Raw genomic sequence first — 224848 nt, 5'->3', positions numbered from 1 at the left:
ACCCCACCTCCCACTACAACAACACACTCACCACAACAATACCCCCACCACAACCCCCACCACAAACCAACCCCCCACCACAACCCCACTCCCACCACAACAACACACCCACCACAACCCCACTCCCACCACAACAACACACCCACCACAACCCCACTCCCACCACAACCTCACCCCCACCACAACCCCACCCCGACCACAACAACAACCCCACCACAACCCCACTCTCACCACAACAACACACAAAGAACAACCCCACTCCCACCACAACCTCACCCCCACAACAACCCCACTCCACTCCCGCCCACAACAACACACCCACCACAACCCCACTCCCACCACAACCTCACCCCCACCACAACCCCACTCCCACCACAACAAACACACCACCACAACCCCACCCCCACCATAACCCCATCACAACCTCACCCCCACCACAACCTCACCCCCACCACAACCCCACTCCACCACAACAAACACACCCACCACAACTCCACTCCCACCACAACCTCACCCCCACCACAACCCCATTCCCACCACAACAACACACCCACCACAACCCCTCCCCCACCACAACCTCCATCACAGCCTCACCCCCACCACAACCTCACCCCCACCAACACCCCACTCCCACCACAACAACACACCCACCACAACCCCACCCCCACCACAACCCCCATCACAACCTCACCCCCACCACAACAACACACCCCCACCACAACCCCACTCCCACCACTACCCCACACCCACCACACCCTCACACCTTTCTGACCTTAATACATATCAAATGAACGGACCCATTCTGTTTAGTATTCGTTTTAATATGTATACAAGTAGACTGAGATACAGGACGGAAACCGTGACGTCTCGGTCGAGGTACTTGAGGTTTGCAGGGCTTGAACCATTCATCTCAGGGTATTTCGCAAAGTTGAAGAATTTCACATCTCCATCTTGCACTAGTTTGAGCAATATTCATTTTATCTGACTTGCTCAATGCCTGTCAGTGATCTCTCAGCCAAAACCAAAAACTTTAGGTGTGAATAGAGATTCTGTGTCCGGTATGAACCTAGATAACACATCTGTAAATGTATACTCCAACTATAACAATACCACAAACAGAACTCCTGTTCACTGACTGGGCCAAAGAGTAGGCCGACCGAAACCAGTTAATGACAGGGCACATCTGTTCACAAATTTGTCTTAATCAACACTGGTGGACATTTTGGATCTGCGCAGGCGCATTATAACCCAGTCTTTCCAGTGTTTATAATTGCTAGAACAAATGACCGATTTTCCCGCACAGGTTAATCGTTTTGTTTGTTGTTTTACCCGCTTTCGGCGTACGAATACAATAGAAGCAAGATTATGATAATGTCCATGTAAGCCGACTAGAGCACAACCACATGCTACGTCTCATTCTGATGTCTAGCTGACATGCAGGCTTTCCTCCATCTCACGGTGAAACGTCAGAAAGTGGCCTGTAAAACCATAATACAAAGTACCGCTATTACAAATCAAAGAGCATAATAATACAATATTAAAACAGAGTTCACAGCAACTGGAGAAAGTTTAAAGGTGGTATTTCATGCCTGAAAGCTCAATTTAAACACTCTTCTTTAAGGAAAATTGAATGATCAATAGAAACCCATTCATCCACGATTGAATTTTTTCACTCATACTGTAATTTCGGAAAGCGCATGAGATTACCAACCATAAACCTTATACTCCATGTAGTGCTGGTTCAAAACTAAGTGCATTTAGGCATATATGTGCCCTTCTCACAACAACAGCGCCACATGACAACCAGCCACAGAAAAGGTCTGTAAGGACAATAGCGCCACATGATAACCAGCAACATAAAATGTCTGTAAGGACAATGGCGCAACATGACAACCAGAGTCATAAAATGTCTGTAAGGACAATAGCGCAACATGACAACCAACCACAGAGAAGGTCTGTGAGGACAATAGCGCCACATGATAACCAGCAACATAAAATGTCTGTAAGGACAATGGCGCAACATGACAACCAGTGACATAAAATGCCTGTAAAGACAACAGCGCAATATGACAACCAGCCACAGAAAAGGTCTGTAAAGACAATAGCGTAACAGGACAACCAGTGACAGAAAAGGTCTGTAAGGACAATAGCGGAACATGACAACCAGCAACAGAAAAGGTCCGTAAGGACAATAGTGCAACATGACAACCGGCCAAAGGAAAGGTCTGTAAGGACAATGGCGCAACATGACAACCAGTCACAGAAAAGGTCTGAACAGACAACAGAGCAACATAGCCACATACATGTGTTTATATCAACTTGAATACTAAGTGACTAATTACAAAGGTTAACATTTAACAAAACAGATTCTACATGTACGAGTAAGACCACTGACGTAACGCTAGTATACTATTCATCAAACAATCGCTTAATCAATCGTCCACAGCGTTAGACGGTTACACTTGGTCGCTGAACCTTCGTGAAGATTTGGTCATCAGAATTGCCTCCCTTTGGCGTCGTGTAAAGCTGTCATGGTTGTCATGATAGCTGTAGTTACTTTAGTTTCTGTGAGATATCTTGCGATGTTTTTTTGGAGATGAGACATGAATGATATCCGTGCCATATGTTTGCAGCCTGTAATATCCACGTTTTCTTGGATTATTTTGCAAGATGTAATACCAGATATGACACGACACGTACCTCCATGACCACTGTGAATTTATTTTACGCCATCATTCCTTTGATGAGTTTTGGTCAATGTGCCCTTGACTACTCGTATATTTTCTCGATCTTGGCTCGGGTATCGTTTTTCACATCTACAACTGAATGTAAAGTTTTATGAATAGTTCCACAAGCCGTATGTACAGCTACATGTATAGTATACTATTTACTGACTGGCTGTAAATCGTTACGTAAATTTATACCTTCTACACACCTTTTACAGAACCATATATAAAGTTAGACAAGGAAATAAAATGGTTGCCAAGGATTGACTGGCTTTGTTACCTGTCATACAGGGAGGTGCAAAGCCCCGTCCTACGGGCACCCGGAACTGTGTGATCTGATGAGCTAATGGTCCCAGCACACCCCGCCCACAACCTCCATCTGCAAAGGCACAGAAGAACAGTCATACCAAATACCAGAACGTTTATTTACCAGTATCATTCCACAAGCATATCTATACCCTTACAAGATGTACTGGAGGTATACTTGAGGTACATCTGAGAGGTACCACTTAGGCGTAGCTTGTGTGCCTGAGGTATACTTGGGAGGTATCCGAGGTGTATTGAAGGTGTATCTGAAGTTCTACCAATTACTGTAAATGCCTTTTTATTCGCATGGTACTAACATTCGTAGATTTCGCGGCAAACACATTTCCGCAAAATAAGTGCCATCGAATATAAAATCCATGTAAATAATTTATTAATGTAGCATCTGTTACAATTATCAATTTTTTATCAAGTTCTACAGTTCTAATACTTTTTCAAACACGTTAATTAAAAATACCTAATTAGAATGTATTCCGGCTTTCACAAATCCAACTTAACTGATCCTCAGTTGATCTCCCTTTCTTTTAAGGAGGATCAGCTCCATCTAAGTATCGCCACGTGACGTTATTGTTGATTTATTGCCACCGTTTGAGACATACAAATTGATAATTTGTACTGGGTGTGTGTACATGATACGATATACACACGATGAGAGAGGCTGTTTTTTTATCAACCACACTTGCCTTCCAGTCAGATTGCCTTTCCGATGCGCCCGATACATCGCTCGGGAGTTTCGGCACTTCAAATTCCTTTTCATAATGATGATTTCCGAGAAATTGACTCAAATCTGTCACAGTTCACTCAAAGATTCACTCACACTGCTGATGTATGAGAATTAAACAGTGGGATTTATTTACATCACATTTAATCCTTCATCGTCTCCCGAAGCAAGTGACATGAATATTTCCTATTAACACAGCAGGTAAGGACATCTTCTTATAAACATTAACAGTCTTCAAAAGATTAAAAGCTTAGGAGGATTAACTTCCTGATTAACTGTCTGATCAAGTTACTGTATTGTATAAAATTTTTGTCACATCTTACAGGTACAAACAAGTTTAAATGACAACACTGTTACTTGAATGCTTGAGTTGTTTTATTGCTTGACGTTTCTGTATTGCAGTTTGATCAGTTGTCCAAAATTCTGTTAAGATCCGCCAAAGTTGATTCCCGCAAATGTGTCTTCTTACCACATCCTCAAAAGTTCATGCACGCGAATAAAAAGGCATTTACAATATGCAAATTAATACCTGTAGAAGACCTCATTTGAGGTGTACCCTGGAAAGATTAGGTAAGAAAAATATGATGGCTTGGGTGTATCTGAGGAATAGATGGTTTGTATCTGAGGTATAGATGACACATACGTTTACCGGCTAAGTGGATGTGTCTAATGTACACCTCAAGTCTGTAAGGGTAACTAACACCTTCCTATTTACCTCACAAAAGCTTGTTACAAAACTGTATGTACTCCAGTCTTACCTAACCCCTTCATACTTACCCCACAAAAGCTTGTTACAAAACTGTATGTACTCCAGTCATACCTAAGCCCTCGATATTTACCCTGGATATTTACCCCAGAACAACTTGTCACAATCATTATGCAAACCAACGATGCCTAAGTGATCATGCAATCAGAGCCTGATCTCACGTACTTGCCATCCCAGGCCTTGCTGCAGGAAGTGTGCACCCAGGGCCTGACAAAGGTGGGGGCCCAGGTGATGGACCCTGGGGCCTCATTCCCCTCCCTACAGGAAGACCTGCTCCTAACCCAGGCCTTGGTTCTACCACACCCGGTTGTCTGGACCACAGTGTCCACAAAGGTAACAAGCCACATCACAAACAGATTATTTCACCATTCCTTCTCACAACAATAATACTAACTTCATAATAGCAATCACAGCACAAAGAGATATGATAAGTTTAGCAGAGATTTGCGAACACTGTGTCTCAGGCTTACCTGTGGTACATTGCCTGGAGCTCTCAACACACTGATTGGTACCCCAGGATTTTCTAGTCTAACAGCCAAACCTGTCAAACAAAAACAAAGACAGTGATAAACTAACCATCCAGGATTTCAAAGACAGTGCATTCTGACACAATGACAACCAAGGACAAACACTCTCATTATACAGATGAAACAGTCAAATGATCAGGACCACAGCAACCTACATATGAACCATGCCCTCATGCTCCCTATCACATGCTGATCCTGCATACACCCTGTACCTCCCCTGCTCAATGCTATATGTAGTACCTCCCCTGCTCAATGCTATATGTAGTACCTCCCCTGCTCAATGCTATATGTAGACCTCACCACCACACTGCTCTCCCCTAACCCAGGCTACACACCTCACCTCATGCAACACACATGTACCTCATCCCATGCCACATGTGTACCTACTACATACCACACCCCAATGCTACATACATGTACCTCATCCCATGCCACATGTGTACCTACAACATACCACACCCCAATGCTACACACATGTACCTCATCCCATGCCACGTGTACCTACAACATACCACACCCCAATGCTACATACATGTACCTCATCCCATGCCACATGTGTACCTACAACATACCACACCCCAATGCTACACACATGTACCTCATCCCATGCCACATGTGTACCTACAACATACCACACCCCAATGCTACACACATGTACCTCATCCTATGCCACATGTGTACCTACAACATACCACACCCCAATGCTACATACATGTACCTCATCCCATGCCACATGTGTACCTACTACATACCACACCCCAATGCTACATACATGTACCTCATCCCATGCCACGTGTACCTACAACATACCACACCCCAATGCTACATACATGTACCTCATCCCATGCCACATGTGTACCTACAACATACCACACCCCAATGCTACATACATGTACCTCATCCCATGCCACATGTGTACCTACAACATACCAAACCCCAATGCTACACACATGTACCTCATCCTATGCCACATGTGTACCTACTACATACCACACCCCAATGCTACATACATGTACCTCATCCCATGCCACATGTGTACCTACAACATACCACACCCCAATGCTACACACATGTACCTCATCCTATGCCACATGTGTACCTACTACATACCACACCCCAATGCTACATACATGTACCTCATCCCATGCCACATGTGTACCTACAACATACCACACCCCAATGCTACACACATGTACCTCATCCTATGCCACATGTGTACCTACTACATACCACACCCCAATGCTACATACATGTACCTCATCCCATGCCACATGTGTACCTACAACATACCACACCCCAATGCTACACACATGTACCTCATCCTATGCCACATGTGTACCTACAACATACCACACCCCAATGCTACACACATGTACCTCATCCTATGCCACATGTGTACCTACAACATACCACACCCCAATGCTACATACATGTACCTCATCCCATGCCACATGTGTACCTACAACATACCACACCCCAATGCTACACACATGTACCTCATCCTATGCCACATGTGTACCTACAACATACCACACCCCAATGCTACACACATGTACCTCATTCTATGCCACATGTGTACCTACAACATACCACACCCCAATGCTACATACATGTACCTCATCCCATGCCACATGTGTACCTACAACATACCACACCCCAATGCTACATACATGTACCTCATCCTATGCCACATGTGTACCTACAACATACCACACCCCAATGCTACACACATGTACCTCATCCTATGCCACATGTGTACCTACTACATACCACACCCCAATGCTACATACATGTACCTCATCCCATGCCACATGTGTACCTACAACATACCACACCCCAATGCTACACACATGTACCTCATCCTATGCCACATGTGTACCTACTACATATCACACCCCAATGCTACATACATGTACCTCATCCCATGCCACATGTGTACCTACAACATACCACACCCCAATGCTACACACATGTACCTCATCCTATGCCACATGTGTACCTACTACATACCACACCCCAATGCTACATACATGTACCTCATCCCATGCCACATGTGTACCTACAACATACCACACCCCAATGCTACACACATGTACCTCATCCTATGCCACATGTGTACCTACAACATACCACACCCCAATGCTACACACATGTACCTCATCCTATGCCACATGTGTACCTACTACATACCACACCCCAATGCTACATACATGTACCTCATCCCATGCCACATGTGTACCTACAACATACCACACCCCAATGCTACACACATGTACCTCATCCTATGCCACATGTGTACCTACAACATACCACACCCCAATGCTACACACATGTACCTCATTCTATGCCACATGTGTACCTACAACATACCACACCCCAATGCTACATACATGTACCTCATCCCATGCCATATGTGTACCTACAACATACCACACCCCAATGCTACATACATGTACCTCATCCTATGCCACATGTGTACCTACAACATACCACACCCCAATGCTACACACATGTACCTCATCCCATGCCACATGTGTACCTACAACATACCACACCCCAATGCTACACACATGTACCTCATGCCATGCCACATACACAAACATAAAACCCATCCCATGCCACATGTGTATCTACAACATACCACACCCCCATGCTAGATACATGTACCTCATCCCATGCCACATACACATACATAAAACCCATCCCATGCCACATGTGTATCTACAACATACCACACCCCAGTGCTACATACATGTACCTCATCACATGCCATGTGTACCTACAACGTACCACACCCCAAACTACATACTTTTACCTCATCCCATGCCACATGTGTACTTACAACCTGCCACACCCCAATGTTACATACCTTACCCCTTCCCATGACACGTGTCCCTACAACACACCACACACCAATGCTACACACATGTACCTCATCCCATGCCACACACACACATATATGAAACATATCCCATGCCACATGCAAGTCATCTCACTAGGTGTCATAAGCTTTATTTATTTTTTTAAATACTAAATTTTATTAAATTTAATATTTATTTCATTACACACTGAAAAGCTTTGTTGCAAGTGCACATCTGCTCAATAAGTTTGAAAACAATATAGAAAATATAAATATATAAAACAGATCAATGACTGAAGTAAACTAGTTCTGTATAAATCAAGCGCGATGATTTTTTATATCATATTTCCACCTGTACATGTATGTGGCACATACATGAAGACTAAAGTGGTGCACCCTGTAACTAATGAGATAAATGTTTTAAAAAATCCCTTGTACCCATATAAAGTTGTGCAGAGTAATTTGGTTGCTTCAGGACACCCAGAGGGATTAACTGCTGAGGCATGACAGTCACAGTACAGTGGGCAAACCAGGAAATAATCTGGCCCGCTATGTCAATTGTCCAGTCTGTGGATTATTTTCTTTGACAAATTATTTGGCATGCCTGGCCATTGTCTTTGATTGCACATTGAGTTGGATCATCATTTTGCTTTTCCAAATCACCGCATGTACACGAACACAGTAATAAAAGCAAAGTTTCACGATTTCTGCTGTTATTGTTCCACAGGTGATTGCTAATGACAAACTTGATTGACTGAGCTTGAAGGTATAGAACACACTAGCATGAAGTACATGTCAGATGAAAGACCATTAAATATTTTCTGGAAAAATAGACTGATTTATCTTTTTTTAAAAATACTTTTCAACTTATTAAAATACATTTAAAACTTTGGATTGTACTGAAAAATCATCTTCATTGAGCTATGAATGCATTCAACAAACGGACCTTGAAACAAACTATTTTAAGTCCAAAAATATTAATGTGACGTCACTGATACCATCTGGGTCCCACCACACCACCATAGAATTCTACGTTTTAAATGCATTTTTGTTGACTACAAAAAAATTCTAAAAAACTAAATCAAACTATTTTTCTCGACAGTGTTTTATAGTCTTTCATCTGATAAATACTGTTTCCTTTGCATTTAAATTTCATACAGCTTTAATAAACAGTCTGTTATTCACTGATCAAAAACTTTATAGAGATTGTACTCATACAACAGGCTCTCTAGGGCTTAAAAATGTTGGTAAAAAGTCCACCTTTTCTATGTGCTGTAATTCATAGTGTATACTACTCAGCAGTTATAGTATCACTAGTGGCCATAACTGTCAGAACAGTAAGAGCACTAGTAATGGTTTCAATACATTTTTTTCAAAATAGAGCCTGGAAAATGGAGCTAAGCAAGGGTGGCAGTAGCTTATGGAAAACCAAGCCCCAATGCTACATGTGCACCTACCATGTCAAAGTGCTACCTGTGTACCTACTATGCCCCCATGCTACATGTGTACCTACCAAGCCCCAATACTGCATGTGTACCTATTATGCCCAGTGTTACATGTGTACCTACCACAACCCAATGCTACATGTGTGCCTACAAAGCCCCAGTGCTACATATGTACTTACCATGCCCCAGTGCTGTAAGTGTACCTACCAGGCCCTAGTGCTATATGTACATATCTCATTCCATGGTACATGTGAACCAACCAAGCTCCAATGCTACATGAGTACCTACCAAGTCCCAATGCTACATGTGTACTAACCAAGCCCCAATGTTACATGAGTACCTACCAAGCCATAATACATGTTTACCTACGAAGCCCCATTGCTACATGTGTACCTACCATGCCTAAATGCTACATGTACATACCTCATCCCATGCTACATGTGTACCAACCAAGCCACAATGCTACAAGTGTACTTACCATGCCCCAGTGTTACATGCGTACCTTCCACAGCCCACTGCTTCATGTGTACCGACCACAACCCACTGCTGCCTGTGTACCTACCACAACCCTATGTTACATGTGTACCTACCACAACCCACTGCTACATGTGCACCACAACCCTATGTTACATGTGTACCACAACCCAATGTTACATCTACATACCTCTTCCAACACTGCCTGGAGGTCTGGATCCCTGCAAAGACTGCACTGAGCCCGCTGACTTCGCGGTAAAAATAATCAGCACACCTTTATTTTATTAAAAGCACACCTTTCACCTTTTCATATGTAAGGATGAAATCTGCTAGATGGCTGTTACAAAAATATTTACTTTTTTTACGTGCATTAATTTCATTGGTGTTTTACATCTTGCTCAAGAATATTTCACTTACACGACAGTGACCAACATTACGGCAAAAGGAAACGAGTAGAACACGGGGGAAAGCCACCAACCAAGACGACATCCCACGTCGTACAAGGCTTCTGTCATGCGGATACAGGTTACTCAATACCTGACACCACCCACCATGCCAATAGCCCACGTCAAACAAGGCTTCTGTCATGTGAATACAGGTTAGCCAATACCTAACACCACCCACCATGCCAACACCCCACATTGTACAAGCCTACTGTCATGTGGATACAGATTAGCCAATACCTGACACCACCCACCATGCCAATAGCCAACATTGTACAAGGCTTCTGTCATGTGCATACAGATTAGCTAATACCTGACACCACCTATCATGCCAACAGACTACACTGTACAAAGCTTCGATCATGTGGATACAGATTAGCCAATACCTGACACCACTCACCGTGCCAACAGCCCAAAATCTACAAGCCTTCTGTCATGCGGATACAGGTTAGCCAATACCTGACACCACCCACCATGCCAACAGCCCGCATTGTACAAGGCTTCTGTTATGTGAATACAAGTTAGCCAAAACCTGACACCACCCACCATGCCAACACCCCACATTGTACAAGGCTTCTGTCATGTGGATACAGATTAGCCAATACCTGACACCACCCACCATACCAACAGCAAACACTGTACAAAACTTCTGTCATGTGGATGCAGATTAGCCAATACCTGACACCACCCACAATGCCAACAGCTCAAAATGTACAACCCTTCTGTCATGTGGATACAGGTTAGCCAATACCTGACACCACCCACCACGCCAACAGCCCACATTGTACAAGGCTTCTGTCATGTGGATAAAAGTTAGCCAAAACCTGACACCACCCACCATGCCAACAGCCCACATTGTACAAGGCTTCTGTCATGTGGATAAAAGTTAACCAAAACCTGACACCACCCACCATGCCAACAGCCCACGTCAAACAAGGCTTCTGTCATGTGGATACAGGTTAGCCAATACCTGACACCACCCACCATGCCAACAGCCAACATTGTACAAGGTTTCTGTCATGTGAATACAGGTTAGCCAATACCTGACACCACCCACCATGCCCACAGGCCACATCCTACAAGGCTTCTGTCATGTGAACACAGGTTAGCCAATACCTGACACCAACCACCATGCCCACAGGCCACATCCTACAAGGCTTCTGTCATGTGAATACAGGTTAGCCAATACCTGACACCACCCACCATGCCAACAGACCACATTGTACAAGGCTTCTGTCATGTGAATACGAGTTAGCCAATACCTGACACCACCCACCATGCCCACAGGCCACATCCTACAAGGCTTCTGTCATGTGAACACAGGTTAGCCAATACCTGACACCACCCACCATGCCCACAGGCCACATCCTACAAGGCTTCTGTCATGTGAATACAGGTTAGCCAATACCTGACACCACCCACCATGCCCACAGGCCACATCCTACAAGGCTTCTGTCATGTGAACACAGGTTAGCCAATACCTGACACCACCCACCATGCCCAACAGGCTACAGGACATAGGCCACATTATGAGGCTTCTGTCATGTGGATACAGGTTAGCCAATACCTGACACCACCCACCATGCCCACAGGCCACATCCTACAAGGCTTCTGTCATGTGAATACGGGTTAGCCAAACCCTGACACCACCCACAATGCCCACAGGCCACATCCTACAAGGCTTCTGTCATGTGAACACAGGTTAGCCAATACCTGACATCACCCACCATGCCAACAGCCCACATTGTACAAGGCTTCTGTCATGTGGATACAGGTTAGCCAATACCTGACACCACCCACAATGCCAACAGCTCAAAATGTACAACCCTTCTGTCATGTAGATACAGGTTAGCCAATACCTAGCACCACCCACCATGCCAACAGCCCACATTGTACAAGGCTTCTGTAATGTGGATACAGGTTAGCCAATACCTGACACCACCCACCATGCCAACAGACCACATTGTACAAGGCTTCTGTCATGTGGAAACAGATTAGCCAATACCTGACACCACCCACCATGCCAACAGACCACATTGTACAAGGCTTCTGTCATGTGGATACAGGTCAGCCAATACCTGACACCACCCACCATGCCAACAGCTCAAAATGTACAACCCTTCTGTCATGTAGATACAGGTTAGCCAATACCTAGCACCACCAACCATGCCAACAGCCCACATTGTACAAGGCTTCTGTCATGTGGATACAGGTTAGCCAATACCTGACACCACCCACCATGCCAACAGACCACATTGTACAAGGCTTCTGTCATGTGGAAACAGATTAGCCAATACCTGACACCACCCACCATGCCAACAGAACACATTGTACAAGGCCTCTGTCATGTGGAAACAGATTAGCCAATACCTGACACCACCCACCATGCCAACGGCCCACACTGCACAAGGCTTCTGTCAAGTGCATAGAGATTAGCCAATACCTGACACCACCCACCATGCCAACAGACCACATTGTACAAGGCTTCTGTCATGTGGATACAGGTTAGCCAATACCTGACACCACCCACCATGCCCACAGGCCACATCCCACAAGGCTTCTGTCATGTGAACACGGGTTAGCCAATACCTGACACCACCCACCATGCCCACAGGCCACATCCTACAAGGCTTCTGTCATGTGAACACAGGTTAGCCAATACCTAACACCACCCACCATGCCCACAGGCCACAAGCCACATCCTACAAGGCTTCTGTCATGTGGATACAGGTTAGCCAATACCTGACAATGCCCACAGGCCACATCCTACAAGGGTTCTGTCATGTGGATACAGATTAGCCAATACCTGACACCACCCACCATGCCCACAGGCCATATCCTACAAGGCTTCTGTCATGTGGATACAGGTTACCCAAAACCTGACACCACCCATCATGCCCACAGGCCACATCCTACAAGGCTTCTGTCATGTGAACACAGGTTAGCCAATACCTGACATCACCCACCATGCCAACAGGCCACTGGCCACATTGTGAGGCTTCTGTCATGTGGATACAGGTTAGCCAATACCTGACACCACCCACCATGCCCACAGGCCACATCCTACAAGGCTTCTGTCATGTGAATACAGGTTAGCCAATACCTGACACGACCCACCATGCCCACAGGCCACATCCTACAAGGCTTCTGTCATGTGGATACAGGTTAGCCAAACCCTGACACCACCCACAATGCCCACAGGCCACATCCTACAAGGCTTCTGTCATGTGAATACAGGTTAGCCAAACCCTGACACCACCCACAATGCCCACAGGCCACATCCTACAAGGGTTCTGTCATGTGAACACAGGTTAGCCAATACTTGACACCACACACCATGCCCACAGGCCACAGGCCACATTGTGAGGCTTCTGTCATGTGGATACAGGTTAGCCAATACCTGACACCACCCACCATGCCCACAGGCCACATTGTGAGGCTTTTGTCATGTGAACACAGGTTAGCAAATACCTGACACCACCCACCATGCCCACAGGCCACATCCTACAAGGCTTCTGTCATGTGGATACAGGTTAGCCAATACCTGACACCACCCACCATGCCCACAGGCCACATCCTACAAGGCTTCTGTCATGTGAATACAGGTTAGCCAAACCCTGACACCACCCACAATGCCCACAGGCCACATCCTACAAGGCTTCTGTCATGTGAACACAGGTTAGCCAATACCTGACACCACCCACCATGCCCAACAGGCTACAGGACATAGGCCACATTGTGAGGCTTCTGTCATGTGGATACAGGTTAGCCAATACCTGACACCACCCACCATGCCCACAGGCCACATCCTACAAGGCTTCTGTCATGTGAATACAGGTTAGCCAAACCCTGACACCACCCACAATGCCCACAGGCCACATCCTACAAGGCTTCTGTCATGTGAATACAGGTTAGCCAATACCTGACACCACTCACCATGCCCACAGCCCACATCCTACAAGGCTTCTGTCATGTGAATACAGGTTAGCCAAACCCTGACACCACCCACAATGCCCACAGGCCACATCCTACAAGGCTTCTGTCATGTGAACACAGGTTAGCCAATACCTGACACCACACACCATGCCCACAGGCCACAGGCCACATTGTGAGGCTTCTGTCATGTGGATACAGGTTAGCCAATACCTGACACCACCCACCATGCCCACAGGCCACATTGTGAGGCTTTTGTCATGTGAATACAGGTTAGCCAATACCTGACACCACCCACAATGCCCACAGGCCACATCCTACAAGGCTTCTGTCATGTGAACATAGGTTAGCCAATGCCTGACACCACCCACCATGCCCACAGGCCACATCCTACAAGGCTTCTGTCATGTGAACACAGGTTAGCCAATACCTGACACCACCCACCATGCCCACAGGCCACATCCTACAAGGCTTCTGTCATGTGAACACAGGTTATCCAATACCTGACACCACCCACCATGCCCACAGGCCACATCCTACAAGGCTTCTGTCATGTGAACACGGTTTAGCCAATACCTGACACCACCCACCATGCCCACAGGCCACATCCTACAAGGCTTCTGTCATGTGAACACAGGTTAGACATAGCAACTAGCATTCCAGACATAGCATTCTACATACTTTGTTTGATTACAGATTTAAGCACTTTTACATGCGAGCCAGTGGTGAGAAGACGGAGGGACTAATTGTTACCACCTGGTGCCTTGGGTAATCTCAATGATGTGGCGTCCTTTCTTTCGTGTCTCTCTTCATCAGAATCACTTGTCTCGAACTGCTGCAACAACAACGACCAATCACCACATGTTAGACCAATTACGCGGTGCCCTAAGATAAAACACACTTCACAACAAACAGCATGAACCATACCCAACACACGACAAGACCTTTAATTTGCAAAACATCTTTAAACACGGTCAGCCATACAATCAGCATGATCAATACTTCACACTAATTGTGTAACTATTCCTCGCTCTATTGTTCACCACTTTTATTGTTTTAATGTACAAATTAACATGGAGTTTCCCCAAAAATGATCTATTTGCATACTTATTGATTTGTTTTCCTCACATCACGTGGTCCAGCTGAAGGGGAAATTGAAGCCACAATTTGATAATGAATACTTACCCTAATTGCTGAATTAACACATTATTTAATACTGAGAGAAAACAATATTAAAAACTGCTTCATGGATTTATATTTTTGTAAGTACATTTTACAAACTTGCATAATTGAATCTGCACTAAAGATGCCCCATAGCCATGGGAACATCTCTCAGCTTCTTGATAACTGTCTGACTTAAGGCCAGAGCAAAATCAGAAGGAGCTGGATTTGAACATGTCACCTCACTGATACATGTATATGTATAGCAACATTCAAAGGAAAACACTGTCTGGACATATACATGTACATTTTTTAACATCTGCTATAATACCAAATGTTATATAAGGTTTACCAAGACAAACATTACTTTATTTCAGAAATGCATCTATTTAAGTTTCATCTTCTTAGGTGGATCAGAAGGTTAAGTTGGTAGATCTATACATGTATTTACCATGTGATGTTAGTAAGCCTGTTTGTAAACCAGAACAAAGATTTATTATATTTTATTTGATTGGTGTTTTACGCCGTACTCAAGAATATTTCACTAATACGACGACGGCCAGCATTATGGTGGGAGGAAACCAGGCAGAGCCCGCGCGAAACCCACGACCATCTGCAGGTTGCTAACAGACCTTCCCACTTACAGCCAGAGAGGAAGCCACAGAACACAGAGAGTAACTCTCTGAAACACTGCATTTCTGTGTGACAGAACTCTGAATAAATGTTCAAAAACTGATGTTAATGTAACAACTCTACTACAACATACACAGTAAAATACAGTACCCGAGTGTATCTGTAATCTCGTGAGGTAAACATGCCATCACCTCTGTCTTGGTTACCTCCCTTACGAGCCAGTTCACTGTAGCTCATCTGACCCCTGTTCACTGAGGGACCTGGGAAGATGGATTCCTTGGGAGGGGGGATAACTGTGACCTCAAGGTCCCCTTCTGGGCGCTCAGGTAGGTGCTGTGGGGTCAGCTCAAATGGATACACCTCATACAACTCATCGAACATGACAAACCTAAATTGTACCCAGGCAGAATTGACACAGAAAATTACTACACCATGCCTACAAATATCCCACATACATTTATATCCAACCGTTTGTGAATGTTGCAATAAAAGGACAAAAAAAATTCTTTTCCCCCTGATACACATCAATGTGAGAAGAAAACAAACAATTTGCAAATGAAAATAGGAATGGTTTGTAGATCACCAAATGAATCCTGGACAGGTTTACAACTAGAACAGATTGCAACTCTTTAGAACTCTGGTCTGTTATACCTAGACACAACTTGTTGAACACATATAACAAATATGTATCTTTTACATGAAGAAAACTGAACAATATTATACGACAATTTTCTCTTCTATAAAAATCGAACACTACCAATTTAGAATGATTTGCGTGATCATAGCACAAGATACAATGCCTTATAGTAGGCTGATAATGACTACATCTGCTTTCATCACACACAATATGGGACTACCTACGTGTACATGTAGTGTCCAGGGAGTTCTGCCGGCATATATGTCAATGACATATGCACCAGGTTGTCACTATCCAGATAACTATCAGACTATCAGGTAATGGTGCACGTATCAGACCTCAGGAGGAATACTGGCTAGATTGGATCCAAATTGTCAAGTTTTGCTATTTCTCATACTTTTAGACAAAGTATTCATGTTTTTTTTTGGATGACAGAAAAAAAAACACTCACTGTTAATTTCTCTCTTTAAAGTACCTGAGACACAGCCTCACAAGTCTGTGAGGCAGCAGACAGCAGAAATGTGACTATCATTTGGAGGTAAAGTATCCTCCCTCTCAACACTACATGGAGACCCGTGTCCTGTGTACTTACGCATATCTGCGAATGATGCCCAGCGAGCAGTACTTACACTCCAACCCTTCATGATACTCACACCTGGAAATACAAGCAGAAGAAACTGTGGCGTTCAGCTTTACAGGTTCACCTAACAAGAGCCATCAGAGGGTAGTAAATCCCCCTAGGGCTATAAACACACGGGTTTCATAATGATATCATCATTATAGGCTTAAAACATCATCAGGCTTGTCTACATGACAATGAAAGATTTGCTATACAATGCATATACTGCCCATCCCCAGAAAATATAGATGTGCTATACATGAGAGCATGATGATGTATGTGAACACATCTAAGAAAGCTCAGCACACATGGTTTACATGTGTAAACAAGACAACCAAGATCAAAAAATGGAAATCAGGGAATGAACATATTAGCACTGAGAGACCAGCATACAACTCTAACAAGCTTTCAAAATCTACAAGTCTTCATTCTATGTTCAAGGGCTTAAGTGGGAAGGTCTGCCCCCCAACCTGTGTATGGCCGTGGGTTTCCCTGGGATGTGCCCAGTTTCTACCCACCATAATACTGGCTCCTGTTTTACAAGAGAAATATTCTTGAGTATGACATAAAATCGCAATCAATGTTTCAGGAAAATCCAATCAAAAAATACATCCAATTACTTTCAGATAGTTTTCAATGGTATTTCTTGATGCTCTCTTCACTGTCATGTGGTCTTTTCCTTCCCCTGGACAGAGTGTACAAGAAGCTTTATTTTTTTTAAATCCACATTTTACATGACTTACAAGTGATTTGGGGTGAAATCGTAGCTGGTTGTTCCGAGAATGTTGACAACTTCTGAGTGGCTTATGGTTTGGCCGATGTGATTGTAGAGGTCCATCAGTAACCCTTCCAGGTTCAGTACTCTCCCCAGCTTACACGTGCCTCGGTCCATGGCCATGAAGTGTAGCCACTCCAAACATTTCTTTGTTTCCCGGTATACTGATGGCTGCAAAGAAAACAATACACATCAGATAAGCACTCCTCTCATTAGGCCATGATTTAACCTATAGTAAATACTGTTACCCTTGAAAGTGAAAGAGAGCCAGGTCACACCACACCCTAGGACTAGACCACCATCACAACTTGTGACCAGCCCACCATCACAAACTGGGACCAGGTCACCACTACAATGAGGAACCAGGCCAACATCACACACTGGGACAAGGTCACCATCACACCTTGGGACCATTTCACTATCACACCATGGAAGCAGGTCATCATCACAAACTGGAACCTTGCCACTATCACCAACTGGGACCAAGTCACCATCATAAACTGGGACATGGTCACCATCACACCCAGGATCCACATCATCATCACAAAATGGGACCAGGTCACCATCACAAACTGGGACATGGTCACCATCACAAACTAGAACCAGGTCACCTTCACAAACTGGAACCAGGTCAAACCAGGCCACCATCAAAAACTGGGACCAGGTTACCATCACAAACTGGGGCATGGTCACCATCACACCCAGGATCCACATCATCATCACAAAATGGAACCAGGTTACCATCACAAACTGGGACATGGTCACCATCACAAACTGGGACCAGGTCACCATCACAAACTGGAACCAGGTCAAACCAGGCCACCATCAAAAACTGGAACCAGGTCACCATCACAAACTGGAACCAGGTCAAACCAGGCCACCATCAAAAACTGGGACCAGGCCACCATCACAAACTAGGACCAGGTCACCATCACAAACTGGGACATGGTCACCACCACACCGTGGATCCACATCACCATCACAAACTGGGACCAGGTAACCGTGATAAACTGGGACCAGGTCACCACCACACCGTGGATCCACATCACCATCACAAACTGGGGCCAGGTCACCACCACACCGTGGATCCACATCACCATCACAAACTTGGACATGGTCACCATCACAAACTAGGACCAGGTCACCATCACAAACTGGGACATGGTCACCACCACACAGTGGATCCACATCACCATCACAAACTGGAACCAGGTCACCATCACAAACTGGGACATCGTCACCACCACACCGTGGATCTACATCACCATCACAAACTGGGACATGGTCACCATCACACCCAGGATCCACATCATCATCACAAAATGGGACCAGGTCACCATCACAAACTGGGACATGGTCACCATCACAAACTGGAACCAGGTCACCTTCACAAACTGGAACCAGGTCAAACCAGGCTACCATCAAAAACTGGGACCAGGCCACCATCACAAACTAGGACCAGGTCACCATCACAAACTGGGACATGGTCACCACCACACCGTGGATCCACATCACCATCACAAACTGGAACCAGGTAACCGTTACAAATTGGGACAAGGTCACCATTACAAACTGGGACCAGGTCACCATCACACCCAGGATCCACATCACCATCACAAACTGGGACCAGGTAACCATCACAAACTGGAACAAGGTCACCATTACAAATTGGTGCCAGGTCACCATCACAAACTAGGAAGAGGCTACCATCACAAACTGGAACCAGGTCACCTTCATAAACTGGGACCAGACCACTATCCCACCCTGGTCACCTTCACAAACTGGAATCAGGCCACGATCACAAACTGGGACCAGGCCATTATCACACCTTGAGACCAGGCCATTATCACACCCTGGGAAGAGGCCACCATCACATCCTGGGCCCAGGCCAACCTCACACACTGGGACCAGGCCAACCTCACACCCTGGAGCTAGGTCACAGTCACAAACTAGGACCAGGCCACCATCACAAACTGGAACCGGGTCACCTGCACATCCTGGATCCAGGTCACTTTCATGGGACCATGTCACCATCACACACTCGGACCAGGCCACCATCACACGCTGGGACCAGGCCACCATCACACCCTCGGGCCATGTCGCCATCACACACTGGGACCAGGCTACCAATACACTGTGAAACCAGGCCACCATCACATACTGAGAAAAGGTCACCATCACACACTGGGACCATGTCACTATCACACCTTGGAAGCAGGTCACCATCACAAACTGGGACCAGGTAACCATCACAAACTGGGACCAATCCACCACTACACTGGGGAACCAGGCCACCATCACACTCTGGGACAATGTCACCATCACACACTGGGACAAGGTCACCATCACACACTGGGACAAGGTCGCCATCACGAACTGGGATCACGCCACCATCACGAACTGGGACCAGAAGAGCATCACAAATTGAGACCAGGCCACCATCACAAACTGAGACCAGGCAGAGCAGCATTTACCCTGGTCTTACCCTGCAGTATACAGGAGGGTACACATCTTTCTCTCTGTTGGGCTTCACAAAGTTCTTCAACTGTGTCCACATCCAACTGTAGTGGATGTGGACCTTATCAAAGTTTTCATCTGGAATCTGATGAGTCAGTTCACCTAAGCACAAGAAACACAAGTTTCCTCTGATTCACCAGTAATAACAACCTACAAGTTACATACATTACAGCTCAGTCAATTGTTTACCGCTCATATCGCACTCCGAGATGAATACCACTCCACTGGCGCGTGACAAACCCTCTACTGTGTCGTAGACTTGATGTGGCACGCAGGATTGTCGTCGGAAGGTGTGAATATAGTTCCGTCTAGTTTGCTAGTGAAGAGGCGGGGCCTGTGTTTCAGCTATTTTAACATATACTAGCCGTGAAAAGTGAAAAGTTTATTTCGCAATGTGTAACCTACCTCTGCACAACAAAATCGACTTGATTACAGGGAGTAAATATGCGATCAAATCATCAACTGATGTCGATGGGGTTTAGCATTTATATTATACCATAAACAACAGGCATTTTCTGGTCAACTGGCCAAATCTGATCAAATCACAAAGCAACACGACTTTCTTATGAACAATGCATGCGCAATAGCACACACTTACCCCCCCCCCCCCCCCCCCCCCCCCAGAACCTCGCCCCAACAACAGCAGACAGCAGTCTTGTGTGGCCATACCTCTGTGGGGTCCTTCACGCTCGTGTTACCATTTGTCGTGTTTGTATAAAGGTGACATCTAAATAACATCATGTCTTCATATCACTGCAAGTATCGTGTAAGCCTCATGTCAAAAAAAACTAAAAAAAAAAATACCTGGACGTTCATGTCAGAATCGGGCATCACCAGGCTGCAGACCTTTCTCTGTACGCTACTTTTGGTGGACGGACATGCAGGCCGAGCCGCAGCTACCGGTGTTTTCAAGTAACCCGAAATGGCTGGTGTATTTTCTTTTTAATCTGACTGGTGTGGTTACAAGGTTTTAATGATTAGCCAACATCACTGATTCTCTATACAGACTTGCTTATTTGCTGCCCCAATTGCCACCTAGGCAGTTGTACGGAAGAGTGATTTACACAGAAACAGTTAATTTACGCTAGTTTTGAGCGATAAATTTATTCCTACTGTTTACCATTTTCAACACCATTCAGTGTGTGTCAGTTAATAAAGTTTGACACTTGTGAGTAGTATTTACCTACTCCAATACAACATGCTAATTGTTCTTCAATTTTGGCAAAGTGTCACTGGGTTTTTCATCGAGGTCTCTACATGACACATCCAAATATTTTAATTAAGCCTGGGATTAACACAGACGTCTATATCTTAATCCCAGATTAAGCCTACAATAATCCAATGGTATTTTTTCACACAAGTATAGTAAACACCAACACATTACTGAAAACATAAATCTCATAACCATATGTTTATTGGTATAGGTACAAGTTATTCACATACATTTTGAACCATAACCATATGTTTATTGGTAAACATAACCATATGTTTATTGGTAAACATAACCATATGTTTATTGGTATAGGTACAAGTTATTCACATACATTTTGAACCATAACCATATGTTTATTGGTAAACATAACCATATGTTTATTGGTATAGGTACAAGTTATTCACATACATTTTGAACCATAACCATATGTTTATTGGTAAACATAACCATATGTATATTGGTAAACATAACCATATGTTTATTGGTATAGGTACAAGTTATTCACATACATTTTGAACCATAACCATATGTTTATTGGTAAACATAACCATATGTTTATTGGTATAGGTACATGTTATTCACATACATTTGGCCTCACCTTTTATTCAAGTTCACAAATAAAATTTGACATCCGAATTCATCTGGGTGTTTGGTACAAACCATTTATTGGGAAGCATAAAGTAACAAAGTGGAATGAATTCCATGCAGGTATGTTGTATAACAGAGAGTCAGAAAAGACAAAATTTAAGGTACAATGTGCCTGAAAGGCCAAAGATTCAAATAAAGTGTACTTGTGAAGATGAGAAATTATTATTTCTATTTGAGACAAACCGTTCTAGCAAATCACTATTTTTTCCCTTCATGCATTTACTATGTGGACGCTTTTTCTACGTGGTTTCGTACTAGCCATAAATTCTCAAGGGTCATACAGACCAAATTTAACTTGTCCTGTATCGTGTTTTTATGTTTTACCACTTCTGTACATCAAATTATAATTGTAATATTGTAATAGCGCACTGTTATTGTTGTTGCACAGTGTGTCAGCTTCAAAGTGTCATTATAGTGTTCTATATCACTGAGTGGCAGATAATTTTTCACTACCAAATGACTTCCACAACAAGGAAAAATCTTCTAAGAAGCAGCGAAAGTTATTTGTCCATCATTTAACTTGCTGTGGGACATTGAGCGAGTTTTAGCAGTCGTGGTGATCCATTACAAATCTTGCATGAACTCACTCGTAAATCACTACTTAAAAGAAGATTGCCACTCTGCGATCAAAAACACTCACATCAGATATTTTACTTCAGTTTCATGTAATGTGTTAGTCTTTCAAAAATCGTTCACATCATTCTAACAAAGAACTATATTTTCCGTCGTCAACTTCCCACAGCCAGCGCATAGGCCTACCAGTGCTCAACCAGGTGTGATCAGTCACACTGACTCTGCAGGTGACTGACTGTCTACAATCCCTCCACAAACTATGTACAAGACCTCTAGGATCTCCTGCCTAGTTTTGACTTTCAGCCTGAGTTATTCTGTCCATACAGCCTGAGCTGTACTGTCCATACACACATCAGACACCGTGCAAACATCACCGCTTCCCTATATTGAGCTCATGGTATTCTAATTCTAACGTGTGCACTAATGAAAGCCTTGCTCAGAGCTTTTATCTCACATCCATTAAATTAACAATAAATACTCAGGTTTAATCTACTACAGTAGTATATGATATTCTACATGAACAAGAAAACCACTCACTGTTCTGCCTACAGGTGTACTTGAAGCCAATTGGGATTCTACCTGTTAGAAAAAACAAAGTTAGACTGCAGCGGTGAGCTTCACAAAATTTGTGTTGGTGATGACAATGGCACTAAAATACTGTATAGAAAGTGCTGTGAACTTCAAAACCTTGTTCTGTTTTAACAAACCATGCAAAATGCACACCTCTTGAATTTCCCACATTTTCTTACCTGGATCTATAAATTTATGAAATGTTTTGATAATTCCTTTAGCCAGACTGAACTCCAGACAAGCTATTTCACAAGGTAAGAAGTCCCCCTCCTCTGTCTCACACAATGTCTGTATGTTAATCAGGAAAAAGGACTCATCCATAATTTCTGAAAAATTAGAAAAGATACTTGTACATGTACATTTAAGACTTACATTACTACCAATTACTTTAAGGTATAAAAATCTATTTCATTGGGGTGCATAAAGTAAACTGACATAAGCAGCATAAAGTAAGTAACAAAACAAACCTGTAAAAAAAAACAGCCCAATATACATAGTATACACAATATACACCATAAGGTAAACCAGGATATACACTTAAACCAGGATATACACCATAAGGCAAACCAGGATATGCACCATATGGTAAACCAGGGTATACACCATAAGGCAAACCAGGGTATACACTTAAACCAGGGTATACACCATATGGTAAACCAGTGTATACACCATAAGGCAAACCAGGGTATACACTTAAACCAGGATATACACCATATGGTAAACCAGTGTATACACCATAAGGTAAACCAGGGTATACAGCATAAGGCAAACCTGGTTATACAGCATAAGGCAAACCTGGTTATACAGCATAAGGTAAACCAGGGTATAAAGCATGAGGCAAACCAGGGTATACACCAACCGAGGTATACACCATACGGCTAACCTGGGTATACCACATCAGGTAAACCAGGATATATACCATAAGGTAAACCAGGGTATACACTTAAACCAGGATATACACCATAAGGCAAACCAGGATATGCACCATAAGGTAAACCAGGGTATACAGCATAAGGTAAACCAGGGTATACACTTAAACCAGGGTATACACCATACGGTAAACCAGGATATGCACCATAAGGTAAACCAGGGTAGACACTTAAACCAGGATATACACCATAAGGTAAACCAGGGTATACACTTAAACCAGGGTATACACCATACGGTAAACCAGTGTATACAGCATAAGGCAAACCTGGTTATACAGCATAAGGTAAACCAGGTATACACCATAAGGCAAAACAGGGTATACACCAACCGAGGTATACACCCTACGGCTAACCTGGGTATACCACATCAGGTAAACAAGGATATATACCATAAAGTAAACCAGGGTATACACCATAAGGCAAACCAGGGTATACACCATGAGGCAAACCAGGATATACACCATAAGGCAAACCAGGGTATACATCATAAGGCAAACCTGGTTATACAGCACAAGGTAAACCAGGGTATACACAATAAGGCAAACCAGGGTGCCAACTGAGGTATACCCCATAAAGTAAACCCGGGTATACACCATAAGGCAAACCAGGATATACACCATAAGGCAAACCAGGGTATACATCATAAGGCAAACCTGGTTATACAGCACAAGGTAAACCAGGGTATACACAATAAGGCAAACCAGGGTATCAACCGGGGTATACACCATAAGGCTAACCTGGGTATACCACATCAGGTAAACCTGGTTATACAGCATAAGGTAAACCAGGATATGCACCATAAGGCAAACCAGGGTATACACCATAAGGTAAACCAGGGTATAAAGCATGAGGCAAACCAGGATATACAACATAAGGCAAACCAGGGTGTACACCAAACCAGGGTATACAGAATAAGGCAAACCAGGACATGGACCATAAAGCAAACCAGGACATGGACTATATAGCAAAGCAAGGTATGGACTATAAGGTAAACCAGGACATGGACTATAAGGCAAACCAGGACATGGGCTATAAGGCAAACCAGGATATGGACTATAAGGCAAACCAGTGTATGGACTATAACACAAACCAGGAGATGGACCATAAGGCAAACCAAGATATGGACCATAAGGTAAACCAGGGTATGGACAATAAGGCAAACCAGGACATGGGCTGTAAGGCAAACCAGGGTATGGACTATAAGGCAAACCAGGACATGGGCTATAAGGCAAACCAGGGTATGGACTATAAGGCAAACCAGGACATGGACTATAAGGAAAACCAGGACATGGACTATAAGGCAAACAAGGACATGGGCTATAAGGCAAACCAGGACATGGGCTATAACTGAATTAGGCTACCAAGTATCATACGACTACGTTCAAGTCCTCCGTATAATCGCAGGTTGTTTTTCATGAGATCTGGTCCATATTTTCTCAATTTGTGACTTTTTTCTAGGCCATGTATGTAACTTTACTGCAGTTGGAAGCCACATATGGGCATTATATAATTTCGAAATTAGTTGTAATTGTCTCCTGTGGTCTGTGTTCCAGACATAGAGAAGCCCCACATGCCTGTCGACAATGTGTCCCTCTGACGTCACAGGTTCAAAGGTGGCTCGGTCTTAGTGGAGTGTATTTTCTGATCTTTGATCACCAAACTCAACTTCTTCAATTTTCATCGCCTTTAATGATCGGAATCATCAAATCATCAAACTATCTGTCTGCAGTTTGACAGGCCTGGAATGGTGGCTGGGCATTCTGTATCCCCCTTGAGTGACACCAGCTCTTCCCAATCTCGTGTCAAACAAGTCGATTTAGTCAAAAGCCTGTTAGATTACATGGAGTTTGAACGAGTAAGAACGGGTTCTACTGATTGTGTCGCCTGCCAGTGCAAGACTGCGTCCGAGACCCCGAGATAGCTGGATTCAAATATACAATACGTGTAGCAGTTGGCATGAACAACAGGCTACATTTCACATACACTCTGCCAGCCAAAATCAAACAGGACACCTTGAGAGAAAAAATGGAAGGTTGTTTTCATATTAAATGGCTGAATATTTCGTTGTATGGATCAGTGAGAACACTGACACTGGTGCAGGGGTGCAATGAAGACTGCCTAATCTGGGATGGTGACCTTAACAGTTTCGGCTCTTTGTGCCTACCTTAACAAGTATATCGGTCTAAGGTCACGTGGACGCCCCGACAGGACTTCTGACACCGTCAACGTTCTAAAGGGGTTGTTGGCTTTGACATATTTACATTTCGGGCGTTTTCGTGAATTGCTGGATATTAATGTAAGGTAGGGTTTGAGCTGTTATTCTTAGTGAATTGTACGCGTGGATTAGATTAAAGCAAAGTTGGGCATTACGTTAGTTCCACCGACTTAGCTTTGGGCTACGGGTCATTGTGGTTAGTAAGCGCTTTATTTCTTGAATAAATGTTGTAAGAATATTTAAACTATGGTGAAACAAAACTTCACCGAAGAAATAAGAAATAATGGTTTTGCTTTTTTGCGATAAGTGGAAATGAGTGAAGTGTCCATATACTAACATAATTCACTGACCGTTTTCCGTTTCTCCTACTTTTAGGCTTTAACGGAGCATATTGCCCCTTCCCCAGCCTCTACGAGGATGTTGCTGACCAATAAAATCTTCTGGTTTTCCATGGTCGATCCTTCATTCTGCCTTAAGTACACTGTGACTACGAAAACACTGCGAACCTTGAGCCATCTCACGTTTCATCCTGCGCGTTCATTGTACATTTGTTATAGGTATTCTACAGGGTACAGGCGTCTGTCTTGTCTATCATCAGACGTACAACTCAATAAACTGTCTTGCTGTGGTGTCAGTGTTTCACAGGGTATATATCACTCACTGGAATGTCGTCCGGCGGACTCTTTAACAGACTCCCTTGTTATGATGTCCATGTCTTACAGGGTACAGGTCATTTTGGTTTGTCGTCAGGCGAACAGACTGTCTTGTTGTGGTGTCCAGGTGGTATAGGGGATAGGTCACTCTCCGGTCTCTCATCAGATGGACTCATCAAAAGACTACTTTGTTGTGGTGTCAATGTCTTACAGGTTACGTTTCAATCTCTGGTCTCTTGTCAAACAGACACCTCAATAGACTGTCTTGTTGTGATGTCGATGTCCACGGAGTACAGGTCACACTCTGGTCGCTCATCGGATGGACTCCTCAACAGACTGCTTTGTTGTCGTCCGTCATGAGACGGACTCCTTAATAGGCTGGCTTGTCTTACAAGGAACAAATCACTCTCTGGTCTGTCATCAGGCCGACTCCTCAATAGACTGCCTTGTTGTGGAGTCAATGTTTTTCAGGTTACAGGTCACTATTGTCTGTCATGAGACGGACACCTCAATAGACCGCCTTGTCTTACAGGATACAGGTCACAGATGAGCTTGTCAATAGACTGCCCTGTTGTGCTGTCCATGTCGTCCATGTCGTAGAGTACAGGTCACTCTCCGGCCTGACATCAGATGTGACTCAGTAGACTGCATTGTTGTAGTGCGGATGTCCTACAGATACAGGTCACTATCGTCTGCCATCAGACAAGCTCCTCAATAGAGTACCTTTGTTGTGGTGTCGATGTCTTACAGAGTACAGTTCACTCTCTGTTCTGTCATCAGATAAGTTCCTCAAAAGACTACCTTGATGTGGTGCCGATATCTTACAGGGTAAAGACCACTATTGGGTCTGTCATCAGACGGACTCCTCAGTAGATTACTTTGTTGTAGTGTCAATGTCTTCCACGTTGCAGGTCACCCTCTGTTCTGTCATCAGACTGATTCCCCAATAGATTACTTTGTTGTGGTGTCGATTTCTTACAGGGTACAGTTCACTCTCTGTTCTGTCATCAGACGGATTCCTCAAAAAATTATTTTGTTGTGTTGTCGATGTCTTACACGTTACAGGTCACTCTCTGGTCTCTCTTCAGACTGTTTCCCCAATAGACTACTTTGTTGTGGTGTCGATGTCTTACAGAGTACAGGTAACAATTTGGTCTGTCATCAGCCGGACTTCTCAAAAGACTGCTTTGTTGTGGTGTCGATATGTTACAGGTTAAAAGCCACTATTGGGTCTGTCATTAGACGGACTCCCCATTATATTACTTTGTTGTGGTGTCGATGTCTTACACGTTACAGGTCAATCTCTGGTCTGTCATCAGACTGATTCCGCAATAGATTACTTTGTTGTGGTGTCGATGTCCTACAGAGTAAAGGTCACTATTTGGTCTGTCATCAGAATGACTCCTCAATAGACTACTTTGTTGTGGTGTCGATGCCTTACATGTTACACGTCACTCTCTGGTCTCTCATCAGACTGATTCCCCCAATAGATTACTTTGTTGTGGTGTTGATGTCCTGCAGAGTAAAGGTCACTATTGGGTCTGTCATCAGACGGACTCCTCAATAGACTATTTTCTTGTGGCGTCGATGTTTTAAAGGGTGCAGTTTACTCTCTGTTCTGTCATCAGAAGGACTTCTCAGAAGATTATTCTGATGTGGTGTCGAAGTCTTGCAGGGTAAAGGACAATATTTGGTCTGTCCTCAGAAGGACTCCTCCATAGACTACTTTGTTGTGGTGTCGATGTCTTACACGTTACAGGTCACTCTCTGTTCTCTCATCAGACCTATTCCCCAATAGATTACTTTGTTGTGGTGTCGATGTCTTACACGTTACAGGTCACTCCCTGGTCTCTCATCAGACTGATTCCCCAATGGACTACTTTGTTGTGGTGTCAATGTCTTACACGTTACAGGTCACTCCCTGGTCTCTCATCAGACTGATTCCGCAATAGATTACTTTGTTGTGGTGTCGATGTCTCACAGAGTAAAGGTCACTGTTGGATCTGTCATCAGACGGACTCTTCAATAGACTACTTTGTTGTGTTGTCGATGTCTTACACGTTACAGGTCACTCTCTGGTCTCTCATCAGACGGACTACTCAAAAGATTTCTTTGTTGTGGTGTCGATCTCTTACAGGGTACAGGTCACTCTCTGGTCTGTCATCAGACGGACTCCTCAATAGACTACTTTGTTGTGGTGTCAATGTCTTACACGTTACAGGTCACTCCCTGGTCTCTCATCAGACTGATTCCCTAATAGATTACTTTCTTCTGGTGTTGATGTATTACAGTTTACAGGTCACTCTCTCGTCTCTCATCAGACGGACTCCTCAATAGACTACTTTGTTGTGGTGTCGATGTCTTACAGGGTAAAGGTCACAATTTGGTCTGTCATCAGACGGGCTCCTCTATAGATTACTTTGTTGTGGTGTCGATGTCTTACAGTGTACACGTCACTTTTTGGTCTCTCATCAGACTGATTCCCCAATAGATTACTTTGTGGTGGTGTCGAAAGAATGAGGGTCACTATTGGGTCCGTCATCAGACGGACTCCTCATGAGACTACTTTGTTGTGGTGTCGATGTCTTACACGTTACAGGTCACTATCTGTTCTGTCATCAGACTGATTCCCCAATAGATTACTTTTATGTCGTGTCGAAGTCTTACAGTGTACAGGCCACTATTGGGTCTGTCATCAGACGGACTCCTCAATAGACTACTTTGTTGTGGTGTCGATGTCTTACACGTTACAGGTCACTCTTTGGTCTCTCATCAGGCTGATTCCTCAATAGACTACTTTGTTGTGGTGTCGATGTCTTACAATGTACAGGTCAAAATTTGGTCTGTCAACAGACGGACTCCTCCAAAGATTACTTTGTTGTGATGTCGATGTCTTACAGGGTAATGGCCACTATTGGGTCTGTCATTATACGGACTCCTTAGTAGACTACTTTGTTGTGGTGTTGATGTCTTACAGGGTACAGGTCACTGTTGGGTCTGTCATCAGACGGACTTCTCTATAGATTAGTTTATTGTGGTGTCGATGTCTTAAAAGATACAGGTCACTCTCTGGTCTCTCATCAGACTGATTCCCCAATAGATTACTTTGTTGTGGTGTCGATGTCTTACAGGGTAAAGGTCACTATTGGGTCTGTCATCAGACGGACTCCTCTAAAGATTATCTTGTTGTGGTGTCGATGTCTTACAAGGTACAGGTCACTCTCTGGTCTGTCATCAGACGGACTCCTCAGTAGACTACTTTGTTGTGGTGTCGATGTCTTACTGTTGGTAAAGGCCACTAATGGTCTGTCATCTGGCGGACTCCTCAATAGACTACTTTGTTGTGGTGTCGATATCTTACACGTTACAGGTCACTCTCTGGTATCTCATCAGACCTATTCCCCAATAGACTACTTTATTGTGGTGTCGATGTATTACAGGGTAATAGCCACTATTGGGTCTGTCATCTGACGGACTCCTCAATAGACTACTTTGTTGTGGTGTCGATGTCTTACACGTTACAGGGTAAAGGCCACTATTGGGTCTGTCATCAGACAGACTCCTCTATAGAGTACTTTGTTGTGGTGTCGATGTCTTACAGGGTAAAGGTCACTACTGGGTCTGTCATCAGACGGATTCCGCAATAGACTATTTTGTTGTGGTGTCGATGTTTTACAGGGTACAGGTCACTATTGGGTCTGTCATCAGACGGATTCCTCAATAGACTACTTTGTTGTGGTGTCGATGTCTTACACGTTACAGGTCACTCTCTGGTCTCTCATCAGACTGATTCCCCAACAGACTACTTTGATGTGGTGTCGATATCTTACAGGTTAAAAGTCACTATTTGGTCTGTCATCAGACGGACTCCTCAATAGACTACTTTGTTGTGGTGTCGATGTCTTACACGTTACAGGGTAAAGGCCACTATTGGGTCTATCATCAGACAGACTCCTCTATAGATTACTTTGTTGTGATGTCGATGTCTTACAGGGTAAAGGTCACTATTGGGTCTGTCATCAGACGGATTCCTCAATAGACTATTTTGTTGTCGTGTCGATGTTTTACAGGGTACACGTCACAATTGGGTCTGTCATCAGACGGATTCCTCAATAGACTACTTTGTTGTGGTGTCGATATCTTACAGGTTACAGGTCAGTCTCTGGTTTTTTATCAGACTGATTCCCCAATAGATTACTTTGTTGTGGTGTCGATGTCTTACAGGGTAAAGGTCACTATTTGGTCTGTCATCAGACGGACTCCTCAATAGACTACTTTGTTGTGGTGTCGATATCGTAGGCCTACAGTTTAAAAGTCACTATTGGGTCTGTCATCAGACGGACTCCTCAATAGACTACTTTGTTGTGGTGTCGATGTCTTACACGTTACAGGTCAGTCTCTGGTCTTTCATCAGACTGATTCCCCAATAGATTACTTTGTTTTTGTGGTGTTGATGTCTTACAGTGTACAGGTCAATATTTGGTCTGTCATCAGACGGACTCCTCAATAGACTACTTTGTTGTGGTGTCGATGTCTTACACGTTACAGGTCAGTCTCTGGTCTTTCATCAGACTGATTCCCCAATAGATTACTTTGTTTTTGTGGTGTCGATGTCTTACAGTGTACAGGTCAATATTTGGTCTGTCATCAGACGGACTCCTCAATAGACTACTTTGTTGTGGTGTCGATGTCTTACACGTTACAGGTCAGTCTCTGGTCTTTCATCAGACTGATTTCCCAATAGATTACTTTGTTTTTGTGGTGTCGATGTCTTACAGTGTACAGGTCAATATTTGGTCTGTCATCAGACGGACTCCTCAATAGACTACTTTGTTGTGGTGTCGATATCTTACACGTTACAGGTCACTATTTGGTCTGTCATCAGACGGATTCCTCAGTAGACTATTTTGTTGTGGTGTCGATGTTTTACAGGGTACAGGTCACTATTTGGTCTCTCATCAGACGGACTCCTCAATAGACTACTTTGTTGTGGTGTCGATATCTTACAGGGTAAAGCTCACTATTGGGTCTGTCATCAGACGGAATCCTCTATAGATTACTTTGTTGTGGTGTCGATGTCTTACAGAGTACAGGTCACTCTCTGGTCTGTCATCAGACGGACTCCTCAATAGACTACTTTGTTGTGGTGTCGATGTCTTTCACGTTACAGGTCACTCTCTGGTCTCTCATCAAACTGATTCCCCAATAGATTACTTTGTTGTGGTGTCGATGTCTTACAGGGTAAAGGTCACTATTTGGTCTGTCATTAGACGGACTCCTTAATAGACTACGTTGCTGTGGTGTCGATGTCTTACACGTTACAGGTCAATCTCTGTCCTGTCATCTGATTCCCCAATAGATTACTTTGTTGTGGTGTCCATATCTTACAGGTTAAAATTCCCTATTGGGTCTGTCATCAGACGGACTGCTCAATAGACTACTTTGTTGTGGTGTCGATGTCCTACAGAGTAAAGGTCACTATTGGGTCTGTCATCAGACGGACTCCTCTATAGATTACTTTGTTGTGGTGTCGATGTCTTACAGTGTACAGGTCACTATTTGGTCTCTCATCAGACTGATTCCCCAATAGACTACTTTGTTGTGGTGTCGATGTCCTACAGAGTATAGGTCACTATTGGGTCTGTTATCAGACGGACTCCTCAGTAGACTACTTTGTTGTGGTGTCGATGTCCTACAGAGTAAAGGTCACTCTCTGTTCTGTCATCAGACTGATTCCCCAATAGATTACTTTGTTGTGGTGTCGATGTCTTACAGGGTACAGGTCACTATACCCACTTTAAATTCGCTATAAATGCTATTGCCAAAAGGCAACTTTTATCACACCGTGCATGTATTTTCTTTTGGGAAAAAAGTCAAGAATTTCAGTGGACTTTTTGTAAATAATGTTGTCCAGTCAGCATTTTTTTTTTTTTTTTTGCAATTGTGTACAAATAATTAAAATTTAGGTGTACAAGTGAGCAAGCGCCAGGTATCAACTGCACAGATTAGGATCGTCCGGAAAACATTGACTGCCGACTTGTTTTTCTACCAATGAATTGGTTGGCTATTTCTTCCAGATCCAGCTCATAAGTATTGTCTCGGCGGACATGTTATACAACTGTGTCAATATTACAAACAATGTTACCCACCCTACGTAAATAGTCTATCATATATTGTGTATCGTTTATTAATTTCTTTTTCTAAATAATTCCTCGACTATAGCCCCCCTCCCCCCATGCCCCCCGTTGTCTACCGCCATGATATATGCTAGTTTTCTCAGACGTAATATCAAATGATTTCTGTCGCCATCTCAAGCTGCTAGAAGCATTTATCCAAACGTGTTATTTTTTGATAGCCTATTGATAAAAAGTGGAAACAAAGCATTTACAAGCACATAAAAATACAGAAACATTTTAATGACATGTATAGGGTGGGGTTGGGGTTGGGGGGTTGGGGGTATTTCTACAAAACCTGCAGACACACTCCTTCAGCGTTACAACAAGTACGTGTCATTTACAGTACTAAAAGGCTTCTTTCATTCCATTGGCCACTTTTATTTCTGCGCGTGCACCTTAGAGTACAAATTGATTGTCTACCCTAGCTTTGTATTACTTGTGTCATCTCTTTCTCACGTTTTTAATGTCTCATATATTACAAAGGAGTCAGACAAATGAACCAAAACTTGCATTTGTTTTATTTGCTATCTTGAGTTTTATTTTGCACCAATATCTTAGCGGTACTTAGAAACGAAGATTCAAAATCAAAAGAGGTCAAGGACAGACTTGTGGATCATTGGCGGCGTCCACTACTGTGGTATACAGGCACATGGCCATCCACCTCTGCAGTTTCCCTTGGTGTCCAGGACAGATGCCTTGCGGGAGTGCGTTAAAGTTCTTCACAAAGCACATGTCCCTGAAATTCTGGCTCGAGATGAAATTTGGATAGTTACAGACCAGGGAAAAAATTGACGACTGGTGATCTCTGACGTAGTCACACAGGCTCCCACACGGCGTTGTTCTACCTGCAATGAAAAGGCATATGACTCAGAGTCGTAAAAGGAGGCCGTAACAGAGGTGTAACAGGACCTATTTTATAATATCTAGGTGAAACCAGTTGATTTACCCGTCGTGTAATATTCAAAGACGGTATCAAAAATTATGTTGAACAGTAACCCATTGTCTCCACCCAAACAGCATTTATCTCACTCAATAGGCCCTACATTTAGCAATAGCTTAATGTATATTTAGCCACAGCTAAATCAACTAACCAGTCAGAGGAAATTCGTATGTCATTAGCCACATCTGGGCTTAGATTTACTTCCATGTTTTCAAAACTGAGTACGCATCCAAGCGTACAACAATGGTGTTGTTGTAAACATTCACTGGTTTAAAATATCCTGTCCGGATCCTACGACCTGAACGCGCATTTATAAGGTATTTGAATTGGGCCGCTGAGGAAGCTGACTAGCTGGCAGTGCCCCTCCTCAGTGACGGTACATTCTATCGTACATTGCAATGAACGTTCGCGGCAAATCCGCAGATAATGAGCTAGTGTTAGTTGTAAACGGTAGTAAGCCTATCAATAGTTCAAGCGGTGGAAGAAATATCCTTCCAATAAGTTTTTGAATGAAAGTGTCTTGAGTACACCCTGGCTAGCTTCCTGACGTATTCTGGTATTTATAGGTACTTTATGCCAGACACTAAATACCTCAGTCTCACGATCAGTAAGACGCTAATGACATCCGATTCACCATTAGTCAGTCACTGAAGACCTAAGCCTCATGATCAGTAAGACGCTAATGACATCCGGACTCATGACTATTCAGAAACTAAACACCTCGGTTTCACGATCAGTAAGACGCTTATGACACCGGACTCACCATCAGCCAGATACTCAACACCTCAGTCTCACGATCAGTAAGACGCTAATGACACCGGACTCACCATCAGCCAGATACTCAACACCTCAGTCTCACGATCAGTAAGACGCTAATGATACCGGAATCACCATCAGCCAGATACTCAACACCTCAGTCTCACGATCAGTAAGACGCTAATGACACCGGACTCACCATCAGCCAGATACTCAACACCTCAGTCTCACGATCAGTAAGACGCTAATGATACCGGACTCACCGTCAGCCAGATACTCAACACCTCAGTCTAACGATCAGTAAGACGCTAATGACACCGGACTCACCATCAGCCAGATACTCAACACCTCGACTTCACGATCAGTAAGACGCTAATGACACCGGACTCACCATCAGCCAGATACTAAACACCTCAGTCTCACGATCACTAAGACCCTAATGACACCGGACTCACCATCAGCCAGATTCTCAACACCTCAGTCTCACGATCAGTAAGACGCTAATGACACCGGACTCACCATCAGCCAGATACTCAACACATCAGTCTCACGATCAGTAAGACGCTAATGACACCGGACTCACCATCAGCCAGATACTAAACACCTCGACTTCACGATCAGTAAGACGCTAATGACACCGGACTCACCATCAGCCAGATACTCAACACATCAGTCTCACGATCAGTAAGACGCTAATGATACCGGACTCACCATCAGCCAGATACTCAACACCTCAGTCTCACGATCAGTAAGACGCTAATGATACCGGACTCACCATCAGCCAGATACTCAACACCTCAGTCTAACGATCAGTAAGACGCTAATGACACCGGACTCACCATCAGCCAGATACTCAACACCTCGACTTCACGATCAGTAAGACGCTAATGACACCGGACTCACCATCAGCCAGATACTAAACACCTCAGTCTCACGATCAGTAAGACGCTGACACCAGACTCACCATCAGCCAGATACTCAACACATCAGTCTCACGATCAGTAAGACGCTAATGACACCGGACTCACCATCAGCCAGATACTAAACATCTCGACTTCACGATCAGTAAGACGCTAATGATACCGGACTCACCATCAGCCAGATACTCAACACCTCAGTCTCACGATCAGTAAGACGCTAATGACACCGGACTCACCATCAGCCAGATACTAAACACCTCAGTCTCACGATCAGTAAGACGCTAATGACACTGGACTCACCATCAGCCAGATACTCAACACCTCAGTCTCACGATCAGTAAGACGCTAATGATACCGGAATCACCATCAGCCAGATACTCAACACCTCAGTCTAACGATCAGTAAGACGCTAATGACACCGGACTCACCATCAGCCAGATACTCAACACCTCGGTTTCACGATCAGTAAGACGCTTATGACACCGGACTCACCATCAGCCAGATACTCAACACCTCAGTCTCACGATCAGTAAGACGCTAATGACACCGGACTCACCATCAGCCAGATACTAAACACCTCAGTCTCACGATCAGTAAGACGCTAATGACACTGGACTCACCATCAGCCAGATACTCAACACCTCAGTCTCACGATCAGTAAGACGCTAATGATACCGGAATCACCATCAGCCAGATACTCAACACCTCAGTCTAACGATCAGTAAGACGCTAATGACACCGGACTCACCATCAGCCAGATACTCAACACCTCGGTTTCACGATCAGTAAGACGCTTATGACACCGGACTCACCATCAGCCAGATACTCAACACCTCAGTCTCACGATCAGTAAGACGCTTATGACACCGGAATCACCATCAGCCAGATACTCAACACCTCGACTTCACGATCAGTAAGACGCTTATGACACCGGACTCACCATCAGCCAGATACTAAACACCTCGACTTCACCATCAGTAAGACGCTAATGACACCGGACTCACCATCAGCCAGATACTAAACACCTCTGTTTCACGAGCAGTAAGACACTAATGACATCCGACTCACTATCCGACAGAGACTAAACACCTCGGTCTCACGATTAATAAGACGCAAAGGATATCCGGCTTACCACCAGCCAGACAATCTCGGTCTCACAAGCAGTAAGACGCTAATGACCCCAGACTCACCATTAGTTAAAGGAATCTGTATATCGCTCCATGTGTTGGTAGATTTGATGACGTCACAGAGCTGGCATGTGTCAGCAGGGTTTATGGTTTCGTCGGGCCAGCAGGTGGTACTCGGGGGTATGGTACAACCGCCATGTCCTGCAGAAATATGTAATAAAGACAGCCTTATTCCACCCAGGCTTCTGTTTTTCTTTTCAACAGTAATCCAGTGCGACAAGACCAGAACTAATCAATGCAAAAGACTTGAAGCCTCGTGAAATTCTGAAAATAAGGAAGGTATTTTCCGTTATAATTCTAAGGTTGTATATTGTGTAGTGCGTTGTGTTGATTTGATTGTTACACCCTGAATATGGACGCCCAGGCTTGGTTTATTCAGCCGCTGTTTGATTTGGGCGGTTTACGGGTAATGGCTTTCGCTGTGTTGAGAATGTTTTTGAAGCGGGCGATCTTTCTGGATGCTTACTGTCAATGTATATACATTTTCTCTGTCCTGTAAATAGGTTATCATTTCTAGACTCAACTATGAATTGTTGCGAACATGTTTATTGTTTATAACCATTGAGACTGGGAAATTCTAGTATGTTTATTTGTTTATTTATTTGATTGGTTTTACGCCGTACTCAAGAATATTTCACTTTTACGACGGTGTGTGGAGGGAGGAAACCGGGCAGAGCCCGGGAGAAACCCACGACCATCCGCAGATTTCTGCAAGACCTTCCCGACGGAGCGGAAGAGGAAAATAGCCAGTCGCCTATATTCAGCTTTCTGTAAAATCAGTCATTCTAGCTACCAACATTGCCTTTGGTCAGTGACACGTAACAACTCAAGCTCTTCACATTGACGACTGGCCCCGATATCAAAGTTAGTAGAGCTTCCGCTTCGGGAGGCAGTAGATCCAGGGTCAATCCTGGATCGAGTCACACCTAAGACCTTGAAAGAGGAAGTTGTAACTTCCTGGCTTGGCGTTCAAATACATGTAGTGCACCGACTGCATCGCCCGTATCAGTAGAATGGTTAGAGCGGGGCACCTTACTAGCCTTCTGTAAGGCGTCTCAGTAAAGCAGCACTAGATAAAAGAGCGATGGAAATCCGTCCTGCAACAAAGAGGAACATTACATGCACTCTAAGGACTCCTTCGTCGTCAAATGACTGAAAAATTGTTAAGTACGACGTTAAACCTCAAGCACCCACTCACTCACTCTTCACATTGACATGTTGAACGTCCATATTATAACAAAGAAAATGCGATTAGAATACTTTTTTCTAATTCATGATGTTAAACTCCATAAGCTTACTTTCAACACCAACTACCCATTATTTAGGGTGACGTCATAATTATTCCAAACCAAGTTGTATGCTGGAGAGTGGAACTGGAGTGTAACATGTTTTACCGTGGCTGCACCAACAAGGGGTTATAACAAACTGCACGCAGTAACAGCCTACACCACTGTCTCTGCGAAGACTACATGGCTTTAATTTGCTAACATCCATTTCTAAATCCATAGAGCCGTGAGATAAAACACAATTCATTTATTAAGGTTATATTATATTAAAACGTGTAATCAACTTCAAATATGGCAGTGTCATCAACGGGGTTTACAGTTAAGTCGACAGGAGTTTAGGTAACTGGTGTCACCCTCCGTCAAAACACACTGAACTCCGTTCAATATCCAGGTTTATAGGCTTTAACATTATGTATTTTAAAAAGTGATCAAACTTTATTTTCCTTGCAAGAATATACTTTCAACGTATCCATATGTAGAGCTTGTGTTGTTTTGTGTCACTGACTAAAGGCAATTTTGGTAGCGAGTATGACTGATTTTACAGACAGCTGAATATAGGCGAGTCGCTAAAAGAAACAGGCGATAGATTGCTCAAATACATGTTGTTTGGGTCGAAAACGTGATGCACACACGCCATCAGTTTCACAGGTTTATTCAACTTTCGAGGAAATCACAGTGGCATGTAGTGACTGATTGAAACTAAATAACACATTATGCAACGAAATATTCATTCAAAGAAAATACCACAAAGAGGAATTTAGCTAAACCGCATTTGAACATCCACTTTACCCATGTATTTGGTCAACGGGTGACGGGTGCTACATTCAGATTGTGTTTTATTGATTCAGGTTTCACTAATTTGCATAGTGTGACGGGTGCTACAGACAAAAATCATTGATGACGCGTCACTCTGATGTCTTCACTGATCCATGTGAATTGTTATAAGACTGACCCTTCCTTTCGCGCTTGAAGATTAGCTGAGTTTATGTACTGTTTATGCATTAATACAGGCTTAGAGATATAGGTATAAGCCCTGTCAAATCAAAAGCATCAGCGTGGCTGGTGCTACAGGTCTTGTGACAGGTGCTACGGGTTTTGTGACGGGTGCTAAATGTCTTGTGATGGGTGCTACATGTTTTGTGACGGGTAATACATGTCTGTGACGGGTGCTACATATCTTGTGACGGGCACTACAGGTATTGTGACGGGTACTACATGTCTTGTGACGGGTGCTACACGTCTTGCGACGAGTGCTACATGTTTTGTTATGGGTGCTACATGTTTTGTGATGGGTGCTACATGTTTTGTGATGCGCGCTACATGTCTTGTGAGGGGTGTTACATGTCTTGTGACGGATGCTACAAGTCTTGTTATGGGTGTTACATGTCTTGTGACGAATGCTATAGGTCTTGTTATGGGTGTTACATGTCTTGTGACGAATGCTATAGGTCTTGTGATGGCTGCTACAGGTCTTGTGATGGGTGCTACATGTCTTGTGATGGGTGCTACATGTTTTGTGATGCGCGCTACAAGCCTTGTTATGGGTGTTACATGTCTTGTGACGGGTACTATAGGTCTTGTGATGGGTGCTACATGTCTTGTGATGGGTGCTACATGCTTTGTGACGGGTGCCACATGTTTTGTGATGTGTGGTACATGTCTTGTGACGGGTGCTACAGCTCTTGTGACGTGTGCTACATGTTTGAAACTGTCCCATCTAAAATTTCTTTGAAAAGCAAAAGTAGACAAGCAGACAGCACATTTATAGATGCAATTAACCTGTTTTAATGAATCCAATTTACTTCAATTAATAACTCATCTAATAACTTTCAATCTGGGTGATCATGTTGGTTGCCTAAACACTCAAACTAAGTCAAACAGAGAAATTGAGTGGGCATGTAGAGCAACATGCCTTTCCACAGTCTGTTGTCCCTTCTTGCAGTGGTTCTTTGGCTCTCGCTAGTTTTCCCAGAAAGTGAATACAGGTTATTGCATTCTTCTATGCTCTCAGATTTGCTTATGTGAAGTAATCAGGTCTTTCCTATACCAGTATTTTCAAACCGTCCAAAGATTGATTGTTTCCTTTAATGACAATACCAAGGCCTAAATGAGTTACAGGTTAACACTTAAAACTAGCAACGCCAACGGGACATCACTCGCAGCCTCATCACAACCTCTCTTCCTGTCCTCGTTTCACTATCTTTCGGATTTTTTGCAAATATTTGGGTAAAATAACGTTTTATTATAAGGTTTAACCTATATTCCTCCCTGTTTATGAATCATTAAATTTTCCGTCATGTGTTCAATTATACAATGACATAAATATTTATTTATTTATTTGATTGGTGTTTTACGCCGTACTCAAGAATATTTCACTTATACGAGGGCGGCCAGCATTATGGTGGGTGGAAACCGGGCAAAGCCAGGGGGAAACACACGACCATCCGCTGCTTGCTGGGAGACCTTCCCACTTAAGGCCGAAGAGGAAGCCAGCATGAGCTGGAATTGAACTCACAGCGACCGCGTTGGTGAGACTCCTGGGTCATTTCGCTGCGCTAGCGCGCTAAGCAACTGAGCCACGGAGGCCCCAAATGACATAAATAAAATATTTTTAAAAATTATAAAAAAAATAAAAAGAATGAAATATTATTGGTTGATGTGGCAATTTTAATGATGTAAAACTACCATCACTACATGTTAGATTTCACAACCAGTAGTATATATGGGCGGGAATGGGGATACGTTTGTCCCCTGGTAAATGTTAACATGTATCACAGTTGATTTAAACTGTCTATATGAGTTTGATCAGATATTTGAATAAAAAAATTATATACCAAGGCCACGAGGGCTCTATACATGTGTATTTATTTATTTTTTTGATTGGTGTTTTAGGCCGTACTAACAAATATTTCACTTATACGACGGCGGCCAGCATTATGGTGGGAGGAAACCGGGCAAAGCCCGGGGGAAACCCACGACCATCAGCGGGTTGCTGGCTGACCTATACATGTGTAAATGATCAGGCATAAAGTGGCATGTGACAATAAACGCCCAGTACTGCCTGCTAGGGCTTAATTTCCATCATGTTGACACCAAGCATGCACCTGTACACCAAAAATAGCAGCCTGGCAGTGAAAAAGACTTTTCATCCCAAAATACATAGAATTACCTTCGTTCTGAAAGTAGGGTACTGATTCCAAGCATCGGCATCAGACCGAATGCCACAGAAAATTACACATAAGCCATGGTTTTAACGTTAAATTGTGCCGTTTCTGTAGAAACTTCTGCTCATAAACTCAAGGCGTTCTGCAATTTGCGTTTATCGCAAGACAGAAGGGGAATTTCTACCTACATCAACTTTCGATGACTTACCGCTAAGAGTGAATGTATTGGTATTACTGTCACACTGCTGACAAGAGTTCCCGGGGTCAGCCTGTCCATCTGTGTAACACTCGCCTCCAATGAAACAAGAGCCCTCTGGAAATGACACAAAACATAAACCACCCATGGTAAAGCTACATTTGTCAATGACACAAAAACACTAACCATACATAGTAAAGCTACATTTGTCAATGACCATCCATAGTAAAGCTACATTTGTCAATGACCATCCATAGTAAAGCTACATTTGTCAATGACACAAAAACACAAGCCATACATAGTAAAACTACATTTATCAATGACCATCCATAGTAAAGCTACATTTGTCAATGGCCACCCATAGTAAAGCTACATTTGTCAATGACACAAAAACACAAGCCATAGTAAAGCTACATTTGTCAATGGCCACCCATAGTAAAGCTACATTTGTCAATGACACAAAAACACTAACCATCCACAGTAAAGCTACATTTGTCAATGGCCATCCATAGTAAAGCTACATTTGTCAATGGCCACCCATAGTAAAGCTACATTTGTCAATGACACAAAAACACAAGCCATAGTAAAGCTACATTTGTCAATGACACAAACACACTAGCCATGCATAGTAAAGCTACATTTACCACTGACCATCCATAGCAAAGCTACATTTGTCAATGGCCACCCATAGTAAAGCTACATTTGTCAATGACACAAAAACACTAACCATCCACAGTAAAGCTATACTTGTCAATGGCCATCCATAGTAAAGCTACATTTGTCAATGACCATCCATAGTAAAGCTACATTTATCAATGTCCATCCATAGTAAAGCTACATATGGCAATGAAATCAAACCACAAACCATCCATAGTAAAGCTACATTTACCAATGACCATCCATAGTAAAGCTACATTTGTCAATGACTATCCATAGTAAAGCTACATTTACCAATGACCATCCATAGTAAAGCTACATTTGGCAATGACCATCCATAGTAAAGCTACATTTATCAATGTCCATCCATAGTAAAGCTACATTTGGCAATGAAATCAAAACCACAAACCATCCATAGTAAACCTACATTTATCAATGTCCATCCATAGTAAACCTACATTTGGCAATGAAATCAAAACCACAAACCATCCATAGTAAAGCTACATTTATCAATGTCCATCCATGGTAAACCTACATTTGTCAATGAAATCAAAACCACAAACCATCCATAATAAACCTACATTTATCAATGTCCATCCATAGTAAAGCTACATTTGTCAATGAAATCAAAACCACAAACCATCCATAGTAAACCTACATTTGGCAATGAAATCAAAACCACAAACCATCCATAGTAAAGCTACATTTGTCAATGGCCATCCATGGTAAACCTACATTTGTCAATGAAATCAAAACCACAAACCATCCATAGTAAAGCTACATTTGTCAATGGCCATCCATTGTAAAGCTACATTTGTCAATGAAATCAAAACCACAAACCATCCATAATAAAGCTACATTTATCAAAGGCCATCCATAGTAAAGCTACATTTGTCAATGACACAAACCATCCATAGTAAAGCTACATTTATCAATGACCATCCATAGTAAACCTACATTTGTCAATGACACAAACTATCCATAATAAAGCTACATTTATCAATGGCCATCCACAGTAAAGCTACATTTGTCAATGAAATCAAAACCACAAACCATCCATAGTAAAGCTACATTTGTCAATGGCCATCCATAATAAAGCTACATTTGTCAATGAAATCAAAACCACAAACCATCCATAATAAAGCTACATTTATCAAAGGCTATCCATAGTAAAGCTACATTTGTCAATGACACAAACCATCCATAGTAAAGCTACATTTATCAATGTCCATCCATAGTAAACCTACATTTGGCAATGAAATCAAAACCACAAACCATCCATAGTAAAGCTACATTTATCAATGTCCATCCATGGTAAACCTACATTTGTCAATGAAATCAAAACCACAAACCATCCATAGTAAAGCTACATTTGTCAATGGCCATCCATTGTAAAGCTACATTTGTCAATGAAATCAAAACCACAAACCATCCATAATAAAGCTACATTTATCAAAGGCCATCCATAGTAAAGCTACATTTGTCAATGACACAAACCATCCATAGTAAAGCTACATTTATCAATGACCATCCATAGTAAACCTACATTTGTCAATGACACAAACTATCCATAATAAAGCTACATTTATCAATGGCCATCCACAGTAAAGCTACATTTGTCAATGAAATCAAAACCACAAACCATCCATAGTAAAGCTACATTTGTCAATGGCCATCCATAATAAAGCTACATTTGTCAATGAAATCAAAACCACAAACCATCCATAATAAAGCTACATTTATCAAAGGCTATCCATAGTAAAGCTACATTTGTCAATGACACAAACCATCCATAGTAAAGCTACATTTATCAATGACCATCCATAGTAAACCTACATTTGTCAATGAAATCAAAAACACAAACCATCCACAGTAAAGCTACATTTATCAATGTCCATCCATAGTAAAGCTACATATGGCAATGAAATCAAAACCACAAACCATCCATAGTAAAGCTACATTTACCAATGACCATCCATAGTAAAGCTACATTTGTCAATGACTATCCATAGTAAAGCTACATTTACCAATGACCATCCATAGTAAAGCTACATTTGGCAATGACCATCCATAGTAAAGCTACATTTATCAATGTCCATCCATAGTAAAGCTACATTTGGCAATGAAATCAAAACCACAAACAATCCATAGTAAACCTACATTTATCAATGTCCATCCATAGAAAACCTACATTTGGCAATGAAATCAAAACCACAAACCATCCATAGTAAAGCTACATTTATCAATGTCCATCCATAGTAAACCTACATTTGGCAATGAAATCAAAACCACAAACCATCCATAATAAACCTACATTTATCAATGTCCATCCATGGTAAACCTACAATTGTCAATGAAATCAAAACCACAAACCATCCATAGTAAACCTACATTTGTCAATGGCCATCCATTGTAAAGCTACATTTGTCAATGAAATCAAAACCACAAACCATCCATAATAAAGCTACATTTATCAAAGGCCATCCATAGTAAAGCTACATTTGTCAATGACACAAACCATCCATAGTAAAGCTACATTTATCAATGACAATCCATAGTAAACCTACATTTGTCAATGACACAAACTATCCATAATAAAGCTACATTTATCAATGGCCATCCACAGTAAAGCTACATTTGTCAATGAAATCAAAACCACAAACCATCCATAGTAAAGCTACATTTGTCAATGGCCATCCATAATAAAGCTACATTTGTCAATGAAATCAAAACCACAAACCATCCATAATAAAGCTACATTTATCAAAGGCTATCCATAGTAAAGCTACATTTGTCAATGACACAAACCATCCATAGTAAAGCTACATTTACCAAAGGCCATCCATAGTAAAGCTACATTTACCAATGGCCATCCATAGTAAAGCTACATTTGTCAATGAAATCAAAAACACAAACCATCCACAGTAAAGCTACATTTATCAATGAGACAAAAACACAAACCATCCAAAGTAAAACTACATTTATCAGTTAGACAAAAACACAAACCATCCAAAGTAAAGCTACATTTATCAGTTAGACAAAAACACAGTCCATCCAGAGCAAAGTTGCATTAACCAATGAGACAAAAACACAAACCATCAATAGTAAAGCAACATTTACCAATGGGACAAAAACACAAACTAACCATAATAAAGCTACATTTATCAATAACACAAAAACACAAACTGTCAATAGTAAAGCTACATTTATCTATGACACAAAAACACAAACCATCCATAGGAAAGTTACATATAAAGGAGACAAAAACACAAACTATCCATAGTTAAGTCACATATAAAGGAAACCAAAGCACAAACTATCCATAGTTAAGTCACATATAAAGGAGACCAAAGCACAAGCTATCCATAGTAAATTAACATATAAAGAAGACAAAAATACAAAATATGCATAGTAAAGCTACACATAACAAGGAGACAAAAAGACAAACCATCAATAGTAAACCTACATTTATCTATCACACAAAAACACAAACCATCCATAGGAAAGCTACTTATAAAGGAGACAAAAACACAAACCAATCATGCCAAATACAACATGTACATTTTTCAAGAAGACAAAACACAAACCATTTATGGTAAAATTACATAAAAACAGCAATCATCTGTGGTACTGCCACACAGAACAAGGAGATTCATGCAGGTGTAGGTCTTCCTACAAACTCTCACTAGATGTATGTACATGTATATCTCATATTACTTACATGATTAACACATCTCTTAGTTTACTACGCAAAATTTTAGCAAATAAAACTCACTCTGTAGAAAACCCTTGTAGACATTAGGCGCTGAGGGTTGTCCATCAGTCGTTTTAGGGATCTGCTCACCAAACTTGTCGATGATACGTGACTTTGGAACTCTAGCTTAATGCAGTTTATCAAAAACTCGCACTTGAATGTGCCATTAAAAATTTTAATTTTTTTAAAACAATTAGTCAGTTCAATAATTTTAAAATATACAACGGTAGCTGAATATAAAGAAAGCATAACAAATAATGTAAAATTTGAAGTGCAAACATTACCTGTGGTGGTCAGACTGGTTGTTGTGTGTGTGACGTCACATATACGACAACTGTCTTCATGGCTGATCTCAGCATCCTCATAGCATCTTCCACCCTCATTACAGACATTCCCTGCAAATTGAAATCAGAAGAAACATCCGGTATACATATTCTATAACATTCAATTACCGAAGACCTGTTTTTCTGACGTAACGAAAACCTGTAACAAAACTAAATACGAAAAGAATGATATGGAAACACTTAGAAACATGTGATCCATTTTAGCATATGTTAGCTGATTATTTTCAAAAATGAAACAATATAAAAAGATCCAACATTATTGTTGTGTCTTGTTTATTTTACTAAGTTGTACGCACCCTCGTATAGGTGAAATACTCTTGAGTACAACATAAAACGCCAATCAAATAAACTATGTTGTACATTTAAGTCTGAGATAGCATTATATGTCATTATAACACTGTCACACTGCAGTCTAAATCAGTCCATGTACTGTTAAAATCTGTAACTAGTCACATTAACGTACACTGAATGCTCCCTGCCTTGCGCAGCCCAAATGTCAAGAGAATATCTTGTCGTTCATCGGTGTGGGAGAGATAACAGGCCACTCAGATTCTGTCCAATTCTCAGGCTTTAGAACAACTGCACGGAGAATCACTCTCCAGGTATTGGTTATCTTTAGTATATGCTCCATTATTATCGCCTGACAAAGCTGAAATATGTACCTTTTTAGTCACATTTTTTGTGGTTTTCAACATTGTGCTCAACCGGCTGATTCTGTCCGTTATTGGTAGGGGTTTTGGGTCTGTGTAAGCTGAACTGTGTACAGAATTTTATGCAAATCTAATATAGAATGTGTTCAGTCAATTTCAGAATTTGGTCATCTACAGCTTTAAACCATGTGAGATTTAACGGCATGTTTTAGATGTTAAAACTCAGGAATGTTCCATTATGAAGTTAGGGGTTTAGGGGTTTTTGTTTGTTTACATTTTATACAAATGTGTCTAGTTTGTGTGTGTGGCTAATGCCTAAATTATAGTTATATAAGTAAGAGAAAAATTTTGTTCTTTTAAATGTGTTGATTTATTACAGCTTTGGTTGAAAGTATTGTATGTAGAATCATTATACGTATACTGTATCCAAACATGTATTGTGTATAATTGTGAATTAATTAGCATTCTGTGCATTACTTCACTGTAAAGTTTGGATGTTAACTCTAGAGCAGTGATAAATGCATTTCTATATTCTGAAGCTTAAATTACTTAGACAATTTCATATGATGCACTGAAATTCACTGATTACTGTGTGATGAACTATTTTAGTGTGACTCCCACAGTGACGAGTTTGTTCACACCTTTATTGTTATATTTATATCAGAAACTGTGATCAGGTGAAAGGTGTTCAATCAGAGTGCCTGTAGTTGTACTTTAAAGTGAGCATGAGATCTGGCAACTATCTAGTTTTACTGGGATATTTAGAACATTTAAATATAATTGTTTATTGGTCCACGATATTTAATTCATGTAATTTTTTGTATCGATAAATGCTTAATGTGTTAGTTTCTGTATTTTTTCAGAACGCTGTGTTTATCTAATGAAGATAATACACTATTAAGGAAGTCTCCGTGACTGCGCTCTGTTATCTGTTGCTCAAATCATACTAATTATGCCTTTAAAAGTTATGGGGTGAGTGAATGGTTGGGTCCACAAATTCAAAACAGGAAACAGTCGATCCAGCAGGATTGATCTTTAGATCATTACGACTGGTCAAATGTCAAACAAAAGCATCATCGTCGTCGTAAGACTCCCTTATATATACAGACGCTTGTTATTTTCAAATTATGACTGTGCAAGTATATATAAACATGATATTGTTTGTGTAATATACTAGAGTTAAGGGCCTCTCCATGGTCGAGGGGCTTACATGCCAGCGCGGCGCAATGGCCCAGGAAACTCCCACCAATGTGGTCGCTGTGAGTTCAAGTCCAGTTCATGCTGGATGCCTTTGCGGCCGTACGTGGTAAGGTTTTCCAGCAACCTGCGGATGGTCTTGGGTTTCCCCTGGTTCTGTCAGATTTCCTCCCACTATAATGCTGACTGCCTTCGTATAAGTGAAATACTCTTGAGGACGACGTAAAACACCAGTCAAATAAATAAATAAATACTAGTGATAATAGCCCTTTAGCTGTCCCTCCTTTTAAGCAACAATTAGACGCTGAACTACAAGGCCAACTCCAGATATTTGGCAAGACAAGAAGTGCCTTGGATATTCCAGCGCAGATGGCTTACCTCTGGGTGTAAACTCTGAGGTACTGGTCGTAGAGTTGCAAACTGTGCAGTTGTCCGCAGGGTTGATGTACCCGTCTATGTAACATGTACCACCAACAAAACATTTCTCACCTGAAAACAAGAAGTGTCAAACACTGGGAGGCTACCATTATTTACTAGTGTTGAAGACACATATCACCGATCACGCTCAAAATACATGGGCCTTGCATTTTGAAGAAGTCCTGCATATTAATTGTGATATTAACTGAATCCACCTCAGCTTAAATATAAATCTGATTCATGTTAAACTTAACATATCTGCCAAAGTTAAAGTTTCTCTCATGAACTTTACTGCGAACCAGTCATCTGTGTGGACGGGTCGGCAGACACCTCCGCACGCACAGTGACACCGTAGGGAGTCTTTCAACACCAATGACAGAATAGGGTACAGAGAGAGCATTTGATTAGGTCATATCGAGGAACAGTTGAGTCTACCTATCATCATGTCATTAGGTCATGTCGAGGAACAGTTGAGTCTACCTATCATCATGTCATTAGGTCATGTCGAGGAACAGTTGAGTCTACCTATCATCATGTCATTAGGTCATGTCATGGAACAGTTGAGTCTACCTATCATCATGTCATTAGGTCATGTCGTGGAACAGTTGAGTCTACCTATCATCATGTCATTAGGTCATGTCGTGGAACAGTTGAGTCTACCTATCATCATGTCATTAGGTCATGTCATGGAACAGTTGAGTCTACCTATCATCATGTCATTAGGTCATGTCGTGGAACAGTTGAGTCTACCTATCATCATGTCATTAGGTCATGTCATGGAACAGTTGAGTCTACCTATCATCATGTCATTAGGTCTTGTCGTGGAACAGTTGGTCTACCTATCATCATGTCATTAGGCCATGTCGTGGAACAGTTGAGTCTACCTATCATCATGTCATTAGGTCATCTCGTGGAACAGTTGGTCTACCTATCATCATGTCATTAGGCCATGTCGTGGAACAGTTGGTCTACCTATCATCATGTCATTAGGCCATGTTGTGGAATAGTTGAGTCTACCTATCATCATGTCATTAGGTCATGTCGTGGAACAGTTGAGTCTACCTATCATCATGTCATTAGGCCATGTCGTGGAACAGTTGAGTCTACCTATCATCATGTCATTAGGTCATGTCGTGGAACAGTTGGTCTACCTATCATCATGTCATTAGGCCATGTCGAGGAACAGTTGGTCTACCTATCATCATGTCATTAGGTCATGTCGTGGAACAGTTGAGTCTACCTATCATCATGTCATTAGGTCATGTCATGGAACAGCTGAGTCTACCTATCATCATGTCATTAGGTCATGTCGTGGAACAGTTGGTCTACTTATCATCGTGTCATTAGGTCATGTCGTGGAACAGTTGAGTCTACCTATCATCATGTCATTAGGTCATGTCGTGGAACAGTTGAGTCTACCTATCATCATGTCATTAGGTCATGTCGTGGAACAGTTGGTCTACCTATCATCATGTCATTAGGTCATGTCGTGGAACAGTTGAGTCTACCTATCATCATGTCATTAGGTCATGTCATGGAACAGTTGAGTCTACCTATCATCATGTCATTAGGCCATGTCGTGGAACAGTTGAGTCTACCTATCATCATGTCATTAGGTCATGTCGTGGAACAGTTGATGTGATTAGATTATGTGGCAGAAGAGTATCGTCATGTGATTAGGTTAAGTCAGTCTACCTGTCATCATCTGATAAGGTCATGTGGCAGAAGAGTGGAGTCTACCTGTCATCAGGTGATAAGGTCATGTGGCAGAAGAGTGGAGTCTACCTGTCATCAGGTGATAAGGTCATGTGGCAGAAGAGTGGAGTCTACCTGTCATCAGGTGATAAGGTCATGCCGAAGAGGAGTGAAGCCTAAGTGTCCTCACGTGATACAGTCATGTCCCAGAACAGCAGATCGCGAGAAATTATCCGTGCAGTAAACCTTTACGCGGCATGTGTGCGCAAATTTTGGTCATAGGTGGGAAACGGGGATGCATTTATGGCGACGAAAGGTTTCATTTTACGATTCGGGTCGCAGCGCATTTTATATACTTTCATTTTTTATTCGTATTATATTAAGTGTGGGGTACATTGGATATTGGGATGACTGATGACGTGTGGTCTGATCACTTCTGTTAGGGAGCATCTGACCATGGAATGCCTGTGTGCCGATCACTTCTGTTAGAGAATAGCTGTCCATGGAATGCCTGTGGTCCGCTCACTTCTGTTAGAGAGTAGCTGTTCATGGAACGCCGTCTGTTAGGGAGTAGCTTGCCATGGAACGCCTGTTTGCTGACCATTTCTGTTAGAGAATAGCTAACATGACTCTAGAACAGCTGGCTTTATCCCAGCCTTTTCTTCACTATTCCCCTAAGCAGCGCCTGTGGCTGGTATAAACATTTCGTGAACTCCCACATACGCTCTTATGTGTGGAACAATGTGGTGGTTACAAAAAATAAAAGATTGGCGGCCAATTGTCACCAGCGTAAGGGGAAATTTACATTCTGGAAATAAAATTTAAAACATTTAAGGCTTAAATATGCAAAACAAATAACATGTAATTTTGGTCAATTTTGATAATGAAACACATCATGTTGTACAATTTAACAAAGCCTTAGATGAAAGAGAGATTTGATTCATGCTACAGGTATATTTTCTCACCTGGCATTGACCACCGAGTTAGGCTCTGTCCAATGTCACAGACTTCACACGAACCGCCATTACTGTCTCCCGGGTTGTAACACATACCACCGATGTAACAACTACTGTCCTATAAAGACACAAAGAATATAAGGCACGACTTTTATTATCATACCGGTGTTGGAAGATCGTAAAGAAAATTCTAAAATGACACTTCTTCTCGTGAGCAATCGAAGAAAGAGATAGGGTGTGGTATGGCCTGAAGAAGTAGGATGCGGACTCACTTGCAGAGGCAGGGTGTGGAATGGCTGAGAGAAGAAAGTTGTGGAATGACTGGCAGAGGTATGGTGTGGTATCAATCAATAGTAGAGGCAAGGTTGGGATTCATTTGCAGAGGTATGGTATCGAATCATAGGCACAAGGCTGGGGAATTACTGGCAGAAGTACGCTGGGGAATCACTGACAGAAGTAGGCTCGGGAATCACTGATAGATGTAGGCTGGGGAATTACTGACTAAAGGAGGCTGTGGAATCACTTACAGAGGTAGGCTGGGGAATCACTTACAGAGGTAGGCTGGGGAATCACTAGCAGAGGTAGGCTGGGGAATCACTGCTAGAGATAGGCTGGGGAACTACTGGCGGTGGTAAGCTGTGAAATTACTGGCAGAGGTAGGCTGTGGAATCACTGACAGATGTAGGCTAGGGAATCACTGACAGAGGTAGGCTGGGGAATTACTGGCAGAAGTACGCTGGGGAATCACTGACAGAAGTAGGCTGGGGAATCACTGACAGAAGTAGGCTGGGGAATTACTGACTAAAGGAGGCTGTGGAATCACTTACAGAGGTAGGCTGGGGAATCACTTACAGAGGTAGGCTGGGGAATCACTGACAGATGTAGGCTGGGGAATTACTGACTAAAGGAGGCTGGGGAATTACTGGCAGAGGTAGGCTGAGGAATCTCTGACAGACGTAGGCTGGGGAATTGCTGACAGAGGTAGGCTGGGGAATTACTGGCAGAGGTAGGCTGGGGAATCACTAGCAGAGGTAGGCTGGGGAATTACTGGTAGAGATAGGCTGGGGAACTACTGGCGGAGGTAAGCTGTGGAATCACTGGCAGTGGTAGGCTGCGGAACCATTGGCAGACGTAGGCTGAGGAGTCACTGGCAGAAGAAGAATGTGGAATCACTGGAAGAGGTGGACTGTGAAACTGCTGGCAGAAGTAGGCAGAGGCAGAAGTAGGAGAAAGACTGGGGAATTATTGGCAGAAGTAGACTGTGGATTCTCGCTCATTGGTAGAGGTTGGCTGGAGAGTGACTAGAGGGGTTGTAATCATTTGAAGAGGTAGATTGTGACCCTGCTGGCAGAAATAGGCTGGGGAATGACTGGCAGAGGTAGGATTAGGAACCATTGGCAGAGGTAGGCTTATTAACCATTGGCAGAGGTAGGCTTAGAAACCATTGGCAGAGGTAGGCTTAGGAACCATTGGCAGAGGTAGGCTTAGGAACCATTGGCAGAGGTAGGCTTAGGAACCATTGGCAGAAATAGGCTGGGGAATGACTGGCAGACGTAGGCTGGGGAACCATTACGCTGGGGAAACACTGACAGAGTGTGGAATTTTAGGCAGAAGTAAGCTGGGGGTCCACTGACAGATGTAGGCTGGGGAATCTCTGACAGACGTAGGCTGGGGAATTACTGGTAGAGGTAGGCTGGGGAATCACTGAAATAGGTAGGTTGGGGAACCATTACGCTGGGGAAACACTGACAGAGTGTGGAATTATAGGCAGAAGTAAGCTGGGGATCCACTGACAAATGTAGGCTGAGGAATCTCTGACAGACGTAGGCTGGGGAATCACTGGCAGAGGTAGGCTTGGGAATTACTGACAGAAGTAGGCTTGGGAATCACTTACAGAGGTAGGCTGGGGAATCACTTACAGAGGTAGGCTGGGAATTACTGGCAGAGGTAGGCTGGGGAATTACTGACAGAGGTAGGCTGGGGAATTACTGGCAGAGGTAGGCTGGAGAATTACTGGCAGAGGTAGGCTGGGGAATCACTGACAGAGGTAGGCTGGGGAATCACTGGCAGAGGTACACTGACAAATCATGAGCAGAGGGAGGCTGGAGAATTACTAGCAGAGGTAGGCTGGGGAATCACTGACAGAGGTAGGCTGGGGAATCACTGGCAGAGGTAGGCTGGGGAATTACTGCCAGAGGTAGGCTGGGGAATCACTGACAGAGGTACACTGAGAAATCATGAGCAGAGGGAGGCTGGGGAATACCTAGCTGAGGTAGGCTGAGAGATCATTGGCAGAGTTAGCCTGGGGAATCACTGGCAGATGTACACTGAGAAATCATGGGCAGAGGGAGGCTGGGGATTGACTAGAGGTGTTACACTGAGAAATCATTGCCAGAGTTAGGCTGAGGAATCCCTAGCAGAAATATGGCTGGGGAATTACTGACAGAGGTAGGCTGCGGAATTACTGGCAGAGGTAGGCTGGGGAATCACTGGAAGAGGTAGGCTGGGGAATTACTGGCAGAGGTAGGCTGGGGAATCACTGGAAGAGGTAGGCTGGGGAATTACTGTCAGAGGTAGGCTGGGGAATTACTGACAGATGTAGGCTGGGGAATCACTGGCAGAGGGAAGCTGGGGAATTACTGCCAGAGGTAGGCTGGGGAATAACTGGCAAAGGGAGGTTGGGGAATCATTGGCAGAAATAGGCTGTGGAATATTTTGCAGAGGTAGGCTGAGAAATTGTTGGCAGAGGTAGATTGGGAAATCACTTGCACATATAGGCTGCGGAGTTACTGCCAAATGTAGGCTAGGGAGTAACTTGAAGAGGTAGGTTGGGAAATTACTGGCAGAGGTATGCTGGGGAATCACTAGCAGAGATAGGCTGAGAAATCGCTTGCAGAGGTACACTGAGAAATCATGGGCAGAGGGAGGCTGGGGATTGACTAGAGGTGTTACACTGAGAAATCATTGGCAGAGTTAGGCTGAGGAATCCCTAGCGGAGGTAGGCTGAGAAATCATTGGCAGAGTTAGGCTGGGGAATTACTGCCAGAGGTAGGCTGGGGAATTACTGCCAGAGGTAGGCTGAGGAATCACTGGCAGAGGTAGGCTGGGGAATCACTGACAGAGGTACACTGAGAAATCATGGGCAGAGGGAGGCTGGGGATTGACTAGAGGTGTTACACGGAGAAATCATAGGGAGAGTTAGGCTGAGGAATCCCTAGCGGAGGTAGGCTGAGAAATCATTGGCAGAGGTAGGCTGGGGAAAGACTTGCAGTGGTAGGCTGAGAAATCATTGGCAGAGGTAGGCTGGGGAATTACTGACAGAGGTAGGCTGGGGAATCACTGACAGAGGTACACTGAGAAATCATGGGCAGAGGGAGGCTGGGGAATACCTAGCTGAGGTAGGCTGAGAGATCATTGGCAGAGGTAGGCTGGGGAAAGACTTGCGGAGATAGGCTGAGAAATCATTGGCAGAGGTAGGCTGGGGAATTACTGACAGAGGTAGGCTGGGGAATCACTGGCAGAGGTAGGCTGGGGAATCACTGGCAGATGTACACTGAGAAATCATGGGCAGAGGGAGGCTGGGGATTGACTAGAGGTGTTACACTGAGAAATCATTGCCAGAGTTAGGCTGAGGAATCCCTAGCAGAAATATGGCTGGGGAATTACTGACAGAGGTAGGCTGGGGAATTACTGGCAGAGGTAGGCTGGGGAATCACTGGCAGAGGTAGGCTTGGGAATTACTGACAGAAGTAGGCTGGGGAATCACTTACAGAGGTAGGCTGGGGAATCACTTACAGAGGTAGGCTGGGAATTACTGGCAGAGGTAGGCTGGGGAATTACTGGCAGAGGTACACTGAGAAATCATGACCAGAGGGAGGCTGGGGATTGACTAGAGGTGTTACACGGAGAAATCATAGGGAGAGTTAGGCTGAGGAATCCCTAGCGGAGGTAGGCTGAGAAATCATTGGCAGAGGTAGGCTGGGGAAAGACTTGCAGTGGTAGGCTGAGAAATCATTGGCAGAGGTAGGCTGGGGAATTACTGACAGAGGTAGGCTGGGGAATCACTGACAGAGGTACACTGAGAAATCATGGGCAGAGGGAGGCTGGGGAATACCTAGCTGAGGTAGGCTGAGAGATCATTGGCAGAGGTAGGCTGGGGAAAGACTTGCGGAGATAGGCTGAGAAATCATTGGCAGAGGTAGGCTGGGGAATTACTGACAGAGGTAGGCTGGGGAATCACTGGCAGAGGTAGGCTGGGGAATCACTGGCAGATGTACACTGAGAAATCATGGGCAGAGGGAGGCTGGGGATTGACTAGAGGTGTTACACTGAGAAATCATTGCCAGAGTTAGGCTGAGGAATCCCTAGCAGAAATATGGCTGGGGAATGACTGGCAGAGGTAGGATTAGGAACCATTGGCAGAGGTAGGCTGGGGAATCACTGGCAGAGGTAGGCTTGGGAATTACTGACAGAAGTAGGCTGGGGAATCACTTACAGAGGTAGGCTGGGGAATCACTTACAGAAGTACGCTGGGGAATCACTTACAGAGGTAGGCTGGGGAATTACTGGCAGAGGTAGGCTGGGGGAATTACTGACAGAGGTAGGCTGGGGAATTACTAGCAGAGGTAGGCTGGAGAATTACTGGCAGAGGTAGGCTGGGGAATCACTGACAGAGGTAGGATGGGGAATCACTGGCAGAGGTAGGCTGGGGAATTACTGGCAGAGGTAGGCTGGGGAATCACTGGCAGAGGTAGGCTTGGGAATTACTGGCAGAGGTAGGCTGGGGAATCACTTACAGAGGTAGGCTGGGGAATCACTTACAGAGGTAGGCTTGGGAATTACTGACAGAAGTAGGCTGGGGAATCACTTACAGAGGTAGGCTGGGGAATCACTTACACAGGTAGGCTGGGAATTACTGGCAGAGGTAGGCTGGGGAATTACTAGCAGACGTAGGCTGGGGAATCACTGATAGAGGTCTGGGGAATTACTGGCAGAGGTAGGCTGGGGAATTACTGGCAGAGGTAGGCTGGGGGAATTACTGACAGCGGTAGGCTGGGGAATTACTGGCAGAGGTAGGCTGGGAATTACTGGCAGAGGTAGGCTGGGAATTACTGGCAGAGGTAGGCTGGGGAATTACTGGCAGAGGTAGGCTGGGGAATTACTGACAGATGTAGGCTGGGGAATTACTGACAGAGGTAGGCTGGAGAATTACTGGCAGAGGTAGGCTGGGGAATCACTGACAGAGGTAGGCTGGGGAATCACTGGCAGAGGTAGGCTGGGAATTACTGGCAGAGGTAGGCTGGGGAATCACTTACAGAGGTAGGCTGGAGAATTACTGACAGAAGTAGGCTGGGGAATCACTGACAGAGGTAGGCTGGGGAATCACTTACAGAGGTAGGCTGGGAATTACTGACAGAAGTAGGCTGGGGAATCACTTACAGAGGTAGGCTGGGAATTACTGGCAGAGGTAGGCTGGGGAATTACTGGCAGAGGTAGACTGGGGAATTACTGGCAGAGGTAGGCTGGAGAATTACTGGCAGAGGTAGGCTGGGGAATCACTGACAGAGGTAGGCTGGGGAATCACTGGCAGAGGTAGGCTGGGGAATTACTGGCAGAGGTAGGCTGGGGAATCACTGGCAGAGGTACACTGAGAAATGATGAGCAGAGGGAGGCTGGGGAACACCTAGCTGAGGTAGGCTGAGAGATCATTGGCAGAGTTAGCCTGGGGAATTACTAGCGGCGGTAGGCTGAGGAATTACTTGAGGAGGTAGGCTGAGGAATTATTTGCAGAGGTAGGCTGGGGGAATTACTGACAGACGTAGGCTGCGGAACCACTGGCAGGGGTAGGTTGGGGAACCATTGGCAGAGGTCGGCTGGGAAATTGCTGGCAGAGGTACACTGAGAAACCATTGGCAGAGGTAGACTGTGGAATCATTGGCAGATGTAGGCTGGGGATCCATTGGCAGAAATAGGCTGGGGAATCACTAGAGGAGGTAGACTGCGAAATCACTAGCAGGGGTAGGCTGGCGAATTCCTGGCAAAGGGAGGTTGGGGAATCACTAGCAGAGGTAGACTGCGAAATCACTAGCAGGGGTAGGCTGGTGAATTCCTGGCAAAGGGAGGTTGGGGAATCACTAGCAGAGGTAGACTGCGAAATCACTAGCAGGGGTAGGCTGGCGAATTCCTGGCAAAGGGAGGTTGGGGAATCACTAGCAGAGGCAGACTGCGAAATCACTAGCAGGGGTAGGCTGGCGAATTCCTGGCAAAGGGAGGTTGGGGAATCACTTGCAGAGGTAGACTGGAATCACTTGCAGAGTGAGGCTGGAGAATCACAGGCTGAGGTAGATTGGGGAATCACTAGCAGAGGCAAAATGTGGAGTCTTTGGCAGAGGCATTGTGTGAAATCACTGCAAAAGATGGGCTGTAACAGGCTTTACTGATATTATATTTACTCCTATATCACATTTAGACCCTAATAATTCACACAACAGGCCCTACTGATGGTATACTTACTCCTATATCAAATTTACACGCGCACAAATTACACAAAAGGCTTTGTTAATGCTGTACTTACTCCCATATTACATTTACACTTGTACAAGTCACACAACAGGCTTTGCTGATGTTTGTACCTTTTACCCAGCTGACAATTGGTATCACATTTACACCTGCACAAGTCACACTACAGGCTCTGCTAATGTTATACTTGCCATCCAGTTGACCATTGACACTGACTCCTGTACACGTAACATAGACGGCTTTGCTGATATAATGCTTACTGTTCAACTGCATACCCGTACCACATTCACACCTGTACAAGTCACACAATAGGCTTTGCTGATATTATGCTTACTGTTCAACTGCATACCGGTACCACAATCACACCTGTACAAGTCAAACAACAGGCTTTGCTGATATTATGCTTACCGTTCAACTGCATACCGGTACCACATTCACACCTGTACAAGTCACACAGCAGGCTTGGCTAATATTATGCTTATCGTTCAACTGCACACCGGTACCACAATCACACCTGTACAAGTCACACAGTAAGCTATGCTAATATTATACTTACCGTCCAACGGCACACCGCTGCCACATTCACACCTGTACAAGTCACACAGCACACCTTCTGATGTTATACCTTCCGCCCAGCTGACCTCTGGCTGTACAAGTCAGACAACAGGCTTTACTAATGTTATATTTACCGCCCAACTTCACACTGGTACCACATTCACACCTGTACAAGTCACACAGCAGGTTTTGCTGATGTTATACTTACCGTCCAGCTGACCATTTGTACCACACTGATGCCTGTACAAGTAACATAGACATCTTTGCTGATATTATGCTTACCGTTCAACCGCACACCGATGCCACATTCACACCTGTACAAGTCAGACAACAGGCTTTGCTGATATTATGCTTACCGTTCAACGGCACACCGGTACCACATTCACACCTGTACAAGTCACACAACAGGCTTTGCTGATATTATGTTTACCATTCAACGGCACACCGATGCCACATTCACACCTGTACAAGTCATACAACAGGCTTTGCTGATATTATGTTTACCATTCAACGGCACACCGGTACCACATTTACACCTGTACAAGTCAGACAACAGGCTTTGCTGATATTATGTTTACTGTTCAACGGCACACCGGTACCACATTTACACCTGTACAAGTCACACAACAGGCTTTGCTGATATTATGCTTACCATTCAACTGCACACCAATGTCACATTCACACCTGTACAAGTCAGACAACAGGCGTTGCTGATATTATGCTTACTGTTCAACGGCACACCGATGCCACATTCACACCTGTACAAGTCAGACAACAGGCTTTGCTGATATTATGCTTACCGTTCAACTGCACACCGGTACCACATTCACACCTGTACAAGTCAAACAACAGGCTTTGGTAATATTATGCTTACCGTTCAACTGCACACCGATGCCACATTTACACCTGTACAAGTCACACAGCAGGTTTTGCTGATGTTATACTTACCGTCCAACGGCACGCCAGTACCCCATTTACACCTGTACAAGTTAAACAACAGGCTTTGCTAATATTATGCTTACCCTTCAACTGCACACCGGTACCACATTTACACCTGTACAAGTCGCACAACAGGCTTGGCTGATATTATGATTGCCGATCAACGGCACACTGGTACCACATTTACACCTGTACAAGTCAAACAACAGGCTTTGGTAATATTATGCTTACCCTTCAAGTGCACACATTTACACCTGTACAAGTCACACAACAGGCTTGGCTGATATTATGATTGCCGATCAACGGCACATCGGTACCACATTTACACCTGTACAAGTCAAACAACAGGCTTTGCTGATATTATGCTTACCGTTCAACGGCACACCGGTACCACATTCACACCTGTACAAGTCATACAATAGGCTTTGCTGATATTATGCTTACCGTTCAACGGCACACAGCTGCCACATTCACACCTGTACAAGTCATACAATAGGCTTTGCTGATATTATGCTTACCGTTCAACTGCACACCGGTACCACATTCACACCTGTACAAGTTAAACAACAGGCTTTGCTGATATTATGCTTACCGTTCAACTGCATACCGATACTACATTTACACCTGTACAAATCACGCTACATGCTTTGCTGATGTTATACTTACCGTCCAACTGTACACCGGCATTACAATTACACCTGTACAAGTCACAAAGCAGGCTTTGCTGATATTATGCTTACTGTTCAACTGCACACCGATACTACATTTACACCTGTACAAATTACGCAGTACACTTTGCTGATGTTATACCTTCCGCCCAGCTGACCTCTGGTGCAACATTTACACCTCTACAAGTCAGACAACAGGCTTTACTAATGTTATATTTACCGCCCAACTGCACACCGGTACCACAATCACACCTGTACAAGTCACACAGCAGGTTTTGCTGATGTTATACTTACCGTCCAACTGCACATCGGTAACGCATTGACACCTGTACAAGTCACACAGCGGTTGTCATACGGCAGGTATATCAACTCGTTACCAAACGTGTCGGCGTCGTCGCTGACCGACACATACCACCCGGCCAAAACTCTGCCCTCCAGGATGGGGATGGTGTGGTTTGGTACCAGACAGGCAACACTGTTACAGCTGATATAACGAGCAGGCACTACCGTTGTTGGTCCTGTGAACAGCGGGCCCATCTCATCCACCTGTAAAATGAGCCCAGTGTGTTTATTAAATCCTTAGCTATCTCATAATCAACGTCTCTCTGTAACAAAGCCCAGTTATTTTTCACCCATGTTTCGATGCCAACTTTTAGTATCTTTGACGCGTATCATATTTTATGTAGACGAATTCACTGATTCTGTTTTTCCAAATGAAAACATACAAAGAAAGAAGGGAAACGCAAAGAACTGTATTAAATCCCCGTAGGCGAAACTGGGTGAAATAAGTGCATACTGAGCATGTGTATTAAACATCATTTAGAAAATGTTCAAGAGATTATTGCCCTGTACGTACGCCTTTATTTTAGCTGGGTAAAACCAAATAAATAAACAAATAAATCATTCTAGGCGCCCAACACTGAGATGTACCAATGTTTACGGTGAGACACCCCATACAACTATACTCTGTACAGTTCGTTTTATTTGTTTGTCTATAAACTTTACATCTATATGTGTAAAGGTTTAAACTACCCAATAGGGTATCTCGTTCTTTTACAAAATCTTATCCCCTTCCAATACGTGCTGCTGTACTTTCCACTGGCCCAGAGAATAGATCGCAAATTATGTTCGTTTCTTGTGCTTGTTTTATGTTGTTAAGAATATATCTGCAGAGCTGTTTGCCTAGATCATTGGTCCTCCACAAGTGTGTGTGTGTGTGTGTGTGTGTGTGTGTGTGTGTGTGTGTGTGTGTGTGTGCGTGCGCGTGCGCGTGTGCGTGTGTGTGTGTGGCCAAAGACAAACAGAGGAATCCCTTACTGTTATCTGTGTAAACTTGCAGACAAGGTTAGGTGTATCGTGTACAGGGGTTGTCTCCAGCATATCCAACACCGGCTCAAGGCATGATGAGACACTAGTGTCACAAACACCGTCCTCCAGAATCTCTTTGATCCATGGTAAGGAACCTCTTTCTGTGCAGGTAACTGGGAAGAGGAAAATCACGTTTGGCGCTCAGACTTACAGCTCTTACAAAAAGACATTTCCTCGATAAACGTCGTCAAGAATCAGTAATAAAATTTACAAGGACTTCGGATGAACACAGCCAAATGATGACAAACTAACCCGGCTTTACACCATATGTAAATTCCGCTATTGTCGTATCTGACCAAACATCTTGGCTATGGGGATGCCGATGTGGCGTTAAGCCATAATCATTCATCCATTCTTGGCTATGGCGTCAAATAGCTATCAAACAAACTGAAATATCTTATAAGCGGTGGAGTATCCGGGTGAAGCTAGATAAATACAGGCACAATGAGCCTGGAAGTTTTCATGAATACACGAAGCTGGGTGTGTATAGCCAAGTAAGCCGGGGAGTTTCATGTGTAGAGGAATTTGGGTGAGGACAGAACCAAACAAGCCGGGGAGTTTCCGTGTGTAAAGGGAGCTAGGTGAGCAAAGCCAAACAAGCCGGGGAGTTTCCGTGTGTAGAGGAAGCTGAGTGAGGAAAGCCAAACAAGCTGAGGAGTTTCATGTGTAGAGGAAGCTGGGTGAGCAAAGCCAAACAAGCTGGGGAGTTTCATGTGTAGAGGAAGCTGGGTGAGCAAAGCCAAACAAGCTGGGGAGTTTCATGTGTAGAGGAAGCTTGGTGAGCAAAGCCAAACAAGCCAGGGAGTTTCCGTGTGTAGAGGGAGCTAGGTGAGCAAAGCCAAACAAGCCGGGGAGTTTCCGTGTGTAGAGGAAGCTGAGTGAGGAAAGCCAAACAAGCCGGGGAGTTTCATGTGTAGAGGAAGCTGGGTGAGCAAAGCCAAACAAGCTGAGGAGTTTCATGTGTAGAGGAAGCTGGGTGAGCAAAGCCAAACAAGAAAAATTTCAATAATCCCTGGAATTTGCAATAAGTCCCTGTATATACATGCAAGTAATAAAAAGCTTTCCTCAAAAGTCCTTAGGTGAGACAATGTTGTTAACCTTTATCCCATGAGCAAACGTAACATACATATGCATATTAGCCAGAATTTCCAAAGTGTTCTCTACAGGGCATATCCGCCATCAATTTTAATTGTGAGTACAAAATGGAAACTAGAACGGCTGATAGTTTCACGAATGGTTAATACAGAGCAGTTAACGGCATGGCATAGTTTGTTACAATTAGCAACACAGCGATGCTGGTATATTGAGATATAAGGTCAGTTTTGTAAAACAATGGACAACTATCTAGGCTATTAAAGACTATATACCCACAAAATCTGGCTTATTGTATTTCTGAAATTGGCTGATGTCATTTAAACACTTATAGCGAAAAAAATATTGACGGCAGTTCAACATGAACTCCCATGAAAAGAGCATATTTATGACTTTTTTATGATGTCGTATACACGACCAGTGGCGAGCCCACATATCAATGTTTTCTTTACACTGTGTGTCACTAATATGTCTCTAAATTTTAGAAGGATCAGTCCATTTGTTCTTGAATAAAAGATGAGGACACAAAACACTGGCTTAACAAATCCCCAATTAAATTGACGTAATTCTCTGGTTCTTATCACCAGTTATCCTAATGCAACATACTAAATAAACCTCCCACCACGTACTACTCTTCAAAAAGTACACATTTTGCACAAAAATGCTAAAAATACGTTGATAAAGAATGACTTATGACCCAACATTCACTCAGTTTCAAGTTATATTTTTTCTGTCCAATTTATCAACGCACAAAAAAAATCGGATTGGTCGATTCAATCAATTCTCTCACAAGGTAAGGTCCGCCTACATAACAGCCACAAGCAACTGTTTTATTTAGCTAGGCATTTTACAGTTCCTAAGGAGAGTTACCTCAACCGTATTTCTGCAGCAATCTGATTGGCCATTTTTGTTTGTTCAAAAAATTAGACAGGAGCCAAGAACTACGAAGCTGTATACCATATCCTCACAGGATTCGCTTGGAAGTCTAACAAGCATTAAACCTTCAATACATAAGGGTTGTAGAAGCCTGTCCTACTTAAGTTGTCTCGGCCTGGGTTTTTCAAACTGGTCGGTGATAACACATATGGCTCTGTGTTTGACGGGCTGATGAACGTTGTGACATAGCTAGGGGTATGTTTGAAGGAGTGAAGTGGCGCGAGGCGTCGCGGAAATAAGGCAGCTCTCCATGAGGCCAACCCAAAGGAAGAGAGACCCATATTTTATCGTGTTACTTAAATTCACACTCTATATACATCGTAATTGCCAAACTCTCCCTACAAAGCTCCCCTCTCAACGATAGTTAATATTTTCAATAAGCTTACCTGCATTAGCAACATAATTGAAACCAGAACACATTTTAAATTAAAGACAGGGCTATTAGAAAGAATTTCAAAATCTTTCCTCAAGATGCATGGAGATAGAGTTTACTGAGTGTACTGTACCGAAGTTCACGTTCAGGTTACATGTACTGAATAATACATAAACATCATCCAAGATTGGTAGTAAAATACATTTGGGAACAAAAGACAGTTTATCTACACATCTAGACCTATACACACACAAGTACACAAACATAAACTAAAGGGCATGGAACTTGTGTCCTGTTCCTACAATGAATACGTACAAACTTTTGAAAGTAAAATATTGCGTTTTAAGACCAATTCATTCAAATTTAACAAGACATTCAATATTTCCTTATTAATAAATCCCTTTTCTTACACATTAATGTTTTCACCCACTCCGCTCCCCGTTCCCAACTCTTCTGATTTTGTAAACTCTTGATAAACTTAAACACTGGCGGGTATATGGTGATATCTCTTTGATATTTGATTTTGAACGTACGATCTACGCGTATGTCATGTATGCCATGTGGTTAGCTTGGTCGTTAGCTGCAAATAGCCACATTATAAACGTATTACTAACTGTAAATATCTTTCATATGGAGCTCATTTTTGTGGTACATTTCCAATCGCTTCCAGCTTGCAAACCGGAAAGTCCTTTGTCTTGAAAACTGCCATTGATTTACATCGTTCATTACCAATTTACATGGACAACATGATGGTGTGTAATTCACTCACATTGCTCACTGATGACCAACTTAACTTAACTATGCTTTGTGTTCGGTTTTTAGGCAAAACCATATTATTTTACCAAAAATCAGCAAACCTGGTGTAATTGTTGCCGATGGTGTGGTAGTATCTGATGTTGTCGTTGCCTCTAAAGTTGCAGTATTAGCTGCAGAAGTAACTGTTGCTCGGTTAGTTGTTGTCACCAGTACTTTTGTCGACTCTACAGTTGTTGTCATCTCTGGGGTTGTTGTCGCTACTGCTGTTGTTGTCAACCCTGTTGTTGTTGTCGCCTCTGCAGGTAGTCTTCTTGTCTCCTCTGCAGTTGTTGTCGCCTCTGCACTCGTTGTCGCTGGCACTGTTGTCAACTCTGCAGGTGTTGGTGTTGTCGCCTCTGCGGTTGTTGTCACCTCTGTTGTGATTGTCGCCTGTGTAGTTGTTGTCGTCGCTGGCACAGTTGTCAACTCTGCAGGAGGCATTGTTGTCACCTCTGCAGGAGGCGTTGTTGTCACCTCTGCAGTTGTTGTTGCCTCTGCAGTCGTTGTCACTGGTGCTGTTGTCAACTCTAAAAGTGTTGTTGTTGTCGCCTCTGCATATTCACAACCTGGATAGCAAACAATCAACGTAAATATGTAAACTCAAGGTAACTACTCAGTTTAATGCAAAACTTCCAGCTTTGGTAAGACTTCGCTGACTCGTCCGAGTAAAACATTGTCACTTCGTCACAATCGAAGTTGGCCTGTTCATCAAAAGCACGGCGAAGGGCAGATAATGGTTGACCTGATTATCAAAAGCGCGGCGATGGGTTGGCCTGTTTATCAAAAGTACGGCGATGGCAGATATTGGTTGGCCTGTTTATCAAAAGTACGGCAATGGGCAGATATTAGCTGGCATGTTTATCAAAAGCATGGCGAAGACCAGATAACGCTTGGCCTGTTCATCAAAAGCACGCCGATGGGCAGATACTGGTTGACCTGTTTATCAAAAAAAACGGCGAGGGGCAGATATTCGTTAACCTGTTTATCAAAATCATGGCGATGGGCAGATATTGTTTGGCGTGTTTATCAAAAGCACGGCAATCGGCAGATAATAGCTGGCTTGTTTATCAAAAGAACGGCGAAGGCCAGATAATGGGTTGGCCTGTACGGCAAAGGCCAGATAATGATTGGTCTGCTTACCTAAAGCATGGTGATAGGGAGATAATGGTTGGCCTGTTTATCAAAAGCAAGGCGATGAGCAGATATTGGTTGACCTGTTTATCAAAAGCACGACGAAAGGCAGATATTGGTTGACCTGTTTAGCAAAAGCACGGCAAAGGGCAGATAATGGTTGGCCTGTTTATCAAAAGCACGGTAATGGGCAGATATTGGTTGGCCTGTTTATCAAAGGCACGGCGAAGGCCAGATAATGGTTGGCCCGTTTATCAAAAGCTGCCTGAAGGGCAGATATTGGTTGGCCTGTTTATCAAAAGCAAGGCGATGGGCAGATATTGGTTGGCCTGTTTATCAAAAGCACGGCGATGAGCAGATAATGGTTGGCCTGCTTATCAAAAGCACGGAAAAGGGCAGATAATGGATGGCCTTCTTATCAAAAGCACGGCAAAGAGCAGATAATGGTTGGCCTCCTCATCAAAAGCAGGGCGATGGGCAGGTATTAGTTGGCCTGTTATCAAAAGGACGGCGATGGGCAGATATAGGTTGACCTGTTTATCAAAAGCACGGTAATGGGCAGATAACGGTTGACCTGTTTATCAAAAGCACGGCGATGGGCAGATAATCGTTAACCTGTTTATCAAAATCATGGCGATGGGCAGATATTGTTTGGCGTGTTTATCAAAAGCACGGCAATCGGCAGATAATAGCTGGCTTGTTTATCAAAAGAACGGCGAAGGCCAGATAATGGGTTGGCCTGTACGGCAAAGGCCAGATAATGATTGGTCTGCTTACCTAAAGCATGGTGATAGGGAGATAATGGTTGGCCTGTTTATCAAAAGCAAGGCGATGAGCAGATATTGGTTGACCTGTTTATCAAAAGCACGACGAAAGGCAGATATTGGTTGACCTGTTTAGCAAAAGCACGGCAAAGGGCAGATAATGGTTGGCCTGTTTATCAAAAGCACGGTAATGGGCAGATATTGGTTGACCTGATTATCAAAAGCAAGGCGATGAGCAGATATTGGTTGGCCTGTTTATCAAAGGCACGGCGAAGGCCAGATAATGGTTGGTCCGTTTATCAAAAGCTGCCTGAAGGGCAGATATTGGTTGGCCTGTTTATCAAAAGCAAGGCGATGGGCAGATATTGGTTGGCCTGTTTATCAAAAGCACGGCGATGAGCAGATAATGGTTGGCCTGCTTATCAAAAGCACGGCAAAGGGCAGATAATGGATGGCCTTCTTATCAAAAGCACGGCAAAGAGCAGATAATGGTTGGCCTCCTCATCAAAAGCAGGGCGATGGGCAGGTATTAGTTGGCCTGTTATCAAAAGGACGGCGATGGGCAGATATAGGTTGACCTGTTTATCAAAAGCACGGTAATGGGCAGATAACGGTTGACCTGTTTATCAAATAATGGTTGGCCTGCTTATCAAAAGCACGGCGAAGGGCCGACATTTGCCCCTGGTACCAGGATACTTCCACTATAAACCTAACTTCTGCCATAAAAGTGAAACATTCCAAGCATTATTCATCACTGACAAATGAACCCAGGAATAGCTCAACCTCAGATACCGGTGTATTGAATGTTTGGTCAGACATATAAAAACTGCAGAAACGACAACAGTACAAGGCACAGCAGTTATTTGGGGGCCCTATGTTGGCAGCATTATGGGAACACCAGTGATCAATAGGCCTACATGTATCTAAAGCCCTTGCACTGACCACATCACATGAGGCCCAACAGCGATCTGAAGGCCTACCAGGGCCCCTGTGTTAGCCACATTACAGAAGGCGATGGGTGTTTTGCCAGCATTAGTGGCACACCAGTGATCTGAAGGCCTACACAGAGGTAGTTATTTGGGTCCTGTGTCGAAAGTATTACAGGCACAGCAGTGATCTCGGGGTCCTGTGTTGCCAGTATTATGGGGACCCAGAGATCCGAAAGCCTACATGTACCTGGAGGTCCTGTATTGGCCGTCTCACATGACACACAGCATTGATTTGATGGCCTACCTGAAGGTCCTTATTGGCCGCCTAGCATGAGGCACAGCATTGATTTAAAAGCCTACCTGGAGGTCCTGTATTGCCCGTTTCACATGAGACACAGCATTGATTTGAAAGCCTACCTGGAGGTCCTGTATTGGCCGTCTCACATGAAACATAGCATCGATTTGATGGCCTACCTGGAGGTCCTGTATTGGCCGTCTCACATGAAACACAGCATTGATTTGAAGGCCTACCTGGATGTCCTGTATTGGCCGTCTCACATGAGACACAGCATTGATTTGAAGGCTTACCTGGAGGTCCTGTATTGGCCGTCTCACATGAAACACTGCACTGATTTGAAGGCCTACGCGGAAGTTCTGTATTGGCCGCCTCACGTGATGCACAGCATTGATATGAAGGCCTACCTGGAGGTATTGTATTGGCCGTCTCACATGAGATACAGTATTGATCTGAAGGCCTACCTGGGGGTCCTGTATTGGCCATCTCATATGAAACACTGCATTGATTTGAAGGCCTACGCGGAAGTTCTGTATTGGCCACCTCACGTGATGCACAGCATTGATATGAAGGCCTACCTGGAGGTATTGTATTGGCCGTCTCACATGAGATACAGTATTGATCTGAAGGCCTACCTGGGGGTCCTGTATTGGCCATCTCACTTGAAACACTGCATTGATTTGAAGGCCTACGCGGAAGTCCTATATTGGCCGCCTCACGTGATGCACAGCATTGATATGAAGGCCTACCTGGAGGTATTGTATTACCCAATGACCTGCTGCTCGAAAATAAATGTTTTATTATTTATTTACCATTAATCTATGGTTAGATTCTGTGATAATATGTAAGAGATAAGCGTGTTAAGCCTACCTGAACCGGCAGGGGCGTTTTCGTCGCAAACACAGGCACCGTCAATACACCACTGAAAGGTTGAACGGATCGAAGTGAGGAGGCATTTTCAGTTTTGCGCCGTAAATGTGTTCATGGTCTTATAACTGGAGAGATTTGTGAAAAGAAAGCTGAGCGCTAGGCCAATGACACCACATGCAAACTGCTTCTATAAAGGTATGTCTGATTACACACCACCTTATAATAAATCACATAGTTGTTTATTTATTTATTATTATTTATTTATTATTATTTATTTATTTATTTATTTATTCATTATTATTTTTTTTTTTTTTTTTTTTTGGATATATAAATTTAGCTCATTGTGACAGAATTATCTCCATGACAAATTATTTGCTATAGATCTGTCGTAGGTCGACTCGTCCTATCTGGCGAGCTCGAGGGTGGTGAGACTAACAGATCCCAAGTGAAGTCAGCCGACAGAACTTCTCAGAATTCTAAAAACGCCATGGCAATCTACGGATGATATACCTTCATTGCACCAAAACTGTTGAAAACCGTGCAGTGATGGAACACTATCCAGCAGTGATCGAACACTAAACCGTACATTAATAGAGCACTATAATACCGTGTGTTGATCGAAGACTACTCCCCAGTAATCGTATACTATAACGTGCAATAAAGGTGGAGAAAACATCAAAATTCAAATGATCGAGTGAGAAAAGTAAGATGTAAATGTGGTCTTCAATATTGTTATAACATAAAGACAAAATGACACTAGAAAAGCATTTTTGTAAAGTGGGTATTTGGGGCTACCTCTTGGTATATATTGTCCTTACGTACTAATGTTATAAATGGGGATGGACACATGTTTAATAAACACATCTGCACTACAATTTGGTCTCTTCACTTAACAGTTGTGTTTAACCTGTATTTTGATCATAATTACATTTTAATATGTTCATTAATATTATCATGATTCAGATTAAATCCTTTAACCGAACACTACTGTCTGGTATAATTCGAACACTTCACCATATAATAATCGAACACTATTCCATACAGGTATCGAACAGTTTACCGTGCAATAATCGAACACTATACCGCACAGTAATTGAACGTGTTGTAAAGTGGTCGAAGAATGTTCACCGTGCAGTAGTCGAACACTACAGCGGAGTGTAATTGAACAATACTGTGCAGTAATGGAACAATATACCGTGCTGTCAACGAACACTATTAACTGATCACTATAACGTATGGTGATGGCAAACTGTTGGGTAGTTATCAAACACTACACAATACAATAATCGAACATTGTTGTGCAATGAACGAACAACATACTGTACCACCAGCGACCAACGCACCGTGCAGTGGTCCAACACTAATGTGCCGTAATCGAAATATATTTCGTGCAGCCAACTCACATTATATCGTACTTTGTGTAGTGACCAAACAATGTGCAGTGAATTAACCGAACACTAGTGTTTAGTAAGCGAACACTATACTGTACGGGTATTCAAACAATATATCCTATGTTAATCAAACACTACCGTGCAATTAATCGAACATCGTGCAAAGAAAAATTTGCCACGTAGCCGTGAATGTCTCCAGGTCAGTCTCATCTTTACTAAGAGAAAAGGTAAATGGCCATGTACTCGGGGCAACATAAACAGTGAACAGAAAATATTTAGTTATAGATGTAAGCTCGTCAGATAATGCGACCTACCTTCTTATCCCCGCACGTTGTTCCTCTACCAGGGAGTATCCCTCTACATGTACCTTGGCTTCCAGGGATCTTGCACCATGTTAGTGTGCACAGACTCTCATATTCGGAAGGAGAAGAATACAATGTCTGTGACCGAAAATAATCAACCGAGCCGATGAGGTTATAACAAAAGGGTCATCAACATTCATAAATTAGTCTGACATGAAATGTTTTAGAAGCAACAGTTTCACTTTTGATCTCACTCCAAAGTGATAGGCAATTCATGATAGTCTCTGTTTTATGAGTTCGTTGGATGACAGTAAACCCTTTCTGGGATTTAGGTACATTCGATTTAAAAGCTTCCTATTTGATCACAACTTGAGAAGTAAATTTTTTCCTTACCCGACAGAAGTAGGACCCATTGCCCAAGCTCAGAACACACTGTTCATCGAGAGAATAGAACTGGCCGGTGAGAACCGTTAACAGGTCGTCTATTGCAGTAGGGTCAGCACCTGAATCGTCCGTTAACAAGCAGTTAGGTGACCTGTCAACATATTCCAAGATGTCATGGCAGATGGCGGAGTTCCTTGTTGTTTGCAGCATGTACTTTGTGACTACATAGACTGGATGGTATAGTATAGCAGTCATTTCCTGAGCGGTCATTATCAGTGGAGAGAAGTCATTCACACAACACTCTTGTTCCGGTACAACAGATTTGCAGCTAGTTTAAACAGTAAACTTCCCGTACAAATTATCCAAAATAACCATGCATGCATTATTAGTTATGATGAAGTATTCCTGTAACAAAACAAATAACACAGCTAACGTATTTGTTCTGATGATCTTCACCAAATGTTCATGAAGAAGTGCCTTTTTAGTCCACAAGCATTTCACAAATGGCCATGAAATACAATAATAAAAAACATTACGAATTAAACATAAATGTCACTGAATGTAATATCTGCACTGTTTAACATTAAAGGTTTTCGATTAACTTTAAAGTCACGTAGTGCAGAAATCCTTCAGGTAAGCTGGTGGTGCTCGAGAACGCTGAGATAGGTTGTATCCCTGTCAAGTCCAGCTTGAGATGGCTTAGGAATCATCAGGTGAGATTTATACTGGTATCTGTTCACACGAGTTATCTATTACAGACTGGTTGGTGATTTGCCGGTCACTGTTAGGAATCTTTTGCATGAATAGAGATATTGTCATAAATACAACTGGTGGTTCTTGAGTTGACAATTTTGTTACATCTGGTGACTTTAGATATCCTTCCTTCCTTTCAGAACGATACCCATTATCCTTTCTTAGGTTGTCTGTCATCTCATATCCAAACAGGTTCTCCTATTCCTACATTTCGAGAATCTTTTTCTCGCGAAGATTGTCTCTAAATTCGCTGTCCAAAATTTGGCCTGATGGCGGCAAGTCTTGTTCTAAGGTTTTTACTTAAAAGTAGCTTAGCTGGTGTACGCTTGCTGGTAAAATGTAGCGTATTTCTGTACGACATCAAGTCTTGTTCTAAGGTTTCTACCCAGAAGTAGTTCAGCCGGTGTACGCTTGGTGGTACAATATGGCGCAGTTCTGTACGACATCAAGTCTGGTTCTAAGGTTTCTACCAAGAAGTAGTTCAGCTGGTGTTCGCTTGGTGGTACAATATGGCGCAGTTCTGTACCACATCTAGTCTGGTTCCAAGGTTTCTACCCAGAAGTAGTTCAGCTGGTGTACACTTAGTGGTACAATGTTGGTGTGGTACAGTTCTGCTGGTGTTCGGTCGGTGGTACTGTATGGCCTAACTCTGTACCACATCTAGTCTGGTTCCAAGGTTTCTACCCAGAAGTAATTGAGCTGGTGTACGCTTGGTGGTACAATATGGCGCAGTTCTGTACGACATCAAGTCTGGTTCCAAGGTTTCTACCCAGAAGTAATTGAGCTGGTGTATGTTTGGTGGTACAATATGGCGCAGTTCTGTACGACATCAAGTCTGGTTCCAAGGTTTCTACCCAGAAGTAATTGAGCTGGTGTATGTTTGGTGGTACAATATGGCGCAGTTCTGTACGACATCAAGTCTGGTTCCAAGGTTTCTACCCAGAAGTAGTTCAGCTGGTGTTCGCTTGGTGGTACAATATGGCGCAGTTCTGTACCACATCAAGTCTGGTTCCAAGGTTTCTACCCAGAAGTATTTCAGCTGGTGTATGCTTGGTGGTACAATATGGCGTAGTTCTGTACGACATCAAGTCTGGTTCTAAGGTTTCTACCATGAACTAATTCAGCTGGTGTACACTTGGTGGTACTGTGTGGCGTAGCTCTCTACGACATGAAGTTTGGTCCTAAGGTTTCTACCCAGAAATAGTTCAGCTGGTGCATGCTTGGTGGTAATGTGTGGCGTAGCTCTCTACGACATCAAGTCTGGTTCTAAGGTTTCTACCCAGAAGTAGTTCAGCTGGTGTTCGCTTGGTGGTACAATATGGCGCAGTTCTGTACCACATCTAGTCTGGTTCCAAGGTTTCTACCCAGAAGTAGTTCAGCCGGTGTACACTTAGTGGTACAATGTCGGTGTGGTACAGTTCTGCTGGTGTTCGGTCGGTGGTACTGTATGGCCTAACTCTGTACCACATCTAGTCTGGTTCTAAGGTTTCTACTCAGAAGTAATTCAGCTGGTGCATGCTTGGTGGTACTATGGGGCGAAGCTCTCTACGACATCAAGTCTGGTCCTAAGGTTTCTACCCAGAAATAGTTCAGCTGGTGTTCGCTTGGTGGTGCTGTGTCGCGTAGCTCTCTACGACATCAAGTCTGGTTCTAAGGTTTCTACCCAGAAATAGTTCAGCTGGTGTTCGCTTGGTGGTACTGTGTGGCGTAGCTCTCTACGACATCAAGTCTGGTTCTAAGGTTTCTACCATAAACTAATTCAGCTGGTGTACACTTGGTGGAACTGTGTGGCGTAGCTCTCTACGACATGAAGTTTGGTTCTAAGGTTTCTACCCAGAAATAGTTCAGCTGGTGCATGCTTGGTGGTACTGTGTGGCGTAGCTCTCTACGACATCAAGTCTGGTCCTAAGGTTTCTACCCAGAAATAGTTCAGCTGGTGTTCGCTTGGTGGTACTGTGTGGCGTAGCTCTCTACGACATCAAGTATGGTTCTAAGGTTTCTACCATGAACTAATTCAGCTGGTGTACGCTTGGTTGTACTATGTGGCGTAGTTCAGCTGGTGTTCACTCGGTGTGCTGTGTGGCGTAGTTTTTATACAACGTCAAGTCTCGTTCTGAGGTTTCTACCATGAACTAACTTAGCTGGAGTTCGCTCGGTGATACTGTGTGGCGTAGCTCTGTACGACATCAAGTTTGGTTCCAAGGTTTCTACCAAGAAGTAATTGAGCTGGTGTATGCTTGGTGGTACAATATGGCGCAGTTCTGTACGACATCAAGTCTGGTTCCAAGGTTTCTACCCAGAAGTAATTGAGCTGGTGTATGCTTGGTGGTACAATATGGCGCAGTTCTGTACAACATCAAGTCTGATTCTAAAGTTTCTACTCAGAAGTATTTCAGCTGGTGTACGCTTGGTGGTACAATATGGCGCAGTTCTGTACGACATCAAGTCTGGTTCTACGGCTTCTACCCAGAAGTATTTCAGCTGGTGTACGCTTGGTGGTACAATATGGCGCAGTTCTGTACGACATCAAGTCTGATTCTAAGGTTTCTACCCAGAAGTATTTCAGCTGGTGTACGCTTGGTGGTACAATATGGCGCAGTTCTGTAGGACATCAAGTTTGGTTCTAAGGTTTCTACCCAGAAGTATTTCAGCTGGTGTATGCTTGGTGGTACAATATGGCGCAGTTCTCTACGACATCAAGTCTGGTTCTAAGGTTTCTACCCAGAAGTAATTGAGCTGGTGTACGCTTGGTGGTACAATATGGCGCAGTTCTGTACGACATCAAGTCTGGTTCTAAGGTTTCTACCACGAAGTATTTCAGCTGGTGTACGCTTGGTGGTACAATATGGCGCAGTTCTCTACGAAATCAAGTCCGGGCCTCAGGTTTCTACCCAGAAGTAGTTCAGCCGGTGTACGTTTGGTGGTACAATATGGCGCAGTTCTGTACGACATCAAGTCTGATTCTAAGGTTTTTACCCAGAAGTATTTCAGTTCTTGATGTGGTACAGAATACCCAGAAGTATTTCAGCTGGTGTATGCTTGGTGGTACAATATGGCGCAGTTCTGTACCACATCAAGTCTGGTCCTAAGGTTTCTACCCAGAAATAGTTCAGCTGGTGTTCGTTTGGTGGTGCTGTGTCGCGTAGATCTCTACGACATCAAGTCTGGTTCTAAGGTTTCTACTCAGAAGTAGTTCAGCTGGAGTACGTTTGGTGGTGCTGTGTCGCGTAGCTCTCTACGACATCAAGTCTGGTTCTAAGGTTTCTACCCAGAAATAGTTCAGCTGGTGTTCGCTTGGTGGCACTGTGTGGCGTAGCTCTCTACGACATCAAGCATGGTTCTAAGGTTTCTACCATGAACTAATTTAGCTGGTGCATGCTTGGTGGCACAATATGGCGCAGTTCTGTACGACATCAAGTCTGATTCTAAGGTTTCTGCCCAGAAGTATTTCAGCTGGTGTACGCTTGGTGGTACTGTTTGGCGTAGCTCTCTACGACATCAAGTCTGGTCCTAAGGTTTCTACCCAGAAGTAGTTCAGCTGGTGTTCGCTTGGTGGTACTATGGGGCGAAGCTCTCTACGACATCAAGCATGGTTCTAAGGTTTCTACCATGAACTAACTTAGCTGGTGTTCGCTCGGTGGTACTGTGTGGCGTAGCTCTATACGACATCAAGTCTGGTTCTAAGGTTTCTACCCAGAAGTAGTTCAGCTGGTGCACGCTTGGTGATACTATGTGGCGTACTTTTGTACAAAATCAAGTCTGGTTCTAAAGTTTCTACCCAGAAGTAATTGAGCTGGTGTACGTTTGGTGGGACTATGTGGCGTCGTTCAGCTGGTGTACACTCGGTAGTACAATGTGGCATAATTCTGTACAACATCAATTCTGGTTCTAAGGTTTCTACCCAGTAATTCAGCCGGTGTATGCTTGGTGGTACTGTGTCGCGTAGCTCTCTACGCCATCAAACCTCCTTCTAAGATTTCTACCATGAAAAAATTTAGCTGGTGTACGCTTGATGGTGCATTGTGGCGTACTTTTGTACACAATCAAGTCTGCTTCTAATGTTCTACCCAGAACTAATTCAAATGGTGTACGTTTCGTGGTAATGTGTGGCGTAGTTCCGTAGAACATCAACTCTGGTTCTAAGGTTTCTACCATGAAAAAATTTAGCTGGTGTACGCTTGATGGTGCAATGTGGCGTAGTTCTGTATGACATCAAGTCTGGTTTTAAGGTTTCTACCCAGAAGTATTTGAGCTGGTGTACATTTGGTGGTGCAATGTGGCGTAGTTCTATATGACATCAAGCCTGGTTCTATGGTTTCTACCATGAACTAATAAAGAGGTGTGCGCTTGGTGGTACTATGTGGCGTAGTTCAGCTGTCGTTTACTCGGTGATGCTGTGTGGCGTAGATTTGTAGACATCAAGTCTGGTTCTAAGGTTTCTACTCAGAAGTATTTCAGCTGATGTACACTTGGTGGTACTGTGTGGCGTCGTTCAGCTGGTATTCCTTCGGTGGTACTGTGTGCCCTAGCACTGTACCACATCACGTCTGGTTCTAAGGTTTCTACCATGAACTAATTCAGCTGGTGTACACTTGGTGGTACAATGTGGCGAAGCTCTCTACGACATCGAGTCTGGTTCTAATATTGCTACCCAGAAGTATTTCAGCTGGTGTACGCTTGGTGGTACTGTATGGCGCAGTTCTGTACGACATCAAGTCTGATTCTAAGGTTTCTACCCAGAAGTATTTCAGCTGGTGTACGCTTGGTGGTACAATATGGCGCAGTTCTGTACGACATCAAGTCTGGTTCTAAGGTTTCTACCCAGGAGTATTTCAGCTGGTGTATGCTTGGTGGTACAATATGGCGCAGTTCTGTACGACATCAAGTCTGGTTCTAAGGTTTCTACCCAGAAGTAATTGAGCTGGTGTACGCTTGGTGGTACAATATGGCGCAGTTCTGTACGACATCAAGTCTGGTTCTAAGGTTTCTACCACGAAGTATTTCAGCTGGTGTACGCTTGGTGGTACAATATGGCGCAGTTCTGTACGACATCAAATCTGATTCTAAGGTTTCTACTCAGAAGTATTTCAGCTGGTGTACGCTTGGTGGTACAATATGGCGCAGTTCTGTACGACATCAAGTCTGATTCTAAGGTTTCTACCCAGAAGTATTTCAGCTGGTGTACGCTTGGTGGTACAATATGGCGCAGTTCTGTACGACATCAAGTCTGATTCTAAGGTTTCTACCCAGAAGTATTTCAGCTGGTGTACGCTTGGTGGTACAATATGGCGCAGTTCTGTACGACATCAAGTCTGATTCTAAGGTTTCTACCCAGAAGTATTTCAACTGGTGTACGCTTGGTGGTACAATATGGCGCAGTTCTGTACGACATCAAGTCTGATTCTAAGGCTTCTACCCAGAAGTATTTCAGCTGGTGTACGCTCGGTGGTACAATATGGCGCAGTTCTGTACGACATCAAGTCTGATTCTAAGGTTTCTGCCCAGAAGTATTTCAGCTGGTGTACGCTTGGTGGTACAATATGGCGCAGTTCTGTACGACATCAAGTCTGGTTCTATGGTTTCTACCCAGAAGTAGTTCAGCTGGTGTATGCTTGATGGTACTATGGGGCTTAGTTGTGCTCGACATCAAGTCTGGTTCTAAGGTTTCTACCATGAACTAATTTAGCTGGTGTACGCTTGATGGTACAATGGGACGAAGCTCTCTACGACATTCGAGTCTGGTTCTAATATTGCTACCCAGAAGTAGTTCAGCTGGTGTACGCTTGGTGGTACTATGGGGCGAAGCTCTCTACGACATCGAGTCTGGTTCTAAGGTTTCTACCCAGAAGTAGTTCAGCTGGTGTATGCTTGATGGTACTATGGGGCTTAGTTGTGCTCGACATCAAGTCTGGTTCTAAGGTTTCTACCATGAACTAATTTAGCTGGTGTACGCTTGATGGTACAATGGGACGAAGCTCTCTACGACATCGAGTCTGGTTCTAATATTGCTACCCAGAAGTATTTCAGCTGGTGTACGCTTGGTGGTACTATGGGGCGAAGCTCTCTACGACATCGAGTCTGGTTCTAAGGTTTCTACCCAGAAGTAGTTCAGCTGGTGTTCGCTTGGTGGTACTGTGTGGCGTAGCTCTGTAGGATAGCAAGGATTCTGATATCTTCTGATTCCAAGAAGCCTTCTGATCCTGTCTAGATTCCAATGCTCGTTTCAATGTCCCAACAAAGCCTTCTGTTTGACCATTTGGCTGGGATAGAATGGTGGAGATTGGACATGGTGAACATTGTTGATCTTCGAGAAGTCCTGAAACAACTTAGAGGGCCATTAAGGGTCATTGTCAGATACAAGTTCAGTAAGAACGTCATGCTCTGAGAAGACAGTTTGTAATTTCTCCGCAGTTCTTTCCGCAGTTGTCGAAAACATCTGAATTACAATATACCATATTAAATGAGCACGCGCTATAAATGAAGTTTTCCGCAATAAATGGTCCTTTTTCACATTTCTGTCCATTGTAAGACACATCTATTTCATACTTTTCTCACTCTTTCACTCTGTGTCTTGTTAGTATATTTAGGTTTCATTTTATTATGAGACAAGATTTCATTCTTTGCCAGCTTTGACATTAGAGATAAGGCTCACTCAATGTGGAAGATTCCTATTTGATTTTACATTCACTTTAATCTCTAGGTTAACCTTGATTTAAGCACTTCCAGCGTACATTAATATCAGTGGGATGTGTTCCTCACATGTATTCGGCAATAGTTCAACAAACGAGTTCCTTTCAGTTCGCAACATTTACTTTGTTGCACAGACTGGGTGGTATAGAACAGCAGTAAACTTGACATCCAGATGTCAGGGAGCGGCAATTGTTAGTAGGGAGAAGTTATTTACACAACAGACAGGTGAGAGTGTTCTTGAGACTGCTTAGACCTGAGACCTTCAGATGAAACTACTGAAGAATAATCAGTCCTCAGACCTTCAAGCTGGTAAGTTGACAACCTGTCCGAGAGACCAAGGATTGGGAAATTAAAAATGGCCAACAGGGTTGGAGGCCTCAGTTATCTGCCTTTTGTACATTGTAGCTATGAAACAATTCCCAGATTAAGGTTGATACTTACAGTGAAGACGCGTATGTTCTGAAATAGTCCACAGAACAGTCAGTGAAGAACCACTGATTCCGTGCTGCATCCCCGGTTCTTGCCCCACTCGATGGTGCCATGATATAGTAATCGCTTGGATCACAGGCATTTCCATCACCGTCGTGCCCTGCTCCCAAACTGGAATTGCAAGAGATAGACCATAGACATAGATCCTGACCTCTCAGATACCTCACCGAGAATTGTAGAAAGATCACACCATGTGGGAATGTGAGTATTTCTTTTATCACAATGCGTTTATTATTCCAAATACGACGAACACACATTTGTCTGACCTATTCATGTAATTCATATAACAACTGACAAGGAGGAGCCTCTACAATACACAGACTCAGGAAGCATTGACGGGTCATGCGTGTACTTAACAAAGACTGCATATACACAGGTGATATCATGAGAAACCTGCACAGGTATGGTTCTACCTGGGCGAATTGAACGTCATACATATACACACCTGCACAGGTATGGTTCTACCTGGGGGAAATGAACGTCATACATATACACACCTGCACAGGTATGGTTTTACCTGGGGGAAATGAACGTCATACATATACACACCTTGATGCCTGAGAGTGGTTTCTGAGTAGTAAAGTGGCCGTCGGCACTTCTGAAAAGTGTCCATGTTAAACAAGCTTTCTGCTAAAATGGAGTAGTTCGAGTGGCAGCTGTATACTTACTTATGTCCTAGCTCGTGTGCAGCTACTGTCACAGTCACAAAATTAAATTTATCTTCGTTTATGGAGACGGCATTAACTGTACATGCACCACCAACGAACGCCAGACCTGCAGATAAAAAACAATCTGAAAAGTTCATAAGCTGTTCACAAGGGTTAAATGTCAGATGATAGCACTGGGTATAATAAAAAAAGCTGCAGCCTTGGTCGAATAATTGTACTGTAACCAACTGTTAGCCATTTTGACAGAAACACTAAGTGAGGGCGGCAGTTTCAAGCGTAACCCTCTTTGCAATTTAGCCATTCTGGCAGAAACACCAATTCACGGTGGTGCTTTCAAGTGTAGGCCTCTATACAGTCCAGTCAGCCTGACAGAAACACTAGGTAACGGGCGGTGGTTTCAAGCGTAACCCTATTTATAATTTAGCCATTCTGACAGAAACTCTAAAGGAGGGCAGTGGTTTCAAGCGTAGCCCTCTTTACAGTTCAATCAGACTGACAGAAACACTAAGTGAGGGCGGTGGTTTCAAGCGTAACCCTCTTTATAATTTAGCCAATCTGATAAAAACACTAAGTAACGGGCGGTGGTTTCAAGCGTAACCCTATGTATAATTTAGCCATTCTGATAGAAAAATCTAAGGGAGGGCAATTGTTTCAAGCATAGCCCTCTTTAGAGTTCAGTCTGACAGAAACATGGAGGACGGTGGTTTCAAGCGTAACGTTATTTTCAAGTCAGCCATTCTGAAAGAAACACTAAGTGAGGACGGTGGTTTCAAGCGTAGCCCTCTTTTCAAGTCCAGATGGCTTTGCAACTCTCTACGTTTCTGCTAACAAAATCTAAGCGTTAGCTGTCTGTAGAGTTAGCTTTCTTTTCCTTAAAGTTGAAATAATAACATGTCAGTAGAACTAGTAATAGATCAGTCATACATCATTATCATAGGATTTAGTTTAACAGACATGCAAGAAAATATGACAGCACTGGAAATTGCTGTGCACTACACTGCAATCTAACCTGCATTTGCTGTAGAGCCATCTCGAGTTAGGTCAGCCCTGAAAGAACACAAGGAGTTACATTATACATGTATGACAATGAACTAGCTAACCGAATGTACTAAATAGAAGGACTGGAGAAGAGATCTGATCAAGTGTCCAACAAATATATTATTAGTGAAAGAAGGATGTTTCTACTCCTATCCGAAGATTTCCAGGCATGCTGGCATAAGGATGAGCAGGCTTACCGCCGCGTGGAAGTGCAGACCGGCAGATATGTGGATGATCAGGTAGGCAAACACGTGGAAGGGGCAGACGTGCCATCATGTGGATGAGCAGACATACCATCAGATGGACGAGCAGACATACCTTCGGGTGGATGAGCGGGCATGATGTCATTTGGATAACCAGACATGCTGTCACTTAGATGACCAGACATGCTGTCATTTGGATGACAAGACATGCCGTCATGGTATAAGGTATGCATGTGGATGGGCATGTGGATGAATATGCATGTGAATAAGCAGACATGCCGTTAGGTGGATGTCCAGACAGGTAGGAATGTGGATGACTAGACAGGCAGACATGTGGATGACCAGACATGATGACTACACAAGCAGGCATGTAGATGGGCAGTCATACCGTACTAAAACAGGCAGGCATGGGGATGAGCAGACGGGTAGGCATGTGAACAAAGAGACAGGTAGGCATGTGGTTAGAGAGACAGGTGGTCATGTGGATGAATAGGCGGGTAGGCATCTGGATAAACAGACAAACCGTCATGAGACAGGTAGGCATGTGGATGAACAGACAGGTAGATGTGTCGATAACCAGACAGGTAGGAAGGTGGATGAGCAGACAGATAAGCATATGGATAAAGAGACAGGTAGACATGTGGATGACCAGACATACCGTCATGTGATAGGTAGGCATCTGGATAAACAGACAAACCGTCATGAGACAGGTAGGCATGTGGATGAACAGACAGGTAGGCGTGTCGATAAACAGACAGGCAGGAAGGTGGATGAGCAGACAGATAAGCATATGGATAAAGAGACAGGTAGACATGTGGATGACCAGACATACCGTCATGTGATAGGTAGCATGTGGATGTGTAGACATACCATCAGGTAGATGGCCAGACAGGTAGGCACTTTGATAAACAGACAAATAGGCATGTGGACGAAGAGACAGGCAGGTATGTGGATGAGCAAACAGGTAGGCATTTGGATGAGCAAACAGGTAGTCATGTGGATGAGCAAACAGGTAGGCATGCACATAAACAGACAGGTAAGTATTTGGATGAGCAGACATGCCATCAGGTGGCTGAACATACAAGTACGTCTGTGGATGAGCAGATAGGTAGGTATTTGGATGACCAAACAGGTAGGCATGTGGATGAGCAAACTGCCTGTAGGAATGCACATAAATGTGACAGGTAGGTCTGTGGATGAGCAGATAGGTAGGTATTTGGATGACCAAACAGGTAGGCATGTGGATGAGCAAACTGCCTGTAGGAATGCAAATGAACAGACAGGTAGGTCTGTGGATGAGCAGACAGGTAGGCATTTGGATGAGCAAACAGGCATGCACATAAACAGACAGGTAGTATCTGGATGAGCAGACATGCCGTCAGGCGGATGAACAGACAAGTAGGTATGTGGATGAGCAGACAGGTAGGCATTTGGATGGCCAAACAGGTAGGCATGTGGATGAGCAAAGAGAAAGGCATGCACATAAACAGGTAAATATTTGGACATGCCGTCATGTGAATGAACATGCATGATGTTAGACAGCCAAACAAGCCATTGGAAAACACAAAAGTGTCAAAATGTGAATAGTTATGTGGACTGTCAAATGTGTATGAAATTTATGTGGATGCTAAGATACGTAATTATGTGGATGCTAACACACGTAGTTGTGTGGATGTTAAGACACGCAGTTATGTGGACGTTAAGACACGTAGTTTTGTGGATGCTAAGACACGTAGTTTTGTGGATGCCAAGACACACAGTTGTGTGGATGCTAAGACACGCAGTTATGTGAATGCTAAGACACGCACTTATGTGGATGCTAAGACAGAAAATTATCTGAATGCTGAGACGCGCAGGTATGCGGATGTTAAGACACGGTTATGGTGACGCTAAGATACACAGTTATGCAGTTAATAAAATATACAGTACTGCTGACAATCGAACAGTCGTGTGGATGGAGAGACAGGTGGATGATCAGACTGATAGTTCAGTGCATGTAAAGACAGGCAGATTTGTGAATATTTAGATGGGCAGTTGCTTATGTGAATAGTCGAACAGACAGCTGTGTGAATGGAGAGACACAGTTTTGTGGATGATCAGATAAATAGTTCTGTGGATGTAAAGGCAGGTAGAAATGTGGATTTTTAGACAGGTGGTTACTTCTGTCGATAGTCGTGTGGTCAGGCAGTCGTGTGGATGGAGTGACAGGTGGATAGTTGTGTGAATGAAAAGACAGGTGGTTACCTATATGGATATTTAGACAGGTGGTTACTAGTGTGGATATTTAGACAGGCGGTTACTTCTGTGGATATTTGGACAGGCGGTTACTTGTGTGAATATTTAGACAGGCGGTTACTTGTGTGGATATTCAGACAACTGGTTACTTATGCGGATATTTAGACAGATGCTTACTTATGCGGATATTTAGACAGGTGGTTACTTGTGCGGATATTTAGACAGGTGGTTACTTGTGTGAATATTTAGACAGGCGGTTACTTATGTGGATGTTTGGACAGGCGGTTACTTATGCGGATATTTAGACAACTAGTTATTTATACGGATATTTAGACAGGTGGTTACTTATGTGGATATTTGGACAGGCGGTTACTTGTGTGGATATTTCGACAGGCGGTTACTTGTGTTCATATTTCGACAGGCGGTTACTTCTGTGGATATTTCGACAGGCGGTTACTCATGTGAATATTTAGACAGGTGTTTACTCCTGTGGATATTTAGACAGGTGTTTACTTCTGCAGATAGTCAAACAGATAGTTATATGGATGAATAAGACGAGCATTTATTGGAAATGAATCCTTCACGCCATATCGTGACAGTTCTGCGGATCGTCAGAACAAAAACGCTCCTAGTGAACAGCATTTCTCTCATTCAGGATACTCCACTGGTAGAATTCATTTCTGGTTAAATCAATTCTGTTTCCAAGCAGCGAAATAACGACTGGGGATAGCCCCATGGGATTGTAGAGTATCTGTAAAAGACATACAAACTTTCCTGTTTTGATAAGACAATTCAAAAACTCCATAAAATAATTATCGATATCAGTGGGATTCGAACTCCACCTAATGAAACTGAGAAGTAAAACTGCTCATAAATTGCGAACCGTCAATTTTTTAAACTCTTTCATATGCCGAATGCCATTCCCATACAAAAATATAATAAATATATATAAACTCTTAAAATATAATTAATTAAACAAACAAAGAAAATAAAGGATATATGATAATCAAATATTTATACCGGCGCTCTTGGATTGCACGTTTGATCTACTGCAGGCAGTCAATACTAAGAAGAACACATTGTTTCAAAGCTGATTCTAAACCTAATGGACTAGCAGAACAATAATGTCAATTTGATTTTCTGCTCATAGCCCTAAACAAAAAGACAAACAGAATAACGTCGCTGCAAAGACAGTTACAACAATTTCATTAGAAAATACATTTTTGCAAGCCATCAATACAATTTGCACTTTGACAGCAACTTGCGACAAAACTATACTCCTGTGAAAGAAATAAGACCAGTTTTGCGATCCGGACGTCAAACTACGTCAGGTAACCCGCTTAAAATCTTAAAATTAAACAAAAATTTGGTTCACTTTTGCTCTATCGGCTAAAACCTAATTTTCTCACACATTGCATTTTTTTTCTTCACCAATATCCTGCTTGGAAGGCTTGTTATGTGTGCTAAATTTGAAGTCAGTTGGACTTTTGGGTTCTGGAGATACTGACTCTCAAATGTTTTCATTTCAATTCAAAATGGCCTCCCGGTCAGGTGAATGAGGAAACGTACGATTCACGGTCAGGTGACTGTGGACACTCTAATTAGTACTAGCCAAAGTTCATCTAAAGGTCTAGTATAAACGTACGATTCACGGTCAGGTGACTGTGGACACTCTAATTAGTACTAGCCAAAGTTCATCTAGAGGTCTAGTTTAAACGTACGATTCACGGTCAGGTGACTGTGGACACTCTAATTAGTACTAGCCAAAGTTCATCTAAAGGTCTAGAATAAACGTACAATTCACAGTCAGGTGACTGTGGACACTCTAATTAGTACTAGCCAAAGTTCATCTAAAGGCCTAGTATAAACGTACGATTCACGGTCAGGTGACTGTGGACACTCTAATTAGTACTACCTAAAGTTCATCTAGAGGTCTAGTATAAACGTACGATTCACGGTCAAGTGACTGTGGACACTCTAATTAGTACTAGCCAAAGTTCATGTAAAGGCCTAGTATAAACGTACGATTCACGGTCAGGTGACTGTGGACACTCAAATTAGTACTAGCCAAAGTTCATCTAAAGGCCTAGTATAAACGTACGATTCACGGTCAGGTGACTGTGGACACTCTAATTAGTACTAGCCAAAGTTCATCTAAAGGTCTAGTATAAACGTACGATTCACGGTCAGGTGACTGTGGACACTCTAATTAGTGCTAGCCAAAGTTCATCTAAAGGTCTAGTATAAACGTACGATTCACAGTCAGGTGACTGTGGACACTCTAATTAGTACTAGCCAAAGTTCATCTAGAGGTCTAGTATAAACCTATGCTTCACGCATCTCAGCGTTTGATGACGTCACTTTCGGTGATGTAAAATTTGTCTCCTTGGCTTCGGATGATGTTAAGCCTTTAGACCGTCACTCTAGCTTCATTTGTTAAGGAGGAATACCTGCTTCCTGTTTTGAGGATGTCACTTCGGGTTTTGCATAAATTCCATATTCAGAATCAGTGTCCAAAACAGCATCAGATAGCCTATTTTCCACAGAAAAGTTTTTTCTACTCGTTATTTTAAATGGTTATTAAAATTTTGGAAAAGTCCAAGGAGAAAACACCTACACTATTTTCATGTCAGTAAATTCATTCCACGAGTACTTTCGCAAAGGACATTTTAGCCAATCATTGATCGTCTCTTATAAATGTGTATTTCCTTGTTTCGAAGCAAAAGCATGTATGCTAATAAGCAGTGGCATGAAACGAACAGGCAGCCGAAAGTCACTATGCTATCCGGCAAATACCGGTGATAGCGAAAGAGACCGAAAAGCCTATCGATGTAGCCTATGTTGTTGTTGTTTCCACACTAATTTCTTTCAAATCTATTTTGCCTCAAAATAACCACCCCCTTGCTAGCCGTTAACACGTCAATGTGCACGACTATTTTTCGCGCTTGCACTTATAGGTTTAGAGTGAAATAAATTTATTCCATATACCGCATAGTCCTACTTCTCACTTCTCGCCATATCCCATGCTGTTTTGAATTCCTGTCAGTATCAGTAAATAAGGTGGAATTTGAGTGGACCATGAATTATGCATATTTATGCCGAAATGTTCAGGGCTTTGAAGAGTAAATATGGCTCAGTATATCAAGATAGATGATGTCGGGCATTCCTAGCTTGATTAAGTAAAGATGCATACTTTCTGATCGTGCACTTACTTAGTAAACAGCATGGTGTGATCACTTGAAGGTGAGGTAAAGTTGTTCTGACGCCAGTCTCGAAACGAAGACAGAGCCGCAAAAGAGTCAACAAACGGCCGTTCTAAGTCATCGGGATTGGTCGTAGCCATACCAGTGGTCCACGGGGATGTCGCTTCTTCCTGTTAACCCACAATCGTACCCACCGTGCATTTCACTCAGTCTCAGACACTGTATTCAGCTTTCGTCGAGACACGGACATCTGTTATTGTTGCATGCCCACTGCTATTGCTTCGTTCCCTCTGCTATTGTCACATGTTCACTGGTGTTGTCAAATGTCTACTGCTATTGTCACATGTTCACTGGTGTTGTCAAAGATCTACTGTTATTGTCACATGTCCACTGATACTGTCTCGTTTCTACTGCTCGTCACTATATTACCGTTGCCATGTACCCGATATTATTAGAGGTCCACACTATCCTAGCGGACACCTCCAGAAATCGTTCGGATTATCACGGGTCCACACTATCCTAGCGGACACCTCCAGAAATCGTTCGGATTATCACGGGTCCACGCTGTTCTAGCGGGACACCACCAGAAATCGTTCAGATTATCAGGGGTCCACGCTGTTCTAAAGGGACACCTCCAGAAATCTTTCGGATTATCAGGGTTGCAGGCTATTTTAGCCGGACATCTGAAATCGTTCGCATTATCAGGGGTGCAGGCTATCCAAGCGGGACACCACTAGAAATCGTTCGGATTTTTATTACTTTTAGTCAGCTCGTAAAATTGTAGGCTAATATCTCGGAAACTGGTAAATCCGAAAAACTCCAAATTTTGGAATTTTAATAACAAAGGTATGAAGCAAATTTTGACGTTTTGTGTCTTTTAGTCAGTCACTTGATTTAGTGGCAGTTTTGAATTTTATTGCGTTTGATATGCAAATTAGGCTGTGACTGGCCAATGAAGTAAGTTCAAAAGCATGTCAACTCATTGTACAATTGTACCAAATAAAAACCTTTAGGAGAATACCTTGATATTAGGATTATGAATTTCAAACTTTTCCAGTTTGAGTTGTGGTTTTCATGTAATTGCCATTAAGCTTTTCTGAATTTTTTTTTCTCCATAATTTAACATGCGAGATTTATGCAAGGCAGCACGAAACTTGTCGCTGCTGTTTGCCGTGGGAACGGACATCGACTTTGCAACAATGTATTCTGTTTGTCTTTTGTTCTCCGCTATCAGCAGGAGATCAACGGCTCCTAATCTCAGTACTTGTCTTCAGAAATAGATCCATTGTAAATCATTTCTGGCAGTCTAGGGTTCAAATCCAGTATATTCAATTCCATTTTTTTTCTTCTTTTTTCGTTCTTATTTCTACTATTCAGCATACAATTTATGCAAAGCGTGTGGAGTTGATCCCCTTATTTGCTGTCCTCGACAGCTACACATTGAGCCAGCACAGCTATCTGAGAGCAATTATCTACACACCAGCCTCAATGGACATTGTATCTAGTCGCCTGTGGTTCAAATCCAGTTAATTCCTGCCAATTTTTTGGGGGGGGCTTTTTTCCCATTAGCATAAACTTTATAAACATTAGGCTACCAGAAGTGGCAAAAGGCTAGTAGCGTGGACCCTGGCAGAGTTATTGTATAACACCTTTAACTGTTTATTATTATGCTTAGTGCCATTGTCACGTGTCTACTGTTATTATCACGTCTCTTCAGCTTTTGTCACGTGTCTGCTGCTATTGTCATGTGCCTACAGCTTTTGTGATGTTTATACTGCTCCTACCAGGTGTTTGTTATTACTTTCGGCTTGCAGGTGTCCTTTTGTCCGTGGTTTCGATAAGAAAACAGCCATTTCAATGGTGCACATTCAGTCCCCATGTACTGTATTGTAGCCGGATTGCTGCCCAGTAGGCCTAAGTTATCCACTCTCCAGTACATATTACTCGAGACAGACCGTAAATCAGCTTATTAGTGGATATGAAACCGTTTTTTCTTTTCTTTTTTTTTTTTTTTTTTGCCAGTTTTATTAATGATAACGAGCAAACGTTTATGTTAAGAAATGATTAGAAGAAAAATTTCGGAATTTTGGAATCTTCGATTTCAGGTCATGTATATGGCGAAACTCGTACGGTTGTAGCGTTTAAACCGTGGTGTAAGTTTTGACCTAAACTAGAGTCACGGTGTAAAAAGGTTAGATTACAGTTCGGGTGCTCTAATCCCTGATTTGTTCTGTATGATCCATAACACTGCCCAGCTTTCCAGTTTAAATTACATGTAACATTAATAGGTTTTAACAATACTGGCACATGAACAAATATATACAAATACGAGTAATATGACTTGCAGACTTTGTTCGGGCCACAGAAACATGTACATGAGTAACTAATCTACAAAAGTTAAGACGTACATCATAAAGAGTAAATCCAGACCCGTGAAGACAAGTGTGATAGCTGGCAAATGGTCACGCGAAACCGGTGAAATGTAAGTGCATGTCAAAGGGGAGAGTTATCTCCCTTCCTTTGTGTTGTGAAATTTGTTTCACTTATTTAGGTGGTCCCTGTTTCATACCGCACTCAAGGACATTTCACTTATGCGACAACCTTCAGGTTTATTTTTGGTTAAAGTTCAGAGAAAACTCATACACTTCGTCAAAACGTTCACAACCCCCCTGCAACGCAACAGTTTAGCCAGCGAGAGCTGGATTTGAACATGCGATCTCATTCGTCAAGAGATAATTATTTTTGGGCACAGCACATGGGTAAGGGTCTCTTGAAGTTGCCCAAGTGGAGACTCGCCATTTACCTTAAGGCTAAATCTCTACTAACTAAAAACGGAAATGACCATATCCCCGTTTTCTTACCTCTGAGACGTATATTCCAGCATACTTAATACGAAACGCTATGTCGTCCTCAATTATGTTTCTGTACCGTAGGTCCATCTGTAAGTTTTTGAAAATACCCATATAATATACCCATAATAATACCCATATATTATATACCCATATAAAATACATATTAAATATGATAACGCGCATATAAAGAAAGACTAACGCCAAAACACTACGCTTGTTTCGTACAAACAGTAAGGCTTTTGTGAGTTTCGGACAGGCTAAAGGATATCAGTACAAATAGACTACTCATAGATTTTGTGTGACAAAAAATGATTAACTGAAAATATCAATATACCACAAACTGATAGTTATTTAGTGCTAACTTGCCATATGGCCCAACGATTTTGAAAGTTGTTCAAATATTATAGATTCTACCATGGAACATAAAACCGAGAGTTGCCCGGCCACGGGGTACAGCACACTTGATAAATCTACACAGATTACAGCTTCTAGCTTGGCCCATACATCTGATGTTACCTTGCCACGGGGTATAACACACTTGATAAGTCTACACAGATTACAGCTTCTAGCATGGCCTATACATCTGATGTTACCTTGCCACGGGGTATAACACACTTGATAAGTCTACACAGATTACAGTTTCTAGCATGGCCCATACACTTGATGTTACCTTGCCACTAGGTATAACACACTTGATAAGTCTACACATATTACAGCTTCCAGCATGACCCATACACCTGATGTTACCTTACTACGGGGTATGACACACTTGATAAGTCTACACAGATTACAGCTTCTAGCATGGCCCATACACTTGATGTTACCTTGCCACTAGGTATAACACACTTGATAAGTCTACACATATTACAGCTTCCAGCATGACCCATACACCTGATGTTACCTTACTACGGGGTATGACACACTTGATAAGTCTACACAGATTACAGCTTCTAGCATGGCCCATACATCTGATGTTACCTTGCCACGGGGTATGACACAATTGATAAATCTACACAGATTACAACTTCTAGCATGGCCCATACACTTGATGTTACCTTGCCACGGAGTATGACACAATTGATAAATCTACACAGACTACAGCTTCTAGCATGACCCATACATCTGATGTTACCTTGCCACGGGGTATGACACAATTGATAAGTCTACACAGATTACAGCTTCTAGCATGACCCATACACCTGATGTTACCTTGTCACGGAGTAAGACAAACATGATAAATCTACACAGATTACAACTTCTAGCATGACCCATACACCTGATGTTACCTTGCCACGGGGTATAACATACTTGATAAGTCTACACTAATTACAGCTTCTAGCATGACCCATACACCTGATGTTACCTTGCCACTAGGTATGACACACTTGATAAGTCTACACAGATTACAGCTTCCAGAATGGCCCATACACTTGATGTTACCTTGCCACTAGGTATAACACACTTGATAAGTCTACACAGATTACAGATTTTTGCCACACCCAAACACTTTGCGTTATCTTGCCACAAGCTCTTACACACGTGATTGTTCCAGACAGAGTAGAGATTCAAGCCACCCAATGATAGCTTGATGAAGGATGCTAATGTGACTATTCCATTCTTTATCCCAACACAAACGTACCTCATTCAGTAGAAAGGCGTAGTACTGTCTGATGGAGTTGATGGCTTGCGCGGACCGGAGATTCGGGTCGGCGATGTTTGTTCTGGCGTACCAACTGTTAAAACAGATAGATGTTTTTACGCATCACTGTTGGTGATGTGGATTGTTTAACGATTGAGACTGTCTGACCTGATCTAGAGACAGGCAATATGCCTCATTTGATTGATTTGTGGTATGCCATCATTCATTTATATTACGGAGGTTTTTTTCATTTATGGTATTCGTCAGTTGATTGAACACTTGCATAAAACTTTTGTGACGTGAAAAATTCACCGTTTGGTTCAGTTTGGACGAATAATTGTCTTGAACTGGAAGCAATTAGTTTGTTAGAGTGGAAATATAACTTTCATGAGCTGGAAACAGTGAGTTGATTGCGCTTGCACGCGTAACTGAATTGGAAAAAATCAGTTACTTGGACACAGACGTAAAGCATTCGTGAGATGAAAACAGCTATTGAGCTGTCTACGAATTGAGAGACACAGCCTTCACGACGGACACACAAACGTCATGGGCGTCTGTGATAAGTCATTCAGACACACAACCTTCATAGGCTCGGGACACACAACCTTCATAGGCTCGGGACACACAACCTTCATAGGCTCGGGACACACAACCTTCATAGGCTCGGGACACACAACCTTCATAGGCTCGGGACACACAACCTTCATAGGCTTGGGACACACAACCTTCATAGGCTCGGGACACACAACCTTCATAGGCTCGGGACACACAACCTTCCTGACTTGGGACACAGTCTCCACAACATGAAGGCAGGAGCGTAAATTATCTTCCACTTAGAACACTCCCCCCTCCCCCATCCAACAACACCTACCCCACCCCACCCCCCACCCCAACAGATAGGGTTGTATTACAGAAGACACAACAAATCCTGCACTAAGCTTTATATCTCAGTAAGCACAGCTATGTACGGTTGTCGAGGAAAAACACCAGGTTACATTTCCCCGATAACATATGTACGTGCATCGCTAAATATTTACAAATCATACACCAAGCTGTATATCCCCAACAACACGACTATGCACGTATATCGTGGAAAACTTGCAAATCATTCACCAGGCTGTACATTCCCGCAAACACAGCTTTACAAATCATACACCAGGTTGTACATCCCCGCAAACACAGCTATACAAGTCATCCACCAGACTGCATATCCCCGCAAACACAGCTTTACAAATCATACACCAGGTTGTACATCCCCGCAAACACAGCTATACAAGTCATCCACCAGACTGCATATCCCCAGCAAACACAGCTTTACAAATCATACACCAGGCTGTACATTCCCCGCAAACACAGCTATACAAGTCATCCACCAGACTGCATATCCCCAGCAAACACAGCTATACAAATCATACACCAGGTTGTACATCCCCGCAAACACAGCTATACAAGTCATCCACCAGACTGCATATCCCCAGCAAACACAGCTTTACAAATCATACACCAGGCTGTACATCCCCGCAAACACAGCTATACAAGTCATCCACCAGACTGCATATCCCCAGCAAACACAGCTTTACAAATCATACACCAGGTTGTACATCCCCGCAAACACAGCTATACAAGTCATCCACCAGACTGCATATCCCCAGCAAACACAGCTATACAAATCATACACCAGGTTGTACATCCCCGCAAACACAACTATACAAGTCATCCACCAGGCTGCATATCTCCAGCAAACACAGCTATACAAATCATACACCAGGTTGTACATCCCCGCAAACACAGCTATACAAGTCATACACCAGACTGCATATCTCCAGCAAACACAGCTATACAAATCATACGCCAGGCTGTACATCCCCGCAAACACAGCTATACAAGTCATCCACCAGACTGCATATCCCCAGCAAACACAGCTATACAAATCATACACCAGGTTGTACATCCCCGCAAACACAGCTATACAAGTCATCCACCAGACTGCATATCCCCAGCAAAACACAGCTTTACAAATCATACACCAGGCTGTACATCCCCGCAAACACAGCTATACAAGTCATACACCAGACTGCATATCCCCGCAAACACAGCTTTACAAATCATACACCAGGCTGTACATCCCCGCAAACACAGCTATACAAGTCATCCACCAGACTGCATATCCCCAGCAAACACAGCTATACAAATCATACACCAGGTTGTACATCCCCGCAAACACAGCTATACAAGTCATCCACCAGACTGCATATCCCCGCAAACACAGCTTTACAAATCATACACCAGGTTGTACATCCCCGCAAACACAGCTATACAAGTCATCCACCAGACTGCAATATCCCCGCAAACACAGCTTTACAAATCATACACCAGGCTGTACATCCCCGCAAACACAGCTATACAAGTCATCCACCAGACTGCATATCCCCAGCAAACACAGCTATACAAATCATACACCAGGTTGTACATCCCCGCAAACACAGCTATACAAGTCATCCACCAGACTGCATATCCCCAGCAAACACAGCTATACAAATCATACACCAGGTTGTACATCCCCGCAAACACAGCTATACAAGTCATCCACCAGACTGCATATCCCCAGCAAACACAGCTTTACAAATCATACACCAGGTTGTACATCCCCGCAAACACAGCTATACAAGTCATCCACCAGACTGCATATCCCCAGCAAACACAGCTTTACAAATCATACACCAGGTTGTACATCCCCGCAAACACAGCTATACAAGTCATCCACCAGACTGCATATCCCCAGCAAACACAGCTATACAAATCATACACCAGGTTGTACATCCCCCGCAAACACAGCTATACAAGTCATCCACCAGACTGCATATCCCCCAGCAAACACAGCTATACAAATCATACACCAGGTTGTACATCCCCGCAAACACAACTATACAAGTCATCCCCAGGCTGCATATCTCCAGCAAACACAGCTATACAAATCATACACCAGGTTGTACATCCCCGCAAACACAACTATACAAGTCATACACCAGACTGCATATCCCCAGCAAACACAGCTATACAAATCATACACCAGGTTGTACATCCCCGCAAACACAGCTATACAAGTCATACACCAGACTGCATATCCCCAGCAAACACAGCTATACAAATCATACGCCAGGCTGTACATCCCCGCAAACACAGCTATACAAGTCATCCACCAGACTGCATATCCCCAGCAAACACAGCTATACAAATCATACACCAGGTTGTATCACGTAAGATATTAACAAATCATTCACAAGGCTGCATATCCTCGCAAACACAAGTAAATGCATGTATGTGTATCAGAGGAAAAACTTACAAGCCATTAACCAGGCTGCATATCCCTGCAAACAAACCTATGTAATGTGTATTAGAGGAGAAACTTACAAACTATTAACCAGGCTGTAAATCCTTGTAAACAAACCTACGTACGTGTATCTGACAAAAAAAACATACAAATCTTACACCACGCTGTAGACCTACAGCAATATAAATATATACACGTATCAGAGGAAAAACTTACAAATCATACACCAGGCTGTCCGTCACCATAAACACCTCCACGCTGTAAGTAGTTACCGCTCTCCGAAAGCGCTGGAATTGGTTGTGCTTCCATACGTCGTCAGTTTTCCTCGTAGGCTTAACATCCGTCTCTGTAATTAGGTAATATATAAGAGTATTTTCAGATGAAGTTATGCATTTTTTGTCAGTTATAGTGTCTATCAGTAATCCATACATGCCTACGTTGGTACTAACTTGTCTACATTCCACACAATCAAGTCTCTCCCAACCACCAAGCCATTCATTGCACTTATTAATTGCACACATTAAGCACGGCGCTAACAAACAGCTCTGGTTCGCTTGGCCATACCGGACTCCGGTAGCTCAGGTCAGTTGGTAGTGTGTTCGATTCAGGGGCAGTAAATCCAGGCTCAATCCTGGGTCGGGTCACACTTAAGACTTTAAAAGAGGAAGTTGTAACTTCCTCGTTTGGCGTTCGGCATTAAGGGGATAGTGGAAAGGACTGGTTGACCTTTATCAGTATAATGGCTCTGACGAGGCGGGTTACTTGCCTTCGGTAAGAGCAGTGGAAATCCGTCCTGCAACAAGGAGGCACATCACATGCACTCTAAGGACTCCTTCGTCGTCATACGACTGAAGAATTGTCAAGTATGACGTTAAACCCCAAGCACTCTCTCGCACTCACTCACTCACACTCACTCACTCATTTTGGCTGGTCCAGAAAATAACAAAATTCTCGATCTTAATTTTCATTGCACGTAATTAGCATCAATGATTTGAATGCGAATGGATAAACAGTTCCGGCAATTGACATTTTATAACTAAAATGTTGTGTTGTCGCCTTGTCGCCCCCATCAAACTGTGAACCAAAAGCCATTAAAATGATGTGAAATTTTGTCTTCGTGGCTGAAGCGACATTTCATCGCAAAATGTATTGGTGACCTACATGTTTGTCTTTCAAATAAAGCGAGTTTTAATTTAACTGTAAAATGGAGCGTCTCTTTCCTGTCCAAATACAGAATAAAACGGGTCGATAGTGGCATTGGGTTTTCATACCAAGGTATTACAGGAAAGAAGCGACAAGTGGAAGAACACGGCGTTTGTGAGGCTTCCCTGTACACCATAGCAGTTTGTATCATGTCGATCGTTCTGCTTGACCTAGCCGGTATGGTGCACCCTGCACCCCTCGCCACGATTACAACCAACTCTACCTTCCCTTACTCGTGAGAGGTTTAGAATAAACGTAAAAGTGTGATCAGTATGAATCTGCTTGTCCTTTTAACTTAAACCTGTTCATTTCTACTTCTCTACATAGAAGAGAAGTACAATTGATACCAATTGTATGTTTGTGCTGGAAAATGAAAATGAAGACCTTTTACATTCCATTCATTACGATGATCTAATCTTATGCAACGTTAAATTATTATTGGCATTAAGTTCTTCATCGCGTTGTCCCATTCAGAGCTTCAGCGTTTGTTCCAAACAGCTTGCGCGAGACTAGAGTCTAGGAGCGCAGTGAATTTTTCTTCTACAGTCCAGGAGCGCTATAAAGTTTTACTCCCTCACCTGGGAAGACGAAATCGGCAGTGAACTCCACACTAGTGTTGATTAGACGAACTACATGTGAGAAAGTCTCATTGCTGTTTATCCTTTCGCCTGGGTAAATCACAAATCCGCCATTCTCAGTCGCAAAAGTGCCCTCCTGTAAAACAATTAACAACATTTGAGCACAAAAGGACTTGTACATAAGATTGAGGTACTCGTCAGCTGATACTCACAGCCGCCAGACACGACAGAAAGACCAATCACATCAATGGCAGAAGTTTGTGGCACTCACTAGATGGTATTCACAGCCCCCAGTCACCAAAAGACGCCCACTTACACCGATGGCCAATGGCTGAGGTACTCACCAGCTTGTACACAGCCACCAGACATCAGAGGACAGCCAGTCACACTATTGGCCTTAGACTGAGATATCCACCAGCTGCCACAATGCACCAGAGAGAGGCCAGTCTCACCAAAGTTCGACGATTGAGGTACCCAGCAGCTGGTACTCATCGCCACAACGCACCAGAGAGAGGCCAGTCTCACCAAAGCTCGCTTGTACTCGACAGCAGCTGGTACTCACAGGAAGCAGACATCAGGGGACAACCAGTTACACCAAGGCCGAAGACTGAGATACTCACCAGCTGGTACTCATGGCCGCCAGGCACCAGAGGACAGACAATCACGTCAATGGCCGCAGAATGAGGGGCTCACCACCCGGCACTCGCATCGGCCAAACATTAGAGGACAGACAATCGCATCAATGGCCGAATATTGAGGTACTCACCACCCGGTATTCACATCCGCCAAACACTAGAGGACGGCCTTTCACACCACTGGCCTTAGATTGAGGTAATCATCAGCTGATATTCACAGCCATCAAACACCAGAGGACAGTCAGTGACACTAATAGCAGAAGACTAAGGTACTCAACAGCTGGTACTCACAGGGAGCAGACACCAGAGGACGGTCAGTGACACCAATGCCGAGGTTTCAGGTACTCACCAGCTGGTACTCACAACCCCCAGACACCAGAGGACGGCCAGTGACACCAATGCCGAGGTTTGAGGTACTCACCAGCTGGTACTCATAGCCCCCAGTCACCAGAGGACGCCCAGTGACACCAATACCGAGGTTTGAGGTACTCACCAGCTGGTACTCACAGTCCCCAGTCACCAGAGGACGGCCAGTGACTCCAATGGCAGCGTTGTTTTTCATGTCCTGGAAGCACTTGGTCTCCTGTAAATTAGATATTTTGTATGTACTTTTACAGTCTGAATTATTAACATTTAAAATCCCCAATCCCTTGTCACTTCCCTATATCCTTTCTAGAACAGCCGTGATTTCTAATTCATTACTAGTATGGTCATCAAACATGGCTTATTAATCCTAGTTTCCAATAAACGCTATCTTTCTTCACTTTTTGGTTCCCATTCAGTTCAAAGCATGCGTTACTACATATTTGTGCAAAAATGTGATTACGTTGTAAGTTGATATAACAGGCCCTGACCTTCACTTTGTTATAGCTGATCTCCTGGCATCCTCGGGACAAATCATGCTGATCATACATCTACGCGAGTTTTACCCGGTTTTCTCTGCCCCTAAAGTCGTGATCATTTTTATGTATGTGAAATAACCTTGGGGGTAATAACACATACTCAAAGAAGCAAACAAATACAATAATAATAATAAATCAATAAATTCATTAAAAATGTACAAGGCTATTTTGACGAATACCTACATCCGGGTTTATTCACATGCCATCTCTTCGGTATTACAGTTTCATACGGGATGACACGTACTGTTTACTGTACTTTCCATGTATGATATTGTCTACCTGAATATGCTGACGACACACATGCTGAAACCCACCAGTATCTTACACAGGTGACAACAACCGTTCAGTGACATGTTTGCCCGTTTGTGTAATCTGTCGTTTTTTGAAGGCTGTTTTCCACAAGAATGGTGTGCATATCTCTGGATTAGTAACTTACCCAATATCGTTGGTTAAAGTCGGGCTATTGTTTCCTCCACCCATAAAACTGGCTGCCATCATGAAAGTGATTGTGTAAAACAAGATCCAGTCAATCAATAAACCTAAAGGTGATCAATTAATCTAAAAGGGATCAATCAACCTAAAAGCGATCAATCAACATCAAGGAGATCATTCAACTTAAAGATGATCATTCAACCTAAAGGGGATCACTCAGCCTAAAGGGGATCATTCAACTTAAAGGGCATCTTTCAACCTAAAGGGGATCACTCAGCCTAAAGGGGATCATTCAACTTAAAGGGCATCTTTCAACCTAAAGGGGATCACTCAGCCTAAAGGGGATCATTCAACTTAAAGGGCATCTTTCAACCTAAAGGGGATCACTCAGCCTAAAGGGGATCAGTTAACCTAAAGGGGATCATTCAACCTAAAGGGGATCAAATAAGATATGCTAAAATACATGACGATTCTTGGTATGGCTCTGATCCATGGTATACTTACTAAGAAGGACGGTATGTTCATGGCCTTTATCTGCCCTCCATCGTCTACATGAACCACTTTGTTCATGTTCATGTTGGTGTTCTCTGACAGTTCCAATTCGAGGTTTTCTCCATCAACTGAGAACGTAAACGTCATCAGCTCGTCAAAACAGCCTCCCGTCTCTCTTTTCGTCCGGCCACTCTGGCTCCGAGATTCCAGAAGCGTCACTGACACGTGCTCTAGACGAGATTTGGGGAAAATTGACATCCTATGATAAATTGTAACAATTGATGCTAGCTTCCTCGCCGTTCGTACATGGGAAGGTCTTCCAGCAACCTGCGGATGTTTCGTGCGTTTCCTCCGCGATGTGACCTGTTCCCTCCAACCATACTGCTATATATATAATAATATATGTCTGTTAAAAGCCCGAAGCCTAACTCTCTGAAACTGAGCAGGCAAGATAAAACGGGTTTTCCTCAGTTCCCTCATTTTCTGGTCACCCTCATGTGAATGAACATTTTGGGGAGCAATGAACAACCCTTCGTCACTCTGTGGTGTCCGCCTAAGTTAATCCTGTATGTGATATGTTTAAAGTGGGACTGTGAGTGTTAATCACAAATATAAATGCACTCCTTTGTTAGGTGCCGGTACAGCTACAGAAGTTGTTCAGGAATAATAATCAAAGACTATTTTCTGCCATGGAAACCCCTGCCATACTGCAGCTTTTGTATTGTTATTGTTTGTTTTAGTCATGATCTTGGATACAGTATAAACATGGCCACACCATGTTTTGGGTAAGTATCGCCTTTCTCAATAAACATTATAATAAATTGATTTAAGCAAATGATTGAGAGCACGATAACGACCGATATGCGATACTGACACGTCATCTCTGACCCAGGTCTGATCCCATATGTTCAGACAAAACTGTAAATAAACAGTTTTACAAATATTGCACGGTAAATTATGAACACCATAAATACATTTGCCTAAATTTTCTTAAAGTTAGATCATCAATGTCTGTTAAATAGACTTTGCATTCCCGACTTGTGACAGAATGTGCATTATGAGATATTTAAAAATCGCTGATATTCGCCATTTAACTTGAATTTGTGATGTAGGTACATGTACAGGTATATGCATTTCTGGGGTGATTGATGTTAACATTTGCGTCGGGAAAGGTTATTTAGATAAGCGATGGGAACTTTAATTCTACAGGAATCTCTAAATCAACGCTGTGGTTCACCTCTTAGAGAAGGGTGAGCTTGATGCCTGCACGTCAGTCATAGTAAGGCAGTGGTGGGACTATCTCAGCCAGCCTGGGCCATCGCGCACTGAATAAATAGTAACTTCAATAAAGAACTACTCACGCGCTACACCATTTTCCAGATCGTCGAACATCTGCTCAAGAACTGACTCCGACTGATGTAAATCCATTGCAAAAACAAGAAAGAAAGCTAAAATATTTAATGTTTTATACATCTCCATCTCGTCGTCGATACCAAACTATCCGCGGTGCGGGCCGATAGGGAACTAGAAAGAGGATCATCTATCAGGTTACTTTATATCGAAAAATTTCATTCATAAGGAGAACGTATATATATAACAGAACATTTCTGTAAATTGCGTGGAAAAATTCTATTTTCGCGAAAGCACGTCAAACTTCTTTGAGGTGTCTCCTCTGAGGTACTTCGAAAGGCGTGGTCGCCTTTGTGTGGACATGAGAGTTCCAGCTCACCTTAACACAAGGAGCAGAATAGAAACGCTATGCACGGATGGTCACCATACAGCAGAAGATGTTCTACAAATCATTTAGTATGTTTTACCTCGTGAGATATGAAAAAACACAACCAGGAACATACGAAAACATGAAGAATAGCTGAATGATCTCACAACATTGGTATTGCCCGTCTTCTTGAAGGTCTATACCCTCTCAATGATTTCAATCACATATAAAGCTGATACTGGTGACGGCATAAAAAGAAAAAGCTTAAAGCCAAAGACATTAAAAAGAAAATAACCATCGGCAGCAAGGCCGTTAAAATTGTTTCTGAAAATATTTTTATTTACAAGTTTGATTATTTTCACTGGAATAAATGCAGTCAGACAGCTACAATGTAAGCTGGGCTTTATGGACTATGCTGAATCTTACCTATGTGATATGAATCAAAACTATTCAGCTTTGTAACATTTCCTGATCTTATGAAAGCTTTGGATGCTATCAGTCGCCAAAGTCTTCTAAAACAGTCACATAACGATGGATTTCGCATCAACAGCAAGGACCAGATAGATCTTGATACTTTACTTTAAAAAAGGCAGCTTTTATGCCCTAAACACAAGAAATGCTTATCTCTTTCTACAATCAAAATATGCTGCACCCAAATGATCTCTGATTTAATGGGTATCCTGAGGTTTATTGTGTACATAAAATATACAAAATCATTTAACATACTACTATTCCCAGACCATACCTCTGCACATCTCATATTTAACATTTTACTATTTCCAGACCATACCACTGCACATCTCACATTTTACTATTTCCAGACCATACCTCTGCACATCTCACATTTAACACTTTACTATTTCCACTCCGTACCACTGCACATCTCACATTTTACTATTTAAAGACCATACCTCTGCACATCTCACATTTAACACTTTACTATTTCCAGACCATACCACTGCACATCTCACATTTTACTATTTCCAGACCATACCTCTGCACATCTCACATTTAACATACTACTATTTCCAGACCATACCTCTGCACATTTCACATTTGAAGCAGTTACCTAATCCCATGTCAAGTGAACTACAAAAAGTGCATGGGTGGCTTGACAGTATTAGCCCTAAATATAAATAAAACAAAATTCTTACTGATAAAGACTGATATTGGACTGATATTAATGAAATGTCAAAAATACATTCGAGGAGGGGAATCTTGGGGATACCGGGGTCCCAAAAACAATAGCGGAAGGTTAATCTTGTGGATACCTGGTTCCCAAGAACATCAGGGACAGGGAATCTTGGGGATACCTGGTTCCCAGAACATCAGAGAAAGGGGAATCGTGGGGATACCTGGGTCTCAAGTACATCAGAGGCAAGGGAAGCCTAGGGGATACCTGGTTCCCAAGAACATCAGAGGCAGGAGATTCTTGGGGATTCCTGGGTCCCCAAGGACATCAGCGGCAGGAGATTCTTGGGGATTCCTGGGTCCCCAAGGACATCAGAGGCAGGAGATTCTTGGGGATTCCTGGGTCCCGAGAACATTAGAGGCAGGGAATCTTGGGCATACCTGGTTACCAAAAACATCAGAGGCAAGGGAATCTTGGGAACACCTGGGTCCCAAGAACAACAAAGTCACTGGAATCTTGGGGTTACTTGGTTTTCCAAGAACATCAGAGGCAAGGGAAACCTTGGGGATACCTGGGTCTCAAGAACATCATAAGCAGGGAAACCTTGGGGATACCTGAGTCCCAAGAACATCAGAGGCAGGGGAATCTTGGGGATACCCGGGTCTCAAGAACATCAGAGACAAGGGAATCTTGGGGATACCCGGTTTCCAAGAACAACAGAGGCAGGGGAATCTTGGGGATAACTATGTCCCAAAAATATCAGAGGCAAGGTAATCTCTGGCATATCTAGGTTCCAGGAACAACTGACAAAGGAATCTTGGGGATAAAAAGGTAACAAGAAGAATAAGCATAATGGAATCTCGGGGATATCTGGGTCCCAAGGAAAATAAAGGCAGGGGAATTTCGGGATTCCTAGGTCCCAACAACAACAGAGGAAAGGGAATCTTGGGGATACCTAGGTTCCAAAAACATTAGAGGAGATGGGATCCTGGGGATAAACTGGGGAATTTTGGGGATACCCAGGTCTTAAGAGAGAGGCAGGGGAATTGCGGGGAAAACTAAGTCCCAAGAGCAGAGGATGCAGAAGAATCTCGGGGATACCCAAGTCCCAAGAGCACTGGAGGTAAGAGAATCACGGGGAAACAGACAAGAGCACTGGAGGTAAGAGAATCACGGGGAAACAGACAAGAGCACTGGAGGTAAGAGAATCACGGGGAAACAGACAAGAGCACTGGGGGTAGGGTAACTGCAGGGATACCTAGACACCACCAAATGACATATTCGGTGCATTTGCCTGTTCTTAACAACTTCTTTTGTAATAAGTTTTATTACTGCTCATACATATCTATCAATCTATTTTCTATATTAGACACATCTATTCATTCATACACATCCCGTTAGTATATTTTAACTGAAAAAAACAACAAAACTTTCGTTAAGATATGACTCAACGTTAATCTGACGTTGGTCGAGCTTGGTCCACGGAGAAGGTTTTCCTTTGTCAAATAAAAGTCCAATAAACCCAGGCGTTCACTATTCATTAGCTGTTGTATGTTTGCACGAATTATCCGAATATATCGATGTAGAATTTTTTAAGAGAATATTTCTTCAGCATTCCATCTCGTCTGTGTCTTGACAAAACACTGATCTCACGAAGGAATGACTCAATCGTTCTGACATGGGCGTATACACCTATAGACAAACATTTATATGTGACCAATAAAAAATTTTAAAATATGTTAAGAAAATATTTCCCTGATTTCAGATTAGGTACACAATTTGGTTTTGACATGAAGTGTATTCTGTGCCTTACTAGGAGTGTTGACTCAGACAGCAGCATATGTAGTACTCCTTCACATCGAAAAGACGTACACAAAACATTACGTAGCAAAACCCATTCCACATAAACCACGTCTTTATTTGTACATCTAAGTTTTCTATTGTAACAAAACTCGTCATCATTGAAAGCACTTTGCTTTCAGTGTACAAAAGCATAGTGTATTCACTGGGATCTGAACATATGCGCCGACGCCTCTGTAAAGCATAGCCGTCGTGTAGCCTACGCTCATTTCTATAGCCTTTATCCACACAAAATCTCAGGCGTGCAGAAAATTACCTAAAGAAGTTTATGACAAAGGCATGCACAAAAATATGCCCTGGTTCACACCTTTATTGGTCATAATAAACATGCCATACACAGCTGACAAATACAGAAATTCTGCACAGTCCTCTGTGCACAAATCGACACACTGATCCCATCGGTGGCCTACATGTAGCCATGTTCATTTAATCCACCCCAGAGACCGGAGAAATGTGCACCGTTGACTTCCTCGGATAAGAAGAAACAAAAGACATCAAATAATAGGTTACAGATGCATATCGGTAGGGATGTAGGAGTAGAAGTCCTCATAGTCGCATTGTACACAGCTATCTAAAGTCACACTGGTTATATTACAGCTACCTAAAGTCACACTGGATATATCACAGCTGCCTAAAGTCACACTGGCTATATCACAGCTACTTAAAGTCAAACTGGCTATATCACAGCTACATACAGTCACACTGACTATACCACAGCTACCTAAAGTCACACTGACTATATCACAGCTCAGTGAAGACACATTCACTATATCACAGCTTCCCAAAGTCACACTGGCTACATCACAGCTGTCTAAAGTCACATGGAATATCACAGCTACCTAAAGTCACACTGGCTATATTACAGCTACCTAAAGTCACACTGACTACATAACAGCTACCTAAAGTCTCACTGACTACATAACAGCTACCTAAAGTCACACTGGCTATATCACAGCTACCTAAAGTCACACTGGATATATCACAGCTGCCTAAAGTCACACTGGCTATATCACAGCTACTTAAAGTCAAACTGGCTATATCACAGCTACATACAGTCACACTGACTATATCACAGCTACCTAAAGTCACACTGACTATATCACAGCTCAGTGAAAACATATTCACTATATCACAGCTTCCTAAAGTCGCACTGGCTACATCACAGCTGTCTAAAGTCACATGGAATATCACAGCTACTTAAAGTCAGACTGACTATATCACAGCTCAGTGAAAACACATTGACTATATCACAGCTACCTAAAGTCACACTGGCTACATCACAGCTGTCTAAAGTCACACTGGCTATGTCACAGCTACTTAAAGTCAGACTGACTATATCACAGCTCAGTGAAGACACATTCACTATATCACAGCTTCCTAAAGTCACACTGGCTACATCACAGCTGTCTAAAGTCACACTGGCTGCATCACAGCTGTCTAAAGTCACACTGGCTATGTCACAGCTACTTAAAGTCACACTGGCTATATCACAGCTACATACAGTCACATTGACTATATCACAGCTACCTAAAGTCACACTGGCTATATCACAGCTACCTAAAGTCACACTGGCTGCATCACAGCTGTCTAAAGTCACACTGGCTACATCACAGCTACATACAGTCACACTGACTATATCACAGCTACCTAAAGTCACACTGACTATATCACAGCTCAGTGAAGACACATTCACTATATCACAGCTTCCTAAAGTCACACTGGCTATATCACAGCTGTCTAAAGTCACATGGAATATCACAGCTACCTAAAGTCACACTGACTACATAACAGCTACCTTAAGTCTCACTGACTACATAACAGCTACCTAAAGTCACACTGGCTATATCACAGCTACCTAAAGTCACACTGGATATATCACAGCTGCCTAAAGTCACACTGGCTATATCACAGCTACTTAAAGTCACACTGGCTATATCACAGCTACATACAGTCACACTGACTATATCACAGCTACCTAAAGTCAGACTGACTATATCACAGCTCAGTGAAAACATATTCACTATATCACAGCTTCATAAAGTCACACTGGCTATATCACAGCTGTCTAAAGTCACACTGGCTATGTCACAGCTACTTAAAGTCAGACTGACTATATCACAGCTCAGTGAAGACACATTCACTATATCACAGCTGTCTAAAGTCACACTGGCTACATCACAGCTGTCTAAAGTCACATGGAATATCACAGCTACCTGAGATCACACTGAATACATCACAGCTACCTAAAGTCACACTGACTACATCATAACTACCTAAAGTCACACTGAAAATATCACAGCGACCTAAAGTAACGCTGAATACACCACAGCTACCTAGTCATACTGACTACATCATAGGTATTCAAAGTCAGATGAACTGCATCACAGCTACCTAAAGTCACACTGGGTATATCACAGCTACATAAAGTCACAATGGCTATATTACAGGTGAGCAAGTCTGTCCAGTGCTAAGTTGTCAACATCTCAACTACCCGGTCATGTCTCCTACATTACAGCTACCTAAAGTTATCTCCGCTATTGAAGCATTTACATGTACCTCCTCTGGACTTACATAACAGTACAAGGGTGTCCTCCTCTAGACTTACATAACAGTACAAGGGTGTCCTCCTCTGGACTTATATACAGTACAAGGGTGTCCTCCTCTGGACTTATATAACAGTACAAGGGTGTCCTCCTCTGGACTTACATAATAGTACAAGGGTGTCCTCCTCTGGACTTATATACAGTACAAGGGTGTCCTCCTCTGGACTTACATAACAGTACAAGGGTGGCCTCCTCTGGACTTACATAACAGTTCAAGGCTGCCCTTCTCTGGACTTACATAACAATACAAGGTTGTCCTCCTCTGGACTTACATAACAGTACAAGGGTGTCCTTCTCTGGACTTACATAACAATACAAGGTTGTCCTCCTCTGGACTTACATAACAATACAAGAGTATCCTCCTCTGGACTTACATAACAGTACAAGGGTGTCCTCCTCTGGACTTACATAACAGTACAAGGGTGTCCTCCTCTGGACTTACATAACAGTACAAGGGTGTCCTCCTCTGGATTTACATAACAGTACAAGGGTGTCCTCCTCTGGACTTACATAACAATACAAGAGTGTCCTGCTCTGGATTTACACGACAGTACAGACAACTTACATCTCTAGACTTTCACGACAGTACAGATTTTTCCTCTTCTAGACTTATACGGCAGTACAGAGTTTTCCTCCTCTGGACTTACACGACAGTACAGGTGTTTCCTCTTCTCGACTAACACGACAGTACAGACAAAAATCCTCCTCTGGACTTACCCGACATTAAAGGGACATTCCCTCTCTGAACTTACATGACACTTCAGACAGTTTCGTCCTCTGGATTTACACGACAGTACAGACGATTTAGTCCTCTGAACTTACACGACAGCACAGGGTTTTCCTCCTCTAAACTTATATGACAGTACAGGGGTTTCCTCCTCTGGGCTTACACAACTGTACAGGGGTTTCCTCCTCTGGACTTGTACGACTGTACAGACAATTTCCTCCTCTGGAACAATACCACTACAGTACAGACGATTTCCTTCTGTGGACCTACACGACAGTACATGAGCTTCCTTCTCTGAACACGGGATTTTTCTCTGGACTTACATGACAGTACAGGGACCTCTGGACTTACACGAGAGAACAGAGGTTTCCTCCTCTGGGCTTACCCGACAGTACAGGGGATTTATTCTCTAGCCTTACAGGCCTGTACAGGGGTTTTCTCCTCTGGACTTACACGACGGTATAAGGGTTTCCTCCTTCCGACTTACACGACACTACAGGGGTTTAATTCTCTGCGCTTACGCGACAGTACAAGGGTATCTTCCTCTAGACGTACACGACAGTACACGGGTTTCCTGCTCTGGACTTACACGACAGTACGGGGGGGTGGGGGTGGTCCTCCTCTAGACTTAAACGACAGTACAGAGGTTTCCTTCTCTAGATTTACATGGCAGTAGAGGGGTTTAGTCCTGTAGACTTACACGACATTTCAGGGGTTTCTTCCTCTAGACTTACACGACATTACAGGGGTTTCCTCCTCTTGACTTTCACGACAGTACAGAGGTTTCTTCTTCTAGACTTACACGGAAGTACAGGGGTTTCCTCCTCTGGACTTACACGACAGTACAGGGGTTTCCTCCTGTACATTTACACGACAGTACAGGGGTTACCTCTTCTCTACTAACACAACAGTACAGATAAAAAATCCTCCTTTGGACTTAGACGACATTAAAAGGAAATTCCCCCTCTGGACTTTCACGACACAACAGACAGTTTCCGCCTCTGGAGTTAGATGAGACAACGGGGGACCTCCTCCACTGGATTTACATAGGGGTACAGGCAATTCTCTTCTCGACTCACACGAGAGTACAGGGAAATTTCTCCTCTGGACTTACACGACATTACCGGGATTTCCTCCTTTGGGTCTACAGGACAGTACATGGGTTTCCTTTTCTGGACTTGTACGACAGTACAGGGGATTTCTCCGTTGAACTAACAGGAAAGAACAGGGGCTTTCTTCTCTGGACTTTCGCGACAGTACAGGGGTTTCCTCTTCTCGACTAACACGACAGTACAGACAAAAATCCTCCTCTGGACTTACACGACATTAAAGGGGCATTCCCTCTCTGGACTTACATGACACAACAGACAGTTTCCTCCTCTGGAGTTATACGAGAATATAGGGGACTTCCTCCTCTGGACTTAGACGACAATAAAGGGGAATTCCCCTGCTGGACTTACACGACACAACAGACAGTTTCCTTCTCTGGAGTTAGATGAGACTACAAGGACCTCATCCTCTGGATTTACATAGGGGTACAGGCAATTCTCCTCTGGACTTACACGACAGTACAGGGAATTCCTCCAGGGAACTTTGACAACAATACAGACGATTTCCTTCTCTGGGCTTACACGACAGTACAGGGATTTCCTCCTTTACACTAACATGACAGTACAGGGGTTTCCTCCTCTGGGCTTACACGACTGTACAGGAGTTTCTTCCTCTGGACTTGTACGACTGTACAGACAATTTCCACCTCTGGATTTACACGACAGTACAGGGGTTTCCTCCTCTGGACCTACACGACAGTACATGGGTTTCCTCACAGGACTTATACGGCAGTACAAGAGATTTCTCCTTTGAACTATCACGACAGTAGACGTTATTTCTCTCTGGACTCATACGACAGTACAGGGACCTCTGGACTTACACGGGAGAACAGGGGCTTTCTTCTCTTGACTTACACGACAGTGCATGGGGTTTCTTCTCTGCGCTTCCACGAGAGTACAGGGGTTTCCTCCTCTGGACTTACACGACAGTACAGAGGTTCCCTCGCCTGGACTTGTAAGACCGTGCAGACAATTTCCTCCTCTGGACTTACACGACAGTACAAGGGTTTCCTCCTCTAGACGTACACGGCAGTACAGGGGTTTCCTCCTCTAGACTTACACGACAGTACAGGTGTTTCCTCCTCTAGACTTACTCGACATTACAAGGATTTCCTCCTCTGGGCTGAGACGACAGTACAGAGGTTTCCTCCTCTGGACTTGTACGACTGTGCAGACAATTTAGTCATCTACACTTACACTACAGTACAATTTGCTGGAGTCAAATTGCGGAAAATATTGCTACACAATACACGAAATGACTCACTTAGTATTCTCACAAGTCTACATGGAACTGGGGAGGACCTTGAACAAGACAGGACCTAGAACAGAGTAGGACCCGAAACAGGGCAGAACTTGGAAAAAAGCAGATTGTAGAAAAGTACAGAACTTAGAACAGGACAGGACCTAGAACAAAGTAGAACCCGAAACAGGGCAAAACTTGGAAAAAAGCAGATCGTTGAAAAGTGCACAACCTAGAACAGGACAGGACCTAGAACAGAGTAGGACCCGAAACAGGGCAGAACTTGGAAACAACCAGATCACAGAAAAGTGCAGAACCTAGAACAAGACAGGACCTAGAACAGAGTAGGACCCGAAACAGGGCAGAACTTGGAAAAAAGCAGATCGTAGTGCACAACCTAGAACAGAGCAGAACCTAGAACAGAGCAGAACCTAGAACAACCTAGAACAGAGCAGAACCTAGAACAGAGCAGAACCTAGAACAGAGCAGAACCTAGAACAGAGCAGAACCTACATGCAGAATAGGGAAGAACCAGAACCAGGATAGGACCTGGAACCTGACAGACCCTCGAACAGAGCAGAACCTGGGATAGAGGAGAACCTGGACTAGAAGAAAACCTGGAAAAAAGAGCTCCGCCTTGTAATGGATTAAATCATCAAAGCAAAACCACGACCCATGCAGGGGAGCTTTTGTCCGATTAAACAGTCTTGATTTGGCTAAGTAATTTTAAATCAACTTATATATAAGCAGTGTGTAAAGCCGAAGATAATAAAAATGGGTATATTTGCCTTAATAAATATAACGTTTTCACCGAGTCCAAAATTGAGCGTTTAAAATATAGACAAAACTGGCTGGTGGAATTTGTCTCTGGTGCGACACGGATACCCGAATCTAGTTGTAGGTGATGGTATACAGGCTAAACATTTACGGGCATTTCTTTTCAACGGTATATGACACTTTTTTATTAAAACATATGTCTAGGCCTACAGGAGTTTTCAGGTGTTAGATACATTTCCCGTGAGACCTGATATACGAGTTTTGACCAGGAGGTACCAGAGACACTTTGAAAGGCAAACTGAAGTCGTTCAAGACAGTAACAACATGTTCTCACAAATTTGTTTCTCATGACATTAAACCGAAAAACTCTGTTCAGGGTATCTCTTTTCTTTTTGCCCTTTGAGAGATACACGTGAATGAGATACACGTGAATGAATTATTTCCATCGACAATATACAAAATGTCTAAGTGTCCGACTGGTACGACTTGTCTACTTTAATACCATCTTCCACAAGAATTTGTTCACAGTTCCAAAGTTTGTATATTGGTGTTTTCCTACTGTTACATTCTAAATGGACCTGCCTCTACACAACATATAGTGTTCATTCAGACGTTCCCTCAGCACAACCCGTGCTCCATGTATTAAACAAGGATTAATGGGATGAGAGCGGCCAGTAAACTACTGTGGATACGTGTAGTAGCCATAGTTCTCCAGATCACAAGAACCAAGCATACATGTACATCGCTAACACTTTTACCACCTTCCGGATAATCATGACGTCCTTCTTCCACTCTAGATTAATCGTTAATTTATCAACAGGACCAATTACAAACATGGGGATTGGGCCAATTACAAACATGGGGATTGGGCCAATTACAAACATGGGGGAGTGGGCCAGTTACAAACATGGGGGAGTGGGCCAGTTACAAACATGGGGGAGTGGGCCAGTTACAAACATGGGGGAGTGGGCCGTTGTCTAGTGATAAGGCGGCTTCCCAAATCAATCAGCAAAATGCACGTGGTGCAGGTTCACACCACAACACCATCATAGCCCCCCTCCCCCCAACACAGCCCCACCCCAACCACATCCACAACCCCACCGCAGCCACAACCCCAACACAAACGCAACCTCCATCACATCCCAACCCACACCACAACCTCACCCAAACCACAACCCCACTCCCACCACAACAACACACCCACCACAACCACAGCCCTACCACAACCTCAGCCCCACCACAACACCACTCCGACCACAACAACACATCCACCACAACCCCGCCCCCACCACAACCTCACCCCCACCACAACCCCACTCCCACCACAACAACACACCTACAACAACCTCACCCCTACCACAACCCCACTCCCACCACAACAACACACTCACCACAACCCCACCCCCACCACAACCCCCACCACAAACCAACCCCCACCACAAACCAACCCCCACCACAACAAAACACCCACCACAATTCCACTCCCACCACAACAACACACCCACCACAATCCCACTCCCACCACAACCTCACCCCACCACAGCCCCACCCCGACCACAACAACACACCCACCACAACCACACCCCCACCACAACCTCACCCCCACCACAACCCCACCCCCACCACAACAACACACCCATCACAACTACACCCCCACCACAACCTCACCCCCACCACAACCCCACCCCCACCACAACCCCACTCCCACCACAATACCACTCCCACCACAACACACCCACCACAACAACACACCCACCACAACCCCACTCCCACCATAATAACACACCCACCACAACCCCACCCCCACCACAACCCCATCACAATCCCACTCCCACCACAACAACACACCCACCACAACCCCACCCCCACCACAACCCCCATCACAACCTCACCCCTACCACAACCCCACTCCCACCACAACAACACACCCACCACAACCCCACTCCCACCACAACAACACACCCACCACAACCCCACTCCCACCACAACAACACACCCAGCACAACCCCTCTCCCACCACAACCTCATCCCCACTACAACCCCACTCACACTACAACAACTTACCCACCACAATCGCACCCCCACCACAACCTCACGCCTACCACAACCCCACCCCCACCACAACAACACACCCATCACAACCCCACCCCCACCACAACCTCACCCCCACCACAACCCAACTCCAACCACAACAACACTCCCACCACAATCCCACTCCCACCACAACAACACACCCATCACAACCCCACCCCCACCACAACCCCACTCCCACCACAACCCCACCCCCACCACAACCCCTATAACAACCCCACTCCCACCACAACCTCACCCCCACCACAACCCCACTCCCACCTCAACAACACACCCATTACAACCCCACCCCCACCACAACCCCCATCACAACCTCACCCCCACCACAACCTCACCCCCACCACAACCCCACTCCCACCACAACCCCACACCCACCACACCCTCACACCTTTCTGACCTTAATACATATCAAATGAACGGACCATTCTGTATAGTATTCGTTTTAATATGTATACATGTAGACTGAGATACAGGACGGAAACTGTGACGTCCCGGTCAAGGTATTTGAGGTTTGCAGGGCTTGAACCATTGAACCATCTCAGGTATTTCGCAAAGTTGAAGAATTTCACATCTCTATCTTGCACTAGTTTGAGCAGTATTCATTTTATCGGACTTGCTCAATGCCTGTCAGTGATCTCTCAGCCAAAACCATAAACTTTGGGTGTGAATAGAGATTCTGTGTCCGGTATGAACCTAGATAACACATCTGTAAATGGATACTCCAACTATAACAATACCACAAACAGAACTCCTGTTCACTGACTGGGCCAAAGAGTAGGCCGACCGAAACCAGTTAATGACAGGGCACATTTGTTCACAAATTTGTCTTAATCAACACTGGTGGACATTTTGGATCTGCGCAGGCGCATTATAACCCAGTCTTTCCAGTGTTTATAATTGCTAGAACAAATGACCGATTTTCCCGCACAGATTAATCGTTTTGTTCGTTGTTTTACCCGCTTTCGGCGTACGAATACAATAGAAGCAAGATTATGATAATGTCCAGGTAAGCCGACTAGAGCGCAACCACATGCTACGTCTCATTCTGATGTCTAGCTGATATGCAGGCTTTCCTCCATCTCACGGTGAAACGTCAGAAAGTGGCCTGTAAAACCACAATACAAAGTGCCGCTATTACAAATCAAAGAGCATAATAATACAATATTAAACAGAGTTCACAGCAACTGGAGAAAGTTTAAAGGTGGTATTTCATGCTTGAAGGCTCAATTTAAACACTCTTCTTTAAGGAAAATTCAATGATCAATAGAAACCCATTCATCCACGATTGAATTTTTTCACTCATACTGTAATTTCGGAAAGCGCATGAGATTACCAACCATAAACCTTATACTCCATGTAGTGCTGGTTCAAAACTAAGTGCATTTAGGCATATATGTGCCCTTCTCACAACAACAGCGCCACATGACAACCAGCCACAGAAAAGGTCTGTAAGGACAATAGCCCCACATGATAACCAGCAACATAAAATGTCTGTAAGGACAATGGTGCAACATGACAACCAGAGTCATAAAATGTCTGTAAGGACAATAGCGCAACATGACAACCAACCACAGAGAAGGTCTGTGAGGACAATAGCGCCACATGATAACCAGCAACATAAAATGTCTGTAAGGACAATGGCGCAACATGACAACCAGTGACATAAAATGTCTGTAAAGACAACAGCGCAACATGACAACCAGCCACAGAAAAGGCCTGTAAAGATAACAGCGCAATATGACAACCAGCCACAGAAAAGGTCTGTAAAGACAATAGCGTAACAGGACAACCAGTGACAAAAAAGGTCTGTAAGGACAATAGCGCAACATGACAACCAGCAACAGAAAAGGTCCGTAAGGACAATAGTGCAACATGACAACCGGCCAAAGGAAAGGTCTGTAAGGACAATGGCGCAACATGACAACCAGTCACAGAAAAGGTCTGAACAGACAACAGAGCAACATAGCCACATACATGTGTTTATATCAACTTGAATACTAAGTGACTAATTACAAAGGTTAACATTTAACAAAACAGATTCTACATGTACAAGTAAGACCACTGACGTAACGCTAGTATACTATTCATCAAACAATCGCTTAATCAATCGTCCACAGCGTTAGACGGTTACACTTGGTCGCTGAACCTTCGTGAAGATTTGGTCATCAGAATTGCCTCCCTTTGGCGTCGTGTAAAGCTGTCATGGTTGTCATGATAGCTGTAGTTACTTTAGTTTCTGTGAGATATCTTGCGATGTTTTTTTGGAGATGAGACATGAATGATATCCGTGCCATATGTTTGCAGCCTGTAATATCCACGTTTTCTTGGATTATTTTGCCAGATGTAATACCAGACATGACACGACACGTACCTCCATGACCACTGTGAATTTATTTTACGCCATCATTCCTTTGATGAGTTTTGGTCAATGTGCCCTTGACTACTCGTATATTTTCTCGATCTTGGCTCGGGTATCGTTTTTCACATCTACAACTGAATGTAAAGTTTTATGAATAGTTCCACAAGCCGTATGTACAGCTACATGTATAGTATACTATTTACTGACTGGCTGTAAATCGTTACGTAAATTTATACCTTCTACACACCTTTTACAGAACCATATATAAAGTTAGACAAGGAAATAAAATGGTTGCCAAGTACGTGATTTTACGAAACGCCTAGTAGAACGTCAAGAGGACAGCGAGCTTTTAGAGACAGAACACCTATTTAGGTCTTTGTGACGACAAATCAGCTATTGAGTGGTGCAGATTGCCCATGAGCAGGTATTTAGTCGGTGATATACTAAATTTTACATCAGCAGACATTGGGCCAACGATCACATCATGCCACTCTGTATCACCTCAGTCCTCTGGCCACTCCCCGGGTGGCTTTATGCGTGACACTGTCGCTGTTGTCATGACCCTTGTCCCACGTGACCCCATCAGGCGTGACACCATGGTTCTTATGATGGCCCTTGTCCCACGTGAACCCATCAGACGTGACACCGTCCTTCTTGTGATGGTCCTTGTCCCATGTGACCCCATCAGATGTGACACCGTTACTGTTTTGATGTCTCTTGTCCTATGTAATTCAGTCAGACGTTACACCGTCACTGTTGTGATGACCCTAGTCCCATGTGACCCCACCAATCGTGACACCATGACTGTTGTCATGCCTCCTGTCCTGTGTGACTCCATCAGACGTGATTCTGTCGCTGTTGTGATGGCCTTGTCCCATGTTACCCCATCAAACGTGACACCGTCAATGTTGTCATGCCTCTTGTCCCACGTGACCTTCGTTCTTGTGATGGCCTTTGTCCCATGTGGCCCCATCAAACGTGATTCTGTCGCTGTTGAGATGTCCCTTGTCACATGCGACCGCATGGGATGCCTGTTGTTCCGTGTGACCGCATCAGATGATGGCACCATCGCTCGTGTAGATGACCCTTGTTCCGTGAGACCTCATCATAGGCCCCTTGTCTCCTATGAAATCTTCAGATGCGACTCCTTTGCTCCTATAAATGTAACATCCCCTGTCTCTTTTGGGCAAAGAACTCGTTTTCTTCACATTTGAGATCATTTTTCTGGTTCACTTCCGGTTTATATGCTCACACGGTTTATAGATCATTCCTGGCTTCAGTGTTAGTTCATTGGCTTAGTCAAAATATTCTATAGAGATTTCATATATCGGCTATTTTTATCCGTAGTCAAAAAGCCATCCCTGTTACATACAAGTGCATAACACAACAACCTACTTTGGCATAAGAAATAAGCCGACTATGAAAATATGCTTAACTTTTTGTTGTGATGAATTATCAATCACATTTATTCAGACAGGTAAAAGATTAGGTCCTTAACAGTTCGTGCAGTACAGCAGAATGGATCGTGACTGCAGTCATCCGGCTCCAAACCAGCACGTATTGTGCCACTGGGTTTCCTCGTGCTATTAGTCCAGCATGATAAAGCACCATTCAGACGTAAAAAAAAATAACGACTTTAGTACAACCATTATCATAACAAACCACATATTTATCCGGAATATTAAAACGGCTTGACTTTGAACAGCATCCAAAAAATTTCGTTTCATAAAGTCTCGTAAAGATTGCAAAATATGAAAACCGTTTATCATAATGTAACATAATAAATTCAATTCATCTTCAAGTACCGGCGAAATTGAATTAAAATATCTAATATTGCCTGTAGGACTTCAATTTTACCTTGAACTAGCCAGCATCAGGACGTGCAGGATGTGGTCGGTAGGCTTCACGATGATCTGTACAACCTTAATGCTTCTGGGCCCTGTTCTAGCTCAGGCTTTTCTGGACATACAACATCCACACGTTCACTTTGGTCCACCAGGTAGGTTTGTGTAGGTTAATGTAGAGTTTTGCCAAGAAGTCTACCCAATTACATGTAATTGGTTATCTGACAGGCCACTTTGGAAGGGTAACATTGTGAAAGAATACAGAATGGAAAGGTTTGTAAATGGCCGTACGCCTCTGGTGGCATTAGGTCAATTTGCCACAGTTTCTGGCTCATTGTTTTTGTTAATGCAAATATTTAAATAGTAGAAAGTTACACGCGCTCAACCGCCACACCTCAACAGAAAAAGGTAAAAATAAAATATGTGGTTAACTTTTAGCGTAACAATAAACTGTCGGTCACTGAATCCGTTTGCCATCCGCGAGCCTCTGTGACGGGCAAGTCTACCACCGATGTGAGAAAGTCTTACCTGCATGTACTTGTTAACGGCAAAGTAACAAGTGATAGCCTATCTATCACTGAGCCTCTGTGACGGGCAAGTCTACCACTGATGTGAGAAAGTCTTACCTACGTGTACTTGTTAACGACAAAGTAACAAGTGATAGCCTATCTATCATTGAGCCTCTGTGACGGGCAAGTCTACCACTGATGAGAGAAAGTCTTACCTACGTGTACTTGTTAACGGCAAAGTAACAAGTGATAGCCTATCTATCACTGAGCCTCTGTGACGGGCAAGTCTACCACTGATGTGAGAAAGTCTTACCTGCATGTACTTGTTAACGGCAAAGTAACAAGTGATTGCCTATCTATCATTGAGCCTCTGTGACGAGCAAGTCTACCATTGATGTGAGAAAGTCTTACCTGCATGTACTTGTTAACGGCAAAGTAACAAGTGATAGCCTATCTATCACTGAGCCTCTGTGACGGGCAAGTCTACCACTGATGTGAGAAAGTCTTACCTGCATGTACTTGTTAACGGCAAAGTAACAAGTGATAGCCTATCTATCATTGAGCCTCTGTGACGGGCAAGTCTACCACTGATGTGAGAAAGTCTTACCTACGTGTACTTGTTAACGGCAAAGTAACAAGTGATAGCCTATCTATCATTGAGCCTCTGTGACGGGCAAGTCTACCACTGATGAGAGAAAGTCTTACCTACGTGTACTTGTTAACGGCAAAGTAACAAGTGATAGCCTATCTATCACTGAGCCTCTGTGACGGGCAAGTCTACCACTGATGTGAGAAAGTCTTACCTGCATGTACTTGTTAACGGCAAAGTAACAAGTGATTGCCTATCTATCATTGAGCCTCTGTGACGAGCAAGTCTACCATTGATGTGAGAAAGTCTTACCTGCATGTACTTGTTAACGGCAAAGTAACAAGTGATAGCCTATCTATCACTGAGCCTCTGTGACGGGCAAGTCTACCACTGATGTGAGAAAGTCTTACCTGCATGTACTTGTTAACGGCAAAGTAACAAGTGATAGCCTATCTATCATTGAGCCTCTGTGACGGGCAAGTCTACCACTGATGTGAGAAAGTCTTACCTACGTGTACTTGTTAACGGCAAAGTAACAAGTGATAGCCTATCTATCATTGAGCCTCTGTGACGGGCAAGTCTACCACTGATGTGAGAAAGTCTTACCTGCATGTACTTGTTAAGGGCAAAGTAACAAGTGATAGCCTATCTATCACTGAGCCTCTGTGACGGGCAAGTCTACCACTGATGTGAGAAAGTCTTACCTGCATGTACTTGTTAACGGCAAAGTAACAAGTGATAGCCTATCTATCACTGAGCCTCTGTGACGGGCAAGTCTACCACTGATGTGAGAAAGTCTTACCTGCATGTACTTGTTAACGGCAAAGTAACAAGTGATAGCCTATCTATCATTGAGCCTCTGTGACGGGTAAGTCTAACACTGATGTGAGAAAGTCTTACCTGCATGTACTTGTTAACGGCAAAGTAACAAGTGATAGCCTATCTATCATTGAGCCTCTGTGACGGGCAAGTCTACCACTGATGTGAGAAAGTCTTACCTGCATGTACTTGTTAACGGCAAAGTAACAAGCGATAGCCTGTCTATCATTGAGCCTCTGTGACGGGCAAGTCTACCACTATATTTCCGTCACTATTTCATGGCATCAAAGCTTCTAAAGAATTATATATATATATGTGTATGTCTTGGTGCTTTCACCCATGCCTAATGCTTTTTGGGGGTTTATTTATATGGTTAATCATTGCACTATACACCTACGCAGCTACATATATATAAGCCTATATATTCTTTGACAGAACCGAAGTGTTAATTTCAACCTGCTAAGAGTGCATTTATTGGGATAAATATGTTGTCTAACGCGTGTTATAAGCATATATAGATTTCCATAGTTATTACTGTTTCACATCATTTTGAGCTTTTGACTTATTATGCACAGGTAAAGTTTCTTTGTGCTTGTGGATGAACACTTTAGAATGTCCAAACATACTAATTTTTCTCATCCCGTATTTACTATTTTCTCAGTAGGTTAAATGTTATGCCGATAAGAATATCTTAGTTTCCAAATAAAACTTCCTGTATACAAACAGCCTATTTAATTACAATTTTACGTTTAGTCATGGTTATTCAGTCCGTATCACGCAAATGTAGACTTATTTGAATAACTCATGGACAGAAATCTAGAAGAGTTCTGTCTCTGAGAAAATTTAGTTTCAACAATTTTTTTTCAACATCCGTGGCCGCATGTACACGAATCACATTAACATGGAGGCTTACATGTACTTATTCAACATCCGTGGCGGCATGTACACAAATCACATTAACATGGAGGCTTAAATGTGCTTATTCAACGCCCTTAGCCGCATGTACACAAATCACATTAACATGGAGGCTTAAATGTGCTTATTCAACGCCCATAGCCGCATGTACACAAATCACATTAACATGGAGGCTTAAATGTGCTTATTCAACGTCCATGACTGCATGTACACAAATCACATTAACATGGAGGCTTAAATGTACTTATTCAACGCCCATAGCCGCATGTACACAAATCACATTAACATGGAGGCTTAAATGTGCTTATTCAACGTCCGTGGCCGCATGTACACAAATCACATTAACATGGAGGCTTACATGTACTTATTCAACGCCCATAACCGCATGTACACAAATCACATTAACATGGAGGCTTAAATGTGCTTATTCAACGTCCGTGGCCGCATGTACACAAATCACATTAACATGGAGGCTTACATGTACTTATTCAACATCCATGGCGGCATGTACACAAATCACATTAACATGGAGGCTCAAATGTGCTTATTCAACGTCCATGACCGCATGTACACAAATCACATTAACATGGAGGCTTACATGTACTTATTCAACGCCCATAGATGCATGCACACAAATCACATTAACATGGAGGCTTAAATGTGCTTATTCAACGTCCGTGGCCGCATGTACACAAATCACATTAACATGGAGGCTTACATGTACTTATTCAACGCCCATAGCCGCATGTACACAAATCACATTAACATGGAGGCTTAAATGTGCTTATTCAACGTCCATAGCCGCATGTACACAAATCACATCAACATGGAGGCTTACATGTACTTATTCAACGCCCATAGCCGCATGTACACAAATCACATTAATATGGAGGCTTACATGTACTTATTCAACGTCCATAGCCGCATGTACACAAATCACATTAACATGGAGGCTTAAATGTGCTTATTCAACGCCCATAGCCGCATGTACACAAATCACATTAACATGGAGGCTTACATGTGCTTATTCAACATCCGTGGCCGCATGTACACGAATCACATTAACATGGAGGCTTACATGTACTTATTCAACGCCCATAGCCGCATGTACACAAATCACATTAACATGGAGGCTTACATGTGCTTATTCAACGCCCATAGCCGCATGTACACAAATCACATTAACATGGAGGCTTAAATGTGCTTATTCAACGCCCATAGCCGCATGTACACGAATCACATTAACATGGAGGCTTACATTACTTATTCAACGTCCGTGGCCGCATGTACACAAATCACATTAACATGGAGGCTTACATTACTTATTCAACGTCCGTGGCCGCATGTACACGAATCACATAAACATGGAGGCTTACATTACTTATTCAACGCTCATAGATGCATGTACACAAATCACATTAACATGGAGGCTTACATGTGCTTATTCAACGCCCATAGCCGCATGTACACAAATCACATTAACATGGAGGCTTACATGTGCTTATTCAACGCCCATAGCCGCATGTACACAAATCACATTAACATGGAGGCTTAAATGTGCTTATTCAACGTCCATAGCCGCATGTACACGAATCACATTAACATGGAGGTTTACATTACTTATTCAACGTCCGTGGCCGCATGTACACGAATCACATAAACATGGAAGCTTACATTACTTATTCAACGTCCGTGGCCGCATGTACACGAATCACATAAACATGGAAGCTTACATTACTTATTCAACGTCCGTGGCCGCATGTACACGAATCACATTAACATGGAGGCTTACATTACTTATTCAACGTCCGTGGCCGCATGTACACGAATCACATAAACATGGAAGCTTACATTACTTATTCAACGTCCATAGCCGCATGTACACGAATCACATTAACATGGAAGCTTACATTACTTATTCAACATCCGTGGCCGCATGTACACGAATCACATTAACATGGAGGCTTACATTACTTATTCAACGTCCGTGGCCGCATGTACACGAATCACATTAACATGGAGGCTTACATTACTTATTCAACGTCCGTGGCCGCATGTACACGAATCACATAAACATGGAAGCTTGCATTACTTATTCAACGCCCATAGCCGCATGTACACGAATCACATAAACATGGAGGCTTACATGTACTTATTCAACGCCCATAGCCGCATGTACACAAATCACATTAACATGGAGGCTTAAAAAAGCTTGCAGTTCTTTTGTCAGATTGTAAAATATGCGGATTACATGTCACTTCAATCCTGCATGTTTTATTTGTAAATGTATGGTGGTTGTTATAGCTGCATAAATCATCCTTCCCAACTTCGAGGGCGACAGGAAGAAACCCCGGCTAATTACGCCGGGTCGAGCCTGTAAATCGGTTCTGTAAATGTAGCCCGTTCTCAGTTGGCGCCATAACACTAACAGCATCAGCGCACAAGCCTGCTGGCGTCCAGTACAGTACATATTCCTTATTGACAGATGTAACCGGCCGTGACTCTGCTTTCTGTCAGTGTGCCTAAAACTTCCTAATATGACATCAGTTCTCTGCCTATATCACGAGCTGACTGAATGTTGGGAGCCAAGCACATGGTTACCGCGGGCTGTGTTTGCCGCAAACAGACATCTTTATTTACGACGTGGACATAATAAAAGTTGGTTCACTGTTTGCAACGTTAAATGTATTTATCGTAGATAATTTAAAACTAAAAACAGCACCGGTAACAGACATAGCCGTTGCTCTTTTTGTATGTGTACCTTCATCTTCCCTTTTGTGTATATACAAATTTCTCTTTACTGCGTGTGTAGAAGCATTGTCACAAGATTGAAGGAATCATTCAATCATACTGTTTACGTCAATCAACAGTGAAACTGTCTAGTGTTAAAACTCATGTACTATTTTTTCTTCTCAGTTTTCGAATATTAAGGAAAAACATCCGCATTGTAAAAAAATTGGAATTTATTGCCGTTTGCCGAGAAAGCTCGAAAAGAGTACCACCTTTCCCCTCCCGATCCGAGCATATACGGAGTTATATTTACTTGATCACGTGATAACAGCGTTATTCCCAATACAGTGGGCTTTAAGTTATCGGCTGTCCATTATTATGACGCCATTGCAGGTTGTGATAATTAATGGTGAACGTTTCCGGTGTAATGTAATACGGACCAAAGCTGTCAAGTCTATGGTTTCTTTCTGTCTTTGTATGTTATTTGTGGGCAAATCCGTAACGCTTAGTGTACTCCTCTGGCAGTATTGCAAGAGATGAGTGATTAACCTGGCTTGGACTTGAGTCACCATTGCGCGCAAGATTGCAGCCAGACCCAAGCCATGGCCTACTTCACCAACTTTTGACACAGTCTCGAGACTTCATTCACAATGGGGGCCTCCGTGGCTCAGTCGGTTAGCGCGCTAGCGCAGCGTAGTGACCCAGAAGCCTCTCACCAATGCGGTCGTTGTGAGTTCAAGACCAGCTCATGCTGGCTTCCTCTCCGGCCGTACGTGGGAAGGTCTGTCAGCAACCTGCGGATGGTCGTGGGTTTTCCCCCAGCTGTGCCCGGTTTCCACCCACCATAATGCTGGCCGCCGTCGTATAAGTGAAATATTCTTGAGTACGGCGTAAAACACCAATCAAAAAAAATCATTCACAATGACATTGGCTTCGTTATTCGAGCGGAAGGCTCGTCTGACCTCCGAGTTATAATCCATTACCCCTTGTCTGATGCATCCCAGGTGTGTCTGCATCCCAGGTGTGTCTGCATCCCAGGTGTGTCTGCATCCCTGGTGTGTCTGCATCCCAGGTGTGTCTGCATCCCAGGTGTCTCTGCATCCCTGGTATGTCTGCATCCCAGGTGTGTCTGCCAGACTGTAACATGGTGGATAACAAATACATGTGAGACTCCTTCCATAAGCTCATATTGAAGGCACACTCGTGACGTAGGTTTTACCCGCTGCAATGCACACACGGTCTAAAGAGAGGGAGCGGTAAGAACAGCAACTATGTCCGAACTAATCTTCATGGTCTTAAAAGGAAATTAAAAAGAAATGCTGCGTGAAACTTTGGCGAACTGACCGAAAGCGTAAACCATCTGGTTTTCAACATTTGATCTTGCATGATACAATCTTCTGTTTTACTTGCAGAATATGTGACGATAAATCTTGTCGATGGCGGAATGACAAACCTTCGCACAAAGAGGCACACTAGTTCCTGCCTCCACGATGTCATGGCATTTTCTACTACGGTGGATGGGGAGGAAGTAACCCTTCAGCTTAAGGAAAACAAGCATATCGACTGCACGGTTCCGGTGCACAGAATGACCGCTGATGGAAAGATTACGGTGCAACCAGTCCCGACTTTGAGAGTAGGTTTAATATGCCTGTACGGAAAGTGTTGCTAACAGGGTGACGCTGGAATGTTGTGGGATTATCTGGATAAGGCATTAAGTGTGCTGAGATAGCCTGATCATACTCGAAAGGTGGATGGACTGTGTGGAGATAATGTGATCTTGCTTGGATGAGAGATGGAGTGTGCAAAGATGAAGTGATTTCGTTTAGATAAGAGACAGAGTGTGCTTAGATGACGTCACCTTGTAAAGGTGAAGTGTGTTATGGTTGTTGGAAATCGTGATATGACTGAGAGAAGCTAATTAGAGCTGAAGTAAGCTTGGATTGTGGGAAGTTGTTTATAGCTGAAGTGTGCTAGGAACGAGAGAAGCTGGTTGGAGTTGAAGTGTGTTAGGATGTTGTGGAGCCGCTTAGAGTTGAAATGTAAGGGTAATTTAATGGTATTTTAGAGTTGAGAGTACTAAGCTTGAGCTGAAGTTGAATCCGAATGAGTAAAGCGACCTAGAGCTGACGTGTTCTCCAGTTGAGTCAGGCTCTTCTACAGCACACATCGGGGGTAAAGGATACATGTAGAAAGAAGACGTCAAGGTGAGCGACACAGTATAGATGACATATGTATTCTACTGTCTGCAGGAGTCTCGGATCTACCAGGATAAGGTGCACAACGCTGCCATTGGGGTGGGCGTCGTGCAGCTTTCTAATGGAAGCTGCATGTACCAAATGGTAAGTCTGCTAATCAAAAACACATTCTAAAACTTATAGACAAAATCCTCGAGGATAATACATGCATTTTGATGGACCTGGTTTACACAACGTAAAGTTAGGAAACAAACCCAGAATACATTTGGTTCAGTCTGTGTGTTGAGAGAGCACAGGTTTGTAGACCAAGTCAAATAACACACCCAGTCTACAATGTGTCGTCTATAAAGCCTGATAACACACCCAGTCTACAATGTGTCGTCTATAAAGCCTGATAACACACCCAGTCTACAATGTGTCGTCTATAAAGCCTGATAACACACCCAGTCTATAATGTGTCGACAATAAAGTCAAATAACACACCCAGCCTACTATGTGGTCAGTTTGTAGCGGTTTGTAGACTATGAGCTCAGTAATCGTACACAGTTGAGGACAACTTTGTATTCTGCATCCTCAATCCACAGGCTTGTAGAATGTAAAGTAACTTCTTACAGAATGCGGGGTAGCTGGGTTGTAGAATGTGGGGTAGCTGGGTTATAGAATGCGGGGTAGCTGGATTGTAGAATGTGGGGTAGCTGGCTTGTAGAATGTGGGGTAACTGGCTTGTAAAATGTAGAGTAACTGGCTTGTAGAATGTGGGGTAACTGGCTTGTAAAATGTAGAGTAACTGGATTGTAGAATGTGGGGTAACTGGATTGTACAGTAAACTGTAAGTGGCTTGTACAATGAACTGTAACTGGCTTGTTTAATGTGGAACAACTGGCTCGTAGAATGTGGAACAACTGGCTCGTAGAATGTGGAGTAACTGACGTGAAGAATGTTGTGTAATTGCTTATAGAATGTGGGGTAACTGGCTCGTAGTTTTGGGGGTGACTGGATTGTATAATTTGAGGTAATTGGCTTGTAGAATGTTGAGTAACTGGCTTGTAGAATGTGGGGTAACTGGCTTATAGAATGTGGGGTAACTGGCTCGTAGTTTTGGGGGTAACTGGCTTGTAGAATGTAGAGTAACTGACGTGAAGAATGTTGTGTAATGGCTTAAAGAATGTAGGGTAACTGGCTTGTAGAATTTGGGTTAACTGGCTTGTAGAATGTGGGGTAACTGGTTCGTAGTTTTGGGGGTATCTGGCTTGTAGAATGTAGAGTAACTGACGTGAAGAATGTTGTGTAATGGCTTATAGAATGTAGGGTAACTGGCTTGTAGAATTTGGGTTAACTGGCTTGTAGAATGTAGTGTTAACTGGTATATTGTGGGGTAGGTGGATTGTAGAATATGGGGTATCTAACATGTAGAATGTAGGGTAACATTGTGTTTGGATAAAAGAGAAAAAAAGTGAGAGAAATTTTTCCTGTGAGATCTCCTAGCTGATCAGCTCTCATATATATACTGTCTTACATAAATCTTGCTGGAAATAAATTCAGCTGGCTCTCTGGGTAGAATATGTGTACTTCACACTTGGGAATTACTCGGTTAGTTGCCGTCGGTGATTTATTCCGCACTTTTCAGTTTAATGTTCTAATGTTGCACGTGAGCGTATTATAATTGCTTCCACACAGGATGGATCGTTCTCAATGCCAAAAGGAATGTACACAATAACACCAGCCCAAAGTAGGGAGAAGGGCAGGCAGCGAGGTGGGGGCCAACATGTTGTACACTCAGTGAATATTACCGCAGACTTCCGCGGAGATTACATCAGGAAAAGTAAGTGTCCAGTCAGTATATATATATATATATATATATATATATGGAGCGTTAGATGGAGAGCCGGACATAGATTTACATTGGGCAGTCTGGATCTTATCGGAGTGCTGTTGACTATATCTGTCTAAGTCTGCGGAATTGTCACAAGACTATACACGTGAACATGTCATGTGACAGTCTTTCGCCGCTTGAATGGACACCAAATATTGTTCGCATGAAGTGAAGTGGTGCAGGTCACCGCTATTTCGGATCATTTAACACCGGGATCAAAAAAATACCCATTTTGGACAAATGTTGATGTTGCGCGCGTGGCTTAACGTTCGTTGACAGCTGTTGTCTTCCATCATTACGGTGTGCCAGAGAATTCGCAGGTAAATTGCAAAGGTCGTTGGTTTACCTCAGGCATACCGGTTTCTTCCATCCATAACAAACAAATAAACAGTAACCCGTCTTTTATTTATAGATGATGATAACGTTCGTCCCACCAGGCCCACGAAACCCACCAGGCCCACAAAACCCACCAGGCCTACTCATCCCACCAATAAACCCAACCATCGTGTGCACCCACGTAGTGCTCCAAGGCAGCCTCTACAGCGCTTCAAGAGGATGACGCCGCAGCTGTATACCATCGACTTGTTTCTTGTGGTGGACAACCTTGTCTATGACTTGTGCGTATTAAAGTCAGTTTTTCAACAAAGATGATATTTAACGTGTATCACGAGAACCTGTTATTTAAATTTTGGCATATATATATATATATATATATATATATATATATATATATATATATATATATATATATACTATAACAAACTACTTTTGTTGCATTTCAAATATCAATTTGTATTGTGTAAATAATATATATATATATATATATATATATATATATATATATATATATATATATATATATATATATAATAAAAAAAATATATATATATATATATATATATATATATATATATATACTATATATATATATATATATATATATATATATATATATGGCGCAGTAAGCAGATATCTAACTTACGTTCAACCGCAGAAACTTAGTGTATAGTGTAGCGTATTTATTTTGCACGAAGAGAAATTGTACTTTATATTGTAGCCAGGGGAACTGATATTTAAGTTTCAGTCAAATAAACTCGTATTCACCCTGGAGCAAGTACAGATGTACATGTTAAGTTACACTCTCCTCAAATATGGGAAGCATCATGATATTACCTCAATAAACCCACACACTGAGGTGAATGTAGTGATCTGTGTCACAAAAAAACACACATTGAGGTGAATGTAGTGATCTGTGTCACAAAAAACCACACATTGAGGTGAATGTAGTGATTGGTGTCACAATAAACCCACACATTGAGGTGAATATAGTGATCTGTGTCACAATAAACCCACACACTGGGGTGAATGTAGTGATCTGTGTCACAATAAACCCACACATTGAGGTGAATGTAGTGATCGGTGTCACAATAAACCCACACATTGAGGTGAATATAGTGATCTGTGTCACAATAAACCCACACACTGAGGTGAATGTAGTGATCTGTGTCACAATAAACCCACACATTGAGGTGAATATAGTGATCTGTGTCACAATAAACCCACACATTGAGGTGAATATAGTGATCTGTGTCACAATAAACCCACACACTGAGGTGAATATAGTGATCTGTGTCACAATAAACCCACACACTGAGATGAATGTAGTGATCTGTGTCACAATAAACCCACACACTGAGGTGAATGTAGTGATCTGTGTCACAATAAACCCACACACTGAGGTGAATGTAGTGATCTGTGTCACAATAAACCCACACACTGGGGTGAATGTAGTGATCTGTGTCACAATAAACCCAAACATTGAGGTGAATATAGTGATCTGTGTCACAATAAACCCAAACATTGAGGTGAATATAGTGATCTGTGTCAAAATCAACCCACACATTGAGGTGAATGTAGTGATCGTGTCAAAATCAACCCACACATTGAGGTGAATATAGTGATCTGTGTCACAATAAACCCACACATTGAGGTGAATGTAGTGATCGTGTCAAAATCAACCCACACATTGAGGTGAATGTAGTGATCTGTGTCACAATAAACCCACACATTGAGGTGAATGTAGTGATCTGTGTCACAATAAACCCACACACTGAGGTGAATGTAGTGATTTGTGTCACAATAAACCCACACATTGAGGTGAATGCAGTGATCTGTGTCACAATAAACCCACACACCGAGGTGAACGTAATGATCGTGTCGCAATAAACCCACATACTGAGGTGAACGTAGTGATTTGTGTCACAATAAACCCACACATTGAGGTAAATGTAGTGATCTGTGTCACAATAAACCCACATATTAAGGTGAATGTAGTGATCTGTGTCACAATAAACCCACACATTGAGGTGAATGTAGTGATCGTGTAAACCCACACATTGAGGTGAATATAGTGATCTGTGTCACAATCAAGCCACACACTGAGGTGAATATAGTGATCGGTGTCAAAATCAAACCACACATTGAGGTGAATATAGTGATCTGTGTCAAAATCAACCCACACATTGAGGTGAATGTAGTGATCTGTGTCACAATCAAACCACACATTGAGGTGAATGCAGTGATCTGTGTCACAATCAAACCACACATTGAGGTGAATATAGTGATCTGTGTCACAATCAACCCACACATTGAGGTGAATGTAGTGATCTGTGTCACAATCAAACCACACATTGAGATGAATGTAGTGATCTGTGTCACAATCAAGCCACACACTGAGGTGAATATAGTGATCGGTGTCAAAATCAAACCACACACTGAGGTGAATATAGTGATCTGTGTCAAAATCAAACCACACATTGAGGTAAATATAGTGATCGTGTCACAATAAACCCACACATTGTGGTGAACATAGTGATCTGTGTCACAATAAACCCACACATTGAGGTGAATGTAGTGATCTGTGTCACAATAAACCCACACATTGAGGTGAATGTAGTGATCTGTGTCACAATAAACCCACACATTGAGGTGAATGTAGTGATTGTGTCAAAATCAAACCACACATTGAGGTGAATATAGTGATCTGTGTCACAATAAACCCACACATTGAGGTGAATGTAGTGATCTGTGTCACAATAAACCCACACACTGAGGTGAATATAGTGATCTGTGTCACAATAAACCCACACATTGAGGTGAATGTAGGGATCTGTGTCACAATAAACCCACACATTGAGGTGAATGTAGTGATCTGTGTCACAATAAACCCACACATTGAGGTGAATATAGTGATCTGTGTCGCAATCAAACCACACATTGAGGTGAATATAGTGATCGGTGTCACAATCAAACCACACATTGAGGTGAATATAGTGATCGTGTCACATTAAACCCACACATTGAGGTGAATGTAGTGATCGGTGTCACAATCAAACCACACACTGAGGTGAATGTAGTGATCTGTGTCAAAATCAAACCACACATTGAGGTGAATATAGTGATCGGTGTCAAAATCAAACCACACATTGAGGTGAATATAGTGATCGGTGTCACAATCAAACCACACATTGAGGTGAATGTAGTGATCTGTGTCAAAATCAAACCACACATTGTGGTGAATATAGTGATCGGTGTCAAAATCAAACCACACACTGAGGTGAATATAGTGATCGGTGTCACAATCAAACCACACATTGAGGTGAATGTAGTGATCGGTGTCAAAATCAAACCACACATTGAGGTGAATATAGTGATCTGTGTCACAATCAAACCACACATTGAGGTAAATACAGTGATCGGGGTCACAATCAAACCACACATTGAGGTGAATATAGTGATCGGTGTCACAATAAACCCACACATTGAGGTGAATGTAGTGATTTGTGTCACAATAAACCCACACATTGAGGTGAATGTAGTGATCTGTGTCACAATCAACCCACACATTGAGGTGAATGTAGTGATCTGTGTCACAATCAACCCACACACTGAGGTGAATATAGTGATCTGTGTCACAATTAAACCACACATTGAGGTGAATATAGTGATCTGTGTCAAAATCAAACCACACATTGAGGTGAATATAGTGATCTGTGTCACAATCAAACCACACACTGAGGTGAATATAGTGATCTATGTAAAAATCAATCCACACATTGAGGTGAATGTGTTGATCTGTGTCACAATCAACCCACACATTGAGGTAAATGTAGTGATTTGTGTCACAATAAACCCACACATTGAGGTGAATGTAGTGATTTGTGTCACAATCAAACCACACATTGAGGTGAATGTGTTGATCTGTGTCACAATCAACCCACACATTGAGGTAAATGTAGTGATTTGTGTCACAGTCAACCCACACATTGAGGTAAATGTAGTGATTTGTGTCACAATAGTTCTATACACTGTGGATAGAGGATTAAATCCTGATTATCTGGTGACGACAGGGTAGACCGTGGATTAAATACTCTGGTTGTCTGTTGTATGACTAACGTGACAGGATATACTGTGGGTTAGATTTTGTTTGCCTGGGGACGGAGGATACGTGACAGGGTAGACTGTGTATTAGACCTTGGTTGTCTGTTGTATGACTAACGTGACAGGATATACTGTGGGTTAGATTTTGTTTGCCTGGGGACGGAGGATACGTGACAGGGTAGACTGTGTATTAGACCTTGGTTGTCTGTTGTATGACTAACGTGACAGGATATACTGTGGGTTAGATTTTGTTTGCCTGGTGACGGAGGATACGTGACAGGGTAGACTGTGGATTAGACCTTGGTTGTCTATTGTATGACTAACGTGACAGGATATACTGTGGGTTAGATTTTGTTTGCCTGGTGACGGAGGATACGTGACAGGGTAGACTGTGTATTAGGCCTTGTTTCTCTAGTGACGGAAGAGACATGGACGGGTGGACTGTGGATTAGACCCTGGTTGTCTGGTGAAGAGCAAACATGACAGGGCAGACATGTCCCCCTGATTTTCTGGTGAAAAGCAAACGTGACAGGGTAGGCTGTGAATTAGACCCTGGCTGTCTGGTGTAGATATAGCATCTCACAATAGCTAGGCAAACTACTTTTTGTATCATCCTACTTTTGTATAACAATGGATATAATAGTCATTTTTTTTTGAACGCAGATGTTTGCCTTAACAGCTGAATGATGTGGTTGATTCGTGCAAAAGACACTTTTAGCATTTGTCTGATAGCAGAAGTCACCCGTGTTTTATCACAACTGACTTTCCATAAGTCCCTAAAACCCCTTTGTGGGTAGTTGTCTGAAAATGAGTAGTATATATTCAGCAGTACAGGTATGTTTATTTATGTGATAACTGAGAATGACCTTTGCTTTGTTAACCAGTTGGTTGAACAGATCAGTGTCAGTGACAACCCAGGATAAGCAAAATGAAGCCATTGACGCCATACGCCAGTACTATGCCTTCTTGCTCAATTCGGTGAGTTCGCATAATATCTATAACTCTGTATATCCTTCTTTATTCATATCTATATTTCTACAACTTTTCAGAACATCACATTTCATGTAGAGAATCTTTTGGCGGTCATAGGTACGGCAAACGAAACCAGCCTTAGTCGAGCAATCCGCTGTAACTAGTAAACGAAACTGGCCCTATTCGAACAGTCTGCTGTCACGAGTGAAGGAAACCGGTCCTAAGAGTCGGTTGTCACGTGTTTAACCATACCGGTCCTAGTGGAACAGTCCGTAGTCACGAGTAGGCAAAACCGGCCCTATAATCGAGCGCTCAGCTGTCACGACTAAACAAAACCGGCTCTATGTGAGCACTTGATTGTAACTTGATTGAATCTGCCATTTGTTTAGATGACTGCTGGGCATAAATGGTTACACGTGATTTGTTTCTACTGTTACTGACACTATCTACCTGTAACTATTACATTGTTTTGCTCTTTAGATTGACTTAAGATACCAGAACATTGTTGAAGATGATGTTCAGTTCAAAGTACAATTCGCGGGGATGTTTCTGGCTACGGTAAGTCTTCTGTTAAGTTCACACAGCAGTGGACGGTTCGGGCTCGTTTACAGTACGCGTAAGCCTGATTAGCAAGGCCTTTCATCCATAAGCATAGTTATTATGTACAGTACCCACAACGCTTAAGTCTGATTAGCAAGGCCTTTCACCCATAAGCATAGCTATTGTGTACAGTACCTACAACGCTTAAGCCTGATTAGCAAGGCCTTTCATCCATAAGCATAGTTATTGTGTACAGTACCTACAACGCGTAAGCCTGATTAGCTAGGCCTTTCATCCATAAGCATAGATATTGTGTACAGTACCCACAATGCTTAAGCCTGATTAGCAAGGCCTTTCATCCATAAGCATAGTTATTGTGTACAGTACCTACAACACGTAAGCCTGATTAGCAAGGCCTTTCATCCATAAGCATGGTTATTGTGTACAGTACCTACAACGCGTAAGCCTGATTAGCAAGGCCTTTCATCCATAAGCATAGTTATTGTGTACAGTACCTACAACACGTAAGCCTGATTAGCTAGGCCTTTCATCCATAAGCATAGATATTATGTACAGTACCCACTACGCTTAAGTCTGATTAGCTAGGCCTTTCACCCATAAGCATAGCTATTGTGTACAGTACCCACAACGCTTAAGCCTGATTAGCAAGGCCTTTCATCCATAAGCATAGTTATTGTGTACAGTACCTACAACGCGTAAGCCTGATTAGCAAGGCCTTTCATCCATAAGCATAGTTATTGTGTACAGTACCTACAACGCGTAAGCCTGATTAGCTAGGCCTTTCATCCATAAGCATAGATATTATATACAGTACCCACTACACGTAAGCCTGATTAGCTAGGCCTTTCATCCATAAGCATAGATATTATGTACAGTATCTACAACGCTTAAGCCTGATTAGCAAGGCCTTTCACCCATAAGCATAGCTATTGTGTACAGTGCCTACAACGCTTAAGCCTGATTAGCAAGGCCTTTCATCCATAAGCATAGCTATTATGTACAGTACCTACAACGCCTAAGCCTGATTAGCAAGGCCTTTCACCCATAAGCATAGCTATTGTGTACAGTACTTACAACGCTTAAGCCTGATTAGCAAGGCCTTTCATCCATAAGCATAGCTATTATGTACAGTACCTACAACGCTTAAGTCTGATTAGCAAGGCCTTTCATCCATAAGCATAGTTATTGTGTACAGTAGGCCTACCTACAACGCGTAAGCCTGATTAGCTAGGCCTTTCATCCATAAGCATAGATATTATGTACAGTATCTACAACGCTTAAGCCTGATTAGCAAGGCCTTTCACCCATAAGCATAGCTATTGTGTACAGTATCCACAACGCTTAAGCCTGATTAGCAAGGCGTTTCATCCATATGCATGGTTATTGTGTACAGTACCTACAACACGTAAGCCTGATTAGCAAGGCCTTTCATCCATAAGCATAGATATTATGTACAGTACCCACAACGCTTAAGCCTGATTAGCAAGGCCTTTCATCCATAAGCATAGTTATTATGTACAGTACCCACTACGCTAAAGCCTGATTAGCCAGGCCTTTCATCCATAAGCATAGATATTATGTACAGTACCCACTACGCTTAAGCCTGATTAGCAAGGCCTTTCATCCATAAGCATAGATATTATGTACAGTACCCACTACGCTTAAGCCTGATTAGCAAGGCCTTTCATCCATAAGCATAGATATTATATACAGTACCTACAACGCTTAAGCCTGATTAGCAAGGCCTTTCATCCATAAGCATAGATATTATGTACAGTACCCACTACGCTTAAGTCTGATTAGCAAGGCCTTTCATCCATAAGCATAGTTATTGTGTACAGTATCCACTACGCGTAAGCCTGATTAGCAAGGCCTTTCATCCATAAGCATAGATATTATGTACAGTACCCACTACGCGTAAGCCTGATTAGCTAGGCCTTTCATCCATAAGCATAGATATTATGTACAGTACCTACAACGCGTAAGCCTGATTAGCAAGGCCTTTCATCCATAAGCATGGTTATTGTGTACAGTACCTACAACGCTTAAGCCTGATTAGCAAGGCCTTTCATCCATAAGCATAGCTACTGTGTACAGTATCCACAACGCTTAAGCCTGATTAGCAAGGCCTTTCATCCATAAGCATAGATATTATGTACAGTACCCACAACGCTAATGCCTGATTAGCAAGGCCTTTCATCCATAAGCATAGATATTATGTACAGTACCCATTACGCTAAAGCCTGATTAGCAAGGCCTTTCATCCGTAAGAATGGTTTTTGCGTTCAGTACCCACTACGCTTAAGCCTGATTAGCAAGGCTATTCTTCCATAAGAATGGTTTTTACGTACAGTACCCACTACGCTAAAGCCTGATTAGCAAGGCTATTCTTCCATAAGAATGGTTTTTGCGTTCAGTACCCACTACGCTAAAGCCTGATTAGCAAGGCCTTTCATCCGTAAGAATGGTTTTTGCGTACAGTACCCACTACGCTTAAGCCTGATTAGCAAGACTATTCTTCCATAAGAATGGTTTTTGCGTACAGTACCCACTACGCTAAAGCCTGATTAGCAAAGCCTTTCATCCATAAGCCTTGTTATTGTGTACCGTACCTGCATATAAATAGTTTAATAGTCAGTAATAATAGTCAGTTTTATTATTCGTATTAACACCACGTATTAGCTGTGATGCTAAGATGTATATACAGTTCCACAAAAAAAATCGAATCTCGATAGATCAAATTGCATGATTCGTACAGTATGTTTTTGTTCTGTGTTTTATTACATTTGAGCAAATGAATTTCACTTCTTAACGTTGCGGAATCTACTTCCGGCGTCTGTTGTAAATCAGTATTGGTGTGTTTATGCTTAGTTTTGGCTTTGTGTATTATAGACTGACGCTGAATCACCATTCACATCGACCTTAAAATCAGAGAATGCAAACGACGGAGATCGACCTCTGGTGGATGCTGGCGAATCACTCCAGAGTTTTCAGTTGTGGATGGAAGCGAATGGAAATCAGATCATGACCGATTACGACCACGCCATGCTGTTTACAAAGTATTTTATTCCTTTTAAAATATCACCGTTTTGAGTGTTTTTTAGAATGACTTGGGTATTTAAGTAACTGGTGTGCTAATGACTGAAAAAATGACTTAACTGAAAATAAACCTGCGTGGGACAACTATTAAGGTACATGTAGCTCACGTTGTACCCTGAAGCTGACAAGCGCTAGCTGAGATTATAACAATGTCGGTGTATGTCACATACGCAAATTGGGAAAATCATATAAAAGCTTAATAAAATGTATCTGTGGAATTAATTTGAAGATCTGTAGTCCAGTTTGTCAGAAAATTGTCTTATCGTAGTATGTCCTGTAAGCCGGGTGTTCAATCAACTGACGTCACATCATGCCTTGTAAGTCGAGTGTGTAATCAACTGATGTCTTGTCGCATCATGTCCTGTAAGTCGAGTGTGTAATCAACTGATGTCTTGTCGCATGACGTCCTTTTTGTTCAGTGTGTAATCAACTGATGCCTTGTCGCATCATGTCTTGTAAGTTGGGTGTGAGATTAACTAATGTCTTGTCGCATCATGTCCTGTAAGTCGAATGTGTAATCAACTGATGTCATGTCGCATTATGCTTTGTAAGTCGAGTGTGTAATCAACTGAATGTCTTGTCGCATCATGCCCTGTAAGTCTGTTGAGTAATCAACTGATGTCATGTCGCATTATGCCTTGTAAGTCGAGTGTGTAATCAACTGATGTTTTGTCGCATCATGCTTTTTAGTCAAGTGTGTAATGAACTGATGTCTTGTCGCATCAAGTCCTGTAAGTCGAGTGTCTAATCAACTGATGTCTTGTCGTATCATGTCCTGTAAGTCGAGTGTGTAATCAAGTGATATCTTGTCGCTTCATGCCCTGTAAGTCGAGTGTGGAATCAACTGATGTTTTGTCGCATCATGTCCTGTAAGTCGAGTGTGTAATCAACTGATGTCTTGTCGCATCATATCTTGTGAATTGGGTGTGAAATCAACTGAATGTCTTGTTGCATCATGTCCTGTAAGTCTGTTGAGTAATCAACTGATGTCATGTCGCATTATGCCTTGTAAGTCGAGTGTGTAATCAACTGATGTCTTGTCGCATCATGCTTTTTAGTCAAGTGTGTAATGAACTGATGTCTTGTCGCATCAAGTCCTGTAAGTCGAGTGTGTAATCAACTGATGTCTTGTCGTATCATGTCCTGTAAGTCGAGTGTGTATCCAAATGTCTTGCTACATTATGCCTTATAAGTCGTGTGTGTAATCAGTTGATGTCTTGGCACATGCAGCGTCTCTGATGTTAATTTCCTTTTAGCAAAATATTTTATAATAACGACTTACACCCTGATACCTTTTCTTTCTAGGGCAGAATACACGCTGGATGGATCTACATCAACAGCCGGTAAGTTTGCTTGTTTGACAGTAGGTTGTATGGGTACCGGTAGGTCAAATATCAGTCCGTTCAATTTGTAGACAGCGCTGACATCGCGTCAGTAATGCCTTTCACTATACCAATCACTCCACTGCGCAGGTCTGGCGTACTTGTCCCGAGTGTGTACTGCTGAAGGAGTGTCTGTGTGTGAAGACCTGTTTGACTTTATCACCGCCGAGATAGCTGCTCATGAGCTAGGCCATAGGTAAGGAGTTGAAAAGTTTTCAAACTATTTTGAAGCGTTTAATTTTCCTTAAACCGATGAAAAATACTAGAATATATCTATGCCTGACCTTTCTGGTATAGGCAAAGTTTCACAAGGCGTGAGACGTTCAATATGTTAATTTCTGGCTGTTTATGGTTAGGATTAAAGCATTTTTTTTATTTTCCCACAGCGTGATCATTAAAGATTTCATTGCCACTGTGCAAATGATTTAAGAGAAATGTTCGCAGAATATTTTTTTTTCTCATCATTGCTTTAGGAAGGAGAAAGTAACAACCGAGGAATACTCCTATGTTTTTGCCAAAATACTAGTACTTAAAATAAGAAGGATCTGTGGTTTGCTTTCAGTATGGGCGCCCGCCATGACGGAGAAGACAATAACGGATGCTCGTTAAATGACCACTTCATCATGGCCGCCTCCAGTGGTGCCTCCACCGTCAACCCGCGGAATCCCTGGCACTTCTCTAACTGCTCTGTGGACTACTTCAGGACGTATATAAATAGTCTGGATACGTAAGTTCATTATAAATCTCTACTGTACTGTCCCGATGTAATTGAGACTGATTGATTGATTGTTCGGTTGATTGATTGCTTGACTGATTGGTTGGCCATATTCGAGAATTTTGTTTTGATTTGAACAACACAAAATATTTACGTGTTGTGGAAGGATGTGCAAACGCCGCCAAAGTGGACTGGAAATCTAACTAGCAGCAACACAAAATCAGAAACGCAAAATCATAGCGTCACTTTTAAAAAAAAACAAAGAGAGATGTAAGCTTTGCATTTCATCCTGAAAAAAGGTCAAAAACTCGACCAATGCTGTACTATCCTTACGCTTTTATTACTTCATTTGTTAATTTCGGGGATTCGCGAGTATCGACCTTCGGTATGATTCATATATTTAGCCTATTTCACGTCCTTGATCATGTAATACATGTATTAGAGAGAATAAAAGAAAGTTCAAGTGGCATGTGCGTCTCTTGACCCAGTAGGCATATATTTGTCACGTGACTTCTTGACTCTGTAGGTATAAAGACAATATAGGCCTGTATTCCTCGCCTGCTCGGCGAGTATGGTAACTTATCCAAGGCGGAGTGTCCGATCACAGGCCTAGTATTTTTCTGAATTATGACAAATGGTTTTATTTCTGCATTTCCTGTAAATTGTTAATGTAAAATTTCACAATTGAAATTAACATTATCTTCTTATGATTGTTATTTGCACTTTATTTTATTCTTGTTTGTATTTAACGCCAATCACACATGACATATAGGGGCCTCCGTGGCTCATTTGGTTCGCGCTAGGGCAGCGTAATGACCCAGAAGCCAATGCGGTAGCTGTAAGTTCAAGTGCAGCTCATGCTGGCTTTCTTTCCAGTCGTAAGTGGAAAGGTCTGACAGCAACCTGCGGATGGTCGTGGGTTTTTTCCAGGCTCTGCCCAGTTTCCTCTAACCATAATACTGGCTGCCGTCGGATAAGTGAAATATACCTGAGTTCGGCGTAAAGCACCAACCAAACAAATTAAATAACATATAAGCCGAATTGCACTAGTCATTACAGAGGTGCAAAGTTAAATATATGCCGAGGGTAAATACAGATAGGTTCTAAGTAAGATACATGTAAAATTTATGTTTTTCATTGGTGTTTTATGCCATACTCTTGAATATTTCACTTATACGACGGTGGCTAGCACTGTGATGAGAGGAAACCGGGCAGAGCCTGGCGGAAACCCACAACCATACGCAGATTGCTGCCTTAACTTTCCTCGCATGACCGGAGAGGAAGCCAGAATGGACATGAGAGAGTCGGCATGGAAATGAACTCACAACGACTGGTCCCTCATGCTCAGACATTATGCTGCTCTAAATACCACACATGTTAAATATTAACCATTTGAGCAATGTCTATAATAAAGGTGATACGATCAACTCCAATGTTGATACAGAACTCTTTCAAATTCAGTGACTAATTTCCAGTTCTTCTGAACTTTGTTGAGCGCCTGCTCCACTCGAACACGGCGACTGGAACACATCTGTTGATTTGAAACGTCAGAGCAGCCTTCAGTTCAGAGAAACTACATTGCAGTGTAAACTAATTTCATGAATATCATCATTAAATGTTGTTACTCGCTTAAGATCAGACATATTTTGTGTTATTTGTCTTTTTTTCTTTGTCCTTTAGGAGTGATACAAACTGTTTGCTTACGTTGGTGATGACAGTTCTACGTTGGCTCCATTGTTGGAAACGCAGCCGGGACAGTTTTACAGTATAGACACACAGTGTAAATATACGTTGGGAAGTGAGTCCTACGCATGTCGGGTACGTCCATGGCAGAATTTCTTGTTCGATTCGTCTTGTATCTGCTTTTGAAAATCATTAGCACGTCTTATGTTGCAGTAGTTTTCGCTGGCGGAAAGATTCCAACTGTTACGTGTTGGAACAAGCGGCGGCTTTCACTCGGGAATTTTGTCAGTTTCACTGATATAGAGGGGTGGGGGAGGGGGGCATGACGATTTCCTCGGGACTCTTTCCAGTTTTCTCTGCCAGTGAACATGAGAAAGACATTGAAACATAAAGACATTGTGTGCTATATACGCTCTCATGAGACATAATTGCCTTTTCTACACAGCAATTTTACAATGTAACAACGTACCCAGATTCCTGTACGGGAGTGTACTGTTCTGTACCCGGAAGCAGCAGCTGTCGGAAAATCTTCCCAGCTAGGGGCACGTCCTGTGGGGATAAGAAGGTGAGTTTGTGGAGTTGTGTCTGCGACACTATCCATTCCTGCCAAATAACGCTATTCCAGTGAAGACACCGAGATACACCCAAACAATTGCCTACGCTGACGAAAGGCCTTTGTTTGCATTATCTTATAATAACAGAATTTCCAAACATCTGACTCTGAAGATCGTGAGATCATATGGCTCTTAGTGATAAAATAAAGTTCATGGTTCTATTATACCAAAACCTGAAACAATTTCAAACATGCTGGTGTCCAAGCAGGGCTGGAAAATAAAGTCGATGAGGCATTAGATAACTGGTGTCCCTCTCCGTCAAATCATACTCAACTCCGCTTATTTTCCAGTATTTCATTTGATTTTTAATAATTGTGAGGTCACCCTATGGAAAAAACAAACTTACGGTGTTTCACATTATAAATTAGAGAAAGTATTTTAACTCCATTTTCTTTGCAATATTATAATTGTCCAGTATATTACTGTTAACAGCTGATAGTGTTGAGTGTCACAAACGAAATGTCATTTTAGTGGTGTGTATGAGTGATTTTGGAGATAACTTGCACCGCTGACGATCGGGGCCTAGTAATGGGGACGCGCCATATAAGGTCCGTCTTATAATTACACCACAGTGGTATCGTCTACACCATGTCATAAAAATAGACTATATGAAATACAACCTTTGTATGCAGAACAGACAACTGAGCCAAATTAGAATTCCCATATTGTTGCCATCAGAAGAGTTACACTTTCACGCGACGAAAGACAAGTTGGCCTACATCTTCTTAATACCCTGTCATTCCAAATACAGAACAATTAACGCGTTTTATACAATACACGTTACAACTTTCGTAGCAGATGATAGATTTTGGATCGTTTAAGGCGTTAAAATCTGTAATTCAATCGAAAACCAAATGTAGAATTACACCTGTATAAATATAAAGACAATCAATCAGTGTAATGGAATATCATAAAGGCTTTATGGTATTTTATGTTGTATAAGGCAGGTTATCCAGGGTCATAGGCTTTATGGTATTTTATGTTGTATAAGGCAGCTTATCCAGGGTCATAGGCTTTATGGTATTTTATGTTGTATAAGGCAGGTTATCAAGGGTCATAGGCTTTATGGTATTTTATGTTGTATAAGGCAGGTTATCCAGGGTCATAGGCTTTATGGTATTTTATGTTGTATAAGGCAGGTTATCAAGGGTCATAGGCTTTATGGTATTTTATGTTGTATAAGGCAAGTTATCAAGGGTCATAGGCTTTATGGTATTTTATGTTGTATAAGGCAGGTTATCAAGGGTCATAGGCTTTATGGTATTTTATGTTGTATAAGGCAGGTTATCCAGGGTCATAGGCTTTATGGTATTTTATGTTGTATAAGGCAAGTTATCAAGGGTCATAGAGTTTATGGTATTTTATGTTGTATAAGGCAGGTTATCCAGGGTCATAGGCTTTATGGTATTTTATGTTGTATAAGGCAGGTTATCCAGGGTCATAGGCTTTATGGTATTTTATGTTGTATAAGGCAGGTTATCCAGGGTCATAGGCTTTATGGTATTTTATGTTGTACAAGGCAGGTTAACAACGGTCATAGAGTTTATGGTATTTTATGTTGTATAAGGCAGGCTATCAAGGGGTCATAGGCTTTATGGTATTTTATGTTGTATAAGCAAGTTATCCAGGGTCATAGGCTTTATGGTATTTTATGTTGTATAAGGCAGGTTAATAACGGTCATAGAGTTTATGGTATTTTATGTTGTATAGGGCAAGTTATCAAGGGTCATAGGCTTTATGGTATTTTATGTTGTATAAGGCAAGTTATCCAGGGTCATAGGCTTTATGGTATTTTATGTTGTATAAGGCAGGTTAACAACGGTCATAGGCTTTATGGTATTTTATGTTGTATAAGGCAGGTTATCCAGGTTCGAAATGTATTTGTGTTATTTAACAGTATTTCCTTGCCATACATATGGCGAGCTAAACACTTGGATCAGCTATGTACTCGTGACATCACGCAAATTATTCCAAATTCTCCAAGTGACTCCAAGTGCCTTCGGCTAAAGTTCAAAACGCACGTTAAAATGACACCAAAACATCTCATATTCGTATTTTTTACATTTCTCGCATACATATGTGCAATTTCGTTCATTTTGTTGACTTTCGTTCTTTATAAATTTATATTTGATTGGGGTTTTATGCCGTACTCAAGACTATTTAAATTTGTCGAGTAAATTAAAATGGGAGTGGGAATTTAGTGGGAAGAAACCTGGCAGCTGGCAAATGGTTGTGTGTAACCCTTAAAGTAATGCATCTTGTCAATTTAGCTCAGTCAGGTTTTATTCTGACTGTTCACGAACATCCTTAAAAGTAAAAACGCCATAAACAAGGCATAAGCAGGTTTACATGTAGGTAAAAGAAAAATGCTGTGATGTTAGTTGCATTTTATTCGATGTCACTGGTTTAGAGTAACAGCCTGCCGTGTTGTGATAACATTTAATAAACAATCAAATGACGACTTATTTAAGCAAGAGGTGACGACATGTTTTTAATTTTTTTTATTTGATTGGTGTTTTACGCCGCACTTTTTTCACTTATACGACGGTTTTTGTTTTTTTGTTTTTGTTTTTTTGTTTTTTGAATTTTGAAATGTTTGAGACTCTAGAGGGCGAATCTGCATTGTTCACTTTTTATCTATCTTTGAAGATGTTTGGTATGTAGACAAGAAACTATTTTCTAGTGATGTAATTTCAATGCCCTGTGACTCGAAATCTATGGACGCTCGAAAGCTTGCATTACAGTTTGGCCTCTAAGACGTGCAGTTGCAGCTACATGTACGTTACAGCAGATTTGAGCTACGATCAAGTTTTCTATCTACAGTCATATGAATGGGGACTATCTGGGAATATAACCGCTACCAAACCACAGAGCTGCAGCCTACGCTTTTGCCTTGAAATAACAAACAAACAGCCTTGGCAAATCGGCACAGGCTGTCTTCGCACATGCACTGTCTTCTTTCAGGTAGATCCAGATAAGCGCATTTTCTCCAACAGTGAAAGTGTATTGACTTTTCTACGCATCTTCTTTAAGAAACCTATTCACCCCAACTGCTTGTCGCATATTGTCTTGACATATAATAGGCCTGTGCATCTATAGGCTACATCTCTCAAGATATACAGTTTGCACATTTTAATATAACTTTAATAAGTGTCTCTCGGACTTACGCTGTCTCTCACAATATTTTGAGCTTTCGCTCGGTCTCGGATTCTCATTGTCTCCTGGGATTTCGCTGACTGGTGAACCTACGTTGCATCTCCCACTAAAATTGTCTCTTGTGCTTGCTTCGAATTTTCATCGTCTGTCGGATTTTCGCTGTCTCTTTGACTCTCGTCATGTCGTTATTTCATTACCACGAGTCCCGACTTTCTGTGTCTCGCCACCTTATATCGTATCTCGGGTTTTCAGTACTTCTGATACTGTCGTTGCCTCTCAGACTCGTATTGCTTCCCACAAAACAGTCTTTTCTCATGTTTCAGTGGTGTATAGACGGTGTTTGTGTGGCAGACGACGAGGCGCCATCAACCTTGGGTGAGTTCAGTTTTAGCACAACAACGGCAAGATATCTAGTTATTTAATGTTAAATATTAAGTCCCATCCTCAAACTCTGTTGTCGCTTACAAAAGCAGTCAAATTTTAACCTTTTTCAGATTCCTGTCCATGGGGAGATTCTCTTGAAATATTCAGCGATTCAACAACTTGTGCCAATATCACGTCCTCACAGGCGAGGCACTGCTACACCGAATTTTATCTCAGTCGATGTTGTACAGCTTGTCCTGCTGCCTACAGCGGCAATCCAGGTATGTGCGCGTGTGTGCGGTTCGTGTGTATCCGTGCGCTTTGTATATGTAACGGCGCCAATGTGGGTCATGGGGACGCCATTTGTACGTGTGTGCGATTTGTGTGTATGTGTGCGGTTTATACGTGTGACGACATCAATGTGGATCAAGGGGGAGGATGTGTGCGTGTGTGTGTGTAGCGGGTGACCTTTCGATGTTGGCAGTTTAAGGAGGGTAAATATGGCATTCAAATATCTTAAACTGGCATTTTTTTTTTGCAAAACAATAACAGTTTGGTGGAAGATGACCTTTACACAGCTTCAGCAAGTCGCCGGTATCGAGAACGTTTTGCCTCGGTTATTCACGCCTATTTAACGCTGTGATGAAAGATCACGTGACTTACCATTTGTAGGTGCTGTCCTGAAAATGAGGCACGGATTTGAACGATCCTATTTCCTCCACCCACTGATCTGTTGGTACAATACCGCCACTTACAAGAATCACCCACGGCCGTTTCTCGATTGCCATGCACGTCACTGCAGGAGGGTTCTGTTGGCCTGTTGGCCAGGGACCCAGTGCAAATCGCGCGTACAGGTAGATGCACGGGTTAGACTGGCGTGTCCAGATTAAGATCGCGGTCTCTGGAGGTCTGTGCATGCTGGTGACTTTTCCACGAAGTAGATCCACAGATTTCAGTGTTGAAAAACTGGTCAGGAAATAAATAAATCTAAGCCCAACAAGGAACATTTGCACAAATTCAACGTGAACATAAATGATGAGACCAAATCGATGCCAGGCTAAATGGTTCACAAAACTACTGTCATTCAGCTTTTCTGAATTTGTTCTGTGGGTTATAAAAAGCGAATATAATGAGATTAAGTATGGTGGCCCTTACGAAACACATCTAAGTAATGTGACGCCATATCAGTGTGTTCATAACAATTCCCTAGCCCTTCTTTTTCTTCTTCATCGTCAACATTGTCGCTTTTAAATAAAGCCTTCTTTCTCGATTTGATTCTGGTAAAAAATATATTTGCCTGCACGCTGTTTGTCACATGTATACAGTTATAAACCATAAAGTAGATCGACTTTCTTTTTAAATAATGTGGAAAACACATTTCCGGTTTTCCAAAAAAATAACAAATGAGCCAATGAAATTACTTGTCCGGATGAATGGAAAGAAAAACTTATCACGATTGAACGTTACCAGTGAGACATCGTCTTGCGTACCACCTTACTCCGACACTAGTAAGATCGACGTTACCAGTGAGACATGGTTTTGCGCACCACCTTACTCCGACACTAGTAAGATCGACGTTACCAGTGAGACATCGTTTTGCGCTGCACCTTACTCCGACACTAGTAAGATCAACGTTACCAGTGAGACATCGTTTTGCGCACCACCTTACTCCGACACTAGTAAAATCAACGTTACCAATGAGACATCGTCTTACGTACCACCTTACTCCGACATTAGTTTTTCACAAACAGCTTACTACCCACTAAAATGAACAACAACACCAGTTTTGTGTATTTGGTGCTGTTTGGACCGAGACAATATGTTACTGTCTGACATAATTTGTCATACCGTTGTTGAATGTTGCACGGGTGGTAACTAGACTGTCTTCGCATCTGATGTGGTCAGTAAATGACGGAGACATGTACCACAGCGCTCTACGTAAAATGGCCCATCGTGTGAGCGTTGCAAACGATATCTTGTGTGTACTATATCTTGTCCAATATTATCAGCGTCCGTAGTGAAATAATAAGCACTACCTCACAGAAGCAGCCACGCAATCTGAAAGCTTTGTGCTTTATTGGATAAACTTTTCACTCCATTAACACCAGCCTCTTGCTCGACAGTATCTTTTTATTTTACTTCTTATTAACTGAAATCATATATTTAAAAATATGATTTAGCCAGGTATTGTCTGATCCTGTAAAACTGTTTTAATCGTTAGCGTTCCGAGGAGGGTGGCTACCTTTACATTCCCACGTATTAGACGCCGCCAGCAGTGCTTATCTGATAATATAGACATTCATGACTTGCTTAAGCAAGATGTGCCATTATTACTGTGTCATTAATACTTTGTCAATATTACTCTGTCATTTTTACTGTGTCATTTGTCATTGTTACTGTGTCATTAATACTTTGTCAATATTACTCTGTCGTTTTTACTGTGTCATTTGTCATTGTTACTGTGTCATTTGGCGATTCACGATATCCTTTTGCTGTTTCTATTTGCTATGACAGACTGTCCGTACGGAAACAAAATACCCGATTGTTCACAAATAGATTCATCACCTAGTCACGGATGCTACACTCCTCTAAATGAAGACTTTTGCTGTGGATCTTGTCTACCCTTCAAAGACCTCAATAAACCAGGTAAGTCGGTGGATACCGTCAGGGATGTCCCCACATAGTATACATCAGCCTGGGATCTGTACCGTCAGGAATGTCCCCACATAGTATACATCAGCCTGGGATCTGTACCGTCAGGAATGTTCCCACATAGTATACATCAGTCTGGGACCTGTACCGTCAGGAATGTTCCCACACAGTATACATCAGCCTGGGATCCGTACCGTCAGGGATGTCCCCACATAGTATACATCAGCCTGGGACCTGTACCGTCAGGAATGTTCCCACATAGTATACATCAGCCTGGGACCTGTACCGTCAGGAATGTCCCCACATAGTATACATCAGCCTGGGATCTGTACCGTCAGGAATGTCCCCACGTAGTATATATCAGCCTGGGATCTGTACCGTTAGGAATGTCCCCACATAGTATACATCAGCCTGGGATCTGTACCGTCAGGAATGTTCCCACATAGTATACATCAGCCTGGGACCTGTACCGTCAGGAATGTCCCCACATAGTATACATCAGCCTGGGATCTGTACCGTCAGGAATGTCCCCACGTAGTATATATCAGCCTGGGATCTGTACCGTCAGGAATGTCCCCACATAGTATACATCAGCCTGGGATCTGTACCGTCAGGAATGTCCCCACGTAGTATATATCAGCCTGGGATCTGTACCGTTAGGAATGTCCCCACATAGTATACATCAGCCTGGGACCTGTACCGTCAGGAATGTTCCCACATAGTATACACCAGCCTGGGATCTGTACCGTCAGGAATGTCCCCACATAGTATACACCAGCCTGGGATCTGTACCGTCAGGAATGTCCCCACGTAGTATACATCAGCCTGGGATCTGTACCGTCAGGAATGTCCCCACATAGTATACATCAGTCTGGGATCTGTACCGTCACTAATGTTCCCACATAGTATACATCAGTCTGGGATCTGCACCGTCACTAATGTTCCCACATAGTATACATCAGCCTGGGACCTGTACCGTCAGGAATGTCCCCACATAGTATACATCAGTTTGGGACCCGTACTGTCAGGAATGTTCCCACATAGTATACATCAGCCTGGGACCTGTACCGTCAGGAATGTCCTTACATAGTACAGCATCAGTCTGGGACCTGTACCGTGAGGCATGTTCCTATCTAGTACAAATCAGTTTGACCGTAAGGATTGTCCCCACCTAGTTCAGCATCAGTGTCTGTGCTATACCGTAATGAATGCTGCAATACAGTACAGCCTCAGTCTGGGACTTAGACCGTAAGGATTGTCCCCACCTAGTTCAGCATCAGTGTCTGTGCTATACCGTAATAAATGCCCCAATATAGTACAGCATCAGTCTGGGACCTGTACCGTGAGGCATGTTCCTATCTAGTACAAATCAGTTTGGGACCTCTACCGTGAGGAATGTACCCACGTACTACAGCACAAGTCTGGAACCCGTACGGTCAGAAATTTCCGCCATAGTACAGTGTCAATTTGGGACCTTTATCAAGAGGAATTTCGCCACATAGTTCAGCAGCAGTCGGGGGCCTGTACCGTTAGTAATGTCCCCCATAGTACAGTATTAGTCTGAGACCTGTACCGGGAGGAATGTCCTCAGCATTAGCCTAGGACCTGTACCGTAGGGAATGTGCCCACATAGTACAGCATCACACTGGAGTCTGTACCGCAGCGAATGTCCCTAAATAGTATAACGTCAATCTGGGACCTCTACCGTAAGGAATGTAACCACATAGTATACATGAGTCTGGGACGTGAACCGTAGGGAATGTCCCCACATGGTACAGTTTTAGTCTAGGACACTGTACCATAACAAATTTCCACACATCCATGTAGTCCAGCATTAGTCTAGGACCAGTACCGTAAGGCCCACACATAGTTCAGTATCTGGCTGGGACCTACAGCCTATAGCGTGAGAAATGTCCCTACACCCTACAGCATTAATCTGAGACGAGCACCATAAGGAATGTCCCTGCATAGTTCAGCATCAGTTCGGGACCTGTACCGTGAGGAATGTTCCCACATAGTAATGTACTAGTGTGGGACCTGTACTGTAACAGCCTCTAGCACCCCTAGTTCAGCATCAGTTTGGTACTGAACCGTGAGGAATGTTCCCACATAGTGGGTCCTGTGCCGTAACAAATGTCCCCACACAGTACAGCATCAGTCTGGGTATCTGTACCGTAAGGAATGTCCCAACATAGTACAGAATCAGTCTGGGACCACTACCGTATGCAATATCCCCACATAGTACACCATCACCTTGGGACATGTACTGTGACGAATGTCCCTACATAGTTTAGCATCAGCTTGGGTCCTGTACCATAAGGAATGTCCCTGCATAGTTTAGCATCAGCTTGGGGCCTGTGCCGTAAGGAATGTCGCTACATAGTACAGCATCAGTCTAGGACCTGTACCGTGAAGAATATCCCCACATAGTACACCATCAGTCTGGGACCTGTACCATAAGAAATGTCCCTGCATAGTTTAGCATCAGCTTGGGGCCTGTGCCGTGAGGAATGTCGCTACATAGTACAGCATCAGTCTAGGACCTGTACCGTGAAGAATATCCGCACATAGTACACCATCAGTCTGGGACCTGTACCATAAGAAATGTCCCTACATAGTTTAGCATCAGCTTGGGGCCTGTGCCATGAGGAATGTCGCTACATAGTACAGCATCAGTCTAGGAGCTGTACCGTGAAGAATATCCGCACATAGTCATGCATCAGTCTGGGACCTGTACCATAAGAAATGTCCCTACATAGTGCACCATCAGTCTGGGACCTGTACCATAAGAAATGTCCCTACATAGTACAGCATCAGTCTAGGTCCTGTACCGTGAAGAATATCCGCACATAGTTATTGGGACCTGTACCATAAGAAATGTCCCTATATAGTTTAGCATCAGCTTGGGGCCTGTGCCGTGAGGAATGTCGCTACATAGTACAGCATCAGCCTAGGAGCTGTACCGTGAAGAATATCCGCACATAGTCATGCATCAGTCTGGGACCTGTACCATAAGAAATGTCCCTACATAGTACACCATCAGTCTGGGACCTGTACCATAAGAAATGTCCCTACATAGTACAGCATCAGTCTAGGACCGGTACCGTAAGGGATGTCCCCAGATAGTACAGCATCAGTCTGGGACCTGTACCATAAGAAATGTCCCTACATAGTTTAGCATCAGCTTGGGGCCTGTGCCGTGAGGAATGTCGCTACATATTACAGCATCAGTCTAGGACCTGTACCGTGAAGAATATCCGCACATAGTCATGCATCAGTCTGGGACCTGTACCATAAGAAATGTCCCTACATAGTTTAGCATCAGCTTGGGGCCTGTGCCGTGAGGAATGTCGCTACATAGTACAGCATCAGTCTAGGACCTGTACCGTGAAGACTATCCCCACATAGTACACCATCAGTCTGGGACCTGTACCATAAGAAATGTCCCTACATAGTACACCATCAGTCTGGGACCTGTACCATAAGAAATGTCCCTACATAGTACAGCATCAGTCTAGGACCGGTACCGTAAGGGATGTCCCCAGATAGTACAGCATCAGTCTGGGACCTATACCATAAGAAATGTCCCTATATAGTTTAGCATCAGCTTGGGGCCTGTGCCGTGAGGAATGTCGCTACATATTACAGCATCAGTCTAGGACCTGTACCGTGAAGAATATCCGCACATAGTCATGCATCAGTCTGGGACCTGTACCATAAGAAATGTCCCTACATAGTTTAGCATCAGCTTGGGGCCTGTGCCGTGAGGAATGTCGCTACATAGTACAGCATCAGTCTAGGACCTGTACCGTGAAGACTATCCCCACATAGTACACCATCAGTCTGGGACCTATACCATAAGAAATGTCCCTACATATTTTAGCATCAGCTTGGGGCCTGTGCCGTGAGGAATGTCGCTACATATTACAGCATCAGTCTAGGACCTGTACCGTGAAGAATATCCGCACATAGTCATGCATCAGTCTGGGACCGGTACCGTAAGGAATGTCCCCAGATAGTACAGCATCAGTCTGGGACCTAGACCGGGAGGAATATCCCCAGATAGTACAGCATCAGTAGGGTATCTCTACCGCAATGAATGCCCCCACAGTCCAGACTCAGTCGGGGACTTGGACCACAGGGAATGTCCCTACATAGTAAAGCATCAGTACGGTATCTGTACCGTGAGGAATGTCCCCACATAGTACACCATCAGTCTGGATATATGTACCGTAAAGAATGTCTCCCATAGTACAGCCTCAGTCTGGGACTTAGACCGTAAACAATGTCTCCACATAGTACAACCTCAGTCTGGGACTTACACCATAAGGAATTTCTCCCATAGTACAGCCTCAGTCTGGGACTTAGACCATAAAGAATGTCTCCACATAGTACAGCCTCCGTCTGGGACTTACACCATAAGGAATGTCTCCCATAGCACAGCCTCTGTCTGGGACTTACACCATAAAGAATGTCTCCCATAGTACAGCCTCAGTCTGGGACTTTGACCGTAAGCATTGATCCCACATAATTCAGCATCAGTGTCCTGTGCTATACCATAATGAATGCCCCAATATAGTACAGCCTCAGTCTGGGACTTGGACCGTAAGGATTGTCCCCACCTAGTTCAGCATATGTCTGTGCTATACCGCAACGAATGCCCCAATATAGTACTTGGACTTACGGTCTAAGTCTGTAAAGAATGCCTTCACATAGTACAGCCTCAGTCTGGGACTTACACCATAAGGAATGTCTTCACATAGTACAGCCTCTGTCTGAGACTTACACCATAAGGAATTTCTCCCATAGTACGGTCTAAGTCTGGGACTTGGACCGTAAGGAATGTCTCCCATAGTACAGCCTCCGTCTGAGACTTAGACCATAAGGAATTTCTCCCATAGTACGGTCTAAGTCTGGGACTTGGACCGTAAGGAATGTCTCCCATAGTACAGCCTCAGTCTGGGACTTTGACCGTAAGCATTGCCCCCACATAATTCAGTATCAGTGCCTGTGCTATACCGTAATGAATGTCCAAGCATAGTACAGCCTCAGTCTGGAACTTAGACCGTAAGCATTGACCCCACATAATTCAGCATCAGTGTCTGTGCTATACCGTAATGAATGCCCCAATATAGTACAGCTTCAGTCTGGGACTTGGACCGTAAGAATTGTCCCCACCTAGTTCAGCATCAGTGTCTGTGCTATATCGTAATGAATATCCAAGCATGGTATAGCCTCGGTCTGAGACCTGTACCTTGAGGATTGTCCCCACCTAGTTCAGCATCAGTGTCTATGCTATAGCATAATGAATGCCCCAGCATAGTACAGCCCACATAGTTATGCATCAGTCTGAGGTCGCAACCGTAAGAAATGTCGCTACATATTATAGCATCAGCCTCGGACCTGTACCTTAAAGAATGTCCCCACATGGACATGCATCAGACCTGTACCTTGAGGATTGTCCCCAGATAGTACAGCATCAGTCTGGGACCGGTACCGTGAGGAATGTTTCCAGATAGTACAGCATCAGTACGGTATCTGTACCGTAAGGAATGTCCCCACATGGTACAGCATCAGTCTGGGTATCTGTACCGTAAGGAATGTCCCTACATAGTACAGCATCAGTTTGGGACCTCTACCTTGAGGAATGTCCCCAGATAGTACAGCATCAGTCTTGGACTTGTACCGTGAAGAATTTCTCGACATAGCTCAACATTAGTCTGGGACCTGTACCGTAAGGAATGTCGCCAGATAGTACAGGATTAGTACGGTGTTTGTACAGTGAGGAATGTCCCTACATTGAAAAGCATCAGTCTGGGACCTGCACCGTGAGGATTGTCTCTCGATAGTAGATGATCAGTGCGGTATCTGTACCGTGAGGTATGTCCCACATCAAACCGGTCATTGACTTCGTCAGCACACAGTCTAACACCTCTGGCGCTCTATATTTCAGGAAATGTCACAAATATTACTCACTAACTAGGGCTGTAAGATAAAGGCGAAAGCTATTCCGTGACTGCAGTATAATGAGAAACATTCATATTTAAAAATAAATTCTGTCAGCAATGTAATTATTGTTGTTCATGTCTTATTAGCAATAAAGGAAATTTAGATGTCGTTTAGAAAGTTCTTTCTTTTGTATACACTCTGGAGGGATCTGTTTTTCTGTGTCATTTTCTTGGTATTGCCGTGAGTTTCATTCCAGCTGTTATGGGTTTGACTTTTACTGTTATATCTCAAGTATTGGTAAAGTACGGAGCCTTCTTTGTTTCAGCCTAGCTTTTTTCTTGCATAAACCTGATAGCTTTCATCAAAGTAATAACACATTTCGCAATGTGCTTGTTAGTGGTTAATCAAACTTTCAAGTCCTTCTGTTTGTGATCTGCAGGTTGCGAATACGGAGACCGGAATCCTGCCTGTAATCCGAATAATTGCAATCAATACGATAATAATATTAGAAATGTTGTATGCTGTGGTTCGTGCGGGGACTTTTCCTCGACCTCAGCTCCTACCTCAACCACCACCACAACTACCACAACTACCACCACCACTACCACTACCACCCAGGCTCCTACTACCACTACCACCCAGGCTCCTACTACCACAATCACCCCAGCTCCTACAACCACCCCGGCTCCTACAACCACTACAACTACTACAACCACTCCGGCTCCTTCAACCACCACCCTGGCTCCTACAAGCACTACAACCACTCCGACTCCTACCACTACCACCCCAGCTCCTTCAACCAGCACGCCGACTCCTACCACCACTACAACTACTACTACCACTCCGGCTCCTTCAACCACCACCCTGGCTCCTACAAGCATTACAACCACTCCGACTCCTACCACTACCACCCCAGCTCCTTCAACCAGCACGCCGGCTCCTACCACCCCTACAACTACTACAACCACTCCGGCTCCTTCAACCACCACCCTGGCTCCTACAAGCACTACAACCACTCCGACTCCTACCACTACCACCCCAACTCCTTCAACCAGCACGCCGGTTCCTACCACCAGTACCCCGATGTGTATTAATACGACATACCTGGCATGGGTTGAAAACGTAACGGGGGCGGGACACTGTGACACCTCCGCTCAAAGCTGCGTTAGCCCAGTGGTGACCTTGAACTATAGAAGTCCTGTCCATAGTACGTCTCAGTTACAGTGCAAGTTTCGTCTGTTTTCGGTAAGAACCCGCCGTGATCCACGGGTACGGTCATTTTGTGTGTCACGTGTAGCGCTACAGTCAGTACTCTTACATCAACATTACAATGAGCATTTCTTGGAACCGCTATGCTGTGATCGTCGTCGCGAAACAATAGTGTAGGTACGGCCAATAGTATTACTTTGTGTCAGAAACTTAATGTCTTCATGGCTTGGAACTTTCAAGCTGATTTAGTGAAGTGTAAACATTTTAAAGAACCTTTACAGAAGCAGTTTGGTTGAAAAACAATGCAAAACAAAGAGGATAATACGGCTCATGATAATCCTATGTATCAATGAATGGTCCATTCTAAGGTCAGTGGGAGACAATGATTCTAACCAAAATACACAAGTGTATAAATTGATTGGGGTTATTGGTGTACATGTGTGGTTTTTAATACACTATATTTCAAACTCTTTGCCTTACATCATATCATTTGAAACTGCCATCTGCAATACATCCTTTATACCTGTTATGAATACAATCAGTTCCGGAACAGTAATCACAATTCCACAAGAAAAATTCATGTTTCTTGGACGTGTGCAGGTAAGCCTAGAATCGGTGAAACTCATTCTCTTGTCAACAAAGAAGAAATGGGGAAACCACTGTTTAACTACAGGAACAGAATCAGTGAAAACCCATTCTCTGTCGATAAGCATGGAATCGGTGAAAACCCATTCTCTGTCGATAAGCAGGAAATGAGTGAACCCATTCTCTGCCGATAAACATGGAATGAGTAAAAACCCATTCTTTGTCAATAAGTATGGAATGGGTGAATTTACCCATTCTCTGTCGATAAACATGGAATCGATGAAAACCCATTCTCTGTCGATAAACATGGAATCGATGAAAACCCATTCTCTGTCGATAAACACGGAATCGATGAAAACCCATTCTCTGTCGATAAACATGGAATGAGTGAAAATCCATTCTCTGTCGATAAACACGGAATCGATGAAAACCCATTCTCTGTCGATAAACATGGAATCGATGAAAACCCCATTCTCTGTCGATAAAACACGGAATCGATGAAAACCCATTCTCTGTCGATAAACATGGAATCGATGAAAACCCATTCTTTGTCGATAAACATGGAATCGATGAAAACCCATTCTCTGTCGATAAACACGGATCGATGAAAACCCTATTCTCTGTCGATAAACATGGAATGAGTGAAAATCCATTCTCTGTCGATAAACACGGAATCGATGAAAACCCATTCTCTGTCGATAAACATGGAATCGATGAAAACCCATTCTTTGTCGATAAACACGGAATCGATGAAAACCCATTCTCTGTCGATAAACATGGAATCGATGAAAACCCATTCTTTGTCGATAAACACGGAATCGATGAAAACCCATTCTCTGTCGATAAACATGGAATGAGTGAAAACCCATTCTCTGTCGATAAGCATGGAATGAGTGAATTTACCCATTCTCTGTCGATAAACACGGAATCGGTGAGTTTAATCATTCTTTGACAATAAGAATGGGATTGCTCAAATCCATACTATACCATCGGGTATGGAATTTATGAGATCTGTTCTCTGACAATGATGGAAACTGTCAATCTAGCTATTCATGCAAACATGTTTGAAATTGCCGAAAACCATTTTCTAACAATAACCATAAAATGGACGACACACATTTCGCGAGTGATAGTGGAAATGAAGATAACCATTCTTTGTTAGCGTATTCTTTGTGATTCTGAGCGACCAAGGTGATATTCACTAAAGCCGTACACACCTTCAAAAATAATTTCAAAAACAGAACTTAAGATTTAAGTTTACCCAAGTGTTTGGCAAAAAGTTTTCATCATTTCCTCCCTTGTTGGTGATTCTCTAATAGCATTACGACAAGGGGGGATTTTTCACCATTTCACTGGTTTGTATGGCTTTTCTTCTTGTTTTGGAATAGTCGCATGAAAATATGACGCCTTTCAGGCTGTAATTTGTAATATTTGGCTAAACTTCCATGCGGTTTTATCCAAATAGATTGTTCGCTATAAGTTAATGGTGCAGTTTGCATATAATGTCAACGGAACTTCCTGAGATACAACCCACTCGTAAGTTAGATTCTTTAATCCCTGAAAAAAAATATTAAAAGAGTTCGCATGTTTACAGGTGGGAGAGAAGGGGTCTTTGTTGACAGACACGGACAATCGGATCGGGACCGGAGAATTTGTCAGTTGTAATACGGTTCGCTGTAGTTTCCCAGACGTTGTCATACCACCGTCTTCCGCCGGTAGATCAGTCACGGGAATGTTGATTTCCGTCAGCGAGAATGGTCAGGCGTTTGGCACAGAAGGCCTGTACCTAGGGTACGACGCCAGGTGCGTGGCCTGTTCCCTGGACCCTGAACCACGCTGTACTTGGAACGTAAGTAAAGTATGTGTTTAGTTGAACAGAAATGCCTGTGCCGTTGTACTGGTATATCGTCAAGCACTCGCAGAGAAGAGTCGTGTACATGGTACATGGTCTGACTTTAAGGGAGAAGTTTTGTGACAATGCTGATCATTAACAGTTGAGTGTTGTAGTACTGATCCATTTTCAGACATTAACGATGGAGTGTCGTTGTACTAATAAATGGTCAGACATTAACGATGGAGTGTCGATGTACTAATACATGGTCAGACATTAACGATGGAGTGTCGTTGTATTAATACATGGTCAGACATTAACGATGGAGTGTCGTTGTACTAATACATGGTCAGACATTAACGATGGAGTGTCGTTGTACTAATACATAGTCAGACATTAACGACGGAGTGTCGTTGTACTAATACATGGTCAGATAGTGGAGGGCCATGGTACTCATACATGGTTGCACATTCACTGTGGAAAGTTCTTCTGCTGGGGCATGGTCAGACATTAACGATGGAGTGTCCTTATCCTGCTGCATTGTCAGACATTAACCGTGGAGTGTCGTTGTCCTGGTACATTGTCATACATTAATGGAGGAGTGTCCTTATCCTGCTGCATTGTCAGACATTAACAGTGGAGTGTCGTTGTTCTGGTGCATTGTCTGGCATTAATGGAGGAGGGTCGTTGTACTAGTGCATGGTTAGACATTCACTGTGGAGTGTTGTGGTGCTGCAACATTGTCAGACATTAACTCCGAAGCGTCATGATACTGGCACATAGTCAGAAATTAACTTTGAGGTGTCGATGTACTGGTACCTGGTCAGACATTATCGGCTGAGTGTTGTGGTACTGATACATGGTCAGGCATAAACAGTGTCGTTGTACTGGTACATGACCAGACGATAAAGATGGAGAAAACTTGAAAATGACCTAAAGTTCAGATGGAAGAGTGCGAAAAGTTATTAACAAATATTTGTCTTCAATATTTTTTCCGATTTTTCCTTAAGGAGAAAAAGACACTTGAACATAATTTTTGGATGGTGGGTGTTTGGAACCAACTTTTGGTATTTATAATCTTTGTTTTATAATGTCATAAATAAGGATGTAACACGGGTTTAATAAATATTTTTGTACTAGAATTTGTTCTTTTTAGCTTTTTTAAATGTATTAAACCTCAATTTGGATCATATTTATATTTTTAATATGTTCATAAATATTATCATAATTTAGGTTACATGCATATGTTTCGATGTAAACATACATTCAAATAAATTTATTAGACAAGCATCACATCCTTATTTAGAACATTACTATGTAATAACGATAAATATCAAAAGTTGGTCCCAAATACCCACCATACAAAAATATTTTCAAATACCCTTTTCTCTTGAAAAAAAAATGCAAAAAATATTTAAGATCATATCTGCAAATAAGTTTTGACTCTCTTTCATCTGATTATGGTATCATTTTTATGTTTTCTTCTCCTTTAATGGTGAGGTATCATTGTATTGAGAAATGCTCAGATAATAACGGTCAAGTGTCGTTGTAATGGTACATGGTCAGACATTGACGACAAAGTGACGTTGTACTGGTACATGGTCAGACATTAAAGTTGCTGTGCCATGCTACTAGTACCTGGTCAGACATTATTGGTGGAGTGTCGTGTTGCTGGTTCATGGTCAGACATTTATGGTGGAGTTTCGTTCATTTATGGTGGAGTGTCGGTGTAGTGGCACATGGTCAGACATTTATGGTGGAGTGTCGGGGTAGTGGCACATGGTCAGACATAAACGGTGGAGTGTCGGGGTAGTGGCACATGATCAGACATTTATGGTGGAGTGTCGGGGTAGTGGCACATGGTCAGACATTTATGGTGGAGTGTCGGGGTAGTGGCATATGGTCAGGCATTTATGGTGGAGTGTCGGTGTAGTGACACATGGTCAGACATAAATGGTGGAGTTTCGTTCATTTATGGTGGAGTGTCGGGGAAGTGGCACATGGTCAGACATAAACGGTGAAGTTTCGTTCATTTATGGTGGAGTGTCGGGTAGTGGCACATGGTCAGACATTTATGGTGGAGTGTCGGGGTAGTGGCACATGATCAGACATTTATGGTGGAGTGTGGGTGTAGTGGCACATGGTCAGGCATTTATGGCGGAGTGTGGGTGTAGTGGCAAATGGTCAGGCATTTATGGTGGAGTGTCGGGGTAGTGGCATATGGTCAGGCATTTATGGTGGAGTGTCGGTGTAGTGGCACATGGTCAGACATAAACGGTGGAGTTTCGTTCATTTATGGTGGAGTGTTGGGGTAGTGGCATATGGTCAGGCATTTATGGTGGAGTGTGGGTGTAGTGGCACACATGGTCAGGCATTTATGGCGGAGTGTGGGTGTAGTGGCATATGGTCAGGTATTTATGGTGGAGTGTCGGTGTAGTGGCACATGGTGAGATTATTGGTGGTGTCGGGGTAGTGGCACGCGGTCATTAAAGTTGCTGTGCCGTGGTACTAGTACCTGGTCAGACATTATTGGTGGAGTGTCGTGTTGCTGGTTCATGGTCAGACATAAACGGTGGAGTTTCGTTCATTTATGGTGGAGTGTCGGGGTAGTGGCACATGGTCAGCTTTTATGGTGAGTGTCGGGGTAGTGGCACATGGTCAGGCTTTTATGGTGGAGTGTCGGGGTAGTGGCACATGGTCAGGCATTAATGGTGGAGTGTCGGGTAGTGGCACATGGTCAGACATAAATGGTGGAGTGTCGGGGTAGTGGCACATGGTCAGACATTTATGGTAGAGTGTCGGTGTAGTGGCACATGGTCAGACATTTATGGTGGAGTGTGGGCGTAGTGGCATGTGTTCAGACATTAATGATGGAGTGTCGTGTACTGGCACTTGGTCAGGCCTTTTATGGTTGAGTGTCGGGGTAGTGGAACATGGTCAGGCATTTATGGTGGAGTGTCGGTGTATTGGCACATGGTGAGATTATTAGTGGAGTGTCGGGGTAGTGGCACGCGGTCATACATTTATGGTGGAGTGTCGGGTAGTGGCCCCTGGTCAGACATTTATGGTTTAAGTGTCATGATACTGGTATATGATCAAACATTAACCGTGAAGTGTCGTTGTATTGGTAAGAAGTCAGACATCACCGGTGAAGTGTCGGGGTATTGCTACATTGACGGTGATGTGTTGTGGTGCTGACACATTGTCAGACATTAATGGAGAAGTGTCTTGTTTTAGTACATAGTCAGACATTAATAGTAGAGGTTCGTGGAACTGATACATGGTTATGCATTCATAATGATGTTTAGTGCTGCCGGGACATGGACAGACATTAACGGTGAAGGATCGGTGTACTGGTATATGGTCAGACATTGAAGACAAAATGCCAATGGCGGGGGTTGTGGTCGTGGTACATTGTCAGACATTAACGCTGAAGTGTCATTGAATTGGTACAAGGACAGACATTAACGGTTCTGTGTTGTAGTACTGGTACATGGCCGGGCATTAATGGTGGAGTTTCGTGGTACTGGTGCATGCTCAGACATTAACGAAGAAATGTCGTTGTGCTAGTACATGGTCAGACATTAACTGTGAAGTGTCGTCATGTTCTACATAGACATCAACGGTGAAGTCTCGTCAGGCTCGTACAAAGTCAGACATTAAAGGTGAAGTGTCGCCATGCCCACGCATAGTCAAACAATAACGGTAAAGTGTTGTGGTGCTCGTACATAGTCAGACATTAACAGTGAAGTGGCGTTGTGCTCGTACATTGTCGGATATTAACGGTGAAGTGTTGTTGTACTGGTACATGGACAGACATTGACGACAAAGTGCCGTGGTAGTAGTACATGGTCAGATATTAACGAAGGAATGTCGTTCTACTACTACATGCTCAGATATTAACGGTGAAGTGTCGATGAACTGGTGCATGGTCAGACATTAACTGTGAAGTGTCGTCATGTTCCTATATAGACAATAACGGTGAAGTGTCGTCAGGCTGGTACATAATCAAACATTGACGGTGAAGTGTCGTTGTGCCCGTACATAGTCAGGCATTATCGCTGAAGTGTTGTGGTGCTCATATATAGTGAGACATTAGTGCTGAAGTGTAGTAGTGCTGACTAGTAATAGACATTAACGGTCAAGTGTTATTATACCGGTACATGGCCAGACGTTGACGGTGAAATGCCGTGGTACCGGAACATGGTCAGACATTGACGACAAAGGGCAATGGTACTGGTATGTGGTCAGACATTGACGACAAAGGGCAATGGTACTGGTATGTGGTCAGACATTGACGACAAAGGGCAATGGTACTGGTATGTGGTCAGACATTGACGACAAAGGGCAATGGTACTGGTATGTGGTCAGACATTGACGACAAAGGGCAATGGTACTGGTATGTGGTCAGACATTGACGACAAAGGGCAATGGTACTGGTATGTGGTCAGACATTGACGACAAAGTGCTAACGGCGGAGCGTTCTGGTACTGGTACATTTTCAGACATTAACGGCGAAGTGTTCTGGTGCTGGTACATGGCCAGACATTAACGGCGAAGTGTTGTGGTGCTGGTACATGGCCAGACATTAACGGCGAAGTGTTGTGGTGCTGGTACATGGCCAGACATTAACGGCGAAGTGTTGTGGTGCTGGTACATGGCCAGACATTAACGGCGAAGTGTTGTGGTGCTGGTACATGGCCAGACATTAACCGGCGAAGTGTTGTGGTGCTGGTACATGGCCAGACATTAACGGCTGAAGTGTTGTGGTGCTGGTACACGGCCAGACATTAACGGCGAAGTGTCGTGGTACTAGAACATTGTCAGATATAAACGTGCGAGTGGTCGTTGGACTGGTACATGGTCAGACATTAACAGTGAAGTGTCGTGGTGCTGGTACATAATCAGACATTAACTGTAAAGTTTCATGGTGCTCGGTACATAGTCAGACATTAACGGGATCTCTCCGTGGTGAGACTGTTCATCCGGGCGTGAATACCCTAACCACTCGCGTTACCATGGTGGTTAAAAAGTATTTATGTAAAATTTAAAAAATAAAATTAAAAAAGAAGCTAGGCTTAGTCTGTTTGTAAGATTACATCAGAAAACTACTCGTAGTATGTATGTTACAATTAGTCGATGTCCAGCAAAGCCTGCTGTGGAATAAGCTTCGGATGAAAACATCTTTATTCAGTCACCAATTAGATGGTATGCTTGTTTCCATGTCTTGAATGTCTGTACCTATAAAGTGTGATGTTGCTCTCTTCTTTCTCCAGCCCACAATGTGTTTCATCCAAGGCAGATGTGTCCCTAATGGGTTGCCGCACTCCACCTTGCCCTGTCTGACGTGCGACACGTCTCGATCTACCATCGCCTGGTCTGTAGTAGGTAAAAAAAAATACACGTGCATCGCAAAGCATGTTTTCATCATCTCTACAAGTACATAACACTTCGACCATCACTGTAAGTTCAACTCCAGACATCGGCCATCACTATATGTATAGTACCGGTACCAGACCTTGACGATCATTACAAGCAAATGCAGTACCAGACACTGACCATCACCATAAGTAAAGTACCAGACATTGACCATCACTATAAATACAGTAGCAAACATTGACCATCACTATAAATACAGTACCAAACATTGACCATCACTATAAATACAGTACCAGACATTGATCATCACTATAAATACAGTACCAGACTTTAACCATCACTATAAGTACAGTACCAAACATTGACCATCACTATAAATACAGTACATGACATTGACCATCACTATAAATACAGTACCAGACATTGATCATCACTATAAATACAGTACCAGACTTTGACCATCACTATAAGTACAGTACCAGACATTGACCATCACTGCAAATACAGTACCAGACATTGACCATCACTATAAGTACAGTACCAGACATTGACCATCACTATAAATACAGTACACGACATTGACCATCACTATAAATACAGTACAAAACATTGACCATCACTATAAGTACAGTACCAGACATTGACCATCACTGCAAATACAGTACCAGACATTGACCATCACTATAAGTACAGTACCAGACATTGACCATCACTATAAATACAGTACACGACATTGACCATCACTATAAATACAGTACCAGATATTGACCATCGCTATAAATACAGTACCAGACATTGACCATCACTATAAATACAGTACTCGACATTGACCATCACTACAAGTACAGTACCAAACATTGACCATCACTATAAATACGGTACCAGACATTGACCATCACTATAAATACAGTACCAGACATTGACCATCACTATAAATACAGTACCAGACATTGACCATCACTATAAATACAGTACACGACATTGACCATCACTATAAATACAGTACCAGATATTGACCATCGCTATAAATACAGTACCAGACATTGACCATCACTATAAATACAGTACTCGACATTGACCATCACTACAAGTACAGTACCAAACATTGACCATCACTATAAATACGGTACCAGACATTGACCATCACTATAAATACAGTACCAGACATTGACCATCACTATAAATACAGTACCAGACATTGACCATCACTATAAATACAGTACACGACATTGACCATCACTGCAAATACAGTACCAAACATTGGCCATCACTATAAATACAGTACACGACATTGACCATCACTATAAATACAGTACACGACATTGACCATCACTATAATTACAGTACCAAACATTGACCATCACTATAAGTACAGTACCAGACACTGACCATCACTGCAGATAAAGTACCAGACATTGACCATCACTATAAATACAGTACCAAACATTGACCATCACTATAAATACAGTACCAGACATTGACCATCACTATAAGTACAGTACCAGACATTGACCATCGCTATAAATACAGTACCAGACATTGACCATCACTATAAATATAGTACTCGACATTGACCATCACTACAAGTACAGTACCAAACATTGACCATCACTATAAATACAGTACCAGACATTGACCATCACTATAAATACAGTACCAGACATTGACCATCACTATAAATACAGTACCAAACATTGACCATCACTATAAATACAGTATCAAACATTGACCATCACTATAAGTACAGTACCAGACATTGACAATCACTATAAATACAGTACCAGACATTGACCATCACTATGAATACAGTACCAAACATTAACCATCACTGCAAATACAGTACAAAACAATGACCATCTCTATAAATACAGTACCAGACACTGACCATCACTATAAATACAGTACCAAACATTGACCATCACTATAAATACAGTACCAGACATTGACAATCCCTATAAATACAGTACAAAACAATGACCATCACTATAAATACAGTACCAGACATTGATCATCACTATAAATACAGTACCAAACATTGACCATCACTACAAGTACAGTACCAGACATTGATCATCACTATAAATACAGTACCAAACATTGACCATCACTACAAGTACAGTACCAGACATTGACCATCACTATAAATACAGTACACGACATTGACCATCACTATAAATACAGTACCAGACATTGACCATCACTGCAAATACAGTACCAGACATTGACCATCACTATAAGTACAGTACCAGACATTGACCATCACTATAAGTACAGTACCAAACATTGACCATCACTGCAGATACAGTACCAGACATTGACCATCACTATAATTACAATACCAGACATTGACCATCACTATAAATACCGTACCAGACATAGGCAATCACTATAAGTACAGTACCAAACATTGACCATCCCTATCAATACAGTACACGACATTGACCATCACTATAAATACAGTACCATACATTGACCATCACTATAAGTACAGTACCAGACATTGACCATCACTATAAGTACAATACCAGACATTGACCATCACTATAAATACAGTACCAGACATTGGCAATCACTATAAATACAGTACCAGACATTGACCATCACTGCAAATACAGTACCAAACATTGGCCATCACTAAAAATACAGTACCAGACATTGACCATCACTATAAATACAGTACCAGACATTTGACCATCACTATAAATACAGTATAAAACATTGACCATCACTATAAATACAGTACCAAACATTGGCCATCACTATAAATACAGTACCACACATTGACCATCATTATAAATACAGTACCAAACATTGACCATCACTATAAATACAGTACCTGACATTGACCATCATTATAAATACAGTACCAGACATTGACCATCATTATAAATACAGTACCAAACATTGACCATCACTGCAAATACAGTACCAAACATTGACCATCACTATAAATACAGTACCAAACATTGACCATCACTATAAATACGGTACCAGACATTGACCATCACTATAAATACAGTACCAGACATTGACCATCACTATAAATACAGTACCAGACATTGACCATCACTATAAATACAGTACACGACATTGACCATCACTATAAATACAGTACCAGATATTGACCATCGCTATAAATACAGTACCAGACATTGACCATCACTATAAATACAGTACTCGACATTGACCATCACTACAAGTACAGTACCAAACATTGACCATCACTATAAATACGGTACCAGACATTGACCATCACTATAAATACAGTACCAGACATTGACCATCACTATAAATACAGTACCAGACATTGACCATCACTATAAATACAGTACACGACATTGACCATCACTGCAAATACAGTACCAAACATTGGCCATCACTATAAATACAGTACACGACATTGACCATCACTATAAATACAGTACACGACATTGACCATCACTATAATTACAGTACCAAACATTGACCATCACTATAAGTACAGTACCAGACACTGACCATCACTGCAGATAAAGTACCAGACATTGACCATCACTATAAATACAGTACCAAACATTGACCATCACTATAAATACAGTACCAGACATTGACCATCACTATAAGTACAGTACCAGACATTGACCATCGCTATAAATACAGTACCAGACATTGACCATCACTATAAATATAGTACTCGACATTGACCATCACTACAAGTACAGTACCAAACATTGACCATCACTATAAATACAGTACCAGACATTGACCATCACTATAAATACAGTACCAGACATTGACCATCACTATAAATACAGTACCAAACATTGACCATCACTATAAATACAGTATCAAACATTGACCATCACTATAAGTACAGTACCAGACATTGACAATCACTATAAATACAGTACCAGACATTGACCATCACTATGAATACAGTACCAAACATTAACCATCACTGCAAATACAGTACAAAACAATGACCATCTCTATAAATACAGTACCAGACACTGACCATCACTATAAATACAGTACCAAACATTGACCATCACTATAAATACAGTACCAGACATTGACAATCCCTATAAATACAGTACAAAACAATGACCATCACTATAAATACAGTACCAGACATTGATCATCACTATAAATACAGTACCAAACATTGACCATCACTACAAGTACAGTACCAGACATTGATCATCACTATAAATACAGTACCAAACATTGACCATCACTACAAGTACAGTACCAGACATTGACCATCACTATAAATACAGTACACGACATTGACCATCACTATAAATACAGTACCAGACATTGACCATCACTGCAAATACAGTACCAGACATTGACCATCACTATAAGTACAGTACCAGACATTGACCATCACTATAAGTACAGTACCAAACATTGACCATCACTGCAGATACAGTACCAGACATTGACCATCACTATAATTACAATACCAGACATTGACCATCACTATAAATACCGTACCAGACATAGGCAATCACTATAAGTACAGTACCAAACATTGACCATCCCTATCAATACAGTACACGACATTGACCATCACTATAAATACAGTACCATACATTGACCATCACTATAAGTACAGTACCAGACATTGACCATCACTATAAGTACAATACCAGACATTGACCATCACTATAAATACAGTACCAGACATTGGCAATCACTATAAATACAGTACCAGACATTGACCATCACTGCAAATACAGTACCAAACATTGGCCATCACTAAAAATACAGTACCAGACATTGACCATCACTATAAATACAGTACCAGACATTTGACCATCACTATAAATACAGTATAAAACATTGACCATCACTATAAATACAGTACCAAACATTGGCCATCACTATAAATACAGTACCACACATTGACCATCATTATAAATACAGTACCAAACATTGACCATCACTATAAATACAGTACCTGACATTGACCATCATTATAAATACAGTACCAGACATTGACCATCATTATAAATACAGTACCAAACATTGACCATCACTGCAAATACAGTACCAAACATTGACCATCACTATAAATACAGTACCAAACATTGACCATCACTATAAATACGGTACCAGACATTGACCATCACTATAAATACAGTACCAGACATTGACCATCACTATAAATACAGTACCAGACATTGACCATCACTATAAATACAGTACACGACATTGACCATCACTATAAATACAGTACCAGATATTGACCATCGCTATAAATACAGTACCAGACATTGACCATCACTATAAATACAGTACTCGACATTGACCATCACTACAAGTACAGTACCAAACATTGACCATCACTATAAATACGGTACCAGACATTGACCATCACTATAAATACAGTACCAGACATTGACCATCACTATAAATACAGTACCAGACATTGACCATCACTATAAATACAGTACACGACATTGACCATCACTGCAAATACAGTACCAAACATTGGCCATCACTATAAATACAGTACACGACATTGACCATCACTATAAATACAGTACACGACATTGACCATCACTATAATTACAGTACCAAACATTGACCATCACTATAAGTACAGTACCAGACACTGACCATCACTGCAGATAAAGTACCAGACATTGACCATCACTATAAATACAGTACCAAACATTGACCATCACTATAAATACAGTACCAGACATTGACCATCACTATAAGTACAGTACCAGACATTGACCATCGCTATAAATACAGTACCAGACATTGACCATCACTATAAATATAGTACTCGACATTGACCATCACTACAAGTACAGTACCAAACATTGACCATCACTATAAATACAGTACCAGACATTGACCATCACTATAAATACAGTACCAGACATTGACCATCACTATAAATACAGTACCAAACATTGACCATCACTATAAATACAGTATCAAACATTGACCATCACTATAAGTACAGTACCAGACATTGACAATCACTATAAATACAGTACCAGACATTGACCATCACTATGAATACAGTACCAAACATTAACCATCACTGCAAATACAGTACAAAACAATGACCATCTCTATAAATACAGTACCAGACACTGACCATCACTATAAATACAGTACCAAACATTGACCATCACTATAAATACAGTACCAGACATTGACAATCCCTATAAATACAGTACAAAACAATGACCATCACTATAAATACAGTACCAGACATTGATCATCACTATAAATACAGTACCAAACATTGACCATCACTACAAGTACAGTACCAGACATTGATCATCACTATAAATACAGTACCAAACATTGACCATCACTACAAGTACAGTACCAGACATTGACCATCACTATAAATACAGTACACGACATTGACCATCACTATAAATACAGTACCAGACATTGACCATCACTGCAAATACAGTACCAGACATTGACCATCACTATAAGTACAGTACCAGACATTGACCATCACTATAAGTACAGTACCAGACATTGACCATCACTGCAGATACAGTACCAGACATTGACCATCACTATAATTACAATACCAGACATTGACCATCACTATAAATACCGTACCAGACATAGGCAATCACTATAAGTACAGTACCAAACATTGACCATCCCTATAAATACAGTACACGACATTGACCATCACTATAAATACAGTACCATACACTGACCATCACTATAAGTACAGTACCAGACATTGACCATCACTATAAGTACAATACCAGACATTGACCATCACTATAAATACAGTACCAGACATTGGCAATCACTATAAATACAGTACCAGACATTGACCATCACTGCAAATACAGTACCAAACATTGGCCATCACTAAAAATACAGTACCAGACATTGACCATCACTATAAATACAGTACCAGACATTTGACCATCACTATAAATACAGTATAAAACATTGACCATCACTATAAATACAGTACCAAACATTGGCCATCACTATAAATACAGTACCACACATTGACCATCATTATAAATACAGTACCAAACATTGACCATCACTATAAATACAGTACCTGACATTGACCATCATTATAAATACAGTACCAGACATTGACCATCATTATAAATACAGTACCAAACATTGACCATCACTGCAAATACAGTACCAAACATTGACCATCACTGCAAATACAGTACCAAACATTGACCAACAATATAAATACAGTACCAAACATTGACCATCACTATAAATACAGTACAAAACATTGACCATCACTATAAATACAGTACCAGACATTGACCATCACTATAAATACAGTACACGACACTGACCATCACTATAAATACAGTACAAAACATTGACCATCACTATAAATACAGTACCAGACATTGACCATCACTATAAATACAGTACCAAACATTGACCATCACTATAAATACAGTACCAAACATTGACCATCACTATAAATACAGTACAAAACATTGACCTTCACTGCAAATACAGTACCAGACATTGACCATCACCATAAGTACAGTACCAGACATTGACCATCACTATAAATACAGTACCAGACATTGACCATCACTATAAGTACAGTACCAGACATTGACCATCACTATAAATACAGTACCAGACATTGACCATCACTATAAATACAGTACAAAACATTGACCATCACTATAAATACAGTACCAGACATTGACCATCACTATAAATACAGTACCAGACATTGACCATCACTATAAATACAGTACCAAACATTGACCATCACTATAAATACAGTACCAGACATTGACCATCACTGCAAATACAGTACAAAACATTGACCATCACTATAAATACAGTACCAGACATTGACCATCACTATAAGTACTGAACCAAACATTGACCATCACTGCAAATACAGTACCAGACATTGACCATCACTATAAATACAGTACCAAACATTGACCATCACTATAAGTACAGTACCAGACATTGACCATCACTATAAATACAGAACAAAACATTGACCATCACTGTAAATACAGTACATATCATTGACCATCACTGCAAATACAGTATTAGACACTGACCATCACTATAAATACAGTACATGACATTGACCATCATTATCAATACAGTACCAGACATTGATCATCACTATAAATACTGTACCAGACATTGATCATCACTATAAATACAGTACAAGACATTGACCATCACTATAAATACTGTACCAGACATTGACCATCACTATAAATACAGTACCAAACATTGACCATCACCATAAGTACAGTACCAGACACTGACCATCACTATAAATACAGTACCAAACATTGACCATCACTATAAATACAGTACCACACATTGACCATCACTATAAATACAGTACATGACATTGACCATCACTATAAATACAGAACCAGACATTGACCATCACTATAAATACAGTACTCGACATTGACCATCACTACAAGTGCAGTACCAAACATTGACCATCACTATAAATACAGTACCAGACATTGATCATCACTATAAATACAGTACCAGACATTGACCATCACTATAAGTACAGTACCAGACATTGACCATCACTATAAATACAGTACCAGACATTGACCATCACTATAAGTACAGTACCAGACATTGACCATCACTGCAGATACAGTACCAGACATTGACCATCACTATAATTACAGTACCAGACATTGACCATCACTATAAATACAGTACCAGACATAGGCAATCACTATAAGTACAGTACCAAACATTGACCATCCCTATGAATACAGTACACGACATTGACCATCACTATAAATACAGTACCATACATTGACCATCACTATAAGTACAGTACCAGACATTGACCATCGCTATAAATACAGTACCAGACATTGACCATCACTATAAATACAGTACCAGAAATTGACCATCACTACAAGTACAGTACCAAACATTGACCATCACTATAAGTACAGTACCAGACATTGACCATCACTATAAATACAGTACCAGACATTGACCATCACTATAAATACAGTACCAGACATTGACCATCACTATAAATACAGTACCAAACATTGACCATCACTATAAATACAGTACAAAACATTGACCATCACTATAAATACAGTACACGACATTGACAATCACTATAAATACAGTACCAGACATTGACCATCACTATAAATACAGTACCAAACAATGACCATCACTGCAAATACAGTACAAAACATTGACCATCACTATAAATACAGTACCAGACACTGACTATCACTATAAATACAGTACCAAACATTGACCATCACCATAAATACAGTACCAGACATTGACAATCACTATAAATACAGTACACGACATTGACCATCACTATAAATACAGTACCAGACATTGACCATCACTATAAATACAGTACCAGACATTGATCATCACTACATGTACAGTACCAGACATTGACTATCACTATAAATACAGTACAAAACATTGACCATCACTGCAAATACAGTACCAGACATTGACCATCACTATAAATACAGTACCAAACATTGACCATCACCGCAAATACAGTACAAAACATTGGCCATCACTATAAATACAGTACCAGACATTGACCATCACTATAAATACAGTACCAGACATTGATTATCACTATAAATACAGTACCAAACATTGACCATCACTATAAATACAGTACCAAACATTGACCATCACTATAAATACAGTACCAAACATTGACCATCACTATAAATACAGTACCAGACATTGACCATCACTATAAATACAGTACCAGACATTGACCATCACTATAAGTACAGTACCAGACACTGACCATCACTATAAATACAGTACCAAACATTGACCAACAATATAAATACAGTACCAAACATTGACCATCACTATAAATACAGTACAAAACATTGACCATCACTATAAATACAGTACCAGACATTGACCATCACTATAAATACAGTACACGACACTGACCATCACTATAAATACAGTACAAAACATTGACCATCACTATAAATACAGTACCAAACATTGACCATCACTATAAATACAGTACTAAACATTGCCCATCACTATAAATACAGTACCAGACATTGGCAATCACTATAAATACAGTACCAGACATTGGCCATCACCATACGTACAGTACCAGACATTGACCATCACTATAAATACAGTACCAGACATTGACCATCACTATAAGTACAGTACCAGACATTGACCATCACTATAAATACAGTACCAGACATTGACCATCACTATAAATACAGTACCAGACATTGACCATCACTATAAATACAGTACCAGACATTGACCATCACTATAAATACAGTACAAATCATTGACCATCACTATAAATACAGTACCAGACATTGACCATCACTATAAATGCAGTACCAGACATTGACCATCACTATAAATACAGTACCAAACATTGACCATCACTATAAATACAGTACCAAACATTGACCATCACTGCAAATACAGTACCAAACATTGACCATCACTATAAATACAGTACAAAACATTGACCATCATTATAAATACAGTACAAAACATTGACCATCACTGCAAATACAGTACCAGACATTGACCATCACTATAAATACAGTACCAAACATTGACCATCACTATAAATACAGTACCAAACATTGACCATCACTATAAATACAGTACAAAACATTGACCATCACTGTAAATACAGTACCAGACATTGACCATCACTGCAAATACAGTATTAGACACTGACCATCACTATAAATACAGTACCAGACATTGACCATCACTATAAATACAGTACCAGACACTGATCATCACTATAAATACAGTACCAGACATTGACCATCACCATAAGTACAGTACCAGACACTGACCATCACTATAAATACAGTACCAAACATTGACCATCACTATAAATACAGTAGCAAACATTGACCATCACTATAAATACAGTACCAAACATTGACCATCACTATAAATACAGTACAAAACATTGACCATCACTGTAAATACAGTACCAGACATTGACCATCACTGCAAATACAGTATTAGACACTGACCATCACTATAAATACAGTACCAGACATTGACCATCACTATAAATACAGTACCAGACACTGATCATCACTATAAATACAGTACCAGACATTGACCATCACCATAAGTACAGTACCAGACACTGACCATCACTATAAATACAGTACCAAACATTGACCATCACTATAAATACAGTACCAAACATTGACCATCACTATAAATACAGTACCAGACATTGACCATCACTATAAATACAGTACCAGACATTGATCATCACTATAAGTACAGTACCAGACATTGACCATCACTATAAATACAGTACCAGACATTGACCATCACTATAAATACAGTACCAGACATTGACCATCACTATAAATACAGTACCAGACATTGACCATCACTATAAATACAGTACCAGACATTGACCATCACTTTAAGTACAGTACCAAACATTGACCATCACTATAAGTACAGTACCAGACATTGACCATCACTATAAGTACAGTACCAAACATTGACCATCACTATAAATACAGTACCAGACATTGACCATCACTATAAATACAGTACCAGTCATTGACCATCACTATAAATACAGTACCAGACATTGACCATCACTATAAATACAGTACCTAACATTGACCATCACTATAAATACAGTACCAGACATTGACCATCGCTATAAGTACAGTACCAAACATTGACCATCACTATAAATACAGTACCAGACATTGACCATCACTATAAATACAGTACCAGTCATTGACCATCACTATAAGTACAGTACCAGACATTGACCATCACTATAAATACAGTACCTAACATTGACCATCACTATAAATACAGTACCAGACATTGACCATCACTATAAGTACAGTACCAGACATTGACCATCACTATAAGTACAGTACCAGTCATTGACCATCACTATAAGTACAGTACCAGACATTGACCATCACTATAAATACAGTACCAGACATTGACCATCACTATAAATACAGTACCAGACATTGACCATCACTATAAATACAGTTCCTAACATTGACCATCACTATAAATACAGTACCAGACATTGACCATCACTATAAATACAGTACCAGACATTGACCATCACTATAAATACAGTATCAAACATTGACCATCACTATAAGTACAGTACCAGACATTGACAATCACTATAAATACAGTACCAGACATTGACCATCACTATGAATACAGTACCAAATATTGACCATCACTGCAAATACAGTACAAAACATTGACCATCACTATAAATACAGTACCAGACACTGACCATCACTATAAATACAGTACCAAACATTGACCATCACTATAAATACAGTACCAGACATTGACAATCACTATAAATACAGTACAAAACATTGACCATCACTATAAATACAGTACCAGACATTGACCATCACTGTAAATACAGTACCAGACATTGATCATCACTACAAGTACAGTACAAAACATTGACAATCACTATAAATACAGTACAAAACATTGACCATCACTGCAAATACAATACCAGACATTGACCATCACTCTGAATACAGTACCAAACATTGACCATCACTATAAGTACAGTACCAGACATTGACCATCACTATAAATACAGTACCAGACATTGACCATCACTATAAATACAGTACCAGACATTGACCATCACTGCAAATACAGTACCAGACATTGACCATCACTATAAGTACAGTACCAGACATTGACCATCACTATAAATACAGTACCAGACATTGACCATCACTATAAATACAGTACCAGACATTGACCATCACTGCAAATACAGTACCAAACATTGGCCATCACTATAAATACAGTACCAGACATTGACCATTACTATAAATACAGTACCAGACATTGACAATCACTATAAATACAGTACCAGACACTGACCATCACTATAAATACAGTACACGACATTGACCATCACTACAAGTACACAGTACCAGACATTGACCATCACTGCAAATACAGTACCAGACATTGACCATCACTATAAATACAGTACTCGACATTGATCATCACTATAAAAACAGCACCAGACTGACATTCTGAAAGAAAACTTTGAGCATCACTATAAGTGTAGCAGGATCATTCATTGTGTAGCTGCACGGATCTGTTTCTGTTGGCTAATGTGAATCAGTTGTGATAGATGTAACAGATGTTTACAAGAAAACGAACAGTTACACTGTAACACATTTAAGCATCAAGTCAGTGAATGAAATTAAATTCGTCCTTCATGGGATTTAAATTCGTCTAGTTTTATATTCTAGTTTTATATTCTAGTTGTATATTCTAGCCATTACATTCTTTTCTTTTGACATCCCACACCACACACATTTGTATCTTGTTTTTTTTCTGGTTTTTACTATATCAACAAACAGTGTGTGCTACAGGGTACAACTAACCCTTTTCACAGGGCCTCTTGTTCTTCTTATAGAAGCACCTTCAGTCAGTCAGCCTTCACGACCTCAGGTATCTGCTATCCACTGTTTGAAAAACGGCTGACGGGTGTTGTGGATACATCAGCAATGTATATGATTGTCGTAAGATTTTTACTTACGAACTTCCTCGGTGTTATATAGATATACAGGCATCACGCGATGTTTTGTTGGCAGGCAATTGGTTTTCAACGAACGTGAAAGGCCACTCGAACATCGTTGATCACTTATTGTTACTAAAATGGTCATTTTAGGTGATAGGTGCTCATTTCGACGCATTCCTTGTGAGGAAAGTGTAAGTTTATGACGATTGATTAGTGTTATTCAAGTCGATGTATCTCTCGTGAGGGAGCTGTAAGTTCATGACGATTAAGTAGTGTTATACATACATGTTCATCCGTAGAGAGAGCATGTATATTCGTGACGATTAAGTAGTGTTATACATACTGGTGCATCCGTAGACAGAGAGCACATAAGTACATGACGATTAAGTAGTGTTATACATACTGGTACATCCGTAGACAGAGAGCACATAAGTACATGACGATTAAGTAGTGTTATACATACTGGTACATCCGCAGACAGAGAGCACATAAGTACATGACGATTAAGTAGTGTTATACATACTGGTACATCCGTAGACAGAGAGCACATAAGTACATGACGATTAAGTAATGTTATTCCTACTCGTGCTCCCGTGGAGTGAACATTAAACGTCATGACCATTAAGTAGTGATATACATACTGACGTATCTGTAGAGAGAGCATGTAAGCTCATGACGACTGAGTAGTGTTATACATACCGGTGCTCCTGTGAGTGAGTGAGTGAGTGAGTGAGTTCTTGGGGGTTAGCGTCGAGCTTAACATTTTTTCAGCCATATGACGACGAAGGAATCCTTGGGGTGTATGTAATGTACCTCCTTGTTGCAGACGGATTTCCACCGCTCTTTTATCTAGTGTGTCTGCCGAAGGCAAGAAAGCCGCCCCGCCCGAGCCATTATGCTGATACGGGTCAACCAGTCGTTGCACTTTCCCCTTCATGCTGAACGCCAAGCGAGAAAGTTACAACTTCATCTTTTAAAGTCTTACGTGTGACTCGACCCAAGATTGATCCTGGATCTACCGCTCCCGAAGCGGACGCTCTACTAACTGTGCTGTCCGGGTCGGTCCTGGTACATCCGTGGAGAGAGCATGTAAGATCATGACCTTTAAGTAGTGTTATACATATTGATGCATCCGTAGATAGAGTATGTAAGGTCATGACGATTGAGTAGTGTTATACATAGTGGTGCATCCGTGCAGAGAGTATGTAAGGTCATGACGATTTACTAGTCTTATACATACAGGTGCATAACGGTTGACTAGTGTTATACCTACTGGTACATTCGTGGAGAGCACGAGAGGTCATGACGGTTGACTAGTGTTTTATACACCGTTGCATCCGTAGAGATCTAGCCTGTAAATTCATGGGGATTGGCTAGTGTTATACATACTATTGCATCCGTAGAGAGAACATGAGAGGTCATAACGATTGACTAGTGTTTATATTCACACCGACACACCCGCAGAGAGAGCAGTAAAAAGCATGGCAGTTGACAAGTGTCCATAGTCCTCTCTGATGTCTTTTGAATTTAAACTGTTACAAAACTCTACAACCTTTGCTAATGATCTGTCTAATTCTCCCATTCATTGAGTAATACTACTGATCACATTTTCAGTGGGAAGTTGTTTGATAGACAACGTGTGCTACCCTGACGGTGAACGGAACCCCGCAGATTCCTGCACTGTGTGCAACAGTGCTGTCAACGCAACAATTTTCATCCCCAGAGGTTTGTTTTGAAAACGTTCTTTAGTCTATGGATAAAATGTCTGATAGCAAGTACAGACTCTGGGGTCTACTGAACGAGCGTATATGCTACTTCTTATTATTTTTTTTTTCATAGAACCTACAAGTTAGATGACGCGCGTGGCAGCATGTCCGCTCATGACGTCAAAACCGAACCTTTAATTATTAGGTCAATTCATGTCAGACTACAAAGAACTGTTCACATATGATGACCATGTGTAGTGAACATTAAGTTGTACCACTAATCGCAATTTAAGAGGCCTTCGAGGGGATTGGCACGTCAGCAGGGCGCAATGGCCCACGAGCCTCCCACCAACACAGTTGCTGTGAGTTCAAGTCCAGCTCATGCTGTCTTCCTCTCTGGCCTTACGTGGGACGGTCTGCCAACTACCTACGGTTTTCCCGAAGCTCCGCCCGGTTATCTCCAGCCATAATGCTGGCCGCCGTCACATAAGTGAAATATTCTTGAGTACGGCGTAAAACACCAATCAAATAAACAAATCAGATAAATCGCCAGTTTGTATGCATTCGGATAGAATGCCTACTTAGATCGCTGACATCGTGCTAGTAAGAATAGTTGTGGTATTTCAGCATTTCGATATTACAAAGTTTATAGACAACGTACAAACGCTATATACATTTATATAAATTAGAAATGATATAAATACAAGGGCGTTCAGTTTCATGGATGGGCGAAGCTGGGAATAACCACGGAATACATGAAACACTGCCAAAATACCTGCTATCTTCAAATGTTGACTAAAAGCCACGTGCGAGCCAGGGAGAGCTAAATTTGAATCAAGTCATCATTAATCAAAGGCTGCGGCGAGGGTGATGTTCTTGATTGGTGTTTTACGCCGTACTCAAGAATATTTCACTTATACGACGGCGGCCAGCATTATGGTGGGTGGAAACCGGGCAAACCTACGACCATCCGCAGGTAGCTGACAGACCTTCCCACATACGAAAGCCAGCATGAGCTGGACTTGAACTCACAGCGACCGCTTTGGTGAGAGACTCCTGGGTCCTTACGCTGCGCTAGCGCCTTAACCAACTGAGCCATGGAGGCTTCTGTGATGTTCTTGACAAATGAACATTAGTTTTACCTTGTTCGAGTGAGTGCCAGTTTTACTTTGAATGTGAAGCAGAGTTGTGAAAATGAATCTTGTCTTCCCTAGAAAATGCGTGCCAGGTGAATGGTGTGTGTTATACACATGGACAAGGCCCCCCGCTGAAAAACTGTCTTGAGTGTAACGTGCTGAGATCTACACTGGAGTTGTCTGTCAGACGTAAGTGGAAACGTTTGTGCTGGTCTGGTGATGTATACCTATAATCTGTCTCCACTCGTATCGGTGTTTTCTATACGTACGGCCTACTTTTCCGGGACACCAGAAACAGGTGTTTAATTATGTGTTGTTTCCCATAGTTGATATGTACTTTGTAATTTACATGTCAATTCTGTGATGTTTCCTGTCAGCAGGTACATGGATGTGCCATGCACTTTACTGTGACTTCTATAATACATATCTACCCCTAAGTTATGCGTTGTTTACCGGCAGCTGGTATGTCCTATGTGATGGACTGTGATTCCTGCAACACATATAATTCCTCGGGCCGGGTTTCCTCCCACCATTATCAGTGAAATATTCTTGAGAACGGCGTTTAACGTAAATTAAATAAATAAATAAATGTAACACGTACTCACCAGTGTGTTGTTTCAGCTGGTATGTGTTTGCAATTTACTGTGACTTCTGTAGAACATAATCGCTTCTGTGTTTTTTCTGGCAGCTGGCATGTGCCACATAAATGATATGTGTTACCTGGACGGACACGTGAGCCCACTGGACCAGTGTGCTGTCTGCAGAAGTGCCGAGAATCAGCTGGACTTCACGTCAAGTGAGTTCTCTATCACTACAAATACTCTCTGAGACATTGTGATAAGTATCTGCACTTTACGAAGAAAGCTATGAAAAAGCTTTGAATGACTGAGCAGATTTTGTCCCACAATGTCTCTTGCCAATGACTGACCAGATTATCTCTCATAATGTCCCTTGCGAATGACTTGCCAGATTATGTCCCACAATGTCTCCTGCCAATGACTGACCAGATTATCTCTCACAATGTCCCTTGCGAATGACTGCCCAGATTGTGTCCCACAATGTCTCTCCCCAATGACTGACCAGATTGTGTCCCATAATATCTCTTGCCAATGACTGAGCAGATTATCTCTCACAATGTCCCTTGCGAATGATTGACCAGATTGTCCCACAATGTCTCTTGCGAATGACTGAGCAGATTATCTCTCACAATCTCTCTCCCCAATGACTGACCAGATTGTCCCACAATGTCTCTTGCCAATGACTGACCAGATTATCTCTCACAATGTCCCTTCCGAATGATTGACTGAGCAAATTGTGTCCCACAATGTCTCTCCCCAATGACTGACCAGATTATGCCCCACAATGTCTCTTGCCAATGACTGACCATATTAACTCTCACAATGTCCCTTGCGAATGATTGACCAGATTGTGTCCCACAATGTCTCTTGCCAATGACTGACCAGATTGTCCCACAATGTCTCTTGCGAATGACTTGCCAGATTATGTCCCACAATGTCTCTTGCCAATGACTGACCAGATTATCTCTCACAATGTCCCCTGCGAATGATTGACCAGATTGTGTCCCACAATGTCTTTTGCCAATGACTGACCAGATTATCTCTCGCAATGTCCCTTGCGAATGATTGACCAGATTGTGTCCCACAATGTCTCTTGCCAATGACTTACCAGATTATGTCCCACAATGTCTCTTACCAATGACTGACCAGATTGTGTCCCACAATGTCTCTTGCCAATGACTGACTAGATTATCTCTCACAATGTCTCTCCCCAATGACTGACCAGATTGTGTCCCACAATGTCTCTTGCCAATGACTGACCAGATTATCTCTCACAATGTCCCTTGCGAATGACTGCCCAGATTGTGTCCCACAATGTCTCTTGTCAATGACTGACCAGATTGTGCCCCACAATGTCTCTTGCCAATGACTGATCAGATTGTGTCTCACAATGTCTCTTGCCAATGACCGACTAGATTATGTCCCACAATGTCTCTTGCCAATGACTGACCAGATTATGTCCCACAATGTCTCTTGCGAATGACTGAGCAGATTATCTCTCACAATCTCTCTCCCCAATGACTGACCAGATTGTGTCCCATAATGTCTCTTGCCAATGACTGACTAGATTATCTCTCACAATGTCCCTTGCGAATGACTGAGCAGATTATCTCTCACAATGTCCCTTGCGAATGACTGAGCAGATTATCTCTCACAATGTCTCTTGCGAATGATTGACCAGATTGTGTCCCACAATGTCTCTTGCCAATGATTGACCAGATTGTGTCCCACAATGTCTCTTGCGAATGATTGACCAGATTGTGTCCCACAATGTCTCTTGCGAATGATTGACCAGATTATGTCCCACAATGTCTCTTGCCAATGACTGACCAGATTTTGTCCCACAATGTCTCTTGTGAATGACTAACTAGATTGTGTCCCACAATGTCTCTTGCAAATGACTGACCAGATTATGTCCCACAATGTCTTTTGCCAATGGCCGACTAGATTATGTCCCACAATGTCTCTTGCGAATTCCCGACGAGGTTATGTCACACGTCGATTAATTCCAAAAGTTTGTCGCGCTTATATTATGTACTCTCAAGATTTTGATATTACGAACACTCAGGTCATTCATTGTCTCTGTCAAGTGATTCACGAGATGATTGTCACTCTGTATCTCTCGCTGTTGCCTCACAATGTTACGAACAGTTGTGCCAATATGTCTCTAGCCTACAATGTGCCAGAGGTCAGGGGATTAGAGGATCACACAGCTTTTCTTACAGTTGTCTGATAATATCAAGATCATTGTTACACTTAATGTCCTGTCTTGTTGAGATTGAGAACACGGATTTCCCCTCGACACTGTCTCATTGTCTCGCAAGTGTCGTATAAAACTAATAACACCCCACCCAAAGCCTTCACAATAGTCTGATGACATTAACGACACTGTTTTGACATTAGGTGTCACTCAAGTGTGTAGTGAAATTAACAACACTGCTTTGACACTAAGTGCCGTTTAAGTGTGTGGTGAAATTAACGACGCTGTTTTGGAACTAGACGTCATTCAAGTGTGTGGTGAAATTAACGACGCTGTTTTGACACTAGTCATCACTCAAGTGTGTGTTGAAATTAACGACGCTGTTTTGGGACAAGACGTCACTCAAGTGTATGGTAAAATAAACAGCTGGCAGACTTTCCCGCATATGACAGGGGAGGAAGCCAACATGAGCGGGATTTGAGGATGATGATTTGTTTTAAGACGGCTCCATTCTAGCGAATGATGTATGCCTAAGCTAAATGTAAATTAGATAAATTAGACAGGATGACACATTAATCATTGTTTTACGCGAAGTACCCCATTCTTGTAGTTGGGCCATACACAAAGAAAAAAATATGTACGTAGCTAGAAACATCAAGCAGACAAAACACCAAGCAGATAAAAACATCATGCAAATAACCACATCAGACAGAAAAGAGAATCATGCAGCTAAGACAATCATATGAGTACGACCATCATACAGACAAGAACAGCATGCAGACAAGAACAGCACGCAGACAAGAACATCGCGCGGACAAGAACACCATGCAGACAAGAAAACCATGCAGACAAGAACAGCATGCAGACAAGAACAGCATGCGGACAAGAACATCGCGCGGACAAGAACACCATGCAGACAAGAACAGCATGCGGACAAGAACAGCATGCGGACAAGAACAGCATCAGACAAGAACAGCGTGCAGACAAGAACAGCTTGCAGACATGAACAGCGTGCAGACAAGAACAGCTTGAGGACAAGAACAACTTGAGGAGGGAAACAGCATGCAGACAAGAGCACCATGCAGACAAGAACACCATGCAGACAAGAACACCATGCAGACAAGAACAGCATACAGACAACAACAGCTTGAAGACAAGAACACCATACAGACAAGAACAGCGTGCGGGCAAGAACAGCTTGAGGACAGGAACAGCATGTAGACAAGAACAACATGTAGACAAGAACAGCATGCAGACAGGAACACCATGCCGACAAGAACAGCATACAGACAACAACAGCATACAGACAACAACAGCTTGCAGACAACAACAGCGTGCAGGCAAGAACAGCATACAGACAACAACAGTGTGCAGGCAAGAACAGCTTACAGACAATAACAACATGCAGACAAGAACACCGTATAGACAATAACAGCAAGCAGACAAGAACAGCATGCAGGCAAGAACACCATGCCGACAAGAACAGCATACAAACAAGAACAGCGTGAAGACAAGAACAGCATACAGACAAGAACAGCATACAGACAAGAACAGCTTGCAGACAAGAACAGCCTGCAGACAAGAACAGCTTGCAGACAAGAACAGCCTGCAGACAAAAGAACAGCCTGCAGATAAAACCATCAAGCATTAGAAAAAAAGGAATGACATGTTAAAATCTATGACATTTAATACAAAATTGGCTAAAGCTTAAAGAATTTAGGATCCCTTACCCACTTTTACACATAGTCCATCCTTGGCTCGGGAATACCTACACAAAGGAGTTTAAAATATAGCTCAGCCGTCTGGGCAGTTTTTTTAGAATGTTTAAAAAGTTTTTAAAATGGAACATAAAATGCGCAATGGATTCACCAACCTGACAATTATCACAAAGTCCAGAGCTATGTAAGTCAAGCCTGTGCAGTTAGGAATTAAGCCGAATATGACCCGATTGTAACTAAAAGACCAAGACATCTGCTTCAGCGGGATTTGAATTGACCGCATTTGTGAGAGGCTCCCTTTTAATTGCAGTTCCACATAAAAAGGCCTGAAATTGCTTAAATGACTTTTATGAAATACCTTTAGTTTGCACAGCTGTTTACGTAAACCCGTTTTTCCCCTGATATCCATTTAAGGTTTTGTGCAAGGCGCAGGCTTATGTTACATAAACGGGCAGTGCATACTTGACGGGGGACTTAACCCAGACAACGCCTGCCTCCACTGCCACTCCAGCTCGCAACCCAATGTGTGGAGCCAAAGAACGATTCTACTTAATAACGGTAAGCTGCAACCAATTATTTCTTTATTTTATTGGAATTTTACTCTGTAATCAACAATATTTCACCAAAACGAAATCGGACAGACGCCTTAAGAAAAACAGGACCTTCCAGAGGTTGTTGTAAGGCCTTCTGTTCCACACAATGAAAGGTCTAAAGCATTAATCAAATAAAATGTTCCTCATTTTCAATATTGTACACGTTTGTACACGTTTGTACACGTTTCATCAGTGATAGTAGTAGTATTAGGACTTCCTTACTAGGCTGATCCAGACGTGAGTCTACTTACAACGTAAGTAGACAACGTGACCACATCTACCTTACACTGACTATGGGCCTTATAAACTTACATTTTCTTGCCAAACAATATAGGCAGTGATACAGACATACATCTCACAGGTATCAACTTCTTTCTCCACTGACGAGTAGTCCTCCCATCCACCTTACCGACAGTGCCAATAAACACTTTGTACAAAACATTACTCCCATTCACCTCACCAGTAGCTCCAATATCCACCTTGGTGTAACCAGCTCTCTCATCCACCATACCAGTGGTTCTAATATCCACCTTGGTGTAAGCAGCTCTCTCATTCACCTCACTAGTAATCCCAATATCCTCCTTGGAGTAACCAGCTCTCTCATTCACCTCACCAGTAGCTCCAATATCCACCTAGGTGTAACCAGCTCTCTCATCCACCTTACCAGTAGTTCTAATATCCACCTTGGTGTAAGCAGCTCTCTCATCCACCTTACCAGTAGTTCTAATATCCACCTTGGTGTAACCAGCTCTCTCATCCACCTTACCAGTAGTCCAATATCCTCCTTGGTGTAACCAGCTCTCTCATCCATCTCACCAGTAGCCCCAATATCCTCCTTGGTGTAACCAGATCTCTCATCCACCTCACCAGTAGTTCCAATATCCTCCTTGGTGTAACCAGCTCTCTCATCCACCTCATCAGTAGTCCCAATATCCTCCTTGGTGTAACCAGCTCTCTCATCCACCTTACCAGTAGTCCAATATCCTCCTTGGTGTAACCAGATCTCTCATCCACCTCACCAGTAGTCCCAATATCCACCTTGGTGCAACCAGCTCTCATCCACATCACCAGTAGTCCCAATATCCACCTTGTTCTAGCCAGCACTCCCATCTACCTACCAGTGGTCCCAATTCCCACCTTGAAGTAGTCAGTACTCCCATCCACTTCACCAGTAGTCCCAATATCCACTGTGGTGAAACCAGTACTCCCAGCCACCTTACCAATAGCCCCAATATCCACTTTGGTATATCCAGCATTCCCATCTTTCTTCCAGTAGTCTCAGTATCCACGATGGTGTAACCAGTGCTCATATCCACCAGTACTTTTAATTTCCACCTTGGTATAACCAGTTCTCCCGTCCAGCTTCTCCAGTATCAACCTTGATTTCACCAGTACACCCACCTTTTTCGCTAGAATTGCCATCTACCAGTAGTCTCAAAATCCACCTTGGTGTAATCAGTACTCCCATCCACCTTACTAGCAGTCCCAGTATCCACCTTGGCCTTATCAGTACTCCCATCCATCTAAAAGTAGTCCGAACATCCACCAGTATTCGCATCCGTCTTACTAGTACTACCAACATCCACCCTGTTGTAAGCACTACTCTCATCCACCTCAACAGTAGTCCCATTATCTTGCTTGTTGTAACCAGTATACACATCCATCTATCAGCAGTTCCAATATCAACATTCATGTAACCGGTACTCACATCCATCTCTCAGTAGTTCCAGTATCAATCTTCATGTAACCAGTACTCACATCCATCTATTAGCAGTTCCAATATCAACCTTCATGTAACCAGTACTCACATCCATCTATTAGCAGTTCCAATATCAACCTTCATGTGACCGGTATTCACATCCATCTATCAGCAGTTCCCATATCAACCTTTATGTGACCGGTACTCACATCCATCTATCAGCAGTTCCAATATCAACATTCATGTAACCGATACTCACATCCATCTATTAGCAGTTCCCATATCAACCTTCATGTAACCGGTATTCACATCCATCTATCAGCAGTTCCAATATCAACCTTCATGTAACCGGTATTCACATCCATCTATGAGCAGTTCCCATATCAACCTTCATGTAACCGATACTCACATCCATCTATCAGCAGTTCCCATATCAACCTTCATGTAACCGATACTCACATCCATCTATCAGCAGTTCCAGTATCAACCTTCATGTGACCGGTATTCACATCCATCTATCAGCAGTTCCAATATCAACCTTTATGTAACCAGTACTCACATCCATCTATGAGCAGTTCCAGTATCAACCTTTATGTAACCGATACTCACATCCATCTATCAGCAGTTCCAATATCAACCTTCATGTGACCGGTATTCACATCCATCTATCAGCAGTTCTCATATCAACCTTCATGTAACCAGTACTCACATCCATCTATGAGCAGTTCCAGTATCAACCTTTATGTAACCGGTACTCACATCCATCTATCAGCAGTTCCAATATCAACCTTCATGTAACCGGTACTCACATCCATCTATCCGCAGTTCCAATATCAACATTCATGTAACCGGTATTCACATCCATCTATTAGCAGTTCCCATATCAATCTTCATGTAACCAGTACTCACATCCATCTCTCAGTAGTTCCAGTATCAACATTCATGTAACCAGTACTCACATCCATCTATTAGCAGTTCCAATATCAACCTTCATGTAACCGGTACTCACATCCATCTATCAGCAGTTCCCATATCAATCTTCATGTAACCAGTACTCACATCCATCTCTCAGTAGTTCCAGTATCAACATTCATGTAACCAGTACTCACATCCATCTATTAGCAGTTCCAATATCAACCTTCATGTAACCAGTACTCACATCCATCTATTAGCAGTTCCAATATCAACCTTCATGTGACCAGTACTCACATCCATCTATCAGCAGTTCCCATATCAACCTTTATGTGACCGGTACTCACATCCATCTATCAGCAGTTCCAATATCAACATTCATGTAACCGGTACTCACATCCATCTATTAGCAGTTCCCATATCAGCCTTCATATAACCGGTATTCACATCCATCTATCAGCAGTTCCAATATCAACCTTCATGTAACCGGTATTCACATCCATCTATCAGCAGTTCCCATATCAACCTTCATGTAACCGATACTCACATCCATCTATTAGCAGTTCCCATATCAACCTTCATGTAACCGATACTCACATCCATCTATCAGCAGTTCCAATATCAACCTTCATGTGACCGGTATTCACATCCATCTATCAGCAGTTCCAATATCAACCTTTATGTAACCAGTACTCACATCCATCTATGAGCAGTTCCAGTATCAACCTTTATGTAACCGATACTCACATCCATCTATCAGCAGTTCCAATATCAACCTTCATGTGACCGGTATTCACATCCATCTATCAGCAGTTCCCATATCAACCTTTATGTAACCAGTACTCACATCCATCTATGAGCAGTTCCAGTATCAACCTTTATGTAACCGGTACTCACATCCATCTATGAGCAGTTCCAATATCAACCTTCATGTAACCGGTACTCACATCCATCTATCACCAGTTCCAATATCAACCTTCATGTGACCGGTACTCACATCCATCTATGAGCAGTTCCCACATCCATCAACCAGTAGTTGATAAAAGCAGCCATCTGTTTGACCAGGCAATCAAATGGCCAGCGAAGGAGTAACCTATTCCCGCAGGCACATTACAATGTTTATATACGTTTGAAATGTCTCTTACTCTTGTTCATGTGTTTATTAACAAGGGACACGACTCCCCTGCAGTGAGGTGTGCAGTTATTATGTCAAAAATGGAGAGTTTGGGTTGAACCTGATCTGTATCTACCCCGGCTTGCTGCCAAGCCTGCAGAGTCACATGTGCTTGCTGGCCGACATGAATGAGCTGGACACCCTGCCCTGTGCCATCTCGGACAAGACTAGGAGCCGCTTAAGGGCACTGTGCTTCCCTCCACTGCCGTTGTACGTACAGTATTCCCCTATCTGTCCTGATGGGATAACACAGCTATAAGCTTACACGCGACAATTAAAACATCTATGCATAAAACATCAATGGAAGCACCAGATTCTGCCTTATTTAACTTCTACGTAATCAAAACCAGTGTAATATTTGTATTTGTACAGATTAATTTCTAAACTCCAACTTTACCATTAAACATTATAAACTGTAACTGAATAAAACACTGAATCAGCTTTTGTACCAGAGCACAAAGATGCAAGATCATTTATTAAAAAGTAAAGCCATCGTCTTCACAATCGAAGATGCAAGAAAAAGGGGAAAACCGCAGTCAGTACCTGCATAAAAGCAGGGGAAGGATGACTTCTGTATCAGAACAGGTGATCACGTCTGCATCAAAACACGTGATCATTTTTGTGTCAGAACACAAGAGTGATCATTTCTGTATCAGAACAGGAGAGTGACCACTTCTGTATCAGAACAGGAGAGCGACCATATCTATATCAAACAGGAGAGTGACCACTTGTGTATCAGAATATTAAAGGTGACCACTTCTGTATCTCCTCTCTGTTAAAAAAATGACAGTATATCACTTCTGTATCAAAACAAGAGAGTGACCACTTCTGTATCAGAACAGGAGAGTGATCATACCTATATCAAACAGGAGAGTATCACTTCTGTATCAGAACAGGAGAGTGACCACTTCTGTATCAGAACAGGAGAGCGACCATATCTATATCAAACAGGAGAGTGACCACTTCTGTATCAGAACAGGAGAGTGATCATACCTATATCAAACAGGAGATTGATCACTTCTGTATCAGAACAGGAGAGTGACCACTTCTGTATCAGAACAGGAGAGCGACCATATCTATATCAAACAGGAGAGTGACCACTTGTGTATCAGAACATAAAGGTGACCACTTCTGTATCTCCTCTCTATTAAAAAAATGACAGTAATCACTTCTGTATCAAAACAAGAGAGTGGCCACTTCTGTATCAGAACAGGAGAGTGATCATACCTATATCAAACAATAGAGTGACCACTTGTGTATCAGAACATAAAGGTGACCACTTCTGTATCTCCTCTCTATTAAAAAAATGACAGTAATCACTTCTGTATCAAAACAAGAGAGTGACCACTTCTGTATCAGAACAGGAGAGTGATCATACCTATATCAAACAGGAGAGTATCACTTCTGTATCAGAACAGGAGGGTGATCACTTTTGTGTCAGAACAGGAGAGTGATCACTTCTATATCAAAACAAGAGGATGATCACTTCTGTATCAGAACAGGACAGTGATCATTTCTGTATTAGAAAAGGAGAGTGATCACTTCTGTATCAGAACAGGAGGGTGGTCAATCCTGTATCAGAACAGGAAAGTGATCACTTCTGTATCAGAACAGGAGAGTAACCACTTCTGTATCACAACAGGAGGATGAACATTTCTATATCAGAACAGGGGAGTGATCACTTCTTTATCAAAACAGAGGGGTGATCACTTCTGTATCAGAACAGGAGGGTGATCACTTCTGTATCAGAACAGGACGGTGACTACTTCTGTACCAGAACACGAGGGTGACCATTTCTGTATCAGAACAGGAGAGTGATCATTTCTGTATTAGAACAGGAGAGTGATCACTTCTGTATCAGAACAGGAAAGTGATCATTTCTGTATCAGAACAGGCCATTAACCACTTCTGTATCAGAACAGGAGGGTGATCATTTCTATATCAGAACAGGAGAGTAATAATTTATGCATGAGAACAGCACAGTGATCACTTCTGCATCAGAAAAGGGGAGTAACCACTTCTATATCAGAACAGGAGGGTGATCATTTCTATATCAGAACAGGAGAGTAATAATTTATGCATGAGAACAGGACAGTGATCACTTCTGCATCAGAAAAGGGGAGTAACCGCTTCTGTATCAGAACAGGGGAGTAATCATTTCTATATCAGAACACAAGAGTAATAATTTATGCATGAGAACAGCACAGTGATCACTTCTGCATCAGAAAAGGGGAGTAACCACTTCTATATCAGAACAGGAGGGTGATCATTTCTATATCAGAACAGGAGAGTAATAATTTATGCATGAGAACAGCACAGTGATCACTTCTGCATCAGAAAAGGGGAGTAACCACTTCTGTATCAGAACAGGAGGGTGATCATTTCTATATCAGAACAGGAGAGTAATAATTTATGCATGAGAACAGCACAGTGATCACTTCTGCATCAGAACAGGAGGGTGATCACTTGAGGATCAGAACAGGGGGGTGATCACTTCTGTATCAGAACAGAAGGGTGATCACTTGAGGATCAGAACAGGGGAGTAATCATTTCTATATCAGAACACAAGAGTAATAATTTATGCATGAGAACAGCACAGTGATCACTTCTGCATCAGAAAAGGGGAGTAACCACTTCTATATCAGAACAGGAGGGTGATCATTTCTATATCAGAACACAAGAGTAATAATTTATGCATGAGAACAGCACAGTGATCACTTCTGCATCAGAAAAGGGGAGTAACCACTTCTATATCAGAATAGGAGAGTGATCATTTCTATATCAGAACAGGAGAGTAATAATTTCTGCATGAGAAAAGAAGAGTGATCACTTCTGCATCAGAAAAGGGGAGTAACCACTTTTATATCAGAACAGGATGGTGAACATTTCTGTATCAGAACAGGGGAGTGACCACCTCTATATCAAAACAGAAGGGTGATCACTTCTGTATCAGAACAGGAGGGTGATCACTTGAGGATCAGAACAGGAGTGTGATCACTTCTGTATCAGAACAGAAGGGTGATCACTTGAGGATCAGAACAGGGGGGTGATCACTTCTGTATCAGAACAGAAGGGTGATCACTTGAGGATCAGAACAGGAGGGTGATCAATTCTGTATTAGAATGGGAGAGTGATCCCTTCTGTATTAGAACAGGAGAGTGATGACTTCTGTATCAGAACAGGAGAGTGATCACTTCTGTATCAGAACAGGAAGGTGATCACTTTTGTATCAGGAGGGTGATCACTTTTGTATCAGAACAGGAGGGTGATCACTTCTATATCAAAACAGAACAATCAGTGTTGCTGAGAACAGAGGAAAAATCAATGTTGCATCAACGCAGAAAGGTGATATTTCCATATTAGACTTGAGTGCCTTGTATTCCTCTCCCATCCACAGAATTAAAGAAGTTTTCCAGTTTTTAGAGGAATAACTACTTGTACTCCAGCCACCCCAGCAGGAAATGCCACTTGAGGCATACACTGGACCTCTGTATACTGACACAACTACTGCTCCACTGTCATTGTTTTGGAAAACTTGCAAACATTTCCTATCAGAACACATATGGTAGTCAAGGGACTCATAGTGTGACAAAACCTACCATGTATGAAATAAAACACAAAGGCACAAATTATGGAAAGTGCATATTTTAAAAGCACCATTATTTTTTATTTAGCAGTTTAATTTGGGCATATTGGTTACATGATTTGTCCATTAGCACTGACCCAACTTGAAAATCTGATCAAGAAACACAATTATAGCCTTTAACCTGATTGACCTTCATCCTGTATACCTACACCAGTTTGTTTATACTGGGTGTGCGTCATCACCTGACACTATGGATAATAGCTGACGTATGCAGGAACTGCATCTTGCTGATACGTTTAACAATGTGACCTAAAAGAAATGAATCATCTGAAACTGGTAAGCAGTTACATGTAACTGCTGATTTTATTTATATATTCGGTTGAACATTGGTAAACTTGATTGCAATGACAGCATACACCTGTCATAGTGATAAAGTTTACCATATGTCATTAAACTGGAAGTAAACTACACATGAAGATTACACAGTACTACAGCTGAAGATTTCTACCCTGTACTGAAGAGACATACGTTTAAACTACATTTTTTGACATGAATTTTGCATGTCAAAACCAGATTTTGCCAAAACTATGCTGTGCTATATACATACATTCCTGACATTATTAAACTGCTCTGTGAACCGGTCTTGGTAGCTTCCATCTTGCCACACCGAACATACAGTATGAGCAAAAGCATAACGAATCTTAGACGTTAATACAACAGTAAAATTGATGGTTTACACACTGGAACATTGTTCATGTAGCACTTCACATTTTGACTCAAATCTGACTACCTTGAAAACGGGCTTTGCACACAAAGACCTTAGTCATAACTACTTTGTTCTTAGATGACGATGTTACCATCATGTCATTTTTAATAAAACAGAGACAAAGTTACAAAGTAAAACAACCTTAAAGTGATGATCTCACTAACATTGGCTCCATAAATTTATCACAAATCATGAACATTTTAGCAGCAATTCTGCTGATGGAGTCCAATAGCACAGGGAACCTTCTGGTCAGCCCATCCTGTCACACGATCAGTGGACAGGCTTCCACAGTGACTTCCAGGCTTCCACCGTGACTTCCCAATCCCTGGTTACCTGCATACTTCATCTCTTTGATGAGTGTTCAAGATACCCTCATTCTCCTCTCAGTCACTGCTGAGAGACATGCCGGCCATTCCATCACCCACTGCAGCTGCAAAACAATGAACCGGTGAGTGGGCGGTGATCCACATTGGAGCATCCAACTGGAGTTTTTTTTCTAAAGCTGCGTGAATACACAAGTACCTGTGCACCGTGCACGTCATCTCGGAAGGTGGTTTTCATTACACATGCTCCAATACCTACATTTCTGCTATACTTTTAAACACATGAACATGGAGCGCCATGGATTCACAATCTTGTAACCAAATAGTTAAAACAAAATACGTCCTGTGAAGTCACATCTCATGACGGTTAACAGACTAGTATCTAAAATACTTTTAAATTGCACTAAAAATAAAATTTGACAGTTTTTAAAATGTGTATAAACACTTCCACAGTTTGTGAAGTATATATGCGCAATAGATTGACTGGCTTTGTTACCTGTCATAGAGGGAGGTGCAAAGCCCCGTCCTACGGGCACCCGGAACTGTGTGATCTGATGAGCTAATGGTCCCAGCACACCCCGCCCACAACCTCCATCTGCAAAGACACAGAAGAACAGTCATACCAAATACCAGAATATTTATTTACCAATATCATTCCACAAGCATATCTATACCCTTACAAGATGTACTGGAGGTATACTTGAGGTACATCTGAGAGGTACCACTTAGGCGTAGCTTGTGTGCCTGAGGTATACTTGGGAGGTATGCGAGGTGTATTGAAGGTGTATGTGAAGTTCTACCAATTACTGTAAATGCCTCTTTATTCGCATGGCACTAACATTCGTGGATTTCGCGGCAAACACATTTCCGCAAAATAAGTGCCATCGAATATAAAATCCATGTAAATAATTTATTAATGTAGCATCTGTTACAATTATTAATTTTTTCACAAGTACTACAGTTCTAATACTCTTTCAAACACGTTAATTAAAAATACCTAATTAGAATGTATTCCGGCTTTCACAAATCCTTCACTAACACCTTCCTATTTACCTCACAAAAGCTTGTTACAAAACTGTATGTACTCCAGTCATACCTAACCCCTTCATACTTACCTCACAAAAGCTTGTTACAAAACTGTATGTACTCCAGTCATACCTAACCCCTTCATACTTACCTCACAAAAGCTTGTTACAAAACTGTATGTACTCCAGTCATACCTAACCCCTTCATACTTACCTCACAAAAGCTTGTTACAAAACTGTATGTACTCCAGTCATACCTAACCCCTTCATACTTACCCCACAAAAGCTTGTTACAAAACTGTATGTACTCCAGTCATACCTAACCCCTTCATACTTACCCCACAAAAGCTTGTTACAAAACTGTATGTACTCCAGTCATACCTAAGCCCTCGATATTTACCCTGGATATTTACCCCAGAACAACTTGTCACAATCATTATGCAAACCAACGATGCCTAAGTGATCATGCAATCAGAGCCTGATCTCACGTACTTGCCATCCCAGGCCTTGCTGCAGGAAGTGTGCACCCAGGGCCTGACAAAGGTGGGGGCCCAGGTGATGGACCCTGGGGCCTCATTCCCCTCCCTACAGGAAGGCCTGCTCCTAACCCAGGCCTTGGTTCTACCACACCCGGTTGTCTGGACCACGGTGTCTACAAAGGTAACAAGCCACATCACAAACAGATTATTTCACCATTCCTTCTCACAACAATAATACTAACTTCATAATAGCAATCACAGCACAAAGAGATATGATAAGTTTAGCAGAGATTTGTGAACACTGTGTCTCAGGCTTACCTGTGGTACATTGCCTGGAGCTCTCAACACACTGATTGGTACCCCAGGATTTTCTAGTCTAACAGCCAAACCTGTCAAACAAAAACAAAGACAGTGATAAACTAACCATCCAGGATTTCAAAGACACTGCATTCTGACACATGAGAACCAAGGACAAACACTCTCATTATACAGATGAAACAGTCAAATGATCAGGACCACAGCAACCTACATATGAACCATGCCCTCATGCTGCCTATCACATGCTGATCCTGCATACACTCTGTACCTCCCCTGCTCAATGCTATATGTAGGCCTCACCACCACACTGCTCTCCCCTAACCCAGGCTACACACCTCACCTCATGCAACACACATGTACCTCATCCCATGCCACATGTGTACCTACAACACACCACACCCCAATGCTACATACATGTACCTCATCCCATGCCACATGTGTACCTACAACATACAACACCCCAATGCTACACACATGTACCTCATCCCATGCCACATGTGTACCTACAACATACCACACCCCAATGCTACATACATGTACCTCATCCCACGCCACATGTGTACCTAAAACATACCACACCCCAATGCTACACACATGTACCTCATCCCATGCCACATGTGTACCTACAACATACAACACCCCAATGCTACACACATGTAGCTCATCCCATGCCACATGTGTACCTACAACATACCACACCCCAATGCTACACACATATACCTCATCCCATGCTACATGTGTACCTACAACATACCACACCCCAATGCTACACACATGTACCTCATCCCATGCCACATGTGTACCTACAACATACCACACCCCAATGCTACACACATGTACCTCATTCTATGCCACATGTGTACCTACAACATACCACACCCCAATGCTACATACATGTACCTCATCCCATGCCACATACACATACATAAAACCCATCCCATGCCACATGTGTATCTACAACATACCACACCCCCATGCTACATACATGTACCTCATCCCATGCCACATACACATACATAAAACCCATCCCATGCCATATGTGTATCTACAACATACCACACCCCAATGCTACATACATGTACCTCATCACATGCCATGTGTACCTACAACGTACCACACCCCAAACTACATACTTGTACCTCATCCCATGCCACATGTGTACTTACAACGTGCCACACCCCAATGCTACATACCTTACCCCTTCCCATGACACGTGTCCCTACAACACACCACACACCAATGCTACACACATGTACCTCATCCCATGCCACACGTGTCCCTACAACATACCACACCCCAATGCTACACACATGTACCTCATCCCATGCCACATGTGTACCTACAACATACCACACCCCAATGCTACACACATGTACCTCATCCCATGCCACACGTGTCCCTACAACACACCACACACCAATGCTACACACATGTACCTCATCCCATGCCACACGTGTCCCTACAACACACCACACCCCAATGCTACACACATGTACCTCATCCCATGCCACATGTGTATCTACAACATACCACACCCCCATGCTACATACATGTACCTCATCCCATGCCACATACACATACATAAAACCCATCCCATGCCACACGTGTCCCTACAACACACCACACACCAATGCTACACACATGTACCTTATCCCATGCCATGTGTGTACCTACAACATACCACACACCAATGCTACACACATGTACCTCATCCCATGCCACACGTGTACCTACAACATACCACACCCCCATGCTACACACATGTACCTCATCCTATGCCACATGTGTACCTACAACATACCACACACCAATGCTACACACATGTACCTCATCCCATGCCACACACACACATATATGAAACATATCCCATGCCACATGCAAGTCATCTCACTAGCTGTCATAAGCTTTATTTATTTTTTTAAATACTAAATTTTATTAAATTTAATATTTATTTCATTACACACTGAAAAGCTTTGTTGCAAGTGCACATCTGCTCAATAAGTTTGAAAACAATATAGAAAAAATAAATATATAAAACAGATCAATGAAGTAAACTAGTTCTGTATAAATCAAGCGCGATGATTTTTTATATCATATTTCCACCTGTACATGTATGTGGCACATACATGAAGACTAAAGTGGTGCACCCTGTAACTAATGAGATAAATGTTTTAAAAAATCCCTTGTACCCATATAAAGTTGTGCAGAGTAATTTGGTTGCTTCAGGACACCCAGAGGGATTAACTGCTGAGGCATGACAGTCAAAGTACAGTGGGCAAAGCAGGAAATAATCTGGCCCGCTATGTCAATTGTCCAGTCTGTGGATTATTTTCTTTGACAAATTATTTGGCATGCCTGGCTATTGTCCTTGATTGCACATTGAGTTGGATCATCATTTTGCTTTTCCAAATCACCGCATGTACACGAACACAGTAATAAAAGCAAAGTTTCACGATTTCTGCTGTTGTTGTTCCACAGGTGATTGCTAATGACAAACTTGATTGACTGAGCTTGAAGGTATAGAACACACTAGCATGAAGTACATGTCAGATGAAAGACCATTAAATATTTTCTGGAAAAATAGACTGATTTATCTTTTTTTTTAAATATTTTTCAACTTATTAAAATACATTTAAAACTTTGGATTGTACTGAAAAATCATCTTCATTGAGCTATGAATGCATTCAACAAAAGGACCTTGAAACAAACTATTTTAAGTCCAAAAATATTAATGTGACGTCACTGATACCATCTGGGTCCCACCACACCACCATAGAATTCTACGTTTTAAATGCATTTTTGTTGACTACAAAAAAATTCTAAAAAACTAAATCAAACTATTTTTCTCGACAGTGTTTTATAGTCTTTCATCTGATAAATACTGTTTCCTTTGCATTTAAATTTCATACAGCTTTAATAAGCAGTCTGTTATTCACTGATCAAAAACTTTATAGAGATTGTACTCATACAACAGGCTCTCTAGGGCTTAAAAATGTTGGTAAAAAGTCCACCTTTTCTATGTGCTGTAATTCATAGTGTATACTACTCAGCAGTTATAGTATCACTAGTGGCCATAACTGTCAGAACAGTAAGAGCACTAGTAATGGTTTCAAGACATTTTTTTCAAAATAGAGCCTGGAAAATGGAGCTAAGCAAGGGTGGCAGTAGCTTATGGAAAACCAAGCCCCAATGCTACATGTGCACCTACCATGTCAAAGTGCTACCTGTGTACCTACTATGCCCCCATGCTACATGTGTACCAACCAAGCCCCAATACTGCATGTGTACCTATTATGCCCAGTGTTACATGTGTACCTACCACAACCCAATGCTACATGTGTGCCTACAAAGCCCCAATGCTACATGTGTACTTACCATGCCCCAGTGCTGTAAGTGTACCTACCAGGCCCCAATGCTATATGTACATATCTCATTCCATGGTACATGTGAACCAACCAAGCTCCAATGCTACATGAGTACCTACCAAGTCCCAATGCTACATGTGTACCAACCAAGCCCCAATGTTACATGAGTACCTACCAAGCCATAATACATGTTTACCTACGAAACCCCATTGCTACATGTGTACCTACCATGCCCAAATGCTACATGTACATACCTCATCCCATGCTACATGTGTACCAACCAAGCCACAATGCTACAAGTGTATCTACCATGCCCCAGTGTTACATGTGTACCGACCACAACCCACTGCTACATGTGTACCTACCACAACCCTATGTTACATGTGTACCACAACCCGCTGCTACATGTGTACCACAACCCAATGTTACATCTACATACCTCTTCCCACACCGCCTGGAGGTCTGGATCCCTGCAAAGACTGCACTGAGCCCGCTGACTTTGCTGTAAAAATAATCAGCACACCTTTATTATATTAAAAGCACACCTTTCACCTTTTCACATGTAAGGATGAAATCTGCTAGATGGCTTTTTTACATGCATTAATTTCATTGGTGTTTTACGTCCTACTCAAGAATATTTCACTTACACGACAGTGACCTGCATTACGGCAAAAGGAAACCGGGCAGAACACGGTGGAAAGCCACCAACCAAGACAACATCCCACGCCGTACAAGGCTTCTGTCATGCAGATACAGGTTAGCCGATACCTGACACTACCCACCATGCCAACACCCCACACTGTACAAGCCTTCTGTCATGAGAATACAAGTTAGCCAATACTTGACACCACCCACCATGCCAACACCCCACATTGTACAAGGCTTCTGTCATGTGCATACAGATTAGCCAATACTTGACACCACCCACCATGCCCACAGCCAACACTGTACAAAGCTTCTGTCATGTGCATACAGATTAGCCAATACCTGACACCACCCACCATGCCAACAGCCCACATTGTACAAGGCTTCTGTCATGTGCATACAGATTAGCCAATACCTGACACCACCCACCATGCCAACAGCCAACATTGTACAAGCCTTCTGTCATGTGCATACAGATTAGCCAATACCTGACACTACCCATCATGCCAACAGACCATATTGTACGAGGCTTCTGTCATGTGAATACAGGTTAGCCAATACTTGACACCACCCACCATGCCCACAGCCAACACTGTACAAAGCTTCTATCATGTGGATACAGATTAGCCAATACCTGACACCACCCACCATGCCAACAGCCAACATTGTACAAGCCTTCTGTCATGTGCATACAGATTAGCCAATACCTGACACCACCCATCATGCCAACAGACCATATTGTACGAGGCTTCTGTCATGTGAATACAGGTTAGCCAATACCTGACACCACCCACCATGACAACAGCCAACACTGTACAAAGCTTCTATCATGTGGATACAGATTAGCCAATACCTGACACCACCCACCATGCCAACAGCCCACAATGTACAAGCCTTCTGTCATGTGGATACAGGTTAGCCAATACCTGACACCACCCACCATGCCAACAGCCCACATTGTACAAGGCTTCTGTCATGTGCATACAGATTAGCCAATACCTGACACCACCCACCATGCCAACAGCCAACATTGTACAAGCCTTCTGTCATGTGCATACAGATTAGCCAATACCTGACACTACCCATCATGCCAACAGACCATATTGTACGAGGCTTCTGTCATGTGAATACAGGTTAGCCAATACTTGACACCACCCACCATGCCCACAGCCAACACTGTACAAAGCTTCTATCATGTGGATACAGATTAGCCAATACCTGACACCACCCACCATGCCAACAGCCAACATTGTACAAGCCTTCTGTCATGTGCATACAGATTAGCCAATACCTGACACCACCCATCATGCCAACAGACCATATTGTACGAGGCTTCTGTCATGTGAATACAGGTTAGCCAATACCTGACACCACCCACCATGACAACAGCCAACACTGTACAAAGCTTCTATCATGTGGATACAGATTAGCCAATACCTGACACCACCCACCATGCCAACAGCCCACAATGTACAAGCCTTCTGTCATGTGGATACAGGTTAGCCAATACCTGACACCACCCACCATGCCAACAGCCCACGTCAAACAAGGCTTCTGTCATGTGGATACAGATTAGCCAAACCCTGACACCACCCACCATGCCAACAGCCCACATTGTACAAGCCTTCTGTCATGTGAATACAGGTTAGCCAATACCTGACACCACCCACCATGACAACAGCCAACACTGTACAAAGCTTCTATCATGTGGATACAGATTAGCCAATACCTGACACCACCCACCATGCCAACAGCCCACAATGTACAAGCCTTCTGTCATGTGGATACAGGTTAGCCAATACCTGACACCACCCACCATGCCAACAGCCCACGTCAAACAAGGCTTCTGTCATGTGGATACAGATTAGCCAAACCCTGACACCACCCACCATGCCAACAGCCCACATTGTACAAGCCTTCTGTCATGTGGATACAGATTAGCCAATACCTGACACCACCCACCATGCCAACAGGCCACATCCTACAAGGCTTCTGTCATGTAGATACAGGTTAGCCAATACCTGACACCACCCACCATGCCAACAGCCCACACTGTACAAGCCTTCTGTCATGAGAATACAAGTTAGCCAATACTTGACACCACCCACCATGCCAACACCCCACATTGTACAAGGCTTCTGTCATGTGGATACAGATTAGCCAATACCTGACACCACCCATCATGCAAACAGCCCGCATTGTACAAGGCTTCTGTCATGTGGATACAGGTTAGCCAATACCTGACACTACCCACCATGCCAACAGCCAATGTCAAACAAAACTTCTGTCATGTGGATACAGGTTAGCCAATACCTGACAAACCACGCCATACCAACAGCCCACATTGTACAAGCCTTCTGTCATGTGAATACAGGTTAGCCAATACCTAACACCACCCACCATGCCAACAGACCACATTGTACAAGGCTTCTGTCATGTGGATACAGGTCAGCCAATACCTGACACCACCCACCATGCCAACACCCCACATTGTACAAGGCTTCTGTCATGTGCATACAGATTAGCCAATACTTGACACCACCCACCATGCCCACAGCCAACACTGTACAAAGCTTCTATCATGTGGATACAGATTAGCCAATACCTGACACCACCCACCATGCCAACAGACTACATTGTACAAGGCTTCTGTCATGTAGATACAGGTTAGCCAATACTTGACACTACCCACCATGCCAACACCCCACACTGTACAAGCCTTCTGTCATGAGAATACAAGTTAGCCAATACTTGACACCACCCACCATGCCAATAGCCCGCATTGTACAAGGCTTCTGTCATGTGGATACAGGTTAGCCAATACCTGACACTACCCACCATGCCAACAGCCAATGTCAAACAAAACTTCTGTCATGTGGATACAGGTTAGCCAATACCTGACAAACCACGCCATACCAACAGCCCACATTGTACAAGGCTTCTGTCATGTGAATACAGGTTAGCCAATACCTGACACCACCCATCATGCCAATAGCCCACATATTGTACAAGGCTTCTGTCTTGTGGATACAGGTTAGCCAATACCTAAAACCACCCACCATGCCAACACCCCACATTGTACAAGGCTTCTGTCATGTGCATACAGATTAGCCAATACCTGACACTACCCACCATGCCAACAGACCACAATGTACAAGCCTTCTGTCATGAGGATACAAGTTAGCCAATACCTGACACCACCCACCATGCCCACAGGCCACAGGCCACATTGTGAGGATTCTGTCATGTGGACACAGGTTAGCCAATACCTGACACCACCCACCATGCCCACAGGCCACATCCTACAAGGCTTCTGTCATGAAGATACAGGTTAGCCAATACCTGTCAACCCACGCCATGCCAACAGCCCACATTGTACAAGGTTTCTGTCATGTGGATACAGGTTAGCCAATACCTGACACCACCCACAATGCCCACAGGCCACATCCTACAAGGCTTCTGTCATGAAGATACAGGTTAGCCAATACCTGACACCACCCACCATGCCAACAGACCACAATGTACAAGCCTTCTGTCATGAGGATACAAGTTAGCCAATACCTGACACCACCCACCATGCCCACAGGCCACAGGCCACATTGTGAGGATTCTGTCATGTGGACACAGGTTAGCCAATACCTGACACCACCCACCATGCCCACAGGCCACATCCTACAAGGCTTCTGTCATGTGAACACAGGTTAGCCAATACCTGTCAACCCACGCCATGCCAACAGCCCACATTGTACAAGGCTTCTGTCATGTGGAAACAGAGTAGCCAATACCTGACACCACCCACCATGCCCACAGGCCACATTGTACAAGGCTTCTGTCATGTGGATACAGGTTAGCCAATACCTGACACTACCCACCATGCCCACAGGCCACATCCTACAAGGCTTCTGTCATGAAGATACAAGTTAGACATAGCAACTAGCATTCCAGACATAGCATTCTACATACTTTGTTTGATTACAGATTTAAGCACTTTTACATGTGAGCCAGTGGTGAGAAGACAGAGGGACTTATTGTTACCACCTGGTGCCTTGGGTAATCTCAGTGATGTGGCGTCCTTTCTTTCGTGTCTCTCTTCATCAGAATCACTTGTCTCGAACTGCTGCAACAATAACGACCAATCACCACATGTTAGACCAATTACGCGGTGCCCTAAGATAAAACACACTTCACAACAAACAGCATGAACCATACCCAACACACGACAAGACCTTTAATTTGCAAAACATCTTTAAACACGGTCAGCCATACAATCAGCATGATCAATACTTCACACTTATTGTGTAACTATTCCTCGCTCTATTGTTCACCACTTTTATTGTTTTAATGTACAAATTAACATTGAGTTTCCCCAAAAATGATCTATTTGCATACTTATTGATTTGTTTTCCTCACATCACGTGGTCCAGCTGAAGGGGAAATTGAAGCCACAATTTGATAATGAATACTTACCCTAATTGCTGAATTAACACATTATTTAATACTGAGAGAAAACAATATTAAAAACTGCTTCATGGGTTTATATTTTAGTTAAGTACATTTTACAAACTTGCATACTTGAATCTGCACTAAACATGCCCCAAAGCCATGGGAACATGTCTCAGCTTCTTGATAACTGTCTCACTTAAGGCCAGAGTAAAATCAGAAGGAGCTGGATTTGAACATGTCACCTCACTGGTACATGTCTATGTATAGCAACATTCAAAGGAAAACACTGTCTGGACATATACATGTACATTTTTTAACATCTGCTATAATACCAAAAGTTATATAAGGTTTACCAAGACAAACATTACTTCATTTCAGAAATGCATCTATTTAAGTTTCATCTTCTTAGGTGGATCAGAAGGTTAAGTTGGTAGATCTATACATGTATTTAACATGTGATGTTAGTAAGCCTGTTTGTAAACCAGAACAAAGATTTATTATATTTTATTTGATTGGTGTTTTACGCCGTACTCAAGAATATTTCACTAATACGACGACGGCCAGCATTATGGTGGGAGGAAACCAGGCAGAGCCTGGGCGAAACCCACGACCATCTGCAGGTTGCTAACAGACCTTCCCACTTACAGCCAGAGAGGAAGCCACAGAACAAAGAGAGTAACTCTCTGAAACACTGCATTTCTGTGTGACAGAACTCTGAATAAATGTTCCAAAACTGATGTTAATGTAACAACTCTACTACAACATACACAGTAAAATACAGTACCCGAGTGTATCTGTAATCTCGTGAGGTAAACATGCCATCACCTCTGTCTTGGTTACCTCCCTTACGAGCCAGTTCGCTGTAGCTCATCCTACCCCTGTTTACTGAGGGAGCTGGGAAGATGGATTCCTTGGGAGGGGGGATAACTGTGACCTCAAGGTCCCCTTCTGGGCGCTCAGGTAGGTGCTGTGGGGTCAGCTCAAATGGGTACACCTCAGACAACTCATCGAACATGACAAACCTACATTGTACCCAGACAGAATTGACACAGAAAATTACTACACCATGCCTACAAATATCCCACATACATTTATATCCAACCGTTTGTGAATGTTGCAATAAAAGGACAAAAAAAATTCTTTTCCCCCTGATATACATCAATGTGAGAAGAAAATAAACAATTTGCAAATGAAAATAGGAATGGTTTGTAGATCACCAAATGAATCCTGGACAGGTTTACAACTAGAACAGACTGCAACTCTTTAGAACTCTGTTATTTAGGTCTGTTATACCTAGACACAACTTGTTGAACACATATAACAAATATGTATCTTTTACATGAAGAAAACTGAACAATATTATACAATAATATTTCTATAAAAATCGAACACTACCAATTTAGAATGATTTGCGTGATCAGAGCACAAGATACAACGCCTTAGATTAAGCTGATAATGACTACATCTGCTTTCCTCACACACAATATGGGACTACCTACGTGTACATGTAGTGTCCAGGGAGTTCTGCGGGTATATATGTCAATGAGATATGCACCAGGTTGTCACTATCCAGATAACTATCAGACTATCAGGTAATGGTGCACGTATCAGACCTCAGGAGGAATACTGGCTAGATTGGATCCAAATTGTCAAGTTTTGCTATTTCTCATACTTTTAGACAAAGTATTCATGTTTTTTTTTTGGATGACAGAAAAAAAAACACACTCACTGTTAATTTCTCTCTTTAAAGTACCTGAGACACAGCCTCACAAGTCTGTGAGGCAGCAGATAGAAATCTTGACAGCAGAAATGTGACTATCATTTGGAGGTAAAGTATCCTCCCTCTCAACACTACGTGGAGACCCGTGTCCTGTGTACTTACGCATATCTGCGAATGATGCCCAGCGAGCAGTACTTACACTCCAACTCTTCATGATACTCACACCTGTAAATACAAGTAGTAGAAACTGTGGCATTCAGCTTTACAGGTTCACCTAACAAGAGCCATCAGAGGGTAGTAAATCCCCCTAGGGCTATAAACACACGGGTTTCATAATGATATCATCATTATAGGCTTAAAACAGCATCAGACTTGTCTACATGACAATGAAAGATTTGCTATACAATGCATATACTGCCCATCCCCAGAAAATATAGATGTGCTATACATGAGAGCATGATGATGTATGTGAACACATCTAAGAAAGCTCAGCACACATGGTTTACATGTGTAAACAAGACAACCAAGATCAAAAAATGGAAATCAGGGAATGAACATATTAGCACTGAGAGACCAGCATACAACTCTAACAAGCTTTCAAAATCTACAAGTCTTCATTCTATGTTCAAGGGCTTAAGTGGGAAGGTCTGCCCCCCAACCTGTGTATGGCCATGGGTTTCCCTGGGATATGCCCAGTTTCTACCCACCATAATACTGGCTCCTGTTTTACAAGAGAAATATTCTTGAGTATGGCATAAAATCGCAATCAATGTTTCAGGAAAATCCAATCAAAAAATACATCCAATTACTTTCAGATAGTTTTCAATGGTATTTCTTGATGCTCTCTTCACTGTCATGTGGTCTTTTCCTTCCCCTACCCAGAGTGTACAAGAAGCTTTATTTTTTTTAAATCCACATTTTACATGACTTACAAGTGATTTGGGGTGAAATCGTAGCTGGTTGTTCCGAGAATGTTGACAACTTCTGAGTGGCTTATGGTTTGGCCGATGTGATTGTAGAGGTCCATCAGTAACCCTTCCAGGTTCAGTACTCTCCCCAGCTTACACGTGCCTCGGTCCATGGCCATGAAGTGTAGCCACTCCAAACATTTCTTTGTTTCCCGGTATACTGATGGCTGCAAAGAAAACAATACACATCAGATAAGCACTCCTCTCATTAGGCCATGATTTAACCTATAGTAAATACTGTTACCCTTGAAAGTGAAAGAGAGCCAGGTCACACCACACCCTAGGACTAGACCACCATCACAACTTGTGACCAGCCCACCATCACAAACTGGGACCAGGTCACCACTACAATGAGGAACCAGGCCAACATCACACACTGGGACAAGGTCACCATCACACCCTGGGACCATTTCACTATCACACCATGGAAGCAGGTCATCATCACAAACTGGAACCTGGCCACTATCATCAACTGGGACCAAGTCACCATCATAAACTGGGACATGGTCACCATCACACCCAGGATCCACATCGTCATCACAAAATGGGACATGGTCACCATCACAAAATGGGACCAGGTCACCATCACAAAATGGGACATGGTCACCATCACAAACTGGGACATGGTCACCATCACAAACTGGAACCAGGTCACCTTCACAAACTGGAACCAGGTCAAACCAGGCCACCATCAAACTGGGACCAGGCCACCATCACAAACTAGGACCAGCTCACCATCACAAACTGGGACATGGTCACCACCACACCGTGGATCCACATCACCATCACAAACTGGGACCAGGTAACCATTACAAACTGGGACAAGGTCACCATTACAAATTGGGACCAGGTCACCATCACACCCAGGATCCACATCACCATCACAAACTGGGACCAGGTAACCATCATAAATTGGGACAAGGTCACCATTACAAATTGGGGCCAGGTCACCATCACAAACTAGGAAGAGGCCACCATCACAAACTGGAACCAGGTCAACTTCATAAACTGGGACCAGACCACCATCCCACCCTGGTCACCTTCACAAACTGGAATCAGGCCACAATCACAAACTGGGACCAGGCCATTATTACACCTTGGGACCAGGCCATTATCACACCCTGGGACCAGGCCACCATCACATCCTGGGACCAGGTCACTTTCATGGGACCATGTCACCATCACACACTGGGACCAGGCCATTATTACACCTTGGGACCAGGCCATTATCACACCCTGGGACCAGGCCACCATCACATCCTGGGACCAGGTCACTTTCATGGGACCATGTCACCATCACACACTGGGACCAGGCCATTATTACACCTTGGGACCAGGCCATTATCACACCCTGGGACCAGGCCACCATCACATCCTGGGACCAGGCAAACCTCACACACTGGGACCAGGCCAACCTCACACCCTGGAACCGGGTCACCTTCACAACCTGGATCCAGGTCACTTTCATGGGACCATGTCACCATCACACACTGGGACCAGGCCACCATCACACCCTCGGACCATGTCACCATCACACAATGGGACCAGGCTACCATCACATACTGCGACACAATCACCATCACAAACTGGGACCAGTCTACCAATACACTGTGAACTGTGAAACCAGGCCACCATCACATACTGAGAAAAGGTCACCATCACACACTGGGACCATGTCACTATCACACCGTGGAAGCAGGTCACCATCACAAACTGGGACCAGGTAACCATCACAAACTGGGACCAATCCACCACTACACTGGGGAACCAGGCCACCATCACACTCTGGGACAATGTCACTGGGACCATGTCACCATCACACCGTGGAAGCAGGTCACCATCACAAAATGGGACCAGGTAACCATCACAAACTGGGACCAATCCACCACTACACTGGGGAACCAGGCCACCATCACACTCTGGGACAATGTCACCATCACACACTGGGACAAGGTCACCATCACAAACTGGGACCAATCCTGGGGAACCAGGCCACCATCACACACTGGGACAAGGTCGCCATCACGAACTGGGATCACGCCACCATCACGAACTGGGACCAGAAGAGCATCACAAATTGAGACCAGGCCACCACCACAAACTGAGACCAGGCAGAGCAGCATTTACCCTGGTCTTACCCTGCAGTATACAGGAGGGTACACATCCTTCTCTCTGTTGGGCTTCACAAAGTTCTTCAACTGTGTCCACATCCAACTGTAGTCTGCTTCTGCCTTATCAAAGTTTTCATATGGAATCTGATGAGTCAGTTCACCTAAGCACAAGAAACACAAGTTTCCTCTGATTCACCAGTAATAACAACCTACAAGTTACATACATTACAGCTCAGTCAATTGTTTACCGCTCATACTCCGAGATGAATACCACTCCACTGGCGCGTGACATACCCTCTACTGTGTCGTAGACTTGATGTGGCACGCAGGATTGTCGTCGGAAGGTGTGAATATAGTTCCATCTACAGACACATCCTTGTTTGCTAGTGAAGAGCGGGGCCTGTGTTTCAGCTATTTTAACATATACTAGCCGTGAAAAGTGGAAAGTTTATTTCGCAATGAGTAACCTACCTCTGCACAACAAAATCGACTTGATCACAGGGAGTAAATATGCGATCAAATCATCAACTGATGTCAATGGGGTTTAGCATTTATATTATGCCATAAAGAAACATGCAACAAGCATTTTCTGGTCAACTGGCCAAATCTGATCAAATCACAAAGCAACACGACTTTCTTATGAACAATGCATGCGCAATAGCACACACTTCCCCCCCAGAACCTCGCACGCTTGTGCTACCATTTGTCGTGTTTGTATAAAGGTGACATCTAAATAACATCATGTCTTCATATCACAGCAAGTATCGTGTAAGCCTCATGTCAAAAAAAACTAAAAAAAAAAAATACCTGGACGTTCATGTCAGAATCGGGCATCACCAGGTTGCAGACCTTTCTCTGTACGCTACTTTTGGTGGACGGACATGCAGGCCGAGCCGCAGTTACCGGTTTTTTCAAGTAACCCGAAATGGCTGGTGTATTTTCTTTTTAATCTGAGTGGTGTGGTTACAAAGTTTTAATGATTAGCCAACATCACTGATTCTCTATACAGACTTGCTTATTTGCTGCCCGAATTGCCACCTAGGCAGTTGTACGGAAGAGTGATTTACACAGAAACAGTTAATTTACGCTAGTTTTGAGCGATAAATTTATTCCTACTGTTTACCATTTTCAACACCATTCAGTGTGTGTCAGTTAATAAAGTTTGACACTTGTGAGTAGTATTTACCTACTCCAATACAACATGCTAATTGTTCTTCAATTTTGGCAAAGTGTCACTGGGTTTTTCATCGAGGTCTCTGCATGACACATCCAAATATTTTAATTAAACCTGGGATTAACACAAACGTCTATATCTTAATCCCAGATTAAGCCTACAATAATCCAATGATATTTTTTCACATAAGTACAGTAAACACCAACACATTACTGTCCAAACTGAAAACATAAATCTCATAACCGTATGTTTATTGGTATAGGTAGAAGTTATTCACATACATTTGGCCTCACCTTTTATTCAAGTTCACAAATAAAATTTGACATCCGAATTCATCTGGGTGTTTGGTACAAACCATTTATTGGAAAGCATAAAGTAACAAAGTGGAATGAATTCCATGCAGGTATGTTGTATAACAGAGAGTCAGAAAAGACAAAATTTAAGGTACAATGTGCCTGAAAGGCCAAAGATTCAAATAAAGTGTACTTGTGAAGATGAGAAATTATTATTTCTATTTGAGACAAACCGTTCTAGCAAATCACTATTTTTTCCCTTCATGCATTTACTATGTGGGCGCTTTTTCTACGTGGTTTCGTACTAGCCATAAATTCTCAAGGGTCATACAGACCAAATTGAACTTGTCCTGTATCGTGTTTTTATGTTTTACCACTTCTGTACATCAAATTATAATTGTAATATTGTAATAGCGCACTGTTATTGTTGTTGCACAGTGTGTCAGCTTCAAAGTGTCATTATAGTGTTCTATATCACTGAGTGGCAGATAATTTTTCACTACCAAATGACTTCCACAACAAGGAAAAATCTTCTAAGAAGCAACGAAAGTTATTTGTCCATCATTTAACTTGCTGTGGGAGATTGAGCGAGATTTAGCAGTTGTGGTGATCCATTACAAATCTTGCATGAACTCACTTGTAAATCACTACTTAAAAGAAGTTTGCCACTCTGCGATTAAAAACACTCACATCAGATATTTTACTTCAGTTTCATGTAATGTGTTAGTCTTTCAAAAATCTTTCACATCATCCTAACAAAGAACTATATTTTCCGTCGTCAACTTCCCACAGCCAGCGCATAGGCCTACCAGTGCTCAACCAGGTGTGATCAGTCACACTGACTCTGCAGGTGACTGACTGTCTACAATCCCTCCACAAACTACATGTATGTACAAGACCTCTAGGATCTCCTGCCTGGTTTTGACTTTCAGTCCGAGTTGTTCTGTCCATACAGCCTGAGCTGTACTGTCCATACACACATCAGACACATCACTGTGCAAACATCACTGCTTCCCTATATTGAGCTCATGGTATTCTAATTCTAACGTGTGCACTAATGAAAGCCTTCCTCAGAGCTTTTTATCTCACATCCATTAAATTAACAATAAATACTCAGGTTTAATCTACTACAGTAGTATATGATATTCCACATGAACAAGAAAACCACTCACTGTTCTGCCTACAGGTGTACTTGAAGCCAATTGGGATTCTACCTGTTAGAAAAAACAAAGTTAGACTGCAGCGGTGAGCTTCACAAAATTTGTGTTGGTGATGACAATGGCACTAAAATACTGTATAGAAAGTGCTGTGAACTTCAAAACCTTGTTCTGCTTTAACAAACCATGCAAAATGCACACCTCTTGAATTTCCCACATTTTCTTACCTGGATTTATAAATTTATGAAATGTTTTGATAATTCCTTTAGCCAGACTGAACTCCAGACAAGCTATTTCACAAGGTAAGAAGTCCCCCTCCTCTGTCTCACACAATGTCTGTATGTTAATCAGGAAAAAGGACTCATCCATAATTTCTGAAAAATTAGAAAAGATACTTGTACATGTACATTTAAGACTTACATTACTACCAATTACTTTAAGGTATAAAAATCTGTTGCATTGGGGTGCATAAAGTAAACTGACATAAGCAGCATAAAGTAAGTAACAAAACAAACCTGTAAAACAACAGCCCAATATACATAGTATACACAATATACACCATAAGGTAAACCAGGGTATACACTTAAACCAGGATATACACCATAAGGCAAACCAGTGTATACACCATAAGGCAAACCAGGGTATACACCATAAGGTAAACCAGGATATGCACCATAAGGTAAACCAGGGTAGACACTTAAACCAGGATATACACCATAAGGCAAACCAGGGTATACACTTAAACCAGGGTATACACCATACGGTAAACCAGGATATACACCATAAGGTAAACCAGGGTAGACACTTAAACCAGGATATACACCATAAGGCAAACCAGGGTATACACTTAAACCAGGATATACACCATAAGGCACACCAGGATATGCACCATATGGTAAACCAGGGTATACACCATAAGGCAAACCAGGGTATACACTTAAACCAGGATATACACCATAAGGCAAACCAGGATATGCACCATATGGTAAACCAGGGTATACACCATAAGGCAAACCAGGGTATACACTTAAACCAGGGTATACACCATAATGTAAACCAGGGTATACAGCATAAGGCAAACCTGGTTATACAGCATAAGGTAAACCAGGTATACATCATAAGGCAAAAGAGGGCATACACCAACCGAGGTATACACCATACGGCTAACCTGGGTATACCACATCAGGTAAACAAGGATATATACCATAAAGTAAACCAGGGTATACACCATAAGGCAAACCAGGGTATACACCATGAGGCAAACCAGGATATACACCATAAGGCAAACCAGGGTATACATCATAAGGCAAACCTGGTTATACAGCACAAGGTAAACCAGGGTATACACCATAAGGCAAACCAGGGTACCAACTGGGGTATACCCCATAAAGTAAACCCGGGTATACACCATAAGGCAAACCAGGATATACACCATAAGGCAAACCAGGGTATACATCATAAGGCAAACCTGGTTATACAGCACAAGGTAAACCAGGGTATAGAGCATAAGGCAAACCAGGGTATCAACCGGGGTATACCCCATAAGGCTAACCTGGGTATACCACATCAGGTAAACCTGGTTATACAGCATAAGGTAAACCAGGACATGCATCATAAGGCAAACCTGGGCATACAGCATAAGCTAAATCAGGATATACAGCATAAGGCAAACCTGGGTATACAGCATAAGCTAAACCAGGATATACAGCATAAGGCAAACCAGGGTATAAAGCATGAGGCAAACCAGGATATACAACATAAGGCAAACCAGGGTATACACCATAAGGTAAACCAGGGTATAAAGCATGAGGCAAACCAGGATATACAACATAAGGCAAACCAAAGTGTACACCAAACCAGGGTATACAGCATAAGGCAAACCAGGACATGGACCATAAGGCAAACCAGGACCTGGACTATATCGCAAACCAGGGTATGGACTATAAGGCAAACCAGGACATGGGCTATAAGGCAAACCAGGACATGGGCTATAAGGCAAACCAGGGTGTGGACTATAAGGCAAACCAGGGTATGGACTATAACACAAACCAGGAGATGGGCCATAAGGCAAACCAGGATATGGACCATAAGGTAAACCACGGTATGGACAATAAGGCAAACCAGGGTATGGACTATAAGGCAAACCAGGATATGGACTATAAGGCAAACCAGGACATGGGCTATAAGGCAAACCAGGGTATGGACTATAAGGCAAACCAGGACATGGGCTACAAGGCAAACCAGGGTATGGACTACCGGTATAAGGCAAACCAGCACATGGACCATAAGGCAAACCAGGACCTGGACCATAAGGCAAACCAGGACCTGGACCATAAGGTAAACCAGGACCTGGACTATAAGGCAAACCAGGACATGGACTATAAGGCAAACCAGGACCTGGACCATAAGGCAAACCAGGACATGGACTATAAGGCAAACCAGGACCTGGACCATAAGGCAAATCAGGACATGGACTATAAAGCAAAGCAGGACCTGGACCATAAGGCAAACCAGGGTATGGACTATAGGGCAAACCAGAGTATGGACTATAAGGCAAACCAGGGTATGGACTATAAGGCAAACCAGAACCTGGACCATAAGGCAAACCAAGGTATGGACTATAAGGTAAACCAGGACCTGGACCATAAGGCAAACCAGGGTATGGACTATAAGGTAAACCACGACCTGGACCATAAGGCAAACCAGGATATGCACCATAGGGCAGACCTGGGTATACAGCATAAGCTAAATCAGGATATACAGCATAAGGCAAACCTGGGTATACAGCATAAGGTAAACCAGGACATGGATTATAAGGCAAACCAGGAGATGGACCATAAGGCAAACCAGGGTACGGACCATAAGGCAAACCAGGACCTGGACCATAAGGCAAAACAGAGTATGGACCATAAGGCAACCAGGACCTGGACCATAAGGCAAACCAGGGTATGGGCTATAAGGAAAACCAGGACCTGGACCATAAGGCAAACCAGGGTATGGACTATAAGGCAAACCACGGTATGGACTATAAGGTAAACCAGAACCTGGACCATAAGGCAAACCAGGACATGTACTATAAGGCAAACCAGGACCTGGACCATAAGGCAAACCAGGATATGCACCATAGGGCAGACCTGGGTATACAGCATAAGCTAAATCAGGATATACAGCATAAGGCAAACCTGGGTATACAGCATAAGGTAAACCAGGACATGGATTATAAGGCAAACCAAGGTATGGACTATAAGGCAAACCAGGGTATGGACTATAAGGCAAACCAGGACCTGGACCATAAGGCAAACCAAGGTATGGACTATAAGGCAAACCAGGACCTGGACCATAAGGCAAACCAGGGTATGGACTATAAGGCAAACCACGACCTGGACCATAAGGCAAACCAAGGTATGGACTATAAGGCAAACCACGACCTGGACCATAAGGCAAACCAAGGTATGGACCATAAGACAAACCAAGGTATGGACTATAAGGCAAACCAGGGTATGGACCATAAGGCAAACCAGGACCTGGACCATAAGGCAAACCAAGGTATGGACTATAAGGCAAACCAGGGTATGGACTATAAGGTAAACCAGGACCTGGACCATAAGGCAAACCAAGGTATGGACTATAAGGCAAACCAGGTTATGGACTATAAGGCAAACCAGGACCTGGACCATAAGGCAAACCAAGGTATGGACTATAAGGCAAACCAGGACCTGGACCATAAGGCAAACCAAGGTATGGACTATAAGGCAAACCAGGACCTGGACCATAAGGCAAACCAAGGTATGGACTATAAGGCAAACCAGGGTATGGACTATAAGGCAAACCAGGACGTGGAACATACGGCAAACCAAGGTATGGACTATAAGGCAAACCAGGGTATGGATTATAAGGCAAACCAGGACCTGGACCATAAGGCAAACCAAGGTATGGACTATAAGGCAAACCAGGGTATGGACTATAAGGCAAACCAAGACATGGACCATAAGGCAAACCAAGATATGGACTATAAGGCAAACCAGGACCTGGACCATAAGGCAAACCAAGGTATGGACTATAAGGCAAAGCAGGACCTGGACCATAAGGCAAACCAAGGTATGGACTATAAGGCAAACCAGGGTATGGACTATAAGGCAAACCAGGACCTGGACCATAAGGCAAACCAAGGTATGGACTATAAGGCAAACCAAGATATGGACTATAAGGCAAACCAGGACCTGGACCATAAGGCAAACCAAGGTATGGACTATAAGGCAAAGCAGGACCTGGACCATAAGGCAAACCAAGGTATGGACTATAAGGCAAACCAGGACCTGGACCATAAGGCAAACCAGGGTATGGACTATAAGGCAAACCAGAGTATGGACTATAAGGCAAACCAGGGTATGGACTATAAGGCAAACTTCCACACTCATTTCCTTCACACATCTCAGTAAATTCTTGACAAGACCTAACTAGTGATAACAGCGAGTTGTTAACCTACCCACTCCCGGAGGCCATTTGGCTTTCACTTCCTTTCCCATTTTTATGAAGTAATTCATCAGTTCTTGGTTTTCATCCCTTCGGTACTAAAACAAATGTAATGTAACAATTTTGAAAACTTCAATGTCAACTACACTTGCACATAAGGCAAGATGGCATAAGAGCAAGAGCAGAGATCATGTACACTGAACACCTGACGGGAAATATGGTTCAAACCAGTAGTCAGACAAACGGATGGGCAAACAAAGTTGTCACTGTCAAACAAATTTCTAACAGGTGTGTCGTAAAATATGGGATACATTCCAGGGGTTAAATGTACAGGTACTACAAAACAATAATCACTTTTAATTTACCCCAAATGTTAGTCCGACATAACTACTTATATCAGGCATCACTTACAGCAATAATGTTTCCCTTCGTGTCCATGCGATATTTGTCACCTTCTGTTCCCCTCATCTTTGCCTTGAACTCTTTAGCCATGTTCTCAAATCTCTCCTTCTCTTTTGCAGGAAGATCCTTTAAACAAACATGATGTCATTATTGGACCTGTACTTAGAGTGTGGTGTAGTTAATGCAGTTAAACTAAAGGGCTGAATATGACATCCCTCTAAATGTGTAAGTTACACAGATCTAACTTAAGCTGCCACTGGAAAAACATTTTTGGAAAAAGCATGTAAACGTTTTTACATGCAAAATTGTGATGCAAATGCAAAATTGTTAGGTAAATGTAAAATTGTTAGGCATGTGCAAAATCGTTAGGTACATGCAAAATTGTTAGGCAAATGTAAAACTGTTAGACATATGCAAAATAGTTAGGCACATGCACAACTGTCATTCCTGACATTGGGGGTAAAAATTTGCACACAATGGTGCTTGTGCTCTGAACTGCCAGGATATCAGCAACGGTAATACGACTCTGTCCCAAGGCAAAGTTGTAAAAACACAGTGAAACTCTACTGGATATAAAGATAAAAGAATAAATCTCAGGGCCAAGTCATATACGGTTTAATAGATACTCAGCATACGTAACAACTTGCTATTTTGGGCTGGGTCCATTACAGATGCCATCTGTCCTCGGAGGGAGCGCTACGTTGCTCATTCTTATTATGACCATTTTCCGAGGCCTCCTTGGCTGAGGTGGTTAGCAGGCCAGCACAATGGCCTGAGGATGGTGGTGGTTTTCGTTGGGCTCTATTTGGTTTCCTCCCGCCATAACTCTGGCCACTGACATATAAGTGAAATACTCTTGAGTACGGCGTGAAACACCAACCAAATAAATAAATGAAATAAATATTATTGCCGTTTTTAAGTTTTTTGTGCCCAACTATGCCTCTTATCATGTAACGTTGTCAAAACGATGCATTCTGGGAAGACTTTAATATGTCTGCATCACAAAAGACAGTGTGTTAATTAACTAAGTAAATTAGCAAGACTTTAAAAGACATCACTCAAGTTACCGCCTGTAGAGAGCAGGTATGTAGAACATGGTGTGAACATCAGATATGTTATGAGTAACCATTCAGGGAGGAAGCTGACAAACTTGGCCGGACGGCTCACAATGAGTCTCCCTCAGAAGAGCTATCATCTATTACAGAACAAGCACAACACAGCAAGTCATTACAGATGCACATGAGCAACCTGAGGTTATTCACAAATTAGACAAACAGCATATCCACATCTTCTGATGTTAAGCTGGTGTAACTGACAATGCAGACTACAAAAATAGTCTTTTTTATTTGAGGAGTCCCTCAGTTGCATTTGTTCCACAAAGAACGCTTACTATCATTACTATTCACTAACCGTTTCACTTGATCCCCTGTGGTTCTTGCCACCAAGAAATACCCAGTAAGGGAACAGTACACCGAATCACAACTGTCATTCCTAGTTTTACCCTTTACTTTGATTTGCCAGTCTCGCATGCACTGCATCATTGGCCACTTCTATTCATTAAGCTAACAAAATCTTCAAATTTTTTTGCAAGTCTTCCCATTTTAAATATTTAATTAAAATAAATAAATTTAATGAAATTTAATGGGCAAATTCCATGTGAATGATTTATTTATTTATTTGATTGGTGTTTTACGCCGTACTCAAGAAAATTTCACTTATACAACAGCAACCAGCATTATGGTAGGAGGAAACTGGGCAGCGCTCGGGGGAAACCCACGACCATCTGCAGGTTGCTGACAGACCTTCCAACGTACGGCTGGAGAGGAAGCCAGCAAGAGCTGGACTCACAGCGACCACATTGGTCAACTTGGATTGAGGCCTATATCACTGGATTGTATGTAAGCCTACTTGTATACTGTATGCCGGTACAACTTGGATTGAGGCCTATATCACTGGAGTATGTGTAAACTTCCAGCGACCACATTGGTTAACTTGGATTGAGACCTATATCACTGGAGTACATGTAAACCTATGTGTATATTGTATACTGGTACAACTTGGATTGAAGCCTATATCACTGGAGTATATGTAAGCCTACGTGTATATTGTATACTGGTACAACTTGGATTGAGGGCTATATCATTGGAGTACATGTAAACCTATGTGTATATTGTATACTGGTACAACTTGGATTGAGGCCTATATCATCGGAGTATATGTAAGCCTACTTGTATATTGTATACCGGTACAACTTGTATTGAGGCCTTTATCACTGGAGTACATGTAAACCTATGTGTATATTGTATACTGGTACAACTTGGATTGAAGCCTATATCACTGGAGTACATGTAAACCTACGTGTATATTGTATGCCGGTACAACTTGGATTGAGGCCTTTATCACTGGAGTATATGTAAGCCTACATGTCTATTGTATACCGGTACAACTTGGATTGAGGCCTATATCACTGGAGTATATGTAAGCCTACTTGTATATTGTATACCAGTACAACTTGGATTGAGGCCTATATCACTGGAGTATATGTAAGCCTACGTGTATATTGTATGCCGGTACAACTTGGATTGAGGCCGATATCACTGGAGTACATGTAAGCCTACATGTATATTGTATACTGGTACAACTTGGATTGAGGCCTTTATCACTGGAGTATATGTAAGCCTACATGTCTATTGTATACCGGTACAACTTGGATTGAGGCCTATATCACTGGAGTATATGTAAGCCTACTTGTATACTGTATGCCGGTACAACTTGGATTGAGGCCTATATCACTGGAGTATGTGTAAACTTACAGCGACCACATTGGTTAACTTGGATTGAGGCCTATATCACTGGAGTACATTTAAACCTATGTGTATATTGTATACTGGTACAACTTGGATTGAGGCCTATATCACTGGAGTATATGTAAGCCTACGTGTATATTGTATACTGGTACAACTTGGATTGAGGCCTTTATCACTGGAGTACATGTAAACCTACGTGTATATTGTATGCCGGTACAACTTGGATTGAGGCCTTTATCACTGGGGTATATGTAAGCCTACTTGTATATTGTATACCGGTACAACTTGTATTGAGGCCTATATCACTGGAGTACATGTAAACCTATGTGTATATTGTATACTGGTACAACTTGGATTGAGGCCTTTATCACTGGAGTATATGTAAGCCTACGTGTATATTGTATGCCAGTACAACTTGGATTGAGGCCTATATCACTGGAGTACATGTAAACCTATGTGTATATTGTATACTGGTACAACTTGGATTGAGGCCTATATCACTGGAGTACATGTAAACCTATGTGTATATTGTATACTGGTACAACTTGGATTGAGGCCTATATCACTGGAGTACATGTAAACCTATGTGTATATTGTATACTGGTACAACTTGGATTGAGGCCTATATCATCGGAGTATATGTAAGCCTACGTGTATATTGTATACTGGTACAACTTGGATTGAGGCCTATATCACTGGAGTACATGTAAACCTACGTGTATATTGTATGCCGGTACAACTTGGATTGAGGCCTTTATCATCGGAGTATATGTAAGCCTACGTGTATATTGTATACTGGTACAACTTGGATTGAGGCCTATATCACTGGAGTACATGTAAACCTACGTGTATATTGTATACTGGTACAACTTGGATTGAGGCCTTTATCACTGGATTGTATGTAAGCCTACATGTCTATTGTATACCGGTACAACTTGGATTGAGGCCTATATCACTGGAGTATATGTAAGCCTACTTGTATACTGTATGCCGGTACAACTTGGATTGAGGCCTATATCACTGGAGTATGTGTAAACTTACAGCGACCACATTGGTTAACTTGGATTGAGGCCTATATCACTGGAGTACATGTAAACCTATGTGTATATTGTATACTGGTACAACTTGGATTGTGGCCTATATCACTGGAGTATATGTAAGCCTACGTGTATATTGTATACTGGTACAACTTGGATTGAGGCCTATATCACTGGAGTACATGTAAACCTACGTGTATATTGTATACCGGTACAACTTGGATTGAGGCCTATATCGTCGGAGTATATGTAAGCCTACGTGTATATTGTATGCCGGTACAACTTGGATTGAGGCCTATATCACTGGAGTATATGTAAGCCTACGTGTATATTGTATACTGGTACAACTTGGATTGAGGCCTTTATCACTGGAGTATATGTAAGCCTACATGTCTATTGTATACCGGTACAACTTGGATTGAGGCCTATATCACTGGAGTATATGTAAGCCTACTTGTATACTGTATACCAGTACAACTTGGATTGAGGCTTATATCACTGGAGTACATGTAAGCCTACGTGTATACTGTATGCCGGTACAACTTGGATTGAGGCCTTTATCACTGGAGTATATGTAAGCCTACATGTCTATTGTATACCGGTACAACTTGGATTGAGGCCTATATCACTGGAGTATATGTAAGCCTACTTGTATACTGTATACCAGTACAACTTGGATTGAGGCCTATATCACTGGAGCATATGTAAGCCTACGTGTATATTGTATGCCGGTACAACTTGGATTGAGGCCTATATCACTGGAGTACATGTAAGCCTACTTGTATATTGTATGCCGGTACAACTTGGATTGAGGCCTATATCACTGGAGTATATGTAAGCCTACGTGTATATTGTATGCCGGTACAACTTGTATTGAGGCCTATATCACTGGAGTACATGTAAACCTACGTGTATATTGTATGCCGGTACAACTTGGATTGAGGCCTATATCACTGGATTGTATGTAAACCTATGTGTATATTGTATACTGGTACAACTTGGATTGAGGCCTATATCACTGGAGTATGTGTAAACTTACAGCGACCACATTGGTTAACTTGGATTGAGGCCTATATCACTGGAGTACATGTAAACCTATGTGTATATTGTATACTGGTACAACTTGGATTGAGGCCTATATCACTGGATTGTATGTAAACCTACGTGTATATTCTATACCGGTACAACTTGGATTGAGGCCTATATCACTGGAGTATATGTAAGCCTACATGTATATTGTATACCGGAACAAAGCTGGTTGGTAAGATTGGTATGACAAGCTGGTAGTTGTAAGGACCTTAATTCTCTGACCTTTCGAACTATATACATGGCCTGTTGTACTGGACCTAAAAATTCACCCCAAAAGTCCAATCACAGAGTCATAAAGTAATATTATACTACTGGCGTTGAAACTTATATTTTTCTACCTTTTCAAGTAGGAAATAACCTTAATAACCTTTCTTAAGATCAATATAATTCTCAGATTCGGGCCAAAACCATGAGTACCTTAATCATGGATGAAATTTTAGATCACTTACAGTATCGGTGATCATGGAGGGACAGGTACGTTGGCCTAGAATATTCCAACTCCAGGACAGGCATGTACAGTAATATATAGGCCAATATATTGAAATCTAGCTATAATATAGCCAAGTTGAACTTAAATGTAACTCTACAAAACAGCCAGCTGAAAACCTTTGTACATTTTCACTCCAACAATCTACATAGTTGCGAAGTGGGATAACTTCTGAAATGACCAATATATATTGTTAAAGTTTTTATTTTTGAAGACACAAGAGTATCTTTCCCTTTCCTTATTAATCCTCAAAGCTCTCTGGAATGATGCTAGAAGCTGTGAATGCACTATTTCCGTGAAGATGGGCACATGTGACTGCACTCTGCTCAACTGGACGTTTTAAGCATGCATGCCATTTCAGTGTGTCATATGTGATGTCAGATCCGGTGTACAAATTTTCTCCAGATCTCGTATTAATGGTCCATTCGCCCTATGCTCAGGCGCGAAGGTCGTGTACACCAGGGTTCTAACCCAAACTTCCGGTATGTGTGCGAGTGCGGAACTCTCGAGAACTTGTATCTTTCACTGGCCTAGGCTAAAGCTAAGCTGGACATTCTTACTGTAATGCCCAGCTTCGGTCATATAAACTTCCATGTGGACAATTTCACTAATAGAAGGAGTTCAAACCCTACCTTATTTTTGCTATCCACAGATTCCCTAAAGTGCTCAAAATGAAACATGTCAAAGCTGGCATTGGTAAACCATTTTTCAACAGTAATCCAGCCGTTTTAAACAATCGAATCAGAATACTTTTTCATTGAACCTCGCGCTGGGTGATGGGTGGCAAATATTTCATCCTACCCAACATTCTCTTTAAGAATGGCATGCTCTGTGAACAGAATGTTGGGTGGGATAGCATTTTCACTGCCCATCAATTAACCTGCATGAAGTTTAAGAAATAAATTCCAAACATGGCATACCTTCATTTGAGTGGTCTGATTCAAAAGTTTAATGGCTGGATTAGAGTTGGAAGATGGTTTACCAATGCTGGCTTTTTTTTTTTTTTTTTTTTTTTGATTGGTGTTTTACGCCGTACTCAAGAATATTTCACTTATACGACGGCGGCCAGCATTATGGTAGGTGGAAACCGGGCACAGCCCGGCGGAAACCCACGACCATCCGCAGGTTGCTGGCAGACCTTAAAAAGGGCGGCCGGAGAGGAAGCCAGCATGAGCTGGTCTTGAACTCACAGCGACCGCATTGGTGAGAGGCTTCTGGGTCACTACGCTGCGCTAGCGTGCTAACCGACTGAGCCACGGAGGCCCCTCCAATGCTGGCTTTGAGATGTTACATTTCAGGCGTTTTATGGAATCAGTGGATAGCAAAACTAAGTTAGCGTTCGTGCGTTTTTGTTTTGTTTTTCTTTTCGTTGTTTTTTTTGTGTGAAATTGTCCACATGGAAGGCTATAAGACTGAAGCTGGGCATTATGGTAGGAACGTCCAACTTAGCTTTGAGCTATCATAGGCCCAATATCCTGTGTTCTTGGCTCTTCTACAAGCAAGGAAAGAACCGAGCAATGTTGGCTATTTAACTGGTGTCTGATGAGGGGTAACACAGTTGGTGTTACCAGTTCACAACATTTTAAATGAGGAAACTTTAAGATTTTGTCAATGTTGTGACGGTGTGATTAACATACGTGACAGGAATGTGATATCAATTAGAGTTACAGTCCAATAGGATTAGATGCCATGCCACCACCACTGTCTCACCTTCCATCTCGGATGAGCGATAGGAACCACATCTGCCATCCCGTTGGGAAAAACTCGGCCCTCTCGCCGCAGTTGAGGTTCCAATTCTTTCATGAAGAAATAGAAGGCGTTTCTCTGTGTTTTTTTCGGCATGATGATAATTTTAAACTCCTTGACAATCTGACTGTTCCCGGTAAATGCTCCCAGACGCCCTCTAGCGGTACACACACTTGTTCTCCTTGACAGAGGCGGTCAAATATCTTGTACAGAGATACCAACAACCCTGCGTGGAGAAAACCACAATATGGCGACCTGGTGAGGCAAACGTGGACAATTGTGGAAAAGTGGGAAAAAAATCGGACGAAACCAAGCTAAGCTCGTGAAAGTATTTGTTACCTTGTAAATCAGTGAAGGGAGGCCGACTTCCTATGCTCCGTTACCGCTACAAACCTCGACACAGACGGTTGTCTTCTGCTCTGGGACCGTGTAGTGGTCCTCATGGCCGAATCAAGTCCCTGCAGAAAACTGTCACACAACTATTCCGTACAGAGCGGATAGAGGCGAATTATGGGCGATGTGACGAGGCGAGGGGATACGCTGAAAGGGTAAATGTCAGACGATATCATACAGAGACAACTTATTGCTCATTTCGTCATTGGGCTTACCTGTCCGAGGGTGTTAACACGCCAGCACGGCAAATGAACCAGGAGCCTCCCACCAATGCGGTTGCTGTGAGTTCAAGTCCAGCTCATACTGGCTTCTTCTCCGGCTGTACGTGGTAAGGTGTTTCAGAAAGTTGAGGATGGTCGTGGGTTTCCTCCCAGCATAATGATGGTATAATTGAAATATTCTTGAGTACTTCGTTAAAACAAAAAATAAAATAAAATAAATCAAATCATTTCGTCCCTTTTCATCAACCTCATACGCTTGTATTAATAGGCCGTCTGGGCTGTTGTAAAGGCTAAAGTTATATTTACGTGTGACTTTCTACGTCACTACTTACATCAGTTTATTCATGCTTTGCTGAATGAGGTTGGCCAAATATGGAGGAGACCCTTTTTCAGATGTAGTTCACGTGACAAAAGCATGTGACACATGCGCATTCAACCCTTACCATGTTCATTTGCCTTAAAGGCGTCTTAGAAAAACCACTTTCTAACACATCAACTCGAGCGTTGTGGTATAAGCAACCAGCTACGGGCTCGACATGCTGTCTGATGGAAGTTCAAAAAAAATCTTTTCAAAAAAAAGTATAAATTGCTAAGCAATATCATATAAATGACAGACATGTGACAGAAACTAGAATGATAAACATCTTATTTACGATGTTTTTCTTTGTAAGCAAATTGAACATCTCCCCATTCAGTTTTAACCAATGAAAATCAGTAAAAGCTTGTGACTGTGGGGGAAAAAAACTGTCAGAATGCAGGTGGAAATCAACATGTAAACATAACCCTAGTTCGTACAAGTCCCAGCTGTCTGTGTTATCTCCAAGCTGGCTATTTCAACTCCTTGATACTTGGTTTTCGGAGCCTTATAGCCACAGCCGAAACCTGTGGTATAGCATACACCATTTCACGCTGAGTCTGATAAGTACTTTCTAAAGGATGTCTGCAGTCCAAAACAGGTGTCAACAGTGGCTTGTAAATCTTGCCTCTCTTCCCATCCACACACACAAAACCCCATGTATATTCCACTTGTTAACTTGGTTAATTGTGCACCAGCCTTAAATTCACGAGCCGGGCATCACTGAAGCAGAGGCCAATTTGCCTTCACCACAGTTATGGGTGTTCACAAAGTTGTTGTTCCTGAATGGAACATGCACTTTTAACCTGAAAAGAAGATCCTAATGGTATATTTGTTTGGAAATAGTCTGCTTTGTCTAGCCCTGGATGACTACACTTTGTTGGGTCTCGCGTAACCGTGGATTACTCCCATTCACCCCTAAAAGAACCATCACAAAATTTTGGAAAACTTGATTACTAACCCCCCCAGCCTGTCCAGGGTGCCTCATGCACAAAGCGATCATAGGTTAAGTTGATTGAAATCACCATGCCCCAGGGCACCTGACTGTTAAATTCCCAAATTCTCTGTCAATCCAAAGGTAAATATCCATCCCTGTGTCAGGATAGCAATCTCCAAAGGATAGCTATTTGTATTCAAATGAAAGCTCGTCGTCATATGACTGAAAAATTGTTGAGTACGACGTTAAACCCCAAGCAGTCACTCAAATGATAACATATGTCTGATGGCGACTTCATTATTAATTGAAACCCAACACTAGTATGAGCAAAGTCACCCACAGCAACCTGTCTTGACATACTCGAGACCAGTCACCTTTTCCTGTACTTGTCAGAACTGTTAAAAGGTGGTCCACCATCAGTCATACAAAAAGAATTTAATTATTGTTGAACCGGAGACTGGTTACTGTAGGGACACTGGTAACATTGACACAACCCTCAGTGGTTGTGCAGCCGCTAATACTATCACATGGGGATCGGTGTTCACTGTCAGTACAAGCAGGCAGTCTCCAGTGAAATATCGCCTTCCAAAAACTGAAGGTTGTAACTGCCAGCCCAAATAACCCGAGCTTAACTACGCTGCAAGGACTCGAAGTAAAGCATTCTGCTGCCAGTTTTGACATACATATCCTCTACTGATCCTGTCCAACACGTTCTTTGGTATATCTACAGTATGTCTAATCAACTTGTATTTTTCTGATGAAAGACACGTTTTGGCCTGCCCGTATTATACCTCTTATCTTGCAAATCGCAGACATTATTATGGCCCTCGATTGACATCTGTATACATGACCTTGCTTCAGCACCTGGGGTCAGTAGGTCGTAAAACGCCTTATATGGAATCTGACCTTTTTGACCTCAGGTTACCGTCTCCAGACACGGCAGATGTAGCATTGCTGCTATTGTAATTGTTGGAAGTTTTGTGAGACATGATCTAATAACCATGACAGGCTGAAATGAACAAAACAGTCTTTTTGGGGGGGGGGGGGGGGGAGTGGGGGGGGGGGGGAATGTGCTGATTGGACACATAATGGGCAGAATCTTATTTGTTGTACACTTTACTTATTAAAGTGAAAGGTACGACTGGGTCCTGGTCAAATCGTTGGAGGTTGCAGATTTGTGTTGCCATATTGAGATGAATTGTGCTTTTTTTTACAGCTGATTCAAGAGGCGATCAAGCATGGTGACAAGCATCCAGGCACCATGGAAATGGCAGATTACTGGCTGTTGGTGAGTTGGTGTGAAATATTAATTATTTCTTGAATCCAGGTAATTGTGCTGACAACCGATTAAGGTCTTCATGTAACGCTCAACTATATGCCTGGTGTGACTGTACGGTGATGGTTAGTAAGGCTGTCCTGTCTGTGCCTACAGCATGCCCATCTCCCTCTATAAGGAGACATCATTGTATTGCGACCAAATCAATGCTGTTTTAAACACTAGTCCGTCAATGGCTCTATGTCACTACTGTCCTTCTTGTATGTTACAGGAGAAAGACTTGATCCACAAGCTGTTTAAAGTGTTTGTGCCCCGCTATCAGCAGTATTCCTCCAGCTTTACACGGGTATGGAACCTGCCCGTAGACTACCCAGGAGATGGAATACAGCGGGCTATTCTCGAACTCAAAGGTGTCCTAATTTTTGGTCATTTGTCTGAGAGATATGTAGATAAACTGTAGTTGGTTCCAGTTCATGTGTAGTTTATGTATTTCCACTTTTTGATGTTCAGAGTGAGTTTCTGCTAGCTGGTTAACCAAAACTAGCATATCACAGGGAGTTCTCATTCACACTGGTGGCAGAATATGTTTGCTTGGGGTTTTACTTTCTACACATGCAATAAGTCTTAAACAGCATCATCAACGCCATGGCAGTAAGATATATACCATTAAAGTAAATGTGAACGGGTGTTTTTCTAGATCTGTTCGTCAAGACATGAATCAAAACAATCTTAGATTAATCATAGCTTTGTGATAAAATGCTATAGTGATGATAGGACTTTAAAGCTGGATCCTATCCCGTTTTCTCTAATGATGTGTTTGTTGTGATACCCCAGGAAATCCATGGCCTAGTGTTATCCCAGCACAGAGGGAGAAGAGTAGTTTTCTGTCCAATGTTCTCCTTGCCGAGGCAAGGAAAGAGTTCAGGAAGTACCAGTATGCAGACCAGGCTGGACGAATGGTTGAGGGAATCAAGGGAAGTAATTCTGCTTCAGTTGTGGACACAGGAGAAGGCAACTCTGCACCCCTAACTCCACATCCTGACAAAATATCACAGACTGCTGATAGTTTAATCACAGACACTAGTCATCTGAGCATGACTGAAGACACCAAAGAGGAAGGTGTGAAGTGAAACTAATTAATGACTATTTGAGGTGAACATTTTGTCTGTCAGCTGTCCTGTGTGCATGTTTGATAGTCTTTGATGTAGCACTTTTTACTATCTACATGTATGATTAATAAAAGACAAAGGGTTTAATTTACTGATTTTTGCTTTGTATTTATGTCCTGCCTATCTGGTCAGATACACACATGAGAAAACCACACCTACCGTAAGTGACTTAAAACTCATCCATGACTAATTTGCTGAGTTTTCCTGATTCTGGGAGTTATGTTGGTCTGAGAAAGATGTCTTTACGTTTGTTTGGAAGGTAGGATGATTTCTATGGGCAAAATGCAAGTTTCAGAGCTGAAAGCAATATGTTATGCAATTTATGGAGCGAAATTCTAGATCAATTACATTATTTCATGTACTTACTACCTGTGTATATTACTGCTTGAATATAGTCAATATGACCTACCAACACAGACCTACAAATCTGTGCGTCTGTGGAGATGCACTGCGAGTAGTATGACCTCGATCATAGATGAAGATAGAAAGTCATGTTGACAGACGTGACAGAGTGCGTCTGTGGAGATGCACTGCGAGTAGTATGACCTCGATCATAGATGAAGATAGAAAGTCATGTTGACAGACGTGACAGAGTGCGTCTGTGGAGATGCACTGCGAGTAGTATGACCTCGATCATAGATGAAGATAGAAAGTCATGTTGACAGACGTGACAGAGTGCGTCTGTGGAGATGCACTGCGAGTAGAATGACCTCAGAGATGAAGATAGAAAGTCATGTTGACTGACGTGACAGAGTGCGTCTGTGGAGATGCATTGCGAGTAGTATGACCTCGATCACAGAT

General features: G+C 42.5%; 8 protein-coding genes and 2 long non-coding RNA genes across 10 annotated transcripts; 6 read left to right on the top strand and 4 right to left on the bottom strand.

Moving 5' to 3' along the window:
* Positions 1-14961: 14961 nt before the first annotated feature.
* On the bottom strand, positions 14962-23886 carry LOC135465774 (protein maelstrom homolog). The gene is made up of 6 exons (XM_064743108.1): positions 23745-23886; positions 20530-20663; positions 18013-18215; positions 17243-17305; positions 16164-16401; positions 14962-15054 (listed from the first exon to the last, which is right to left on the bottom strand). Exons 1-6 carry the CDS (start codon positions 23884-23886, stop codon positions 14962-14964), a joined length of 873 nt encoding a protein of 290 aa, XP_064599178.1.
* A 10174-nt stretch (positions 23887-34060) lies between these two features.
* Positions 34061-60879, bottom strand: LOC135482395 (uncharacterized). Its single transcript, XM_064762359.1, has 7 exons — positions 60633-60879; positions 51667-51775; positions 48968-49078; positions 46683-46793; positions 42000-42104; positions 37345-37482; positions 34061-34383 (listed from the first exon to the last, which is right to left on the bottom strand). The coding sequence occupies exons 1-7, from the start codon at positions 60873-60875 to the stop codon at positions 34133-34135; spliced, it is 1068 nt and encodes a 355-aa protein (XP_064618429.1). The 5' UTR covers positions 60876-60879; the 3' UTR covers positions 34061-34132.
* Positions 60880-64643: 3764 nt separating this feature from the next.
* Positions 64644-86504, bottom strand: LOC135465765 (metalloprotease mig-17-like). Its single transcript, XM_064743096.1, has 9 exons — positions 86257-86504; positions 80578-80615; positions 79569-79674; positions 78853-79011; positions 70978-71119; positions 70597-70722; positions 68892-68943; positions 64965-65468; positions 64644-64687 (listed from the first exon to the last, which is right to left on the bottom strand). Exons 1-9 carry the CDS (start codon positions 86385-86387, stop codon positions 64644-64646), a joined length of 1302 nt encoding a protein of 433 aa, XP_064599166.1. The 5' UTR covers positions 86388-86504.
* A 23806-nt stretch (positions 86505-110310) lies between these two features.
* On the top strand, positions 110311-111963 carry LOC135465754 (mucin-2-like). Its single transcript, XM_064743086.1, has 2 exons — positions 110311-110441; positions 110583-111963. The coding sequence occupies exons 1-2, from the start codon at positions 110311-110313 to the stop codon at positions 111961-111963; spliced, it is 1512 nt and encodes a 503-aa protein (XP_064599156.1).
* A 3871-nt stretch (positions 111964-115834) lies between these two features.
* Positions 115835-126051, top strand: LOC135465745 (uncharacterized). Its single transcript, XM_064743074.1, has 5 exons — positions 115835-115925; positions 122745-122965; positions 123582-123671; positions 125205-125349; positions 125813-126051. The coding sequence occupies exons 1-5, from the start codon at positions 115835-115837 to the stop codon at positions 126049-126051; spliced, it is 786 nt and encodes a 261-aa protein (XP_064599144.1).
* Positions 126052-130731: 4680 nt separating this feature from the next.
* LOC135475224 (uncharacterized) lies at positions 130732-134368 on the top strand. The gene is made up of 3 exons (XR_010445031.1): positions 130732-130818; positions 131293-131370; positions 134266-134368. It is a non-coding gene; the product is annotated as an uncharacterized LOC135475224 (long non-coding RNA).
* Positions 134369-134397: 29 nt separating this feature from the next.
* On the top strand, positions 134398-185742 carry LOC135465737 (mucin-12-like). The gene is made up of 13 exons (XM_064743063.1): positions 134398-134432; positions 135778-135815; positions 135945-136050; positions 136417-136581; positions 138288-138367; positions 151426-152231; positions 154375-154629; positions 159888-159999; positions 175181-175291; positions 176487-176597; positions 177097-177204; positions 181319-181462; positions 185279-185742. Exons 1-13 carry the CDS (start codon positions 134398-134400, stop codon positions 185539-185541), a joined length of 2334 nt encoding a protein of 777 aa, XP_064599133.1. The 3' UTR covers positions 185542-185742.
* LOC135461311 (uncharacterized) lies at positions 138762-145031 on the top strand. The gene is made up of 4 exons (XR_010443351.1): positions 138762-138817; positions 142346-142397; positions 142517-142666; positions 144900-145031. It is a non-coding gene; the product is annotated as an uncharacterized LOC135461311 (long non-coding RNA).
* A 3169-nt stretch (positions 185743-188911) lies between the features above and the next one.
* LOC135465728 (protein maelstrom homolog) lies at positions 188912-219832 on the bottom strand. The gene is made up of 15 exons (XM_064743051.1): positions 219661-219832; positions 212540-212656; positions 212142-212226; positions 207883-208029; positions 207671-207712; positions 205059-205192; positions 202885-203087; positions 202115-202177; positions 201017-201254; positions 199828-199906; positions 195584-195646; positions 191780-191850; positions 191475-191634; positions 190454-190552; positions 188912-190064 (listed from the first exon to the last, which is right to left on the bottom strand). The coding sequence occupies exons 1-15, from the start codon at positions 219790-219792 to the stop codon at positions 190018-190020; spliced, it is 1680 nt and encodes a 559-aa protein (XP_064599121.1). The 5' UTR covers positions 219793-219832; the 3' UTR covers positions 188912-190017.
* A 128-nt stretch (positions 219833-219960) lies between these two features.
* LOC135461475 (large ribosomal subunit protein bL17m-like) lies at positions 219961-224124 on the top strand. The gene is made up of 4 exons (XM_064738595.1): positions 219961-220244; positions 222819-222890; positions 223150-223288; positions 223713-224124. Exons 1-4 carry the CDS (start codon positions 220068-220070, stop codon positions 224006-224008), a joined length of 684 nt encoding a protein of 227 aa, XP_064594665.1. The 5' UTR covers positions 219961-220067; the 3' UTR covers positions 224009-224124.
* Positions 224125-224848: the final 724 nt, after the last annotated feature.

Source organism: Liolophura sinensis, chromosome 1, assembly GCF_032854445.1.
Source record: "Liolophura sinensis isolate JHLJ2023 chromosome 1, CUHK_Ljap_v2, whole genome shotgun sequence".
In the NCBI taxonomy this organism is placed as follows: Eukaryota; Metazoa; Mollusca; class Polyplacophora; order Chitonida; family Chitonidae; genus Liolophura; species Liolophura sinensis.
Note: the sequence above shows the minus strand (reverse complement) of the source record. Positions and strands in the feature narration are given on the sequence as shown.

Bases quoted from the DNA above. Each gene is read 5' to 3' on its own strand.
- LOC135465765 (XM_064743096.1), bottom strand. From the start codon at position 86,387: ATGGCTACGACCAATCCCGATGACTTAGAACGGCCGTTTGTTGACTCT. The intron at 71,120-78,852 runs GTAAGTATCAAC...ATATGTTGACAG, and splicing joins AGAACATACGCGTCTTCACT to GTCACCTAACTGCTTGTTAA. The intron at 65,469-68,891 runs GTAGGCTTAACA...TTTGCTATCCAG, and splicing joins AAACGCCCCTGCCGGTTCAG to GTTGTGAATATGCAGAGGCG.
- LOC135465745 (XM_064743074.1), top strand. From the start codon at position 115,835: ATGATCTGTACAACCTTAATGCTTCTGGGCCCTGTTCTAGCTCAGGCT. The intron at 115,926-122,744 runs GTAGGTTTGTGT...TTTTACTTGCAG, and splicing joins CGTTCACTTTGGTCCACCAG to AATATGTGACGATAAATCTT. The intron at 122,966-123,581 runs GTAGGTTTAATA...TACTGTCTGCAG, and splicing joins AACCAGTCCCGACTTTGAGA to GAGTCTCGGATCTACCAGGA.
- LOC135465754 (XM_064743086.1), top strand. From the start codon at position 110,311: ATGGGGATTGGGCCAATTACAAACATGGGGATTGGGCCAATTACAAAC. The intron at 110,442-110,582 runs GTGGGCCGTTGT...ACCCCACCGCAG, and splicing joins CCAGTTACAAACATGGGGGA to CCACAACCCCAACACAAACG.
- LOC135465774 (XM_064743108.1), bottom strand. From the start codon at position 23,886: ATGGATGAGTCCTTTTTCCTGATTAACATACAGACATTGTGTGAGACA. The intron at 17,306-18,012 runs GTAAGTCATGTA...TTGTATTTCCAG, and splicing joins GATTTCACCCCAAATCACTT to GTGTGAGTATCATGAAGGGT. The intron at 16,402-17,242 runs GTAAGTACACAG...GGTACAATTTAG, and splicing joins GGCATCATTCGCAGATATGC to GTTTGTCATGTTCGATGAGT.
- LOC135465737 (XM_064743063.1), top strand. From the start codon at position 134,398: ATGACCGATTACGACCACGCCATGCTGTTTACAAA. The intron at 136,582-138,287 runs GTAAGTTCATTA...TGGTGATGACAG, and splicing joins TATATAAATAGTCTGGATAC to TTCTACGTTGGCTCCATTGT. The intron at 160,000-175,180 runs GTAAAAAAAAAT...TCACATTTTCAG, and splicing joins CATCGCCTGGTCTGTAGTAG to TGGGAAGTTGTTTGATAGAC.
- LOC135482395 (XM_064762359.1), bottom strand. From the start codon at position 60,875: ATGGGCCCGCTGTTCACAGGACCAACAACGGTAGTGCCTGCTCGTTAT. The intron at 51,776-60,632 runs GTAAGTATAACA...GTGTCTTTATAG, and splicing joins TACCGATGTGCAGTTGGACG to GACAGTAGTTGTTACATCGG. The intron at 37,483-41,999 runs GTAAGTCATCGA...ATATTTCTGCAG, and splicing joins CAATACATTCACTCTTAGCG to GACATGGCGGTTGTACCATA.
- LOC135465728 (XM_064743051.1), bottom strand. From the start codon at position 219,792: ATGCCGAAAAAAACACAGAGAAACGCCTTCTATTTCTTCATGAAAGAA. The intron at 201,255-202,114 runs GTAAGTACACAG...GGTACAATGTAG, and splicing joins GGCATCATTCGCAGATATGC to GTTTGTCATGTTCGATGAGT. The intron at 190,553-191,474 runs GTACGTGAGATC...GTGTCTTTGCAG, and splicing joins AGCAAGGCCTGGGATGGCAA to ATGGAGGTTGTGGGCGGGGT.
- LOC135461475 (XM_064738595.1), top strand. From the start codon at position 220,068: ATGCTCCGTTACCGCTACAAACCTCGACACAGACGGTTGTCTTCTGCT. The intron at 222,891-223,149 runs GTGAGTTGGTGT...TGTATGTTACAG, and splicing joins TGGCAGATTACTGGCTGTTG to GAGAAAGACTTGATCCACAA. The intron at 223,289-223,712 runs GTGTCCTAATTT...GTGATACCCCAG, and splicing joins GGCTATTCTCGAACTCAAAG to GAAATCCATGGCCTAGTGTT.